This window comes from Falco biarmicus, chromosome 10 (assembly GCF_023638135.1).
Source record: "Falco biarmicus isolate bFalBia1 chromosome 10, bFalBia1.pri, whole genome shotgun sequence".
Taxonomy (NCBI): Eukaryota; Metazoa; Chordata; class Aves; order Falconiformes; family Falconidae; genus Falco; species Falco biarmicus.
In genome coordinates, this window is record NC_079297.1 from 13599139 (window position 1) to 13878512 (window position 279374).

The 279374-nt window shown below is 44.3% G+C and overlaps 8 protein-coding genes and 2 long non-coding RNA genes across 19 annotated transcripts; 5 read left to right on the forward strand and 5 right to left on the reverse strand.

Annotated features, from left to right (window-relative positions):
• Positions 1-46230: 46230 nt before the first annotated feature.
• Positions 46231-49370, reverse strand: LOC130156494 (uncharacterized). The gene is made up of 3 exons (XR_008824441.1): positions 49220-49370; positions 47126-47237; positions 46231-47029 (listed from the first exon to the last, which is right to left on the reverse strand). It is a non-coding gene; the product is annotated as an uncharacterized LOC130156494 (long non-coding RNA).
• A 5431-nt stretch (positions 49371-54801) lies between these two features.
• Positions 54802-60670, forward strand: MRGBP (MRG domain binding protein). Its single transcript, XM_056354734.1, has 5 exons — positions 54802-55095; positions 55678-55799; positions 56359-56440; positions 58121-58195; positions 59250-60670. The coding sequence occupies exons 1-5, from the start codon at positions 54867-54869 to the stop codon at positions 59438-59440; spliced, it is 699 nt and encodes a 232-aa protein (XP_056210709.1). The 5' UTR covers positions 54802-54866; the 3' UTR covers positions 59441-60670.
• A 1637-nt stretch (positions 60671-62307) lies between these two features.
• OGFR (opioid growth factor receptor) lies at positions 62308-74524 on the forward strand. 3 transcript variants are annotated; one of them, XM_056354177.1, is made up of 9 exons: positions 62308-62598; positions 64602-64655; positions 67110-67154; positions 67887-67949; positions 68266-68350; positions 68734-68812; positions 69322-69388; positions 69683-69831; positions 70997-74524. In XM_056354177.1, exons 1-9 carry the CDS (start codon positions 62380-62382, stop codon positions 72393-72395), a joined length of 2160 nt encoding a protein of 719 aa, XP_056210152.1. In that variant the 5' UTR covers positions 62308-62379; the 3' UTR covers positions 72396-74524. The 3 variants fall into 3 exon arrangements, with proteins under 3 accessions (XP_056210152.1, XP_056210153.1, XP_056210154.1); XM_056354178.1 differs by lacking the exon at positions 64602-64655 and having other exon boundaries at positions 62309-62598; XM_056354179.1 differs by lacking the exons at positions 64602-64655; positions 67110-67154 and having other exon boundaries at positions 62309-62598.
• Positions 74525-75261: 737 nt separating this feature from the next.
• On the forward strand, positions 75262-116357 carry COL9A3 (collagen type IX alpha 3 chain). 5 transcript variants are annotated; one of them, XM_056354579.1, is made up of 35 exons: positions 75262-75373; positions 75506-75834; positions 76006-76117; positions 76308-76727; positions 77994-78062; positions 82577-82612; positions 83215-83286; positions 84118-84171; positions 88650-88685; positions 89287-89310; positions 89819-89872; positions 90538-90591; positions 91336-91377; positions 92773-92829; positions 94442-94495; positions 94942-94995; positions 95515-95568; positions 96324-96377; positions 97500-97553; positions 98012-98065; positions 98355-98408; positions 99030-99083; positions 99821-99865; positions 100832-100885; positions 101317-101370; positions 104270-104323; positions 105028-105099; positions 108526-108561; positions 109954-109998; positions 110562-110594; positions 111285-111431; positions 112074-112128; positions 112903-113085; positions 113343-113420; positions 115322-116357. In XM_056354579.1, the coding sequence occupies exons 4-35, from the start codon at positions 76665-76667 to the stop codon at positions 115495-115497; spliced, it is 2025 nt and encodes a 674-aa protein (XP_056210554.1). In that variant the 5' UTR covers positions 75262-75373; positions 75506-75834; positions 76006-76117; positions 76308-76664; the 3' UTR covers positions 115498-116357. The 5 variants fall into 5 exon arrangements, with proteins under 5 accessions (XP_056210554.1, XP_056210555.1, XP_056210558.1 ...); XM_056354580.1 differs by having other exon boundaries at positions 75506-75570; positions 75735-76117; XM_056354583.1 differs by having other exon boundaries at positions 75506-75570.
• Positions 116358-116497: 140 nt separating this feature from the next.
• TCFL5 (transcription factor like 5) lies at positions 116498-122194 on the reverse strand. 2 transcript variants are annotated; one of them, XM_056354586.1, is made up of 6 exons: positions 121251-122194; positions 120384-120570; positions 119605-119764; positions 118726-118969; positions 118195-118336; positions 116498-117495 (listed from the first exon to the last, which is right to left on the reverse strand). In XM_056354586.1, exons 1-6 carry the CDS (start codon positions 121976-121978, stop codon positions 117376-117378), a joined length of 1581 nt encoding a protein of 526 aa, XP_056210561.1. In that variant the 5' UTR covers positions 121979-122194; the 3' UTR covers positions 116498-117375. The 2 variants fall into 2 exon arrangements, with proteins under 2 accessions (XP_056210561.1, XP_056210560.1); XM_056354585.1 differs by having other exon boundaries at positions 118726-118972.
• Positions 122195-124689: 2495 nt separating this feature from the next.
• DIDO1 (death inducer-obliterator 1) lies at positions 124690-180104 on the reverse strand. 2 transcript variants are annotated; one of them, XM_056355140.1, is made up of 17 exons: positions 179953-180104; positions 165418-165619; positions 163100-163210; positions 161845-162766; positions 161225-161543; positions 158906-159118; positions 157901-158126; positions 143751-144213; positions 142682-142841; positions 141856-141972; positions 141525-141632; positions 140929-141064; positions 140256-140799; positions 139230-139383; positions 138146-138235; positions 137262-137457; positions 124690-129866 (listed from the first exon to the last, which is right to left on the reverse strand). In XM_056355140.1, the coding sequence occupies exons 2-17, from the start codon at positions 165512-165514 to the stop codon at positions 126472-126474; spliced, it is 7251 nt and encodes a 2416-aa protein (XP_056211115.1). In that variant the 5' UTR covers positions 165515-165619; positions 179953-180104; the 3' UTR covers positions 124690-126471. The 2 variants fall into 2 exon arrangements, 1 of the variants encoding a protein (XP_056211115.1); XR_008824466.1 differs by lacking the exons at positions 124690-129866; positions 137262-137457; positions 138146-138235; ... (5 more) ...; positions 142682-142841; positions 143751-144213 and adding an exon at positions 146729-148059 and having other exon boundaries at positions 150967-158126; positions 179953-180079.
• A 2655-nt stretch (positions 180105-182759) lies between these two features.
• Positions 182760-184827, reverse strand: LOC130156228 (uncharacterized). The gene is made up of 2 exons (XR_008824350.1): positions 184656-184827; positions 182760-183035 (listed from the first exon to the last, which is right to left on the reverse strand). It is a non-coding gene; the product is annotated as an uncharacterized LOC130156228 (long non-coding RNA).
• A 1247-nt stretch (positions 184828-186074) lies between these two features.
• Positions 186075-193789, forward strand: GID8 (GID complex subunit 8 homolog). The gene is made up of 5 exons (XM_056354558.1): positions 186075-186202; positions 187422-187551; positions 188743-188939; positions 189451-189648; positions 189959-193789. The coding sequence occupies exons 2-5, from the start codon at positions 187434-187436 to the stop codon at positions 190130-190132; spliced, it is 687 nt and encodes a 228-aa protein (XP_056210533.1). The 5' UTR covers positions 186075-186202; positions 187422-187433; the 3' UTR covers positions 190133-193789.
• A 3338-nt stretch (positions 193790-197127) lies between these two features.
• Positions 197128-218971, forward strand: SLC17A9 (solute carrier family 17 member 9). 2 transcript variants are annotated; one of them, XM_056354730.1, is made up of 14 exons: positions 197195-197326; positions 199415-200852; positions 205782-205979; positions 207522-207661; positions 208317-208416; positions 209211-209341; positions 210149-210245; positions 211267-211363; positions 213480-213567; positions 213899-213933; positions 214496-214611; positions 215075-215130; positions 216161-216190; positions 216296-218971. In XM_056354730.1, exons 3-14 carry the CDS (start codon positions 205807-205809, stop codon positions 216457-216459), a joined length of 1227 nt encoding a protein of 408 aa, XP_056210705.1. In that variant the 5' UTR covers positions 197195-197326; positions 199415-200852; positions 205782-205806; the 3' UTR covers positions 216460-218971. The 2 variants fall into 2 exon arrangements, with proteins under 2 accessions (XP_056210703.1, XP_056210705.1); XM_056354728.1 differs by lacking the exon at positions 199415-200852 and having other exon boundaries at positions 197128-197326.
• A 42199-nt stretch (positions 218972-261170) lies between these two features.
• Positions 261171-262588, reverse strand: BHLHE23 (basic helix-loop-helix family member e23). Its single transcript, XM_056355097.1, has one exon. The coding sequence runs from the start codon at positions 262479-262481 to the stop codon at positions 261813-261815; it is 669 nt and encodes a 222-aa protein (XP_056211072.1). The 5' UTR covers positions 262482-262588; the 3' UTR covers positions 261171-261812.
• Positions 262589-279374: the final 16786 nt, after the last annotated feature.

A 279374-nucleotide genomic window follows, 5' to 3' on the forward strand; every position in this document is an offset into this window, starting at 1 on the left:
ACCACTCTCCAAAAGCATTTTGGTGCTGCTTCCAGATGAGAACAGCAGGAGCCTCTGTTGCCCCTACACCATAAATTATTAAAGAACCAAATCATTTATTTTGTGGATTCTTTTATTTTGTACTCAGCCCTGCTCTGCTAAAAGGTGTATTTTCAGCCCACTGCCTAAGGAGCTGCAGTTCATATCTTCAGCGGTGAAAATCCACAACACGCAGCAGCATCCTTGTTCTCTGGCTGCAGGAGATCTTTGCGCAGGGCACAGTGCTCCCAGCGGAGCCTTCATGGCTTACCCAGATAGCCAGACCACCTTCAAGCCAGAGTGAAAAATGTTGCCCTCTTGCTCCTCACTTTTCTGTAGCTCAGGTCTGGCTTCTTGGAAAAGCCAAACTCCTGGGAAGCAGAGCTCCAAGCTCCCCCCATGCCGCCCTCCCACCCAGTGTCACGCAATTCGGCATCACACCACAACTCACCGATGCCAAGGAAAGCAAAAGGCTGCGGAGAGTCAACAAATTTCTCTTTCCTTTTGGAAAGGGACAAGGACTGGGCCTGGAGCAATAAGGAATGCTTTTAATTTGGCCCCTATTTCTCATTTCAATTATAAAAGTAATTTCCATAGTTCACAAGAGAAAAATTTCAGGCATCTTTTGAAACAAATGTTACATTTTAGTAAATGACTTCATAAAACTTAATAAACATCCACCCAGAAGTTAATTTATTGAAAATGCCTTTAAAACCTCCTCTGCCTTATTGGATTTGTTTGAACTGCGGATCAGGTTGGGGTATGTTCATGAGGGTGTCTAAGCAATAAGGCAGTGCGTCCTGGTTGTTGTTACAGCTCTCGGGTGGGCTGAGGTACGAAGCAGAGAATTGTACTGGGTGTGCAGGGCAGGGGGATGCTCGCAGAGGGCTGCGGCCCCATGGGGAGAGTGGGCCCTGGGCTGGGGGCGGGTTACGGGCAGGACTGGGGACGCAACGGGGACCCCCCTGGGGCCAGGGGTGCCTGAGGGATGGCACCTGTGGGAGGGACCCATGCTGGGGCAGTCCATGAAAAACTGCAGCCCCTGGGAAGGGCTGACACGGCAGCAGCTCCTGGAGGGTGGTCTCCAATGGGAGAGACCCCAGGCTGGGGCAGGGGAAGGGTGTGAGGTGGAAGGAGCGGCAGAGACAATGTGCGATGGACTGACCATAACCCCATTCCCCTGCACCATTCGAGGGGAGGAGGGAGAGAAAATGGAGAGTGAAGCTGAGCCTGGGAAGAAGGGACGGTTTGGGGGAGGTGTTTTAAGATTTGGTTTTATTTCTCATTATCCTGCTCTGATTTGATTGGTAATAAATTAAACTAATTTGACCAAGTTGAGTCTGGTTTGCCCATGATGGCAATTGCTGGGCGATCTCTCCCTGCCCATACCTTGACCCAGGAGCATTTTGTCCCATGTCCTCCCCCCTGCCCAGCTGGGCGGGCAGTGACAGAGCGGCTGGGTGGGCACGCAGCAGCCAGCCAGGGCCAGTCCACCACAAGCATGAAGCGACTTTGGGCACTCAGGTACCAAACCCCTCCAGAAGTACATGAGCAGAGACATGGCCCCAAGCGTTGCAAGTGGCCAAACCACAGGGCTGGGGTTGTTTCCACAGGGCTGGGGTTGTTTCCCCAGAGCAAAGCCGTGCAGGGCGAGCACACAGCAGCCAGCCCAGCCTCCACCAGCCGCCAGCACAGCCCTGGGTTCCCTCAGCCAAACGCATGGGGAAAGGATGGCGGTAGGAAGGTTAGGACACACCAACTGAGCCCACCAGGGACTGTAGCTACCAAAGAGAAAGAAAACACAATTGTTTCATGCTTGAAGACAGGCTTACTGAAAGCAAAGTGGGAAGAGTCACAAAGACTTAAACGAAACTTCAACATCTCAGGGATGGCCCGAATATCGTCACAGGTGTGAATACAACAGCCACAGGCTCACGTGTACATATACTCACTATAAATTTTTGGTCTTCCCAGTAGGGACCTCTTCCTCTTTCTTGAAAGTACTGGCTGGCTCGGCTGGTTTGTATCACCAGTGACATGATATTTAATTACACTTGGCTGCTTCTCTGTGAAATCCTGAAGAAACGGGAAGCAAAATCCTTCACACTTTTAATGCAAAAATGTAAAACCACCTTGTGAACCAGGAGCAGTCCACTCTGCTTTCACACTGCTGCTGCTTGCTGTTCACGACTGAGGTGTCTCGACTTTCTTGTAAACTGAAGTTACATAAAGGAATGATTATGAACACATAGCTGGGACGATCTCCTTCAGGACCTGCAAAGGTACAGAGGGAACAAAGAACTCCTCTCATGTGAGTAACGTCAGTATCTTGGATGGACCGTTTCATCCTCCCTCGTCCTGATGATATGCAGCACGAAGATGAAAGGACAGACACACCGTATTTTGCCACTGCATTAGCTTCAGTTGCATTAAGGGCTGAACCAGACAGTCTGGGGATTTCTTTGTTCCTTCCTTCTGCTTCTCCTTTCTGTTACCTTTGGAAGCTGCTCAGTAGGTATGTCCAACACTTCTGCAATGCAGCTTTCAACCCCAGGCACTACTATTATGATTAATCAGGAAGTCTAACCAACCTGTAACTCATCAGTACTCCTTAGCTATGTAATCTCCAATGAAAACATTTCACATACCGTTTTTTCTTCGTAAGTGTCTCAGGGCTGAGCAGGTATCAACGCTAGGGCACACAGGTCTGTGGTTTGTCTCCCTGCCAAAGACAAACACGCAAGGGAAGAGTCCTAGGGCCAGAGAGGTTTGTAAAACTCATGTTTTTCCAGAAACGGATGAAGGGAAAGCTGCATCACAGCCAAGCTGGTGTGAATGGTACTCTGAATAACTGGGGTACAGGTTGCACAACAGGATACTCACTCCTCTGAAATCACGTTCGCTGTGAAGTAGTGCACACACACACACACACACACACACACACACACACACACACACACACACCAGGGCTAAGCTGGAGATCAAATGCTCGGCCACCTCTGCCATCCCATACCTGCACACTGTACACAGGGACTCAGCAGCCCCCCAACATTTCATGAGCCTAATCGAGATGTAACAGCCATCGTTACCAAGATTTAGTAGTGTTAGCACACTGCTAACAACCCAGCACACTCTGTACCTTCGCCACTGCAAGGGCACTCTTGTTTTATGGTACGGATTTCAGGCACAGAGAACTTAAGGGATCAACTCAAGGACTGTAACAAAATTTTCTTGTGGACCAGAGATTCAAACCCTGATGTTTCTAGCACGGTCAACTCTGATTCATCTTTCCCTTCATTCAGCATAAGCAGGTAATCCATGAGCTATTTCAAGCCTCCATTCCAAGACATATATTAGAAAAACATGCCAACATTCAGACACTTAAAAGCAGCTTCTTGCTGGTTGTCAGCAACAGCAACAACCTTGGCATAGCACTTGGCAGCTTTCAAAGTGTTCTTGACAGTGCTGTTATCCTTGGTGTCTGCTTCATACAGATGGCAGGAGAAGGTAAAGCATTGTGTACTGAATTTAAAAGATACTCAAACAGGAACAACCTCCATTAAATGGGAATGACCTTAGCGGTGCCATGGAGAACTGTAACGAAATCTGTGACACCTGACATTTTCAATGTTCTGCTTCTTCTGTCCACTTGAAAAGTAGCTACGACTATCAACAGCATTTTCAGTACGGCTCCCACACAGAGTATGCATCCTTACAAAGTCCCATATTGCTGCAATAAATCATTTTTTGTCTTCCTTCAGGCTGGCAATAGGGATAAGATTAGTTTCTCTTTACCATCATCACAAGCATGAAATTACATTTTTCATGACCATCCCAGAAAAATGCCTTATGTAGCCAATGGTGTTTCCTCACTCAGAACTCAAGACTTACCCCTCTCCTTCCTCTGGGCTTGATCTGGATTGGGGAAGCAAGAGGTGCGGGGATTTTAAAGCTGGTCACCAATGCCAGCACACCAAGGCAGCCTGAATGGTTAGTTTTCTTGCCCAGAGAAGAGAGCATCCTTCCTGAGGAGGCTGATCTAGCAAGACGTGTAAACACAAGCCTATAGGCTTTTGAAAGGAAAGGAAATACAAAATTGTGGAGCATTCGTGAGCCTAGATGGGGGTCTACACGCACAACTGATATAAATCGGTTTCCATCTGCAAAGAAACCCATTTAGCGTTTGTGAAGTGACCCAGTCTCATTTTGTTTGTTTCTCTTTTCTGAGGCTTTTTTTTAAAACATATCATTTAGCAGGGGAAAAATGAAGCAGTTCATTATGTTCACAGCTCCGCAGCCTATCTTAAATGCCAGAGGCGCTGATCAGATTAAAACAGAAATCACAGTTCGTTGGTTGTGTCTGGAAGGAACAAAGACTCTGGTCCTGATTTTGATTGAATACAGGATGATATCTCCTGCTTATTGTATATATTACAACAGCAAGGAGGGAGAGTGTTTATCACAGTATGCCTCGGTGCTTTTTAATATACTGTTTATCATATGGAGCTCACTGGCATTCGCAAAACACTCTTGCAGCTTGCACTTTGTATCTTAATAGGTTTTCATGGACTTTGGGAGACAGAAAAAAATACATGCCCGCATGCTGCCAGTCTCACTCCATTTATACACCATTAAAACCAGCTCCTCATCCAGAGCAACGTCCTTGGCTTAGTAACCCCTCTCCCCCTCACCCTAGGGTGAGATGATCTCTGTGAGATCAGCCACGTTGTTATAATCTGATTCCTGGGGAAGAAATGCTGTTTTCTGCCAGGCAAACATTCCATCAGGAAGCTTGAGGAATAACAGGTATAAGCGTGAGTGGCAGCTTTATACCTGTGGTGACCAGGAAAGCCAAAGCTACCTGTAGAAGAACATTAAAAGGGAAATTGTGGAGGGCCATCTCTGCTCCACTCCTCAGTCTGGAAGGCAAATGCAAAATTAATGAACCTCTCTACAGCCAGAGAGAGGCAGGAAAGGTTTCTGCACAGATCTCACCTTGTTTGGCCCCCCGTTGAAACGCATGCCAACCCCAAAGCTACTGACTTTTCAATACTCAGCTTTGAGGAATAGCGTGCTGTATCAGCTTAAGATGTAGGATAAAAGGTACAAAGAACTCCAAATGTCTTCAGAAAGCATGGGCAAAAAAAGTGCACAAAGCCAAAGTCTATCTGCTTTCTGTGTTTCTGTACACATCATGTCATCAAGAGGATTTGCAGGCTTCTTTCCAGAGAGAAGACAGTTGTTAGCAACATCAGCCTGTAACAAAAAACACTGGAAAATGGAAAAGGGAAAAAAAGAAAACTTTCTGCTCCTGTCTGATTTTCACGTCTTCACAAATCAGTCAAAAGACTTTCTCTTCCACCAAAAATCTGACTTCCACTTGTTTACGACAATTCATTCTCCTGTGCTATTTCATTTTCCTTGCAGATTGCCTCCAGGGTTCAGGATCTGCCTATTTTTTATATCCATCTCTCCAGGAGGCACCACAAGGTTTGAAGATTGGTTTTTTTAATCAACACAAAAGGGCTGTTTTATGTAAGAAGGGGCTGTGACTTGCAGGAAGACTTTGATGAGCCCAACAGACTTCCTTAGCAGTTGGCACCAGAGTACTAGGGAATTAGGAGCTATAGGACTGAAATGAAGTACTTAATTAGATGGCAGGGTGGGAAAGATGGGATGATAATTGATAAGGCTGAGAATATTGTGTATTTATTTGAAAGTGAGCCTGCTTCTTGCGAGACACAAAAAGGAGTTTCTTGGGAAGCTGTTTAATTGTGCACAGACAGAAATACAGAACATGGCCGTGATCAAGATGAACTTGAGGGGCAAGAGGGCTGGTCAGACAACGCACTCGATGCAGTGGGATGGAGGGGACACCTGGGTACAGCCCCACTAACCTGCTCAGTGAAACATCCCCTCACTGCGCATCAGAGCAAGGCAGTTAAAGCAAAGAGTTAAAGTTTGCTCACGCCTCCCAGCACATGCCTGCTCCCGCAATAGCTGTCTCTTTTTGGCCAGAGTTCTGTATTTTTCAACTGTTCTCAACTCTGTCTTACAGCAATTATTCCAAAGTGCAACTAAGGACATTTTCCCTTCTGCTCAGATGAAATTCACTTCTATTCAATTTAGCAGTGGCTCCTTGGACCACCTAAAAGCATCTCCTTTAGTTGCTCATCTGTACACACCCAGCCACAGGGAGAGCTGCTAAGACACTTGGAAAGTTGGTGGGAGTAGAGAGCAGAAGGGAAGAAAGAGGATCCCAGATGATGCTGCAGAGGCTGAGGAGTGAGACACTCACCTGGCTTACAGGAGACAGAAGTGGGCCAGCAAGGAAGGAGCTAAACATTCCCATTTGGGGATGTTTGCAGGATTATAGGCTGCCAAATACAGCTCCAGAGCATGTCAAGCTGCATCTTTACCAGCACTCCCCTTTCTGCATCCATCTTTTCAATCACAGATGCTTTCACAGTCATCCCTATTCTTCAAACGTGAAATCTGAAAAAAATGGTCAGCCCCAGACCCTTAATGTGAGTGTGTGTTTGGTCTGGTTCATTTCATCTCCACTTGCAAATATTCATGTCTTTCCAGCCAGCTCCTCTTATTTAGGACTAACAAGTAGAAATTTCACTTGAGCAGCTGTGGTTACACCCCATGAATGTTTAAACTGAGGATAATTTGTGTTTCTGCTCATATCGAAGTATCTGCTCTACAAAATGGCTTGAGTCAATTCTACATTTTTACTGTTTCTGAGCAGGAATACTTCTGGCTTATTGGTGCTGTGGACAGATTTATTCCTAGCTTTGTTTTCTTTAATAAGAATGTAACTTGAATAAGATTTAAATACTGAGACTTACAGCATACAGATTTCAGATAAATTTGTTCACTGGTCAAGGCACAGAAGAGTATACATTTCAATTAAATTGAATGTTAGCTTCTATCTACTATTCTACCAGCAATAATGAATCGCAATCTAAAATACAATTCAACTCTGACCATAAATATTCATAGCTAAAACTCCTTGTTTTCCCTTAAACTGTTCCACGCTACTAGAAAATCTAATGTTTCAAAAGTCAGATACCGAGACCTCATCATAACCAGATGTAGCCAGAAAAACTGTGATGCAGAAAAGTGGATTTCATCTCAAATAAATTATGAACTCTGGCAGAAGCAATGCTGTATACTGAGGGTTAATGCATTAAATTTGCATAGATACATGGAAAGAAAATCCAAGACAGGCAAAACTGGGCTTGCACAACCAGGATTAGGTGAAGATACTGAGATATGAGGCAGATTCTAGCCCCATTATGGGGGTCATGAGCAGTCACATATGGATCTCACTTTCGCAGCTCACCTGAAGAACAGTGCTCCTGTAAGCAGAGATCAGCTTCTTTTTGAGCATTATTTTGAAAGAGGAGCTCACTTTTCCCATGAAATTTTGCCTTCTCTAACATCTCCAACAGCCTCTAATCCTGGCTTTCCATCCAAGAGCTGACTCTGGCAGACCCCACCTTAGTTTCCGAAGTGTCACAACCTCCTCCTCAAAAGCAGCTGTAATAGAGAGTATAATGGCACAGAAAGCAGGGGAGGATGCATCAGGGACTTCTGATAAGCAAAAGAGAATCTGGAAGTTAATTGTCACACACCTGTATGTGGGCAGCCCAGATGTTCCAGCACTGTCAAACAAAAACATTACGTTGACCACCAGCTTCTTTGCAGAAAAGGGGACTGAGCTGCAAACAGCCAGCTTTTGGGCCAGCGCACCCAAGGCTGAACCAGACCCACGCCACTGGAAACCTGGAGCTGTTAATGCCCGTGCCAAGCGCCGCAGCCAAGGGCAGCATGAGCTCCCAACCTGCCTGCTGCCATCTGACGGTGCGGAGGTGTGGTACCAACCCTGTCCCTGTGGAGCCCGAGCAATGGAAAAAAAATTAGAAATGGCCAGGTCTAGCATTGTATCTCAGTCCTGTCAAACTTCAAGAGGTAAGCTAGGATCCTGGTGCATTAATTTTGTATTTTCTCCTTTTTGCTCCCATCCCCTTGGCGGGCAGGTCACCGTCCCTTTCAAACCACTCCACAAGTTTGCAGTTTGACACCCCCAGGAGGCAGGTAGCTGGGGACTGAGACATCCCGAACCAATGCTCCCATCCTTAGGTGCAGAGGCAGAGGCACAAATTAGGCTGTTTGCTAAGAGTATTTGTGCGTGCAACCACACATGGAGGGGGGGAAGGGAGAACGGGTGTCTTACAAACCCCATGACAAACAGGAAGACAAAGGTAATTCAATTACTCTGCACGATGATGTTACCCAAAAAGGATAAAGAACTTAAGTAGATAATTGTTTATCCTTTGTTTTCATTGCTGATTCAAAACTAATACAATTATTTGTGCAGGTGATGTTTCAGTTCTGATTCACATGGGGGAACAGTACTTCTTGTGCCTTAGGAACTGTTAATTCAACGTGACAGGTCTGACCTGAGAACACTAATAATGTTGTCATCTCAGTTGTCTGTTGGCACAAAGCTGGACCGATACATTCTGTCTCACCAGTGCGGGCAATTTTGTGAATGTTGTGGAAGCAGAGATCTCTCAGGTGACAACTGTGTACACGAGGAACTTCCTTCCTTTTTCCATTTTTGGTTGTTTTGGGTTTGGTTTTGTTTTGTTGGTTTTTGTTTGGTTTGTTGTTTTTTTTTTTCATGAAATCACTTTCCCCCTAACTTAAACTTGTGGTCTTTTGCTTTGGTTCCACCACCTGCCTTTCCTATATTATACCTCCACTAAGGGAAGACATATGAGCAGGGAAGTTGTCTGCAGGGTGGACTTTAGAGTACAGTTAGGCAACGTGGCTGTGCCTGGGCTGTTCACTCCTCTGCCTCTGTCCTCCAGTGCATCCATCTCCATTTCCATTTGTGCCTTCCCATGAAAAGAGCCAGGGCTTGTGCCAGGGATCCTCCTCTTCAAGCGGTCCCAGTTTAAGTTTCCACTTACTCCCGCACAGCCCCTTCCAGGTGATTCCCTTGTACATAAGCAGCAGTCTGACCACAGCCACCCATGCTCCATGCTTTTGTGCTCCAGAAAGTACAAGAACTTTGCAGGAGCCTGAGCAAGCCTCCAAGCTTGCACAACCTTGAAAATATGATCCCTCAGGGAGAGGGAGGCTCAGCTCTTCCTTTTCTGTGTCCTCCCGTGGTTAGACTTCATTTTACCCTGCCACGAAAAGTTTCCCACTTGCCTGCTGTACCCTTCCACCAGAGAGAGACCTGCAGTGAAAAGAGACAGTTGCTAACATAGCTGCTGCGGGATGCGCTGCTGGGCTCGCTGAGGTTCACGTGGTGGCATCTTCAACCTCCTCCAGAAATGCAGCGTGGCTGTAGGGGCATACATTCAAACACATGGAGCTGTCAAGATGGGCCTCAGAGAAGGCTGGAGGTAACAAATGCTGGGTGTTACCAGCTGCTGGGTGTCTTCAGAAGGCAACTCCCTTGCCTTATTCATCTCTGTGGATCCATCTCAGTATCGCCTTTTTCTTCTTGGCCTGAATAGCTCCATCTAGCACTAGAAGCCTTTATTTAAATGCATATTCCTTTAAATGAAGGAAAACAGACAAGAAAAAGAGAATCCTTTTCACTTTCAGACCTCTGTCTTGAAACCCTTGCTTGGTAATCCTACTCACCAGTAGAGACGAGCGTACACTTGCTTCTGGAGTACTGAGAGACAAAAGCTCCATCTGCTACAGCTGTTGCCTCCCGTTCTTTGCTGCTGGGAACAACCTCAGTTACTACAGCGCATTTCCCGTGTCCCCCTGTTGCCCCTAGCTGAAGTCACTATTGTGTCATTGGGTGGAATGGATAAAAAGTAAAAGATATGCATACATGCAGTGGGTATCCACTATCAGGGTAAGCACCTTGGCTGGTCCTCTTTTCGAGCTGATGACTGTCCCTCACAGACCAGTGTTGTGGTGCCTGTGGCTTTCTGAAAATGGACAGATCATCCCCATCAGCTCACCCTACCTGTGCAGACCTGCAAAGCTGTTGTTTAAGCACTAGCGCATCTCAGAAGCTGCTTTAGCCTAAAGGCTAGGGCATCGCAACAGATTCTCAACAGCATTCCCAAACAGATCAGACACAAAATATCCACTAGGAACCAGAGCCGTGGGATGCCTCTTCTCACAAACTCCTCCACTCCTGCTGACAGCGGATGCTGAAATAAACTTGCTCAGATGTCACACCAGTGCCTGGAGACAGGCCAGTGGGAAGGGAGGAGGTGTGGGGGTGGGTGAGGGGGAAGGATTTTTTTCCCTTTGCAAACATCCAGTTTCACCACTGACAAGTCTGACAGGTGGAAACCAATTAAAAAAAAAATAATCCTACTCACAGGTTCCCAGCTTCTTTGGAGAAGTTCCTCAGTTGTCCTCTCTGCTTTGTAGTAACTTGTGGGTGCTGACACAGGGCAAGTGAGCAGAAGCAGCCTTGCCTCTCTGGTGTCACAGCTCTCTTGCTTAAATAGGCATTGTGCTGAGGTCCTTGTCAGCTAATGGGATGATGTGGCCACAGTCCCTCTGTTTGCACACTTTGTGGGACCAGGCATCAACCACTCTACTGCCCACGCTGTTTGGAACAACGCTGCGGAACGGTTGATTGTAATCTTTTGCTCCCATTTTCCCATGAGATACTAATAAAGTGTCTGCTTAGCAAAGCAAGAACAAGCAAGAACAAGGACTAGCCTATTAAGATGGGTCATTTGGCTTCAAAATTTCATCTTCTATCACATATAAAAAGGATCTAAGTGAAAATATCTATGTCATAAAGGCAAGTCCTGCTGATTCATCATCAGACAGGCTTGACATAACAGCAGAAGATGGGTTCTTCCCTTCCTAGGGTCAAGTTTGAATTTAAACACATATATTCCTGGGAATCTGCGTCAAAGACCCTGAACAGCTCATAACAGAAAAAGCAAGGTGGGCAAACAGTGTTATTATTCAGCTACATTTACAAAATCCCTACGCAAAACAAATGTGCATTAAATTACTGCTGCAGCATCTATGAATCACAGACACCTTAATGTTTTAAATTCCCTGATGAGCTTTGCTCTGCAAGATACTAAACAAGTTCCCCCCTGTACCCTGAGGTCAGTAAGGGTGGAGAGCTGCCAACGCTTTGTAGGATAAAGCTTTTTCTGAGACAGGAAGGCTTTTCCAGAAAAGAAACTGGCTTTTTGTCATTTGTACTTTAAAAAACCCCATGAGATCTGCACACTGCAGACCCAGACAGAAGCAGCCTGGGTTTAATGTTCCACGTACAGATCAGACACCAAGATCATCAGCTCCTCTTCAGCTCTGCAGCTTTGGGAAGCACGTCACTACTGCCTGGCTGGTTCTGCTGCATTTCCAAGCTGCTCCCAAGACAGGCTGCACACTCAAATGTGACAACCGTTCACCCCATCCCCAGGCAGTCTTCTCACAAACAGCTTGGGAACGCCCAGCTGGGTACCACCAGCAAACATGGCCAACTGATCCCAGTGGTGCCAGAGGGTTTGGTTTCTCGGTACATAAAGTGATGGACTCAAATCCTTTGGTGTCAGCAGAAATCAAGTCACCATTTTGATTTCTCCTAACTTTAGGACACGAAGGACAATAGTACTTATGGGTGTGACAGCAACAACACTGTGAGCTGCTCCTCCTTAGGAAACCATCGATGCTACCTGTGGAGACCCTGCTAACAGCAACTGCAGAACAAAGCTTTCCGGGGCCCACAACAGACATGTCACATCAGCACAGCAGTATCAACCCAAGCAGTGGAGGCCTTTCTCTCCCTCCAATGGCCTTGTCTGCTCATTTTTTACTTAGCATTTGTTCAGGGGTGCTCACTGCTGAGGATGCTGCCCACTCATCCTTTTCACGTGTGGATCCGTAAGAGATCTTATGCTCTGAAGCCTTTCAAAAGGCTTCCCCCTTAATAAGAGCCACTTCTTCTTGGCAAGGAGCCACTGTGATCCGGTGATCAAAGTCAACATCTGACATCAGACAGAGCTGCACTGTTGTTAGAACCCAGCCTGCTGCAGTGCAAAGCTCATTAATACAACTTGCATTCATCGCTGGTCATTACATGCAGGGTTGACATTTTGAAATGCTTGGCAAATCACACAGCAAGGTCCCCTAACCCCAGCTTACTCATTCCTTCCCTAAAAAAAGGACCTGCGGAGTAATGAATGACATAAGGTCTTATTCACCAATGTCTCTTAGTCTGCAGTTATGAATTTTCATCTTGATGCCTTCCTCATAGGACTTTCAGAAAGCCAAATCGATTTTATTGAAGGTGACAGGACATAACAGTACCTTATGATAACTCTGCTCTTTTTGCCATCATGAAAACCATATAATGTAGCAACCTCGAGCTCGCTGGTGGGCAAAGGGATACCTTCCTAAGTCACAGGCTGTAACATAGCCAAGCTAGAGCTCTGCTTACGGTCATTACATCCCACGTAAAGAGGATGACCCAGGAGGTTAGCACTGACGTCCAAAACATTTTATGATTCAATTAGTCCCCAAACAAAACAAAGAAGAAATTAGGATAGGGACAGAAACACGCTAGAGTGTACCTCCCTTCTGAGGCACATCCTGCTAAGATGGGAATTAGCCAAACGGCTTGCTTTACCTTATTCTAATTTACTCCCGGAGACAGGCAGTTAACTACAGGATAATGCCAACAAGGGAATCTTCTCCCATGGCCAAGAAAAAGCCTGCCTTCATTTGCAAGGCTCGAAGGAATCCGTTGCTAAAAGTTATCCAAAGCCAAAGGGAATTATTCTAGCCAGACTCAGTTATTCTGCATCACCCTCTTTAAAGTCCTTTCCCCATTTAGCCCTGTCGCTAATTCTGTAGCTGGTTGGTTACTTAGGGCAGTGGAACTGAGGCAATTTGTACAGGGAAAAAAAAACATTCTGTGCTACAATATGCATTTTTAGTGGCAGTCACAGACTCTTTCTGCCTCCCCCTGTAGACCCCAAACAGTTAAAATTATACCTGACTGCACTGTGTGAAGCAGGGCTGCAGCATAGCTTAGATTTATGCAAATCCTACCTCATTGGCAGCATTTTAAAATCAGGATGAGCAAATGTCAATGGCCTTCTATCAAAGTGAAAGAGGTACATCAATCCACCTTTGGACAGAGAATATTTCTGATTAATTTTCAGCTAAACACCATAGACAGTGGAGCTGTGATAATGCGACTGTTTAGGCATTGTATCTTTGTTTGGATTAGCAGAAATTCCTATTCCTGTGCTGGAGTGATTACTATTCTCAATACTCATTTTTCAGCTGTAACACGGTGTCTTTCACCAAACAGAAAAACATCTTGGCACAAGCAGAAGCAGAAAGAGAAGAAGCAATAGCATTCATACAAATACACCACATCCACCAACTGATGCAGAAACTAGTGGCAGCAGAAGGACCAAGAGGAGGGATAATCCTCAGTGAACTGTCGAGGGGTTTGGATGAGCAAGCTCCAGGAACGTGGCTGCGATGATGTGTGCTATGCAGTCTGGCACAATAATAATTAACTTCCACCATCATGGGCAAATACTGGTCAGCAAGCATATCCCAGTGTCTATTATTATATGCCTAGAAGCAGCCCAACCTCCAGCCACCACCACTGGATGACAGTGACATTGAAGATGACAGTAACATACTGTCAAACGAACTGATGGCAAGAAAACGGCTGCAGCTTTTTTTCGCACCCACAGTGAAACAGAGGTCTGCTCCCCTCCCAGGTCTCACTCTTCTAAAAATCACCTTTGATGGGACCTTGCCTATTTCTCCCTTCCCTCAGTTTTGCTAGAATTTCTTTCAGATGTAGATACTGCCGTAACAACCAGCTGAAGTGACCCTCACTGAGCTCACGTGTAAAGCCAGGCTTCCAAAGTTAGAATTTATGCAGAAGGGGAACAGGTATTTTGAGTTACTTTTGCCAGAATCTTCACGTTGATGTGCACAAATACACAAGTGCATTTGTTGGTGAAGAAGTGAGCCAACGTAGCAGGACGTGAAATTGCATTAATGCTCTCTTTTCTTTGCCAATAAGAATTAAAGCTCAGGACAAAGGTCTATTCTTCACCTGATCTTATTATGTGGCCTGGATTTAATTGTCAGCATCCTTTATCAGCCCTGTTCATTCTCTTCATCAGACTCCAGATGCACATGTAAGAACCCACATTAGCCTTCCCCTGTTATTTCAGCTGCCTCTGAAATACCGAAGCACCAGTTTTCAGGGCAGCATCAGTGGCTCCTGGGATGCCAGAGGGCAGCTTAAATGAAGCTGAACAGAAACGTCTAGCCAGTTAAAAAACTGCCACGTTATAGCCACATTAAATAAAATTTGATGTGGCTGGAAGAAGAGCATGTCCTAACATCAGGATGTAATACAGTGAGGTTGTAGTACATGAGAAAAACACGGGGAAAGGATCTGTTACTGAAATGTCAGCCTGGGGAAAAAAGATCACCTATTTTGTTTACCTAGTTTCACCTACTGGTCTGCTTTTTCTTTGCTTTTTTTATCATTCAGCTCCATTGCATACTTCCTTAATCTTGCTGCCTATACACTATCCGATTGATTTGGGTTTTTCTCTCTCTGTGCCCATAACAGCGCACTCTCTGAAGTTCCCATCACAGGCTGGGACCAAATGATAGTGATAATGTGATTTTGTAATGCAGAATTTCATAATGAGCTCCTTTTCCTGCATTGTTCCAAGCATATTAATTCAGAAGTGGAAACCTCAAAATAGTACTACTGCCACGAGCTCGTACCAAAAACTGAGGCCAAATACACAAGGAGTCTTTATTTATGAGCTCCAGTAAGAGTCAGTAAGCACAGCCTAAACTTCAAATCCAGAGTGTAAGGAGAGCATTTGTAATAAATAAATATTCTTGGACAGTGACTGTGGTACGAATGTTACTGTAAGAGACCAGCTTGTAATTTTGGGTCGGAGCCAAATGAAGTCAAAGGATGATTTCCTATCATCTCTGAGAGGCTTTGGTATCGGGCCCAATTTGTTTTACATCAGGCATCTGGCGCTTTAAATAAACTAAAAGGTTTCTTAGTTTGTGGGTTTCCAGTCAGGCTATCAGCAATATGTTGTGCAAAGAGAAAGCTCTCATGTAATATTCCTTCCTGGCTATAGCTTTGTCCCAAGATGACAAATTGTTTCCAAATAGACTCACATGATATAATTCTGTTATAGATGTTCTGTGCATGTTTCGTGATGGGTCTTTCTACTTCTTTAAACTCCTTCAGGAAGCGTATTTTCTATTAAGTGTATTGATTTACATATATCAAAAGCTGTATGTTCAAAGGAAAAGGACAAAGTTCACTTTTGAAAAAAAAAAAAGAAAAAAGCAGCAGGAAATAACAGAAAATGGTCTAAGTTGTAGTATGTTAGAGTAATTATTTGCTGAAGGAAAAGATAAAGCCTGTTCCAAAGCAAGCTCAGGTAGATGGAAAAAGATCACCCCAGTGTGAAATTAGCCCCTGTTTTATTTCCTGTCAGAAATTCATTTGTTCGGTTGAAATCTGGTTTCTGCTCAACCCTTGGAAAACTGACCAAGCATTTGCACGACCTGATGGGCACAGATGATGTGTTCATCTTGGCCGTGCAAGAGAAGGTTGTCAGCAGTGCTGCAATATATGTGGTCTTGGCTGACTCGATCATCAGGCACTCCTACATGTTGAGAAGATCTTGACAAGACTCTCCTGACGCTGCTCTTCCACCACTCTCTGCCAACTTCAGGGCTTGGCTATTTCAGTTCTTCTACCCATTGGACGTTCAAAGAGTTCCTCGGCTGCTGTTGTTTTATTGGGAAGAAAATGGCACAGCTTTGGTATAGGAGGGATCAAGCCTTCTCGTGCCCAGAGGCTCTCATCTTGGTTTTTGTATCACTGATCTGCACTTACCCTTTTTCATGCTGGGATGATCATGCATAGAGATAAATGTGTGCACAAAACCCCTGGCACTCAATACTCAGAGGAGCTGGTTTTGGCCCAAAATATTGTGCAAGGAATTTCATGTGTTAAAGTCTCTGGCTCCTAATTAGAAGAGGCAGTCCCTAATATTTACTCCGTTTCACGTATATCTTTGCCTTTCACAGCCTCTTCATTCTCAATGACCCAAATAGCTTCTGTCACATCTTGTTGATAAAACCTCTCTTAGTGTTACGAAACTCTCATGCGGAACCATGTAAGAAGAGCCTCAGATTTACCAAAGCCTCTTTCAAGACCCTTTGAAAGCAGTTCTGCCATTGCACCTGTCCCATAGATCAGGCTTCAAATGTGAGAGCAAAATGTCAAGTTCATGTTCATACACACTGGGACTTACTGCAAATTACACACACTAATGTTAGGTATGTGATTAGCAGCTACTACTATATCAAAGGCGCCCCATAACTACCTCAGCTTTAATTATATTGATTAAACAACACAAGTGCAAAGCAAAAGGAGTTAATTGAGGACAGTGGAAAGCTTTTCCTTCTTCTCAGGAAAATCCCTGAAAAGAAGCAGGTTGGCCCATAGTGCTCAGATGGCGTTAGGGCAATGCTGCCCCTTGCAGCCTCTGTCACCTACCGGGCTTGTCTCCCTGTGTTCTTGCTGCTCCCAGATTTATAGTGACATCCACAGCAGGAGCTGCTGAACCCTTGAGCTTTCTGCCATTCACTTTCTGCTTCTGATGCGAATTGGACGCAGCGGGCAATCCTGGGGGAGGATGGAAGGCAGGGAAGCAATTAGCAATCGACCTGCTGCAAGGATGAAACCATTTAATCCCAAGCAGCTGTGTGGAGGCAGCTGGAAGGAAGGAGGGCTTTCCTGGGTGAGGATCCTTCTTACTGCTCCCTTTTGGAAGGAGGATTTTGGGGGTAAGGGTGAATTGGGGTATTTCTGGGGGGGGTGTCTGGTTGTCTTTTTGTCTCTTTAGCTTCTCTTTTTCAGCAATGACAGTATGTACGACAGCCACCAAGGGCAGAAATGTGTGATGTGATATAGTTGGGAAAAGAGCTCAAGCTGAGGTGTTCTTTGGAAGAAATGAAACCTCTCTGCATTGTTGTGTCTTTTCTCAGCATCTTTCTTTGCTTAAATTTTTTGGTTAAATGGCCAGGTCTCCCGGCACTTTCTCCTTCCTGACTCCTCAGTGGACGCTTTTTCTAGAACTGGGCTGTTTCCCAGGGCTTGTATTGGCTCTGTTTAGTGTCCAGCTGGTGTCTGCCTTGGAGGTGGGAGCACTCCTGGGGCCTTTCAAGAAACATGTGTGAGCCACGCATGTATGATGTCTCTACCTTGGCACACCCAGTTAATAGAAAAGCTGGAAATATGTTGATGCTGGCATCATAGATGTGGGCATCTACCTGCTGGTAGAAGCTATTCCTCACCAGTATTATTTAGCTTACTCCAGCACCTAGACATAACAGCAAAGCCAGAGCACCTCTGGGCTTGATGTTGCTCTAACTTGCACTGTCCCTTCCCTACACTTGGTTTTCATTGTCCTCAATATCTAAAGGTCCAGGAGCATCAGATCAGAGGTTTCCTTTTGGTCTCATCTCACAGATGGATGAGTTTTCTCCTTCCATGATTTGAGAAGTCGATTTTTTTTTTTCTCAAGTATCAGCATAACTTTTACTGAGTCTTCAAAATAAAGATTCTATTGTTTAGTCAGTGTTATTGTCTCTAGAAAAAGGAACGGTTGTCAGGGCTGATGTGGACTGGTATTTTCTCTGGATTTGAATTGAATGAAACAGCTAAATTAACAGTCTGCTATAAAAATGAAGAGATGGCAGCAGCTATCATAAATCTGTCTCTCTATGGAAAGAAAAAGTGAAGTTAGCTGCTGGTTTGCAGATGGCGGATCTGGGTCTCAGACCAGTACACAGCATGTTAAATGGATTTAGACTGAAGTTCAACCAATTAAACAGCTGTAACTGCATTGACAAGAGGATACAAATCCTCTATTACAATTGAAAAATAACCAGCCAAATTATTTCCACCTTGCTGTTTCTTCTGGCTCATTGTATGGCCTTATTCTTAGGAGAAATAACAGGATGAAAGATGACAATCTATATGACTCCAGGAGAATGCTTGGAACAATTTCCCAGACATAGTGCATCATTTTGCATTGGTTTCTCTCTCAGCAGATCCAAGGCAGATGGGGGCAATTCCCCTATGATAGAGGGATGTAATGGTGCCATAGCAGTAATGACTTGCAGGGACCTGCAAGACAGGGAGCAGAAAGTTGCCAAAACCTAGGGGTCTTCTACTGTGAGACCCTGGGGAGACGGGGCTAACACAGAGTCTGGCACAGAGATATGCTGCAGGGACTGAACGCTGATTAGCAATCCAGTTTCTGCAATTCTAAATTCAGTGGAGGATGTGGGGATGGAAGACAGAAGACAAAGACAGAGCACTCAGATTTCCAGAGTGTGTTGTCTCTCCACTTAAACTTTATAGAGAAAAATGGAATACAGGATTGAAAGAGTTACTGACAGAGCCTGGGATCCAGAAGAGCCATGTGATGTGTCAAGTGTTTTTTACCATGACTGCAACATTAAAAGTTCATCTTCTCCTTGCCTGCAACACCAGTTTGTAGTTTCCTCTCCTCTAGGAGAGAAAAAAAAAAAAAAAGAAAGACAGAAAGATAGAAATGCTGTTCTGCTGTTGTAGCCTGTCTGGTAAAACATCACATCTGATGTGATAGCTGGGAGTGAAAGTGGGTCACTCTGCTACAGCAAGTGCCTTTAATAAAACTTCTTGGCAGGATCTATGAAGGCACTGTGTTCACACCTCTATTTTAACCTTTTCTGGGTGGCTGCATACAGCCACAGGATCCCCCCTTCTCTCTATCCTCTGCAGGCATCCTCCATGCCTTCTAATCCCTTGAGCCAGCCAGCCCGTTCTCACGTAAAAGCTGTAAAGAATAAAGCTTATTGAGCTCTCTGGCCAGGGGCCGAGTTGGTGGCATTTTGAGGATTCCCCTTTGCCAGCCCTCCTTCCCTTGCTGCTCTTCTCACAGATGGACGAGAGAGGACAAGGGTGGCACAAGAAGCGAACAGACACCCACTTAATACCGGATTTGATTTTGGTGGAGAATGAGAGCTTTCAAGTGAGCTCTCTGCAAAATTTTGCAAGATAATGCATCCTGGTACAAAATACTGAGTTGTGTCACGGTGCCTCCTACATCACGTTGTATTAGATTAAACTCAGCAGCGGGACAGTGTATCACACAGCATCATGGTGTATTAACTTGAATTTGTACTCAGTGTATGTGCATCATATGATAATGGTTTGCTGTCAGCAAAGGTTGTTGGAAAAAGGAAGACTATTAATACAGACATAATGAAAACAGAGAGAGTGAGAATAATTACATTTCCTAGTTCTGGTTAGAGGTCTACTGGGGCTCAGGATGTAGCACGCACAGCCTGAACGTGGCAAGAAAGGAGCAATTAAGGGAATTCGGGGAGGGGGGTGGGGCAGGGGGAGTATTGCAAGTTGAAGCTTGGATGGACAATTTTTCTTCTTGTTAAATTAGGAAGGAGCCTACTTTTTCCTCAAACTATATGCCACCAAGAAAGTAACTATTCATGGAGATGCTCTTTGGAAATGGCCTCATTCAGAAGCTCTGTCCCTGATAACAGGCAAGTGTTTATTGGGTTTATAGGAAGAAAAAGGTGTTTCTTGGGAAAGACGTAAAGTTGCAGCCGCCTTATTTCTGCCTTCTCATCAAAGGAATAAAACTTGATTTAGCACTGGATTGCTGTTATGAGTCACTGTAATTTAGCCATCAGTGATTTCGAGAGATATCAAGCATAAATGTGCATGGAGTAAAAGCCAATGTACAACCGAATTTTTTCTGTCAGAGATTTCTAATACTGAAAACAGGACACTGCTGATTTTAAAGTGATCTCACTCTTGGAGAATCAGTGAAAAACTTGTTAAACTGTATCTTCTGCAGATACATTTTCAACATGTATATATTCAGAAGACCCTGGAGGAAGAGCTTAAATAGAACGGATTTTTAAGATGCCACTTGACAAGTTATGCAGTCAAGATATTAGACTGTGAGTTAGAAGAATAGGCTTTAGTTCCTGGCTTTGCTGTGCTCCCTGTGACCTTTAACATCTCATTTATTCTCCTCCTGGCTCCAAAATAAATAAAATAAGAAAAATATTAATATTGTTGCCCAGCCTCCAAAGGGTACTACAGACATAAATGTATTCATGCCTCTAGGGCACCCAAGTAATGCCATGACTACAGCCTTATTAGAACCAAGACAGATGCTTCATGCTTTAGCCCATCACTCACCCATGGGTCACCAAGTCGATCCATACCCTATAAATGGAAGTGACAGCCACACAGCAAATTGCAGGGCTGTGGGAGAAATAGATCTGTCGTGCGCCTCCGACTCTGCCACCTGCCCTCTGCCCACAAATGCATTTATTCCATCCTTCCCCATCTTTGCAAGCTCCAACCTGCCAGCATTTGACAGCTGAATCTCAGCCTTGATGAGCAATATTTAGGGAACTGCTTTGTGATAGCTGCAGGAGGAGCACCATTCTAATTCAACAGCACTCAGATATCGGTGTGGCAGGGTGGGCAGCATCTCGCAACTTCTCTTTAACTCTATCTAAATTATTGTTTTGCGTTTAAAGAATATTCAGATGAAAACCCTGCAGTCACCAACAACCAATTTCGTTTCCAGTGTCATGGAATAAGTTATCATACGTTATCAATAAATAGAGAGAGAACGTGAATTCTAGACAGAAATGTTGTTCAAAAGGAACTCAAGTGGACTCAGTTGGAATAATACAGCACAAAAAGATCACTGCGTCTACCTTCCTCACCAGCTATTTGTAGCAAACACAGCATCAGCCATGTTACCCTAAGGCAGTCCTGTCAGGATCAATGACATCCTTAATTAATCCAGCCAAGACACAAACGAAGGAAAGAAATCACTGCATTTGGTATTTTCTTTGCACTTTGTATATCCTGCAAAAACGAGCTTTGGGGATGGCAGTGTAACAAGGTATTTTGGTACCCAGGCACCCATCAACACTCACTGCTCTTCCCTTCCAACAGCAGCCCTTTTGCAGGTCCCAGACTTTTATATTCTAGTGTTTTTAAAAGCCTAATTAGTCACAAAGATTTCATCAGCCTTTTGGTAAGGCTGAACTCCATCACATTTGGGGTGTCATACCCTTCTTATGAGGATATTTGCTTATGTGCACTCAGTACCCGGTCTCTGCTTTGGTTTCTCTGAACCAATCTAATGAAATATATTAATCTCTCGGTCTCTAGTCCATAGGTTTGTTTTTTTAATTATCTCCTTTGCTTTGCACGTGGAAAGCTTGAGAATCAAAGCCACGGGGGGCCAAAATTTAATTTGGTTAGATCACGCACCTAAGCAGGCCTGATGAGCCAGAGTATTGGCAATGCTACCAGCCTGCAGACAACGCTGCAGATGGCTGCATGACCTCAGGTAGACCAGATTGTTATTAAACATGACCTCAGCGCGGCTAATGCTCTAGAAACTACAAGTTTATTAGTCTCTATATTGACATTCCAATCTCCAGCAGTTGACAGAACAAGCACAAATTCATCTTCTGGCTGACTGGGCAACCCTCTGCTCCTCTCCTGTTGACAGATCTCAGCTGAAGCACATTTTCAGTTTTCTTGGCAGATAAGTCAAGGATTTTTGCCATCTGAGCTGTCTCAGGCCAAATTAATTCACTGCCACATACATGCATGCCCAGCTCAGGACACTGGGCACATTAGCTTGGTGCCAGGAAGCACATGCTAACTGACGGGTAAAAGAGGACATCTCAGACCCTGGGGGACCCTACTACACACCTCCAAAGTGCAAGCGTGGTCCCGGTCCTGTCCAATCATGGGCATTGAAAAATCAAAGAATTTTATTTGATTTTGTTTATGCACATACATACGTGCGTAAATTTGCACACGAAGGCACATGTGCGCACATGCAGGTGTTTGTTTGTGTGTGTGTTGGAGTGCATCCATCCAAAGAGCCTGAGCAGAAAACAGAGCACTAGATTGAAGTCAATTGGATTATGGGGAAATACTGTACAGTACACATATTGGAAAGAAAAAAATGGAGTCATAGACAGCATTTTCCCAAATGATCCAACCTCCCCAAATGCCTTTCCCTTTACTCAAGGGAAGTTTTTATGCTATATTTGGAGTTGTTAATGATTTCTAATGATTTTCTGCCTGACCATGAAGGCTGTGGATGGATTCTGTACTCGTGTACCATGAGCCTTCATGAATGGTGCAATTAAGCCCTCTCAGACAGCTCACGGGGCTCCAGGTACCAAACCCATTACCTGGGGCCCATGGCAATTCAGAGAGTCTGGAGGCTTAAGAGATTTATCTGCTTTTAAACACGATAGTGTTTTGCCAGAAGCAGCACCCTCTGCTTATTACAAAGTGCAGTTTAACAAACTGTATCTCAAAAAAACTCTTGCTGCTGCTGCTTCATGCCTTGTTTTTCATATTGTACAGGGCTCTCTCAGGCTCCTCAGGTTTCTGTGATTTCTCAAGAGCAGGCAGAAAGGCAGATCTCGTCGAGAAAGCACACACAAAGATTTTCTCGTCAAGGGAACTATCTGTTGTGTTTCTGTGATGTTCACTGGAAATTTGTGTATATTCTTCATCAATTAATGTCTAAGAAGATGCAAGTCAGACACCAACCACTTCTCATCCTAAGGGAAAGAACTCCAAAAAGCTGTGAATAATGGTTAATCATAGACGTGAAAAGGGCAGCAATTCAATTAGCCAACCCATTAATTATCAACACAATATTTGTTCCTTTACTTTTCTGGGGCAACAGCAAAACACTAAGATAAACATCAAAATGCATGAGAAAGGCAACCCCTATGTGTGTGTTTAGTGACACTCACTTTTTAATTTGCATGGAGCTGCCACTTATAAGAAATGAAGTCCTTGCTTGAATCTTATGTCGAGAAACCCCAGGCAATGTGCAGAGGGATGCCCATCCTGCTGAAGGGGGGTGTCTGGCAGCCACTTATGCATTTCTAAAACACCTGTTGGTGGCTGCCACAGCTTCCTCGGCAGGATTCTTGGCTGGTTTTCATGACTTGTCATCCCTGTGAGATGAGGATGGTCCCATCCTGCCACCCCCATCTGTCTGAGACTCCAAGACTCAGCTGGCCATTCTTTTGCTTCTTACAGCACAAATCTGTGCAACTCATTCCGTTTGCACCGTTCCCGCCTTCCCCATATGAGTCCCACAGTAACAGTCACTGCACAAACCTGCCGAGAGGCAGGACCTGCTCAAAACGCATTGCAAGCTAAAGGGAGATGGTAGTTAGGAGAGTCATTACCTTAATATTGTGAGGGTCTCCAAGCTCGCCCAGGTTTAAGGATTGAGCTGAAGGCTCACCCCTTCCCTGAGTGCCAGCCCAAGGTCTTACCCAAAACCCAATTTCTGAGCTGTGGTTGTGAAGGGCTAATTGCAAAACTACCCTTCTGTTAACGTCATCCTTTTGGATCCCGTTTGGTTACCTTACCCCAGACAGGACATTTCGCTCTGTGATTCATCTCACTTAAACCTGGGAACTCTACGGAAAGAGCAAGTCACTAATCAGCTTCAGAGCAGACAGAATCTGGCCTTTAGAAGGGGATGGAATGAAAATGGGAAGGCAGAGGATCTCTAGAGAGTTTAAAGTGTCTGTCAAACACACACCAAAGCTCCAGTTAAGTGGGCTGTGGAAAGTTTAATCGGATGGCATTATCCCAAACTGAATTCATTTGCTACTGTATAATGTTAATGAACCTCAGCCGCCCTTGCTGAAAATAGAGTATGAATGTGCGTTATTTTGAGTGCATGCATTAGCCACCGCTAGTTCCTTAATTAGTTTTTCAAAGACTGTGTCTGAATGGAAAGGTTATGGAACAACAAGAGATAATGGACTCGTATTTTATTTGGTGCTCTTTTCTAATTTATGGGACATTAAAAGAATGGTAAAGAGAAATAATTACTTCTCATCAGCCTCGTCCACGTTGTGGGCAAAATGAAGCATGTATGTTTTCCACACGCAATCTGAAACTCTCAGATCCAGACAAGCTCAGCTTTGATGGATCTCCCTTTTCAAGCGACAATTTGCCTGCCAAAAAGGAGTATATTTTTCATGAAGCCTTTGGAACCTGCCAGCTCTGCCCTAATCCACTTGACCGATGTTCCAGTTCTCTTTAAGGAGCAGATCTGCATCTAAACTGCTTCAGACGCGAGGACAAAGGAAACAGTGAAATTCCGATAACTGAAAGCCATCAAGGCACTGGCAAAGGCATTGACATCCATGAAAAGAAATGGATCTGGAGCTACAGGGCAGGCTTTCATGGAGAAGGAGAGGTGATTGATGGAAACAAAGACACAGCCAGGGTCTTAAACAAAGGCAATGTCAGATTTCCTGTAGAAAACGGAACAGTTCCTGAAAGAGGGTCTTTTACTAGCAAAGACCTTTGCATTTTTTTAAACGAGATTATGTAGCAGCGCTCACACAGGCAGAGGCAATGATCTCCCTGGAACAGGAGACCCAAACTCTCGTACTGACGTGCGGAATTAAACTCTATAACTCGAAAGTTATAAAGTAGGTATGTTTATTGCGCGCAGATGCACGGGGGATCGCTCCTCCACAAGCGTGCATGCCCGAAGTGACGAACCATCTCACATTTATACAATAGAACAAATGAATATTCAATTAACGCCTATACATATTCGTTACCTAAACCCGCTTACTCTCCCTTCATATGTTAATTAGCTTATCAGTCCTGTGCCTGGAATGTGGTGGTCTTGCAGGTTTGTAGGTGATTCATGTTCTTGTGACCATCCGATCTTCTCCAGCAAGGAGACTTAGCACTCCCTCCCTCTAGATAGCATTGGAATATCTCTCATCCTTTTCTCATTCTTTTTTAAAATAGCCCCTTTGTTAGAGGAAGAAGGGCAGGCGTCTCCTCAAAACTGTAGGCGTCTCCTCAAGGCTGTGTGCCTATGTGACCAGACACCGCACCCATGACTAGTCACCATACCCACATTCCTTGAGCAGACATATACAATCACAATCGATGTCCATTGTCCCCATTTCACACTATTTCTCCATATCAGTACCACGGAGCAATCTCCTGACAGAGGGGCTGAGAGGTGCACCTCTTCTTTCCCATCTCCTACCAGGGAACCCCATCATGTCCTTTGCACCCACGGGCGAGGGAGAGGTCACCCTTCCCCTGGCATAAGTGAGCAGTGAATTCCCACCGCCATCTCTCTCTTGCCTCTTGCTCTGTGTTGCTTCAGGGTTTGCCAAGAAGGGAGCAAGGAGCACCAGGCAAGCGCTGCCTTCTCTGCCGAAGAGCCATCCATGCTCCGCAGCCAGGTTTGAGGGTGGAAGCCAAGAACATCTGACTGCAGGCTGTGGTGGTGGCCCAGAGCACAGGGACCATGCCTGCAGTGGGGCCCATCCATGCACAGAGGCAGAGCTAGACTGATCTCAGTTTCTTACCAAAATAGTTTCACTACAAGATGCTCCTATACTGTCTTCAATCTAGTTTGTAGTGGGTTTTGCTTTCCGCAGAAAATTAGAGGTACAAACTACACCCACAGATGGGTTGTGTGGATGCCCCTGCCCTCCCCACTCGCCCCAAGCCGTGTCTGAGTCACAGGGTTAGTGGTGTAAACCCTTTGTGCAGCAGGCAGGCATCCCTCAGATCCCAGGCTCAGACCCCAGGCATTCCTCAGATACCAGGCGCTCCTGAGATCCCAGGTGTTCCTCAGATCCCAGGTGTTCCTCAGATCCCAGGGCTCTGCGGAGACCTAGCAGGAGGGCTGTGCTTCAGCCTGTGCCTGTGGCATGGAAGGATGAAAACCCTGCCAAGAAATCATCCATTCCCTGGGCTCCCTCTCTCGAGGATCTCACGGAGGCAGGTTGTCTCCATTGGCTATGGACTGGCCTGATGGAAAAGTTCAGATTGAATTTTTTGAAAATATTTGTTGATATTTAAAAAAAACAAAACCAAACATTCCCAGGCTGTGTCTCAGACTCATGCAAAGTTGGATGGTACCTTATCAAATAATATGATTATCACCTTCCATTGACGTGGCTTATGGCTTGATAATAAATGACTTAATAAAACAGTAGTAGCCATTTCTGTTTGTATGAACCTCTCTTCTGCATGAGAGACCCTTGAGGACATTCTCACGCTAGAAATACATTACATTCGGGCCCATCCCTCTGGTGTGTTACAGCTGTTCTGTTGACATCCATTTCCTTCACCCTCATCCACAACCACCTTCACCTTCACTCCTTTCGCTATCACTTCCTCATTGTGAACTCTCGACGACGAACTCTGATCTGTGTTTTGAATGAACACATACCAAAAAATACAAAATTCTATGTTTATTCCACACAGTTGTGCCTCAACATAATTGTGCAAGGGTTGACTTTGCTTGTAAGGGATCCATTTGCACACAAAGGCTCTCTATGCCTTAGCTATTTTCCTTTCCTTTATTGCTTAGAATAACATGTAAATACCACAGTCCCCGTGTGGTTGCGCATTTATGTCATTTCCACACCCCGGTTTGCTAGCAAATTACACTCTGATTTATAGCAAAAGAAAAATATGCAACTAATCTGTCAGCCCTGCCTTTGAAAAACTGATACATTATAATGTCTAGAGAATTGCACCTAATCAAACAATTAGTTAAATTGCAGTGTATTTAACTATAGGTAAACTTACCAGATGCTGTAGCACAGAGCAGTCAAAACCCCTTCAGGAATCGTTTTTCTTTGGAAAGTTGTTTCCTTGTGTCAGGATAATATTGGCCATGTCCAAACTTCTCACCCTGGATTAGCAGAGTCTTTAATGCAGACAAAGATTACTGTACTATTTGCAAACGTACACACCAAATGCTGATGCCATGATGAATAGAAGCGGTATTTTCCTGGAAGTCTGGGATATAAATTAAACCCTGAGGGAGGCTAATGTCACCCCAGACTGTTCTGAAGATCATGACGGGACAGTGAGGCTTACTTAGATGCTCTTTCATTTCAAACAGAAGTTTAATTTTACAGAACACCAGAACCAATCTCTGACAAAAGCTTTATACAAACTGTTTTTTCCTGCTCCTGTGAAGGACTCCTTTCCAAAGAACCTGCTTTTTCCACCAAAAAATATTTCTGATGAGCTCCTGCTCACAATCATGACCCAAACACATTTAAAGAAGGGAGGGGATGCACAGCACTGGCCATGAGAAAAAAGCATCTGCAGCTGCATCCATCAGCCAGATGTGCCCTGAAATGCCCTGGCTATTTGAGAGGTTAAAGATGAATCATGGCCACATCACCTGGAATCGGCAAAGAGGGGGAGTGAAGCTACTGGATATAAGCACGAAGAGCCCTGCCGCAGGCTTACAGGCTCGCACTCGTGGTTAGAACAGAAGCCTTTTTATCAGCTGACAGGAGGCAGCCTTATCACTCCAGACAGAAGCTGATGAGCCTTTCCTTCCTAATCCAGGACTTGAATAGAAGAGGGGGAAAGAAAGGCTGGAAATAGGAGATAAAATGAAAATCCCTTCTTGAATTCAGGTGATTCATGGATAACATTGTATTGAGCTTTTTCCTGCTTCCACTTGTCAAATAAAATGCCATTGGGACGCATCAGATGCTTTTTCCCAGAGTGCAAGCACTGAAAACTGGGCGACACAGGTTTAGTACTTGGTACTAGGGAATTACTGGCAGGGGAAGAGTAGAATTGCACAAACACCTCTTTGAGAGTGACCATGGTGGGCCATCTCTGCCACCTGATGCATACTTGGTTCTGGTTCCGCTGTCCCAGAGGCACAACAAGGCTTAGCACCTCAAAGTTGAAGCCAGACACTGCAGCAGAGTAAATAAGACCTTGTTACCTTCAGATCAATACTGGGCACCTTCCCTGCTGTGCATCAGTCAAATAAAAATAGGTCAAAAGCAAGGTAAATGTGTGACGTTTCATGTCTGTGATGTACCTGGAAGTAAAACTATAGGATCTGATGTCCCTTTTGGCTTTAAGCTCAAGAAGGTTGTACTGTAGTACTACGACTATAAAGTAGTCCTTGGTCAGAGCTTTTATCTTATTGCATGTAATGGAATGGTGGTGCCCAAAGGACAGGGGGAATTTGTCTTGACAGAGGACTTCGGTCCCTCAGGACCCTCCCTCTTAATCCCGTCAGCAATATTGCTCTTCTGGAAAACAAATTTCATGTTCTATAAACGAGCTGCTGAGACGGAAGGAAAGGTCTGGAAATTTCATTTAACAAACTTAAGAAGTAAGACTGTTTTTTGGGGCTGCATGTTCTCTCTGGAACACCTCCAGCTCCTTACTCAAGTCTCTTTTTGTCTCCTCAAGGGAAACATTATAGCCGTACTGATGTCCTGATGGATTAGACAATTTCTTAATAATTAATGACCGTTTCCCTGTGCAGCTTGGTCAGCAACCCACTAAACAGCACAAAACAAATGAAGTAACAACAAAAGAGTTAACCAGTAGGTAATGCAGGGTGAGAGCTCCAAGTCATCTTAAATTTTGCCATGCACCTTCCAGTTCCTAGCGTGGGAAGCCTGTTTAGGGTTGCATGTTTTTTAAACAGTTCATTAAAGAAAATAACAGTTCATTAAGGAAAATAAGCTCAAAATGTTGTTCTCGCTAATACCCCCTGATGGGGCAGGGCTGACTGCCCGTGAGGGAAGCACCAAGCCTTTCCAGAAGACAAGTAACCTAAGTTACTCCATGGAAAACCCTCTCCATTTCTGTCCGCTGAGTATGTGGGGACTGAAGTTCAGCTTTCTAACCAAAGAGCTGTTCGCAGGTGCCTACAGTGAACGTATTCCCGCAGCCTGGAGGAGGCAAAGCGCAGCCATCCTGCCCATGGTGCTGTGCTCCAGCCACGTAGCCACAGCTTCTGGTCTCCTTCAGCAGCATCAGGGACTGACATGCAGATGAAGAGACATAATGTTGCATTAGAGAGGCACTGCCTTATTAAATTATTAATGTGCTGCTCTTTTCCCGAATGTCACTGAGAAATTATTATTTGAAGAAATAGAAAAGTATACTTCATACATATATATTTACACACACGTTGTACTTTATATCTATAAAAGGATGAAGTATTCAGAAAAATCTTCAGAAACATCATCATGTGTTGGTTCTCATGGACTCTGGTTATACATTTTTACTCTTGCATTTAATTATTTGAAAATATTATTCCATTCTTTGCCATGAAGAACACGAGCCATATGGGGTAACCAAGCACAGAGAAGTGTGGATCTGTTACTTACTGCAAAAGAAAAGCAAATGACAGATGAAATGGAAAAAGGTTGAAATATTTCATAGCTGCTTTGTTATACCTTCACCAAAAATAAACAAATGGAAGCCAGGTACATGATCTCCACTATTTTCACAGAGAGCAAGAAGTGCAGGCCACATACAGGGTAAATACTATGTGAGTAAAGTGGGTAATTGAGTTTGGCAGGACCTGCAGAAATCTCTCTTACAGTGTTTAAGGAAATGGCCAGATTTAAATATCTGACCATAGGTTATCTTACATTTTCCTATAATCTTTCCTGAGTATTTGCCAAATAATAGAAACAGAAGAAAATTAACAAGTATTGAAGTCATCACATCCATTTACCTACTGAGCCATGTAAGCACATTTAAAAAAAAGTAATAGTTGGATTTGGAAATATTATTATTCTGTTGGAGTTTACAGCCTCGTTCTCTACTTGTACATCAAGTCAGTACCAGGATCTCCTTCAGCAGAAATCAAAAGTCTTCTAAACCTGGGAACAAATTCTGTGCTAAGTGAAAATTTCTGTCACCCCAGAGAAGCATGTGGCTGGAAACCAGTGTGGATTTGAGGCAGAGCAGGGTGCATATAACTTCTTATGGTGTGAGCAAGTCCAGCCCCAGTTCAGGATTAAGGTTACAAAATGCTAGATTTAAGTAATCAGAAAAGACAGCCGTGGACAATTTGTTGAGTTGTTAGGGAAAGGAGGCTGTCCCAGCTAAATCAGATGTGCTTTTGGTTTAAATATTCTCCACAGAGAACTAAAGGATCTCTGAAGGGGAGAGATGAGCAGCAAACAAAAATTGAAGTTGCTAGTAAAAAATAATCGGCTGAATCCTCAAGTATGGCTCAACAAACTGCTGCTCTGCACGGACTAAAACAGCAGCAAAGGTAACTCATCTTCTGTGCGCGAGAACATCCACCAGGAGCCAGGGCAGGCTCCGCGACACCCAGTGCCAGCACAGCTGTACGGGCACGGGCAACGCAACCTCTGGAAACAGAGTCCAGCAGCATTAAGGCTTCCTACCCTTCTCCATCCTGGATCCCGTGCTGACAGTAGCTCAGCCAGACCAGCAGATCTCCCAACGAGTTTTTAGCATGTTTCACTGTCCATAAGGGTTGCAATTCTAGCTAGAAACTCTCTCACCTCACCACCTTTCTGTCCATCAGTAACCTACTAACGGGTCACACTGGGTGACACACAGTCCCAGGCTTGGGCTACGCCGTGGGGGCTGCCAGGCCACCCACGTCTGCAGGAGGGTCCCACCAGCAGCACAGCCACTTCCCCTAACAGCCAACCTCGTCACCTAAGGGAGCGGGGCCCTTCCGAGCTGCTGGCACCCCAGGACTGCAAGCCAGGACTGGTGCTCTCCATTCTCGGAGCCGTGCCATATCGGTCTCAAGGCTCTCAGCCCCTCGCACCTTTTGCTGTGTGACCACAGGAGCAGAAGGCTTGGTTGCCCCTTACTAGTATCTCCACGGGTGGGGGATTTCCAATGAAGAGAACTGCCTTTTGTGCCTCTAAAAAGATCACTCAAATTCTCTTGTGTCACAGGTGCCTGCATTGCCATCTCATGAACAAGTAAATATGATCCCTGATTAGACACTAATAAGAGCATCATGCTATTACTGTTCTGGCAAAAACTAGTGCCACCAGCTTTCTGAGAGTGTTGGGATGTTGTAAGTTTGGTAGGAGTTTGATTAAACTGTTAAGTGGAAGTGCTGAGCACCACCACCAAGAATCTCCCTGCAGCTGTAGTCCCAACTGGCACTCAGTCACTTGCAGGTATTCTAATTGATCAGAATTACAGATTTTCTCAATCAGAATCAAAATTCCTTGTTCCCCAGGCAATACGCTGACTGGCAGTCTTCAAACACAGGAGACAGAGAAGAGGCAGATTGTTCTGTGGGTGGATGGATGGATGGTTAGATGGGTGGGTGAGTGGATGGGTGGAGCTGAGCAGTTGCACTTACCACTGAGGGTAGGTCCCATCTGTGGCTGTAAAGAGGTTTGAGCTGGCTTTAAACTACTCAAGTACCATGAGCACAGAACTCAATGGAGGCTGGGAAATCCCCTGTGGAAATTAAGTACACATTGCAGCTGTCAAGTAAATTATATATTGGGGCAATGCCTCCAATTACTCCTGATTTAACTAGTTAAAAATTAGTCTGTGTGACCTGACAATTTTCATAGTCTAAATATAATTAGGCATAATTAGGAAAAACTGCCAGCTGGTAGGTATGTTTTAAACACAGGTACCAGTTAATCCCACTCTGTGTAAGAAAAGGGCAGTTCATTTCAGTCGGTTCTTTAATCTCTCCTTCTCACTTGCTGTTTGCTCCCTGTTACAAATTCATCTCTCCAATGCACTGAAATTTCATACTCCAGTTCACGCAGCATTTACCTTTCAAGTCTTACCAGTTCTACTGTAGCTAACTAAATCCACGAGTTCTGGAGGCTGTGCTTAATATATTCCTGTTCTGGAGATGAACCCTGGCTGCTAGGCACTGTCTCAGGATAGGAAAGGAGATGAAGCACTGAAATAAATAGCATTGCCCCAACCTTTGCAACTTGTTGTAGCACTCCTGTAGTTGTCATGCATTGCCTTTGGGATTTGCCAGCACCACTTTCCGAGTGGCTTTGCCTTCATTGATGGTCCCTGTGCTCTGCTTCCTGGGGTAGGAGGTTCAGGGACATGTGCCCAGCACTAACCAAAGGAGCTAAAGCGGTTAATGTATATCATTTACCAGCCTTCCCCTTGGCTGACTTGGGAGTGATGCCACAGGTCTGTAACATGGCTTTGTTCAGCCATCCCAAGCCTGAAAGATGCCAGTTCTGGGAAAAGGCTGGAAACCAGGGCTGTGGATTACAACCCCGGGGGATGATCCCAGGGTACAGAGCCCTGTGGCAGGTCCTGGAGGAGCAGGGAGAAAAGGAGTTTCTTCTGCTGTTCATCAGGCAGAATAATCACAGCCAGAAAGATGCAGGTGACAAAGCTGTGCGGTGTTCCCATGTTCAGTAAAATACCTGCTTCATAAGTACAGATTTTCACAGCAAGCAATATTGCACGGTGGATTTTATAGCAGTCTATAAGGAAGCAGAAGGGCACTGTTTGCCTTCCAAGGTCAGCTGGAAAGCCTGTACTTAGAAAACTTGTGTAACTCTGCCTGCTTTCTGCTTCCACCATCTAACGTCTCTGCCCTGAGGAGCTCACCTGCAAAATCAAAGCACTTCCAGGACAAGGCACGGGTTAACAGCTGGGGAGAAGAGACCTGGATGCTCCCAGGATATTCACAAGCCTTGTCTGTGAGCAGTGAAGCCTGGTAGCCTACAAATTGGTGTTTCACGGCTGGATTCTCTAGTATTATTAAGGTGGGTTTTTTTTTGGTCTGAAGTCTTCTCCAAAGATTACAATATTCATAACGACTCCTTCTTGTGTGTCTTCCCTGATGTCTACTTAGGGCTGTGGTCATACTGCAGCCATTCCCCTGTAAGAACACCATCAAAGTCCATGCCCCTCGCCAGGCTACCTTCTGCTAAGAGGTCTGTCAGATGTTATTTTCTTCAGGAACAATTTCTATTCTATGAAATCAAATAAAACCAAAACTGACCATTTGGGGGACAAACTCAGACCTTGCTTACAGAAAAGTCCCTAAAATGAGTTAGAAGCTGGAAGATGTGAAACATCTCTGATCCACTGATCCACTGAAAGTCAGCCTTTCTTTCTTTGGGATGCTTAAGGATTTCAAGTCTAATAGGGCAGCCGTGGCTTGCTATAATACCTGGCTTTATCTGCCCTTTTTCTTTCAGTAGTTATAGACCATAAGCACTTTTTTTTTTTTTAACAAAAACATAAGGATGTTTTTGTTAGGCCTATCTACAAATGCCTGATGCAAAGGGATTCTTACTAGATTTTCTGGCTAGTATCACAGCCATATGAAGAAGAAAAATACCTGGACCCCGAACAAAAATACATGTGTTTTCAGTCACAGGATAAGGCTAAAGATCATTTTAAGTGTAGCTGGGGCAAAACAGAATTAGTACTTTTGACATTTTCATTTTTCCAATTAATATACATTTTCTTTGCCACTTACCCTTTCCCCCCCAAAAAAAACCCCAAACCCCAAACAAACAAAAAAACCACAAACCCCCACCCCCCAAAAAACAACAACAACAACAAAAAAACCCAAAAAACATAAACCAAAAAAAAAAACACTGAAAGATTTTGGAAAGTTTCTCTTTGGTTGTTTGAGAATTGTTTGGTATTGTCTCAGGTTAACAGTGATCAGAATAGAGCAACTTTCCCCAGGACACCTCTCAATCCACCCTTTGTGGACCAGTGCTTTCAGCTTCCCTCTCTGTGCCTCCAATCAACAAGATTTATGTGGCTTTTACTTGTCTTGGACAGGGGAACCTCCTTTGATCCTCCATCACTGCTTTTCACCAAGTAACATGAGCAGCAGCAGTGTTTATCATTTTGCTGTAAGAAATAATGCACTTTCTAGTCTTCCATGGTGTTAATTCACCAGCTAAACCCAAAGAATTCCCAGAGGGACTCAAGGGGACTCAATGGCGGCCTAGAGAAAGGGCTATGGTATGGAAAAGGACATTTCTTGTGTTGAATCCATGGCTGCGCTGTGTAGATAACATAAGTATCGCTTATTTAGCTGTCAAGAGGAATGAAGATTTTCTTTTCTGCAGGCCAATACCAGTAAGTGTTAGCGCATCACTGCAGCAGCTCTAGTTTGGGGTTTTTTTTTTTCTAGTTTGGGCTTTTTATTTCTGGTTTGGCTTTTTTTTTTTTTTTTTTTTTTTTGAGGTTTGCTGTTTGCTTGGTTTGTTGGTTGGGTTTGAGGTTTTTTTCTTTCAGAAAAACCTAATGGGGTGGGCAGGTAGAATAAATACTGGCAAAAGCCAATACAGAATGGAGTTTAGGAGAAGCAAAGGGAAAGATAAAGGAAAATCCATCCTGAGGACACTCCTGCTATGGTTTTCATTGGTAACATAACAATTTTGGGCTCAAAAGCACATGAAATAGACTCACAAACTACCCGTGCTGGTATTCAGTTTGCAGAAATTGTATAGTACTATGAGTTAACCTGGCCCCAGAACAGGCAAGATAAACATATTCAAATTTATCTAAGAACTATCATGTAATGAGATCAGTGCATCACTAATGCAGGAAGAAACATAAGAACTGTTTTGATTTCAGAAGAGTTGCTCTTGACATACACCACTGAAAGCCAGGTGTGCTGTTAGAACAGCCGAAGATGTGTTTTTAAGGCTTCTGGAGGAATCCCTTGTGTTTTGTAACACAAAAATTACACCTTACGTGAACTCCAGAAGTCCCTGACAGAACCAAAAGACCTTCTTCTCCTTTCATTTTTACCAAATTCCTCCCAGTTTATACAGATAAAAGAGAGGAGAATAAACAAACGCAGGTTCTGCACTAACACTCTCCAAAGACTCATTAAGCTAATTGTTCACGGGGGCCTGATGCCAGTCTCACCTCCCTGCCTCTCCACCAGCACAGCCAGAGTCAGCAGAGTTTGCTCTATGTGCCCAGAGCCAGCATTAAGGTAAGCCCTAAGGAAAGCACAGCATCACTGAAATGCAGCACAGCAGTAGTTTCGATACCACCACAGTTCAGGGTGTTGTCATGGATATGCAAGAATTGTAATGTATGCTAAGCACTCAGCGGGCCCATATTTCCTCTGAAAATGTTGCTCACAGGAAGGGAAATCACATTTCTCTGTTCAACCTGGACTAGTTAAACTTGCATTTGCAAAATGAGTACCAATTTCTTGGTGATTTTTTGCTCTTCAAAGCAAGATTTCTTATGGTATGTCACATCTCCATCACATGCACAAATTCCCCACCCAGAACTGTGACCATTTAGTTACCACAACCTTGCGCACACCAGCCAGATACTCACCTGGAGCAATAGCATATACATTATAAACATTAAACACGCAAGCCTGGCATACAAATATCAATGTTAGTCTGAAATTCAGAATCTGTGTACCAGTAATTCTAATATAAATGAACAAAGGCGACCTACTTTAGTGCATCAGCTCTTCCCTGATACAGATGGTCCTTCCAAGAGTTTCTTTTTGTTCTAGGTTAGAGTTTAATCTTCATTACACAGGTATGACTATGGATCTGCTTAAGCGACTTCAGCAGCTATCGCATTGATCCCAATAAGATTTGGACTGTACTGACTTGCCCAATGTGTCATAGTGGATTTGTGACAGAGATGAAAAGAAAATCCATGAGTCCTGATGCACTCCCTGCTGTTCTCCTCCTTACACAACACTTCGTTACATAAAACTTTTTCTGGAAAAAAGGGAAGGGGGGGAGAGATGGAAAAAAATAACATCTTTTTGGTTGTAAGCCAGTTTTCTGTATCAACATGGCAGTAGCGTGTGAAGTGAAGCAAGATTTCCTTATAGCACCATGTGACAAGGCTAATCAAAATAAACATCCAAAAAATAAAGAAATTAAGGATGAGGTAGCAGACTGTGGGGAGAGCAGATGGTTATTTAAAATAACAGCAAATTTTCCATGCTGACTGCAACTATAGTTCTTGTCACAAAACATAGTTGTTAATGGCAAAAGAGAAAGCAGAAACATCAGAGTATTTTGTGGGGTTAGTGAAAGCAGAAGGATGAAAAATATATGGGGAAGAGGGTATTTTCAGCTGTCTACAAAATCTGCCCCAAATATCAATGGCACTAGAGCAGAGGCAGGGGAAACAGAAATGCAGTAGGTGGAAAGAACATCGTATTGATCACCTTTGTCACACAATATAAAAGTCTCTCACAAGCCCAGGGATCAGACACTGAGCTAAATGAGGCCCTCTTGTCTTCCCAGGAAAAGAAATCTACAAAATCTGTAGTTTATAGTAGTCTGAAACACAGAGAAGAGGCTCCAGCCCCTGAGAAAGGAGCTGGGAAAGGACTGCACTGACAGCTCAGCTCACGCCACAATTCAGCTCCAGCCACTAGCACAGTCCCCAGCCCCACGCACAAATCCATGGCCCCAGTTGGAAGTCATGGCTTTAGCCATTGAGTTTGCTGATCCTGGCATTTTACAGGCTCTTGCTATGAGAAAGGTTTGTTGCCAGGGGTCACCCCCCATACAGGCTGTTCAGCCTCTACTGTATCACATAGAGGTGTTCCAGGTTATTGTCTCTCAACCTGAGCTCTCATTTTACCTTAACCTGAGCTCTCAAAGGATGGGGCAGCAACCACACTTACCCTCCCAAGCACCTCAGTCCCCTCTCATGACCGCCACTCCAGCTGGGCAAGCATCAGCCACACATCAACACACACAGCTCAGCACTGCTCTGAGTTCTGCTGCACGTGGACTGTCCCCTGCCAGGGCACATAGCGCCGTGCTAGGACACATAGCAAAGTGAGGGGCAGATCATTCCTAGGCTGCAAATTGCATTAAATAATAGTTAAAAAAAAAAAAAAAAGGCAAAGACGGGTCTTTTCACAGATGGATAGGAGCATGAATCAGTTTGCAAAAAACTTTGTAGCCCTCAAATTTGTACCCAATAGTCAGATGGCTTGTAGGCTCTGATTAGAAACAAAACCCTCAAAACAGCTCCCAGTCATCTGAACATCCTCCATTCATTGTGCAGATGCCATTGCCTGGGCTGTCTCCCTGAAAATTACACTTGAAATATGCCTGGTTTAAAAAAAAAAAAAAAAAGTGCAAACAATCTCTTCCTGACTTGATAAATTGAACTGCAGGAACAAAATCTTCTCTCTGTACAAACTAGCCGCTTGACAACTGTGTGGGAAGGTGGGTGGGAGCAGATGGGGAAGGTGGCTCAAAGCACCCAAAAGAATCCATCTTTCTGTACTCCAGCCTGCAGCAGCTGCTGCGGGAAGTGCTCTGGAATAGCAGCCTCCCTCTGCACACCCCAAACGATGCTACAGCACCAATCCAGCCACTCTTGGAGACCTGCTCTTCAAATGTTCTGCAGTCAATAAGAGTTCCAGGTCTGAATAACAAGGCAACAAAGAGTTTATCTACATGGTCGTCTCTGACCAGACCACGGCTCACCCCAGACTGGGCAGGACGAGACACTTCACTGAAGACCATACCCAGAGTACCCACCCTCCCTGGACCCGTGCTCCCTGCGCTTAAGCCTTCCACACTCATCTCCAAACCTTTCCCAGTGAATTGTAAAATAATGCACCTTTGTGGTTCCCCAGGAGGGACTCTGGGAAGGAAGGGGGGCAGGTGTTTCAACCTGCATCACCACAGCAGAACGGGCAGGCACCCATCTGAAAAAAGCTCCTCTGATTTAAACTCATCCTTGTCTCACACTGACACTCCCCCATGCCGGCAGCACCGTGCATACCGGCCACTTTCTAGGGCACTATACCCACCAGCATGTTCTTCACAAATTCAAATGTAAATGTGTTGTTGGAATCTCAGGTAAAAGCAGGGAGATGCCGCTTCCGAGAAGGAGAGGATGCTGCCCACCAGCCACCAAGCAGCATCTTGGGTGTCTCAGATTCAACAGAGGGGACCTGGGAGCCTCTGCCTGCAATTTCTCTCTGCCCTGTCATGTGCTGTTTGCAATTTGCCCACTGTTACCTCCACCAACTGTGAATTCATTACTGACCCTCCGGCAAGGAGTGCCAGCAGATTGCCATCGTACTGCCACCCTGTCCCCTGGGACCAGCCATCGAAGTGGGGTCAGCTGAGCAAGGATAACAACCCAACAAAAGACAGAGATGCTTTTATAAGTTCACAGAAAATACCTGTTTCTTCCTGAGCTGCTAAATCTAAACCACTTGTTAATGTGAACCTCGCTTTAAGGCTGAATAATAAAAATAATAATCAGAAATTGCAGACAAATTGCTTCCTCTCTGCAGTTCAAACTTTCAGAAGTGAGCTGTCAGCACGTTGAAAGAATGGGAAGCAGCCGGCTCCGCTTTGTGCTATTAAGTGCTTTTAGCACGCCAGACGCTTTAGGATCTTGGCACAGTGAGCAATAAATGCAGAAGAAGCAGCTTTTCTGTCTCCTGCAGAGGAAGGGGAAGCAGAGGGACATAGTCTAAAGCCTCAAAAGCTGGAGATGACAGTGACACAGAGGATGCAGCTGTACGCTTTTTCCAAAGATGACGGGTTTCCATGGAGCTTACTCCACCCATCATCCACCGTTTTGTTGGTCATGTGTGGTACCCACCCCTGTCTGGCCTTCTGGATGCAGGAAACCCTGCCAAGTGTCCAGACATTTTAAAGACATAGATAGAGCAACACAACTGCTTTCCCTGACACTTGAGCACTGTAATTGCGTCTCTCAGAAAGGTGGAAATTGCCAGGTTGGATCACCCCCAAAGTCCATTTACTCCACTGGCCTTCTCCAACAGTGGCAGCGCTTGGATGCTTTGGAAGAAATTGGAAAAAGCCCTGAATACTGCAAGTAGGGCAATGCCTCGGGTCTGGGAGGCTTGAACCTCATCTGCCTTATTATCTGCATTTTCCTATCCTTCCAGCTGGGTTTCTGCCCTAATACAAATATTTGGTTTTACCATGGCTGTAAGACAGCTTTTCTAGGAGTTATTTCATTCCTTGGGCAAAAATATGGGGTTCCTGAGTTTTCTGTTGAATAGCAGCTTCAGTTCTGTGGCATGAGCTTCTCCTCACTCAGGTACATCTCAGTTCTGGTCTCACACAACTTCCTACTTACAAATACATTTAACAGCTATTTCAGCAGGACAAAAGACAAAGGCAAAGGCTTATTGCCTGCCGAGAAACACAGAATTTTTCATCTGTCTATCCTGATGAACTGCTGCAGCTGAACAGGAAACTAAAGCATTTTTCCAGTCCTCTTCCTCCTGGGTGATCATCCTTGCAAAAATTAACTGTGGATGCTCACAGTAGTAAAGATCATGATCTGCTCAAAGGTGTTTTCTGAAGAGAAAGGAAAGTTTTGCTGGGACTCTCAGTTCCTGGTGACTGGATTTTATACAAGATCCTTCTGCAGCATTATCTAGATAAACTGTGACTTGGTTTCCTCAGAAGTCATGCATCTTTGTACTGGCTTTGCACACCCTTTTTTTTAAACTCTCTGGTATTCTGCAACTGTTTTATATCACCCTATTTTATATTCACCATAGTATCCGAACACTTCCCACATAAAAACTGGGAGTGAATGTAAACTTCAGTTATTTCTTTGTATTTCTTGCACATTGGGGTAAAACCTCAGCTTTGATGGCTTTTTAAAAAAAAAAAATTCAGATGTTACTATTTCTTTTTCATGTACTATTTCTGGATTAAAAGGCATTTATTGAATAGACATGTGGTTTCCTAAAGATGATTGCATTTGCAGGGACTCAGGGCAAGATGAATCTCATCACTAGCAGAGGGTATTTCCAGGGTTGTGATACAGGGGTGGGAAAAAGCTGCTGGTAACCCAGAGCAGAACCCCAGTAGGACCCAGTAAGGTACTCGAGCACTGTTAGGACGAGGACAAACAGCAATAACTGACAGGCAGCATTAAACCCGCTCAGGCAGCCCTGTGCCTGAGTCACCACGCTGCTAGGGGGGAAGCAGAGCTATAGATACTGTATGTGTAGCCTAACACCCAATTTTCTAGTTCCTGCCAGAGCATTTGACTAGAGCTCTTTGGTCTGTTTCATTCAGTTCAGCAAATAATCCTACCTGAGTGGTCTAATGGCACAACAGACGACAGCTTTCTCCGGAGCTGAAGGCCTTGAAATGCAGCATGGCAACTTCATCACAGAATCAATTTATCAGATTACATTAGAGTCCTTCAGATTTCAAAAATGGACACCTGGTGAGCTTCTATATTACATTTCCAAATCTTCTTGCATGTAGCATTTTTCAGTAAGTTTCTTTGCAAATTAATTGGCAGTGTGATTAAATTCTTATTCAGGTACTCTATACAATGATTCAAGAGCCCATGTGAAGATGTAATGAAACATAAGATTAAACTCACTATAGAAACAGAACGGGGGCAGTGACTGGCAATTTTTGCCTGGATTTTTTCTTTTGAAATTAAAGTTCTTGCTGAGCTTTCATACCCCAAAAATTACACATCTATGCCTTTAATAACCTAATAAAGAGTTGCTGTGCAAAACTTCCCAACCTGAAGGATAAAAGACATAATGGAGGCTACTGCCATGTTTACAGACTTTGATTTTCTTTTGAAAAACAGAAAGTCTTCCCAACTATTATCTTCTGTCTCCAGGCACCTGGCCTGTTCAGTGAAGCACCAGCCAGGTAACTAACTCATAACCTTCAGTTTCTTTGCAAACCGTCTCGCCTCAAGGGAGCCGTGCATTTAAAATATCGACAAATCATGTCTGCAAAAGAAGGAAATGACCAAGAATTTAATTCCCCTGCCCACTGCCTAGCTTTGTTTGGGTTCCTCTTGCTCAGCGCCACATCTCCCACCCATCACAGGCACCATTAGGACCAGAACCAGCATGATTTTCTGAAGGGAAGCCCCCAAGTCATTCGGGGGACAGGAGAAGTCCATCCCTTTCGCTCAGGTGGGAGGCTCAAAGCTCAGATTCCCCCTCCCCCTTTGCTTTGCCACCTAACAAGCCATGTGTCTCTGGCTGATAGCTTAGCAGGGATGCTCCATGCCTGCTTACAGAAAGGTAGGCAAAAATAGCTCATGCCCTCTGGCTGGAAGGAATCACCTAATCTGCAGACACCTTCCTTGCAAACAGCCTGACCAACAGCCCACAAACGGTGATGGAAAGTCTTCACCAATTAATTTGTGAAAGACTGGGGGGTTCTCATCTGTGACGCCTTTGAAGCGCCTCTATTAGTCTGCTACTATGAATTTTTAATTATTACAAATGATTTTAAAATCCTGTAAGGAGGCTTTGCTCTCTACAGCTTGTTTGTAGTAAAAACTGGAGAAGGTGCTTCAGAACAGGCTTCTACCAGCAACAGTCCAGCAGGACCAGGGATACAATCCATCACCGTGGGATAATTTGTAATGACACAGAATCCAGACGCAGCTCTGCCCAGCAGACCTGCTCCTAAAAGAAGTCCTAAAACCAAGCAGGTTTGTCACCTCTGATGGCCGTTCACTTGGAAAACCCTTGCAGCTCTCAGAAAAACCTTTTCCAAGAGGCTCCAATGCCCCTTTTCATCAGGTATGGCATAGCAAGGGTGGGAACACAGCACCTCCTGTCAATCACACATCACGCAGGGCACCAGTCACCTCCAAATTCACAAGTGTCCCAGCTGTGTCCATCAGCCAGGGCAAGGTGTGAGGAGCAGGGAGCCCTAGGAATGGGACAGCCTGCTGCTACACAAGCCAAGGAACCTCTAAGGGCTGTTCCCAAATGATTGCCAATACAACAAAGGGGACTAAAAATAAGTGGTTTGCATGTAAAACAGCAATCACAGGCAGTTCCACTTAAATGCTGTGAAACCAAATGTTTTCTACTTACAATTACAGCCCATAACGGCATTTTCTAAAGGATCTTACTGTGCTGTTGACACAGACTAGAAGCTGAATAGGATAGTCCCAATGAAGCCTGATGTGCAATGGGTTGCTGGAAATTTTCTATGCTAAATGGTTCCCTGAACAGCCTGTTCTCCTGCAGAAACCAGGCAGGAGCCCACCTCCAGTGTGACTTGGCTACTGCTTTTCATCTTGCTGTGCCCTTCCACACTCAGCTCAGAGAAACATGAGTATTCAGACAAAAAGTTCTGAAAAACTTAGTCACAGCCTTAGATTTAAGGATGTGTGGGATTAATTACATTGGAAAAGTTACACATCAGGAGTTGGAGGCCTGGGGTATTATGGTGATATTTATTTATGGTGAGAAGAAAATCACAGAAAATCAGAAATCTTGTTTTCATGAGAGTGGGGAAGCGTAGCATGTAATCATAATTTTTACTGCACTTCACCAGCACCAGAAATGTTGACACTAGCACCTCTGCTGCAGCTTCTGCTCAAGATGTAACCCTGCACATATCACAGGGCTGATGGACAAGTTCACCCCTGTCACTTGAACCAACACAGCACCATTACTGCTGCTACTTCTAAACCTCCAACAAAATTGCTTCTTTTCTGCCAAAGGTGCTCTTTTGCTTTATGAGAAGTTTAAGAAAATCCTGTACAGAGAGTAATATCCCAGTCCAAGCTCCCTTTTGAAACTGTTTATTTCTATAGATCAGACATTTTAAACACATTGTTTGTTGCTTTAAACAGTTTTACTCCAAGCACTTCCCGCTATATAAGTGTTAACTCTCTGTCAGTATTTCTTCCAACAGGTAGATTTATGCATGAGGATTAGATGTTAGAGAAATTTGAGTCCAAACCCAGAATGCCTGACTAAAATCTATTCCAGCAGGAATACAACCCAGAGTACAATTCCAGATTATAAACCAGTAAACTAGGCATTTGGGTTTGTATCCCAGATTACCTACTGCATTTCAGTCTCATCCCTTAAAATCAGTGAACAATCCTGATTGCTGAATATAAGGTAGTCACGGTGGACAGAGACTGAAGATGTAACAGTGAATACTAAGAAAAATCTTCAGTCTGGATTAATTTAACAGTTCACGGTCCTTGGTGTGATGGAGTCGTAACCTGTGGAAAGGTTAGAGAACTAAAGCATTCAGGCTAGAAACCACCACTGCTCTGCTGTATTGTGCACAATAATATCACAGAATGGACAAATACAAGTAAATTCAAAGATACCTAATTGGTCTTAGTAGCATGAAGTCCTCAACCACAAGATAAATGGTGTCACGGGAGCAAAGGGAAGAAATGCTGTGAGAACTTTAACACGCACTGAATTTCAGGGGGTGTAATGCAGGTATCCACCCCCCCAGTATCATGAGCAGGGCTGCGCTTAACTGCTTGACCTTCTTAAAAGAAAACTGCTCTTGCAGTATGAACTCAGAGCTACATTTAAGTACTTGTAAAGCTACACTGAATTTTGAAAGGAAGAAACTGTCGGCGTGTACCAAGAAGACAAGTAATTAGGCTGCGTTAATCTTTGGTTGCCCCTGTTCCGTAGGATGACCTGAATTCACAAGTTATGTGATCTCTGAAGTCTACGTAACCACTGGGTCAAGCCACAAGGATTACACAGAGTTTCCATTCTGAGGCTGAATGCAAATGCACAAAAAACCTGATGATGGTTCTGATGAACATCCAGGTTTCCAGTTGTTGACACCAACAGAGCTTATAAAGCAGCAAAAAGACAGCTGCTTCCATCAAACATCATCAATTTGAGATCTGATGCTTGATCCCACTTATCTTAATTATAACCTTTCATTAACCATCTAAAGAGAAAAACAATTTTAATATAGTATCTCTTGGCAGAACACTCAATTGAACAGTAAATTGAGGGAAAAAAATCAGGTTCACAATGCAGTTAATGGTCATAATGAAAAGCTTTTTTCCTCAGCTGCCCTCTCATTATAATAGGTCAAAAAGTTTTAAAATTACATTATCTTCAATGATTGGCTATTTTTTTGCAATGTAAGTAGCAATTGTTGTTCCAAACTGGAAATTAAAACATAGGGTATGGTGACAGAAGAAATTTCTTATATTAGGACATATCACAGATATTCATATTAGCCCTTATCAGGGGTTTACAATTTTTTATTGTCTTGTCTTCTTAGATGTTTGAGAAATGCAGCACTTTAAACCTGCTGGGTGGCCCCTGCCCTTTGTGAATCCACTGAAATGAAACTGCTCCCAGTGCTGTTCACTCGGGAGGTTTCCATCTCACACACACACACAAGGATGTATTCCAGTCCTTTAGCTGGAGCTAGACTCAGACATGAAACTGCCCAAAAGAGCAAATATCTAAGTCTGAGGGTTTGAATTACATCTACGGGTTGTGAATAAATAGAGGATAAACCAAAAAAGCATTGTGTAAAACACATAGCTACATGGTAGGAATTGTGCTGCCACCCAGACACAGCATCTCCTGGCTGCACCACTGTCAGGCAGTAGTGCCAGCGACTGAACTGAGCAGGTTTAGTCCAGTGTCATAAAACAAGCAATCATCATCATCATCATGTTTAATTGCCTGTTGTTTAAAGTACTGCCTGTTCACTAGAGAGTAATGGCAGCAGCACACATTGTGTATTCACTGTCGAGTAAGTTTGTTATTTTCATTTTCTAGAAAAAAACCACTAGTCAACAAACTTCCTACTATGAACCTGAATATTACCTGTGTTAGAATCAGGAGCTTCAAACAGCCATTGTCAGAACTCATTTTAGAAATTGGTCTGGAAGACAAGCATAAAGACAGCTAATCAGCAATCCTATCTGATAAAACTGATTAGAAAAGCAAAGTTTTGCGTGAGCCCACCTTGATCATAGTGAGAGCAAATAGAAACTGCTCTGAATTTGAGCAAATTAGAAAAAAATCCCATCAGGGCACAGAGATAAGGTAATTACAGATATGAATTGCAGCAATAGAAGATGAAAGTGGAAAATGAGATGGGATTCTTTTTCTCCACAATTTGACTAAGCTGATTCAAGAAGAATAACTTAAAAAAATCAAAGTGGTGAATGCAGCTTATAATGTTCTTGGGTTCCTCTTCCAGAGCAGACTGTAGGCATAGAGGAAAATGTATCAGCTCTCCTGAACTTCCCCACCTGCACTGCAGATAAATTACACTTCTGCATGTGCGCACGTGAACAGCTACACACCTTATAGATGAAGCTATTTTCCAAGGGTGGAAAGATTCCTGTTTCATCCCACCACCGATCATCGAAAATATTCTGATGGAATCAATCAGACTCCCCTTCAATGGAGAGAAATTAAATGAATGTAGTAGCAAGACTCACTAAAACAGCTTTAGAAACTGCTATACACAACATGGGGAGAAACTGCCGCTTTCCTTGCTGTGCCTGTGCACAAAAGCCACCACAGATCATCACTCAGAAAGGCAATGGCTGATTAAATGTTGTCCTGTGCAAGACTAGAACTTCTGAAATGAGAATACCATCAAAATCGCCTCTGAGGATGGAAGTTTGGTGGCTGTATAAGGACAGCAGTCATGTTAGACCCAGGGCTAATTTTAAATCTGTGTTTCTATCACTTTCATTGATGAAAATCCTTCCCATTAAAAAAAAAAAAAGTAATTATGAGACTACTTTCAAAAGGATCATTTAACAAAGGCAGTGAATGACCCAGCATTTTAAATTTGCTGCAAACATTATTTTTTCCACCTCTCATTTTAGGTCTTTCTCCACTTGGGCTATTGAGCATTTGGTCTTCAGGCTAAGAAATAAAAGGGAGGGCAGCGGAACCAGATATAAGGGGGAAATGACAGCAGGAGAAAGGTCAGCATAAAAGGGAATTTCTGAGAAACTCAGCTGATAAGTAAATTTGGTAGAAGGTTCTTGCACTCAACAGAGCTGGATGATTTTGTCCTCTGACCAAGGTCAGGTGGTTCTTCTAAGGTCACACGACCCTTCCTTTAAAAGCATCAAACAAAACATTGGTAGATGCAAGTTCTTTTCTAAACTTACCACAATTGTAAATATTTTCTAGTGGAGACTTAGTCATTCAAATGAAAAACTGTGGTGATTACGTTTAACATCACCAAAAGTAGAGAGCACTTCAAGTAATAGCTTCCAGGGAGGGGAAATAAAACACTGGGAATAAAGCCATCCTCTAAATCTTGTAAATATTTATTATCATTGCATGAACAACTCAGAATTCTGGTCTGCATTGTTAATAGGACCCATTATAGTTCACCTGAGCCCCAAATTCCCTACTGTTAAGGCAAAACAGATTTTTTTCTTTAATTCTGATTATTTTCCTAAAGTACATTGTACTATATTGTATGGATGGATGTGTATGGATTCCAAATGAACTTTCATCCGCTCCTAACAGTCATTCAAAAAAGAAAAACTTTTGCAAGTCAGAAATATGTGACTGAACGATTATCTCAGGACTGCTTGTGAACATAGGGACTAAAAAATTAGTGTATCTGAAGTTGCTGCAAAAAGAATTTCCTAATTTTTTTAGGCTTTGATATCTCACAGCAGCAAAGAGAGCTGGGAGGAGAGCTGCGTTCTGAAGTACTTGGAGTTAGCTCTGAGGTATAGCCAGTGTGGCAAATGTAAATTACAGGCATCAAATTTTCCTTCACATATATACAGTCCCTAAAACTCAAAGTGCACAGATACCTGCTTTGAGGTCTGTGAGTTAACAAACCATCCCTTGGCCGGGATGACATTAGTCATTAACAAATGCACCAACACTGTGTGAACGGTCAGCTCTGCCTCTATCCCATCCAGCCAGACCGAGACATCTTGGCAGATCTGAAAACTAGTTAGTGAACAAGATTAGAAAAAAGGAGGAGGTTTATCCTCCCGAATTCTTTTGCCCATGCAGCAGATTCACAGATAGGTATGAAGTGGTTGGGGAATTACAGAGCTCTGACATTCCCTAGGATATTCTTCAATTACTTCTCCAACGCCAAAAGGACAATCTGTAGCCAGTGCTACTTCTCTACCCTCCTACTCTTAACAGCTTCCTAAGGGATGATCTAAAGTCTTCCAAAGCCAGGAGAAAGAGCTCCGCAGATATCGGTACATTCCATATCAGCATTTCCTTTGGACAGTGGAGGTTCTTTTCTAATGGGAATGTAAGAAAAATGTGAGTAATTCACATCAGCAGCAAAGATGGTTTTAAGAATGGGATAAGAGCAAGAGCTACTTGATTACTCTTACATGGACTGGAGGATGACTCAGTAACACCAGGATGTGTAGGTGAGATCCAAAGCCAGCCAAAGCATGACGTGCACCTGAGCATCAGTCTCATGCCTCACCTTCCTCTTTTAATCTATAAAGAAATAGTTAGGAAGCTTTTAAAAGTATGGCCCCAACACACATGATAAAATCAAACAGGTATTTTCTTTAAAACTTTCTCACGTAGTTAAAAGTTGACGTTACCTATTATGAAGGAAATTGAGAGCTTCCTACCATTCAGAAAATTGCTTAAATTTGATACTTTACCTGTGATAATTGTCTCAAGGAGCATAAAACCAGCATGAATGGCTGAGGCAATTGAGAAATTCTGAATAGGAGGAGAAACTCTGACTCTTTCCAAAAAGCTTACAGTCACAGCTTGCTGGGAAAAGCTGTGAAATGTGCTGAGGGGCTTTGTCACTAACATGATTATGCAAAGCAGATGACAGTAATAGCGCTGCCCTGCCATCACTTACAATGGCATCTGCTCTCTTTCAATTTTATGTAATTTTCATTGAATTTAGGTCCTTCAGGTTGCCCTGCCATAGGATTCATGTGAAAATGAAATCCTTACTCTAAGCAACTGATGCAGTTGAAGAAATGGGAAGTGTTAAGGCTGCTATCCATTATGCAAAGGGCGGAAGATTAGTCCAAAAATGCAGAGAGAAAATCTATTTAAATGTGCAAGTTTTCAGTTACTTCCATTCCAGAAAAAATTGAGGTTATCCTAAAGAGAGGTCTGTATATCACAGCTGGCTTCAGAATACTCTAACATATGTGTTCAGATGGGAATTCTGATATATATGTAAAATTGCTTACAGACCCAACCCAGCAAAAAATGCATTCCGGTAGGAATCTGAGGTGGAGTTTGGAGTGAATGCTCACTTCTGCTAGCTTGAAATAGCAGTTTTGGGATAGAGGCTACTGGGTGACATCAATAAGGGATAAAGCGGGACCAGTAATTTAAAGGTTGACAGTGGTGTTAGCGAAGTAGTAGAGCACACTGGCCAAGTCAACCTGTAGCAATCCACTATAAATTCCCCCAATGACAGAGTTTAATTATGTGGTGCTCCTAGGAGGAAACAGGGCAGAAGGTGGCAATGAGAATTTTGGAGTGCAGTAGAGAACTGCTGATCCAGCAGGCAGGTTTATGCAATTAAGTCTTTCATAAGGTAACATAATTTGCCAAAGTCCTTAAGCAATAGCTCATTGACATCACTGATTTTTATATCATCCCTGTACGGTTTATAAAATCACTGGGTTATGGTATACAAGCAGCAATGCACTGAAATGAACTTCTGCCTACTGAATCAGAAAACAAAAAAGTGGCTAAGTGTATCAGCCCATAACAAAAAAATGGCAGGTATTAACTTGGTCATATTGTTAGTTGTATCTGTTCATTTTTTACAGGAATAGATTTTTTAAAAATATATATATGTATTTATATTTTTATATAGCTATGTCAGTCGTGACAGTGTTGTCTGCAGCCTTTCTTTAAACCTGTTTATTTATTGGAGGGGTTTCTTTCCCTCCCGAGACACCCTAGGCATGCACATGGTGAAAACTGACATATCGTTGGCTATGAAGACAGAAACACTTCCATGCTTCAGATCTAATCCAAATACTGTAAATTACTGATATAATTACTTCGGTATTTTTGTGCTGTTTTAGAAGGAATAAGTGGCTTTGAAATATGTGCTGTAAATTACAACAAAAAAAGTAAGAGTTGTGGGCCTGAAATAGAGTAACCAGCTGTCTCCTGTCTCCTCTTACAGGTGTCTCCTGAAGTGCCACATAAACAGAAATAAGAATACACCCTTGTAGTTTAACCCCAGCCAGCAATTAAGTACCATGTAGCTGCTCGCTAACTCCCCCTCCCCACAGAGGGATGGAGAGGAGGATTGGGAAAAAAAGGTAGAACTCATGTGCTGAGAGAAGAACAATTTGATAATGGAAATAAAATTATGACAATAATAATTGATTATGATGATAATGAAAAGGAGAGGGAAGAGGACAGGAATAAAATCCAAAGAGAAGGGAAAAAAAACCCAAGCGATGCACAGTATAGCTGCTCACCATCCGCTGACTGATGCCCAGCCAAATCCTCCGCAGCGATCAGCCCGCCCCAGCCAACTCCCCCAGTTTATATACTGAGCATGACGTCCCATGGTATGGAATGTCCCTTTGGATAGTCCAAGTCAGCTGTTCTGGCTGTGCCCCCTCCCAATTTCTTGTGCCCTCCAGCTCTCTCGCTGGCAGGACCTGAAAAACTGAAAATTCCTTGACTTAGTACAAACATTACCCAGCAACAACTAAGAACATCCGTGTGTTATCGTTACTCTCACACCAAATACAAAGCACAGTGTTGTAGTAGCTACTGAAAAGAAAATTAACTCTATCCCAGTGAAACCAGGACAACTCTATATGCAATTCCAACTTCACTAAAATAAATTGATTTATTCTCCTTTAATTAACAATTAAGCATGACTACTATTCTTTTTTTTTCAGTCAGTTTGTTTTAGGATTATTAAAGATAGTGGTATATTGATTGAAAATGGTGAAGGACAAGACTCGGAGACTTTAGGCAACACCGGACGAAGTCACTCCTGGTCCAGGACAGCAGCATCTGTCTGGCTGAAGGCAAACTCTGACCCATCTTAAGAGCACCTCCTACCAATAGAGCCACTGCAAATACATTGATGATTTCGAGAATCCAGTTTCTTCTCCATGTGGTGGACTTCACACCCAGTGAAGGTGTGTGAAGTGTGTGAAAGTGATTAATTCAGCTCAACAGATAAAGCTCCATCAATAATGTTGCTTTATCAAGCATTCCTTACTGCAAGTAATTATGTTCTTTGCACGTGAGGATAAACCCAGAATTATGCGGCTCTGGTTTGGTTCCGTAAATCAAATGCAGGCTTGACATTTTAGAATCAAAACAGAAGTGTTTGTAAAACAAAACAGGAGACAGGACAGGCCTGTTTTCCATGACTAATGAGGAAAAAAGATATTGTTACTAGCACTCTATGGACTCTCTTGTTTCAGAAACATGGTGAATCTAGAGACATATTTCTATAAATCAGACAAGTTCAGATGTTCTTTGACAAGTTACTTGGCTTAGGCCTGGATGATGCTACTGACTTATCATCCCTGCAAGCCAAACTCCAAACTACCCTGATGTTTCCACAGCTTTCTGTAACACCAGCAGTGCCTGGCCGACTGCAGCTGCAATTTGTTCCCAACACCCCAGTGTCTGCCAGCGCAGAGGGTCTGCCCAAGGAAGCAACTTAAACATCACCCAGGTGCTGTAGCCTAAAGTATGATAATGCTGCTGAAGGGTACTTGTGAGTACCCTAACACACTCAAAGCTGAAATGCAAGAAAAGGGCCCTAACAGAACCTCCCAAACAAACAGTTCTGTCAAGGTTTGTATGTGCTTGAAGGAGCACACGTGCTTTATGAAAATCTGCTGCCACCCTCCGCCACAGCGCCAGGCTGAGCAGGGTTGTCATTTTAATGTCAGCTCATCAGGTTTAGTGTTTGTCTTGCTTTCCTTCTGAAGATCCTTTCTCTTTATGCTGGCTCTTACTTATTTTTAGAAGTAGTATTTTTGTTCTGAAAAATGCATTTTAAAAAATGCCCCAGAGAAGAAAATGAGGACCTGAACAATCCTGATCACAACACTGAAACTGTTGGGGAAAGGAATCCCTTCTAGATTTACGCCCACTAGCTGGGCTTGCGTGGCTTTAGTTTAGCAGGCACTTTAGGCACTATCAATAAAAATAACCTTCAGTAAAACATGGTATTGTCTTCCCATGTTGGTTTGGCATAGCCAGGGATTCATGAACTGGTTCTTGTGCTCACCTTGAACTGGTTCATTCTAAATCCACCTGTTCTTCTTTACACTCCTCTGTAAGCCTGGGATACGTTGGATTTATTAAACTGAAAAATCAGTAAGATGGCTTTTCCTTCTCCAGTCCCCGCACTGCACTGGGATATTCTAAAGCATAACAGCAGCAGTAATGAATACCTCTCTGCGTGCTTAGAGATGATTATTTGCACTGTTTTCAATCATTTTTCTAAGGCTTGCCATCTGATGCCCATCTAGTATGTAGCCTCTCTCTGCTGGGAGAATGAGCACAACCAATCACAAGGGAAAAGTTCAGTTCAAGAACATATGTCTCAGCAAACAGAATGTATCCTCTATCTGACAGCTGCTTCCCTCTTCCTTGTTGCTTCACTCCCCCCCTCTTATTTTGAATTACATTTCATATTTTTACCCCTGTAAGAAACCAAGCAGGCCTGAGAGTGAACTCCCCACTCAATGTCCTTGTTTAAAATAATCAAACACACCTTTTTGCTAAGAATTGAGGTAACTGGAACAAAGCCGGGACGTATCTCCTTGCCCACCATTGGAAGAGTCAATGATGCTCTAAAGGGCTGTGTGATAAGACTCCAACAAATAGGTTTATCTTTTTGATTCTTCCTTGTTGACAGGTTTAATGGGGAGCAAAGCACATCTATTTCAAATTATCTTCATTGGTGTATTAAAAGATATGCAAAATGATCAAGCTCCAACTTTTGGACAATTCCCCATGCAGCTCTTAAAACAAAATTTCCCGCAGATTACACACTGAAAAAAACCCCCAGATTTTGAAAGTACAGCTAAAGCTTACAAATCAGATCAGAACTCCTCTTTTCAGGAGGTCTTCACCAGTCAGAAACGATACTATATTTGGAAATACTGAAATACGCCAAGGCACTGAGATTACTTATCTTGTCGGAGGATTTATGGACCTGAGAGTAATTTGGTGCAGGACTAGGCCCCAAAGGTACCGTACTCCTGCATGTAAAAACTATGTATGCCATGAAAATGGCATAATACTGTAGCTAATTACCCAGGTTGTCAAAAATTAAACCCAGCTATGGCTAGCAACACACATTCAGCATCAGGTAGCAGTGACTGCTGAGCCCACCCACCAGCTTTAGCAGGGATCTGGGTCTGTGGTCTCGAGCAAACGGCAGCACTTCTCTTTCTTAATTTCTGCAGAACAAAGCTGGTAATGCTCTCCAGGGATCTCAGGAGGTTTCATTCACCTATGTAAGAAAAATTCTGTTAGATTTTATATCAAAGATGTACTAAGCCCCACCACCACCACCACCTGCAAAGGTTAAGTGTCTGGTTTTAATGCAAAAGTATGCAGATGATATTCTTTTACAAACGTTCACATGGCGTACCAAAAATTATCCAGGATTCAGAATGAAGTTTCTGCTTTGTTATGGGCACTAAAACATGGTGTTCTAAAATAATGACAGAAATAACTGTAGCCATATTGCTTATCCCAGAAATCCACCACTTCTAGAGAGAATGCCAAATGCTAGGCATATTTCTCAGTTGTTGCAATCTCTTACAAAATATCAGATTGTCTCTCCAGGGGGACACGACCTGATCCAGCAAAGGGCTGGGCATCCTTACTTGATATAACAGGCAGCCAGGTTTCTAAGGCTGAAAGCAAGAAGAAAAAGAGAGGAATTAAATTGTGCATGTCTTACATGACTAGTATCTGCTTAAAACCAAAAGTAAGATTTAAACTTGAACGAGAGGAGGATATTTTTTTCAGACTCGGAAAAAGCTGTTCAGTGAGGGGAAAAAATAACCTCTAAAATGTAAAGAGAGAAAAACCTAACTCTGGTCTGAATCCAGGTAGAGGCTGCCTGCAGCATTATTACAGGCTCCTGGATGTTTCCTAGAGGCACTGAAAAAGACAAGGACATTTAGACATAGGGAAATGTAATTATTTGTGATTGAAACAAAGTAGCAGCCAGTTTATGCATATATTCTTCCTGTTGAATTAACATTATTCTACCAAATTAAATTATTTTCATAAGCTTTTGTACTTTCAGAGGTAGCCATATGTTTTTTCACATTCTGTTTCACGTGCTACTTTTTTTAGTCATCAGAACTTCACGACATAAAAATTGCTATCTGAGTTGACACGGTTATTCCCTCTTGATGATAGTCTTTAAGTAGAAGCATAATATGACAGATGAGAGTGCTGAAACTCAGTGTTACACACAGACTTAAAAATAATAATAAAAAAATTATTCCTGCAAAACTTTGAAAACTGTTCTACGGGGGAACAATTTTTATACTCTGTAATTTATTTGCTTTTCTTTCTTCCTTCATTTTTCTGTGCCTAGAAACATGTGTATGAAAACAGGAATTTAGCTGTTGAGGAACTGATCTACCCCCGCTGTGCAGTCATCACAGGAAACCATAACCCTCTCTTTGGGTAGCAGCTTAAGACTTGGGTAGCAGCATAGATCAAATAAATATTGGAAGATTAAACAGGTCTGTGATCCATATTGGATTTAGGGCTGGACTTAACTGGAAAAGCACGCAGATTTGCACCTGAGATCAGCAAAATCTTGTTGATAGATAATTTTGCCTCAAAATGAAGAAAATGGCATAAAGCCTGAGGTGTGTAAAGGCAGGTGCAGCACAACCGTGACAAAGGTACAGAGGTGACAGTAGCCAGAAGAAATATTCCTGGAGATTCCTGTAGTCTTGATGCAGAAAAGTCATTCCAGCACGACCTCTGTCACTGCAAGAAACAATTATTGCTGGAAAAATTTCAACAGCCTCTAAACCAGACTGGAGCGAGAGACTCCTTCCCATTTTACAGAGGCTAGCCTGAACCCAGCTGGAAATGAGGATTTGTAGCCAGGATCCACACTACCAAACTTCCCAAGGCTTCACACGTGAGGTTTTGCCTTTAATTCCTCTCAGATGTTTACTTAATGCTACATTATTCTGTTTTGGGTGTAAGCATTACATCAGGCCTCAAAGAATGATACGGGTCAAGTTAATTCTTTGGACAGCAAAGGTGCCAAAAGTTTACCATTTTTGAAAATTGCATCTTTCCCTTCCTGCTTTTTGTTATTTGGAGAATTTTCATTAAGGTAATCCCTCTTTGCTTGCAAGTGTTTGCTCCTACTGCATTATTATTCATCCAGAACAGTCATTCTTTGCATATGATTTTTATTTGCTATTGGAATAAGTTTAATGCTGCAGAAAGGATTAAAATTTCGAGTGAGGAGTGAGCAATAGGCAAACTTGATCACCTGAGCAACACAAGGCCCACTTCATGCCTGTGTATCTAATTATACCTCACAAGGTAAAAAAACCAAACCACCCTATCGATGAAGGGACAATACATTCTCTTCCTTGCCCAACAAAATGGGGTTTTTCACACCTGACATAATGGGGAAAGCTGGTGGGTCCCGCATCTCCCCAACACGCTGGGTGCCGTTATTGACAGGCATCGATGTCAGGGCGACAAACACGATGCCGTGGCCCCAGGGACAAGCGGTTCGGGGACCCTGCCGCGCTCGGGTCCCCCCCAGCGCCACGGGAGCTGCCCCAGCCAGGCCCGGCCCGGCCCCGAGCCCCGGGGCGCCCCCCTGGCCCCCGCAGCCCCCAAACGCGGAGCCGCAGCCCCGCGGAAGCCGCTGGGGACCCCAGCCTGGCACCGTCCCCCAGCCGCCGGGCCCGCGCCCCGAGCGCGGCTCCTGAGGTAAATCCGCCCTGCCCCGGCCGCCCCGCCCCGGCCGCCCCTCCCGCCCCGGCCCGGCCCGGCCCGGCCCGCGGCCCGCCACCCCCTCCTCCCCGCCGGCAGGAGCCGCTGCGGGCGGCGAGCGGGGCGGGGGGCGGCGGCGCGGCGATGGGCGAGGCGGAGGGCGGCTCGGCGGCCGCTGTGGAGAAGCCGCCGCTGCCCGCGGCCGGCCCGGGAGCCGCCGCGGCGGTAGCTGCGGCCGCCGCCGCCGTTGCAGCGGCGGCGGCGGCGGCAGCGGCGCCGGATCCCGGCGTGCCGGCGGAGGAGGCGGTGGTGGTGTGGAGCCCGGAGGTGGAGGTGTGCCTCTTCCACGCCATGCTGGGCCACAAGCCCGTAGGTGAGAGCAGGCCGCGGCCTGGAGTAGCGGCGCTGGCCGGGAAGGAGAAGAGGGCGCCGGGCCGCCCTGGCAGGCTCCGGCCGGGGCCCCCTCGGCGTGGCTGGCGGCCCGGCCGCGCCGCCGTGCTCCCCCTAGAGGGCCCTGGGTTCCGCTCCCGCGGCGGCCGGCCGAGGGCCCCGGGCTCCTCCCGGCGCGGCGGGGCCTGCGGTGCAGCAGGCGCCGGGCCCTCCCGGCCCCCCAACCGCCCCTCCCGGGGCCCGGGGCCGGCCCTCCTCGGCCCCATCGCCAGCGCCTTTCCGGCCTTGCTGCTGCCTTACGCTTGGTTTCGGTGGTTCTTCAGGCAGAGCCCTAAACCCTCCGGCTGCGGCCGCATGTCGGCATTACCGGGCGCACCCTCAGCCCCTGCCCAGAGCGGCCCTGTAACGCAGGGTGCCACACCAGCCAGGCCGGGTTGCCCACGCTGCTCTCCACTTCTCATATAGCGCATGATTTCCTTGTAACCATGGGATTATTTATTTTTTTAATTGTGTGCTGTAAATAAAACATTTCAGAGTGTTTAATTGCATTGAATTCTTCCCCCAGGTGTGAACCGCCATTTCCACATGATTTGTATCCGAGATAAATTCAGCCAGAATATTGGACGGCAGATTTCATCCAAAGTGATTTGGGACCATCTGAGCACCATGTATGACATGCAGGCGCTTGTGAGTATAAAGGGTTGATGCAGCCACAAGTCTTATTTCTTACAGCTCAGGAGTTTTGATAGGCCAGACTCACTGGGCCTGTCATACCTTTCATGTTACTAAGAATGATGTGTCTTTCCAGGGAGTAGATGGGACTTTCCTGTATAAAAGTACAGTAGGTGGGAGACAACAAAACCCACAGAGGTTTATGTGTTGGGTTTTTTTTTTTCCATACTGTGTTCTGACTTTTTTTACTAACCTTGCCTAAATACTGACCTAGCAAACGTGTACATAGGTACTTAAGTGTCAGATAAGGAGGTTATAGTGTCTTTACATAAGAATTTGCCATGTTTGGGTTGCAAAAATGATCTGGAACGATCATGAGTCATGATCTGAATTATCTTGACCTTAGTAAACAGTTCGACATTGGAAGCCTCCTGATTCTCTAATGCCTGAAGTGTCTTGTTAAGAATGATTTAGCTACTAATTGCATGTAGAATAGAATTTGAGATAGCACTTCTAAATCCAAATTAAAGTTTCAACCAAAGTTATTCATAGATATGTTTCTTTTCTTTCTAAGCACGAATCTGAGATCCTTCCATTCCCTAACATAGAGAAGAATTTTGCTCTTCCTGACGAAATGATTCAAGAAGTGAGAGAAGGTGAGATGCAATAGCAGTCTCTTATTCTTGGTGGCTCTAATCTCATCTCAGAATGGATAGTTTAACAAAACTCCCCCCAAAAAAGAATATAACGTGTCAGTCCAAGGCTGTTAGTTCAGACTGGTGTGCTAAATGTATTGGGAAAAGGAAGTGTTAAACAGGTAAAAGTTTATCTCATTAATTCTTAATCAGCTGACTGAGGGAAACTATCAGGGAAAGGATTATGCTGCTTGTGCTGTTCGTATTCTCATTATCAGCCTCTGTGATGGACCGCTGTAGGAGACAGGCCTAGCGGGGGAGTTAGACCTTTGGTCATATTCCACACAGTATTTCTCATATTCTTAAACGTAATGTAGATGGGATGCTAATATAGCACAATCAGGTTCTATTTATACCATTTAGATTCAGCTTCTCCTTCTGGGTGTATGCAAAAGATCCGTGTGTTTCACTGATGGTAGTTTGCAGAGTGAAATGCAAAATGTGATTCTTTGCAAGGTGATTAGTAGTTTATTGTGGGGGTTTTGGACTTTGTTGAGACAGCTGTAATATTACATCAGACCATAATTTTTGCTAAAGTGGATGATCTGTACACTTTAATACAGTTAATTTTATAGCAAGATCAGTTTTTTAATGAGTAGGAGCTATAAAGCTGAAAAAAACCATTTTCTGCTTTTAATTTGTATGTGATAATCTTTCTGTGATAAAATCTTCTGTACCAGTGATGACATAAGGCAGTTATATAGCAGTTCAGCTAACATTAAAAAATGTATACCAGGAATAAACTTAGTGAATAGCTGCAGTTTCAGTAGCTGGAGAAACTTGCTTTTTGACTATGGACTTGTACCTTATGCTAGTATAACAGTCTCATTTTTAGGCTATTACCATCTTTAATATGGTTCATATATCTTATTTTTAAAAGCATTACTGGTTTTTAATCTCTGGTGATAGATTTTGCATGAGGGTTTTTTTTTTCTGTAGTTGCATTAAAATTAATTGAAAACAAAACCAATACAAAACATTTAGAGGCGTTTGTATAGATTCACAGTGTTTTCAGAGTACTGTGACATCACCTCTGTGTTTTTACCTTCTTGGGATTTAGCTACCTCTTTCTTCCAGATCTCTTTCACTCATGATAAACCTATCTGTATTGTCTAATCTAATAGAAATATGTGGCAGTTTGACAGCAATCTTAGGCTGTGCGGGGAAAGCTGGATTTTCAAAGTTTAGTTGGACGTGTGTTACTTGGTACTGTTACTCAAGGTAGGTGCTAGGAAGTTCAAGCATCTGCCGAAGGAGTTCTTGGCATATGTTAGACTACAGTGGAATGCTTCTCAGTTACTAGGTACACTAAACTTTACTAAAAATTCAGCATAAAATTATAATACAGCTAAGATGATGTGATATGTTTTTCCTATTTAGCATTGTGCTTTCTTTCTGTTAATAATTTCAGTGGAACTTCTTGACATGGGACATCTTCATGTTCAGTGTTTTACATTATGCTTGTAGTGTGCTTGGACTCGTAGTGGTTTCTCTATCACAGTGTTGAGGAACCTTTCTAATTTACTGCTGAATGCTGCACTGTTTGTTAATATTATGCACATATGATGAGGCTACTAATCCAGAAAAAATACGTACAGTTCTTTAAAACTATCTAACCATTGCTAACAATCCTTTCTGTAGGAAAAGTAATGATAGAAGAGGAAGTGAAAGAGGAAATAAAAGAAGAGATGGAAACACATGCAGGTCCAGAAGAAGGTAAATTTGTAACTCTCTACTGTGTAATACGAGATTGAAAAACAACTGTAACTCTGAGAAATTAATGTTAAAATGTAAATGCCAAATATGGTGTACTTCGTGATTTGTATTCAGACTTAGTATATGCTCATGCCAAGAACTAGAATAATTTAAGAATGCACAGAGTAAGCAGCTGCTGGTATCTTGATACTTGAAAAGTTTCTCCTTTGCTCCTATGTGCAGAGTTGTATAGTTTTGGAGTTTTTTGGTTTTAATATGTACTTGACAAAACCCTGGGAGCCTGAAGTAATCTAAGGATCTCTGAAAGAAAGTCAAGTCCGGTCTTGGTGAACCTAAATACTCTGTGTTAGGATATTTGTAGTCTTGGGGAAAAATAGGGCCTATAAATCAAAGAAGATTGTAAAATTGTATGCTTAAATGGGAAGGCGGGCAGAGTGGGTTTTTTATTTTATTTGCATTATCTTGCTTCTTTTAAATATAAGGCCTGTTTTCCTAACGCTGCTGAGAACAAAGTCAAATGTGAACATTAGAGATTCTGCTATTTACCTTAACAGACTAAGTCAACTGTTAATTATAGAATTTCATAATATTTATATCACAGAATAAGTGGTGTTTTAAGCTTGAGTGTAATAAAAGATCTAAACGTGTATTTTAAAAATATATTAAATTTCACATTTTGGGTGTTCAGTTTTAAAATCTCTCTATAATACCAAATGTAACGACTGTTGCTGATCCTAAGTTTCATAGATTGGTCCTATGTTCTGTAAGTGTTCCTATTAAGTATCTTAATTTTAAGTGCTGTTTAATTCCAATTAATGAGTTTAATTTTTAGCCTGTCAAAATACATGCCTGTCTTTAAAGCAAATAATAAAAGCAAGATGTGCCTTTCTTAGAGAAGATTTTTCCTTTGAAAGTGAAAGTTATACTTAAATGGTGGTTAACTATGCTGAGAATTGACTGGTTTGAGAAGTTTTATGTATTATAAAGAAATTTGATATCACTTTGCCTGTGTGTATGACTCTGATCTGGAATCATTACTTTGATCCTATTTCAGTTTTTGCACCCTCTGGAAGTTTAGGAAAAACAACTGAAAAGCCAAGCAGCAAAGAGAAAGAGAAAACTTCATCAGATTCTGGGTCCAAAGAAGGATCTGATAAGAGGAAGCGCAACAGAGTCACTGAAAAGGTCTTAAATGCAAACAGTAATCCTTCCAGTCCGAGTGCTGCAAAACGACGCAGAACATAAAGCGAGCTGGGAAAGAAGTAATAATATGGAACGTGAGGAGGGAGCAGTAAAAACAAGTAGCAGGATAGTTGCTACATAAACTTTTTGAGAAAGGAAAAGATATCTGAGCCGGGTATTTGAAAAATCTGCACATTGGCTTTATCCATGCAAGACTTTGTCTGTCTTTCCTGATGTGTTGTCTAGTCAGCACCGAGTAGCTGAGCGCTGGCTACCTTCTCAGGGCATTGGGGGAGAAAGCTGGCAGCGTTAAGAGTTCATGCCTGTGTAACAGTTCCGGTGGCTGCATTTCAAACAAGTAACACACTCTGTCTCAGCCTAGTTCAGTGAAACGTGGAGCCTCCATTCATGAAGAGCATAGTTTTTTTCTGTAAATGTTGGGTCGGTTTTTTGCCATCGTTGCTGTCTGTGAATGTTACAGACTCTCTGTGGGTAACATTGTTTGGCCATTTTACTTACCGCAAAGGTAGCATTTGTATCAGATGTCTGAATCTTGTTAGTTCAGTAAAACTAAAGTTCTTTTAAATACAGGTAACTACTGAGTTGAAGTATTCTTTTGCTCTGTTGGAGGAACCTTTACTTCTTTCACCCTCAGTGACATAACATTTTTCAGTCTTTAAAAGTTTATATACCATAAGTGAAGTGAAAATGATAATGCCCCTAGACAGAATAATTAATAAGTGTCCTAAATAAAATATCCAGTGATGTCACTGTAAGGTTTTGTAAGGGATCAGCTGAGCTGTGTGTGAACCTGGAGGTGTTGCTTCATCCATTTGTAATATAGTAATATATAACGGTGGGGTTTGTACTTCATTATTTATTTTTTTAAAGCAGTTTTCATAGATGTTAATGGAATTGCTATTCCAAAAATGTTAATTTTGTTCTACGACTTAAGAATCTTACTGACGTTGTAATGCTTATCTTTTATATGCTAGAATATTAAGATTTGATGAAGTTACTATTTTTGTGTTGTGAAGAGATGGACCGCAATCAACAAACACGTGTTAAATGGTGAAAAAAGTAGGCTGATATGTTACTGAGTTTGTTTGACCGTATAACTATCAGTTAATGAAAAGAAGAATTCCTTCTTAATCTGTCAGTTTTGCCTTCAAGGTGAGGAACTAGGATTCCACTAGTTTTTGCTTTTATTCTAGGTACGTAGCCAAGTTCTTGTCTGCCTTACGTGCTTCACTTGTTTTATACCAAGAATAAATTTGACTTGTTTTTATTTTACTAAGTGGTAATTGTTGTGTAACTGGATTAAAATTTGGCCCAGCTTATTTTGAAAGTTCTTTAGGTTCCTTGTGCGTTTAGTGAAATTGGTCAAAAGTGCCTACTGAGTTTTATCTTGGGGGGGGGGGGGGGGGGGTTGGGGTGTTTGTTGGGTTGGGTTTTTTTAAACTGACTTTTCCTGGATCTTATGAACTACTACCCTTTTATTTCTCTAAGACATTTGATAAGAAATCCTGGCCTTCTGAACTTGATAGACAGGTTGCTGTAAGCTTCTAAACTAGAGGCTTTTGTCTTTTCTAACTAGCATCGTGCAGATGTGAAGTACTGAGTTGAGAAGATGAAGTTTCTGTTCTAATTTCTTGGAAGCTCACCTCGTTACCCTCTGGTATGCACCGGTGAGCTCTAAAAGGGCAGAACTGCTGAGATGGCCACTGTAACCACTCTTGCAGCGTGGTGCTAGCTCACTGCTTTACAGTGTGAAATCGCATAAACAAATTCCACCCCGGAAGGTATGAAACGCCGTGAATGTAGTGCTGTGCTCCGATAAGCCTTGCAAAATATCTGGTGAGATACCTGCCAGCTGGAGAGCTCCGCGGAGCTCCGGCTTGTGGGAGAGGTGCTGCAGGTGTCTCGGAGGTTTTCTGGATGGGTAGAAATTGAACTTTTATAACCTTATGTGAGGAACCTCCTAGGTTTAATTTTGATGTTTAAGAAAAAAGCTCAGTTTACATGGTGGTATGATCAGGTTCCTAGGAGCTGTAATCCTGCATGACTTACAGATCTATTGTGGAAGTGAGTGCTGAAAGGTGAATTGCCTGTGTTAAGATTTGCTGTTTCCTTAAGAACTAAAGTGCTGGTTACTTCCTCATGATCTACATAGATCTTGGCCATAAAGTGCAGAGTTTGTAACTTTCAAGTCTCATGGCCTTGTAGGTAAATCCTTTTCATCTGGGCAATTCTGTTCAAAGTCTTTTTGCTATACTAATGAGATGGGGTTTAATAGCTTACAGTAGATGTGTCAACAGTGGTGTAATGAAATCGTTTTTAATAGCTTCAAGTAAAAATGTGTCAACTGTGGTGTAGCTTCCCAACACCATCCTTGAAGCAGGGGAAGTCCAACTTGGGATTTCACGGGCAATCCAGCAACACAGATTTTTTTTTTTTTTTTTTGGAATTTGTTGGCTGTGAGGTTAGGTGCTTGGGAAGCGCGAGTGCTTTAGGCGACCCAAGCGCTGCAGCTCTCTTTTCCTCCCTTCCCTTTTACCAAATCCTGGCTTCTTGGGAAGATTGTTCTTTTATTCATCTTCCTGTAAGAGAAATATTACCTCATCCTATGGAAGGAGTATGTTTTTTGACATGTGGTGAAGTCATACGCAAATCTTGCTGAATTCTTCACCCTGAAGGACAGAGGAAGGCTCCCCTTACTCCGATATCTTGCTTCCAGCGGCAGTGGCTGTGTGTGGGCTGGGGGGTAGGCGCTCAGCGCTGCCCAGCGCCGCGGAGGCTGGCCCAGGGCAGGATGAGGCGCCCTTTCCCTTCGCCGCGGGGCAGGGTAGCTGCCGGGGCGGGCGGGCGCAGGGACCGCGCGGCGCCGCAGGAAGGGGGCGGGGCGTGCCCGCGCTTCCTGCCCCGCCCCCTCGCCCCGCGCCCGGGCATTGTGCCGCGCGGGCGGCCCCGCCGCCCCCTGGCTGCCCGGCCCGCCGCGCTCCATGGCGGCCTGGGTCGGCCTCAGGGCGGAGGAGGAGGAGGAGGCGGAGGACGAGGCGTGCTTCTGGCGGTACGACTCCACCTGGGAGGAAGACGAGGACGAAGAGGAGGATGGCGGCGAGGGCGAGCCGGAGGGAGCGCAGGCAGCCGCCGGGGAGGAGCGGCCGGACGCGGGGCAGCGGCCGGTGCCGGGCTGGGCGCGGGGCTCCCGGCAGGCCCAGGTGGGTGCCGGCGGGGCGGGGGGGGGGGGGGGGCCGGCAGCCCGTTCACCCCAGGCCGCCCCGGGCCCAGCCGCCCTGGGTGCGCGGGGGTTCCCGTGCCCCTCGCGATTATCGCGGGCACTTCGGCGGGGGACGCTGCAGGCCGCCCCCGGGCGCGGTGGCGGTGCCCGTGCCCCCGCGCCAGGCTCCCGGTTCACCCCGGGGAGCGGGGGCAGCCTGAGGCGCTGAGGAGGGGTCGGGGGGCCTGCCCGGGCAGCGGCCGCTGGCGTGTGGGCCTGCCCTCCTCCATGGAGCAAATCCCTCGGGAGGGGAGGCGGCTGAGGCTGCCGCAGGAGCCCCGGGTGGTCGGGGCAGGGCTCTGCTGGCACTGAACAGCCCCTGAGTTCCATTAGACTGCCGGGAGCTGGTGTATGAGATATAGATAGATACATATATTTCCTCCACCATTCCCTGTGGTCTGGGTACTTTATCCCATACACACCATGGCTGTTCTCTGTGCCACCTGCCAGTTCCCCGCGTTCCGATGGCCGCTGGGTTTGGCGTGAGGACACTGATGTTCTTCAGCAGCTCCTTGCTTTTAAGTTTTTTTCATGGTATCCTCATCTCTGTATGGTGGCCTTCCGTGTCTGCTCTTTCATCAGTAAAAAGTCACCACTTAACATCTGCTCGCTTTTAAAAATGAGCCGTAACTTTTTATTTCTTTCAGACGTGTTTTTTTTCCCTAGGGAGCATCTTTAGAGCTCCCTAGGAAATGTAGCATTATTTCAGAGCGACTCTGAAAACAAAAAAATACCCATTGGTATTTTAAAAGCTGCAGGTATGTGTGCAGTTGTAGGGAGTGAGGTGGCATTGCAAAATGCGAACACTTGTGTCTGGTACCTTCAAATAATGTTGATTTGAAAGAGAAGGAACTTTGTTAGTCTTATCTGAGGCTCCTGTCTTTAGCATCAGTGTTTTTGAGTTTGACACTGGGTGTCAGTAATTTCTTCTACAGCATTACTTGGGCAAAAGCGAAACTGTGTCTCTGGATTTCTCAGTATTTGCTGGCTTAGTGAAAATGCGTTACTGAGCTCCTCCCATTTCGGGGAAAGGGAAACTAACCCTTCGCTTGAGTTTCGTTTCAGCGACTCATCTGTATTCTTAGCTCTATGTAGGCAGATGAAGCTTTCCAATTAGTGCGCTTTTAAAGGAGTTTAATAATAAACTCCAATTTTTTATAAGCATTAAGATATTAAAACAGCCTCCCTCTCAAAAAAATTAATACATTCTGTGCAACATAGTAGTCCAAACGCTCATGACTTCCTACAAAAATACCCGCTCTGTACTTTGCAAACAAAATGGAAGTTGAAATACAGCAGAGGGACGCATCCATGTGCATCTCTGCATCTTCACGGAGTTAGACTGTATCTAGGCCTTGGCTGTGCACGTAGGTCTGTGAAAGGCCACAGGTATTCTAGGCAGAATAGCTGTAATACTTGAACGAGGGATTTCCTTGGAAGCATTTTGCTCTGTTTGAGAGCACGCTGTCAATTCTCTCTTGTACATGGCTGGAGTTCTGGTTATGTTCGCAAGTTTTAATGCCTCCAGAACATTCAGACTGTTCTTTTTGAATGTGTGTGTTCTTCAGGTATTTATTTTTTTTTTCTTAGAGGAACTTCTGGATTGTGACAACCCTCAAAACAAGGACCATTTTTTCACTCCAGTGAGTGGGCTTTTCAAACTTTGCCTTATAAAGGAGGATGTTGTCCCCGAGACTTACGGCCCCTGGAATATTGTTCTGCATCTTTAAAGAGAAGTTCTTCCTTCGGTGATGAGTGTGTAGTCACCTCTGTCTGACAGTGCCTGAAAATTTTTTAAGGGCAGTGAGAATGAATACAAAAAGAGACAGTAAAGCTTCTGTTGTCTGTTCATGCCTTTACAACCTGCCAAAGGCACGAATCAGCTTGCAAAACTGATTCCAGCTTCCACTTGTATTACACTAATTCTCATTCTTCTCCCCTTAGTCTAGATGGTATACTTTATATCTGAAGCTGCTAATGTGTTTATTCAATACTGAGGTTAGAATTTGTTTTATTATTTTCACTATGCACTTTCAAAATTAAATTAAAAATCTCCTTTTACCTTTGCATTTCACTTGTGTCTCTGCACGTAACTCCACATTCACGGTCTGAGGTTCCTGGGGTGTGTCTTTTCAGGTCTTTTGCATTTCGGCACTTTTAGCTTCTAAGAGCGAGCACTGAAAAACTTGGGGTTTGTGCCTATTTTAAAAAGGTTACCTCTTAGTCTGCTGTAATGCATGAGGGTTTGTGTTTGGCTGCTCAGAGCCGTATTTTAATAAACCCTGTAGTTCTGCCTTCTAACTCTCCATCAACAGAAGATTTTGATCACTGTTCTAGGATGCTGCTGTCTTTCTCATTCCTGTGTCGTGTTCACAGTCTACACGTTCTTTCATCCATTTCAGTTGCAGCTGGTTTCCAGTTTTTAGCCAAATATTGTGTTACCTTCTCCTGGCTTTGTTCCCTGCTTTCCTCACGCTCTGCACAGCGATGCACATTCTGACTGATGCGTTCCAGGTTTGGAGGGAGAAACCCACTTAAATTGCCTGTCAGTGCTGTGAGAAGTAAGGGGGCTCAATTGGCGTGGGCAAGTTTCAGTCTTGCAATTTAGTTTGTCTTTCTAAGCTGGAAAAAGGAAGGTTGTGTTTCTGTGTGGCTTACATGGAAGTTTACAGAGATCTAGGAACACCACCTTCTTGGAGGGAGGGCTGAGTTTTGCTCTCTTTGCTTCCCTATCTTGTTCTTTTTAATGCTGTGCTCTCAGATGCCTTTTGCCGGGATCTAGCGTCTTTCTGGACAAGCCTTACAGCATCTTGCACCATGGCATTGCACTCATCTCGGTATCTACATTTACTCTTCAGCAAACCAGTTCTTTTTCAAAATTGGAGCCAGTCTACTATTAGCCTATCCCGACTGTGTTAAAGGATGTTATTTTAGAAAGTTAAGTGTAAAGAATATCTGGAAATTTATTCTCCTGTAATAGGGAACAAGATTTTCATTAATTTGACATGTGTCAGAATTTCATGCTTGGAGTTGCAAAGTTATAGTCAAATGATGAATGTCATAGTGCTAAATCCCAGTCTCTGCTTACATCTCAGACAAAAGAATAATATTGATCTGTTCTTGCTGAACATATTTCTTGGCCTTGTGCTTGCAGCCTCTTACTTTTTTTTCTGTCGGCTGTGTAGCAAAGCTTTTTATAATTGTGTGCATTTCTGCAGTCTGGGTAGATTCTGGGGATGGACAGTATTGGATTTCTAATCCCATATGGGCCATGTGGCTGTAGGAAGTTCTGCCACCTATTTTGGTCTGTGTTTGGTCATCTATAAAATGGAAATGCGTTGTAACGTAGACGGGTATTATTTTAGGTCATCACAAGTTACTACTCATAAAAAACAACTTGAGCTTAATTTAATCCCTGTCACAGAAGTACGGGAGTGTCATAGTGTGTAAATGTATTTTTAAAATATAGTTTTAAAAATTCTGCATTGATGACCTCCTGCTGTGGGTAAAGATTTGATCTCCAAATGCTGTGGGTGCTTCGTAAATAAAAGTATTAACAGTCAACAGGGCAGCCGAATGGATGACTTCATTACAACAAGGTGTTAGAAAATCCAGTTCCTGTCTTAATAATTAAGGAACTGATGATCCGTGTTCAGTAGAAATTGGTGGGGTTTTATTTTTCTCTGTGCAAATGAGGTTAAGAAGTATGAAATGAAGTTGAAAGAAACACCTTGGGAGAGCATTTGTTGCTTCTTTCTTCTGAGTTTCTTGAAATACTTACTTTGCAAGAGCCTGCACATCTTACCTGTTTCACAAAGACCCTGCTCTTGCTGTGAGCTGGTGTTGAATGCTCTAATCGCAGTGTGCTTCGATTTGGGGGAGTCCTTTTATTCATGAGCAGTCTAGTTCATTTTGGTGGTTCTGCCTTGACAGAACACTTTTAAGCACTTTCATAGCTTGGGGCAAGATGGGTCAGCACTCAGCAAGATTAAACCTGTGTTGCTTGTGAAGTGTTACAAAATCTCTTAAGATTGAAGTAATCCACTGTAAAAAAAAAACCCACAAAAAACAAACCAAATTTATTATTCAGCTAAAATGCATTTTATATTAAGTCTTACTTGCAACTTCCATTTCTCTGAACTTCATGGAAATAAAGGTGTTCTTTGTGATCTCTGTGTAAATGTGACAGTTGGAATGAACCTAGCACATCTGTGTAGCGAGGAGAACCTGTTACTTAATTGTCAGGTGGACGTGGCACCACAGGTTTTTCTCTATAGCAATTTGAATTACGAATAAAATCAAATTTATTCAGCTGTAACTAGTTAAACCTGTTATTTGGCAACTAATAGGGGTCACGTGAGTCACTGCTGTGGGTATTTCATATATATTTCTTGTATTTTATTAGTGAAGTTTGGTTTCAAAACACTTCAACTAAATGCCTTTTATTTGTAGGACCAAAGATCAAATTCATCACCGCTGTCTTGGAGAGGTTTTCAGGTAGGCTTGACGTAAAGTTTGGTTAGTTGGAAGTATGAGCGATAATTGTGATGATGGTTGGAATGGAAGTCCAATAAAAGAAATATCTAACGTAACAGTATGGCTCTTATTATTGTCCACTGTCCAGATCAGCATAATACTACATCAGCAAGGCTGCTTTTGAGCGTAAAGCTAAGATTAAAAAAAACTTTATTTCAATAATGTTTAGAGGCAATGAGAATCTTGAATTTAAGGGATATTTCTGCATCTTAAATTCTACAGTTTTGAACTCTGATCTCTGTCTTGACTGTGGTATAGAGTGACTCAGAGAATGAGAGGTAGGGCTTGGTTTGTCTTGTTTTAAAACCTTTCAGTTAAGGAAGAAAATTACATTTTGCCATTTGGGATTTCCAGCTAGTTCTGACTATTTGTGTAGGAAAACTCAACAGGGATAAAAGATATGCATAAAACATAAAGAACTTGATTAACAAGACTAGAAAGAAAAAAAAATATTTTAGTTAAAGGACGTGGTGTGAACTTCTCTTAGTCCAAAGTTGTCTTCAGGAGTGCAGAGAAACAATGCTGTAGCAAACTGGCTGGGTTTGGAGGTGCTGGGAGCGCAGCATGAGGAGCATAGGAGAGTGATAGGCAGGGATACGTGTGAGAGATGCTGAATTCAGTCAGTGGATTATTTTTTATTTTTTTTTAGAAGACAACTTTAATCTGGATCTCTGATCTGTCTCTCTTCTCTAGTTCTCAAGCGGGCGCAACTGGAATGCAGCAAGAGACTTGCAGAGATACAGACATCATTACCCGGTATGGACTAAATAATGACGCGTATACTCTTGGGCTGTTCTTCATTGCATGCTAAGTTTAGGAACAGTTTCTAGATTTGAAGGCACCCTTTTGTCTTTACATTGACAAGCTCAGAACCTTTAAAGCATTCATTTGCGAGGGGGAAGGGATGATGTGCGTGTGGGTGCATCAGAAACAAGCTGTTAATTCCCAAAACTCATGTCAAGGAATTAGCTCGAAATATTTAGGAAATGTGAGGGAAAGCAAGGAGAAGTGTTGAAGTGAATGCTGCCTTTTTAAAGATCACTGCTTGTTGATTTCTTGTTCTCATCTCCAGGGTTTGGTAGAATCAGAAAATGAGGAGGAAGAAGACATGTGGAACTTAAGCTTTTATAAAAATGAGATTTGTTTTTTGCCCCGGGGTGAGTACCTTGTGCAGTGACTGATGCAGTCTGCTGCAGCTGGTTGAATTGGTGAAAGAGTAGCTTGATCCATGTGGGACAATTACTAAAAAAACCCACAGCCAAACAAAGCACACCACCAAAACCAAAACAAACAAAAAAGCCACCAAGAATTTCCATTTTAAAATGTCTTGTTCCTGCTGTATGTGCCTTACTTTTCTGTTTAATGATAGGAAAGTAAGATTTTTTTCTTTGAGTTTACCAGGTTGGTTATCTAGTTAGATAAGCTAGTGCCTGTATGCGAACACCTGGCTCTGGATAGTAAGCTACCTTGGGTGGCTGGCTAACTTTAATATTCATTTGGTGTCATTTCTTCTTGCCTAACTTTTTCCTTTTCTTCTCAGGTTTGCATATTGAAAATCTGCTTGAATCTTGGTGGGACAACTATGAAGTTCTGGAAGAAAACCATTCTTACATACAGTGGTAAACTGTCTGCTTGAACATAGTGACTCTCTTCAGTTGTGCCTCTTCTAAGAGTCCGCTGTATCTGTGTTCCTGAATTCAGTTTCCCCAAAGGTTCAGAATTGCTCCTGAGCGAAACCCATGTCCACTTTATTTTTATTAAGTTATATCCTTTTGGAAACAATGCAGTGGAAATCTGGAAAACCAGACATGGGTTACCAGTGCAGCTGTGGCAATAGATCTCAGTCATGGTTGGTCTTACAGGGTATTGCAGATCAGAGTATTAGAGCAACAAAGAGAGATGCAGATAAGCAAAGTATATTGTTGTCATTGGTGTGGACAGTGCTTTTATGGGAGGGGTGTATTTGTCATATAGTAAACTACTTCTGTGTCCATAAAGATGTGAGGACTCCAAGAGATGCCTCTGATACCACAATTTTTGAAATCTTTTGTTTGTTTTTTTAAAAAAAGGGTACCCTGGGCTGGATGTCGTCTTTGCTTATCTGGTCTGAAAATTTCTTTCCCTTCAGGCTGTTCCCTTTACGTGAACCGGGGATGAACTGGCGTGCCAGACCACTCACATGTCAAGAAATTCAGGTATTTAAAGCTTTTTTCTTTTTTGAGATCTGAAGGATGTTAGGATTTCCCCTAAATGCCTTACATTTGAAGTCTAGGTTTTCTTACGTTGCTTCCTTGGGGCCCTAGTGTGAACAGAGCTCACTCAAGCACTGTTAAGAATTTGTCTGTCTTGTGTCTGCCAGTGGCTACACCAACAAATGAAATGCTCAGTGATAAAATCAAGCCTTGTTTGTCACTTAGGTGCCACTTAAACGAACTGGTGCAGGTCATCAGGGGTTGCAGCTCGTACTCATTAGTCTGTCTTGTTTTCAGGCCTTTAAGAAGTCCAAGGAAGTTATGCAAAGGTTTATACGTGCTTATCAGCTCATGCTGAGATTTTATGGGATCATTTTGACCAATGAGGAAACTGGAGAACTTAAGAGAGCAGAGAATTGGGCTGAACGATTTCAAAACTTGAACCGGTGAGTCTGAGCCTGTGTTGATGCTGGTGGTCGTTTACTACAGCCAGGTGCTTCTTTGAGAAGAAAAAAAAAAGTCAAAGTCAAGAAAATGCTCAGCCCTTGAGGAGCAGATGCTTTTTGTTGATAAAAATGTTAGCTAGCTGAAGTATATTTACCTTGGCTTAGCCTCTGACTGCAGGTCATCACACTCTGTGACTTTAGTAAATGACAGGCGTTATAAGTAAATGAGTTGAGATTGATTTTCTTTTGTATCCAGCACAGCTGTGAACAGTAGGCTTTGTTCAGGTTGCTCTCCTGAAGGATGAAATACAGACTTGGAGATGCTAATATTGGCTCTAGCAGAGCTTGTGTTTAAAACCATATTTTAAGCAGGAATTGCTGAAATGTTTTCACAGGTAGCCAAATTGCCTTTTAGTATTCTCGTAAACAAACTACAAAATAGGAGCATTTCCATATGCTTCCCTGATTGTTTATAAAACTGCCTTAATGTGTGTAAAATGCTTTAAATCCTTGGTTGAAAAGTGTTTTGCGAATTGATGGTTTTTCATACTACTTTTTATTTTTCTTACTTACACTTTTTATACCACTGCAGGTCATACCGTAGAGATAGTAGTGACCCTTCATATTCTGGTACCCCTAATGCTGTTAACAAGGGCTCTAAGAGGACTGGGCATACTCACACAAGAAAAAACCAACTTGAAGACTGTCAAGTATTTAAAAAAAAAAAAAAAAAAGTGTCGTGTCTGGCTTAAGTCCCTGAGTCACGGATTTCTGGCAACATCCTTACCTGCCTGTATCCTTACAGTTTTTTTACGGGCTTACCCTGCAGGGTCACTGTTAGGGATAGGACACTGGGCTGCATGGAATTGTGTGTCTGTCAAGTGGTGGCTGGTATCTACGGGTGAGTGATGCAGAAAGCCAGAACCGTTCCAAGCAGTTGAGGTGATTAATCCTAGCAGCCCAAGGAGGACTAGGAAGGTGCTGCTGAAGGCAGACAGCAGCAGTCGGTGCTTGAAAAGTAAGCCCGCCTGTATTCCCATCTGCATTATCAAGTAGTCTTTAACAGACCGTGGCCAACAATGCACAAAAACATTTTGCAGATAGCCTGGAGGTTCGTAGTGACAGGTAAGACTTTCACTTAACTTTGCTTATCTGTTTTGTTCAGGTTCAGCCACAACAATTTGCGGATTACTCGCATCCTGAAGTGCCTGGGAGAGATGGGTTATGAACACTATCAAGTGCACTTGGTAAAGTTTTTCCTAACAGAAACTCTTGTTAAGGAGACGTTACCAAATGTCAAGAGAAGTGCCTTGGATTACTTCCTGTTCACCATCAGAAGCAAACAGAAGAGAAGAGAACTAGTCCACTATGCTTGGCAACACTTCAAACCTCGGGGCAGCTTTGTGTGGGGGCCACATGATAAACTCTTGAAGTACAGACCCCGCTCTGCTAGGTCACAGCTGCACCAAAAGGCTGAAGATAAAGAGGAAACACCTGGTAAAAAATGTGATGATTCTGTGGAAAAGGATCAGAACCTGTCCATAGAGGGAGAACAGAAAGCTGGAGATGCTGCAAACTTGCAGCCTAAAGTGAATGATGAAGATGTAAAAGATAAGTTAAGTGAATATGTTTCGAAGGGAGATGGTGAAGAGGAGGAAGAGACTTCACTTACCCAGCAGGAGAAGAAGGATTTAAGCAGTGAGGCTGAAGAAGTGCAGGGTACAGCAGAGAATGATTGCACAAAGGAGAGCAAGAAGAGAAAACTGGATGCAAATACGGCAGATGCTAAAAAGAGTGGACTGTTGAAAAGCCCTACTGATATTGAAAACATTTCCCGTAATCTGGGAGAATGTGCAATTGATGGAGAAATCCCTTGCTCAGTTCCGCTTTTACAAGCAAAGGAGAACCAGGAAATACTGAAAGAAGATGATGCAAGCACCAAAGACTCAGCAGTGCCTGAGACTGCTGATGCAGTTGTGAAACGGAGGAAAGTTGATAAAAGAACATTGAGAGCCAGGGCATGCAACTTGGCCATAAACCTGAACATGAACCCGAACGTTGGGCCCTCTGCCTCCAGTGCCAAGTTAAAGCCACCTGTTGCAAACACTGAGGCTGAAGAAGAAAATGTCAGTGGGGAAAGCACAACTGTGGAAGTGACAAGTGAGAAGCGTGGTGGTGATGCACATGGTGGGGATGTGAGACCCTCAGTTGGCTCCAGGCTCCCCAAGACTGGCAGGACTTCTTCAGTAAGTGATGGCTTGGAGTTGAGTGGGGATCAAGTCAGAGCAAGGAGTGATCAGAACCACTGCAGCAGCACATTCCTGGGAAGCAAAAATGGGGTAGATGGGGTAGAACAGCATAAAAAGGCAGAAAATGCAAATGAAAAAGGGCAGGCAGAAGTCACAGGCAACAAACAAGTTCCAGAGAGTATTGAGCAGAGCAGCGTGGCATCCACGTGTCCTGAAGAAGACAGTACTGAGGTTGCAACAGAAAAACGTGAAAGCTCTGAGCATGCAGCAGAACCTGATGAAGAGCAGGTAGCGGCAGAGTTGAGACCGGCATGACAAGCACTCAAGCAGAGATGACACTGCCCTAACTGCTGGGAGCCAGCTTTGGTGATTTGGATAGCAGAAGTACCTGGAAAAATAAACTTCCTTTGGGCTGGTCCAGGGTAGCTCCTGTCTGGCTTTCACCCTTCCACACTTTTTTAAAAATCATCTGTAGTAACTTCACTGAGATCCAGCCCTTGGTTTACCCTAAAGAGGAAAACTCCGGTCATCTTCATGGACAGGCTGTGTCCTGTTGCTGGTTTTTTTATCTGATGTTCAGGACTGTCTTGGAGCAACAGGCGTTTTTGCACTTTGCTTTGATTCTGGTATGTCCCTTCTTAAAGAGAAGAGGAAAACTGATCTGTTTCCTTGTTTGAACTGGTCAAGTGTTTATTAAATACATCATTTTTAATGTAAGACAGCATGACCCAATTGGCCAGGCCTTTCTATTACCATGTAACTTCTATTTATTATTGAAAGGCTGTACCTTTCGTGGAGATTTATTCCTGGCAAAGGTGCTGTTTACCTAAAAGAGATGAGTATATACATTTCACATCATTTAAGAGTATAGTTGCCTCTCCTCCTATAAAGAAAATTAGACTTCAGACTGGGATACAATGCATAGTCAAAATGTATCTGTGACCAGTAGTGACTTGTTTGTACAGACACTGTTCGCTAGGGTGCTAAGTACTGAGCATTTATTCCCTTTATTCCCCCCAGAAGTTGCTTTGTAGGGCTTGTTAGTGTTTTTAAGAATATGGATCATCTACTGATTTTGAAGAGGAAAAACCTTCAGACTTTGCATAAAGCTGCCTAGAGCTCTTCCCCAGGCTTTTCCACCACTTGCAGACCCTTGATAGTCTTCCACAGGTATTTGTGTCCGCTACTGGTTCAAAGGTCTGCCTTCCTCAGTTGCCAAAACGGAACAAATAGTTGTCATTGCATTTTTGGGGGCTCTGCTGTTAATTCGCAGTGGCCTGTGGGGGCTCTCTTTTCTGCAGGCCCATCGCATGAAGTTAGATGTGTCAGATTTAACCCACTTCCTAGTTAGAGCAGGATTGTTTTACCACTAACGATTAGCATGTCAGGCGGTGAGGGCATGTTAAAGTGCAGCATAGCTGGAAACCACTGGGCTTTGTGGGGCAGTTAATTGAAACTTTAATTGGAGGGGTATGCTTGTCTGGTTGATTTATTTACGGCCCTCAAGAATTTACTTTTAGACCTTGCCAGCTATTTGCCGGCCTCAGTGTTCCTGACCTCCCTGTTAGCTGCTCTGCCTGACTTACGCAGTATTCAACCAAGTCTGAAGGAGCGTTAAACAATTTAGCACTTCTGCTCCTAGAGATTTACAACAGAGGACCTGTTTCATGAAGCAGAGGAAACAGTTTCCACCAGCCAGAAGGTCTGGACTCGCTGTTTGCTCAGATTGTTTGGTTTAGATTTGGGGATTTTAGGTGCTGTTTGTGTAGGAGATGGTTAGAGGCTTACCAGCTTTGCCAGAGAGCAGATGCAGTAGCCTGTGCGATGTTCATGTTTTTCCTCTCTCTGCTACAACTCTGAAGATCTTTCAAGGAATTTGATCCGTGACTCGCCAGCCCAGACTGTAGGTCCTGATCCAGCATGCCACATACACGTGTGGGAATAAAAATCTGCAAGCTTAACACCTAATGGTCATGGTCACACACGTGCTGGAAAAAGGCTTTAATGTTTTTAAAATAATTTTTTTCTTACGAACAAATGGAGTTAAATAGCCAATAAGAATACGCTTAACTACAGATATAAATACTTGAAGATGCTGAGTGAAAATTATTTCATAAAAGATTCATAAGAAATTGTTAATCATGGCTTTTGTACAGATTTATAGTAATTTTCTTATTTAATGAAATTTTCATTGTGAATATGTGCTCAGTTGGGGCATAGACCATGTATCTTGTTATGGTGATGTGTGGTTTGTTTTTGTGTTTAATGAGGTGTCCCTGTGAGCCCTAGTCTGGAGTGCTCAAACCAAACCATTCCCTATCATGATCCGGTTTAGAGTTCTGGCTGTAGGTGTACGCGTTGAGTTCACAGGATGTTTTCCAGTTCTCAGAGCTGTATCACAGAGTGTGTTACGTTGTCACCTATTAAAGCATGACTTTAATGCATACCAGTTTCCACTTAAGTTTTTTTTCATCTTTGAGAGCAGGGCATGACCCATCGTGTATCTGTCACCCCCCCCACACACACACCCCCCACACCCTGTAGCTGTTTGCTGGTGCTTGGGCACCTCCAGCGAGTGGGTGCGTGGGGCTGTCCGGCGTTCCCAAGCGGAGGACTGGTGGGCTCACCATGAGATAAACCTGCTGCTTGTTCCATGTGGAGATGATGCTCAGTCTTCCTCCAGCGCTGTAAAATGTGGCCAGTGAATGTTTGTGGGGAAAAAACACCCCCTCCCTTGCTTCTTGTTCAGTGATGTGCTTTGAAACGTTTCAGTATGCCCCGTCTTGGCTTTGTGCTGCCATTCTCTCAAGCATGTGTTGTGGTGCTCTGCAGAGCAAACAGGGACTTTCCTTTTGAGCAGCTTTTGGGGCTAGCAGGCAGGAGGGCAGCTGCCTGGCCTGCTTATAGGGCTTTATCTAGTGGGCCTTTTCCTTCAGGGCGTGAGCACCGGGGGTGTGGGGGTGTCTTTGTAGCAATGATTTCTGTAAGTCGCTGTGTTCCTTCAGCTGTGCTCCCTCTGCCTGGGGATGTGCAAGGAGAGGACAGCTGGTCCTCCTGTGCAGTGGGCTTGAAGGTGAATACTCCCAGGGCTCTTCCCTTGCGGGTCATGAGCTGGCTCTGCTCGCAGCAGCCCTGGAATCCCTGGCTTGTTAGAGCAGCGTGTGGCTGAGGAATTTGGCTCTGCTTGCAGGAGCCCTGGAATCCCTGGCTTGTTAGAGCAGCGTGTGGCTGAGGAATTTGGATCTGCTTTGCCTTCTCTGTTGCCATCGGCTGGCCTCGGTGTGAAGGAGGAGGTACAAGCTCTGTGCAAAGCAGTTCATGCGACTGCACTGCTCTCCCTCTGCGCGGTTTGTGGTGTCTAATAAAGCATTCCATTCAATGTGAGGCCATCTGAAGACACACACGCGCTCCCTTTCTGTCCCCAGCTGCCTGGTCCACCAAATCTTCTAGGAACTTAGTAAATCTTTGAGCTTTTCATCTTTCTGTCAAGGTTGGTGGAATATGGGCTGCTGGGGAGCTGGACAGGCACACAGTGTGTGCTCGTACAAACCTCCCAGCGTAAGGATGCCAAACTGAAACCCGGTATTTCATTTTTTAAGCTTTGCTTTTCCACATCTGCTCTCCTTACTAACCAAATGAGCTGTGTCATTTCAGTCCTGATGAATCTTGCCACTGTTTCTCTCCGCTTCCAAGTCCTGCTTTGGATGAAATTGTCTTTAATCGATAAAGGGAAGCATGAAGCTATTTGTAGGAGGTGCATCTTTGTAAATATATTGCCTTTTGGGATCACCATGCTGGGAACTGTCATTCTGTTCCTTCCAAATATTTCAAAGGCAATTCTTCCTTTTTTGGGAGGGCTCTGAGAGTGTTTCTTCTTTTTTCTTCCTCCTTGTGATCTGCCTGTGATCATCTGTTCTCTGGTCAGGGTTCATCACTTTCTCAAGAAATCAGTTGGAGCTCTTCAGATTTCCCTGGAAAAAAACAAGCCAACCAGATGTGATTATACCTCCAGAGCTCATAAACCATCTCACTAAGCAGTAAGTGCGTTTTTCTGGAGTGCATCTTGCAGTTCTTGCAGGTATGTTAACTTCTTTAGTGAAGTTAGGTAGCCTCAGGCACTGCGTAGCACGCTCGCTCGGTGGTGTTTTACCTGTCCAGCACTGAGGTGGTTGATGGGCTTTGAGGAATGGCCTGGGTGAGATCTAAGGAACATCTTTGTATCTCCAGCTGGAGCAGCCGAATTTTGCTTCTGTGGCATGTCTGCAAGTCTGGCCCTTCCGCAGGATCCCTGTTTGCTCGAGGCTGGGGCTGCCCAGCAAGGCATGAATGAGAGCTGCAATTCCTGACTGCTGCTCCCCCTCCTGCTCCCACCTCCCTCCCAAACCTCCTCTCTCCTGCAAGCTCGGCCCCTCTTGCTTGTTCCTGAGCTCTGCCCCTCCAGCTGGAGCCGCAGGTTTATCTGGAGGCGAGGAGTCTCTCCTTTGTAAGCTGAGACCCAGGGGGAGGAGGAGGGATCTGCTGGACCCTGGAGGAGAAGCCGTTTAGCTGCCCAGGGGGAACGGAGAGAGGCAGAGCCTGTGCGCCATGGCTGGGTTCTCCAGTCTGGGGCTTCTCTTCCTATGCCAGCTATTAGCCACATCGGCTCAGGTAAGAAGTCTCATTTATGTCTTATGCTTAAGAAAAAAGTCTGGAAGGGAAAAAGATGGTGACCTGTGTATGCTATACCCGCAGGATGAAATGTGGCAATAGGCAGGTTATTAGAGTCTAAAATTTATTACAAATGTGTGTGTTGCTTGTGCTGTTGTACAGGGAGTGCCTAGCAAGCACGTCTGGGTTTGTACCTGCATAGGTAACTATTTAAATCCTATCCTTACGTGTAGAAACTGCTGCCTTATACTTTCCACAAAAGTATTGCCTTCCCATTCAGGGCTGCAGTTATGAGAGAGAAAGCCTTGGGAAAGGGGAGACCGTTTGGTCTAAGAGAAACAGTTTTCTTCTACAATGAAGTAATAGGCTGCCAGTGAGACTGATCTCCTGATCTGACTCTTCATCTGAATCAGAGTTTCTTCCCTCAACGAATTTTCAAATGTTACACTTACTAAATAGCATATTTAAGCCTTGTTCGCTTCAGGTATGAAGTTATATTAAACTTCCCTGCGTGGTGTTAATGTTACTGCCTGGGGAAGTAACTCCTTGGTGAGGTTTTTCTATTGTGTTAGTGAGGAATTTTTGCAGCCTGGCTTGGGAATTCAAAGCTGCCCTCATCTGCTGCGAGCAGAGCTGCTCCTACAATGAAACCTTTGTTCACTGAAGCTACAGCAAGCTGCTCTCTGGAGCCCTCTCCATACAGAAGTCATTTATTGGACCTTTCTTTCCTTCCCCCCACCTCAGACCTCCTCCAAAACCCCAGATTTTCAAATGGCATCCTGCTCAAAGAGGAGACTTCCCCTTTCTCCTTCTGTCTTCACTGGTGTCTGCCTGGCTTTTCCGTCACCCCATCAGGCTGGGACTATAAATTAATTTTTAATGCCTAGCACTTGGCACCTATTTTCTGTGGGCTTTGCATTTCTTCCTCTGCCCAGAGTGAAACGTGCCTGTAGGCAGCGAGAACTGGTTCCTGTGCAGCAAACCCCGTTTGGTGCCCAGCCACCAGCTTTCCTTCCCAGTGTAAGCCACCAGCTAAATGAGCTGGGAGCCCTGAGGGTGTGCTCAGTCAAAAGGGTTTTCCAAAGAGCCTTGCACCAGTCCTGAGCTCCTCGGAGTCCACCCAGCTTGGCGGGAGGCCCTGGGGGATGGGGGGTTAGTGCAGCTTTAGGGGGTTGAGCTGTAGCACTTGGCCATTTGTGATTTAGCCTATGTGTTTCTTCGGATGCAAAGATGAACTCCTCTCTCTCTTTCCCCTGATCCTTTCAGAGAGTAGGACCACAAGGCCCTCCTGGACCACGAGGACCCCCTGGACCATCTGGCAAGGACGGCATAGATGTGAGTGATGTTTGGCAGAGGGCAGGCTCAGCCGAGGGAGGGCGAGGGGTGGAGCAGAGGCAGACCCAGCAGAGCAGGGAGGCTGCTCATTCCCCAGAGCCCCAGCCTTTGGGCCACCCTTCAGAGGTGGAAGGACATGGAGAACCAGTCTACTCACAAGAGACCTTGTTTTGCAAGAGTCAGAACAGCGAGTGGAGGTGCTGAGTGGCCTCAGGTTCTTTACAGGATCAATCCCCTGTTTTGAGAGAGTTCAGGACAAAGCTAGTGTATGCACAGGGACTCGTGACCCTCCTCGCAACGTAGAAAATTTCTCTTTTGGTGTCTAGGGAGGAAGGGGAACGTAATACATAAGGTCGAGTGCATGGGTACCATGTTTGCCAGAGTCATTGCATGTTCTGTAGTTCAGAGAGAGGTTTATGTGACACTTCAGGGCATCCACATTTCTAGAGAGGCTTCAAGAAACTCAAACATGCAGCGCTGGACACTGCTCTTATATTGGGTTTATTTTCACATTGTCAGTATGGCTATCCCTAACTTCCATTGGGATGTGAGAGGTCAGAAACTGGCTTGTGTGTTGCCAGACATGAGTTGCCTGTAGTGGCACAAAAGGCAAATGAAATGGGCAACCTTTATTTCAGCAGGCAGCTCCTTTTACGTACACCTCCTGCAGAGGCAGAAGGCTACGTACCACAGCACGTACTGGAGGAGAAAAACTTGTCCTGTTACTTTTAATTGAAGTTTCCATAGAAATGAAGAATTTTGCTTCTGTGCCTCTGTTGGATAAGGACTGAAGTTTGTCCAGTAGTTAGTTTATCCACTGATAAAAAGAGCATCAGATGGACCTTCAACAAGACCACATCAAATGCAAAAGGCTGGATCCCCACCTTGATGTTCAGTTTGAGTAGTGCTTGTCTTAGTCTCTAAGCTGCTTATGGAACAGGGCAGGGTTTTTTAAACCTCGTCTGAAGGAAGTTTATTGGTGTTGGGCCTTTAAGCAACCTTGAAAAAATCTATTCATTCCATGCAAGTCATTTTCTTTTGGATAAGAAGGTAAAAAAAGATATATGGGTTCCCTGGTGTATGGTGAACAAGGAGCTTTTTTGTCTGCAGTGGTGAGCTTTCATAGTGGCTCTGTGAGCAAGGCTGGTCTGAGGAGAGAACCGCCTTGATTTGCAGCTGGTCCCTCTAAAGTGTCCTTTCGACTAATGGAGACCATTTTACTGAAAAATCTCACTCTGAACTTTTCATGCTACGAAACCAGAGCTGGTACCTCAACAGTTTCTCTCTGCTATCTTTCATGATGTGGTAAAAGGTTTAAGGGGACACCCTGGAAGAGGACGAAGGACATGTGTTCCCGTTGGCAGCAGTGAGCTGTGGAGTCACTGCAGCAGGACGCGAGCGTGGCCAGCAGGTTTCAGGGACGGGTGGCTGTGTTTCTGTACAGAGCGAAAAAGAAGCGTTTGGGAGGCACGAAGCCCTTCAGGCTTCATGTTGTAACCAATTTCTGCGTGTAGGCAATCAGAAAGAAACAAATCCCTGTAATTGTGTTGTTCAGTTCCTGCTTTCTATGGGATATTTGACACCCTAATTCTGGAACGGCATCAGCATCACTTCTGATTGCTCTTGGAAACAGGAGCCCGGGGAGATGCTGGTCACGTGAACCTGCACCCCTTTATCCACTGCTTAAAGCTTTGGAAGGCTGCCTGCGGGACAGGACCAAACAACATCATCTAATTAATATGAAGAACTCAGTCCTGATAAACCAACCAGCTCAGTAAAGTATTTAAGGTGTTAAGTCTTACAGTCTCAGCTTGAGTCTGGAGTTTTGGCTACGCAGGAACAGGCTCTCATTTGAACAGACTTGATCTACATCCCTCCTATGGATATAGGTTGTCAGGTGCCTTGTTCATATGAGATGGTCCAGCTGTGCAGGGACAGGCTCCAGGATGGTTCCTGCTCTTCAACAGGATTGAGTCCTTCAAGGATGATGAAAAAGAAGATGATGAGAAAAGAAGAGATGCAGGGCTGGGGCTAGTGCTGGGCACAGTCATGCAGCCTCCCAGTTTCAGGGTTACGGTTCTTCTGGTAGTACCCTCTGAAAAACTATGGCACTGCTCTGCATTTTCATGGTACTGCATGGAGAGAAGTGGTGGTGTCAGATCTACCACTGTGAAGAATGAAACCATCTTTTCTTTAGTGGTGAGCCTTTTATTTTTTAAAGCACAATTAGAACTTTTGTGGACTATACCTATGCAAGTTTCCTGAAGTCTGTAAGCCACTCCAGCTGGGTCATCTTCGCAGACGGCTCTGGATGAACGCCATGTGGGAAGAGCTGCTGAACAGCCTTTTTGCTGGATGAGTGCTGCTGCGGTGTTCAGCAGTCCCTTACTGTCGGCCGTGAGCAGTGAGCAGCGCATAACATACATCTGAATTATTCAGGATATCTCTGAACAAACCTTGGATGAACCCCATAAGCACAATTTCTAGAAGCTCCTGCTTTCATTCCTACCTTCCAGTGGGAGCTGCAACATTAAGTCCCTCTGAAATATTTTATAGTTATAGCCTTCAACATGCTTCACATTTCATACTTGGTAACAAGCAAAATCTCTCCCTCCCGAGAATAGAAACGGCATGTTATGATCGAAAGAATTAGTGACAAGTTCCTGTGAATTATTTCTGGGGATGTAATTCCCCAAATTGCTAATAAGCAATTGTCACTTTTCAAAAATCAAGCTCCCCCACCACCACTTTCCGTCTCCTGGCTTGACATGCTAAGAAAGCATAAACTTCCTTCCCTCTCACATAGCACCAGGAGAGCATTTCCCTTTGCTGACAGCCTTTGCCTCTAATTCCCAGTGATTTGGCATTAGGGGTATAAACACTGATTAGGCTTTTGATTTAGCTGACTGCAGTTCTGGTGCCCCTGCAGGGTCCCGCAGGGGTCCACAATGGCAGGAGCAAGGTTTAAGATCGTCCCAAGCGGCCTTTGCCGATGCTGTGACCTTGCTGTATAAATTGCCATCGCACAGGCAAGAAAAAATGCAAGGGGCTGGCAACCTCAAGTGATGGAGGAAAGAGTAAACCACCTCTACTGCCATTTCTGTCCGCCTTTTCAAACCATTCATTGCAAAAGAACTGCTCCTTTCATTTCCTTGGCAGGGCTTTTCCCCACCTATGATAATGATAACTATTTATGGAAAACCTGTGAGCAAAGGACAGCAAAGGAGTTGCTTCAGCAAGGCAGAGCATAAAGATCCCTCTGTTCAGTGACCCTGTGGTCTGTGCATTGATCGGTCACCAGTGCAGCACGTAAATCCTCGCTGAAGTGAATTGAGGCAGCTGGTCTTGAGAGATTTGCCCACAGACTTCACAGCTGTCGACACAGTAAATAGAGAAACATGCTATAAATTCCACAACTTTGCTTACTGCCTTCCAACTCCTAATTATCAGGCCTACGATGGGGCTGGTGTTATTTCTAGCCTTGCTGTGTTAATAACCACCCCTTTTACATATAAATTTTCTTCTTACAGGGCATCAGCGTGCCCCTTCCCCTCTGCTTGCCCATGATAACTGAGCCTCTCCCGGTATTTAGTGTACTTACCCGAAAGCCGGGAGGGAAGGGTGCCATCCAGACATCTAGACCTGGGACACAAAGTGATTTTATGTGGGATGAGGTGGGAAACCAAGCCCCAGTCGAGCTCCTGCTATTCACAGATGGTTGCAGCTTTTGGGGCCTAACAATAAAACACAAATATCTTCTTGTCTGGGGTCCACACAAGCTCCTGAATGATGTTACAGCTGGTGAGCTAGAAGGGGTGATTCAAAGGCTGCTTAAATATTGTCTCCCAAACACCTTTAATGCTGTTCTTAAAAGTTGCTTTCCATTAGGCCAGGAAAAAATGAGCGCTTTTGGAATATTATATAAAATACGGGGTTAGTCCAGACTGTGGGGTTGGATTAGGTGGAAATCAGTTGGGGGCTTTGTTCATTTGCTTTTCCTGTCAAAGTTTAGTCATACATAGAAAATTACTGTAGACAGTTTGTTCATTCTTTACCTTCTGATAGTTCCCAACTCCTGGTAGTACCACAGTGTTATACTGGGTCCTGGATACCTGAATCTTATCCTCATATCCCTCTGTTTCATCAGGAAGATGTTTGAACGCCTTGATAGCCCTCTAGCTTCCTCGCTGCCCAACTTGCAGACAAGCCCAAGTGCAAATAATTTTTAAGTATATCTGGGAAAAGGAGGTGCTGGGCACTGTTTGGAAGCACTGGTTTGCTGTGGGAGGCTGAGGATGTGGGGTTCACCACATCTGCTGTTGTGGGCGTGGAAAAAGTTCATCCTGCTTTAGGGGATAGCAGGATCTAGAGCATCAGCTTCGTAAGACTGAGCGTGGTAAATCCTGGAGTGGGCATTAAGGGAATGAGCGCTGTGACGGGTGGGAACACCGTTGTTGCAAAACATCACCAGAAGGAGGTTCAGCGCTAACACCGATGTCGTTTCTCTTTATCAGGGAGAGCCAGGCCCTCCTGGTTTGCCAGGCCCACCGGTAAGTATGTTCTGGCTGACACTGACTTGCTCATCCTTTTGAGAGGGAGACAGTGCAAGAGCTAAGGCTTGCTGGCTCCCCTTCCTCCTGGTCTGCAGCAGAATTTCTGTAAGGGGTCCACAGTGGAGATCCTCAGCAGTGGTCCGGGGGACAAATGCATTTATTTTCCTGTTTCATTGCTAGCGGAAGTTATCCATGAGATGAAGCTCACCCATCCCCAGTATAACAAAACTGGTACCGAGCCACGTGTGTGGTTATTTTTGGCATTGGTCTGAGTCTGCTTCTGCTCCTCAGTCTGCCAAGGGGTGCTCAAAATTATACCAGGTGGCACAGCTCCTTGCTCTGGGCTGCTTACCCCATCCTTTTCTACCCCTTTCTACCCCTCTATTAGGAACAGCTTACAAGTATGTGGAATTGAGCCAAAGCGCTGAAATGAATTTAGAATTCATGGCAAGTTTCATCTCTCTGTAGGAATTCTTCTACATTGCATGGTATAAGATCAACACGTCAACAAATTAACTTCCGTCTTGTAGCCCGTATCAACACATGCCACGTTTCTCTTGTTATTATGTTAAAAATAATTGCCTGATTATCTGATTTAGGGGCCAAAAGGTGCACCAGGGAAACCTGGAGCAGCTGGTGAAGCTGGATTGCCTGGCCTTCCTGGAGTGGATGTGAGTATTTTGTCATCTTAGATCTTTTAAATATTTCATGTAGACATGGGTGCTTCTCTGAAGTGTCTCATCGGCTTCCTCTGTGCCTACTGTAGAAGCAAAGTGCGTCCTAGATCTACCTGTGTCTTGCACATCAGGAGAAAGTTTGAGAGTTGCAAGTATCTCTTGATTGAATTAAGGAACTTGAGAACAGTTTTGAGACGCGTAACTGACAGGACGGTGCTCTTACAGTGAAGCATCGCAGTTCTTCAGAGGTGCAGCGGGCAAGTCTGCAGAAGTACAGGCGTCTTTGAAAGTTGACATTTCTGGAGCAAACCCATTGAGCTCAGTCTAGAGATCCCATCCCACTTGCGAGCCGAGGTGTGCTGCTCACTGCCCTGGGATTTGCCCTGCAGCTCCAGACAGGTGACTGCACACAGTCAAGCTTTCCCAGTTTTCCCATCTTTCCCAGCTTCCCAACGTGCTGCCATGGTAGCTGAGTCTGGGTAAGGTTTTAGCCAACACATTTTTTGCTGCATCAGGCAAGGAGCAGCGTTCAGTCAGCTTCCACAGCTAAGCTGCAACTCCAGAAACACCATTGATAAGACTACTTGGTGGTGTTCATCCACGCTCCCAATGCACAGGGAATGGTGCTGATCATTTGCTTCTGCTCTTTTCCTTTGTGATTAATTACAGAGAGAAATCAGATGGTTCGCCTCTCCTGAGAGCTTGGCATCCAGATGATTTGTGTTGGTGACAGGGACTTCTCATAGCTCTTTTTATTCTGTTTCTCTGTTTTCACGCTTGTTGGTTTGTTGGGATATTTTATTATTTAATTATTTATTTTTACAGGGTTTAACAGGAACTGATGGCCCACCTGGCCCAGATGGGCCTCCAGGAGACCGTGTGAGTACCCCGTTAGATCCTAAGTCTCTTTAAATGAACATTGTCACTGATCGTATTGATTTCTCATTCCTTTGCAAATTGGTGACGTTCAAGTGTTAATTATGGTAACTTATTTATCCATAAACCCTTGAAGAATACTTGGACCCTTGAAATGAAACTCCAGATGGCTTTTCATTAGGCAGGGCACAAGATCCATCTTTTCTTTCACATGGTTTTGAATGGCCTTGGATAGCCTCAGTGGTGGGACTACCGTGCAGAACAGCTCTGGTGATATTTCAAGTATCCAAAAAGTTCCTTGAAGCAGTTGATAGACCTAATTATGAAGTTTATCACAAATGAAGCTATTTTGGCCTTTATTTGCCACCTGAGTATGCATCTCTGTTATGTTTATAATTACTGCTACTGTGTATTAACCGTTTAAACTTTCGCCTTTTGTTAATTCTGGGGCTGTCCATATGGTTGACATTATTAGTTGCCTTGGCATAGACTTCCCCAGCCAGCATAGCAAGAAATGTGTTTTTCTTGCTTCCTGCATATTGTAGCTCTGCTAAAGGGCACCACAGGGATAGAGAAATGACTGCCAGAGATGTTATAGCTGTCCTTCAGATCATCTACAACGGGGCTGGAAAGGCACTTGGGTCTCCTTGGGACATTACGAATTAAACTTTATTGAGCCATTCAGCACAGATTTTTATCCAGCTTGGCTGTTTTCCTGTCTCCCAGTGTGGGAGGATCAAGCTTGTATCTACAGCTGGTTTACTGGTCTCTTGAAGTCAGGGCTGCAGGGATGGGCTGAATATACGTTACAGAGTGCAAAGGTTAAAAAAGGTGGATTTTTCCAGTGTGTTCACTGTAGTTTAGTAATCCATTTGTTGCCCTGAGGAACTACCCAAAGCTCCAAACTGTGAGTTGTTTTCTCATTTAGTTAAAGGGATGAGTGATAGAGCCGTGTGTCTTTGATGCACTGCTCTTCCTTTCCCCGTGTGCAAGGCAAAGTTTGCTTGGCCACTGGGAAGGCTGAGTGGCAGGACCGAAGCATCCTGGTCACAGCTGCAAGCCTCCGTCCATCAGCACTGCGCGAAACACCATCTCCTTTGCTTTTCCTCATGCCCACCTTTCTCCCCAGAGATCCAGGGCTGCAAAATCCCAACTGCTCTGACAGTCTGTGGCAAGAGTCCAGCACCTTCTGGGAACTGACTCCTGATTTTTAAAAAAGTTCAGGACCACACGCAGAAGACACAGTTTCATGGCACTGTTGCATGTTTGGTGGTGTTTGCCCGTGCCCACTTCAGCACACAAGCTCCTAGTTGGTGGGGTAATTGAGCAGGGAATATCTGGGCACAAGAACTTCCTCCTCAGCTATTCAGTATCACACAAACAGTAACTACACATTTTAATTTGACGTGCTTTCCCATGTCTCGTAACTCGTTTGTCAGCATGGGGCAAACCTGGGGCCTGCTGTCATTTATGGGAGCTTTTCAAGGTCAGTGGTCCATCTGGAAAATTGTTTTAATTGGTTTCATAAAAGCCTGGAAAAAGGAAAAAAAGCTCTAAAAGCTTTAGCACTCTGAAAGGACAACATTGTTATCCCAACTTTTTTTCTTCTCCCCAACTTTTACAACATCGTTTGGTCTCCCAGGAATCCCTGAAATCAGCAGGTGTCTGCTTGCTGTTGTGGGACTGGAGTCATGCTTAGCGCTGTAACTTCTTCTAAATAAACGTATTTTTCTGAATTGGAGTGCCCGAGACTGAAGGTGGATAGCATATGGAAGTGGGCTCATGGAAGGCAGTTTTTAGTAATACCTTATTGCTAAACATTTCTTTTCCTCTATATGCCATGCTTCATCAGTCCAACTGTGATTCATGTGTGACCAGGGCCAGTGTACTGTGAAGTCAGCACACCAAAATGTTTTTTATCTTACATATCTCCTGTTGCTATCGGCATCCATTGGCTTTTCTCATGGTTCTCCTTGCAGACTGATTAGATCCAGCCTATTTGTTTTTTCCAATTAAGAAAATCCTTTATTTTTAGCCAGGAATGCTGGGTTCTGACCTTAGTGCTAGATACTGGTGTCCTTCACTGGCAAGTTTTCAAAGATAATTTTTAAGTTTGGTGCTTTACACTATAAGCAATGAGAAGAATGTAATTAGTCATATTTATTTATGACTGTCATGTTAATCAAGTATTTCCTGTGCTCCACAGTTGTATATTCATAAAGTGTATTACTTTAAAGTGAAAAAATTATGGTGAGATTGTTTTCTAATCAAAAGAGAAAGAACATTGTTACCAGGAGAATGAGTTGAGTCAGACAATGTTATTAAAATCGAGGTGTAAATTAGAGCCTCTCCTTTGAACTTAATGGAGTCACATCAGCTTGCTCAGGGACTCGATGATCGTGTCCCAGGAATGTTCACGGCTGCACGCTGCTCCGTACACCCTCAAGGATACCAAAATCCAGGACAGGGAAGTGCCAACGCTTGGCATGTGTGGGCTCTGCCACTCTTTTGGCACCTTGGCTGAAGCAGAAAGGGGCTGCGCAGCTGGTTTCAGTGGGGGCAGGATTAGTGTGTCAGTCAGTAGGTGCCAGGAATTCCGTCTTTTCTTTGCAGGAAATGATCCCAGCTTGTCCCTTACAACCTTCAGCAGGTGTAAGGACTTCAGCCTAAAGATAAAAGTGACTGGAAAAGCAGAGTAACATGCAGCAAGAGAAATGGAGGAGCTGACACTTGCAGCAGAGTTGATTTTTATTGGATTACAGTCTGCTCCTCACAAGACTGCTCCTAATGAGGCTTTGGATCCTCTGTATCTTTTTCCTTAAGCTTAACAAGGGAAAATATTTCTAATCTCATTTGGTATGCAAAACAGTGGGAAAGGACTGGCCTCATCCTGGGGATCACACTAAGCAGCGTCGTGTTGGGGTGTTTTCCACATCTGCCTATCTCCTGGTCCTAGGGGTAGGCACCATTTCATTGCAGCTCAGGACATCGTTCACAAGGTGTTTCTGTGCAGCATTTTGGGAATGTTTGGGAAACAGGTTTGGGCAATCCGGCTGGCAAGAGGCTGAGCAAGCCTCGTGCTGTCATTGCTCTTTGTCCCCTGTGCAAGGGCGTGAGGATTTTGCTGGCACTAGTTTAATGGAAATAACAACACAGTTTGTTCTGTGTTTAAGTCTGTCAACTTTGCCCTCACGATGTGACATTCTGCCTTTAGCAGAGAGCAGCAGCGGCTGAGAACTGTGCAAGTGCGAGGGACGAGCTGCCTGCGTGGGGCTGGGAGCAGCGTGGCTCTTCTGCCGCTCCCGAGCATCAACACAGTGCAGAGAAACTCCCCGTGACAGCTGCAGCCGTGCTGTCGAGCACACTATTATTTTATTTATCATTAACCTCAAATTACACAGGCGTTTCTGCACCTCCACCATGTCTTTTTTTTTTCTTTCCTTTTTTTTTTCTTTTTAAAAGAAAGTGATAAAATTGGTCTGCTCCGATGAGCTACCTGCCTCTGCTTTTCCCTTTCCCGTCGCAGCAACAGCTGTTTTCTGAGGAGGCTCTGAGACCTGAGAGCATCAGCCAGCAATGCACGCCCAGTATCTTAGCTGTTGACCAAGGGCAACCCACCACACTGAGGGGTTTTGTTCATTTTTATATTTCCATTCACTTTCTGTTTCGGAATTACTACCTATAATTAAGTTTATAGTCTGTTGGCCAGTGTCAGTATCGTTGCAGTGCAACAAAGGGATTAAGACTTTCTGTTTTGCAATCTTTAGTTAAGCAGGAAAATAACAACTTCAAGAATGATTTAATTCTAGTCTAAGACATGAGATCACCAAGCTCTAGTCAAGCTTAAGAGTTAAGAATACAAATTGGGAAGAGGAGACTGGGGATTTGCCAAGGAAGCTAGTGAAGAGGCAGAAGCTGCCAAATCTTTGTCTTTGCTTGAAGGGAAAATTTATGAATTAATAAAATTCACCACAGTGAGTCCAAATCTTGTAAATAGTTTCAGATAATTTAGTCATTGGATCTACAATTTGAATGTTTTATGAATGAGACTATTTCAAATGGATGAGATTCAATTTATGGAACGTTTAGATGTTCGTGGAGTCTAATCAGGGGCCAACTGTGACTTGCAGAGGTGTCTATTTAGTCCTTCAGAAGCAACTCATGTTTTAGTCTTTCCTCTTTCTTGACCTGCAAATGGTGAAGGAAGTCGCTGGGCCCGATTCTGAACATCCATCCCTACTATCTTAAAATGTTCTATAATCAAGTCGTTAATCAGGAATGACAGAGTCATTACCGTAAGTTTCTGTCCTTACATTTGTGAACTCGGCTGAGCATTGCCGGGTGTGTGCTGCTTCTGTAAGACACTGCTGGACTTCTCAGGCAGGGACTGGTGTCAAGGAGGGCAGGCGTTGGTGTCTACCCGTACCCATATGGAGGTTTCTGGTTTATCCCTGCTAATTTGCACTGGTTTATTCCTGTAGGGTGCATTAGGACCTGCTGGGCCGCCTGGAACAGCTGTAAGTAACGTCTGGAATAGAGTGTGTAAGGATGGGGTGTAGTATTATGCCAAAACCATCACCAAGAGAGGCTGGGAAGCTCTGTATCCCAAACAAAGGGATCAAAGCCTCAGTGGGTGAAAATGTTGTTTGATGTGTTTAAATATGTATGTATGACCTGTTCTGTTAGTACAGGGTCTGGTTTTAGTCTCTGAGAATATAAAGCAAGCCAACTTGGGATAAAGACTAGCATATCAAATGCTATCAAAATTATTTGACATTAGATAACGTCTAATAAAAATGAAAATAAATAAAAAAGGAAATGCAGATAAACTAGAATGTTTACTTATAACTGTGTCCTCCCACTACCCTGTCACTGTATGTGGCTTTACTTGGAGGTGTCTCAGAGGTAACAGCGATGTAAAGGAAATACAGATTGTTAAAGGCAACAAAAGGATTCATCAAGACTCCAGCTCTGCTCTGATTGCAAATTACAATAATTGGGGACAGGGGAGTGCTAAGAAAACTTAAAAAGAAAAATTAAGCAGCATTTTCTGAGATTTGCTTTGCTTCCTGTATGTTCTGTTTCTAAATGATCTTTTGCTGTTTTAAACGTTCCCAGGGCAAAGGACTACCAGGACCTCCAGTAAGTAAAGAGGCTCTTTCAAAAAAGTTTTAAATTATATCCTAGCTTTATTGGATACTCTGAGCATTACACACACCCCCAGCCCCCGGCCTTGGGTCCCTCTCCTGTGCCAGGCAGAGGGATGTGGAGTCCTGTGGATCTGCAGCCTCGTAGGGTGTTTATGCTCACCCTGACCCCAGGGAGGCTGGCACTTCTGTGAATTCAAGGCACAGCAGCCTTCTAATCGGTGGAAGTGACCGGTTCTGGGGCACCTTTTGTTTGGTGGCTTCCTGGCGCACCTCCGAGCTGCCCTGTGTCAGAGGGGATGCAGATGTTGGCAATGTGGTGGAAAGAGTGTGCTGCATGGGGAGGTGGGGCAAAAAGACAGATGTGGTAACCTGATGGTCTGGGTGCAGGATTGAGCTCCTGGGGGGGATTAGACAAATAAGTACAGCCAGACTGTTTGCCCCTGGGCTTTGGCAGCTGTGTGAAGTCACCGTGGGTAAGCACTCTTCTCTCTGTTCAACAGGGGCCTCCAGGACCCAGTGGGCTCCCAGGTGGAAATGGATTTCGGGGTCCTCCTGTGAGTTTCTCTTACCATTTGATCCGCATTTACTGAACATGCCACAACCGCAGAAGAATGAATGAGGTTCATTTCTGGTCTCTCAACCCATTCTGGAACCATGATGCACAAGATGCTACAAGCCCTACTAATGCGCAGGCAATGCTGTTCCTTCCATCAGCTTATGTGGGGTCACCCCAGTCAACCAGTGCCATGCCAACGATGTGCTCCTGCTCGCAGCCATATCTTGCTTTAGCAACTATGAGTAAGGACAAAAGAGCAGCCAGTGTCACGAGAACATAGAGTAGTTACCAGCTGGCATGTACTTTCAGCATCCTCAAAAGAAGCGCTGCACAGAATGGGTCCGATCTGACGGAGCCCGTTCTGCAGAAGCATACCATCAGGTTTGGGTGCCCACAGCTCCACTGGAGAAGTACAGGGCCAGTGGAAACAGGGATGTGGGTGCAGGGATACGTTCTTCTATCCTACTCCCTACAGCATTTGCTGTTCTCTTTGCAGTCATAGAAGCCTCTGCAGAAAGAAAGGTGCGGTTTAGTCCCATTAGAGCTATCTTGCCCCACATTCACAAAAATGCAATGGTATTTGGTAGCCAGCCTTCCTCTCCCTTTGCATTTTTATTGAAATAGTTAAGAAGAGGGATTCTTACTAATTTTCACTCTGTTTAGGGACCTTTTGGTCTGCCAGGATTCCCAGGGCCTCCTGGACCACCTGGACCTCCGGTAAGTTGAGACTTGCAAATAAATGTTAGAAATTTCCCATGGGCAGTCCAGAATTTTCTTCTTGCTGCCGGAACGTGTACTTTTTTATTTGTTGTGGTTACCATGAGCATTCCCTTTCCGGGCTAAGTTTCAGCAGACCATAAACACCGTGCCCCAAGGAGGGCAGTGACTTCTCACTGCGGTGTGTTGTTTATCTGCTGTTTGTTATTTGTGCGCTGTGGGTGGAGGAACCCAGTGATGCCCAGGCTTTATGGCACAGACAGATCGTGGGGGGGGCTTTCTGTTCTCTCAGGTAAGGTTTATATGGTTGCTTTGACCATGATGTGTGGTTGTAGGGCCAGAAAGTGGGGCTTGAAACTGGTAGGGCTCTGTTTTGGGTTTGCTGCGGTCTCTCTGGAGGGGCTGAACAGTGGGATCGGGAGGTCTTTCCCAAGGAGCTTTCCCCAGACCAGGAGGAGACCAGGCACAGCTGCTCTTCTCAGATTGCTGCCTTTATTACCTAAGGCTCAAGGCTCTAGCTCAAGCTCAGTTGTACATCTCCAGAGGATGATTACACCCCTGGGTATGTCCGTTTTAAGCACTGGTGCAGCTTGGAACACTCCATTTTATGCTATGGGGCTGTGTATCTGCCTGGTGCTGATCCAGCTGAGCTTGCTCTTGGTAAAGTGCATTTCCTAGAAATTGTATTTCCTCCTGGTGTTTGTCTTGATGTATTTAAAAAAGACCACATTTCATGAATTGCAGGGTCTTCCAGGCATCCTTCCTGATGGTGGTGGGGACCTTCAGGTAGGTTTTCCTTTATGTAGCGTGAAAATATTTTTCAGTTTACCCTTTGATGTGACTTTTCATTGGCGTAGTTGGGTGACATTTAATGTGTGCCGTTCAGACCTGCAGACATGGGTCTAAACTGCTTTATTGCAGAATGCATAAGTGGGGTGGGGGGTGTGTTTACAAGACTTAAATGTGCTTTCAAGGAGGTAGATATGCTAGTGATGATTTTTTTCTTGATCTTTGCTTTCCAGTTCGCTTTTCAAAATGCAGGTTTTGCATACATTCTTCATTTACAAAACAACTTAAGCATTTGGTAAATGACAACAGCTTTTCATGCATCTGTTTCCAATCCTGTTTTGCAAGATAAAAGATTGTGCGTGTTGTGCTGTTTATTTCCATGGATGGTGGCACCAGGTTCCTATGGGTATATGCTTTGTTTAGGCTGACTTCCTTATGAGAAAGTCTGGATTCCTTTCTTTGAGGAGAATGAAAGGAGTCTTAAGTCCATGAACGATGGAAGTGACATTTCCAGATTTCACAGCTGTTGTTGTGACAGCCTCTTTGGTTTTCTAATTGGCATGCCCCAAAAAAGCTCAGAGTTGGTTTAGACTGCCTTATGGCAAGTCACGTGGAAGTTAATGGAAAATGATACTATTTCTGCAAGCTTAATTTAAGTTACCCTGTGGAATATACTAGAAAATTAAGTTTCTGCTGCAGAGGTGTTGCCTGAGGTTTTATTAAATAAAGAAAAAAACCCACAAATAAATGAAAGAAAAGCTGCAGAAGAAAATCTCATTCCTTGTTTATGAAGTTTTTAAAGTATGGCCTTTTGAGCCCCTATTAAATTTCTGTGCATGTTCTGATTTGTTCCCCATCAAACTAGAGTTCCCACCAGGGCTCCCCCACCCCTAGACACCTGCAGATACCTGCTTGTAGGTATTTGGGTTACTTTGTTATAGGTCCCCTTCCAATAAACTCTAATGCTTGTCCTTATTTCAGTTAGGTGACTTGCCTAAAGGAAATCAATAGGGGTGACTTAACACATAGGATTAAATATGTTCCTAGTGATTTACAAGACACTGATCCAGCTTCACTGGGGAGCTGTGATTCTTCAACATTTTGGACTATGGACAACTGTCAACCGTCAGAATTTCTCACTGTCTGTGCTCAAAGCAAAGCAGGTCATTCATAAATCATTATTTTGTGGGTCACTGGGGGCCTGAGGACCTGTGTAGGACCCCTTGCCATAGGGAAATTCTGGACGATATGTGATGCTGTGAATGCATCAGAAGTAGTGGATTTAGAGCCCAAACCCACGTAACATTTTCACCTCTCCCTCGTAACGAAACCAGCCTCCCTGGATGCGCTGCGTGTACTTGATCAACCAGAGAGTGTTTCTGTTCCTTGCAGTGCCCAGCTCTGTGCCCACCGGGTCCGCCAGGTCCCCCAGGAATGCCAGGGTTCAAGGTAAGAAAAATACCCCCTGCACATACAAGGGTCTGTCTCCCAAAATAAACACCACGATGGACCCCCAGGACCGAGCTGTTTTATATACAGCACACGTCTCCTGCAGGCTCTGCACCTCTCCCAACCAGCCATGCAGTTGCCTGCGATTAAGCTGTCGAAAAGAAAATGCCTAAAGCAGCCAAATAGGAGACAAGAGGAGGATGAAGGACCTGATCCTGCCTTCTTACGTGTGCTGTTCCCGTACTCGTAGGAGTAGCTGCTCTGTCACTGAACTCGGTGCTGCAAAGTGTGAGCACTCTGCCTTCACCTTCAGCAAGAGGCTTTGCATCCTCCGAGCACCTGCTCGCACTTAGGGGCGCAGGGCTTGGCGGCTCCGTCCCCTGCAGGATTGCAGCCTTTGTTAGGTGGAACATTTACCTACGGCCATTTATTCCTGCAAATGAAATTTAACCCTTTGCATAGGGTGAGGGTTCCTCCCTCTGGAATGAGGTGCTGCCTTTGCAGGCTTCAGAGAGCTGTAAAAATCTTGCCAGTTCTTAAATTGCACTCGCAGACCCTGTGAACACAGAGAGACACATTTTACTGTAGCGAGACATAACTTACGTGATTAAATACCATTTAATTGTCATTTTGCAGCTGGCTTAGGACCAGGCAGCTTTATGTTGTTTGATTCTGGTGCATAAATTCTAGGTTGCAACCCTTAGGAAACCTCACTCAGCAGTTAAACATCTTGTCCCCTCTATGATTCACATGAATTCTGTGCAGTAGGCTCACTCCAGCAGCAAGCTGAAGTAATAAGTTACTCGAGTTTTTTAGGAGGATTTAGCAGGATTTAGCAGAAGTTGGCAATGGGTAGAACATCTCCTGGGAAATGCTCTCAATTCCTCATGAACTGACCTTTTGCAAGTCTGTTTGGTCTCTGGGATGAGTCATAAATACTAGAAATACACAGTGTTTAGGGCATAACTATTCAAAGTTCATAGCTTGTGAAATGGAAAAACCTGTGAAGGTCTCCAATTATGATGCAAATGATGCACAGGATGTTTTGCGTGGTGAGGATTAACATCTGCCATGGCTGAAATTAGTCTGGGTCTCTCCCACAATAATAGGAAGGGAGCCAAGAAGCAAAACTGAATCTATGTTTATGTAAAAGATTTCAGTGGGACGTGGGTTTTTTTGCAAGCTTGATGATGCAGAGTTAAAGATGACTTGAACAAAAAGGGAGGTTAAAGGTGCAGAATGGAGTTTTCAGAAGTGTCTTGGCCTCATTTTCAGAAGTGATGAGAACTGAGCTTTGGTCCCTGGCCAGGAATTGAGAATTGCATCCAGAGATCTGTAGCCTGGTCTCACCGCAGGTCACTCTTGAAAACTGAATCTGGACACTTCTTGAGACCAGATCAATTCTGACACGATAATGCCTAACACGGGAATGGTGCGTGACTAATGAACCCCAGAAGTTACTGCCCTTCACACAGCTGTAGCACCTGTACGGATTATTTTCCCAGCAAGTCATCTGTGTTGTGTGGGTTCAGGTCTTAGCGCTATCTCATAAGATTTAAATTCTGAAACAAGGCTGTACTGGAACGTGAATAATTGGAGCTCTTGTTTCTAGGGACACACTGGTCACAAAGGAGAACCTGGCGAAATAGGAAAAGACGGAGAGAAGGTAAACTTCCATTTAAAGGGGGTGGGGGGGATTTTTTACTTTAAAAGCATCATAACAAATGATTTCTTGAAGAAGACAGGGAGAAATGAGGCAATTGGCTGAACAGCAAGGAGAAGTTACTGTGACTGAAGTGCACTAATACGTCAAGAAAATTCATCTTCCCAATAATCATAACGTTAAGATCAGTTTGATAAATTAACAGGAATTGTTTCACATGCAGGGATGTCAGCTCAGGAAAAAGCCCTTCACTCGTCACTTGGGTAGATGCTTCACTGATGCTGTCCCTGCATGTAGAACAAATTGCCTGTAACACAGAAGCAAATTCTGAAGCAGGAACCTGGGTGGGAGGGAGCTCAGGGAGAAATAAAGTGGAGAGAAGGTCCCTGCCTTTGTGTTGGCAGGTTTATGCTGTATCACCTCTTGTTCGATTAATTTTTCTCCCCCAGGGTAACCCTGGCCCTCCTGGTCCTCCAGGCGTTCCTGGCAGCGTTGGCCTGCAGGTAACACCTACTCTTCAGAGCAGTTGCCATCACCTTTTCACTGTGAGACATAACGGTGCCATCAGTCCCCTTGCCTTACACACACAGCTCTTGGCTCCGTGGGGTAACAGATGTGAAAGTTGATGCTGGTGAAAAAAACCCAGATCATGGTAGTTTCACTGAGCTTTAATCCCAGGTCCTGCTTTTGGTACCTTGCCTTGGACGAGACATCCAAATGCTAGCGGCTCTGGTGGAGGCCTGGGCAGCTTTTGGGTGGGTCCGAGGCTGCGTGCTGGGCTGGTGAGCAGCTGGGGGGTGGGCTGGAGAGCCGGCACACGCAGGGGGTGTCAGCAGCATCACTCGCTCAGAGGTCATCACCAAAAGGGAAAGTGTCTTGTTGGTGCATCAGCAGGCTGAGCTTTCTGCTGCTCCTCGCTATTTCTTGACATTTTCTGTGTTGATGAGTTGCTCCCTGATGCTGCTCTGCCATTCTATGATTAACAGTGATAAGAGTTCAAACTGATTTGTTTTCTTAATTAGGGCCCAAGAGGACTAAGAGGCCTCCCTGGTCCAATGGGTCCAGCTGGCGACAGAGTAAGAAAAACTTTCTTCTGATTTATTTTCTCCCTCCACCACCAGTTTGTCTCGTGTGAGGTCCAGGTGGCATTTGTCCTTACTGAAGATGGCTGGGGACCTTGTGAAGATATGAAGTACAGGCTCTTTCCTGCACCTCCTGCCCCAGAGAGATGATCTTCCAAAGGCAGGAGGAGGCTACACACCTGAGGGATTAGCAGGATCAGGCCCAGCCTGATTTAAGCGTTCAGACCTGAAGGACAAAGTGCTATCCCTGAAAGACTGACAGTACTAAAGAACCTTGCAAAAACCTGAGAAACGTTTCATGAACGTTTCCCTTTGTGCTGTCGTTTTCCAAGAAAAAGGTGAAGAATCACTGATGGACAAAGATTATCAGGATGTGAAAAGTGTCCTCAGTGAGAACAGGGCCAGTCCCTAGCTCGTTGTGGCTTTGGACTTTTGCCAAGGTCCCTTGACCATCAGCCTAGAGGCTGAATGGTTTTGAATTTGATAGTGTCATGCATTTATTTAGGCATCAAGATAGCAAGGCCATGAATGATATCGGTGTATCATACAGATAATGGTGGGGAGATCCAGAGCAAAAACCTGCTTGTTCAGAGGGGGATCTTTTGCAAGACTGGATTGCAAGCTAGCAAGAAATAGGGGAGTGTCTTTCCAGGGCTTTTGTGTTTCCTTAGATTGCAGTGTAAGCTGGGGATACTGGTACTTCACCCTCTGCCAGCCACAGCATTACAATGATGTGTTATTCTTTGCAGGGTGACATTGGTTTCAGAGGGTCTCCTGGAATCCCAGGACCTCCAGGGAAAGCTGTATGTATCTGTGTCTCAGCACCTCGATGGTCTTGCCTTCCACAACCAAAGCCTAAAGTTTATTCCTCCTGCACTAACCTCTGCTGCCCCTGAACAGGAGCGTGCTGACCGTCTCCATCAGATTATTCCCTTTGCCTTTTTTCCTCCAGTTAGAGCGATGTTATTTCGCCTGACCAAGATCTCACGATGTCTTTCCCTTGGCCGTGCCCCATGCCAGAATAAGTTCACCGTATTTCTCCTGCTCTCTGTTCCTCACCGCTTTTCCCTGAGCATCAGCAGCTGTGGGCGAGCACTTGAGGGGTGTCTGTGTTGTTCTTGGGAAGGAGAGTTTTGAGGAAGAGCCAGTAAGCGCTATCCTGAGCTTATGCCCTTGGAGCCTGATCTATTCCCAAGTGCCCACAGCTCACAAGGACTTTTGCTACAAGCAGAAATAGTTGTCTGGTAAAGATGCACGCCTCGTCCTTTTGCAGAGCTTGGGGGCAAAGCACAGAACACTGAACCTGCACCTGTGGGCAGACTCCTGTACCCTCCTTACTGTGCCTAAATACGAGAGCTGAGCTGCACCTGCAGCATTACAGCCTCTCCAACAGCATTTTCCACCGACCTGCCGCCCGGTCTCTCCTTAGTGTGGATAACGTGGCACCAGCTGCACCTTCCCCTGCCCAGAGCAGCCAGTACGCCACAGTCTGCACTGACCCTGCAGCAGCACCACCCTCTGGGGACCTCCCTGCTCTTTGCAATTGTAGAAGAAATTCATCCAGACTAAAATAAGATTAGGTGCTTACCGTCCACCAAAACATTTAATTACACCAAGCAGAATCTAGACAGTAAATACTGAAGTTTTTCTCCCACTCTGTTTCTGGGTAAAGAAAATCCTTCATTAAATGAAGGGGAAGATGGTCTCTGCCCTGGGGGATTGTTGGGAAGGTTCCTGCTGAAATTCGTCTGTCAGGAGTTATGGAGCGTAACTGAGAGCGTACAGCTGCGCTGGGGCAGTGTGGATGCTCCTACCTCTGCTAACACCTGCAAACAGCGTAAAAAGACATCATTTACACCCTCAAAACATCAGTCTTTGTCACTGCGCGATGAAAATGCTTAATGGCTTTTCCTCCTCTGTCACAGGGAGACCAAGGAAGCAAAGGACCTCAAGGCTTCAGAGGGCCCAAAGGCGACACTGTAAGTGCAGTGGAACACCAGTCTGCTCCAGGTTTGGATGTGACATGCAAAGGGGTCTGTTTCACAGGCTTATTGTGGCTTGTGCTGGGCAGAATGGACAAATAAACCCCTTGGTTTATTTGAAAGGGATGAAAGTATCCTCAAAAGTGGGATGTTTAAATCTTATTAAAGATGCTGAAGTAATAAGGTGCCTAAGTGCTGCTTACAGCCTGGAGCGCGGGGGTCAGATCTGACATCTCCATCCTTTGAAATGATCAAGACCTTGCCCAGGTGCTGCAGCCAGCGTTGGGCCATTTTTTTGGTGTTGTCCTAAAAGAACCACCATACCTACAGGAACAGGACAGGAGCCAGCACAAACTGACTGAAATGTCCCTACAGAGTCTGAGTATTATCTTTGTTGACTGATTGTTCTTAAGGGCTGTGTCCTGGATAACGCAGGATTTATTGTTGATTTCTAGGGTAGACCTGGACCCAAAGGAAACCCAGGGGCTCGTGGACTCATAGGAGAACCTGTAAGTCAATTAAATAGGATGCAAGTCTCACTGTTGTCTTGCTTGCAGATGGTGGGGTAAAACACGATAGGAAAAAACTTGCATCTTACAGTCTTTGCTGTCACACTTCTGCTCTTTGGGCCTCTGTAATCCCAGTTGGATTAAACCCTCCTCGTACTGCTGTTAATGAAAAAATCTCCCCAGTACAACTGGAGCTGGACCTAATTGCCAAAAGGTTCTTGGATGTGAATGTATTTTGTAAGTCACAGAGTCTCCTGATAACCTTAACCTGTGTTGTGCACGGTTGCAGGGCATGCCTGGCAAGGATGGACGGGATGGAGCTCCTGGACTCGATGGTGAGAAGGTTTGTAAAGTCCTACTTAAACACCGCAGGGAAGATTTCTGTTACTGTCCCGTGTGTCTTGCAAAGCTACTGATAACTTGTCAAGAAAGAGCACGGCTGGAAAGCTTTTGCTTCTAAAAAGTTTTCCAACAGTGTAACTAGCGAAGAAAAGCGAAGTTGCTGCTATTAATTAATCCCAAGGAAATTCCCTAAAGAAAGAAGATGCACATATGATCTAAACTCAGCTGTGCCCCTACGTTTAGTGGTTCCTGTCGGCTAACTCCAGGCCTTCGGAGATGCCTTTTCAGAGCTGCTGACAGAGACATCTGTTTATTTTAATTGCCTGTAGACAAAGTGCTCTCAGGTGCTTGTTGCCAGGTTTTTGAACGATGATCCCACAGGAGCGTGGACCATGTGCCACCACGGAAGGCTGGGAGCTGCAAGGGGAGGAGGGAGACCCCTGGGAGCTCTGGGCACCCCACATCTAGCGGGCACCCACCTGCTCTAGGCGCAACAGGCTCTTGGCTCTGCACATAAGGGGAGGGAGAAGATTACAAATGCCCGTTTGGGAACATGTCCCCTGCCTGTGCCAGACCATTTTCCAGTACTGGAGGGTCCCTCCTAATCTCTTGATATCCACAGGGTGATGCAGCTCGCATGGGTGCTCCGGGAGAGAAGGGGCCAAACGGTCTTCCTGTGAGTATAGCAGCAGGATCTGCCACCTTCGGTGCGTTACAGCGGCTTGGCCGGCGGACGGGGATCCTTCCTGGGGAGAGGGGACCTTCCTTTGGTCATGGTTGCACAAGGGGCCCCATTTAAGCCAAGAGGAAATGCACCTGTCCCACCGTACAGGCAGGGGAGCAGCGTACAAGGCAGAACAGAAAACATCTGAAGTACTGCCATATACTAACATAGCAATACCCTGGCCTTTGGCCTCTCTGGCTCCGTTTAAAATCTAAATTTGAGGGGGATTTTCTTTTTCACACCCCAGTGACGTGCATCCCTTATGCAGGGAGGTAAGATCTGGGATACCATATCCTGAGCTCTGTCCCTGGCTTACTAGTGTTCATTGGCAAAATAGTTCATCTCTCCCATCTGCCAACTGTTTAAATAGAGGTGAAGTATTCCTTTCTTCCAGTCTTACAGACTATTTTGAACACTCCTGGAGAGAGGTTTCTGCTGTGCAAAATGTTGCTGCTGTTGCTCTATTCGCCTTTTCCTCCCCCTTGCTCTGTCAAGGGTTAGCATACGTAGAGCTCCTAGGGCAGCCAGCAAGAGAGACATTGAAGCTATAATTTTTATGGTGAAAGCTGCAGAAATGTAAATCCTCCATTGCTTCGAGCAAATGTTGCTCCTTGTATGTCAAATCAGACCAGAATAACAAATTTAATAACTCCTTCTGATATTGCTTTAATATTTTCTTTTCTTTTCAGGGACTGCCTGGAAGAGCAGGTATTAAAGGCTCAAAGGGTGAACCAGTAAGTGAATCTCCCTGATGATGAGTTCTGGTGGGGAAACTACTAAACTTGTCACAGCAAGGCTTGCCAGCTTTGGGGGGTTAGTGCCCACAAATAGACCCTGGGAAGACTTACCCCAAAGTGATGGTGGCGGCATTTCTGCTGGGGCTGAGCACCCCTGACAGGGGGGAGCAGCATTAGGTGAAACTGAGATGACCCTGATCTTGCTGAGGCAGCTTTTGCACCTGGTTCGGTGAAGACAGAGCAGATACGCAGAAGAGTCATCAGTGGTTTTGTAAAACTCAGAAGGAAGCGTTCACCCTTCTGTCAAAAGTCCCAAGACAGGCTTCATCTTTGGGAATCAAAAGGCTGAGCATCTGCCAGCAGGAGTAGGGTGATCTCATCTTGCCTTTTGGAGACTTCCCCCCCACCTCAGGAGAAAAGCTTCTGCAGAGCTTTAGACTGGCATCTATCTGTGAGACAGAAGGAATTCTCAGACCAAAGCCACCCAGGGCAAAGCTGTTCTGGAAAGCAGCTTGTGTTCTGTCCTTCCCTTTCATTTCTGAATTTCCCCCTCTGCACCTGCATTGATATTCTTGCTAACCCTCATGCATGAGAACATGCTGCAGGAAGGTGTTTCTCCTGGCATGGAGGTGATGCAGGAACGAATGACATGGGGTGTCCTGAGCATGCCTCCAAGGAGCATCCCTGTCCCACTGGTCCAGTCTGAGAAGGGACGTGGTGGCACTGCCCTGTGGCTGGCAGCCCTCCCTTGTCACTGGTCCCAGGGCAGGATTTACAGCTCCCCTGTTCTTTAAATGTCCATTGTTGAGAGTTTTGTCATCTTGGTCTTAAAACTGTGAAAGTTTAAAACTGCTTTTATTTCCTGATCCAGGTTTTAACTCCTTCCTCCATTTGTTGCTCTAGGTAGGACAGAGATGACTCTGGAGTTGTGCCCTAACAGAGTGTTTGCTTTCTGATCTGCAGGGCGCTCCTGGAGAGATGGGAGAGGCAGGTCCCTCTGGAGAGCCAGGCATCCCTGTACGTATCCTCGTTATTTGCACTTATCATGAGCTCTGCTGAGTGTGTTTTAAACCAAACTGCGAGGCTGGAGCTGGGGTGCTGCTGCCCAGCACAAACACAGCTTTCAGCAACGCGGTAGGTGGGTGCTGTGCTGCCTGCAACACGTGCGAGCCCAGCGTGAGGAGCGCTCCCGGGCAGCCCCCTGCCTGCGCGGAGCTTCCCAGCGAGCACGATGCAAGCCGGACGGGGTGGACACCTCCATGCACAGATATGACACTGCAGCAGAGGTCAAAGCCCACCAAGGCAGGCGGTGCGACCTAGCGGATGGGCCAATGGGGCAGGGATCGAAATAGCCCAGGATCCAGGAATGCGTTCTGGCTCTGCAGTGGGGCGGGAAGGATGGCTGTGTGGCTCCTAAATGGCATCGCTGACTTTCGTGTTATTCGCAGGGCGATGTTGGTGTTCCTGGTGAGAGAGGTCTGCCAGGACCCAGAGGAGCAACTGTAAGTACAGCGCTGCTTGTAGATCAAGTAGATACCAAACCAGAGTTCAGTGCGTGGGAATTACTCTCCGGCTAAAGTAAAAGGCCACATTCTGTCTTGGTGTTATCTTGGGGGAGTTTTGGCCTCTGCTCTAAGTGTGTCGGCTCCTGCTTTCACTGACAGCTCCATGCGAGTGCAATGGGACTCTTCCTCCCACTTTGGCCAAGCAAGCTGCTGCTGTCCAAGCGGCTCGTGGGGCTGCTGCCGTCGGACAGGAGAGACTGGGCAGTCAGCAGTTCCCTCATTAGACAGTAATAATAAGGTGCAGCTGGTGCTGAATGCGAGTCATTAATGAAGCAAAACTCCTTTTAAGCCATTGCTATGTGCACTTGCCCCCACCCACCCATGAAACCCTTCCCATTCCTGGATCGCTTTCCTTGGAGCAGTAGATGTTCATTGCCAAACCTGAAGCCGAACAAGCAACAAAATGGGAAGAGCCTGCGCGTTCTGCTGGTGAACGACAGGGGCTTGGAAAGCTGGTAGTCCTGTTGGGAATCTCTTGCCTTTCCGGCACGTAGCTGCGTGCTTTTTCCAGCTGCTCGAGAGTCCCGGCTGCCCTGAAGCTCACGACCGTGCGGTGCCACACCAGGCCAGTTGCCAGGTGGGGAATCGGTCAACACGTTTCCTTCTCCCACCCAGTGCTGCAGAGCATGATCTGGCTGGGAGCTTGTAGGTGTGAGCCCCCAGGACACCGAGCCCCAACAGGGTTTCGCTTTTTCTCTGTGAACTGATGACTTTTTGAAATTTCTGGGCTAGAAGCCGCTGAGGTCCTCAGTGGAGCATCTTGCTCCTGCTTTCCTTGAATTCCCTGCATCACCTTGGAGCCTGAGAAACAAACTGGAGTTGCAATGCAAACCTGAAGATAACTACATGGCTACCTGATGTGCCCTTGCTAAATAGCTAATAGATAATAATAGATAATAAATGATATCAGGATGATAAACCCCTGATTTTGTTCACACTACTAAAAATGCTAGGCTACCTTTTATTTTGTCACTCCCCAGCTAGTGCTGCCGTTGTGGCTGGGTATGACCTTCCAGTCGCTTTGTTGGGCTTTTTTTCTTTTCTTTTTTTTTCCCCTTTTAATCTCATTTGGAAATCCAGAAGCCTACAGCAAGTCTAACATGATTTCTGGTATGTGCCACTTGGAAGAAATTGAACTGTGTGATGATTTATTGTTTGTGAGCAGCTGCTCTTTAAACTTCCAAGGAGAGGGAAATCAGCCTTAGAAATAAACTAAATTAATAATATTTGCTTTTAAGTCTGCAATTTTTCATCCAAACAGCTGGCCTCACAAAAGGTATCGTATTATTACAGCCAAAAATCAAATGTGGTTGAGCTGATTGCATTGCTGCGGACTTCTGACAGGGGTGTAATAGCAGCTGAACCCACATTTCTTTCTAACCTGGGTTTCTAATTTCTGATTTGTGATATGTCTTAATTTATATGAAGTATAGTTAAGCCTAGGCTATTCTAAGAGAGCTGTGGGATTTGTCTAGTGTTGAGGCTGTTTGGCTCAGAACAATTCGGCTTTATTTAGCGTAGCCTAGCAAGGGCTTCTTCCCATCCAGAGGCTGTCTGGCTCTGTCAGGTCCCACCACTTTTAAAGGCAGCAGCACAGCAGCAGCACTTTTGATGAGTTTTAACTTCACTTTCCTAGAGTTCTTTACTTACGACTCTCAGAAGTTACTTACTGAATGACAAGCAGAGAACAGAAGTGGAAACAGTAGCCACAAAGACACCTGAGCAGTTAGTTCTCTAGCCCAAAGGATGCTGCTGGATCTCAGCAGATCAGCTCCTTCGTCTGGGCAGCCACTGGTTTCTGCACAGATACGGCCGTGCTGATCCTGAGAGCCAGGCAGGGATAAGGGCACATGGTTCAGATCGTACAGCGTCACCCATCATTCCTCTTCATGACAGCCCGAAAAAATCAGGAGAGACAGTGGATACTCAGATAACAGGGAGAATTTTGTAGGGCTAAACAATACTTAAGGAAAAAATACAGATGCCATTTTAACAGAGGGCACAGGGCAGTGTGATCCAGTGGGCAGCTGGTTCCTTGGGCAAGGTGGACAGTCCGTGCCGAGGGATCCGCTCAGGTTGCAGTTTGTTTGTGTCCCTTAACCTTGCGCCCAGCAGAGACAGCTGTGAAAGGAGGCAAAGCTGAAGTCCTGCCTTGTGACAGAAGTTTGCCTAAGGCATCTGTTTCAAGAAGACACTTCACAAAACGGGATTTAGATGCCTAAATTACTTAGGGTATTTTTTTTCACCTAAGATCTTTATCGCTTATGTGATTTTTCTCAGTAGGAAGCAATAGAGACTCCTAATGGTGATGTTCGTGTTCTGTCTAGCGAGCCAGGCTCTTAAACCCACCTGTGCTAGTAGTGTAGATACCTCTGCCTTCTACATTGCTGGTACCAAGCATGTCCAAGGAAGTGGATGCAGTTGCCATTTTTCATTTCCAAGTGTGTGCAGCACCCATTTTACAATATTTTCCTGCAGAACTGGATCAATTAAAAGCATAATAATGGGATAGCAGATCCCCTTTAATGTATAGTGTCTATGCTCTGTCATGCTACCACTTTTTGCTGTTGTTGATCTTTCCCACTCATGAGTATGGTATGTTCTCAGGCATTAATATATACAAATAAGCATTCCTGTTAATATTAACACAGCTCAGTAAACACCAAGCAGCGCTTTACAGTGGCTCATCGCGTTCATCAGCAATGCTGCTGGGCAAAGTGCGCTGCAGTACAGAACTGCATGAGCTCTTTCTGTTCAAGTGAACCGATTTAATGACACAAGTGACCTACCTGGCCCTGAATTTTCTCCTTTCCTAAACTCATCTTTCTTTTTTCAGGGGCCACTTGGTCTTCAAGGCCCGATGGGAGCCCCCGGTGTCAGAGGTTTCCAGGTTGGTGTGCTGACAAGGGTAATTCCACGTGCACTGTGTTTCGGCGGGCCACCGCCAAACTGCAAACCTCGGGCAAGGCAATAGCCTGATGGCAACAAGTGATGGGAAGAAACATCTTCCCGTTTGCCAGGACCGGTTTGATGCCTCTATTAAAACAGGGCAGTAGAAGGAGCACGAGGCCAGATAAGCTGCCTGCTGGAACCATTCATATTTAGTGTTTGTTTGCAAAAGAAAGATTGCAGTTTGACCTACATAAACACCTTAATTTCTCCTCCACCTGGGTGCTCCCAGCCTGTTTGTCTTCAGCGAGCTCCCTCCTCCCTTCTGCCGCACTGGGGACTCGCATTCCTCCCCCCCCCATGGAGCATTCACAGCTGCTCCCCACTCCCCAGTGAAACTGGCTGCAAAAACTGGTGCTACCTTCTGGGAGCATCGCTCCATCGGGAGTCACAGGTGGGATTCCCAGCGCTTCGGCAGGGGCTGAGCTGGGCTGTGATGGGGGCAGGGACCAGAGCGAGCTGTGCCAGCCAGCGCCGGGGGTGCCAGCGAGCGGCCCCGAGGTCCTGGGGGAACAGCAGAGAGGAGACCGAAGGCAAATGACCTTTTAGAACATGTCACGGAGGTTGGTGAGCCTTGGGCACGTCAGGACACGCAGGCTTTCCTGGTGCCGAAGCTGTAGCTTCTGGTTTTTGTTTTCCTAACAGGGTCCCAAAGGTGCCAGTGGCGAACCCGGCCTCCCTGGTCCGACTGGACTTCGTGGAGAGTTGGGTGACAGGGTAAGGAGACATCTGTAACTAATTCCTGCTTGGGAGATAGGAAATCAGGGCGTAGGGGGGCCCTGAGCACGGGGGAGCTGATGTCACCCCAGCAAACACGCACTGGGGTCCCAGTCCCTCCTCTGAGGCTGCTGGTGCCCAAGACGGACCCTAGGTGGGGAGCAGGATTTGTGCATCCCACCTCTTCTGTTCCTCTCCTTGTTTCTGCTTCCATGCAGGAACTTCCACTATTTCTAGACAGGGTGGATCGTTTAGAAGAGACTTTGGGAACCTGTCCTAGCCAGACCAGACAATCCTTGGGCTTTTTCCCTGCTCTCTATGCTGATTTCCCCCAAGCGTTCCCCCCATGAGCCCAGCAGAGCTGTGCCACACATTTTTGTTACTCAGACACTTGATTACGTTTTCTGGGGTTTTTTTAAATTGCAGTTTGCTCGGTGATTTTCTTTCTGAACAGCAGCAGACTCGGGCCCCACACCTCAGAATAAAGGTGACTTTTTATTTAAATGAATTCATTCTCATTTAAAGGAAGCCAGCAGGGCAAAGTGAAGGGCATTTGCAGGGGAACAGTAGCCGTGTGTTCGCTCCTGCCTCGGCTCCAGCTTTAAGGTGACGTTTCTGTGTAAGCAATCACAGTGGCACCGCGGGAGTCTCACAATGGCCCTTCTGTGTTGGCTCCAGGCAGGTCTAAAAAAGCCTCTTGGAGGGACTGTGAGCCTGGGAGTGTGGAACAGGAGGGTTATTGTGGAGCTGCAGGGTTCTGACTGTGTGTAGGGCTTCGCTGCGGTGAAAAATGTACGTGCAGAGGGGAGGAGGCCCCTGCACAGAGCAGCCTGGTCTCCAGAGAGCAGAGGGAGGGAAAATATGCTTAAAGAAAAAAAAAAAAAAAAAAGGCACCTAGGTTTTATTTCTGGCTCTGAAGTTAAGTGTAGTTACTCTAAAGATGTAATTGTTTATTGTTTCTTAACACCCCAGCTCATTAACAGCTTTCCCCAGGACAGCATGCTGGCAGGTGTGGGTGATGCTGGAGACTTTCCACCTCCACGAATGCAACTGGTGCTCGGTGTAACCTCCCCTGCCCGCCCAGTGCCACTGGTGTCGGTGACAGCCACGTGTGCCCCCAGGCCACCTCTGTGCTGGGAGCAGCGAGGGCTGCACCAGCAACCAGCAAGGCCCATTTCCACGCTTATTGCCGGGCACAAGATTTGGGCTGGGAAGACCCTAAAACATCAGACCGTGTCTTTATAGCTTAAACAAACCAGCCTTTGCTGCTGGGGGTGGGCAAAGCGCAGCAGGCACTGCCCTGGGTTTGCTTTACTGCCAACCCAGCCTGCTGGTCCTGGTGTGTATAGAGAGATCTGCAAATACAGGGTGGATGGAATTACACAGCCGCAGCTAGCCCATCACACTCTCCTGAAATCAATTGTGGGGTTTTTTTATTCTTTGAAAAAAAAAAATAGTAATTCCTGCAAGCCTGAGTTAGCAGGTACTGATAGGCTTTTTCACGGTCCTTGGACCGACTGTGGCCAGGAATATAAACCAGCATATCAGTGAGTGTTTTTGCTGGCATAAAAAATACAAAAGGTTTAGTGCATTTGATCATGAGATACAAAATAGCATTAAGATGCTATAAACCATCTTGTTGGAGTGGGATATTGGGGAGGGGAAGGATTTGACTGGTATTGCTGACTGAGGTAGCAACAGGCAAATATTTTTTCTAAGGATTTTTATTATGATCAAATTCCTGAGGATTCTGGATGCCAGCAGCCATCTGGGGCGACATCTCTCTCAGCTCCACACTGGCATCACTAGATGCTTGGCCAACAACGTTCGATGTGTTTAACTGATAGGGTGACACAAATGTGAGTCACTGGTTCCTGCTGCTCGGAAATTAGTTTTGAACCAAACTCCTTTGGGCTAAGCTTTTGTTTAAGGGAATGTTCCTCGCAGAACATGGTCTTTGGTGACTAACCTGTGTTTTATTGCCATAAACTTTCATGGAGCCTTGGGATTCGGCAAAGTCAGAGGTATAAATCTAGATGATGGTATTCAGAAAAGAATATATCACCTTTGCCATTGGCAAACATCATATGGGAGTTATAAATAGCTGTGGCCATTTTTGCATTTCCACATTGTTGTCTGTTTTGCTGAGAATTATTTTCTCTTTAGTAGAAATCCCCCCTCTTTTTTAACTTAGTGCTTGATCTGAGCAAAATGCTATGCCCTTGTTATGTGTTTGTCCTCCTTGAAGACTCTGTTCTGCTGAGCCATCTCTAGATCTAGTTATAAAAAATAAGATCAGTTTGCAGGCGCCAGATTGATGAATGTGCTGTAGAAATCCTGTTTGCAGGGTAGAATGGTTGAATTTTCCATGTAGATTTTGCAGTAGAGAAAAAGATCCTGGGTTCTCCTGAACTCCTCATTGGCTCTGTTATATGGACCCAGAGCCACAAAGAGGGCTGAAAATGTCTCATGTCCTCTCTGTGAATGCCCGGTAGATAAAATTGGAAGGATTTTTCAAGTTGCCTGAATTATTCCTAAGGTGATAATCAGCTCACCATCTAAATACATTCTGTTCCCTTGGCCATGATGTTCTATGAATCTCCAAGTCAGGAGCACCTAACCCTAAATCTCCAGGAAAAGTGACCATCTAATAAAGCCTTGAAAGAACATCCTGATTTTTGCCTTTACAGTACAAAAATATTCTCGTCCATTTTATACCATACGTAAATTCTGTCTCCTCCTCACATCTTCAGGTGTGAAGCGCAGAGATCAGTTGCCCACCGGCCTCACCCTGGACCTTGTGCTTTAATCTGTGAATTTGTAAAATTACTTTTTCGCTCACAGTAGTGAGATGACAGTAATGAAAAGCAGAGGGGCAGGAGCAAAACAAGAGTTTTTTGGATGGATGGGAAAGATTACTTTTGTGAAAAAGGTTGGAAAACCTAGGATTAAAAGCACAGAGTTCATTTTAGTTTCATTTAGGAAATTGAGGAGGACGGTAAGAGAAAGGCTGGTGTAGACAGCCTGTGCCAGGCGGGTGGAGAGTAGTGCATTGCCCAGCCAGGTCAACAAGTCCCTCTGGTCTGGTAGGATGAGGACATGGTGGGCAGAAGCCACCAGACCTGAGCTGGGGGGTCCTGCCTGGTCTGGCAGCTGCCCTGTGCTGTTGCTGGCTTGGTGAGGGGCCGGGGAACTGTCCTACAGCACAAACTGGGGACTGTAGGGAGTGCTGCAAAGCCAGCAAGGATGCTAAACATCTCTTCTTGTTTCCTAAGAAGCATAAATGAGATTTGGACCCTCCTACTTGGCAGCTGGGGGGCTAATTCCCAACCCCGTGCTGAGTGAGGGAACGTCTGACCGCACCAGGAATTCACAGGAAAATAACAGCTTGAGCTCATTTGCCTTCTTTCTTTTACTTATTTTCAGGGTCCTACTGGTGTTCCTGGTCCCAAAGGTAACCAGGTAAGTGGTAATTTCCACGCTGTAGCCAGCAGAGGCGTTTAAGCCTTACCTTAGGCACAGCCTTTGGCAGCACAAACTGCTTTTCCTCCCTCAAATGAAAATATTCCGGAGCAGGCACCAACAAAACCCTCTTCGGTCCGGTTTTTCCTGCATTGGCAGAAGAGATGTAGTCTGTTCTAATGGAGACATATGGAAATGCTGTGATAAAAGTGCTACGCTCTTGCTGTGCATTTTGGAAGCACAAAGGCATGCTGTGTATGAGCTCCTCGCAGCATGTGCATCCCGAGTGAAGTGGCACAGCTTTTCATTGAACTTCATATGCCTGATGAAGACGATTTGCCCCAGCCTCAAAGCTTGGCACACTAATAGACTAATTTAATCTTTTGCTTTTTGCTGCTTAACTTCTGTAATTGGCTTAACCTCAGCGATGAGCTTTGGAGCCAGTTTTTACCAAGTGTACGACTTGCATTAATGTGTGACTGTTTTTAGCGGCAGGCGAGTGCGCTTCCAGCAAGTGTTGCTTGTTACGTTTGCCAGTGCCTGTGTGGTTTCTGTTTTGCTGCTGAAGGAAAGACCAGCCTCATCTCCATTTGTCTTGAAATAACTTCCTCTGTAAAGCCACAAGTCACCACAAACAATGTTCATTACCTGCTGTAATTGCCATGTAATAAGCCAGCTCTGCTGCAGAGCATTTGGCGCGGGATGTGCTGCCCGTGCGGCCGGTGGTGGCGGGTTGCAGCGATTCGTGTCGCTCCCAGCGATGCTCAAATTGCAGGCACTGCGGTTGGCTTTGTGGAGGTGACCAGCAAATTGATGCTTCTTGTCATGGCTAGTAAAATTAATGTCACCAGAACTTCAGCCACTTATGTTACGGTCCCCAAAGTGGAGAGGAATGGTCCTTACCAAGTTGATGGATCACTTCTGTTTACGGGTGGGATGAAGCTGTTCTGGGGGTGACTCTTTCTGCTGAGGAAGCCTAGAGGACACAGTCACACTGGACATTTAGTTGTCATAGCAAACCATGTTTTCTGTGAGACCCAGAGCTGGGGAACCTGCAGTTTAGATTCCCTGTACGAGGAATGCCAGTGCCAGCCTGTGGATGTCTCTCATGGGCACCCCATCAGGGCTGTCATCTGTGTGAGTTCAGCTTTTCATCCAAGTACCAGCTTGTTGCAGAGGGCACCTAGTCCTTGGCAAGCTGCCCCACACCACGAGTGCCATTTATCAGCTACCGTAAATTCAGCTTCGGGAAGACAGAACTTCATTTTGCTGGACCAGCTGTATAAGCTGACAAGTGCCCCCATGTGCCTTAGGAGCTGAGGTTATCCAAGTCTCAGAGTGAGCCTTATTCTCAATAATTGTGCACTGTTAATTCTGGTATCTCACTTCCAGGGCATTGCTGGAGCAGATGGCCTCCCAGGTGACAAAGGAGAACTGGTAAGTGTCCTTGAATTCAGTAGAATTGACTCCTCAAGTAACAGATGGGTCTAGAGAACCGTGTATCAACAACTAATGTGGTCAGTCAGAATTAACCATCCAAGAGCTCCAACCTTGCTGGCTGCGAAAAGGAGAAAGCAGCCCAAACCTTTCTGCCACCGTATTCACGGTGTACATCGGCTCTTGACCCCAGGCAGCACCGGGTGGCCAGCATGGCCTTGGCAGAACTGAGGGTGTCAGCACTCGCTTGTCATTTTGCTCCTTGGAGCGGTTGATGCTGCTCTGCCCATGGCAGGTCAGTCCATCTCGAGAAGCAGCCAGGTTGGTGGGACCCATGTTCAGCGTTGGTACCTGGGGCAAGTCTTGACGCCAGAGTCCTCCCCGTGTGCCAGGGCTGAACCTGGTCCCCAGCATCCCATAGCCGTTCCTGGCCCCTTTGCTAGAAAAGCCCATTGGATGCCACGCACATGTCATTGTGGCTTCCTGGACCTTGGGAGGTTTGGCTTTACATGCACATTGCCTGCATGGATCATTATTTCTTTTTTTCCTTTTCTTCCTGACAGGGTCCCTTTGGTCCCCCTGGCCAAAAAGGAGAGGTATGTGTAAGACATTGCGGGCTCGTGCCCCAAAAGATTTGGGAGTAAACATGCCTGTTGCATCTTTTGATGATGTATCTCCATAAACTATGTTCTGGTGGTATTTCCTAGAAGCATATTTTCTTCATAGTCATGTTATAAAATCTATGACAATGACAATTTTTTGTGGCACTGAAAACACTCAGATGTGGTAATTTTGCTCCTATTATCGTAATCTATATACATAAACCCACCCATATGATGTCAGAAATGTACATGGTCAGCCAGAGCAGTTAGGGAAACCTGAAGAATCACAGAATGGTGGGGGTTGGAAGTGACCCCTGGAGCTCACCTAGCCCAACCCCCTGCTGAAGCAGGGTCACCTCCAGCAGGTTGCACAGGACTGTGTCCAGGCAGGTTTTGAATGTCTCCAGAGAAGATGCCACGGCCTCCCTGGGCAGCCTGTGCCAGGGCTCTGTCACCCTCACAGAAGTTTTTCTTCGTATTCAGATGGAGCTTCCCATGTTTGTTTGTGCCCGTTGCCCCTTGTCCTGTTGCTGGGCACCACTGAAAAGAGCCTGGCCCCGTCCTTTTGACACTCGCCCTTAAGATATTTGTATCTTAAGAAAGGCTTAACTAATTCCCATGAGAAAAGAATGGACCATGTCTTCTGTTTTAAGTGGTTTGGGGTTTTTTTCTTCTTCATTACAGCCAGGAAAAAGAGGAGAACTCGGTCCAAAAGGTGTCCAAGGCCCTAATGGGACAGCTGGAGTACCAGGGATCCCGGGACACCCAGGGCCCATGGGCCATCAGGGGGAGCAGGGCATTCCTGGCATCACGGGAAAACCTGGGCCTCCTGTAAGTATTATCTGCTGCTGGGGCACGGTCAGGGAGTCTTGGGGGAGAATCAATAGGTCATGGATTTTAGATGCCTATTCAAAAAATAAGGCCTTGCATTTGAGCAGGCAGAAGTAGGTAACTGTGCCTGCAAGCTCTCAGTCTTGTGTCCTGGATCCACCCGTGCACAGAGATGAAGAGTTTGCAGGTGTCAGGGCTGCAGTGCCCCCGAACGCGTGCCTCGGAGAACCCCTCTCTCACAGGGGTGGACAAATTATCTGTGCCCATGGGACCAGGCTGTAAGTCACCGTCCCCATTACAGAACAGGGTTAGAAACTGGTCATTTAAAACCACAGCTCCTGTTGAGCCCTTCAAATGCCAGCCCTCCGCCGTAGCGCAGGGCCCGCGGCTCATCATTCAGGAAAGGCCAAGGACGCCCCAGATTAAATACCCAACGTTAAGGTTGATCGCTGCCATGAGCACGACAGTTTCTGAATCGAAGCCGTCGTCTTTTGAAGGTGGGCAGGAACCCCACTGCTCTTCAGGCAGGATCCTGTGCTGCTTGCTGAGCTGCTGGAAATGTGTTTCGTGGCCTGAAGCCTCTGTGAGGGCTGGTTATCGTAACGTGGTGTGTGTAAGGACAGATTCTTCTCTTAATTGCAGGGCAAAGAGGCCAGTGAACAACATATAAGAGAACTCTGTGGGGAAATGATAAATGGTGAGTATTACGGAGAGAAAGCGGACTGTAGTTACCGTATTTAGCTGAAGATGAGTAGATCCTGAACATAAAATGACTCCTGAAATTTATTTTTCTGTCTTAATAAGAAAAAGCATGTTGACCTTTAACGTAAGGAGATTATTCAGGAGGTCATCTTGTTCTCTGGGATGTCTTTCATTTTTCTAAAATTAGTATTTTAAAATGATTCATCGTGGCAACATACAAAGTGTGCTGGAAAGCAGCTTTGACACACGTATCACGCCCCCTCACCCATGAGTACCTGCCCTGTGCGCCGGCGTGCTGAACCCCAGCTCCCAGCTCCCCTCCCCAGCACGGCCCATCCCTGAGGAGCAGTCCCCTGCCGTTGGAGTTACTGTTCGGCCATTGGGATGAAGTGCAACTCTGAAAGCTTGTTTCAGGAAACTGGTTTGGATTCATTATTTCAGTATTGTTTTCTAGCTTGAGCTCTTTTAAAGTGGTTTAGGAAACAGGAAAGATCAACGGGTTGCAGATTTCTGCCCAGTATCTCCCTCTGTGGAGATGTTAAAAGAAAAAAAAGAGGCCACAGGTGAGCCGAGAGGACAGATTCAGTGTTTCCCTCTGCCAGAAGCAGCGAGCACATCGCAGTGGCCGGGAGCAGGAGCTGGCCGGGCATCCCGCTCTGCTTCACCAGCCGACGGCATTTTCAGCTGCTCCTTCGCTCGGTGGCAGACGACAAGCAGCCGAGCAAAGGGCGAACATGTCACACATGCAGTTTGTAATTGTTCTTTTCAGATCAAATCGCACAGTTAGCTGCTAACCTGAGAAAGCCCCTGTCTCCTGGAATGACGGGTCGCCCTGGCCCCGCTGGTCCCCCGGGTCCTCCTGGCGCTGTGGGAAGCGTTGGGCACCCTGGGCCTCGTGGTCCCCCTGGATACAGAGGGCCAACAGGAGAACTCGGCGATCCTGGTCCCAGAGGTGAGTAGGACTAAACCAACCTGCTTCTGGTTTATGCCCACAGAAATAAACTGCAAATTTGTAGTAATTTCAGCAGTGGAGGGGGAAAGACCGCGCCCTGGGGAGCAACGGGAGTCCCAGAGGGCATCTTTAGGGACACGGTGCAAGCAAAGATCCTAGTGCTGTCCTGAGGATTCTGAGCTTCTCTCGCTGTTTCCTGCCCCTGGATCCAGCTGCAGTAGCAACTCATTGTTGAAATTGTCTGTTTCTGATTAAAGGTGACACTGGTGAGAAGGGAGACAAAGGACCTGTTGGTCAAGGTATTGATGGGCCTGACGGCGATCAAGGACTTCAAGGTAAGGCTGTGCAAATAATGTAACAAACCATGACTAAAGTAAGGGCTTAAGAGGGACAGCTCTGCATGTTGTTGGCTGGATATTACAATCGCTTTGTCCCTGTAATCATTACAGTAGGGTGGTTTTCCTGTGGGTAACAGCAGGTGCAGACAGTTTGAACAGTGGAAGTTAATTAGTACATCCTCTCTAGTCCTAAATGTTTCTGAGAAAAGGCTGCTGGTTTCCTCCACTGATGGCCTGTGAAAGGTCAGAGCTTCTATAGATGGGGAGGTAGGGACCCTTCTTAACTACTCCCACGTGGCTGCCAGTGTCAGGTGGTTTTCCTTTTCAGTGGTACTTCATACGCAGTAACTAACTAGTTAATTAACAGGTAGTGTATCAGTTTATTTAAAGGTGCCTAACTCCAGATTATGGCAAGAGAACGATGCCTGCTGCCCGTCTCCTGACGGACAGGTGTCTCTTTGTTGCTCTGCTTAATGAATGCCTGCAGTGAAAGCTACAGCCTGGACCACCAGCTGCAGTTCTCCAAACCTCAGCTCATGTTTCTGGATCAAATGAGAAATCAGGGACGGTATTTCATTTTACCAGAAACCAATATAAATTCCTAGCGTAATAATTTTGAGAGATAGTGGTGTGATTGCTCTGTACCTGCCTATAATCCCAGTTCCTGAAGTCATGAATCTCTTCGCAAGAGATTGATTTATGCAAAGGAATGAATACCTATTAAAAAAAATGGAAAAATATTCTTTATTTTGCCCACCAATTAAAGCAGCTGTTCTAATTGTGGTGATGTCTGTACAGTGAATAAGCTACAGGCACCAAAAGCAGGCTCTGCATCTATATAATTTCATAAAACTAGATTATTTATACTCAGTTGTCTTATTCTTCCGTAAAATCACTGCATTACTCCATAGATGTTTTCTTTTCCAAAGCATGTAAAAAGAGGCTATGTTTCACATATCAGATATTGAGAGCATTTCTCCTACTTACGAAACTTAAGGAGATCAACAGTAGATGCAATTCATCACTTACATGAATAAAAAGAATCAGGCAGCATCTCTCTACCTAATTAAGACAGAAATGCTGTCCCTCAAGAAGACAGAATCATATTTTATAGTTTTTCGGAAGGCTTCAGTAGCTTGCTGTTACAAAAATTAGTGTTTTGTGAATTATTTTTAGCATCTGAAGGAAAAAAATAAAAATAATAGCTTGAGTCCACTCAAAGCAGAAATTATTTTTCCCAATAAAAAAACTATGTCTTTCATTGTGAGCAAATTTTTTAAATTAGACACAGGTATAAAGGAAGCTCCTCATCTGTAATGTCAGGGAGATGTTCTGTATTGTCATTCTCTCCACTCCCTTTACTCAGAATCTTAATTACAATTAGACTTAAGGAGGTGCAATGAATTGAAGGAGCTGAAGGCCACAGCCTCCCACTAAGGAGCACGCTGGGGGCCAGGAAGGAGGGATAGCTGTGAGCTCACACATCCAGGGCATCCCTTGGGCAAACTATTAAGGGATGTCATCAAATAAACCTGGGTACAAATTACTTGTTATTATTCATGGAGTCAGACACTAACTAAGGTAGTGTTGAGACGGCATCCAGTTCTACAGTGGTCGTCAAAAGTCGGAACAGACACGTGCGTAACGGAAGCGCAATACTGAACATCCATCTTCAGCTATACCGAGGTAATTCCAGCAAAGCCAAAGGCACTCTAAAAAATCCAACGCACATACTCCGGATTCAGGGTAAATTTATTGAACACCTTGTACTCAACAGGCCATAACAAGTCTCATGTACAGACAAAGTATTTTAAGAACACTAAAAGTAACACTTACATATAAATATATTTTAAAAAATAAAAGGAAGGAAATAACCTTTTTTTCCCCTTCTTGTTTAGGACCACCTGGTGTACCTGGAATTACTAAAAATGGTCGTGATGGTGCTCAGGGTGAACCCGGTCTTCCAGGGGATCCTGGTACTCCTGGTGCTATTGGGGCTCAGGGAACTCCAGGAATATGCGACACGTCAGCCTGCATGGGAGCTGTTGGAGCATCAACTTCCAAAAAATCATAAAACGACAGTACAAGAAATGGAGAAGTGACTGAATATTTAAATAAACAGTGCATTGTAAGAAAACAAGCAGAATCCTCCTAGTGATAAATGGACAGATGTTCCTTCTATTACATTAAGTGGAGACTTTGACACAGTTCTATGAAAGAGAAAGCATCAGATGAAAACTTTTAATTAAAAAGATGCTTTATGAGTATTTTCTCCTCCCCTCCTCCAATTATTTTCCAGAATTTTTATTGCTAAACACCCTCACCTTCCCTTTCTCCTTTTGTTCAAGAGACCTGCAAGAGGAGGCATTGTTCCTTTTTACCATCACCTCCCCCCGCTGCAGCTGTGTACTAAAGATCACGACTTTTCTGTATAAATGTTTGAGCCTTGTCAACTGAATTCCTTGGTGCTGCTCCCACTGACTTCAGTTACGCAGGTTTGTGCAGTAAGACAGATGTTAAGGTATTCAGGCACCTAACTGCTACTTCCATCAGTGGAAATTAGGCATTTAAATACCCTGGACTTTAATATCTTAAGATTCTGGCCTAAGTAAAGGCTGTAGTTTACACGTATGCTGTCAGTTATCGATTTTCAGAATGCACCTCAAATATTTGCCGAGAGTAGTGAACAGTAATCCTCTTGCAATCAAATTCCGCAAAAAGTGTAATGTATATATTTTGATTTACAGGGGAGAATTTTTGTATATTTCCATATGATAATAAAGGAAATTAAGTAACAGCATTTTCACGACCTGTACCTAAGCTATTTGCACAGTAATTGTGAATGAAACCCTAAATAAGGAAGGATGCTCTTCTAAAGTCCAGCCAAAAACACCTGTATGAACTGTTGTAAAAATAAAAGGAGATTTTTTTTAACCTTTTTTTTGTGATGTTGTAAGTGTCATTATACACATCAAACTCAGCTGAGGTCCATTTTCCAGAAGTGGTTTTACTAGGATTGTTCAGAAATAAACTGCTGCAAAACTCTCCATATCCGTGATTTAAACCAGTACTTATATTGGGAGACCCTTTGGTACTTTAAAACCTGCTAGTATCATCTGTTTTAAAAAAATAAATAAACCCTCTCCCGGCTCACGCACTACTCCATTTCTGCCCTATATGCTAAAGCCTATGAACAAAGGAATCTTATTTATCTTTAAATATGAAAATATTTTGTGCATTGAAATATTCTACTGTCTACGATATGCCACTTGGACTAAAATAACAACACAAGAACCTGTGGACAGTTGTGTGATAAGACTTTAAAAACAGTACTGTATTTAAAAAAAGAAAAATGCTAACACCATTCTATTATTCTTTGGGGCCAAGTATGTTAGAATATGTATGGCAAATGTAAACTTCATAACATCAGCACAGTTTAGAAATTATGCACTTATTAACCAATAAAACCTTTAAATTTTTAATGGAAAAGATGAGCATTATAATATGGTGACTTGTAATTTCTTTTTACACTTGAAGAGTACATTTGCATCTAGACATTAAAATAACAGGACAGATTGATGTGCTACAACTATTCCTATCTGGACTGGATCATCTTTAAAAAAACCCAAACCAAAACAATAAAAAAGCCCCAAAGCAGAACAATAAACAGAAAAAGCACATTTTTTTTTATAACTAAAGGGGAAAAACACTTCGCTGTCATGACATTTGCTTGTACCTTCTGGTCCCAAAGCCCCTTTAACGGAGCACTGATTTTGACTGTCGGTAGTTAACTTTCATTTCCATTTTGAGTAAAGAATGTTTTCTTTAAAGCTCTATTTATCTATTTTTACAAGTTACATTTTATATTCATGTTCAGTATGTAAACAGAACAAATAAAATACAGCTTGTGCCACTTTTAGCCACACTTGTCATGCAAGTCAAGGCAGCCAGTTCAGACTACTTGGTCTCCATGGCCATGCATGTTTTCCTGCACTGGACACGTTATAAATGAATCTGATCTTGCTGGTTTTAGTCTCCTGCCTGTTTTACCACAGAACACACTCTCAAATTCCTAAAAATCAAAATACAAAAAATAAGTAATGATTATGTTTAATACAGCTATTTACTTGAGATGTATGGTTTTGTTTTGCTAGTGTGTTGGAAAAAAACCACCCCAAACCTTTAATAGGAAGTGCAGAGGGGCCATACCAGCGTCTAGCCAAGCAGCTTTTCCTGACCACACTCCATCTACTCTCTTTTAAGATACTCAGCAGAGCCACAATTACTCTGGAGCTGCAACTACTGGAGTGGTAGCATGGGAGCTGCTTGTAGGGCACATAACCTATTGCTCTCACCCACCCTGAGACAGCAGGGACACATAGCTGCAAACCCCAACTGCTAGTTCATGAAAATTAAACAACTCTGTGAAACAGGTGGGATGTAACAGAGCAAACTGTGGGAGGAATGACTGAAGAGGACCTCAATTCTACATTGTTGTGCAGATAGTATAATGCTCAGGAACTGAGCTAACTAAAACATAATAATAATAAAAAAAATAATCTGATTTGAAAACCCTGACTGAAGGACAGCCCATGATTTCACACTACTGAACTGAACCAGCTAAAAAAAAATTAAAGGAAGGTTCAATGATACAGCAGTCCTTCACAAAGAGCACCAAGCAGAAGCATTCTGTATACTTTTCTCTATGTTGTGATAGCTTTAAAACATTTCACATTTTTATCAAGGGAAAGAATGAAATTAGATTTAAAACCTGTTTCAGGGAATCACCATGCCTCTCTTGAATGTACTTCAGAAACGCGGTTGTCCATTGTAGAGTCGTTGCCTTATCAGTATCAGTAGTACAGAACGGAACCAGAAGATTCAGCTCATCACAACAAATCCGGATTCTGCGCCTGCAGGGAAATAGAGAAGGTTGTCAACCGATGGGCGAGAAGGAAATAAAATATAAAAAAAGGAAGACTACAAGCCCTACATGCCATGGACTTTGGGGACTTCTTTTTGTTTGCTACAAGTTTTGTATTTGTATATTAGTCATGTTATAGCAAAGTTACCTGATCCTTACAGAACTGGTGAAATATCTCTTTTTGTTTGTTTATAGAGTAAAAAAAAAAAACAAGGATGACCACAACAAACACCAAAACCTCAGCACCTGCACTGCTTTTTCTGGTTGGTAAAACAAAATATGTTTGAATTTACATTTTTCTGGATAATGACAGATTTATTACAGTATCAGTATTTTAGGCTTCAAAAACTTTGTATTGCCACTCCCCATAGAAACTACCTTCTGTCTCTCTCTATGCGGTTATGTCTTTCTCTTCGCTGCGTGATTCCGTTCTGTGGGCCACTTTGCAGCTGCATGCTTGAATTTGACTGTGCTGACTGCCAAGGGCCATGGGCAGGTGCAGTGCTCTGGCTACTATCACACATATTCTGGATTTCACCAAGAGGTTTGCGATCTATGTTTGGATCCAGTGTGCTTATTTGGCTGCAACTTCTTCTGTTTATCGTTTGCTTGCATAAGGTGTCTTCTTGGAAAAATAAAAAGGAAAAGAACACGTTTGTAACCCTCCCGCTAGTTACTGAAAATACTAATTTTCTTTCTCTGAAAATACATTTTGTTTCTTTCTTTAGGTGGAATAATCTTTGAAGCTTTACTGCCAACCTAGATCACCTCTTGTCCAGCAATGCACGTCCTTCAGAAGCCCTAAGGCACTGCTTGCTGTTTCAAAATCCACCTAGATTCTACTTTCTCAGAGAACCTAACAAGACCATGCCTGCCTTTGACAAGCATTTGAGGCAGTCCTTTAAATGTTCTCCAGTTTGATCCTGCCTGGATCTGCTATATCAACTTTGGGGACCATAAGTGTAGAAAGAAATCAGTTGCTTACTCTAGGCCCAGATTTTGAAAGGTACTTTGCAAGCTCAGGTTTTCTCACTTCAAGCTGGAAGTGCTAAAAAATTTTGAAAATATAGCTAAACTCATAGGTGTCGAACTTTTGGAGAAATCTAGTCCCATACTGCCTATAGCACATCTCAGACAAAAACCACACCTCGTATGATTCACTAAAACCATATTCATTCTAGAAAACATGCAAATTCAGAAAAAAATGTGGTTTTGAAGGCAAGAGAAAGCTAAGTGAAAAGGGGGTAGGTGGTTTACCTCGAACTTTAATCCAAACTTCCTCAGGCAAAGCTTTATTCACAACACCAACTGTTTGTTTCGCAGATTCAGCTTCCTGACAGCAGAAAGAGAATGTCTTGGGTGTCCCAAGGTCTTCATGTTTAGCAGCTTCCAAAACAACGCAAGACGTTCCAGAGGTCTGTGAAAACAAAAAGGAAGTACTTTGGGGACTATATACATAAAAAAGAGACTATTTTGATATCTTGATGTTAAGTTTTATCTCTGTGATTCAATGCGTTGTATAAGAAGAAATCCCAATTACTTCTGCACACAACCATGGGATTTTGACAGACTGATGATCTTTTGGGGATGCCTCTGACATTTCCAAGTCCTACACTATCACTCTTGTTTCATAAGTTACTGTGAGCTGGGGGAGAAAAAAAAATATCTTTTTCATCAAAATTATAGAAAAAAAAAGAATCACAGAAAATGGTACTGTCTCCTTGTCTTGTGTAGATGAAGCTGATGACACACTGATAAACTCAAGAAAAAATATACCTTTCTAGTAAGAAATCTAATGATCTACTGATCATTGCCTGGATGCACATTATTAAAAAGGCTACACAAGTAATTTGAGTAAGTATGGTGTTAAAAATTAACATAAGAATAAATAAATTGCATTACAGATCATTGATTATCCTTATCCAAATCAAGTCACAACTTTAACAGAAAGCTTTAGAATTCTATTACACCTCTTGGGTAACATTATTAGCATTTGAAATTAGCAGAGTTCAATCAGTGGTGAACACACTACCTACCTGTGCTTGCAAAGGATTAGCACTTCCAGCAGCAGAACATGCATTCATGGTAAATAATGGGTATGTCATCTGTACAGAAGGCTTGGCAGCTGCAGTCTTACTTGTCCCTAATGCAGCACACTTGTTTTCTTGCTGACGCACAGGAACAGCTATCAGTTTTGATGGCTGTCGAATCAATGTTACTAAACTTAAAAACCAAAACAAAACAAATCAAAAAACACAACACAGTAAACAGACTGACTACATGAAAATGAGTGCAGAAAAATCTACAGCTACACATACTTCTAGTAACTATCACCAAGAAACCACTTTCACTTACTGTAAACAGAAATCAGTTATTCCCATACTATCTACTTCAGGGACAAAACAAAACAAAAACCAGCTGAGAAAGTATTTCATTCTGTGCAGTAACAATTCAGCTTTATGCCTCAATAAAATGTTTTATTAGCACGCTAATACAGTTACAGAGCCAGGCTGTAACACAGTATTTTTCCTCAAAGTTTTCCCTGTAGTCAAGCCTCCACATTGTAATACTAATCAGTTGCTCTTAGTATTTTATTACAATCTTTACTTTGCTTTTAGCAAGTGGCAAGTTAAAACTAGTTCTCTCACCCTTCTTTACATTAAAGAAATTATTGTAATTAACTAACCTGGGGACTACACGCTGTAGTATTTATGAAACATACAGAGGGGCCTAATCTGACGTCAGTGGAGCTGCAGGCATGTTTGATTGGCAGTTTAAAAAGCCCAACCCATCATTCTTGTGTATTAAAAAAAGTATTGTTCTTAGGTTTCATTCAGAAAATGTTTTGAACTATACGATGATACATAGTTTAACAACATAAACTAAAATTAATTGCAACACACTTGTTAAGAGTTACTCCAGATTCTTGGGGTTCTTGGCATCTGGGGTTTTCTCTCTGGATGCTGTTGAATCTTTCTTCCAACCGAACTCTGACTGCAGTTTTAGACCTGGCCTCTGGTGCCAGTACCAAATTTTCAGCAAGTATGTTTTCTTTATGCAGCCCAACAGAATTTTCACCACATTTAACTTTTACTAAACTGTGCCCTGGGACTTCTACAGAGCTACCGTTAGGCATTTGATCCGTTTCATTCGAAGGGAGGTTAGACTCACTCAGTAGCATCATCCTGAGCTCCTGGAAGTCAGCATAGCCCAAATGCGGGCTGGTGCTGAGCAAAGCGCTGTCAGAGGGTAACCCAGCCTGGCCGGGCACCGGGAACACCGGCTGGCTCCCGCAGTGGGCCGACGGACACCCCTCCTGCCCGGGGTTCACCTGGCACGGAGGGGGTTCAGCACAGCTACCAGGCAAGGAGAAAGCCCCCAGCCTGGCTTCCACATCACCTTCACCAGCTTGTGCCTCCGTGTAGGAGTAAAGTATGTGCTGCAGCTGGGTATACTCCATCTCCGTCATCTCCACCAGGCTGACCTCCGTGGTGGCCAAGCCGAGGCTGTGCTCACCGAAGGGAGGGTCACTGGAGCCGCCCGGGGCGGCAGCGAGTGGCCCGGGATGGGGATCGCCAGCCGGGCCTTGCGGGGTGGAGCGCTGCGGCTCCTCCGGGACCGAGCCCGACATGGCCACGGGAGACCTAAGCGGCTACCAGTGCCTCTCACGGTAAACCGTGACACCTGCCACAGTTATCAGTGCTGCCCATAACACAAATAAAAAAGGGGGCGGGGGGGTGTAAGAGTTGCCGCTAACACCGGCTCTGTCCCCCCGCCAGGTGACACGGCACGGCCCCAGCTCCGCAGAGCCGGCTGCCAGGCGGCCTGGCCGCCCCTCCCGCCGGGTGTCCCCCTCCCAGCCCAGGCAGCCCCCCCTCCCGCTCCAACACCGCCGCTCACGGTACCGGGTGTCCCCCGCCAAGACCGGCCCGGGGGGGCGGCTCCAGGCCCTCCGCTGCCCCAGGCTCCCTCAGCGCCGCCCCCATGGGCCGCGGGGCCCCAACGGCGGCCTCGGGTAGGGCCGGGGCCGGCCTCGCCGCCGCGCTCGGCCCGCGTTGAGCGGGAGTCGCCGGGGGTCGCGGGCGGCCCGGGGAAGCCGCCGGCCCGGGGAGGCCGCTGCGCCTCAGCCCGCCCCGCCTCAGCCCGCCGCAACGCCCGGGCCCGTCCCGCCGCCAACCGCCAACGGCCGCCCGCGCGGGCCGCCCGCGCCTGGGGCTCGGCCCGCACCCCGCCCGGGGGCCCTGCCGGGGGGCACAGCTGCGGGGCCCTGCCCGTGAGGAGCCGGCCCTGCCCGTGAGGAGCCGGCCCTGCCCGTGAGGAGCCGGCCCTGCCGAGGGCGGGGGGAGGCGGAGGGGACAGCGGAGCCCCCCTGGGTCCCGCCATGGCCGTTGCCAGGAACCGGGGCCGGTTGCAGACCAAGCCCACGGCGCTGCCTCCCCGCATAGACAGGCGCGTCGGGGCCGGTGGCCCCGTGTCCCGTTCCCCCCCCCGCCGGCGGGGAGCGCAGGGCCGGGTCCGCCGCGGGGCGGCGCAAAGCGGGCGGGGGCTGCGGGCCCGCGCCCCCTGAGCGGGGCGGGGAGCGGCCGGCTGTGCGGGAAGGGGCCCTGCGCCGGCCCGCGGTGGGACGGGATGGCCCCGCAGGCCCCCTCCGAGCCCCGGTGGCCGTGCCCCGCGGCGCTGCCCCCCTGTCCCGAGGCGCCGGCCCCTCACCTGCCGCTGGGCCCGGCCGGGAAGTTGCGAGCGGGGGAAACGCGCCGCGCCTTGCGGCGAGCGCCCGTGCGGTGCTGGGCGGGTGCGGGACAACGGTCCCCGCCGCTCGGGGCTGGGCGCTCGGCACGTGGCGCTGCGCCCTGCGCCGGGGCAACCGCACCGCAGCACCGCGGCGCCCTGTGCTGCGCGACCCCCGCGCTGGGCAGGAGGGTCACCCAGAGCCCCTTAAAGCGCCGGCTGCCTGGGCTGGTGCCCTGGGACCGGGGCTCTGTGCAGCCGCCGGGGCCGACCCCCTGCTCAGACCCTGTTAGGTCTCTTTCAGCTTTAAATCCCCAGCCCGTCACAGAGGCATATTCTGCAAACAAGCCGGAGTGCAAAAGGCACAACACCGCTACTCCAGCTCATAAACAGACTAACATACCTCCCCCCCCGCCCGCCGCTTCCTATGCTTTATGAAGGCTTTAACTTCCCTTGAGGTTAAAAAAAAAATATCTGTTTACTGCTTTCTTTAATGACAGACACGTTCAGTCAGGGTGGCATGCACAGACGTTCCCCCCCAGGAGGAGGAATGATACCAGGGGCAACTTTAGATAAGTGGTACAGCATTCACTATTCAGCCTGAACATTGCACCAGTGACTTTTCCTCTAGAAACAAAAGCAGAATTTTTAAAAGTAGTTTTGTGCACACTGGACTTAATAAAACACTTTCCTCCTCTGATCCTTCTGCATGCTCTCCTCCAGAATGCATAAACTCAGACTATTACAGTCTTTTATAGATTCAATCATCTCTCTGCTTATATTGTTCTAGACATTCAGGGGCTTTTTCATAAAAATTTAGCAAAATACTCTTTGGGAAGTTAATTTAGCATAGTACAAACATAGTTAAAAGCTCAAAAAAGTAAGTTGTTTCACATTAATGGAAAGCTAGAGCAAAGCCAGTGAAATATTTTTCTTTCAACACATGGTAACAGCTCAGCACCATTTTTAGTTTCTGCAAATTGAGTGAAATTGTTGTTTTCCGTCCAGCTTTCAGCATCTGCTGCAGCGCAGAATACAGGACCCTTGCTGCAAAATCCAAGTCTGGTTCATTATAAACTATATAAAGCTGTGGTTAAAAAAAAATTCCATTTGCATTTGTCTGTATGCGGTTGATTTTTTTTTGCCACTACATCTGTGGGAGGAGGCATTTACTGTTCCTGAATCGTTAACAGATTCCCCAAACTGACCTGTGCCAAAAGCCACAGAGCTCTTATGTAACAATGTAAAGCCAAGGAATTAATAAATGGTGTGAACTGAGTTTTTCTTAAGCTCAAAGCTGACCTGAATTAATTAATATTCTTTCTTCAGATTTTTTGGTGTAAAAATCTACACATTACAAACCTCCTAATTCAAATTAAAAAAAAACCCTTCAGAATAAATCAGGGGATGTTTTAGAACTGAGAGAAAAATCAGAAGCACAGAATTACATATGCTTTTTGGAATGCCTACACTTAAACACCAGCTGGTAGTGATGTCCTGCAAAACATCTTTTGTTAAACAATGAGGAAATGAAACCTGCGTGCCAAGTCTCTTGCCATTTGTCGAGAAGTAGCAATCTTTAGAAAATAATAAACACAGATTTAAGAAATGGACAACAGTTCTCTGTAGATGTTTATTCTACTTACAGTAACAAAAACCTGTGAAGTCCCATATTTTAATGTACAGTGATATATTTTGCCATATAAAATACAATTTACAGAAATTTCTATCAAGTAAACCTAAACAAACACACTTAACTTTTTGCATACTTTTATGTATGTCTTTAAATTAGAAACATCTCATTAAAAAAAAAATCTTACACCATAGTAGATGTTTGCATTTAATACCACCCCTCTGCATGTTAACATCTTGCCTACAGGTTCAGAATACAGATGATCTTTTCAGCCAGCAGATCCTCGATGTAGAAGGACTTCAAAGATGCACCAATATGAACTGTGAAATCTGTAGTGAGATACGTGGCGTACACGCTACTTGCAATGTAGTCTTCAAGATGCAATGTTTATAGGAATCTAATTTTACATTTCCAAAACTATTTTATAAAAATATCAAAATATTTACCCAACTGTTAATTTACACGGTCAAATAAATTACTGGGGGATTGTTTCATACTTTAGAATTATGAGCTTGGAAGAATATGTGAATAGTAGCGATGTGATGTACTTCACAGTGAAAAACTTCCCTCTTGAGTCACAACATGAAATACCACCACTCTTCTCTTCAAGCTTAACGCAGTTACACCTTTTTCAGTGGAGAGTTTTATATACACTACCAGCCTAAGTAGGGTCTAACAAAAAAACAGTGACACTTTTTTTTTTTTTCAGGAGCAAAAATACTTATAGAATGAAAAGTATAATAAAATGAGAACTTTTCTTCAGTCTGTGGCAAAATTCTGCAAGAACAGAAGAAAACCAGAAACATGCTCCACTAAATCAGTTCAATTGAAGTAACAGATTTAGTGGCGTATTTAACCAACTTACTCTTCTTTCCTTTGGTATACCAATTCATTTGTAGTCTTAGCCTTTTTCAAATAAACGTCTGATGTTTTTGTAAGTCTTGCTGGTTATAAAGGTGCTACTCTTGTATGTTTTTTAATTACAGATTTGTAAAAATGCAATATTAAAAAACCCTCAGCCTCATGAAAAAAACCTAAGTATGACTTGTTTCTTTGCTGTACGCCTAACAGATGGATTCCAAAACACAAAATAACTGTATAAAAAGAGGAAGATAGTGCACTTTAAGCTTATAACATTCCATTTTCAAATCCTCCATCAGTCACAAATAATTAACACTGCTCTTCTGCAGCCTTTTCCTAAATACACATGACCCTTCCGTTGTAAAATAAACAAGACAGCAACATTGGATTCCTTTTTTTGAAAGCGTGTGCTGCAGGAACAACTTTGACACCAAATATCACGTAAATGAGATGTAAAGGTATGGCTCCTAAGGTCTGGATTAAATTCTCTTATAAAATTACAATTCAAGTTACTGGAAAACATAACTTTATAATCTTAAAAAGCAATATGCTCTTCTTAGACTTTTTCCATTTCTGTATTGTAAATGGAAATTTTAAGATAAAGATGCAAGTAGAAAAACAAAATTTCAGTACAGATAACGCTGTGAATTTTTATAAGAAAAACATTATGCACAAAATGCAGCAAGTGAAAGTCCAGTATGTTCTTGCCTTTTACCTATTTGCTTATTTTCATTCACAGTTGTTCAAAAATTGCTAATTTGTCAGTACGTTTCATAAGGCTAGTTTTACAACAGCATTTTTTTGTAAAGGTGAGAATATACAGTATATACAGAAGATGCTGCATCAGTCCTTGCTGTGTTGTAAGTACACTGTTTATGGGAAATGGGGTATCAGTCATATTTCTATGACTGAGTAGTGGAAGATGAAGCCTCTGTTTCTGTTGGTTTCGGAGTTTCCTTCGGAGTTTCTGGCTTCATCTCTTTACCAGTTTCCCTACTCTTACTCCGGTCTTTGCGATCTTTTCCTCTTTCTCTCTCACGATCACGATCTCTCTCTCGATCTCTTTCTTTTTCCCTGCTGCGATCCCGGTCCCTGTCTTTCTCTCTGTCACGATCTCGGTCTCTGCTCCTTGATCGATCTCTGTCACGCCTTCTGTAGGATTCTCTGTCTCTGGTTCTTGCTCGCTCTCGGTCTCTGTTTCTTTCCCATTCTTTAGACCGCTCTGAATCCTTCTCTCTGTCTTTGTTTTGGTTTCTGTCTCTGTTTTTATCCCATTCCTTGTCTCTGTGTCTCTCCCAGTCCCTGTCTCTATTCCAGTTTCTGCCACGGTCTCTTTCCCAAGGTCTGCCATGTTCTCGATCCCTTCGTCTCTCCTCGAAGGGTCTGCTTTGTCGATTGTCTGCTTGCTGAGGCTCTGGCTGATCTAAAACCTTGTCTTTATTTCCTCCCTCATATCTCTCCCTCTGTCTCCCTTCAAATGCTTGGCCTCTAAATTCAGGATTTTTGCCTTCTCGGAAGTCAGATGCTGACCACTGTCCTTCCGACTCAGATCCTTGTCCAGAAATATTGGGAAGAGATGCAGATGGTCCAGCTTCCTCCCACATCTCTTTTCTGTGGGCTGGTGGATGGCTTGGAAGGTCCAGGAGGGGTCTTGGGGTTGGCTTCATACCTTGTGGAGGCTGACCTTGGAAATGAAATCTCGAAGCGGAAGGTTCATTTTCTTCGGGAAACACTGCAGGTGTAGCTCCTCTTGGCCCTCCAAACTGAAGGGGTGCTGGGCCTCTTTGGTTGGCAAATCTGGGTGGTGGACTCCCTCTCCGTTCTTCAAATGGCTGTGGCAAAAGTCCTCTTGGACCAGGTACGTGATTTGGAGCTGGACCTCTCTGCCCTTCAAACTGATTTGGGTGAGGCCCTCTTGGTCCCCCAAAATGACTCGGGGCTGGACCTCTTGGCCCTCCAAACTGAGGGCCTCCTCTCTGTCCTTTAAATTGAGCAGGCGGGGGTCGTCTTTGACCTCCAAAAGGAAAAGGCGAAGGTCCTCTGTTTCCCATAAACTGAGGTGGTTCTGGTCCTTCAAACTGTCCTGGAGGCCTAATCATTTCATTATATTGGGCATCTGAGAATTCCCTTTGTTCCATGTGAGGTTCCCTACGATCTTCAAACTGAGATGGTGACATTCCTCTTGGAACACCATGATAAGAAGGGGCAGGGCCCCTATTATCACCAAAAAGGGACGGTGGTCCATGCTGGGTAGAAAATAAGGAAGGAATGGGACCCTTTTGACCTCCAAATCTTCCAGATGAAGGTCCTCTTTGCCCATCATTATTTGGAAAGCCATGCTCTTCAGAGAACTGTGGTGCTGGTCCTCTAAAATTAGGTCCGTGAGGTCCTCCAGGTGCATTGAGCATCAGTGGTGGTGGAGGCGCTCCCTTCTGCCCAGACAGAGAAATTGGAGGTCCAGCTCGGTTTTCTTCAAAGTGCTGTTGGGAAGGTCCGCCCTCACTCGGAACTGATGGAGATTCAGTTTGTTCTACAAATTGATGAGACTGAGGATTTATTTGTTCGTCATATTGCACTGATGAAAGACCCCTCTCTGATTCAAAGTGACCAGCTGCCTTCTCCTGAGAAGTAAACATGGTATTTGCAAAAGAATCCCTTCCCATTACTTCTTTTGACTCATTTGACCATGACACTTGATGCATATCTTGCAAAGACTGACTGTCGTTTGATGTAGAGAAATTAGGCTGAAAAGATGTACTTGGAGGTGTTGGAAGCAAGACTTTACGTAAAGGTTTGGATGTAGAAGGTTCTCCAGAAGCTGTTTGAGTCACATTTTCCAAATTAACTTGAACAGTGTTTTCAAATTTGCTATTAGATGCCTCTATCTGGGACACCGCAGAAGCCTTTTCACTTGAAACCCAGTTTTCACCACTAAAACCAGGCTGAGTAGCAGAAATTAAAGTCTTATCTTCCTTACCAAGAGAAGTCTGCAAAGCATTTGGAAAACTTGCTGGAGTCATTTCTCTTGTGGTTATCTCATTCTGTACCACCTGTGGTTTCATTCGAGCATCAACATTGTCATTAGTCTCTGTTGCCATTCTTCTAGCTTGCCGAGGATCTCTATTCTGCCTTGGGTCACAGCCCTGGTTTAAAACTTGTGCTTGCTGATTTAAAGATGAAGGTAAGTCTACTTTCTGTGTAGCTTGCTGGTCCTGATGGAATAGTTCAGTCTTTAGTAGGGAAGATTTTGGTGGTGGTGACATTAAAGCATCAGACACTGAAAAATGAGCCATTGAAACGCCAACAGCTGCTCTTTGTTGTCTGAGGGCTTCTTCTTGTTCCTCTAGTTGTCTTTTCTGTTCTTCTATTTGTTTGTTTAATTCTTCCAACATTTTCTGCTGTTCTACCAAGGATGAGGATGCAGATAAATCAGGCACATATGAAGCAGGTGTTTCTGAAGAATTGTTTTTAGTGTCTGTATACATTTTGTTAGGTAAATCATCAACAGTAACTTTTGCTTCTTCCAAGATAGTTTCATCTTCTGGATCATAGGCCTCATCCTCTAGTTCTGCTGTATTAGATGGTCTTTCCACATTATAATGTTTTTCACTTTCACTGGTCTGCATTTCAAAAGCTTTCTCTGGACCATATTCTTCTTCAGGATCATACGGCCTGTCATCCTCCTCCTCTTCTATAGCTCTGTCTTTTGACATCTGTCCAAACTGCTGCACAATGGGATCTAGCAAAGGAACCGCTGACACTCCTCCGTCAGCAGCAGCTTGACCTTCCTGATTTGAAGACTGGACAGTTTCAGAATCCTTAGCAAGAGGCTCAAAAGTTTTCTTTTTTCCAAAAAGCGTCTGCAGGATGTGTTCGAGAGGTGTGGCAGTTTTTGAGGATGAAGAATGCGTCACAGTAACACTTGCAGAAGCAGCAGTTGAAACTGGTGGTGGTACAGTAGTTGTAGTTCCACTTTTAATTGAGGACAGTATTTTTAATACTGAAGGTGTAACTGCTGAGGTGTCGGGAATGGGAAGCGGGGGTGGAGGTGGAGGAGATCCTGGTGGTGTTGTACTTACAGCTGAATCCCCTGAATAAAGAGTGTATTTTGGAGTTTTCTTCTCTTGCAAAGCAGCTAGTGGCCCTTTAGAGAACAGTGACGTTTCGGTTTCCTCATGTGCTTGAATTCTGCTTCGTTTTTCCTCAATCTTTTCTGTTTCAATTCCACTGGCAAGACGCTTCCCTTTCTGACAGATAACCAACCCAAGAATTAAATTTGGCCGAGATGACTCAAGACCTGAAAAAGAACACAAAGATCATACATGTAAAAACTAATTATTAATTATGCTTTCAGTAGAAACTTACTATTTTATATAGTGGCATCTACAAAAGTCATAAAGATGACAGTTTTTCTAAATTCCATTCAATCACCTGTTGGCAATTTTCATTAGTCCATAAGCACACAGATCCATATTTATTTACTTTTTATATAAATTTGTATATAAGGAAATCCATGTTTTAATTCCTTCCTTAATATTTTTAATAAAAGATTACAGCAACAGTGTCTCTAAATGTTCAAAACCAAAGAACGGTTTTATATTTTTTTGTACTGTTACATCATTTTTGTTGTTCAAACACACACCCCTACCTCTCCCCCTGAAAAAAAAACAACCATATGCTTACTTTTAAATAGTTTGCAAACATGCTGTATACAAAGAAATACTGAAAAGTGAGAAAAACTGGGCTAAACTTCATAACTGTATTTCTGTTATAATCAGCAATAAAAGACTACATTGGCATTTGCACCCATCTATAAATACTTCGTCTTAAGTTAAACAAATTCCAGTAATGCTAAAAAGATGACCTCAAACAAACTGTGTTTGGAAACAGTATTAAAGCTTGTAACCCACTCCCTGTTTGGTGTTTTTTTTCCTGCTAGATGTTATATTAAAATGGGATAGAGGCAGGGAAACTGCCAACATATATACAACCAAGCAAAGGAGAGCTTAAGCAGACACGAGTTTCGCGTGTGGGGTAAAGGGACGCCGGGTGTGTTTGCTTTCTCTGTAAGAAAAGTTGGTTGGGCAAGGTGCAAGGTGACTTTAAACCCTCTGTTGCAGGATTTATTTCAATGTTGTAGGGCCTTCCTAGAAGTCAAAACCATTGTGAGCAGGATTACTCCTCTGTAAAAGCTTCAGGCTTGAATCCTTGGCGAAGTATATCCGAAAAGGATGGCAAAGTTTCTGATAAAGAGGGAAGATGCAAAGGTCTGTAGGTCTGTTTCATGTTACTGTGTTTCTTCTTACATGCACTGTTAGCACTGGCACTTGTGGAAGATAAAAGTGTCCAGAATGACGGCCAGGGAATAAATCCTTTAACATATAGTTGGTGGCAACTGTAAAAGATCTGTACAATGAAAGGGGTTTTTAAACTTCTGGATTTAATGACTTTTAAAAGGTCCTCATTTGAGGCCCGCTGTCTTTCCCGCATGTGTGCCATTAGTTATTATTTGCAGCCAGCGGGGATGCAGCAATATGGAAACACAAGGCAGTCTGTAAAGTAACAGAAACTATTCACTGTGGTTAAACGGTAAGGCAAGGACTGCGACCTATGTTCTCCCTTCTATTAATGATCCTGTAAGTAAGGGGTTTATATACAGATATTTTCCTTGTTCTTATTAAACCAAACCAACTGCTCATTAAGGAACAATTTTAAAATATCTAATTATTACCACTGAAAACTTTGATACCAAACAACCCCAAACCCACAGCTGCAGGTATATTCCATTAGCAAACCACATTCCACATTCACAGCTACACTACTTTGCTGAAACAATGTGAAGTGTTAAGGGGATTTTTAAATTTACCATTTAATGAGAAAATTACATCGGCTGGTTTCCCAAATTTATGTTCACATTTAATAAATCTGACCTCTTCTCAAGTTCTTTGGTTGCTAACTTCACACCAAGAAATAAGTAAAAACAGTTTAGTGTATTTTTAGGTTAAATGTGAAGTTGTGTCAGTGAGAAGATACCTTCCCTCTCACCGCTTAAGCTCAACTCAATTAGAACCTACTTAAGTACAAGATAAAAATGGGAAGGAATCGATGTCAAGGGAAAGCCCAAGCATTAGAGTCATGTCAGTCAAGATTTCTTGTTCAATATAAGCCTATACTGCAGGAATTATTTTCAGTTTGCTAAATAACACACAAAACCATAGCTGCTTTATGTTTTCAAATCACTATTTCTCTTCAATACTCGCTATATATTTCATTAAGCATTAAGTTTTGTTCACAGAATGTCCCTTTAAATGACTGACGCTTCCACTTCTTGCACTCAAATCTTATCACATAGAAACCTTATTTTCCACAAAATGAACTACAGATAATAAGACAAAGACGGTAATTTTTTCAAATTAAAAAAGTTAACTTCAAGGTTTTATGAAATCTCTATAGACAACTGAGGGAAAAACCACTCCTCTAAAACTCTGTGGCTTTCTGATCCAAACTGGTAATAGTACAGCGAAACTGTTTTAATCACATAATGAACAAACCAGCAAAGTCTGGTTACTCCCTAGCAATAGTCTTTTCAAAAGACCAGACAACATTTTAATGAAAATTTGAGGCCAATCTAAAATATTTGCTTGAGAGCCATTCCTGATAGGAAATCTCATTGTAATTATGTTGAGAAACAAGAATAATTAAATTTGAGTGAAAGTTTTTGCAAAACAATATTCTGTAGAACGCATTCTAGAGCCAAAATTTAGTTCAGTGCTCAAGTTCTACACAGTTCTGTGGTTGAAAAGGTGTTAGACATGCTGTTTTAATCAATCTTTTGTTTTTCATTTTGTACTACATATTATTTCCTGTTTGTACATCTACACTTCAGCGCCAAAAAGCTTTTTTTTTTTTTTCTAGGTACAAGATTTTTGTGTTAGTAAGTGTTGTTCACCACTTTCTTTCGTATTTAGAAAAAACCCTAGAATATAAACACATCAAGAAAATTAACCATCTCTATTACCAGAATACCAGAACTAAGATTTACTAATAATTCAGCACACACACAAATATGCCCCTTAAGGGGGGCAGGGATGCCGAGCTGTACAACGAAAGCAGGCAGGACAGGAACTGAACAGCAGTGAATGGAAGGTTACTCAGAAAGGACCACATAAATACTTAACAAAATACTCATTTACACCCACAGCCTACAAGCAATCCTAACAGTTCGGCTCAGAATAATTTAGTACTTTAAATGAAATTATATTGATATATAAGAGCAGGAAGACAACTTAACTGGGAAAAAACCACATTCACAACTTACAGTCAGCATAGACTCATTAGTTAGAAATGGTTCACTGTGTGTGAATTTGCTTTATATTTTTTCTTTATTGGTATATAACAACTCTATGTCTGGTCTGTGTTGACCAGTGCAGAGTATCTCACAAACTGGTGTTCATCCAAAAACTCCTCGTAGGCATTTGCTGTTCTGCTGTTAATGTTCTGGTTACAGACTTTTATGCAGAGATTGTGATTTATGCAGTTAGTCACAATGAATCTCAAACACTAAATAACTGAAATAAACAGGTTTCAAAAATCCATCAGACAGACTATCTAATAAACAGCAATTACTGAAAAATGAGTTTTGAATCCCTGCAAGAAACAGAGATCAAGTCACCAATTAAAACAGGGTAAAATTTTAATACACCTTTAAGACAATAAATGCCAGCACTAAGTTAATAACATTAGTTATAATTTAATGTTTTTAGAATTTAGTCATCGTGAAGCCATTCAAATGTCACATTTTGATACTGCAATTTCACACAAATATTAGTTACGTTTAACCTGACTTCTACATTCACTCAGTTTAAGGTGATCAAATACTAAATGCTTCTTTTGCGTGGAAACATACAGCTAGAGAAGCATTTCAAAGGTCAGTCCCTTTCTATTTCAATAGCCATCAACAGGTTAAGTGCCTAATTTTAGGTAATAACAAAAACGTTGGCTGCGGTCTCCAACTGTTGTTCAATGAGTGTCTTTCACAAGCAAGCATTTAAAAAATGCTGCAAGCTGTGTCGACAGTGTTGTTAGCTTTCAGTGTTAAATTTTTTATAAAATTATTATCCTATTACATATTTGAAGTCCACATGTTGGTTTTATTGAGTTACATCCTGTAGCTAAAGCCATTCTAACAGGATATACTAAACATTCGTATTGGATGAATACTTGTTTTTCTTACCCTTTAATACAGTAAAAGTGATTTAATGAAAAAAAATGTATTTATAGATATAATGGCCATATCTTTCCCTATCATCATCAGCTGGCAAGAAGTTACCTGTACTGTTAAAAGTCTATGCCTAATTTCTGTATATCAATGATAAAACCACGGGAATGGATTAAGTGTACCCATGGTGAACATTTTTAAACCGCTGAAAACAATGCAAGATACTTTATCAGTATCATTTGTCCCAATTAATCATGAGAGCAACTGACGCCCGTCATCAAATTTGTGCACCCTTAATTTAGGGATATAGATCACCTCCAGCATCGTGACACTGCTTCACACTAAGGTACGCTTGCAGAATGGAATTGGCTGGCATAGAAAATAAGGTTTTAGTGCCACGTTCTTCTACTACTGCCACTTTTCATAATGATTATCTGCCGAGATGAAAACATGTAACTCCATTCAGAGTACAGTTACAATTTGGTTCCATTTTTTGCAATTTTTAAAAGCATTCTAAACAGCATGAGAAGGTTTAATGCCTTCATACTTTAAAACCACACTTCCTACTGTAAACTACCAAAAGGCTGTATCAACATTTGTGGAATCCTTTGTTGATATATGGCTGTTTTATTCATTTAACTGTGCAAGATACTTGTTATGTTGCCAACGTTGCCACTGAATCCCTCAATAAATCACTTTCTATTGGTAATTAAGTCTGATTACACTATTTTTTACAAAGTGCTTTGAGATCTACAGATAGAAGTGCTAAATAACATTTGTGTATGTGAAACAGACAAGTAAATTCACATACAGTAAACCATCGCAAAAAGACAGTGCAGAAGAGCCCACTGATACACAAAATCTGGTAATAAATGTCTGATGAATTAAGTATAAATGTGGATAACCTTCCATTTTCCCCTGGTTTTAAATCACCCATGTCAAAGTTTTTTGCAGATCTTCTAGGTACTAGTGCAGTTCAGAAGTCCTCAGTTGTGTTCCAAATCCAGTCCATCAGAGAACAGGAGAAATTCACAATCCGTACGAGCCTGATGGAACTGGCTGATACTCCTGGAATATCTTCTAACTACAGTTTCTGGAGTGGCAGGGTTTTATTGACTCTCCCTCCTCCCCCCTCCAGTCATACTTATCAAATCATCTTCAGCTACATAAAGCATAATGCTTTTTGAGTCCTTGCTAAACTCTACTTGAAGATACACGATTAAATTTAAGGAGACAATGACCACTTTCCATAAAATATTTTTATTGATTGTGAAAGAAAGAAAAAGCGGTAAATTCCATCAGATGTCATTAAAAAGTATGGATTACATTGTGCTGTGGTTTTAATACATACAAAAAAGCAGAAAAACCGCTTACCTGATTTTTTTGCTTGCCCCCCCCATACAGAATCGGGTTTTAGAATATGAACACAACTTTGCACAACCATGAGGTAAGGGCTGCTCCAGAAGTTTCCAAGAAGTGTGAATTGATGGCAAAAGTCTGTGTCTTCTATGAAACTGTTACACCATATTGCCTCTCTTCCTTTGAAACCTTGTTGCTATTGCTATCCTTTAATCCACTTTGCCTCCAATTACGTATTTCAATTTGAAAGCCTGACTCATAAAATTTGCCTCCATGACCACCACCTGCAGATGACACCTGTATTTATACTGAGCTGGTCCCTCCAGTTTTGAAAACCTTTTGCCCGTGATACTCGGCAAAACCAGACTGACATTTGACAATCTCCAATCTAAGGTAAGAGTTTAGTCTGAAAAAGGAAAGCTGGTATTTCCACAGGAATCCAAGTAGGCAACCATTAGGTAAGTGCCTCCCTTGTGCAGGTTATTTACTAGCCCAGCAAAAGACTGCAGACATTTACAGCTGACTCAATGGCTCATCCCATTCTTCTGTTAGTGTCCAGAAAGTAGGGAATTTCTTTTGTTCTGGCTGGAAAAACCAGTCCATGAGTTAAGACTCTCTGCCTACCATCCCTGTGCCAAAAGTGTTCTATGCTTAGCATTCTCACTTCTTGGCTACAACATGGGAATGACAGTTTTTGCCTACCTTTCAAGAATTCAGTAAAGCTAAAAGACTATGAGGTGCTGTGATTCAACAATTATAGCTATATTGCTGTAATTTAGATAGCAATTATCCCGCCTTTTTAGCTACAGCCTAAAACCAATGCCCTAGACTGTGCACTGTTCGAAGTGACAAGACAGCCTTGGTGTGTATGAGAAAAATCTTGCCTGAGGATGCAGAGCAAATGCCCTTTGCAATCTCATGGAGGAAGGGAGAAAGTGAGAGCATTGAACTAATGAGGTACTTTTTGACTTAACCAAATACCCATTTACAACAAATTTGTTGTTGTTGAAGCCATTAACACGTGAAAACCTGTTCCAGGCACTGTTGCTCCTGCATGTAAGCTCTGAGAATGCTTTATTGAGTTTAGTCCTAAACTTGTATTTGAATAGAGAACAGCCAGCTTCTCAGAAAGGTCAGCTCCTTGCGTGTCTGCTGTTTCATACCTACCGTGCAGTATTTCGCAAACCATTGCTATGATAATGAAGTATTACCTTCATTGCAACCTGCAGTTCTTCAGCTTCTCATTCTGTTATTTTATATAAAACCCTAGATAATTATTTGGCAACTAAGCATATGCACTTCCTCCATCCTCAGATGAGGATGACTTCAAATTTTGTAGCAGAAGGGTGTTCCATGGCTGAATTTATTCTCAGTTCTTCTGTCAGCACGTGCTATGCACAAACATGGAGCGAATTCAAGCCAAACATTACTACTGGTAATTTTATCTAAAAATAGAAGATTAAAATTTAACCTGCCTATACCAACTACTGTCTGCCACCTACTCACCCTAAGGAATGTGGATCCCTTTCCCCCACAACAAGCCAATGTTCAGAAGTCAGCAACTTGGCTAGAGTTTGCTCCAGCTAGAACAAAACATTTCAAACACCTTGTGCACCATGTTGCACGTACAGCATGAGACAATGACAATGTAGTGAAACAACTATAAATATTACCTTTGTCTTCATAGATTTCTTGACTCCTCTGTGGGCTAAGTTTCCTGCTTGATTTAAGCGACAGTGAATGGCTTGCAAGGGCCTAGGTTTTGTGGATTTATGGGTTGCTGAAGATAAGGGGAGAGGCGGGGGTGTTGGTTTTGTTTGGGTTTTTGTTTGTTTTTCCAATATAGTGGCTGTTTCACATACTTGATTTTACAGGTAAACTCATCCTCCTAATAGCATACAAGCATCTTGTTGGAAAGGCTATGTAAATTTCAGACAATTTTATCTTGAACAGAGTTGGATTTCCAGTTTTTCCCAATTTACATACTTTAAAATTGTTCTTAGATTAAAAAAAATTTAATAATGCTCCCATTAAACATTCAACAACAACTTGTGTCAGATTGATTTTTGTTTTCTGATTTTACCTAGCATTTAGCCTCCCCTGTTTTGTGCTTACCTGGTCCCTCAAAGGGCAAGAGTTTGGAAGGAATGGGGTCCTTAGTACTCAGGGGGATCAGGTAGAGATCCTTGACATGTCTGTTGTTATTAGCTACAACACCAAAACGACCACGACTGCTAAAATAGGAGTAGAGAGAGATATAGGCGACTTCTTCTTCTTCTGTTGCTGGATGGAAACGAATCAAACACAATTCCTGTAATACAAAAGCAAAGTGGAAAAATTCAACCTGCAACATACCAGCAAATAAAATGGTATAGGGCAAATTCCAGGGGTAAAAATAAATTGTATATTTATCACTCCAACTATGTTTTCAAGGCAATACTCTAGCTTTAAGGGAGTACTGTTGTTGTAATACTGAAGTTGTAATACTAAAGCAGAATTAGGTTTGTCATTTTCAGAAATACAAATTACTTTTGTATCTTACATCAAACTAAACATCTTGAAGCGCCAATTAATATGAAAGAAATAGAAAATTCTTAGTTTCATAATTATAACTGTATACTGTGCATAATTTTTTCCACTTCTGGAGTGGTTTTGATACTAAAACATTACATATATTAAATGGCCAAGTTTCTTTTCTTTAAAATTTGAACTTAAATCTTCAACGGTGAATAAACAAGATTATTTATGTTCAATCATTAAAAATGAATAAATAGTATGAATATTTAACTACTGTGCAAGAGAGATCAAGAGGATCTGCAGCTCAATAAACATGTTTATTCAATAAATCAAAATTTTCAAAGGAGCAAGTGGTGTTGGTAGTTTTCCAGGTGTGATCTATGTCAAGATTTGCTGTTTACTAATTTATACTATAGAGGAAGTCGTCATTTTATATCGGTGTATTTTTCTTCTGGGTTTTGCAAAGGATTTTAAGTGAATACCTTAGAAAGCGAAGATTTGAGTTTGCCAACATAATCCCAGACTGTCTTCGGTGAGATCCTCCCACCAATATGAATTGTGTCTGGTAAATCCTAAACAAGAAGCATTACATGGTAGTGTGAGAAAAATCAAAATAGACTAATGGTTTTAGTCTAGACTAAGTAAGACTAAACTTTCATATATACTTTTCTAATTTCAGACAGCCTACTTGTGAATTTCAAGGTGTTTAATTATGGCATGCTACCAAAAGGCTAACAGTATACCTGACACAGAAAAGGCACTCCTAGACCAGGAGAGCAAACAGATCCGTACGCCCATTACTGCCTTTGTTTTTATAGGGAAGCTGCTATTTGAAACACAGATTTTCCCCACGTTTTCAGTTTCTCAGGAAATACTGCATGCGTGACTATAAGTCACATGAGTTCTAGTGAGCTTCCTGTTGTGGAGGAGAGTGAAATTCATTTTAGCAAAAGCAGTATCAGAGAAAACCACCAACCCTACTAATAAAAGCCCTAAAACACTCATTTGTGTTTGAAACTTCCTAACAGTTACATAAAATGCATTTCAGAGAAAAAAGAAAATCCTACTTTTCTTAGTGCAAACTTTTATACTGTCTCATTATCTGAATGTACACCCTCCCATAATAATAACATCCAACTTTTTTTTTTTTTTTAATTAGTTAAAAGAATGCTATTTTTCAAAAATGACCAAAGAAAATTTTGGAATAGATCACATCAGTGACCCATCTAGTTTGAGAAAAGAACATCTATACTTTAAAATACTAGCTCTAAAACTTTTCAAACAATGAGGCTGAAATAAAGCTATTAGTCTATGTCAGATCCTAACGTATGTATAAACATGTTTAAAGACATGAAAATACTTCACAAATTTGTAAGGAATTTTTTAAAGTTTTTTTTTTCTTGAGATACTTTTCCTATTACTAAAAGGATGCTGTTTACCACTGCTACATTTACACATACACATATAAATAGATATATAGATAGATATATAGTGACCCCAGCCTTCCTAGCAACAGGAATTGCAGTATAGATGTATTCCAAACACATAAAACATGTCTGTGCTAACCTCACTAAGATAGTCAAAGCACCCAGAGACAGGATATGCTTTAGTGACAAATTTGGCCACACTTTGCATGTTAATAAATCCTTTCCAAATGGTGTTGAGGCGAGACAGAAAGAGGGAAGTATCGCTGTCTTGAGGCGAGCGTGGCTCTGCAACACTGCAAAACAAAGCCAAAACAGAAAGGTTACAGAATGCAAATGAGAATGGCCCCTTTTCTTTTCTTTCCTTCCCTCCTCAACCGATCAAACACTGTCTTTAAAAAGAATAAGAGAATTTTTACTAAATGCTTTGTTAATATTTTCCATTACCCTGGTGTTAGTGAAAAAAGCAAGGAAGGAGTAAGAGAAAATGAACTGATAGCTGCAGCCAGGCAAAAAGATGCCAGAAGATATGACTCCTATAAAATTAGCTTAGTACTGTGACTGTTGTGATCCTGACTCTTGTAACAAACTAACCTGATTCATGTATTTCTCATTGAGTCAACACTACGCATCTGAAAGAGACTGTGAAGTAAAAGAATTTGCTATGAACAAAAATCTTTTTAACTGCAGTTGTATAAGGGCATACTCTGCAATATTTATTTTTACTGTTGCATACATCCAGAATATGCAGAATATGAAGAAAATCCACTTCCTTTCAAGCTGATCATTGGTTAATTTTAATTCAAAAATTCAGATGTAATCATTTTTTAATACAGGATGAAAAACTGGAAATGCCTTTAAACCATCTCTCACATATGATTGCTTTCTATATATTAACATACACGGCAGACTTCTAAGTCTGCGTAATGCCTTCAAGCTTTATTTATCTGCTGAAACACATTGTAGAATCTTTGCTGTCAACATGCACTTGATGCTCTGAAAACTGTATCAACTAGAGAAGGTAAATTAAAAATCTGAACCAGGCAACCTGAACTTTAAAGTTGAACATGCCTTTTAAAGGGGAGGGGGGCAGGGGAACGGGATATGGGACTTTGAAGACAACCACATTGAAGACCTGGTAGCTTGGCTTACTATTAAGTATACGCACTTGATATTGGGTGAATGATGAACTGCTAAGTATCTTGGATCTGGTGAGGATGACGGTTTTGTTAGTATTGATTTGGGGACAGTCATAACTGGTTTTGAAGTCTGTTTTGTTTCCCCTGCGGAAACTTTGTCAGGCGCAGGGCCAGAACGCAGGGCTGGCATCGCAGTACCGGAGGAGCTGCTCATCGCTGTTCGAGGGTCTCTGCCAGAAACTGTTACGGTTGTGACAACTGCGCCAGCACAAGAGGCAGGAAAAGCAGAAGCCTCTTCAGATACAGAAGAATCTGTGTTGTTATGGCCCTGGGTTGTAGGAACATAAGTTCTTTCTACAGCTGATGGAGAAACCGTTTCTGCTACCGGTCCAGCTTCGATTTCCATTGCATTTTCAGAGACAGCCTCTTTGGCAGGCTCTGCTGTTGGGGTTGGTGCAGAACTTTCATACTTTGGCTGAACTTCTGGTTTGGATTTTGACTCCACCTTTTTAACAGGAGTCGCTGACTTTATCTTCTTAGGTTGTGTTTCATCTTCGGATGCTGAAATCTGACCTATAAATTTATTTCAAAAGCTTTTGATTACTATTTAACAATGAAATAATTTGGAGAAAAACAAATAAACAAACAACACTCTTCACATAACCATTCTTTTACATTGCACGCAATCATCACTGTAGATACCTGTACAGATTTTGCAGTTCAGGTCAAAAAGATGGGCTCGATGTTGACTTGTTGTATCCTTCAACATACTGCTAAAAACATCTAGAGAAGGAGCACTGTTTACATTTGGTGCAGCTCGGGCTGCCTCTTGCTGCTCCTAAAAGTGAACAAACACAACAAATATTCCAGTTGATCATTAATTTAAACCATAAAAAAAACACACTTTGGAAACTATTAATTAACTTCAGTTCTTAAAAAAAAAAAAGATTAAAGGTTTTGGTTAAAGCATATGACGTCAGACAGTAATATTTGTCCTCATTTCATTCCATGATGTTCTGAAGTAGATAGCTAGTGTTCAGAAATAAAAGATTTCTCTGTAAATTGACATCAGGGGCTGAAAAATACACAGCATTTTAGAAGCGCATGGAAACTATGCCTATCATTTGGCCGGGGCACTTCTTCAAACTAAAAGGAAAAAATGCTCATAGCATACCTGCTAGACAGTAATATCCTTACAGTTCATTGAAACAATCTGCACTGCTGATGAAAATTTGAGGCTTTAGTTACCCTTTTATCTTCCCCAATGTCTTTATGCTGAAGCAACAGCCAATACTTACATCAGAATCAGACACTGGCGGAGAATCTTCCATGTTTACAACTGGCACATGCTCCCGTTTTACAGTCGTTTTCTTGATTTCATGAGATTTGCTTCTTGACTCTATCATCTGAAAGAAACACAACCATTTTGGTCAAAAGTCCACATATTTATTTTATAATTTTAATCTGTAGTTTGTTATCATTTGGCTGGTGATAAAGTACATTGAAACTGAACATTACTAGTGTTTCATTAGGAAGAAAATGGTGTATTAACATAATATGGGTGGTAAGGGTTGGCAGACTTGCTCTTAATTTGTATCTAAAGACACAGGGGAAAATTATGTTACTTACTGTTTTAGCTGGTTTCTCCTTCCATACAGACAGTTCTTTAGATAAAAGCTCTTCTGGTTTCATTCTCACCAGTTTTGACAGTGAGATTTCCTCACGAAGAACACGATGAAAAAGTCCCTGAAAGCAGAACAGCTTTTGTTGCCATGTTGAAGAGAACCTACTCGGGTAACTAACAAGATTTTCAGTGCTTAACAGGTAAAACCTGTTCAACTTTCTTAATTCTGTATTAAAAAACCTGGCTCCTTATAAGCAAATTTGGAAAGGTGCAGAAACCAGAAAACAAAGATGAAACAGACACAAAGTATGAATTTTCCTCATTATCGTCAGTAACTGTCAATATTAACTGAACAGGAATGTCAGAAGCTGAAGTGCCTCTCTCCTGTTTCATATCTATTGTAGAAATTTTTTTTAAAAAAAGGACATTTCAAGCATTCTCTAGTGAATACTTTCACCTGTAACAGCAACTGTTTTTTTCTTTTAAAGCACAAATATGATCAAGTACATGGGCAGTATCCAACATGTACTACAGAATGTAGAGGAGGAAAAATTATTAAAGTCTGTATTTTAGTTTTAAGAAAGCCATTCTGTAAATAAGTATTTCACATCAAATGCCCAAACTCAGTAAATACATATGACCAACTAGACTTTGAACTCCTACTTGGATTAAAACAAAATTATTAAGACTTGAATAGCTTTATAGTAATCTTTTATAGTACAATTCATGTCTCTATCTCAAAACTCTTAATGTTGAGGGTAGACTTTGACGTATCATTACAAACCAAAAGTATATTTCAGTCTATATTTACTGTTTAAGGAAATGTCAAACCTGGTTTTTGGGGTCCTTGAGATTGAACATGATGCTACGGTATTTACTCTTGTATCTGTTGTCTGTAACTTGGAACAAGTTAAACATCTCCTTTTCAATATTGAGTGCTACTTTCCCTACTTCACTTTCTGTCATGACCAGATCATCGCTATCATTGACTCTGTTAAAAACAAAAAAGGGTAAGCATATTTGTTAGGCATGCATCTTCAGGTAGCATTCATCAAAACTTAACTTCTCAGAGCTAACCAGGCTCCTCCTTGCTCAGTGAGGGCTCAAGACTCCTTTAAATGACACCTCAAAGGCAAAATCTATCTCAGGACCTTGAACTCGGGCAACCTCTCATTACCGTTCACAGGCTCTGGGAAATCAAGTCAGCCTTTATGACGACTCCTGCTCATGGCAGTGAAGCCAGGCGTTTCCCTGCCGTGAACAACACAGGGAGCCCAAGCGCTGGAGTTTCAGTCCTAGATTCTCCACTGTGAACAGCACTTCCATTTCAGAGGCAACGCCAGAGCGCAGTGGTCTGTCAGTCTTGATGGCTGGCATTAACTTTAATAATCGTTGTGGGAAAATCTGCTTTTTATTTGTTTGGGGTTTTTTTCTCTCTTAAGTGATACAGCTGTCCGCTGAGCAGGGGGGTTTGCTGCTGCTGTTATGCTGGGAGGGGAGGGAATCTCTACTTCAAAAAACCTTTAACCTTTGCTGTGTCTTCCGTACTATGTTCCCTACAACCTCTACATCTCCAGCACTGCCATCACCTGATTTTAAAACTTCAGAGCACCCGCATTATAAAATCTTCTATGCTGTAATTTAATTCTTCAACCGTAATTGCCTCAGTATAATTTGAATAGTGAGGTTTCCTTTTTTTTTAAAGGCTTTTTCACATGCACATTTATTTTACATCAAGATCTTAATTTTTTTTTTTATATAAACCTGAAATGCCAATTATATTTGTAGTATAAAGTCAATCTCTTGACATCCCTTATCAAGACATAAGCAACACTCTGCAGGCTAAACATTCACTTCTAGTTGTAGCTTCCTATATAAAATAAGTGCTTTGAATTCCCACCTCTTCCATAAAATTTCTTTTAGGGATCGTCGAATATTTTGCCGAATCTGAGAGTTGGCTTGTGACTGGGCAGTGCTAGCTGACGCTTTTGCTTGACTGCTTCCAGGTGCAGTAGAAACTGAAGACAGTGAAGGCTTTTTGAGTCCTCCACCCAAACTGGAAGATGCAGCTGGTTTTTTGGAAACTGATGAGCCATGAGAAAGAGATGAATGTTTTGAAGGAACACTGCCTGATGAAGGAGCACTGCCTGATGAAGGCCAAGGTTTCTTGGGAATTACACCTTTGAAACTTCCAGGTTTAAGTGGTTGTTTAGTTAGTGATGTGTTAGAGAATGACGGGGACTTCTTCGAAGGAAGAGTTTTAGCAAGAGAAGATGTCTGTTTCTCCACTATAGATGCAACAGCTTTCTTTGATGCCAGTGCAGACTCTGCTCTATCTTCACTCCTTTTCTCTTCCCTTTGAGCTGTTAAAACAACAACAACAAATATTAAAGGCTTAACTTTATAACTTCCTATTTATGAAGACAAGGTACCAATCTGTAAAGAGAAGTCTGAAAATGACATCTGCAAACAATAACTATCAAGTAGGCAATTTAAGCTATTTACTTTTAATAGCCTTTTAAAAAAATAATTTTAAAAACCACACAGAGGTTGACATAGCTTTTTGAAGAAATATTTCTTTGATCCTTCAGAGAGTACTTTGTCTCAGAGGCAGACTAAAGAGTATAAAAGAGTTCCACTTTGGCTCGAAAGGTTGAAAATCTTATTTACAATCTACGCAAGAAAACTAAGGGGGGGCGGGAAATGTGCGTGTAGTAGAAGGCACCACCTTCAAAGATTCCCAAGTGAAATTTCATTGTTAAGCTTAAAAACACCCCACACTTTCCACACATTAAAAAAGCAAACAAACAAAACCCACAACCCACATTTACATTTAAACAGAAAAATCCTCATAGCACCTTACAGAACCAGTTTATTAGAGGCTGACCTGATGACAGTCGATGAATTTAAAACCACATTAATATGATCTTAAGTTTAGTATTATTGAAGTTGAATAAACACTTTCACCCAGATTTTTTATTTTAAAGAGCAAAGACAAATTATAGAGCACAGAAGTTGTATAAAAATTTAAATGTATAATCTACTCTGTTGCTAGCATGAATATCATACTGATGATGTCGCCATATACTATTAGCTATTCCTATTCAGTTCCTAGCTAAATTCTAGACTGATATAATAATTAAACATTAATGTTGCTGCTCAGGCTGTGGGTACCTAATTCCTGCCATTCTCAAACTATTCCATTCACAATATTGAGCTTTTTCCACTTAAGGTTTTTCTTCTAATGTTTATAGAATAATTCATACACATCATATACAAAAAGATTTGCAAAGCATCAGTAAAGGCTCCAGTTTTCACACATGCTGAAGTGACACTTGCACAGGATTTTACAAGCAAGCATCTGTTTAAATTGCATTTCATCTGTCCACCTTTGGTACTGATGGAAATTATTCAAGTTAACAAAACAAAAAAATATCAAAACCATGCCATCGCTCCCAGCAAACAAAACATCATTTACAAGATATTAAAGTTCCAGCAGGCTAACACCAGCACATTTACCCTGACAGCTCGAACAATGGAGGGTTCAGAGGGAAACTACCAACAAACAACTCCTGAAATCCAATGTTTCAATTAGAAAAGACAAGTTCCCCCAAAGAAGCCTTTTTTCCCCCCAAATCTAAGTTAATTTTCAATCTGATGTTTTTAGCTAATGAAGGTTTGTACATTAATTAGCCCAGAAGCCTTAGTGGTAAAATGCAGGAGTCTCCTTGGCAAAGATCCAGGAATTGCACTTTCAGTAACTTCACCAAGGACCAAACGGTCCCTTCTTCACCTTATCTGCTCTAACGAGAGCAGAAATTACTAGAAAGTGTCTGAACTGTCCAACCTGTTTCAAAATGGACTCGGAAGGGACAAATCACTCCCGTGAAGTCAGGTTCAAGCTTCCAGAGGAAACATCCCTCAGATGGGGATGATCTAGACAACTCGGGGAACATCATGTGCTACTCCCTCGATCCGGGAGGGAATGGCCTCGCAGCCTCTTTCCGTACCTGCGGCTCAGGTACCCCCCGAACACCAGCACACGCTTCCAGCAGAAAGGCATCCCCAACCCTGGTTCCTTTACACAGGTTCTTGCTGCTGGCAGCTCGACCACGCATACAGAACCGGTGGTTGGGATAACTACGGCACAATGCTGCACTTGAACTGTAAGGCTAAGGACGAGGGTGTGTACTGAACTTCTGCTGGAACACACAAAGAGGCAGCCAGAAGATCCAGAAACACTATTTATCCCAATTCTTTTTCCTAAAAGTATTTCACAAGTAGGTATCTTGAGGAATTTTTCTGAGTGAGATCTATTTGAAGTGTAAAATGAAAAAAGCTGCCATAATACATTATAACATTCCAAAGGATGTGAAGGCTTTGCTATAAAGTAGATTGAAGCTATTACTCTCACACTGTTGCCGTCGTTTCCCTTAGAGACCGGTTTCTGTTACTGTCAGAGGCCGAGCTAGGGAGACCTTCCGTGTGACCCACCACATCTCCCCTTATGTCCCCCCTCTCCCCTACCACCCCAACACCATTCCAGTTGTCATGAGGGCTTTGGCAATCCCAGGAGGGAGGAGGGGGACCAGGAACTGTTGCTGGTGGGGTTTTGTTGGGTCAAATTTGGCACCCAGAACTTAAGTAGTAAAAAGCCAACCTATTTTGGGTTGAACAGAGAGAAGTGAATATCCAAAGCGTGCGCACTGGTAACACCGCAGGAATTGCCCCATTCTCCTTTTCTGGGTTTATTGTATCTTCCGCACACAATTGTACCTTTTCAGGCAGGCAGGACAGAAGCACGTTTCTGTGACTCCTCACGGAAAGGCAGGACAGCACCGCTCAGGTTTCAAAATGATGACAGCAAAATTTCAGTCCTCAGTGCTAACACATTTAGTTTTTTTCAGTTTACAGCAGAAGTACAAAATGCGAAATTCTAAATCTGTATTTAATCCTCTGTATGCTGTCTTTTTAATGATTAGTTCAAATTAGTTAACGAGATCTACATTGATAGAACTAAAAATAGCACAACCAACATGTTTTGTGTCAATCAGGCGTCGTATGTATGAGAAGTATTTCCACACCACAAACCTTTCTATGTTACAAACAGGTGTATCATAGTAAGAATATGTACTTGTAAAATAAATAAAGGGCCTAGTACAAAGGCAGACTGAAGTACCCAGGGCTGAAAGGCAGCAGAATCAGTAATAATCCAAGAAGAAAGATGCAGAAGCATCCTTTATTCTGCAAGTTGACATTATGACTATTTAGAAAGGTTTCTAAAGGCAGGCATGAATTCTGTGCTTCTTTAGCCAAAAGAAAATGTGCTGGGATTTCATAAGCTTCATTAAAGTTTTAACAGTTTCAAACGACAGTACCACTTTATACCAATTCCAACTGTCTACACAGCACTACTTGTTGATTAAAGAAATTGATGGTACAGATTTTGTATGTACTAATTCTGTCACGTGTAGGTCATTTGGTGCTTCAGAACATCTACCAACTACTTTTTCAAATTTATAGCACACATCACTCTAGTTGAAGGACACTGTCAAATCATGAGCACATTTTGATAAAAAATCAAGACTACTTAAATCCTACACATGCAAATAACCTGTGATGGCTGTAGATGAACCTAGCCTAAAAAAACCCGAACCCTCATCCCATTCTGACTGAGAAACCAGAATTTTTGTCCTACCAAGTTTTGGGCTGTAGGGACAAGATTCATGTGCTGGCACATAGTTCAGCTGTACCAACTCACTGTGTCATTACATGGCTCTTGGATCCAACGCACAGCAGCGCCCAGCTGAGGGCAAGGAAGGAGCCAGACCGCCTCTTCGGGTGGCAGCTCGCTCTTCTGCTGACTCAGCCCCACATGTGCACACCCCAAGGCTTACACTGTCTTCTGATAGGTGTGAAACCACAGCAAGTGTATGTTTGGAGGAGTTAACAGAAATCGGTACTCTTTTCAGAGAGCAGGATGCCAGCCTATGTGGAATTTAGCTTCTGAACAGATGACACAGTTGCTCAGCAAATTTATGGGGCATCAAATGGAAGAGATATTCTCTCAGACCACGAGTTTCAAATTCCTTGGCCTTCCAGTCCACGAACAACTCGAAGAGAAGACGCAGTCAATGCCTACTATACATACTGGCCACTATTTTCTACTGTGATGTTTCCAGTCCTTTTCATCAGTAGCTCCAGTGTACCTACAATAAATGCTCTTAAATGAATTAAGAATAAAAAGGATAGAGATGACTACTGAACATTAGCCTATCCAGCCTAACAATAAATACCAGGGAGTTTCACCACAGAGGATTAGCGCCAGAGTAAGGCATTTAGCGGCTCTTCTGTTTGGCACTTTTGAACACACGGGTGTACCTCTTTGGCTTAGATGTTAGAAATGCTATGTAAACCAAAATTTCCTATTTTCCCCATTTTGTCCTGTGAGCCACTTATTAGAACAGCAACAGGATCCTTATCGACTGAAGAGAGGCATGGGCTAAAAAGACTGTGAGGTTCCAACGGAGCTAATGAGTCGGCTCCTTTCCAGAGTGAAACCAAATGAATCCTCTCGGACAGAAAAAAACCGCATTCCTTGCAAGGCTTAAGAAATAGCCATTACTATGGTATGTTCCCCACAGACAACTACAATCTCTCCCACTAGATGTCAACAGACACAGCAGCCCTCCCCCAAGGAAATTCCCGGTGAAGTTAAGCCAAACATTACAACACGCAGCTAAGAAGGAAACTTCTGTAAGCAGTGGAGGACACAACTGCCACGTTATCTACTGTGTCACAGATGAGCCTGCTGGAAGCCCCATGGTGACATACACTTCGTTTTTGTACCTCTCAACATTGGTATTTCAGCATTATAAAGTGGTTGTTGCAGCCCAATTTAAGAACGTTTCCCAGAGTATAGTGCCGCTTAATTTTGCGTGAAGGATCTGTGGGATGCACACATATCCCAGGAGCTCACTTACACCAGGAGGTTGTTTTTTACACCACCAGCACAGAAACGATCTGAAGGAAACACTGCTCCTCCTCTGATCTCTGAAAAATATTTCTGTATCGTGTTCCAAGCCTATTCTGGTTCTTCACCCTTTCCCTCTCCACCCAATCCTTCTTTGGAACAGTAGCTTTAGAAAGCCACTTCAAAAATACACCACCACCACCCCTAGTTTCTATTTATATTATCTCATTTGTGGTGGGTTAGTTTGCTGGAGACACCGTCTAGTTTTTCCAATTTTTAACTACCTCAAGAAACATACTGTTACTTTTCTTTGTATAGTTTTTAAATTATTCAAACTACAGTTCTTTAAAAGAACTTTACATTTCTTGCTCTGGTTGATGCTAAGAAGTTTTAAATGATGCGTAAACTGTAGGCAGTTATGCTTGAAGAATCTGTTTCACAAGAAGTCTGTAAGCCTCGGAATTTTCTTGTAAAAATCTTCTTTAAGCATCACAGCTACTACTGCACAACACTAAAAAGCCTTTTGTGAAAAATGCCTTGCAGCCATACAAGCTGATCGTTACAGTACTAATTATGGGAAGTTTCCTTACAGAATTAAAAATTTGGCATAAGGCTGTTCACACACCAGAACTATTGCCTCTGGTGTCTAATATTGTCTCGACATTTCCCTGTGTTCCCCTCCATCTACGCTAATCTACCTTTCCCCCCCCCCCAGGATAAAATTCCTCAAGACTGTGCGTGGGGAACACAGGCTGATGGCTGCGTCGTCTTGTCTGGTGTGCACAGAACTTTGCACAGACCTTTGCACAGCGGGAGCACTGGCCGAAGGGAGCAGGGCGTCAGCAACCCAACACTTCAGAAGACACTGCCTTGCACATCGCCAGCCTTCACAAGCCCACAGCACCCAGGCTGCTGAAGCATGTGTGGGATCTACTGCTATTTTCATGCTCCTCGGTCATTAAAATAAGGAGGGGGGGGGGGGGGGGGGGACACGACAAAACAAAAAAAAACCCAACCCCACCACAACTAACTTTCAGACTTGCACACAGCATGTACGTTTGTGTGGCAGCAACAGTAAGACAGCTGGTAGTTAACATTTTCTGTTAAAAAAAAATTATCTGTACAATTCCACAATATGAATGATAAAAGCTATAAAACAAGAGTACAGTTACTTCTGATCCACCTTTTAAAGTGGCTTGTTCACTACACTTAAAAAGGATTTTTAGGTGCTTAAAAAAACCAAACAATTTTTCAAATTAAAGGGGAGAAAATTTACACCAGTGCAGCTTTGCAGCAGTTAAAAAACAAAAATGCCTGTTAGAAGGTATTCTCCCATGGATTGTGTAAAGACTGGCCAGAGCTGAGTAATTTGTGTTTTGAGAAGAGCTTATCTCTAAAGATAGGCAACAGCACTGGCCTTTACAATAGCTTAAACATCTGACAGGAATGCAGGTGTGAAAACCCCAGCCAGAAGCAATAATCTGGTTAGGAATTCGCATAAAACCCCAGCCAGCATTTCGAGTGTCACTCAAACTGGCCTGTGAAATTGCAGTGATGTTTCTGTACGGTCCCGCAGCTCCTTCTTGCTCAGATGCAGGTAGCTGCACTACCCCTGTCCCTACGCGGTTGTTCCAGCGTGTGCAGCTGTCCAGCCCGACCACCACGAGGCCAGGGCAGCCCGTTTTGGCACGTATCACAGTAGGACAGGACAGGCTCTTGACCAGAGAAGATGAAGTATCTCCCCCCCTTTTGCTAATATCTCCATATTGAAGAACTGCATTTTTCCCTTTATAAAACTGTTGAAACAGAGGATGAGCAGGATTTCTCAAATTTAAAACTGGTGTTGTTCCAACAGCTTCTTCCCTTTGCCACTCAGCCTCACTGTCCTAAATGGACTTGTCTGGTGCAGCTGCGGGATGACCCCCTTCTGCATGACTTGTGATAGAAATAATCTTCACAGAGCAGCATTTAAACTAACCCTTCCACCCTAATGCAGTGGCAGATACTGAACTTTCGTCCACGGGTTCTTCCGAAGTGAAACCTTTCGATGCATTACCTAACTGGAACACCTGAACAGAACACACGGGTGAGCTGGTGCTTTAGATGTCAGTTATAAAGCACTCTACAACGGGACGTTACTTACCAGTCGGGAGGCCTTCCTCAAGAGCAGCCTTGGCAGCCCGCTGCTGGGATGCATGCCTGACCATCTGAGAGCATCAGGACCTCGCGGAGGAGCCAGTCCCGTTCGGTGCCCCTGAAGCCCCCTCTGGTGGCACTCAGCGCTCAGTGCCCAAGGCTGGCAAGGTGAGGCGAGGTGTGCTTTGTAACCGCTTCGCCTCCGGGGCCGTTCCTTTCCTGAAACCTGCTTTTGCTAGATTTTTCGGCATTTCCCTCAAAGATAGCTTAGCATTAGTTCTGAATAAGTCAAAAGTGTTGAACTATTCTTACATAGCTTTCAGTGTTAGTTTTCACTGATAACTGCCTACGGAACGACGTGTCTGCTCCCAAGACCAAAGCAACTTTATTTTCAGACACTAGTGTGGCAGAGGTGTGTCTCCTGCCGTTTTTCTTCAAAAGCCTCGATCAGTTCTAAACTGCACTGCAATGAGAAGCTCTTAATTAAGCCACCTGTGTGCCAAGCCTTTACACAGACACACAAAGAAAGTAAACCTGTCCTTAAATCAGTTTAGGAAACTCCGAGACAAGGGCCTTTTCTGTAGTGGTGGTTTGTTCCCATCCAAGCCAACCCCGTAGCTATGCTCACGCAAATCCGTATCTTACACACACAAAGCTTTGTTTTCATCTACATGAAATTATAGTGATTTATCTGGTCTACGTTAGACGACTGCATCTTCACAACTACACCACTCCTGAATGACAGAGAGGCACTATCTGCTGCACAAAAAAGGGCTCCTGATTTTCCAGAGCATTCACGGATTGGTACCATCGCTCCTTGCAGGGATAGGCCATCTTCAGGTTCCAAGTTCAGTACAGATCAGACACAGCGAGTCAGCAGCAGCAACACTTGACTCCAAAGTGCAAGCGATCACCTCGAAAAAACCCTTTTATTTGGGGACTAGCAGAGAAAGATCTTTTTCACTGGCTACACCGTCAAGTGAGCTAGTTCAAAGAACTACAGTAATATTAGTAAAAGAAAGCAAAACAGCAATAGAGGGTGGTGAGTTTTTTTAATCAAACTTTCATCACTTTCAGCGTTGATGACAAGAGATAAACCACCCTAATATTCATAGTGTGTCCATAAGTTGTACCAGTTTCCTGCCCCCCCAAATCTTCCCCTCAGCAATGGTTCCTTAAACTGAAGCCAAGCACCCATTACGGCAAGAGTGCTGGCTTTCTGTTGTCCAAGCGCCTTGAGGGTTCTAGGTGCTTGAAAGGCAAAATAGGAAACATGCCAGCAGCAGGGACCAGCCTTCCTAACTTAAGAGACATGGCAAAAATCTTCATGTGGCTGAGAGCCACAGGAGAGATGTAACATACCTTGTAGAGCAGAGAAGGGGAGCTCCAGTAGTTCACAGGCAGGAGGTGATAACTGCTCCCCAAGGATCCCACTGCTGCTTTTAATGGCTGGGTCCCAGAGGATGTTGGCTTCAGCAGCCACTACTGGTCTGCCTCGCTCCACAGCCAGGGTTCAGATCCTGTGCCAGCCCCTGTGCCAGCACAGCCCCTGCCATCCTCATGATGCAAGTTCAGCACCAGAACTGTGTTACACCAGCCGCTCCTGTACTACAACCTTTCCAAACCCAGAAGATTCCACCATGAATTTCTCAGTTCTGGCAGACTCATCCTAAGTATTCTGATCATTATTTGGTCTGTCAGCAGCCTTTCTTTCTGAAAATTCCTCTAGTTACAAAGGGTTACGGCTAGACCTACATACACAGCAGCCACGTGTCCCATATGGCCAGTAACATAAAATAATTCCTTTTATTCCCCTGGTGCTACTCAATATTTACTACCTCTTAGTATGACTCTATGTTGCAGAATTAGCATTAAGCAAAGACACCTTAACTTGCAAGGAGTTAATTCAGATGCCAGAAGTAGTTTAGCTACAATAGTACAGAACTTTGGCACAGGCTACTTTTTCCTGTGGGGAAGCACTCACACCAAATCAAAGCCATCAATTTTAACTACAGTCAGTCCTTGCAGACAACATACGACTTTAGAACAGCTCCTCAATTTAAGTAAAATATTTTTTGATAGTTAAGCTAAACCAACAGCAGTATATCCACATACACTGCACTACACTGGTACAATCTTGCCCAAAGAGAAGCATTAAACTGGTACCAATTTGTGTGCAGACAAGGCTTTACTTTTTTTTTCCTGCAACGGTACTTAGAGCTTCTTACATCACTTTTACCTCCTGAGTCATAAAACTCCTCTGTCTTTGAGTGTACTACGTTTTCCCCCTGCTCTCTTTATAGTGGTGTATTTTCTCTTTCCTGCCTTCATACTGTTACTATGGAAAGAAAAATGACACAAGAAAAAAAATATAAATTATGTATGCTATAATCCTAGCATTTTGGTATGCCTATCACGTTTTCTGATTATGAGCTCCCAGTATCACTGTATTCCCTTTACAAAGTCTCCATATTTATTTAGAGGTGTACAGGAACAACGCAGTCCAAGTGCCCTTTGTACCTGAGATCTTTAACTGTATAAGCAAACACCATTCACTCCGTGAATAAGTCTTGGGTGTAAAAAAGTTCAGCTGCAGAAGAAACGAAGAAAGCTGAAAAGGGCTAATACAAGGAAATTGCATCACCAGAGCCAGGGCTCCTCAAACCTGGTCTCCCGCTTCCAGGAGGTGGCAGCCTTGTCCTCCTGTGATTCATTAACGACTTTATGAGAGACTATTACCAAATACGGTATTACAATAGATGTGCTATTTATCTGTCTGCAGTTAATTAAACGAAAGTTTAGCAACTTAGTGTGACAGAGAAGTGCTTTTTACTCAGGAAGTTCCACCATAAGAACAATAATAAGAAACACATTTAATGTTTATTTTTTTAATCTAATAAACCCTTCACTCTCCTGTGCACTTAGTTACTTTTATCAATAAATGCAGTTAAAGCTACTTAAAACATCTTAGCACGTGAGTAACTTATCTTTTTAGGCTTAAAAGAAATACAAGAACAGATAAGTCAGCTGAATTTCAAAACAAAGATCTGAGGCACTGGTAAGTACTTAGCACACTTATGACTGAGCAGTTTGAAGTTTGGGGTTCTACAAATGCCTATTTTTCTTCCCCTCCTTTTGGATTAATTTTCTATTTTAAAAGTGCCAGTACATTTTCTGCTGATTTCTATTTGGCAATTAACAACAAATATATAGAAAAAAATCTCTTCCAAGTGCTGCTCTATCAAACAGAAAACCTGAGTTCAGGGTGCTTCAGACAAACACTGATACTGCTGATAAACATCTGCATCAGCAAACGTCATGTTTGAAGTGTTCCTTTACCCCCTTCTTACAGGGCAGTGCTGAATATAAGGAGACAAATGCAATACATGGTATTAATTAATGTAAAACTAAGTAGAAAAGCTCTCAGCAGAGTCAAATAAGCAGTGGACGCAAACTGCTTTTGTGGCTCCTTCTGGAAAAAAACATGTTTACATTATGTTGTTTAAAGTTTGTCCTTCTCCAGTATAACTAAAAATAATGCTTCCCATTACTAAATGTATGGTAGTCTGCTCACAGAACTGAAACATTTCAGAAATCGTTTTGGGTGGTGCTTCCCCCACAAACCTTAAGATCATCTTACTAAATAAACGAGAGTCTGTTTTGCTTTTGTTATTAGTTTTACACCTCCTTTGATATGACCTAAATATTGATAATTAACACTAGCTCACCTGATAAATTCAGGATTTCTATCACAACTTGAATCTCTAAACAACAATGTTGCTAAATCTCAACAGTCCATACACTTGCACCAATTTGGAAGCTAGGATGACTTTTCATATTCAATGTAAAAGCTGAACACTGCTTATGAAATTATTACCTATTTTCCTAACGAAATTAAAAGCAACACTTCTGAAAGGGAATATGACGCATATCTATTTCCTCGTACATGTGCAGTTCAAATACTGCCTGCAACTTTAAAAGTACTTGTACTTCACATTCACTTAAAGCAAGTTCAAGGTATTTCCCACTCTAGTTATTAAACTAATAAATAATATTATTTTCACTGGGAACATCAAGATGTTAGATAGTGTTATTAACCAGGCACCAGATTTTGGTGTACAGTCACTTCCAAGTACACCACTAACTCATCCAAAAAAAAAAAAACTACAGAAAAATTGGAACTGGAGAGACCAAAACTAATGGGAAAACAGGAAAAGAAATCACTGCTCTCTGTTTAACTACATACTACTAGCCCCAAATACCCTTTTAAAAAAAAACCTAGCAGAACATGTTGGGAGGAGAAAAGAGGGCTTGGTGGCAGGGTTTAGATGCAAATATACTATATGCCTCTATCACTCAGTACATCTGTAAAAGCGGCTTGATTTTCTTCTTGCTACTACTTGATAAAACTACTGTCATATGTAATGACAACAAAATTCTGTATCTGACAAGTAGAGAGTCAAAACGCATAAAGTAAATCCACATCTGAAATATGGTGGTAAACTGACTGATGGAAGAAGTATTACAGAGAGTAATTCTGCTAATCACATTAAGTTTCCTTAATTCCTAATGAGCGTCCTCGGGCACTGAAGTCAAAGTTTTGCAGAACACAGCTTGAAGCTCTGGGAGAATACAGGCCGTATTTTGAAATACTGTATAGGGAAGAATCCCACCTTTAGCCTCCTCTAGGTGACCTTAAGAGTCCCAATGTTAGACACCTGGATGTCTAAACTAATCAGCTTAAACTTCTTTCATAATCATTGTTCAGAAATACACATTTCTAAGCAGTGAGTCACTTTGTTCTAGAGACTAGCGTCTAAAACACGTTGTATGTTTTGTCCACTGAAGGTGTTTTCTTGACAAGACTAGCTCAGACTTCAAGAGTTCTAGCTTTTAGATTAGGCTGAAGTGAGATGACTCGTGAATTTCCATAATGCTGTCACTTCTGTTTTGAACAGCGTATAAAAAGATTTGTTAAATCAATAAAAACTTGTAGAATACTTTTAGAAGATGATGCAACAGCAGCTTCTCAGGAAGATTACAGATCAAACCATCCATCAAAAAAGCAGGACAAACTTTTTCACAAATACACAATTTACCTGGGCATTTAGTAACAGCAGAGTCCCCACATACTAGTACAACTTACCTGAATAACAGCAATCTGAAGTTCTTCCTTGCATTTGATATGAGACTTCTTCATCACATGAACTAGGCTGTTTTCTATACGTTACTGAAGTCTGGTATATACACATAATTTTAAACCAATGTAACAGTTTAGCTGCTACAGGAATTCAATTTTCTACTGAACTGGTTAAATCTGTATAACCTACAGTGTGGTAAAACTTAAAAAGCAACCACTCTCAAAAAACCCTAAACTTGCTGCCTCAAAACCTGCATTCCTGTCTCCTAGAAAAAAAACCTATAGCAATAAGGACATTTTAAGTGATATGGTTATATGGACACTCGCAATTGTATTGAGACACAAAGTGTCATGAAATTTGAGATGTAAAATAAGCCCTTACAGTTTCATTTACATCTTTCTCATTTAATTTTAGTCATGTTTAAAACATTACTGTTTCTGTACTATTTCTGACAAAAAAAGCTAGTTTCTTTAAAGCGAGCTTTAAAAAATGCAAGCAGATCAAAATATGTATCTTAGAAGAGTTCACTATAAAAAAGGCACAGTGCCCAAGTAACAAAATATGCAACGAAAATATCCATGAAAAATTTGTAACCATTTAAACATCTGATGTGGCTAAATACAATTAAAACACATCTAGTAAGTCTACTATGTGCTGTAATAATAAACAGCAATTTAGGGTAGTTGGTGGTCCCTCTGTTTAAAAATTACATCAAAAAAATATCTCATCTTAAAGATAATTTATAAACTTACAGTTACTTTACGTATAATGTGTTTAATAACTAGGTTTATTTCTGAAAATAAGATGTAAATTGGCTAAAGTGTCATTAAGAAAGCTGTGAGAACTGAATTTCTGAATTCATTAATCTTCAAGTGAGCAAACATTAGACACCAGGTCATGTGTTTTGTAAGCGTGAGTTGAAAGATTTCATCTGAAGTTCCACCGCTGCATTATAAAAATACTTAGTTGGAGTCAATCAAAAAAACATCATTAACAGAAAGACTTGTTCAGGCTACAAAGCAGTATTTACTTACCTTTATATGAGTTACAGGGATGCTATTCAAAACCTGCAAAAATATGCAAGGCAATATCTCTGCCTAATATCCACTTAAGACGTGTTCTTGTGCGTGTGGAAAATGTGTGAAGTATGAACATAGAAATAGAAAGGAGGGAAAAAAAATGCTGCCTCCCCCCAAACTTAAGAAGAATGGTCCTTAAATTATTTCATGTAAGGAAGAAAAGCAGCAGGAATAACTTGGATATACTTGACAGTTAAAAGCTGTTTGCAGAGGTGTAAAGTATCGTTGGATACCACGTTGAAGGTTTCATTCTCGGCACTAGCACTGAAAATGCAAGACCTGAGAGACAGGTGCCAAATCTAAATTACAAAAATACAATTCAAATTAGTACAGTCAATTTCTGCTTCACAGTGCACCCTTTGCAACCTTTTTGTAAAATTTAACAAGTCTATCAATACTTACCTTTTCTAGATTAGAAATAGTTATTGTCTTTATGGGAAAAACTTAAAGCTTAATCATGTAGTTTTCATCCTGAAATCAGCTGGGTAGATTGATAGGCTCTTATACAACTGCCATATGATACAAATGAAACTTCTAATAGCATCTCCCACGTGTGTATCTCTGTGTGTGAATCTTTGAAGGTGGAGAAAAGTAGTTTGGTGCCGTATTAAGAAAAAACACCCCCAAATCCTAAGCCCCCTAGTCTTGCAGAGCCAAGAATGGATGGGTATTCAAAGAAAATGTAAATGATTATTCAGGAATATCCCTATGCGATACATACATTTGAACAACAGTGAAGATGAAATGGCAGCAGTCCTTTCAGGCTTTACAGCATTGTAATTATGATCGCTTGCCCAGGATGGTGTGCTGTTTTCTGCTGCTGGCTCTTTAGCAATAGGTTGAGTGTTTGCCTCAGTCTTGGCAGTTGTCAGAACAGTCTTCTTCATATTCACCTCTCTTTTCTCAGGAAATTGTCTCTTTTGGTTTGAAAGAGGTTTAATACCTGCCTGTATGATTAAAAGATGCTTAATTACTAATAATCATCAAGTATATTTTACAATCAGAGATATAGTTACATACATGTACATAAATTTTATAGATAACTCCTGTAAATACACTTGAAGTGACATAATTTCACATTCAGGTTTATAAAGCAAAGGCAATATACACTGTAACTTCAGGAAAAGAGAATGGTAAAGAAACCACATCAGAATTATCGGTATTTATCATCAAGTTCTGGGTTTTGGCTTTTTCCTGTTTGAAAAACTACTGCCTGTTTTATAGTGGTTTCAAAAGGGAAAGGAGAGGCTCTGATTTAATCTTTTTGCTTCTAAAGCGCACATACAATGCGGTCACATTAGTTCACAATCCACAGTAATTCCAAATTACTGCCCAAACCCCAGTAATTTGGAGTTTTAAAAGCTAAAATTAATATGGAATTAAATCAAAATGAAAGAGATGTACTGGTTATGCTTTTTTAAAAAGTAAATTGATTTGGAATTAATTAAAATTTTTTTTTTAATAAAGCGCACTGCCATCTAGAAGCCACTTGCAAGAAACTATGTAGAGACAATTAGGATTTTTTAGAAGTGACAGAAAAACATTTTGTTGTCAGAAGAATTAAACAATATGTCTACTACAGAAAAAGGCAAGAGAACACAAAAAATATGTAATAGAAATCTCCTCTTTGATGCAGGACTTGGCAACTTCATGTGACTCAAAGGACAGCACAGAAATAAGAGACGCTGCACTTCCTAACTGTTTTGAATCAGGAACATAAGCTTACCTGCAGCTGAGATTTTGGCATGCCAGGTTTTTCCGATTTTGGTTTGATCTTCTCTTTAGGTTTTGGTTTTGCATCTTTGCCAGCACTTAAAAACTTCATAGTGGCTGCAGCATGTTTGAGAATACAGTCATTGCTGCAATACACAGAATCAGGCTGAGCCAAACTAAAACAGCCAGGACCAATGCACTTTGACGCACCAGGCGCTTCAATTACCTATAGATTGAAATACAGTGAGTTCAAAGAGGAAACCACAGAAAAATATTTTTATAACATGAAGAAATGCTTACATATTGTATGTGCAGACTGCAGCTATGACTGACTTTCATGCATAACAGAAACAATCCATACAAACATAAGAATTTCACTCTTTAACACTATTTTCAGAATGCGTTGTATTTTCAAGTGGCTGGTCTGCTAGCAGTGAACCAAGGGAGGCTGGTTTCCTGAATTTTCATATCCCATAAGCACACAAATGCTTTTTTCTGATCCTCTACATCATGTGAGAAATCTCCTTAATAATGCGGAAGTAGTTTCTCAAGAGAAAGGTTTAAAACACATTTTACTTTTATATCAGCATCAGTTCTGTCCTCAACCATGCACACTTGCAAAAGGAAGCACTCGGCTATTCAGGTGTACAGATAATTCTTGCTCTACTGGTTTACCAGGTTTAATTTGAGAAGTCTCCAACTTACATAAACACAACCATTCTCCCAGATAATTCTGCCATAGCCTAATACTTCTTACACAATGAGAAGTTTGCATGTGCAATCTGTATTTTCCTCTACTTCACAATTACTCTAAGTGTTATATACTAAGCCCTTCCTCTTCAAATGTTAAGGTTTAAAAAACAGCATGTTTCTTGAAAACAGAGCATGGTACCACCTGGCAAACACAAGTAGAGCAGTTCCATTCCATTTCCAACTGCCGAAAGAACACCTACAATATAAGCAGTTCTCCCATAAGAGGCAATGAGTTAATGCTAGTTATGTTTTTTCTTTCACTGAAGGAGAGATGCCCAACACATAATTTTTAGCAAGCTAATATCAAAGAATAATTGGTGATACTCAGAAGCAACCTAAAATTAATACTAACACTGTCAGCAGACCAACGTCCATAGAATTGGACTCTCAAGAACATTTTTGTGTACAAAGTACAAATGCATTTGAAATTGTATCTGAAAACAGTTTTGAGAAAAATACTCTTTTCTGCACATTTATCTTAATATAGTAAATATTAAGTTCATACTGTTCTGATCTACACATTTAGCTCACTATGCTGATATGGATACACTCTGTTATTTAAATTGACTAGTAGTGGGAGGGTGTTCCATAAACATTTTGTAGAAAATTTACTACAACAGAAAGATTCCTCCAGAGAGACTCTTGAAACTTGTAATACTTATTTTAGGGATGATTTCAAAGTTTAAAGATTAGGTGTGAAAGAAAAAATTCATACAGAAAAAATATAAATAGCTGTAGCATTCTAACAGCAAATACACTACACATGCTCTTCAAGGCATAGTAAGAAGAAAAGGAAAACGTTCCAAGATGTTGGCATTACTACAGTAGCTTGGGCAGAACAACCAACCACTGCAGCATGAAGTTAGCAAGATTTTAAACTGGTGGAAAATTAAACATTGAGCTGAAGAAGCTTCTTTGCCTATATTGCAAACTGGGCATTGAACTTGCTATTACAAAATTTAGATTTATTTTATATTTTATGCCAGGATTTGCAGTAATTCCAAATACACATTTTTATGTTAAAAAAGGCTATATAAAACAATTCTCTATGTATTAATAACTTGAAGAAGCATCAAGACAAAAATAAGGATTTCAAAAACGGAGTACAGAGGAAGCGTACAGCTGGAATTAACTCCAACAAATTAACTCCTTCTAACTCCCAATTAACTCCTTGCCAATGTTAAGAAAATGATTTCACTATCACTGAAAATGTCCAAAATTGTTTGAGATTATTACAAAGCTATATAAAGCAGTGCAGAATTTTAATACTTTTAATAAAAAAACACCTTACTATGACTTCCAAAACAGTATCTAGAAAGGACAGAATAGCACAAAGCATTCCCTTATGCCTACATAAAACTTTTAAAGCCCCTCACTTCAGAATAACACTTCCTTAGTTTTAGTTCCTGTACCGGTAAAACTATAGATAAACTTCTGCTGAACAGTTATATTTAGTGTGTTGTTCAGCTTCCTATTTAGCTCAAAAAAACCAAGTCAGATTTACAGCCATACAAGTAAGTCATTGTTTCAATGTACTCACCACAACACAAAAAACCTAAGAAACAATTAAAATACTTACAGGTTGAAATATCTTTAGTTTTTTCTTCCCACTTGGATTCGCAGCTTTTTCAATCCTACCCTTGATTCCTTGGTCCTCAACAGATTTTTGTTCAATTGTTCCTATGCTTGTGAATTCTGTGCCATCCACATTCACTTGCCCCGCTTTAGCTTCCTGCTGGTCTATTTCTGAAACAGGCTCATCCTGTCCCTGTAGAATGGTGCAGTTTGGACAGATATAGTCCTCACCATTCCTTTCTAACAATCGTCCTCGAGCCTCAGAAATACCCACGCAGTCACCGTGAAACCATTCCTCACATCTATCGCAACAAATCATAAACCTGAAAAAAAACCAAACCCGAGGAACAGTAAAACACTGTGAAATGAAACAACAATTAATGCTCAACAGATATTTCAAGCAGCAGATCTTAAGTAGCCCACTAAAGTACCACTATACTGTTCTGCTTCACTGTTTGTTTCCATGTTCTTTTAAGTATTTGTTATAAATCTTCCCCCCAAACTTCAAACAAACCAAACAGCACATTTACGTAGACTTAAAAAGTGTTAGCATTTGGTTTCAGTTTTCATCACAGAAAAGTTCCAGCTACTTGCACTGCACTTTTCATTTAAACCTTTGCCTACCTGTTGTTATGAGGCTGACGACAAATACAATACAGTGCGTTTGGGTCATAGATCTCAGACTCAGGTTTGCTTTTGGGCAGTTCTTTGAGTTCTTCATCTGTGACCGCTTTTGCACCAAGGGTAGGCTTTACTTCCTTCTGAACCTGAAGATCTTCAGTGTCTTCCTCAGACACAACCACCTGACTCGCAATCTCAGTGCTGTCTGCTGTCTCAGGTTCTTGTTTGACAGGCAACTCAGACTCAACCTGTTTTTCAGACTGGGCATCACCTGTTTCTATAGGATCTTGTTCTGAATTTCTTTTCCTCAGGCGGTTCTGTATATCCTTCAATGTCAACTCCACAGATTTCTGTTCAATGCGCTTCTTTCTTAGTCGATTCTGCAGTTCCTTTAGGGTTAACCCATCACTATCACTGTCGGAAGTATCATCATCATCCTCCTCCTCTTCCTCCTCTTCCTCCTCCTCTTCTTCTTCTTCCTCTTTTGTGCGTCTCCTTTTAGAGCTTTTCTGATCCTTACTACTCCTTGTGCTAATCCTCCGAGTTGCACGTTTTATATCTGGAGTGCTCTCAACACTGTCTTCTGAAGCGGTTTCAGCATCTGTAGCTGGACAGGATGCTGGTTCACTCGAATCCTCCAGAGCAGTAGGGGCACTCCTCCTTCCTCTGCGTCTTACTGTTGTAAGAAATTCTTCCACTCTTTCAGTTCGCTTTGGTTGCCGTCCACTACGCCTGAGGTTTAAGCTTTGCTGCTGCTGTTGTGGCTGTTGTTCACTAGAGTCCACATCAATATCTCCTGCACCTTCTCGTTTAGCAATTGTAGTCCTTCGAAACCCCCAGGTTTTCCTGAACTCTTTACTTGTAGGCTTGATAGTTTTTTGTTCCTCCTCATTGCTTTGCTCACCCTTCTCATCCAAAACTGATGCTAAAACCAAGGGAACAGTTATTAAATGGGTGGTGAAGGAGGATGTTTTTTCTTAAAAGTTTTTTCAACATAGTATTATTTATTTGTGATAATATATTTTTATCTCCACCTCATTTTATGACCCCTAAACCAGATAAAATGTGTTATTGTGCACGTAATACAACAGCAGTAGCAATTATGTACATCACTGAACACTGTGTCAACATAATCCAGCTGTTACAAAGTTATTATTTAAAAACACATATATATACACATAGATACACACACACACACACCCCAGACAAATAAGCGTATTTTCTGCTCAATTTAAAAGGGGAAAAAAAAAAATCTTACCAGGAGAGCTGTTTTCCATGTTGTCGGTATTAGATTCAGATTCTAATGGCACTGGCTGTGAAGTTACAGCTTGTTCCATAGTACGGACACCACTGTCCCCACCCCGCAACACTGAAGAGAAATGGAAGGTTCAAAATTCAGATCCAGCAGTATTTACAGCCTAAGTAATTATTAAACATTCTCATGTAATCTCATGTTATTGTAACAAAATGCTTAATTTAAGTTTTGAGCCACTAATAGTCACTGAGTATCAACAAGAAGTTGTCTGAATTCCTTCAAAGTACTAAGTTAAATACACGGGTTTGGATGCTATGCTGACACATCGTATTAAACAGCCTCAGGATTTCCCATATCCTCTGTATTTCTCAAAAAAACCTTTCATGGTATGAACCTATTCTCTAGGGTTTGTCTGGGGCAAAACCTGTAACAGTTCCACTCCCTATGTGGACACAGGAACCATACATGCACCAGTGTGAAAGACCATGGACCAGAACAAGGAGCCATCCAAACAGACAGTACAGACAGTTACTGTTTGAAGGTGAGGATGGCATCTATTATCAGTAACATTTTCTGGTAGAAACGACTCCTGATTACCTGCAGCAGGTAAGAAACAAGGTAGAAACAGCCAGTTTAAAGAAAGTCAAAGATAGTGCTGTTTAGATAATACAGGGCTAGTCAAATAATAATGAGGTTTTGGATTTTAAACAAAATCTAAAACCAAAAAAATACCCTAGTCTTCCTTGTTAAAATAAACTAGGTCTATCTCTTGTCTATTAAATAGTATAGCTGCCATTTTAAAAGTTGTTTCAGAATCACTGGTGGTTATTCAGGATACAGCAATGCATTTTCCCTTCATTATTTCTCCAACAATGTTTATTTGATAGAAGAAATTATACAGAAAGGAACAAAAAAATTCTTCTCAAACACCTCTGGAAAAAAATATCTGCGTTGAATGAGACTTGAGAAAGACTGCTCCTTGACATGGTTATTTACGGAGAGATTTTCAGCCTATATGATCTACCAGAACAACCAAATTAAAAAAAGATTCAGCAAAGAACTGGCAACTATCACAGATGGAGCCATAAGGGGGAAAAAAAAAAAAAAAAAAAAAAAAAAGTATTTTGTGCTGACAACCAGGATCGCCCCTTTTTTTCTCAGAAGTCTTTTCCAGCATACTAAGAGACTTTCTTATTTGAGAAGACAGAAGCAAAGAAGAAATAAATGTAAGACCTGAGATTGCATTTTGGGTACTTCAGGAATAACCTGGTTTGAACAAGCATTAAAGTTGGGGTTACATCCTTTTAAATGAGTTGCATGCCATGCATATGGTCTCCTAAACAAATGCAGAAACCATGTTTTGCATTCATTGCAATTACATTGCTCATGTGAAACTATAACATGCTGCAGTAAGTATACCTCAATGAATCGGGTAAACAGAAACAGTACTTTAAAAACAAAAACAAGTGACGTTCCCCAGCTGTCCCCCAAGAATGTTTTTGGGGTATTTATATGCATATTCCTGGCTCAAGAATTGCACAAGCCAAAAGGGAACATTAACAGAATTCTCAAGTAACAGTACGTGCTGAAAGAATCAAGGATACTTCTAACAGGTGTACATAGTACAACTGCAAGTTTTCAGAGGCATCCTTTACTGAGATTTTTCCTAATCTTGCAGTGTACACTGGTGATAAATGCCTCATTTCATTGCTTTAGTCACATTCCTGTTCTCTCTACTGACATGATCTCTGTATAGTTCAGCTCCTCCACTTTCTAGTATTATATTTAACAAGGCTACAACAGCAATATTAACTGTCAGTGCTGTGGAAACAAACATCCATGCAGGTACGTTAAATTAATACTGAAGTTGTAACCTAAAAGTACTTTCATTGAGACACTACAAATGTTGCTATCAAAGCAGTGGACTCCAGAACATCAATTTAAATAGTAGCTGATTACTTTTAACATTATCACTGGAATAAAAAGTTAATTTTAAGCCTGTAATACACAGGTAAAAAGCTGAAGCCGCTTCAATTCACTATGAAATTCCATTCCACTGTTCCCCTGTAACAGATCACTAACTATAATTTTCTTAATTTTTTTTTAAAAAACACCACTAAAATTATATTCCCACCAGAACAAGGCTGCAACAGAAGTAAAGAAAGAAGTAAAAATAGTTAAAAGTTCACATCTTTGTTTACCTTGGAAGATGAAGAAATGTTAAATAAAAGCTACAAGCAGAGGTAATCCAAATTCTGAGAGTTAAATTCCAGATAAAATGTAAAGAAATAAGTCTCTTCAACGTCCTCTATATGCTTTACCTGACACAGCATTAGAGGTTCGAATGGTTTCTCCCTGCAGAGCCGAACGAAAACGAGTGCCAGAGGAGGGCAGCAAAGGATCAGAGTCATTCAGCATAATCCTTCCAGCACATGCTGAATTTCCGAATTCGGAAGTGCCAGACTGAGTCTCTGAGCTGTCAACAGGACCAAATACTATTAATCCTCCTTTTCCTGCTGGCTCCTAGGAGGGGGAAAGGAAAAAAAAAATAATAAAAAACAAAATAAGGCACCGATATATTTATGAACTTATCTTACTATTGTCTGCATAAACTTGTAATTGTTTTCTATTGTTTCTATTATACTATAAAGCAAATTGTGTTATTTTGCCTTCTTGACAGTTTTCTGCTTTCAGAAAGACCCTGAAACTAGAAGGAAAAGTCAAAGCAAAGCAATATCACCTCCACTGGTTACCAGCAGTTGAGACCTTTGAAAAAAAAAAAAAAATACAAAATATGACTGTACTCTCATCAATTCGTTTAGAATCCATTAAGTTTTCCAGAACAGTAACAAACGTTAATCAACAAGTCTATTCCATTTACAGCATCTGACGGCATTCTGAAAGTTAAATTTAGCAAGCGTAATGAAAATACAGAAATGCTTTTAAACTCCAACATGCCCAAGGTTACAGTAGAGAAGATTCAGCAATTTGTACTGAACCTCATCACAGAAGACATCTGCAGGTTTGAGGATTTAAATCCAAGTAGCTACTCAGTGGTTTTGCAAGGTGGGATAATAAAAACGTACAGTTGAGCTTCAGAATAATGGAATATTCCTCATCACTGTCCCTTTCACTAGTAAGGTTTGCAATACAGAAAAAATCAGAAGCTTTATTTCAAGGACAGCAGATTGTATCAATAGCAACATGTTTTCCCAAAAATTAACCCTTGGAAAGTATTTCAAAATCACAACACATTCATTTAAAGCATCCGGATAGGATAACTGTTTAGTCCAGGGGTCCCTAGTCACATGTAGAACGACAATGGCAATAGAACATCAACACTGCCTGCTTGCTTCTAAACATGTGGGCTTGAAAGCCAGTAGGAAATGCCTGCATTTAACCCAACATAGCCTACATAACTACAAAAAAAGATTTGTTAGGGAAAGGAGGACCAGATGGACAGTATAGAAAGTCACTTCTGAACTGACCTGTAACATAAATTAGCAAAGACAAAAGAACAATACTGGACACAGACTCTGCTGTCAGCATTCTCAAGTTAAAGATGCAGCAGAACTGCCACAGTAGGTATACGAAATCACTAAATTATTAATAATTCTTTCAAAGGAGTAAAACCAGATTGTTAACACTCCAGGTGGGGAGACATACAAATTTAAGAAGAGATTAGATAATCCTTCACAGATGTGCCAATACACAGTCTGACTTTTCTTTTTTAAAATGTATCTTTTTTTTTTTTCTTCAAATCTCTGAAGACCCTAACTCTTACCTCTCTTAAACACTTTTTTACTTCCTAAGCAACAATCATCTCTAGGTATTCTCCAATGCCATGTCACTGTCCCAAAAATAAGGAGAGGGAAAAGACAAACCCCTCTTCAAATCTAATTCCATCAGTGGATCACTTTAGTATGTCATGAACAACAGATCTCAAGATCTGCATGACTGCAGCAAAGCAGAATTAGGAAAAAATTACAGTACAGCTAGATCCACATCAGTATTTCCTTCCCCTGTACCTCCTCCATAGGGATTACGTATTTACATTATTTCCCTCAGTCAACTATTCCCACTCCAAAAAGATGAGGGAAAAATTAAAGAACAAAAAAGAGAATAGAATAAACTAATTGTAAAGACCCTAGTGCTCTATCTCACTGCATTGAATACCTGCTCTAGTATGTATTTTGCTCCATTGTTTGAACCAGTTATTATATCCAGGGAGTCAGTCACTGATGGCTGAAGACAATCTGAGTTTAAAGTGCCTTCTTCCACGGTGGTGTTCTGTAATAACCTTTCAATCTCCCTGTTCAGAATCTCCAACTGATCACACATCATGCAACTTAAGTGATATGCCTAAAGGAAGAGGGAAAGTTAAGCTAATCACTTCTTGTTCAACTCCAGTATTAAACTATGAAATAAACTATGCCTCTACAACATACAAAAAGTGCATCTTATTTAAATAATTTATCCAATAACATACTAAAGAAAGCCTTGTCTAAAGACATACAGTGCACAACTGTGTATCTGTGCATTCAAGGCCCTGCGTGCAACATGCTGTTCACAATCACGTTTGAGCCACAGAGCCAGTATCACTAAAAGATTCCACAAACAGGACTGGCATCCTCTCTTCTAAGGAGACATTCTGGCTTGTTGAACGTGAAAGATTTTACAGTGTTAGTCATACCCCACCCGGTGGCAAGGCTGCACAGTGCACAGTCTACAGCTCTTGATTTAACACCAAAGAGCATTTTAACATTAAGACATTCTGTACAAGAATCATGCTTCTTTTTGAATTAATAGATGTTAACTCATTATTACCTGCATTATTACCTCTATTATCGACAGAAAAAACTTGTACAGAACTGCAATTTTAAGATAAATTCAGATTTGAGTGCTGTAAGACGTCAGTACATGTAAACCACTACAACTGCAGACCATCCCCTACCCCCCACATTCGCTGTAAAATGCTTGGTTGTTTCTTCTTATAATTTATTATTTCCATTTTTTTCCCTCTCCCAATTTGGTCCAAATTATTTTTAATGAAAATACGGGGGGGGGGGGGGGGGGGAAGAGTGAGTTTCAAATTTATTTTACATTTTGCAGAACTGCATCTCAATACAGGTTAAACTTAAATGCCTACAAGAAGTTGAAAAAACGAGTATTATCAAAACATAAAAGCACAAAGCCTTAACTCACAATTACACATTTAAACCTAGCAAGCCTGCTGGCACGTCTAAGCAAACACTCTTAACTGCCTGCAAAAATATTTACTACAACAGAAGGCAACTTTGGAAATCTTCAAATACCTCTTTCTCCTCCAAATTCAGTATGATTTTTTGTTCATTTTGTCCTGCTTGTTCTCCAGTTAACTATTCAATTGCAAAGATACTGACAGAAATGTAAGCTGAAGCAGCAAACTGGTTATCTTGCTTTAAAGGAACTGAACATCCAGGATCAACTTAATCATATTCCTCTTAATATACTACATCAATCACCTTTCTGAAACTGGAAGTTCTAGCTGGAAACCAAAAATTATTGCAGTTCCCCTAACAGACAATTCCCATCAGCATCATCCTGCCTTCCTGCCACATCTCCTTTAGAAAGGATATTCCTTTAAAAAGGGTATTATGTACCTCTGAAAAATATGATGCAAGTATCTCTACAAATGATGGGACAAAGGTAAAATAACGTTCATAATAAACATATATACTGTTGCTTATTCAAAAAGTCCTCTGGTTTTGCTTAGGTTAAGAACTTCTGTGATAAGCCATTCCCACTGTGAAAATGCATAAGGTTTTAAGACCAACTATAGATAAAGTTCAAAACACAAATGAAGAGTTTCTTGAAGGAAAAATCTCCCTTCTCAGATGAGGTAAGCTTTGCCAATACAAACTCTAGGTTAGTTTAAATGGTTACATAACATACATATCAGATCCTCATTAAACAAAGGATTCACAGTGCATATTAAATCCGTGTTTATGGACTACAAAGAACAAAGTACAACTCTAACACAACTACTTGGGCTGGTACTGTCCTGCTCCCTTCTCCCGTGCTCAGTTACATGGTCTATGCCACATTCACCCACATACTTCTGCCCCAGTAGTAGTCACTCAACTCGGTAAACACACAGTTTATGAATTCAGCAAAAAAAGAACCTGCCAAAGAGTGATCTAAAAGGCCCCAAAACCACAAATATCAGAACCAGTGTAAAGATGTGCAAGAACAGGGATGGAAAACAAGATCCCCTTGAGCAGGCTGAGCTGCTGTAGCACTTTGCTGCTATCTCATTCAACACGTGCACCATCATGCATGCTGCAAGTACTCCAATCTTAGCCAGCAGGATTTTCATTCACTGCCACCACAGTCAAGACTCTCTTTAAGCTTGCAAACTGTAATAATACGAGCATTCCAGTGGAACAGAACAGTCACTTATCTAGAAGTGGAGCATGAAGCTGATGCACAGTATTTGAGAAAGATTATTCAGCCAAAACCCACGTATTTAGGGGTTTTATTCCCAATTATGTTGTAGGTAAAATGTTCCAGTTTTCCCAAAACAAGTTAGGCACCTGAATTCATTCTGGACCTAAATTCCAGAAGCAATCAAAGCACAAAAGTATCCTGCTCTAGAAAAATCACAAAACTGCCATGAGCTTTTAGTTTCAATTTGGTCAACTATTCTCACACAGTGATGAACCTGAAAACACAGGGCTGCCCAATCTGTAAGACTACGGAGGCCATCCCTCATGTTCAGCATCCCTGTGGATTTTCTAACTAATGTTAAGCCTGAGAAGTTTTCATATACATGGCTTCAAGAAATTCCACAGCAGTATGAGCAGCCAATTGAACAAGAGATAGAAAATAATTCCACAATTCCAAATCCTGCTACTACAATACTTGTTCACAAACACGCAATACATATTAAAAATCCATCCTCCAACAGGCCTTCATTAAGCAAAAAAAGAGAAAGCTTGTAATCTCACTCCATTTTTCTGTAAATTACCCCTCTCACATTCCAACAAAACCTCAAGAAAAGCATACCGCTATCTACTGCCATCTTTGTAACCCAACAGTTTACATATTTCGGGCAAAAAAGAAGAGATTATCTATGCCGGTAACTGAGCTGGAAGACATTAACTGCAGAACTGGAAGCTTGAGGACACCTGCATCTGCTGATGCTGACTTCACTAAACCCTTTTTAAGATGCCTCAATATAACATCTTAATCTGACAATGACAGAGCAAAGCTACTGCAAGAACAGTTTCCCCATCTTTTTGTGTCTGCATTTTTAGACAAAGGCCAATCCAACAAATTACCAACAAATACACATTCATATCAGTACATCCACTTTTATTTTTTCCTCCCATTTCCCTAAGAGGTAATGAAACATTCAACGGGTCCACTGACTGCATAAAGATTTTGTCCTTTCTAAAACTTACCGTTTTAACTGCATTAAGAACTCCCTGCCTCAGTTACCTAGGAAGACTTCACTCTAAAAAAAGTCTTGAAAGACAGCTTAATAAAAACTTCAACATGAACTGAAGCCAACCAAAAGGAGTCATTTTTCCTTTACCCGAGGACTTGGGTAACAAAGAAAAAAAAGAGTATGTCAGAATTCAGGGTAAACTCTTCAGTTTCAGCTTACTAACTATTTTGTGTAGTTTTTTGACGAATCTGTATGAAAAACTAGTGATCTTTATCCTCTTGTTAATGGTAATTCTCCTTGTCAACAGTATCACTTTATTCCATGTTCTCGGATGTCAGCACTCTCCAATACTCAACCAATCTGCTGTAATCTGCACAAATTCCACTATCTCATTATTTAGATGTTATACAACCACCTTGCATTAATAATCCAGTCCAACTGATTAATATTTGGCACCTATTAGTCCTCTTATTCCCTACTCACCCCAAGAACTCTACAGAAGGATGTCTTTGATTCTGAAGGATCACAGGCATACTCACCCCCCTACACAAGCATCCAAGAGGCAAGGTTCACCTCATATTTAAGAGCTGTGATAGACACTAGTACCTGCAGGAGCTGTTTCAGTGTGGCCTGTTACCTAAGAAACATTTACTTCTACTGTGACAGAGAAACAAAGGCTTTTTTTTTTTTTTTTTTCCCAGAAGTCTTCATATTGAAGCTCCAGTTAATGTTCCAGATATGTTAAGGAAATTCAATGGCCAGGGCCCAAGGACAGGACAGAAGTCACAACCACCCACAACGGCCAACGTAAGGTTCTGAACACTAGGGTTAGTGAGGAGACAGAAGACTGTTTACATCTGCAAAAACATTCAAAGCATAAGAGTCCTGCCTTTCCTAGCTTTTAAAAACAGGTATCATTCAGCAGTGACCAGTTTCATCTCCACATCCTGACAAATATCCAGCCTATCCCAGTATTTAAGATACCAGCTTTAATCAGAATGATGCGTAAGTGGCCTTTAGTTTTATTTTTATGCAAGTTTCTTCAGAATTAGAAGACCTGACACATAAGATACTTGGCTAGAACCACCATATCCAGGATAGATTTCTTAAATATCAAAGAAACCGCAGGATGTCATGAACAGGACAGAAAACATCCTTTCCAGAATGATGAAACAGTGACTCCAACCACAGTTGACACTGTTTGCTGATTTCACTCCCTGTAAAAGAGGCAGTGGACTTGACCTATGCCCCCTTTTAAATGTTAAAAAATTCCTAATAAGCAAATATATTAATATCATGTGAGGAAAAAAAAAAATACTGTCTGAGAACTCACATACGGACATAACTTCTGATGCAAATAAAAGAAATGTTGGTATGGTCTAGTTGATGCCACTTCCACTCAGAAGACTGGTCCCATTGAAAATTACTTTGCATCCCTATTTGTTAAAGACGACATCTGGGAAGCCTTGCACTTTCTACTAAGCAGCAGCAAAATTAATCCCTTCCATCAACAAGCATTATAAAAGCAGCCCAAAGAAGTCAGTAGGGCAAAACCTACTGTGTACTTAAGTTCTGTCCAGACCACGGACTAAAGGTACAATCCTTTGACCCCCAGAACTGCAGGAAATGGCTCCTGCACTAGCACTGGGGAAAGCCATGCACGCACAGGGCTTCCTTCCATCTGCTCATCCATGAAAGATGCAAAAGCAGACTACTTACATGAGAAACAGTAACAACAAAAAATCAGATGACCAAGAACAACTAGTATATGGTCTTTTATTTTCAGGAAAAACGTATTCACTGCTTACTGAAGTATTTTCCTTCTGAAAGAAGGAGCATACCTTTCAAAAAGTTGTAAAACGAGAATGTGACAGAAGAGAAGCAATGAGAGCTGAAGGGCAAGAAAGGAAGTAGTTGTAAGGCTCAACTCTGGATATGAAGATTACTGCTGTGATCCAGAACTCTCCTCTCCCACACTCCAAGTAATTTACCACCTCACTACTTGACTGTTATAAAAAAATTACAGTTCAAAGTCAAAATCTAGACATCTCTGGTAAATATGAAGATTTTTATGCCAGAAGTTTACATTTGAAAGATCACATTAATAAAATTTGCATAAAATCAAAGTATTTCAGTGCTTACAGTTAGACCTAGAAGAATAATATCAAAGAGAAATCACGCTACAAAACCTGTAACGCTTATCTGTAAATGCTTTGCTGGCTATCATTATATACATTCATTCCAAGATTATAAACAAACCTACTACCTCATATACCTGCAATACTAAAAATCTAAGTGGCAGGTAATTCCTTCCTATTCTATTCAATACATTATTCCCACTTAAAAAATTAACACATTAACACGGTTTTAAATTTGCACTATGCAGGTTCAGTAATACAGCCATGTTCCTCAGAAATAACCCATCCTAACTGAAGAAATGCATACTCTTAAATACTGCATGAAGCAGTAAGAATTCCAGGCTAATATGAACAGTGCTATACAACCAAATTCAGACAAAATACCACCAAGACCCAGTTTTAAGGTAGTTTTTAATATCAGAACAGTATTTCAACCCCAGATGCACATAACACAACATGATATTAATTAATTTGTCAGGGATGGCACCACTGACACCTACAGTACAGTCACACATCACACCCTTCCACTCCAACCTGCTGGGTCTCCCTCATTTCCCCATCTCCCCTTACAAAGACAGATTCCAGTACTTTTGAAGCCTCATTTTCCAGTGTTGGGAAGCATCCCATCTTAGCTCCTACCAAAAGTAATGGAAAATAACTTGGCTTAATTAGCACGGGAGATCAGGCTGCCCCAGGACAGAAACAGTTGCACCAGAGAATAGAGAATTTCACCCTTCAAAACTGGTGGAAAGGAAGTGTGTGACCGTACCCATACCACAGTAGGCTCTGATGAGAGTGTAAAGCTCCAAGGGACCCTCTAAGCACACCTATGTGATCAGATCTCCCCAGGAAGATTAATTCAAAGGCTTATGCACCTCTGTTGAAACCCCTTCCTCAATCTCACTGACATTTTATCAAGAAATCTTTGAAGGTACTCTAAGACCTTGTGGTGTCATATATGATATCATGAGTAATTCATTAGTGTCCATCACTACCATCTTTTTACTGTCAGACACCCCTGGAAACACCCCTGGAAACTCAGATAGACGATTTCATTGAAGATTTGTGGTTTGCTGACTTTCTGGCATCAAATGCAGCTTTTATTTGGTTGGTGTTGAAAAGTTATTTCAAATGTTCAGGGTATGGTGCAAAACACTTGTCCTGCCTTGGCACTTTAGCACAGATTTACATGATACCAAGTACTATCAATATGCAGTGCTGAGGCCAATCAACTAACAAGATTTAAAATGTAAACATTAACTACCTTTTTTCATTTCCAAAGATGCAGAAGCAAGTATTCAACCTTCTTCCAGATTTTTCTCTCATGAAAAATGACTCTATACATTTACGAATATTTCACAAGATCATTTTTCCACTTGAGAAAGGTATCAAAGAAATATTCTAAATTAACAATAAACTTTACAGCAAGCCAACTTAAAAGCTGGAATTTTAAAAACAATTAAGTGGATTAATTCCAAGAAGTTAAAAGAAATAGCTTCACTTAAAAACAATACATACATTCACTTGGTCTCTGTACTTGTGGTAATAAAGAAATTAACCTTTCCAAATTAAAATGGTTTTAGTCACCCATTATTATAGTAATTCCCCTCTACTAATGTCTGAAACTAATACATACACCATCATCCTTTCCATGATTTCTGTCAGGCTACTCACTTACCTTATGTAAGCCTCATAAGAGGGCCACTGCCTCACATGATGGGAATCTGCACGCATACAGGACAGCAATCCTGCGCATTTGCAGTGAATGTGGGACCTCCTGGAGTGCTGAATTTAATGTGCATGCACTGAATCAGATTACCACACACACACACACAGCAGACTAGTGTACAGCAGCAGTTAGACAGAAAAGACAGTGAGTGACTCCACAGTGTATACTCCATATAATATATACTCCACATAATTACTCCAAGCAAAAAAGCATAAAGTAGCTCCCTGGTTTATGCAAAACAAAATACACACACATTGAAGTTTATTTTTGTCTTTTAGGCTAGAAAATCATCTTCCCAAGCAAAACATTTAAAAAAGATTCTTGTTTCAGATTGCATAATACAGGATCAGAACAGTCAAAAAAAAATAAAGAAGGGATGGACCACTCAGTAGGTAGTGCAGCACCAAGTATTACAAGCATATTTTATTCTGGGTAAGTAGCAAAAGTACTTCTTTGAACCAGAGTGAAGTTCCCACAGCAAAATTCAGCTAAACAGTGATTTATCTTAGAAATATTCCAGGTACTTCAGCAGCAGGCTCACCAGAAAACTGGCAAAACATGAAAATGTTATTAAATAACAGACAAAACTGTGATGACCATACATACTGCAGATGTTCACTGCCACCACTGCACAAGCCAGTAATGTTAAAGGGTACAATCCCTCATCAACATAGCCATGCTGGCATAAGCGCCTCATATTGGTATAATTACACCTGCAAAACTGTACTTTTACCTTTATGAGTCGTTCTGTTTGCAGGGTGGGGTATCAGGTGTGCAATCGGGTGCAGCGAAGTTTTATCAGTGTGGCTGCACACATCATAAAACAAAGCTCTATTAACACACTAGTACAGGCCTTTCCAAGTAGGGAAGCAGTTTGTATAAGGAGGAAGCAAGATTTTCAAGGTTCACTCAAATTCCTTGAATGAAGAAAGTTAAATCAGCAAACAGATTCGTATATATTTGTTATAAACTGGAGCTTTCGCCAGCACAGCTCTGTCTGTTAGTAGCTGGGGAAAGAACCGTAACTGACAACTGCACTGACTGAACTTTAGTAAAGGTCAAACCTTAACAGATGACACTTACACTATGCACATCCTCCAACCTGTAGACCCATAATTGTGTTTGATAAACAAAATTCATATTCAGTTTAGTGTTTTCTGCATTTGAGGAAACACTAATTTTAAGAGGAAAGAAGAATATTATATACATGCCGTTGGTATTTTCTAGTCCAGAGGTTCCTGGGTGCTTAGAAGATTAGGCAGATACACTCTACTGGCTTAATAACAGGCTGACATTTGGATTTTTACTACTGCTGTAATACCTTCTGAAGCCTTTATTCACATTCTTCCAAATAAGCTAATCCAGTATCTGCCCTAATAATGAAAGTTTACCCAAAGACAACAAAATAAAACAGAATTTTTTGGTCAAGTTTACTTCTGCTCTCAGGGTCTGAACAGAATGAGTAAAAATGAGATATCAAATAGATTTAAGAAAAGTTTAAATAGATTTAAGAAAAGTTTCAGAGCAGAATCACACCAGTGTATGTAAATAACTCTGCTTTCTTCTTTTTCCTTTTCATACAGATTAAGAAAAAAAGGCTGCAGCTTTCAGTGGTCAAAAACTTACGATTAGCCATCTCTGTACAAGAAACCTTCTAAAGGCCCCAGTACAAGCCAATTTTACAAGGCATACTACTAAGTGTATACAACAGAAATATCAATTGTTATTGGGTATTACTCAATATACAGTATCTTTAGGATTCCTTTTCCATCACCTTGAATAAAAGTATTTTACAAATATATACTACCTATTTGCCTAACGTTCAATTTCTGCTACTGAACTTGACCTCTTCAGCAGCACTGAAAACGCATTTTCAGCAACTGCACTGGAAACACTAGGCTTTGGAAAGGTGATTCACACAATCTGGCATTCTTCTGCTGAAGTACCAAAGAAATTAGCTCTTTCTCATGGCTGTTAACTGAACAGCGGGCTATTCTAGGGCTAAGCCTGAGAACCTTACAGTTTAACTCCTCAACATCCCACAGCTTGTTTATTTTTAAACATACAATATTACAATTCTACAACTGTCAAATTTCAGCTTGGATACTTACACTGTACTTAAAAACCCCTCTTCTCAAACAGTTTTACCCAAACTAGCGTACAGGCTTTTTGTCAAGTTGGCATTACAACAGTACATAAACTAGTTACACATCCTATATAATTATATGTAAAAAATGTTAGGTTTACATTATAATAAAACTGTATGTATCCTGTGGCATGTCTAGCTATTGTTGTTGGTCAAACTGTGTATTCAGAAATAGACTCAGCACAACTGCAGGATTGTAACTTCTAACCCTACCTGCAAAGCTGTTGTAAAAAACAAAAAAAAAAAAACACAACCAAAAAAAACACCAAAAAAGCAACCACTGTGTTTTTACACTTCCCCCCCTCATTTCATTTTAAAAACTGAGGTAAAATATAACACCTGAAACCAGCTATCATTCTCATTCCATCAAAAAAACTTCATTAAATGAAGTAAAACAAATTAATTTCTCCTTCAGAATCTAGTGAAACACAGTAATTACAGCATACTGATCATGTTATTAAAAATGCAGGAAACACAGTTCAGTTCTCAATTTTGATTAGGGTTTACTGTGAGAACACACATAATACACATTTAATCTTTGTGTCTCAGCTCCCTAACTGGAAATTTAACATTCTTCTTAGCCTCAAAGTCTATAAATGTTCTTGAGACTACCACCATTACTAACTGTGGAGTATTCACTTATTTCAGAAGCTGTATTAGGTAAAAACTTAACAGTATAACCCTCTAAGTGTTAACTGACATCTGACTTTCAGTTAACCATCACTAAAGATTCTTCTGCTGAGAAGATGCTTGACAACACACACAAAAAAGCAACCAGTTCTTGCGCAAACTAGATAAATCTCCTACCATTGTTCCACTACTTGCGGCACTATAAGAGACACTAGGCAGAAAAAGTGCACCACAGAATAAAATTAGTGCAGGCAGACACTACCACTTCTGTCAGCTAAAAACCCATCTAATCTTCCTCTTGCTGAGCACAGTCCCTTCTTCCATTTTTATCAGATAAATTTTATAAACTCTCAACCTAACCCCTATAATGCTTGAACTTCCTCTCCCCACTTAGTATCTATCTGAAGTTTCAGGCTGTACAGAATTAAAATCCCACAGCTGTCAATTACAACTATAAAGACAATCACTGTCTTAAACCAGAAACAAATAACATAACCTACTGCCTTATAGTGAAGCAGGATTAAATAGAACAAACACTGCCTTTTGGTGAGTCCACTAGACACGGAAAAATATTTATTCAATTTTATTTACTATTCTGGACTCATACAATTCTATTAGCATTGCCTCGGGGGTTTCGGGTGGTGTTTTTTTTAAGAAAAACTCAAAAAGGCATCTCTTAGTTATATGAAAAGCACCCACTAAAGCACTGTGTGAATTATATGTATTCATATATTAATATTTTAAAATCTATAGGTATTTCAGTGTACATACACTTGCAGCAGAGCAAAAACTTCATTTGCATACCAACAGAAATCAACTAAAATATCCCTTAAAAAACCCCACAAACTTTGTAAAAAAAATTATTTAAATGCTCGTCTTGAAATCAACAATTATTCAATTTGCAAATCACTGGAGTCATGTGGTCTCAAAGTAGGCTGAAGGCTAACACTAGCCTTTATTCTTCCCCCAAAGTGCACTGAAAACCTGTATGTGCAATGTTTCTGGAACCACCATGGGAAAAAAAAAATTAAGGCCTAACCGAGCAGCTATTTTGAGCTTACTTCTATATTTGTTCCTATAGAAAGTTCCAAATGTCAAGGAACGGTAACAAGCAGCTGGCATACATAAAAGTGGAGCACAACCTGAAATATCTATTACAATTAACACAGTACATGCTACACTTGTACAGTAACTACACATCATCATTTTTCATTGACCAGCAATATAATTTCTTAAATAGCTAGCAAATTTTGTTTGTAGAAGTAGCAACAAGACAGTTGAAGCTAACCTAATTCAAATTACCACTTACAAGAAAGGTGTAAAATAGACAAAAAGAAAAGCAAAGAGCGAGCAACTTCTCATAAAATAAACCAAAATATAGTTGAATATCAGCTGTCATTTACCTAAACGAGGCTGTGACGATTAAGTACTCAAAAGAGCTATTTCTGCAAAAAACTCAGATTATCCAGAGGAGGAAAAAAAAAATAAAACCAGCGGAATTAAGAATGCTATATAGATCCTTCTGAGTTAAATAAAAGGAATCGGTTTGGGGTTTTTTTTTGTCTCCCTGAAGTTCCTAGGAGGGAAACATGAAAGCCCATGTAAAGAAAAACAGCATGTTACACTGTCTTGGATTACTGAATATACAAACAGCAGGGAGAGTGTAACACAGGTACATTCTGTAACAGGTTAAAGAGATTGTAACGTCCTTTCCAAGTTAAAAATAACAAGCTAAACCCATAAGATTTTCTTAACCCACCACTAAAATGCAGCTATCACTTGGAGGTATAAACTGAAAACTGCTTAACTGTATGAAACAAAATTTGGTCACCATCAAAGAATGGCTTCTGCAAGCCAAATGAACAGCTCCAAACTACCATCACCTCCAAGAGACAGTATTTAAGTACATTAGTGCAAGAGATAGGGAATGAATTATTGACAGGGAATTCACTGAATATTTAAAGCCAGCCAACAATTACTACAGCCTAAAAATTCAACCCCTCCTCCGTTTCCCTCAAAGAAAGTCACCAGAAGAGTATAAAGTTCAACTTTCCTTGTTTCATTCACGCATAAGGAGACCACCTTTACCGCCCAGGGAACATAAGGTCCCCCCAAGGCAGGGAAGGGTCGGCCCCCGCTCGGCAGAGGCCCCAGCCCCGCCGTGAGCTGGCGGGGGGTGCTGCAGCGCCCGGCGCTATCCCCGCCCCGGGGAGGGCCGCGGCCAGACCCCTCGGCCCGTACGAGGGCAACGGTGAAACTGAACGAGAAAGGCGGTTAAAGTCGGTCGTGACGTCACGGAGAAGCTTGCCGGCGTCAGCTGGGTAATGACGTCGATCGCCTCAGAGCACAACCGTCCTCTCCTTTTCCCCCCAACATGGAGGAGCCCGCCTTCTAGCCCGCTCCGCCCGGGGGGGGCGTCCTCTCCGCTCCGGCCCAACCACGTTATGTGCTTATGGGGCGGCGGCTTTTAGCTTCCTCCGGGGCCCCCGCACGGAGTCGCCGACCTCCTCTGGAACCGGGCCAGGCCTCCGGCGTGCCCGCGCCCTGCAGCCGCACCGACGGTCCCCTGAAACCAGGCCGCGCCGCGCCCTCCCCCTCCCCGCGCTCCCTCCGCCCGCCCTGACCCGCACCGCCCGCCCGCCTCCATTTTCTAGTCGAGCCCAAAGGCGGCCAGGCCGGAGGAGGCGGCCGCCCCTTTTTCGCGAGCCCTCCGCCGCAGCGGCGGCCCGACTCCCTTTCTCCTCCCGTCCCGGTGTTTCTCCGGCTGCCTCCCTCACTCACCGCGGGGAGGGGGTGTGGGGATCTCGCCGCCGCCGCCGAGGGTCTCAGCCGAGCCGAGCCGCCATTTCCTCCTCGCAACCGCGCCAGAGCGCTGGGCGGGGACGCTCCGCCCCCGCTACCATAGAGACCGACATGGCGGCCAACGGCAGCCTAGAACGCTGCGCTCTGCGCACGGCTCGCGGAGGACTTGGGCGGCCGTTGGCTCCGCCTCCCGGCCGGGCGCGCGGCCACTCACGGCGGCGCGGGAGAGCCCCGGCCCGGCCGCCCCCCCCCCCCCCCCCCCCCCGCCCGCGGGGAGGCCGAGCAGCCCCCGGCCCGCCGCCGCGCCCGGCTCGGACGGAGGCAGGGCCGCCCCCCACCCAGCCGCAGCGGCGCGGCTGCCCGCCGAGGCCCCGTCCTTTCGGCTCTAGGCCGCCGCACGCTGCCATCTTGCGGCCGCTGAGGAAGGGGAAAGGCGGGCCGCCCCAGTCACCTCGGGGCTTCCTCTGCAGACGGGCTCGGTGGGATCGGCCGCGTCTGCTCCCAGTTTTCTTACCGAAATGCGGGGTGATCTTACCTCACAGGAGCTGCAGTTTTATCATTATTCGAGAGGTTGCAAGTGCCAAGGCAAAACCGCACAGCAGCAGTGTTAAATGGGCTTACAGTGACTTCTCTCACAGAAGTGCGGCTTTGTCACAGGATTAACATGGCCGAGGAGCTGCCTGCTGCTTGCAGACCCGACTTCTGACATCAGCTGTGCTCCCCACCTGTCCTTATTCCCTGGGGGTTTGGTTTTGGTTTTCTTACTCTACTCCATCTGTTTTAGAAAATCAAATAGCAATTGCTGCAGTAATGCTTTCCTCTGGGCCCAAGCCATGGAGTGCCATGGAAAGGAAGCATTCGCTGAATCAGCTTGTCCACTGCATAGAGGCTTCCCAGTAAGCACCCTTTAAAAACAGTTAGGCTACTAAAAAAACCCAACCAAATCCAGCATCCAAGCTGCTATAAATATGTACAGAGTTAACTGCCATTTAAATGTTTTCTTCCTACTGTCGGTACTTCTGATACTAGCAACCTGAAACACAGGCCTCGCAGCCTCTGAGGGGTCCCAAGGTTTACAGGAGGACCCACTCCTGACCCATCCATCTGAAGAGCCTTTTTGGCAGTTGGAGGTGTGAGATTTGGCTCTTTTTTTTTTTTTCCTCGTGGGTTGATAACACTGATTTCAGTTGGATTCCAGACAGGTGCAGTGTTTACTATGATGAATTAAGGAATACAAACATGAGGAAACGTAACATACTTAGCACTAATTCTATAGAATTACAGGATCCTATTAAGCAATTTGATTATAACTTTTAGAAGTCTACATTCTATACACAAGATTTCTGGTGGTAAAAGCTCAGGATAATGTTGGAAAAGCTGCTGTTACTTTTTTACCTAATAGCATAGTCAGCCTTTCTCCACCTGTAAAACCAGGCAGTACTAATACTTACTTAGCACAGGAACACCAAGAGGTAAAAAAACCCCAACAGATCCCTGTGCAAAAGTACAAGACACCATGATTAAAGGCAAGCAGAATTTCAATTTTTGTTCTGCAGCTACAGAGCTACAATAAATTAAAAGTACGTGGAGAAGAAATACCTTATGATTTGGTAGATCAAGCTGCACTGATTTATGCCCTGGGAAAAAGCTAATAACATGTTGTTAACAGACAAATTTAGCATCTAGGAAGTGCTCAAACCCAGGAATTACACACCGAGGGAAAGGGAACATGCAAACCAAGGAACTTGTTGGTGTGCAAGCACCAGTGAAGAGGGGATGACTGCAATAGGGGATACAGCAGTGAAACAGGTTTTAAATTCCTCTTACACATATTTGGCAAGAGGCTTACACCATCTTAAATATAACACTGATTCACTTTGCACACCCAGTGAATACTAGCACATGCCACGTTCAACCCACAACTTTGTGTTAAAGCCCAAGTCAAGACTACCTACCTTTGCTGACTGAACACTTGTGTCACCTTCACTGAAATGGTACCATCAGCACCTCAGTTCTTTCCCTGCCTCATTCCCTTCTTAATTCTTTCCCTGTTAAAGCCTAATTTATTTTCATTTGGGAAATTTGCTGCTGGGTTACTGGTCTGAATCCACATTGTCCTGGTTTTTAGTGATCTGTATAATGCAAGTTTTGTTTCAGTTTAGGCCTCATATAAGATGATGATAGTTTCTAACTGGTTTGAACAGAAAACACTGCTTCTAAAACAGTCTAATAAGCACCTCGTCTATCTCTCCTTAAACACCAGAAAAGCTTACGCTGAGCCAGATATAAATCCTTCAGCGCTAAGGCTCCTTAGAACTTTTTTCCACTGCTTTACAAAACCTTTTCTGCTATTAGGCAGTCAGTGCACTGAGATTTTCCTCTGCAGCTGACACATCTTTGTTTATCCCTTGGGCTTCGCTAATTAGTGTTTTTTTAAAATTCAGGCATGTACAAATTGGCCGTACTTACATTTGCAGTGTCTCACACAAGGGCCTTTACATGTGACCCATACAACTACTGTTTGCCATGGGCACCAAGGCATCATCCTCGTATTGCACAGAGATGGTCTCCCCAGACTTGGGATGTCACTTCTGCTCTCTCACCCACCTTTCCCTTCACCGAGATAGTAACCTTTTCCAGTGTTTGAAGATGCAAAGCCCTGAAATGTAATACTCACTTTATGTGCACCCCTTCTCGCAGTTGTTCTTCACTAAACGTTCTGGTGAGCCAACTTCAGCAGCCAGGGAAAAACTAGAGACAGAGTTAGCCCATGAAAAGAGTAGGGATAAAAGCAAATGAGCAAGTTTATTCCCTCCATGTCTAGTGTTTTTGCTTTTATTTAACAGATAATTGATCATTTGAAGTCTGAAGAGACTGATTTCTGTTGGTGGTGCTCCAGCTCTACCTTTTTTTTGGTGGAGAAAGGCCTCTGTCTTCAGAGTTAAGCACATCACTCAAAGTAGATGCATCAGATGTCAAGGTACTGTATCCTCTGTGTCCTTGATTCTCCAAGGCTCTGGATACTTCAATTTTCATAAAGACTAGATGAACTCAGAAAAATACTTTACTGAGGGTTAATCATATTCACATGCAGCCCCCCCCGCCCTGCCGCGCCGCCCCCCCCCCCCCCCCCCCCCCGCCTTTTTTTGCAGGGATTTTTCTGACTTCTCCAGGGATAGTGATTTTGGTATGGGACGCACTCCACTCAACTCTAAACACCAGTCATCAAAATACTTCTTGACATTAGGAGGTATCAAATCCTAATATCTGTAAAAATTCCACAAACTGCACTGAATTACAGTTATTAGATGTTTGTTTTCAGCTCAGTTTTGTAGTCTTGCCCAAAAATCCAACTTCCTATGCTATTACTTCCCTCATTACTGTAAGACTCTTGTAGGACTGCAACATACTGAACCCACAGGATAGTTTCCTGAGAGCAAAGTATTTTGTTTCCATGCATTTTAATCCAACTTTGGAGTCACAGTAGTATCCTGCAAGGTTTTCCCTGAGTAATAAACTAAAGATTTGGTTCCAACTTTGGGGAGAACGTGGGAGTTTTTAAACAGAAGTTAGGCTTTAGTGCTAGGAAAAGAACAAATGATGTAAGAAGCTTTTGCCCTGAATTGCTGCACAGCTTTGTGTCTTCCTACTCCCTTCTTAATTTTGTGACATTTAACCAAGAAAGTCCATCCAAGCTTGGTATTTCCAAATCCTTGAGTATTCCAGGCTATGAAGCACAGGGAACACAAGCATTCCTCTTCACTAAAGGCAGCTGCAGGTATTATACATGGGACGATTAAACATTTATTCAGTGAGCCAGAAGTTAGAGGGGAATACAGAAAGTGATGAGGCAGCTTTCTATCAGAAAAGCTAGTATAAAATGTCTCATTTATCACTCAAGATACTGCTCAATCCTCCAAACACGCAGTTTTCATTGCATGTGGAACAGTAATAGGGGAAAAAAAGGGCCTGTATCAAGATAAAGGAATAATAGTTTTATAAGGTTGTTGGTTTTTTTTTAATGTACTTAGGGTTTTATCACACTGGGCTAATACTGCCATGAAAGGTGTCATAACAAGTAGTACTATTTAACTAAATAAAAACAATTCATGCATTAGCAAGTCACTTTCTTTCCAGACTCATTAAGAAAATACTTAAATAGTAATATTCAAAGCCTGTTTGTTGCAACTCTAGTGGTTATAACACCTCTCCTCTCAAATGAAAGCAGAGTTTCTAAGATACGACGTTACCAGAAACATCAAAAAGCTAGGGAAAGCACATGAAAGGAAAAAAACCACCAAGAACAAAAAGAGAAGAATGCAGCTGGCCACGATATTCTGGACAACACCACTATAAGCTTTTTGTTAACATTATAGTCAGAAGAAATGCCAACTCCTAAAAATATTAAAAAAAAAAATCCAAAACCAACCAAGCTTTTTTCATGACAAGCAAAACCGCAACTTGGGAGCTGCTTTTAGCCCATTTTTACTTCTCTTTAGCTTAGGGACAATAAAAGGATAAAGGGAAACTTGTGCTGCAGTTGAGCAAACATACCCAACCTCTGAAAAAACAGGTGTCAGCACCACACAATCAAGCATGCTGCCAAACAGCAGCTCGCACGTTAGCTTACTTATTCAATATATTAGTTTACTTACTAGAAAACAGCTACACCTATTCTTTACCTGTAAGCAGCAACTGTGATGTGAGTTACACTCGGTTGCCTCCTCTCTGCTTGGGATATGTTTCCCTCTCTCGAAAAGACAGGAAAACCCCTCCCAGAGAGGAGTATCTTCCTCCTCTCCCTGTCTTTATAGAATTCTCCTGAGAAACTCCACCTTTTGGGGAGGAGCTGACAAGAACCAGACAGGACATCTAAGCCAGCGAGAGATTTACAAGCCTACCGGTTCAAAACTAAAGAGTGTGAACGTTTATGTTTCCCAATGAGTAAAATTCATTGAGATTAGTTTTTATATTAAAACCTGAAGACCCCTCTCCAATCAATAGGAATACTTGCTACACTGCAGCTTTTTGTCATATGGCTAACAACTAATGGCACTTATTACTAAATATTTGAAATTCTTTGTCCCAAATTCTGCATTGTTTATAAGCTTGGAGCTTGCTTTGGGGAAATATGTTAATAAATTATTGATTACATTGTAGATTTGTGCAGTTTTGATGTAAGGACAGTTGTAATGGAAGTGAGCTTTGGAGGTGGCACTTTACTGCATGGTTACAAACACAAGAGTGAAAAATGAGCAATTGTATCCATATTCCCAGTCTAAGTGAAATGACGTTTTCCTGAGGACTATCATTCGTAGCATTTCACACTTAGTGGTATGTCTTGAGCCTGCTCTTCATTTAAATATAGAAATTGAGGTGTGTTCTTGGCTTTTCAGCAGAGTGCTTTAATTCACAAACCCTGCTGGCTCTAGCGCAGTGAGTTTATTAACTTTCCTCAGCAGCCAATACAAATATTGGCAGAGATGACAGAGCAAAGCCCTCGGCCGGGTAGGCGCACGGCCTGGTGCACCGTGGGCAGTGGGAGCTGGCGGAGCGGCACACTCCTGTCCCGGGCTGTGACCCACCTCCCTCGCCACTGCTCTGGCACATCGGCAGGGCCAGGCAGCCCCAGCCGGAATGGCCAACCCTTGCCAAGCTCGAGGTCTGCGCTGACCCCGCCATGTCCGTGGACCAATCGCTCAGACTCTGCCTCGGCCGTCAATGCCAGGCCGGTGCCCCGCTCGCAGGCAGGCCCGCACTGCCACCGGACACGTTATGGAAGCGTGGGGGGGACGTGGAGCACACAGCAACTGCGGTACCTCCCGGGCCCGCCGGCGAGGCAGCATGGCGGAGCCGCGCCGAGCCCTGCGCTGCCGCCCGCCCCGCGGCCGTGAGCCGAAGAGGGGCTGGGGGCTCCGGGGCTCCTCAGCCCCGGTCGCCACAGCGGCCACGCCGCCTCCAGTGACCCCCACCCCGCCGGCTGGCCCCGCGCCCCGGCCGCCCCCGCCGCACGGCCGCCGTGGGCCCGGCTGCCCGCTGGCGGGGTGCGCCCCCACGGCAGGCCGACACTCTGTCCCGCGCGCCGACTCTATGGTTGTGTTTTCTCGCCCCTCTCCGGGCGCTGATTGGCCGAGAGGGCGGTTCTCGCGAGATCCGCGCGCCAGCGGCCTGGCGGAGGTGGCGGAGGGGCTCGCGTTCGTGCGTTGGAGCCGGCACCGCGGCGCGCTCGGTAAGATGGCGGCGGTGGGTCCGCTCCTTCCCTTAGCGGCCGGGGGCCGGCGGGGGCCTGCCCTTGGCCCGGTGGGTCGGCCTGGCGCTGTCCGCTGCGGGTGGTGGGGACGCGCTGGGCCTGTGGCGAGCTGGGCCGAGCGCTTCGGTGGCCCGGGCCCCGGGGAGGGCCAGGTCGGGGGCAGCGGCTCGGCGGGCCGGTGACGGGCGGCGGTTGCGGGGCGGGGGGAGTCCCCCCGCGGGCGGGCGCCGTGCGGAGCTCGGGGCGGCGCGGCCCGTTGCGGCGGGAGCCCAGTTCCCCCGCCGCGTGGTTGGGAGCGGCGTGAAAGCGGGGCTGGGGCCCGATCGGTCCCGGAGGCGGCCCCGGGCGGCTCCTGGCTCTGGCTGTCCGACTTCCCGGGGCGCGGTGTGGCCTTGGTGGTAGTTCAGGGAAGGGAAAACCTGTTGGAAGTGGACTGGCGGTGGGAAGGCGCTGCCGCTCCTGCCTGGCTGAGAGGGGTGGTGGTGCCTGTTGCTGTTGTTGTTGCCGCCTCTCCTCCCCCTTTCGCTGCCGCTGTGGTCGTGACTTGAAGGTAGAAATGAATGAATGCCGGCTTTAGCAAATCGATTTGCTTGCCAATCTGAAAAAAAAATCTGCCGTCAAGAAAAATGCTAGGAGCTAATATTTTAGTAACGTTGACAGGAGTACTTTTGGGGATAGTGAAGCTAATGGTGTCAGTCTTTTAGTTGTGCACTGGATAACACATGTATCATTACAGTTTTGTAGCTGTACAATATATGGAGCCGTCCTGTCTAAGTTGTGGTGAAAACTTTAAAGCCAATATTGTTTACGTAGGCTTTGCTTTAAACATTTGTTACAAGTTTTCTGGCTGTCAATCTCTGATTCACTTGTCTCACACTGTGATGCTGTGTGTTCTGTGGAAATCCTAAACAAATTTTTTTTGGAGTGAGTTTAATAGTAAGTACAAGAAGACAGTATTTGAATTTTTTATTCTGATAACTGATGAAAGCAGCTTTAGAGACTGGCTAGTAAATGTGAAACGGTGCAGTAACAGGGAGGAGAAAAATGCAGAATTGTGGTTTGAGATAAAAGGGTCTCTTTCAGATTATTAATTTAAAAGATCTCATTAAAAAAAGATGTAAAGATGGTAGTAACACAGTGCTTACATACATTACACTTCTTGAATCATGTTAAATGAGTTGCTTTTCTTTTCTTGTAGTAAGAATTCAGGATGAGTTATGCAGAAAAACCTGATGAAATCACGAAAGATGAATGGATGGAAAAACTTAATAACTTGCATATCCAGAGAGCAGACATGAACCGCCTTATCATGAACTACCTTGTTACAGGTAAAAATGAGTGGTAGCGCTAGGAGGCTTTTAAGTGCACGCCACTTATGTTATCAAGACAGACATTTTTGGCTAGAACCTGCTACTTGATGGAATGAAATCAAGGGCTTTGAGGACTTAGTGATTGCTGTTGGCTTTTCTTAGCAACATACAGCTGCTCTTGTGTTCCTTCTCCTAAGTGGAAACTGACTAAGAATCAGACACAGAGCAGTTACCATGCAATAGAAGTGACATTTATTAACCTTAACTCTTCTGTTAAAGGATGTAGAAAGTGTTTTCTGGAGCGCTGTGAACAAACATGACCCATTTCTGTATGATGATGTGCCTTTTTATGCTGTTAAAACAGAGTTCAAGATATGTTGCAGTTGTTAAATAGCACTCTGAAAGCTGCACAAAACAACTATCAGAAGCAAGTTTTAACTGGCTAGAAGAATAAACTCTAAAAGGGCACTGTTGTCAAAATAGTTTGAGACCAAAAATACTACACCCTTCAGCATATAGCCTGACTATATACTTAGAACAATCAAAAACCTTTAGAAATTGTCCCTAGCAATTATGATGCATACCATCACAGTAAGCTATACTAGGGTGGAGGCGTTTGTATCCAATCTACACCCCTGTTTACATTGCTGTGTAGGTGAGGCCTCTGGGATGAAGGAAGAGCATCTTAGTGGATGGCATAAATGATTTTTGTGTATATGAAAGCATGACTTAGGATTTAAAATAGCTGTTATGACTTTAAAAAAATATGTTGGTATGAGAAAGCAAATTTCATTCTGTTTCTTCTCAGTAAAAGTGGTAGGTCTGTGTAAAAAGACTTGGGGGCTGTGGGGCAAAGCAAAACCACCCAACTTTTGAAAACAGGATTTTGAAAATTACATTTCAGAGTAAGTACAGCACTCTGTTTAATAAAGTATAAAACAAGCTTTCAGGTTAAGAGGTATCAGACTACAAGTTGCGTGCATCCTTAGCAAATGAGGGCATGTAAGTTAAGACTGAATTCAGCATGCACTGTTCGACGCCTGTTGGATAATTGACTATTTAAATAGAGAAGAATTTTTCAGAGGTTCAGATTTAAGTCTTTAAACTTGCAAAATGCACAAGCAATACTAAAATATTTTCATTGAAGCTGATTTTTTTAAAAAAGTGTTTCATGAAATGTATTTTATAGGTAAAATGTTTCTGTTTCAGAGGGCTTTAAAGAAGCAGCGGAGAAATTTCGAATGGAGTCTGGGATTGAACCCAGTGTTGATTTAGAAACTCTCGATGAAAGAATAAAAATTCGAGAAATGATACTGAAAGGACAGATTCAAGAAGCCATTGCATTAATAAACAGCCTCCATCCAGAATTGCTAGATACTAACAGATACCTTTACTTTCATTTGCAGGTAAGGACAGGTGGCAAACCTTATCTTTGTTTCAGAGGCTGCTGAGAGACTGGAAAAAGTATTGCAGATGTTATGAGTATGTTGGGAAGTTTGTGGCGAAGCATGATGCAATTTCATGTGTTTGTTCTTTGTATCGTTTTGTAGCAGCAGGAAACTTTGTGGTATAGTGCAGGAACTGTCATACGTATACACTTACTAATGTGAAAACTTATAACAGCATCAGTGGTCTGTGACTTACCGACTTCCAATTACTGTTGGTCTGTATTTCTAGTAGTTCCTTTAGTAACACATCTTTTCAAAACTCAAAAGCGTCAGGTTACCTTTTCCAGTAGATTTTGTAGCCAGGTCTGCCACTTCTTGTCTTACAGACTGAGGAGAATTGACCTCAAACTGTCAAATTATGGATTAGTATTTGTCTCAAATTACACACTAATGTCTGAAGATTGCAGTCTTGAAATACTGAAGATTTGTTAATTTGTTTAGCTAATATTCCCATGTTTTTTGTATGTAGCAGCAGCATTTGATTGAACTGATTCGGCAGCGTGAGACAGAAGCAGCTCTGGAATTTGCTCAGACCCAATTAGCAGAACAAGGCGAGGAGAGCAGGGAATGCCTGACAGAAATGGAGCGTACACTGGCTTTGCTTGCCTTTGATAATCCCGAAGAATCACCATTTGGAGACTTGCTTAACATGATGCAGCGACAGAAGGTAGTCCTTTCTCAAGAGGAAATTGATGTCTTTTATTCATATGTGGTGAAAATAACATCCAAATATTTTTGAAATGTTCAGAAAAAATGTTTAAAGAGGTGTGCAAAAGAACAGAAGTATTTCTTAAGCAAGATTTAAAAAACTGGAGTTAATGTATTCAAGTATTTGGCTGTCTTCCTTGTCTCCAGGCTCATAGTCTGTGGAGCTTTGTCCTGACCGTGTTCTGAGGAATTAGCACACTAGGTGTGATCTTTCCAGTGTCGGTGTGACATTAGTAGTGTTAATCATATAACAACTATTTCTTTTCCAGGTTTGGAGTGAGGTTAATCAAGCGGTTCTAGACTATGAAAATCGTGAATCAACACCCAAGTTGGCAAAATTACTGAAACTACTACTGTGGGCTCAGAATGAGCTGGACCAGAAGAAAGTGAAATATCCCAAAATGACAGACCTCAGCAAGGGGACGATCGAAGAACCCAAGTAAATCGTGTGCAGATGGACATCAAACAATCTTAGTACTGCACAGTATACATTTATATCAGTCTGTGACTGAAATATTTTTACTACAATACAGCACTCAATTCAGATTTTTCAATGAACATCTAATTTGAAGGGAGAAAAGTCCCTTTTAAATGCTGCAAAAACTGCATTGAAAGGCGCTGTATCTCTTTGAAAGTCTGACTTAGGCTATGCACTATGATACATTTTTAAAAAACAATTAAACAAGACAGGAAAAATAGCATTTTTAAAAGTACAGAACTCAAGCTTTCTAATTGGCTACTGATGCCTAGTTTAGTGGCCAGTGCGTTAATACGGAGTTATATTGGCAACTATTCAGTTAAGTTTAACTGTCTCCTGTTTGAAATGTGTATATAGAACAGTGAATATTTTCTACCTTTAAGTTATAGCCAGACATACATTCCCCTTAAAAGTAACTGGTCAAGTTTTCATCTATAAACTTTGCAGTAAGGTCAACCTTTTGCTTAGGAAATAGTGTACAAACTTGTAAATCATAATTTAAGGACTTTTTTTTTTTTTTTTTCCTTGTTTCTGACTTTTTGGTGCTTTATATGGTGAGAGCTATGTTCATAATGGATCAGTGACCCAATTTTCAGGAGGAGTGTTGTTGGAAGTAAGTTTTTTCTTAATTTTCATGAATGACCAAAATGGCCCCAAGGCATTTGAGGGTTTTTAACAGGGGCCTTTTCCCCCTATATTAAATTTGCAGCTGTAGACACTGCAGTGATTCTAGCAGGCTACTAAAGCTTTGAAGGCCACTTGATATTTGTAAGCTGAAAGACATGCTTGTGTTAGGAAATTAAGTGGAGGGGAGAGATACTCGTTGAAGCCTCTGGTGTATCATCTTGTGCAGGATATGCCTTTATGCTTGCTGAATAAGAATCGTTTTAGAGCTGCTTGGGCTGTTTTAATGCCTTTTGCTGAGCAGAGCAGGGCTGTCTAAAAACAGATTATTTCCATTTTCTCAATTCTTCCATACCTTTCTGAAGAGATGCAGTTCATCTTCACCTGTATTTGTTTACTGACTGTCCTCACTCCAGTTAGGATTATAGTTTTAATGTTTTACACGTGAAGTCCAGACTTTAAGTCAACAAATTGTAATCTTCTGGGTATGGGATGTTTTGGTCGACTCAGTTTTGCAGCACTGGACGTTGGTGTATATCCAGTGGTAGTAAGCACTAATCTTGCCAAACCGATCTCTAGATTTTTAGGTCTGTATATCAAGTTATTGCAGATTTGCTGAACAAAGACCAAGCTGATGGGTGAAATAGCTTAACATCATGAAACACTGGCAGTTGTCACACCAGTCCCATACTGTACATAATCTAGTCTTGTATGGTAGATATTACCCTGTAGAATGAAACTTAGTTTTCACTTAATTTTACTGGAATACTTACGCATTAAACTGTATAAAGCTTTGCAGATACACCTGACTTATGGAAACTAACAAAACCTGTTACTGATTGCATTACTGTGAACACTGTTTACTTGTGTAGCTATTTTTTGTGGGGGGAAGCCATTGTTTGTTAAGCAGCTATTAGAGATGCAGAGCACCAAGATTAAGCTAGATGGTGGATGTGACAAAATTATTTGTTCCCATTTATTACTGATTGTTCTGTTCTCCACTTTGAGGCATTTGTGGTATGGAGGTCTTAAAGTTTGTACATAACAAACGAGCTGTCAGTAGCCCCCCAACTACTACAGCAGTCTGGCTTTCCTTCACCCAGGCTGGTTATTCTAACACCACATTTTTAACAGTTGCGGGTGTTTGGTTTGGTTATTTTTTTTTTAATTCTTTTTTTTTTTCCTCTTCTTTTTCCAGTCGGTTGATGTCTGAAAACCATGTATAACTTTCAGTTTGTGAGAAACTGTATGGTTAATGTAACTTTGTTTAATAACAAACTGCAGAAACAAAACTGGAATAGCTCTAGTTTCTTCATATATGAACTGATCAGCTTTTCCTCTGTTCTGACACTTCCGTTGTTAAATCTCATCTAAAGCTTCTCCCAGATGAAATGGAAAGTGGTGTGGTTTTGTGGCATAACTAGCATTTTTCTCCATGAGAAATGCAGTATTAAGTCCTGGTTGAGAAGTTCACTGTACTTCTAGAACGCTACGTTAATTTCATATAGTATCTGGGCAGAGATTGAGCATAGATTACTTGAATTGTCACTAGCTTGTTTTTGGGGTTTTTTTTTTCCCATTAAAAAATAAACATGTTTTTTAAGGGGTTTAATATAAAATTAGTATAGAACTATCTCACTTTGTTTTTATGAACATGCCACATTGATAAGCAGCTTTAATCTGTAAAGTTTTTGGTAACTGCAAGAAAATATTCGAAAGCTATGCATTTTAGAGAAAGCATAAAGGTAGTGATATTGGTACTTCTAAGGATCTTTATATTAGTGTATATAAAATAGTTTGCATATACAAATATAATATATAATCTGTTTGAAATATTCTTGAATGGTAGGGGCTGTGAAACATAATTTATGGAAATATTGTACACAGTAAACAGATGTCTCAGTACACGAATGAACTTTTGTCATATGCATGAGAAGTGTCTTATTTGGTGACTACTAATTAATGGGATTTTGTTAACCCATTTTTGTTAGATAACCACTTTAACAAATATTATTAAATGCCACTTTGATCAGTTTGCTTTAGTGTAAAAATACATATTTTGTTCCACTTAATCTAGAACAATATGAAAATAACTTTTGTTAGAAGATTTGTTCCAAACTCAGCGGTGGCAAACAAATCTGGTAATTAAACGTGGTACACTACACTCATTCCTCCCCCAGCCTTCCCTTTGTTGAAAGCAAATAAGGTCTTTTTCATCAGTGCTATGGACATGGAAGAACTTGGGTTGTAAAATACCCTGTCTTACATGCCTTTGCAGAAAGGCTGTATATCAAGTGTGTTTTGATTAGGCTACAGCTCTCTTCCTCTTTTCCAAAACCTGTCACCTCCCTAGTAATGTGTCATCTTCGCTATTACCACGTCTCTGTTCTGCCTGTCAAATCCAAGCTAAATTGCGGTGGCTCCTGTTGTGCCATGGAGTCATTTGTTGAAGGGTGGGGGATAACAGGTTTCCATGAAGACGAAGTGCCAGTGGTACTTTCTGAGAAATCCTTACTGAACTCTTAATTCGATACAGCTGGAAAAACAGGCTGCTGCACAGAAACGAACAGCAGAATTTTAAGTAAAGCATTTACTCTCAAGACTTGTGAAGAGGCAAACATATGTGCTTGAAACCAGGTGAAGTACCTCTCTCTCTTTAGGATGATTTCATTGAAACACTTTCAGCTCCTTCCACCCACATTAAAAGAAAAATTGCAATGAATGTGGAGAGCACTTATGTAGCATTTAAGATGTATGAAATTACCTGGAAAGAATGTTGTCTCCTTTCCACTCCTTGTATATATAGGGGAAGCCATTACATTATTCTAGGATGATTTTTATTGTTTTTAATTTGTAAAATTTATGCTTTGTATGCTTGAGTATAAGCTTAAAAGCATTGCTAAAAACCATCCTTGAGTCGTAGATGACTGTTGCTTGACTTCAAAACACTTTCTGTCCGAGTTTGTTACAAAGCTTATTAAATTGAGTTGGAGCGTGATCCCTGTGTGTCTTATCTTCACGGGTGATGGGACCTTCTGCGGGCAAGAGCACCAGGAAGCATCCTTGAGATACTTCCCTCAATAGAAAAGGGTATAGAGTAATATTTTGTCCTAAATCTGCCTTTAGGCTACAACAGGTTGAAACAGGTTCTGATCTGCACTGCAGATCTCTCTTCCATCCTGAAGCAATGTCACCGCTCAGTGTTTTTTGGTGCTATGATGTTCTTAACGAAAGGGGATGAGTAGGGTTTGTGAGCAAGTGTCCCCAGCCCTGCTTGTCAGCCGGTTTGGTTTACGGGCTCACCTGTGCAGACCCAAATCTTAGCAACCTCGAAGCAACCAACCAAAGCACCCTCAAAAGGATTTGTACTTACCAATGGGCACATTGAGGTGCTAGAAACTCTCAGTTGCTTTCCTCCCTCCTCCTGCCTTCGTATGATTACATGAAGGATGATGTTGGCCAAACTGTCAGTGGGCTGCACGTTGATGCATTCAGGCACCTCAGAACCAGAAAGCCCCATGCGCTCTCTGATGTTAAATGGAGATTCCAACAATGTTCTGCTGTCTTGAACCCACCTGCGTGGATATCTGCGTGGGGGTTGCTGTTCATTCAAAAGCAATCTCAACTTGCCAGCTTCCTTGATGGCGTGCTTATTTTTGAGCACGTTGTTTGCAGCAGTTTTGCAAAGCCGTGTTACTCAGCACTGGAAACCACGTGCGTGTTCTTCCGACTGAGGGCTGGACACGCTGTGTGGAACCTGCGTGTTGGTCGGCAGGGAGCTCTCAAGCTGCAGCTGGGCCGTCCTTCCAGGAGACAATGAGCGTCCTTTATGGAACATGCGAGCCTATTTCCCCTTTCACACCCCTTCAGGATTTGGCCTTGATCTGTGCTTAACTTCATAAAGTCTTGAAATAATACAACCGTCGTGTGGATAAACTTCAGTGATAGTAAATGCTGGCTCAAATCCTAACCCAATAATCTTTTGTTTGGTTTAATCTTTTGACAGGTTAAACTGAACAAAGGAAAAACTAGAGGAGATTGTGTTCTTGCATAAGATCACTTTCTTTAGTCAGCACCTGTCTTCTGAGCTGATTCCATTTGCCATTTAATCAGCTCGGTGGGAGGTTTGCTTCCAGAAAATTATGCAGCAGTAAAGGAATGATGTGGTTTTACTTTTTAAACTTAGTTATGTACATGTGATGGCTGTTACACTCAAACACCTTTTTTTATTTTTTTTTTGACTGCAGCTATTTTTGACAGTGAAACTAGCTTCTTAAGTGAGAAGCAAATTAGTCATAGAAGCTATTAATTGAAGAGGTGATATTGAGCAGTGCAAGGAGAGGAACCGAAGAGTGCAACAAATAAAGAAAACTTTGTGCGATGTGCTCGATTTCCAAATTGAATCAGAATTTTAGTAAGTTGGTAGCCACTGTTGGAGGTGCTTGTATGCCACAGCAGCGAAGCTCATACCCAGGTTTGAGTTAGTAAGTTTTGTGTATCTGTGATTCGTGTACCATGCCCAAGACCTCCTCAGTTCTTTTCTGAGCTTACTACATCCATTTCACCTCTGTAGTTACATCAGCACTCATCTCCCCTCCTGCCTCGAATTAACATAACTCCAAACATATGCTCTTTAAAAACCCCAAACGTATTGGACGATGGTTTTGATTTTTGGCTGCACTTCATCATGACTTGGCTCCCTCTTCTGGAAACGGGCACAGTAGCAGAGTGAGTAAAAATACTTCATAGTTTCCCGTTTCCTGCCCAAATAAAGGGAGGAAAGCCTACAACTGGGTGAAGACAAACTCTGTGGTTACTACACGTGGTTCCCCTCAGGTTCTGCTTGCAGCAAAATTTGTTGCGTTTGTTTCCCTCTGTCGGCAGCGGGTCTATGGGACTGTGTGACTGCGCCACAGCCCTTCTGGGTAGATCTCTCCTCTGAGGAAAGAATGCTGCAGTAAAGGACAAAGTACAGTTTTATGGTTTTAGCTTTTGTCAGCGCTGGTGACCTTCTGGAGTTTTCTCCATGGTGTGTGAGGAACCTTTTTGCTATCTCACTCTCTCAGGTTCAGTTTGGTAATGCTGCTACCCCTCTTAAGTAGCTAACTGCTCTTCAGGGACCTGCAAAATATTTGTTAGAAGAATGAGGGAGTGAACTTGTTAGTCTGCTAAAGGCTTCATTTTTAACCAGCGTTTGCAGGCTGCTGGCTGCAGGAGCAGCAGCTGGAGACGCCGGTCCCACACGTGCACCTGGTGCCTTTTGGTGCCGCCCAGAAGCTCTGGTACCTTCTCCCAGGGCCATGGACGACCTTGGTCAGGCTCTGCCGGAGCTCCTCCAGCTCGTGCTGACCTGAAGCTTTGCCATGGCTGCATCGGAGTTGCCATTGGCCACAGAATTACCCGAACAGTGTCTTCACAAGGCTCCTCCGCCTGCTCATCCTATCCCTGAAGTGAGTCACAAGTCCTCTTGTTCTGGACTGAGATAACCATCACTAATTACCTGTTTCCATAAAGGAGCCTGATTATCTCTTTCAGATGCTTACAGCAAGGCAACAGCTCTAGCCAACAGTTAAACCAAGCTGTAACAATACTTATTCCGATTTATTTTTTCCTTTAATTCTTTGGATGGGAATATCATATTCTGTTCTAATCCTTAAAGGGGGCTATAAGAAAGATGTGGACAGATGTCTTAGCAGGGCCTGTAGCGACAGGACAAGGGGGAACAGCTTTAGACTAAAAGGGTAGGTTTGGATTAGATATAAGGAAGAAATTCTTCCCTGTGAGGGCGGCGAGGTGCTGGCACAGGCTGCCCAGAGCAGCTGGGGGTGCCCTGTCCCTGGCAGGGTTCAGGGCCGGGCTGGACGGGGCTGGGGGCAACCTGGGCTGGTGGGAGGGGTCCCTGCCCGGGGCAGAGGCATTGGAACTAGGTGGTCTTTAAGGTCCCTTCCAACCCAAACCTCACTATGATTAAAAAGCAGAGACACTTTGCCACCTGCACACCTACAGAAGCTGGAAATTCACCTAGAGCACAAGAAGTGTTGCACTTCCCGGGTGCCAGAGGGAGAGGAGGGACCCTGGTGGGGGTCAGTCCCACTGGATTTTGCCGGGGAGCTGGAAGTACTCACGGGGGAAAAGAAAAAAAAAAGGGAAAAGGGAAAAACCCCCACAAGCGTGTGGGAGATGGATGGAAGGAAGGCTCCCGCGGCGGCCGGGCACCTTCCCCCCCGCGCCCTCCGGGGTCGCTGGTTCGAGGCTGCCCCAGGTCGGCTCCCGGCCCCGGTGCGCCGCGGGCGGCGGGACTTCCCGGAACGGCGCGGCCGGCGGCGGCGGGCGGCGCTGACACGTGGCCGCGGCGCGGCGGGGGGAGGGAGCCGGCGGCCGCCGCGATGTGAGCCGGCGGAGGCGGAAGGGCTGCCCGCATGGCCGCGGGGGGCGGCGGCAGGAATGTGCCGCTGTGCAGCGCCCAGCACGGCCCCCGCGCCGCGCCGCTCGACGGCATGAGGAGGGATGGCGGCGGGGACCCGTACTGGTCCAGGTAAGGCTGGACCCGCTCCCGGGAAAGCTGCTCCCGTGAAAGCTGCTCCCCTACTCGCAGCGCTCGCTCGGGACCCCCCCAGCCGGGCATCCCCCGGCCGGTCCCCTCCGGCCCCGGTCCCCGCCGCAGCTCGGGCAGGGTCAGCCGGCGGCCCCCTCTGATGCTGCTCCTGGAAAAGATGCGGCGTGGGGCTGGAGGGGGCCGGGCTGTCCCAACCGCTACCCGGAGCCGCCGGGCAGCGGCCGCCGCTCCCGGCGCTCCGCTCCGCCGGTGCGGGGGGCCGGGGGACGCGGTGGCAGCGCCCGGGGCCGTCCCCGCCGCCTCACTGCGACGGGGCGGGGGGAGGTTGCGGGGTTACCGTGGAACACGGCGGGGAAAAGTCCCCCGAGCTTCTTGCTGGCCTGAGGTCAGTTATTTAAACGTGGTACCGCCGCTACGGGGTTCTTATCGAAATGTGCCAGCAGGGATGTTTGTACTGCTCACTGTAATTCATTAGGATAAAGTCTGGAATAGTAGCTGGGCAGCGGCTGAACAGCACAAACTGTTCCTGAAGTAATTAAAATACTGTTAATCACAAACTGACGGCTTTTAGCAGCCGGGGTGTAAGCAGAGGCGGGGTGCGCAGTGCGTGGAGCAGAGGGTCCGAGCCAGGGTCCGCGCTGGGACACCAGGGACAGTGCTGCCCCTCGGCCACCGAGAGTCACCCGGCACCTCCAGCTCGGGGTCTGCCACTTCTCCCACCTGAGCTGGGGTGACTCGCTGGTTGCAAACTGGAAGTGATGGTCAGAGGCTTTTCCAACCTGGGAGGCCCTGGACTCCACTGTGTTGCCCCCACGCTGTTGGAATCTGGTTCGGTGTAACCAGCCTGCCCCGGGGGTCCCGCTCCCCTTTGCCTTCAGGCCGGTGTGACCTGCGGTGAGCTCGCCCGGGCTCAGGAGGGTGGAGGTGACATCGGTGCCAACGCACAGGAGTGTGCGGCCGAAGGGAGGAATTGCCCCTTCCTGCAGCAGTTAGCCACTGGATGAGCTGGGATTTATCACCAGTCGCTTGCTGCAGTGGCGGCCGGCCGAGAGCCGGCCTCAGTCTGCCATCCCGAGAGGACTTTTCCCGCAGTCAGAGACACGGAGCTCTAATCGAACCCACCCTCAGCTCAGGAGTAAGGGGGTAGGTCTCAAAAGCAGACCGCTGGCACTAGGGTCGCTTAAAACTTGAAGATTCTTTCCCTCAAAAGCACTTGGGAAAATCCCTTCTCTCTGTCTCCCCTTTTCTAGCTTTTCCCTGAGTCTTTGTGAAATGGGAGCGCTGGGAGAGAAAGAACCCCATGCCAGATTTTCACAAAGCAAAGTTTCCATTTAGGTCTTTTTCCCCTAGAAAAAAAGATTTAATACATTTGGCCAGAGTGAACACTCCAGTTTCCAAAATCTCTTCGAAAAATGCAAACCATCGATAACACTTTCCAAAACAAAAGCGACTGCTGATGAGGACAGTCTGTTGATGAAGACAGACGTATTCTGAAGCAATTCTGACCGTCTTCAGTGCTGCTAGTAATTGAAAGAATCCAGTAAATGCGAAAGAGCAGCAGGATAACCATAACTGCCATCAGATCATTGTCTATATTGCTGTAATTCACAGAGCTGAGATCGTGTCCCGGTTGTTTGGTGCAGATGCACATGCGTGGTCCCAGCCCTTGTCTGGGGAGGCTTCATGGTCCAAAGCAAACTGGACTGGCGGTGGCTGGGAGCCACCAGGGGGGAGCAACTGGCCAGATCATGCAATCAAGTTGGTCGGGTTAGATACAATACCTGGTTGGGTGGTTGAAAGCCAATTTGGCAGACAGTTTTCGAACAGTATATGCAACTAAATAGCTCTCACCATTTCCAAGTAATGAGCTATTGCCACGGAGGCAACGGTTTGGAAGTGGGGGAAGTGGCATGGGCTCTCCAATGGTGCTGCAACAACTGACAGGCCAGGCAGCCTTCCAAGACCTGTCTGCGCCATCGGTGCAAGGAGAGATAAACAGTTATCTTGGCAGGTTTATTTTTCCGTCTTTGTTCATATTGCTTCTTCTTTTGTCCTCCCTTTTCTCAGCTGGCTTTTCCTTCCTCTTCCACTGTTCTTGCCCTACGTTTTATCCTGCCTCTCCGGCTGCCTTTCCTGAATTTTTCTGCAGGTCTCCAATGGCTCCATTATTACACATCTCCTCTTCCTCTTCCAAGAGCAACACTTGGGTATTTCTGTTTGGGGCTTCCGTTTATGTGGTGTGCCTGGACATTTAGATAGCACTTTTTAATGGAGATCTTAACTTGCCAGAGCAGGACCACTTGGGCAATAGATGTCTTTAAGCATCTCTGGTTTAACCGGGGGAAGACCCAGCGAGAAGAGAAACCAGTTGCTGAAGGCTGCTCACAAAGCCACCGGCAGATCCAGCAGAAGGCATGGGGCTCACGTTTTGGACGATGCCTCCAGGAGAGAAATACAACATGGAAAATTCAGTGTGTCCTGGGAAGCGAATGACTCCTGAAACCACTGCATCTCCCTGCCTCTGGCTACACCTGAAGTCAAGGGATCATTACAGCAGTTTCTTTAAGCCCTAGAGATAAAAGGAGCTGTACCACCAGCCACCAGCTGGTCTCGGTCACCTGGCCGTGCTCTTTGCCTGGAGCCAGTGGTCACGTTGTTTTTCTGCGTTCCATGCCCTGATCTTCTGTCAACACCACGTTACAGCTTTTGTTCCCTTTTTAAAATTTTTTTTTGGCAGTTGGGTTTTTTATTGTACAAGTTCCACACCCTGGTTTTAATTGTGACCTTGCTGAGAACTTTTCTCATGTAGAAAATACAAACAAGATAGACGTTTCACTCCTGGCTGATCCACGTATGCCCTTAGATCAGCGTGCAAAGCACGTGTGCACTTCATTATTGTGTTTTCCCACCGCCTCCACCTGGACTTAATAACTATTTCCAGCTCATATGAGCTGCTGAAATCTAATTTCATCTTTGCTTTTGCTGAAAGCAAGAAATGAAGAGAGGGAATAAACCCAGAGCCGTGTTTGCTGAACACCACTCTGTTGCCATCTGCGGCTCTGCGGAGGGAGCTTGTGCACCGGAGGCGGGCAGGAAACCAGCAGCTTTCCCAGCAAAAAAAGCCCTGTGTCCTCTGTGCAGCCCTTGTTGGCTGTTAGCTGGTGGGTTGAAAAAAACAAACCACCACCCTTCTCTAAACCCCAAAGCTACTTTCGACAGCGACAAATCATTAGCTTGGAGCCGGTCTGCAGCACGACAAAATCAACTGGAATAAGGGGGAAAAAAACAAACCTCTGTCTTGACAAGCGTGTTAGATTTTCAGGGAAAGGAGAAACTGTTGAGAAAAACATGGAGAAAGAAGTGAGAGGACTGTCAAACCAGGCTAAAAATAACTTCCTGGGTATTATCTCCTTGCACAGGAGTGTCTGCACGACTGCTGTGGTTACGCCATGTTAGTTGTGCTGTGGTTGTGTTGGAGAGTACTGTGAATTAAAGCCATAGGCAGGTAAGCTGGGCAAGAGGTTTGCAAAGGGGGATGCTGCCGTGAGGCTGGGAATGGTGGGGAGGAGGGAAGGGTCCCCAGGCTGTGGTGCGGCCGGCAGCCAGGCACAGGGGTGACCACAGGCACCAGCTGTCCATGCTGGGGACGTTCCCCTGGGAGATGGCCCCATGCTTGGGCTCTTGGGTGCCCTTGGGTTGGAGCTGGTGGCCCTCCAGCATGGCTGGGAGCTTGGTACCACCACGGGGGCTTGTCCCCATCCTGCTCTGGGGTTCTGCAGGAGCGGGCGAGTGTATGCTGCTGGTGGCTGGGATGAGCGAGAGGGCTGGAGGTGCTGGAGGTGGCTCCAGCTGATGCACCCGCTGTGCATCTCACACAGAGCTGGTTTTAGTCTCCTTTTAGAGGAGGGAACTGAGGTGGAGATGCCCTGGGAGTGGGTGGTATGCCCCACTGCCACTACCTGTGCCCACCTTGGCCAGGGCGCAGCTCCAGAGCCCATCAGGAGCTGCAGCTCCCAGTTCTCCCACTTCCAGTTCCAGTTGTGGGAAGCACCCACAACCCCTGCAGATGGCTTCTGGCCAAGAGCTGTTGCTGGAACAGACCGTTTGTAGCCTTGCAGCTCAGCACAGCTCTGTTACTGCCTGATGGTCCAGCCTGGTGCCTTGAAGGGGGTGCTGAGCTGTGACCTGACAGCCTGAACTCCAGCAAGTCCATTTTAACAGTGACCTGCAGTGTCTGCAAACAGACAGACCTGCAGGCTGGGAAGAAGGAGGGAGGCAAGTCAAGAGAAATAAAGTTGGATAAATATTTGCTCTGTGGCATCTACCGGAGAAATTCCTCCAGCAGGAAAACACACTGCAAATAAAGATACCCTGTGCTGATGGCTTACCTGCCACCGCGGGGCAGCCGGGCTTGGTTTTGCCCCTTTGGGGCTCTCAGACATCCTTGAAAATGAATCTTAACCACTGTGCCCTGGGCAGGGGACCCGTTTGGCTGGTGGGAGCCTCGTCCCAGGGGAATGACTGGATGCTTGGAAGCAAAACTGTGACCACCCAGTGCCCGGGGCCCCATTTGGAAGAGGAAAACCAAGGGACATCAGGCAGGGCTGCTCAAATCTAGGGCTGCTGCCATACAAAAAGCCGCCCAGGAAGAGTCATTAGGGCTTGAGCTAATTATAGTCTGTCTGGGTGGTGGTTGGAGGGTTGCAAAATAGGAAGTGTTTTGTAGCTGCATGGCTGCTTTGCTCAGTAAAGGGGGTCTTGGTGATGTGCAGAAGGGGATGCACCTGCGGTGCCCGTTTCTTGTAAGCAGGGAGGCATGGCGGGTCGGAGAGCGGGTGGGTGGCGAGGAGCTGCCACCAGCATGCGCCACCCAATTAAGTCAATTAGGTGGCTCGAGACAAGCCTCCGGTGATACACCTGCTGATGGTTTGGAGGTGGCTGCCCCCTCTCTGCCCCACGGAGCCAGGGCTCAGCTGGGATCAACATGGCGCTGTGGGGAGATGCTCAGCCTGTCCCCGTGGTGGGTGAGACGGGCACGGTGGCACTGATGACACCAGCGGCTGTGACTTCCTCAGGTTTAGATGTGCTTTACTCTGACTCACTTTGGTTATCTCCAGCAGAGATTATCTGTACCTCCCTCATCAGGGAAGCTATTAGATTTAATTTGTTTATGATGGTAAAGCTCTGCTTCTCGGATGGCTGGTGTTACCTACAAAAAATACTGTTTGATTTCTCATTAGTCCTTCGTTTTTGAAGGAGAGCTGTAGTTCTTCCCCTTTGTGCTGGTCGAGGTTTCTCCTGTAACCTTGGCTGTTGTTGTTTTGCACTGAGCAGAACATTGACTCATCCGCAGCCGCCGTGATAACTGTAATTAGGAGCAAATGCATTTACAAAGCTTTTTCCTCTGATGCAAGCACATCATTGTCCTTGCAGAGAAATAATTCTTGCCATGCTTTTAGGTGGGTGTGGGCAGCTAGTGATTACATTTGACGCTTATATTATTTGAGTGGATTTTCCTTGCTGGATATACTACCTACAGAGCAAGTGGTAGTCTGAAGCCACCTTCACACTCCCACTTGTTTAGAGCATAAGTCCCTACCGATGCATTTAGATATATAGGAAAAGAATATAAATGTATAGAATGGAGTAGTAATCAAAAAGAGCATTGAGACTGTGTCATATACCCAGAGACTTATTTAGTGCTTTTGAAAAAGAATAAGAGTCAAGAAAAAAATATTCAGAGGAGTTTTGTCAAAACATCAGCTGGGGAGGGGGCTTGTTGGGAGCACGTCTGTGCTTGGCAAACCCTTCCCTGCTGTGTCTGAGCTGGGCTTTGGACAGTGCCTTGCTTTTGCAGAGCCACGTGGCGCTGTGCACCCCGCTCCCCGCAGGTCAGGCTTGGTTTCTGGATAGCCCCGCACTGCTGGCATGGCAGCCTCCCCCTGCCACCCCCAAATCTCCTTGTGTACCCCCAGCACAGAGGCTGGGGGCACTCTGCTTGCCTCATCGGGGTGAGAAAAAGGGCTGGGAGCCCACAGCATCCCCTGCTGCCCCTCCGTCCTGCAGCCAGAGCGGCTCTGCAGCCTGCTCATTGCTTTTTGGGGTTCAGTCCGTACCACCAAACTGCGCTCCCCCCCGCACCTTCCTTGGGCACCGGCATTGCTGCATGTGGGTTTTGCTTTTCCTAGTTGCAAACACCCACAGGAGGGAACAAACTTTGGCAACATTATAAAGATAAACAGAATAAAGCCCAGTTCATTGAGCTGCACTGGTCTTTTTCTCTCTGTCTTCCACCTTGCACAGCCATGCAGGATTTAGGGCCAAGGAAGAACTGTCAATCTAATAATATCCCGTGAAAATGCTGCTAAACTCATCAGAATAACTGCTGGGAGAGAAGGCAGAGCTCAGCCCCGCTCCAGAGAGTGAGAAAGTTCGTAAAGGTCTCCCTTTGCTTCAGGGTGAAAAGCACAATTCAGAAAACTGTCTTCGTGGCTAAATAATAGGAAAACCCTATGCATGACACAGGCTGCTGCATTTTACTTGGTCACCTCTATTGTTGCAGGTCCAGTAGCTCAAATTAATCAGTGCCATGCTGCTGTAGGTAATAGGAGAGATTATGGCCCTGGGCTGGCAACAGCCCATTGCTGTGGGTGCAGAAGCACTGGTTAGGCAGGCGTGGGTCGGTCGCTTATAGCTGCAAGCGTCTGATCTTGGGTTGTCTTGAGGCATCCCTCTGATGCGGGTTCTCCGTGACGTTTTCCATCGACAGTTATCCGCCACCTGCTCTCTGCCTCTGATGAGGGATTTATACCCAAAACCTCCTGCCTGTGTCATCCTGCTGGGTTGGTCTGACCCCAACATGCAGCATTCAGAAGCCTTTGGTTTCGCTGCGCTTTGCCGTGGCAAACTGAAGGCAGTGGAGCTGCTGCTCCCGGAGCTGGATGGGGCAAGAGATTAGAAAACAGATCACAAATTTGCAGCAAATGAAAATCTGATTGCTGCACATCTTCCTCTCGGTGTAAGAGCAGGAGGGTGTCTGAAAGTGTTTATCAGCCAGTTCAAAAGGCTGAGGCAGGTCAACCCTTGGTTACTTACTCCTCCAGCAAAAATACATGAGGTTTGCTAGTTCCTGTGTTATTTCGTACGTTTGTACATGTGCTCAGTGATGGTGGTTCCAAGCTTCAAAGCACCAGCTGAAACGCTGCCAGCTCCTCCTGCCAGAGGTTGGCACTGAGCTGCTTATCTGCCTCATCAGGAAACAACAATAAATTCCCCTCCGATGTGTACAACTGCTCGGCGTGTTCCGTTTCCCATTGTGCCTTTGCCTCCCTCCATGACAGGCCATTTGACACGTTTACAGACGGGTTTGTGCTGTGTGGGATTAACCTACATTTATCACATTCCAGCACGGAGAAATAAATGCTGGGTTTGGTATCAAAAGTGACCCCGGTTGTTTCCCGTGTGGAAGGTGGGTGTGTGATGGTGGGATGCACAGAGGTGGGAACACAGAGGTGCTCTGGCCTCTGGGTGTAAAAATAACCAAATAGAAATCACACAAATACTGGGTGTTCTTACTAAGCTTTTAACTCCATAATTCACAGATAAAGGGGGACCCAGACTGACGTTAGTGGGGGTTCACCTACACCTGGGGCTGCAGCCTGCAGCAGCGGGGGGGTCTGTGCTCCAGAAGCCCTGCTGGCTGGGAGCAGGGGCAGATTGCCTTCCCACTGATTGCCAGCCTGTGTCTTCTGCAGGAGTGCTTTGCCTGGGGGCTGAGTACTCATGCATGGAAAAAATACATTCTGTTAACATGTTATTACTGATATTATCTTAAAGTTCTTATCAGACCAGGCTGGGTTACTTTTCCCATCTCTCTGGGCTATTCAGCCCTATCATGTCTTGTCTCTCACTAAAGAATTCCTCCTCTCCCTCCCATTTAGGAAGGGTAACCCACCCACCACTGTGCGGAATGGATAGGAATGCCAAATAACAAATGTTTGCTACCAAGACGGTGTGTCTCATGCAAATGCTTCCAGCTTCATGCATTGACCTTTCCTTTGTTATCCTTAACTTTTAAAGAACAGTTTCTAAAGCTTTTGTTTGGGGAAAAAAGCAAACATACTACGCTTCCCCCCACCTTTCCCTCCATCCGCAGTCAGTGATGCCCAAGCAGCCCATCCCACCCTGCAGCCCATGGACAGATGTTATTTTGTTGCTGGGCTCAGTTAGTGCTCGGGATGAAAGTTAGCATCCTCCATAGAAGTCACCAGATGTGATACGCTCTGTGTCAGAACCATGGGCCACAGGGGGATTGCGCTGACCTTTATTTTATCGAGATACACCCAGCTTGCAAGCAAACTAGTCTCACCGTGCATGGATCTCCCATGCAGACCATTCCATCTGCCCTTCCCCATCTTCCTGTCCATCCTTGCAGGCCCGAGTCCCGTGTCTGGACAGTGATGTTGCTGCTGGGGACATGCCTGCTGTACTGCACCCGCGTCACCGTGCCCATCTGCGCCGTCGCCCTGAGCACCTACTTCGACTGGGACAAGAAGCAATCCGGCGTAGTGCTCAGCAGCTTCTTCTGGGGCTACTGCTTGACACAGATTATCGGAGGACATATCAGTGACCAGTACTGGAAATTATTTTCATGTTTTCCTCTGCTCAGGCTTTTTAAATGACACTTCGCTTGGTTTTGACCTCTCAGGTCCAGCCTTGACCGTGGCTGTGCCAGGTTTCACCCTGGGACAGAATGGGTGGAAGGGTGGAGCGTGGTGGTGGGGAGAAGCTCCATGGGGCACTGCAGGCTGCTCTGAAAGCAGCTGAGGTCTCTCCATCAGCCTCACTAAGGTCTGTAGCTGATTCAGATAGGATGTGCCTAGTTGTGACTGTCCGATTAGATTCCTGGCTCTTGAAATTGCTGCTGTGCTTATAGGGCAGCACGCTCTGAAGGATTTTGCAGAGGCAGAATCCCCAGCATCATCATTACAGCCTCGGCAGTTCCTGCAGACTGGCTGCCAGGAGAGATCTGCAGTCATGTGAACCGACACTTAGACCGACACAGGGTTTTTTCACCTGGAAACAGCAAAGAGCACTTTTATACCTGCATAATCTTTCCGATGGAGGTTGTTTTTAGGGTGGGTTCAGTAACTGGAATAATAAAAGCAAACCCACAAGCTTACATATTAAGCTGGTGAAAGAAATAGTGGGTGTAAAACAGACCTTATTTTAGAGAAGTGATAATTGCTGATGCTCTTTGCATAGTTCATAGCTGCTGCTCACCAGGAGCGTCATTTGTCCATTAACAGTTTAATCCCAGCAGTGCTGGACAGCCATTTGGGAGGGTTTATAACTGCCACAAGAAGAAATTATTTCCTTTTTGCAAAGAATACAGCTTTTTTCAATCCGATCTGCACAGTCTATCTCTGTTTTCCATTCAGCACCTCCCGTTTTTCCACCCTATATTCTCATGCAATCTTTTCACAAGCAAGCCCCCATCAGGGTTTCCTTCATGTCTGGGAAAACTAAGTGTCTCCATTTTATCATATCAATTAAAAAGCAACTTCCCCAGCTAGCAGTAAGAAAAGATCTGAGTAATTACCTGCTCGAATTCCTTTCCCCAGCCACCCTATTCTTAGTGAGGAGGGCTTTCCTATGAAATCCTTGGTGAGGAACACATGCCTGGAAGGAGTACATTATCCGTGCAGTGCACTGTGCTGTTTCATTATGTTCCTTAATAGTTTCCAAGCAAATGTCTGCAAAAACCCAAATGTTAACAGGCAGAGCTGGTGCAAAAAAGCAGATGGAAGGGTAAACACCAGCACTGGTTAAGAAAAGCAGAACAGTGACGGCAGCTTGGGCTTCCCCGCTGTCGGAGACCTGAGCGCATCGGTGTGGTGGTGTCCTGGGGGATGGGGTGGGATAGGTGCTGGTGGCCAGTGTCCCGGTGAGAGTGATGCCTGTGGGATGCTGCTCCAGGGCAGCAGCAGGTGGGAAGGGAGGAGGTCAGAGTACAGCCCAGGGAGCTAGAGGCGTTTGTGAGAGAGGAACAAGTGTGACTGAAGGGTTGCTCTTAAAAACGGGCTAAACTGGGAAGACCACTTGAGTCTTGACTGGCGGGCTTTGCCCTTTCACCCTCCCCTTGTTTTTTGATAACATGTTTTCTGTCTTCCAGAATAGGTGGTGAGAAGGTCCTCCTCCTCTCGGCATCAGCCTGGGGGTTCCTCACGGTCCTCACTCCGCTGCTCACCCATGTCACTTCTGCACACCTCGTTTTTATGACCTGCTCCAGGTTCCTCATGGGGCTGCTGCAAGGTGAGACCCCTGTCCTGAGCACGTCTCTGTGCCTGCCCACCCAGGGCCTTCCCAGCACAGGGGCTCCTGTGCACTAAACTCGGCTGCAGCTCACGGGCTGCGCAGTGCGTGAACCCATCTCCTGCATGTTCGAGCACCCCGCTGCCTCAAAACTGCCCCTGCAGCCAGAGCTTCTGCGGGGAAAAAGAGTGACACATCTAGAGAAAGTCGCTGACAAATCGTTCCCCTGTAGGAATCTCTACCAGACAAGGGCTGCTGGCTTCTGAAATCATCACTGTTGCTGTTTGATTTTCCACATTTTAAAACTCCCTCAAAGCACTTGGGGAAAATTGGTCCTTGCCAAAACTTTTGGATAATCTGGGGTGATTTTCCTTCCCTCTTGCTGAGCTGGGGAACCACTGGGATAAGTGCATTGGCACTGATGGACTTAGAGTAGCAGCAGTGGCGATGGAACAGGATTACGGAGAAGGCACAAACACACCTTTCATGGTGATGGATTCACTCATTTTATTTTATAACCCTGTTTTGAATTCACCAAAGGTATTGTTGCTTTGTCTCGGTGTTTAGCTCCTGTTGGATCTTTTAAATTAGCTTTTGCTTCACTCCTGAGGGTGCAGGAGCCTGACTGCTCCCTGTCTGCTCCCGTTGCTTACAGGGGTGTATTTCCCATCCCTGGCCAGCCTGCTGTCCCAGAAGGTCCGGGAGAGCGAGCGAGCCTTCACCTACAGCACGGTGGGGACCGGCTCACAGTTTGGGTAAGTTTAAAAAGAGCAGCAAGCGGCAGTCTCTGGACATCACACGTGATGAAATGCCATTAAACAGTTGGAGGCAAAACTCGCAGCCCAAAGTACACATGGATCCCTGGGTCCTTGAGGATCCTGGCTGCAGCTGAAGAAGCCTCAGGCAGTTGCTGTCATGCATGTCAAGGTTTTGCGTAGTTTTGTTTTCTTTCTTTTCAAGCCAGACTTTGAAGAGTGTTTGCAACATTTAATTGCTGTGGGAAACAGCCTGATTCAGTAGGAAGAGCAAGGGTCAGCCTGAGCCCGGTCATCTCTCCTCTCTGATAGATGGGGATAATATAACTTCCCCATCTCCGCTATTCTGGATGAGAATTTCCTTTCTCAATGCAAGGGTGGCTTAAAAGCCAAAGAGAAGTATTACTGTCTTTAATCACTTAGTTTTCCAGTGTACTCATTTCTTTTGCTGATTTATACATTCTCTGAGTTACTTTCTGCACACCAGCAACCCCATTTTCTTTCCCGGCTGAACATGTTTCGGTGCAGGGCAGGTGAGCGTGGGGTCCCTTCGCTGGTCCCTCTGTCCAGCTGAAGATCTGGCACGAGATGCCCTGCAGGGAACAGGGCAGGTTGCAGAGTTGGGGGGTGAGTGGGCAGGTGGGCAGTGCCTGCACACACAGCGACTGGTGGCTCTTTGAGGTGCATTTAGTGACAGGCAGCATCCACCGCAGGAGCATCTCATCTCCCACTGATGCCTGCAGCCCGACCGCTCTTAGCCAGACCTATAAATCCGAGCGTGGTTTCCCCCCCAGGACGCTGGTGATCGGCGGTGTAGGATCTCTCCTCCTGGACTGGTACGGCTGGGAGAGTGTTTTCTACTTCTCTGGTTTTCTCACTCTGCTCTGGGTTTACTGCACCTGCAAGTACCTCCTGAGCGAGAAAGGTAAGTCCAGCTGCCTTCATCCCTCGGGCTGCCAGCGCTCCAGGGCTGCAGGGCACGAGTGGTGCCTCTCCGTTACCATCTGCAGATCCCCCGGATTTTCAGGAGCATGCCCCATTTTACAGGAACACCTTTTGTTCGGATGTCTTCTATAATACACGCTGTCTCCCTGCCAAGATGCTGTACAGGGTTTTGAGCTCTTGCATTGCTGATTTCCGATTTCAAGTCCCAAGCTGCATTGCATTGCTGACAAGAGCCTGATCTGGCTCCTCAGTATTCTTAAGCACCAGTGAAAACACCAAACAGAGCATGATCTTCAAAGTGGATTAAGCTAAAGCAGGACAAGATACTTATTCCAAACTAAGAGCATCTACACAGAGAGCTTTTAAAAACCAGTTAATCCAGAATATCTCTTCCCAAATAACTGTCTGGGAGTAATTCCCCACATGGGCAAACCATTACACCTGACTGCAGCATTATGAGTGTGAGCGTGGTATGTTGGAGCTCGGCTCGTCATGAGCCTGGTACCTGGTACTGCACAACGTGCAAACCCGGTCCCTGCCCAAGGGATTTTTGTGTAATTATAACGGGAGATGCAACATACGGGCAAAGGTGGATGGATGGAGAAGTCAGTGGGTACAGTGGAAATATTTTGGCCAATGTAATAAGGTGTTTTCCTGAGCATTCAGTGGTGGTATAGCCAAAACACAAGGGTTAGAAGGAGATTAGAGGTAGCTGTATAGCGGTCCCCCAGGACTGTACAGCAAGTTACGGATCCAAGCTTTCCTTTGTCTGTTTTCTTCCCTGCAGACCTCATCATCCCTGTAGACTATTTAATGAAAGGCCTCTCGATATCCAAGCAGACCAAGGTTCCCTGGAAGCAGCTGTTTAAGAAGGCACCTATATGGTAGGCAGCGGCAGTGGCCCCGAGCACCGGCAGGGCTGGGGAGCACCCTCCATCCAGGGGCTTTTTCTCCTCTCTGTGCTTATTTCTTCTGCTTGTGTGTATCTTGTCCATTTATTTATGTGTTTGGGAAATGTGATCAGGTTTTCTAATCCCTTCTGTGTACAATATGTATATATAAAAAAATACAATAATATACATATATACACATAATATATGTATTATATATATACACACACAATAATAATATATATTTTATATATATATATATATGTAAGAACTAAAAAGATAAGCTTGACAAAAGGTGGTTTATGTTTTGTCTGGAGGAATGTCAGGCTTAAATGTTACTGGCGAGTCTCTTGCCCTCACAGGCTATTCCCTGGGCGAGTCGTGCGCTCCTCCGGCATGATATTCTCCACTGGTCTTGTTAGAAATGCTGCTTCTAATGAGCTCCTAAGAAGTGCTGCTCAGGGGCACTGGCTGGCACAGGCTGTGTTCTCATTGCTGGCAAAACAGCTTTTTAATAGCTGGGTTTTCTTTGGGATGCTGCATGAGGTACTGAAGCTCATCCAAGCATGTTCCCAAGTGCCGCTTTAAGACGGGGAGGAGGGCAGTGGGGCTGCAGGGCAGCAAGCCCGTTCCTGCCTTGAATAACCACGGAGCATCTGCTGATAACAAATCCCTAGAAAACCCTAATCAAGACCTCCTGGAGCAGGACAGCCCTTGCAGCGCTGGATGGGACTGGTGGGAATTGCACTTGCACAACTGTGGCTGCAGTTAACCTCGCCTGAACCATCGGGCACCTGCTCAGGCGCTGTGCGATGAGGGCAGCCAACGAGTGATGCTGCAAGTGGCGAGCCAAAAGGAGTAGTTACCCGTGAAAAAAATCTCAGGAAGTAGTTCTAGCGCTGTGAGAGATTTCTTTAGAGACCAGGAACTGAAATATTGGGTTGCTGGAGTGCCCGTGTCCCACCCAGTGTGACATGTCGTTCCTGATTGTTTCCTCTCTGCTGTGTATTTTCAGGGCTGTCATCGTCGCTCAGCTTTCTACGGCCAGCACGTTTTTCACCCTCCTCTCCTGGCTGCCAACTTTTTTTAAGGAAACTTTCCCCGAGTCAAAGGTAAGTTGGCTCTGAGACACAGGCATTGCCGGTCACCATGCTGGGTACCTGCCAAGGGGTCGGTTAGGGAGGAAGGTGATGGCAGGGGGATTTGGGGAGAGCAGGTTGGGGGGCAGGGGGAGCTGGGAGGTTTCCTTGTGGCGTTAGGAGCTGTTACCCCCCTGCGCATACATCTGGAGATGTGAGCATCCTCTCTCCAGGTGTCTAGTTGCTTGTTTAGGGATGCTGAAGTGAGGCAGAGCTAAGGCACCTCCCAGGCAGGGAAGAGAGGGTCGCCTTTGGTTTTTACCTCTTGTTTTCTGAAGAAAGGGTGGGTTTTGAGTGGCACAGAGCTCATGACATTACGCTGTTGTAAACAACCGCCATTCACTCCTGGGTTTTCATGGAGTTTTTAGCTGTACTGACATTATATAGCTCAGACCTGCCTGTGAAAATTATAATTGCCATTAATAACGTGCAATTCAAGAATACTATAAAAGCTTCCCTCTCCTCAGCACAAATATGTTCCCATTTTTCAGAAACCTAGGCAATAATACTCTTCTGGGCTGAGATTTGGTATTTTGATCTTGTTCTCAGAAACTCAGACAATCTTTTCCACAATGGCTGTTAGGTTTTTGTAATTTCCAGAGCTGCTAACAAATGTTTTTTCACATTACATGTATAAGATGCTTTATGGCATACTTGATATTTATATTAAAATCATGTATTAAACCGGCAAACATATTGTTGTGACAAGATCTGTGCACCTCGAGTAATGTGCTTGTGCAGCAGTAATTTACCATCTGTTAAGCATTTTATCACGGTGCCCTTATGTAAGATGCTCTATGTAGCGTTCCTGCATCTGATAATCGCTTCATACGTTTTAATAAAATGAGGCTTGAGGATGCTTGATTTTAAAGGATGGATGATAGTTCTTAGTGTGGGAAACCTATGTCACCTACTGGTCAGAGTTCCTTTTTGAAGTTGAGCTGCCTTCACCACTGCCCGAGCAGCTGCCTGCAGCCCGCCTGGACGGGGTGGTGGAGGTCTTTGGGGATGGGGGTGATGGAGGGCTTTAGAGATGGGGGTGATGGAGGGGTTTGGCTCATGCTGCTCAGGGTGGTGGGCTGTGGGGATGAGACGGGGGCAGTTCGTGTGTTGGGATTGACAGGCTGAGCAACCCCAGCTGGTGTTAACAGACACCAGAGACACTACCCCACAAACCCTATGGGGTACCATTTCCAAAGGTGGCCAAGACCCAGCATTTCAAGGCACTGAAAGATGCAGATGGACCCTAGTATGATTTCCAGGAGCAGCTGAAACAGGATTATTGAAACCCAAGATTATCCAGCCCTCCCACGCATCCTGAAGCCAGGCGAGGGAGGGATGCCTCCGTGGAGTGATGGGCTCTGGGCGAAGGGGGGAGGTGCGGGGGACGATGGATGGATGAGTAGGTTCAACCAGCTGAGATGAAGCCCAGCTCAACCCACACTGATTTCAGCTCCTTGTGGGATCTGGGCAACAAAATGCCTCTGAGCAGCTGTAATCCAGATGACCGGTAATCATCTGTGATTACAACTGTAGCGTAGCTCGCTTATTGGAAATAGGCCAAAGTATGCTGCTACCCGTAATGTTACCTAATCCTGGCATTAGAAAATCCTGCTATGTTCCCTCCGCTTCACAGTAACGCTGCTAATGAGGCTGAAGCTGATGTTGGAAATTTTGCCGGCAGCTTTATTGATGACCCACAGGGCAGAGTAAAATCTACAGCTCACTTTCCAGGGCTCTGTGGCTCTCTGCCACATCACCTTGCTGGACAGTAAACTTTGCCATGTTTAATCCCTCTTTCCAGAGCAGAGAGAGCTTTCTGCCTCTCCCCTGGATGCAGGGTCACCAGGGCATAAGCAAAGACAGCAATCCTACGAATGCTACAGCCCTGTGATGCACCTGCCACCCTACTGACTGGAGTGGTGCAGGGTGTAGCTGAGAGCTTGCATTGCAAAGTGGGTGGAGATCCTGCAAAATAGTCCTGATAATTTTTTTTTCTTTCTACAGATATGACAGACTATCAGATAAAATACTTGCAAACAAACTGAGTTCTGACAGCAAACCTCTCTTGATTTTTGCTCCCTTTCAGGGCTGGGTGTTTAATGTAGTCCCCTGGCTGGTTGCAATTCCAACAAGCTTGTTCAGTGGATTTCTGTCCGATCATTTAATCAACCAGGGTAAGAGCTCTCTTGGCTTTTCCTCAGCTCTTATTTTATGTGATGTGGAAAGAGGACCTGGGTGGGAGGAGGTGGGCTTGTTGGTAGGGAGAAGACCCAGCAAATAGACAATGTGAGGTTCTGATAGGAAAGCAGAACAAATACTCCAGGGTCCAAATCCATCCGTGTGTTTGGGGCTGCCTTTGATCTCAGTCACAATATCCACCTGCAGATGAAACCTGGCCATCTGAAATCCAGCCATCTGAAATCCACTTACCCTGTGGTCTCCTGGCTGGAGAACAAGGAGACCTTGTGAGCAATGCTTAACTCCAGCTCTCCCTTTCTCTTCCAGGGTACAAAACCATCACCATTCGTAAGTTCATGCAGGTGAGAGAGCTGAAGCCACAGGAGAGGCACCCAGTTACTTGCTGAGCTCTGCTTACACGGCAGATGAGACCTCTCGGGGAGCTGGGCTGGTGGTTACGGGTGGAGAGGACAGGTTTTCTAGCTTTGCAGATCGATCGGTGGTCAGTGTGTATGGGAAATGAAATCCCGGGGAAAACCCCATCTGAGGAACAGAGCGTGGACCAATGGTAACATGGAGCACAGAGGTCTGTGAGTGCTATGAAGAGGTTTTCTGGTTGGCAAGGGCCAGCCATGCGCTGTCACTCCAAGTGACCCCTTAGATACTGAGGAATTAGCCGTGCAAGGTTGACCAGAAATAGAAATGCTGGGTGAGAGCACAGCGTATCCTCTCCGCTCCGCAGCATCACACCCCTCCAGACAGACCTCTGACACAGAAGGGCAGGACACCAGGGAAAAAGGCTCGAGAAGCACCTGGTGCACCTGAGCTCTTGCCATTGTCAGAGGGAACAGTCTGTCCGTGAAAGGAGTTGCTTTCTCCCTTACAGAAAATGTGCTATGCTATTTAATTTTCCCTTTCTTCCAGGTCATTGGCTCCGGCGTCTCGAGCATTTTTGCTTTGTGCCTGGGCCAGACCTCCAGCTTCTGCAAAGCGATAGTGTTCGCCTCCGCCTCTGTGGGGCTTCAGACCTTTAACCACAGGTAACGGGAATGGCAGCGGCACCAGCTGTGCCCTCAGCCCTCAGCCCACGCTTGGCGCTCGGGGGTCTCGGGGGCGGCTGCCTCCGTCTTGACTGTGCGAGAAAGAACTGGCACTCGTCTGAGCATCGTGTGGTGGTCCCTGTGGGGCCGGTGGAGTTTGGTGCCCACTGGGTTGGAAATGATCCAGCAAACCTCTAGCAGGGGGAGGGGCTTGCTCCAGCAGGTAGTAGGGAGCTGGAAGTTGGATTTTGGTCCCTCTGAACGCTTTGAGTTGAATCTGTTTTCCTCCTGGTACTCTCCTGTGCTGCTTCACTCTCAGTCTCTTCCCTCCTTCCTCCTGCCAGTGCCATTTCTGGTCTAGGACCCCTTCCTTCTGTTGGGCAAACTAAACGCTGTGTAAATGATGTGAAAGCAGTCACGCTCCATTGAAACAGCCCTTTTGCCCTCTCTTGTTTCCCACTAGCGGCATTTCAGTAAACGTGCAGGACCTGGCCCCCTCGTGTGCTGGCTTACTGTTCGGTAAGGGTCCTGGGGGGGTTGAGTTGTGCTGGTGTGTTGGGGGGGATGCAGTTGTCGGTGAGGTCTGAGCAGGAGCAGCTCCGTGGCATGCCTGCTCTGTCTGTGTGGCGATCCCTGTGGGCAGCGCCTGTGCCAGCGTGCCTGCCGGGCGGTGGGATGCTTCCCTGTGCCGGGCGGTGGGATGCTTCCCTGTGCCGGGCGGTGAGATGCTTCCCTGTGCCGGGCGGTGGGATGCTTCCCTGTGCCGGGCGGTGGGATGCTTCCCTGTGCCGGGCGGTGAGATGCTTCCCTGTGCTGGGCGGTGGGATGCTTCCCTGTGCCGGGCGGTGAGATGCTTCCCTGTGCCGGGCGGTGGGATGCTTCCCTGTGCCGGGCGGTGGGATGCTTCCCTGTGCCGGGCGGTGGGATGCTTCCCTGTGCTGGGCGGTGGGATGCTTCCCTGTGCCGGGCGGTGAGATGCTTCCTTGTCCGGGCGGTGGGATGCTTCCCTGTGCCGGGCGGTGGGATGCTTCCCTGTGCCGGGCGGTGAGATGCTTCCCTGTGCCGGGCGGTGGGATGCTTCCCTGTGCCGGGCGGTGGGATGCTTCCCTGTGCCGGGCGGTGGGATGCTTCCCTGTGCCGGGTGGTGGGATGCTTCCTTGTCCGGGCGGTGGGATGCTTCCCTGTGCCGGGCGGTGGGATGCTTCCCTGTGCCGGGCGGTGGGATGCTTCCCTGTGCTGGGCGGTGGGATGCTTCCCTGTGCTGGGCGGTGAGATGCTTCCCTGTGCCGGGCGGTGGGATGCTTCCCTGTGCCGGGCGGTGGGATGCTTCCCTGTGCCGGGCGGTGAGATGCTTCCCTGTGCCGGGCGGTGGGATGCTTCCCTGTGCCGGGCGGTGAGATGCTTCCCTGTGCTGGGTGGTGGGATGCTTCCCTGTGCCGGGTGGTGGAATGGGGCTGTGTCACTTCTCCCTGCCATCAGCAAGGCGTTTGGCTCGGATGAAGCTGCTTGCACCTTTTTTTTTGGAATATGCAATTTCTTTTCTTTACAGGTGTTGGGAATACAGGTGGAGCCCTCCTAGGTAAGGTGCCTTCCTGCAGCTCATCCTTCCCTGGGGAGCCCTCTCCTCGCAGGCGGGCAGGATCCGACCCCAGAGCCTTTGCATTTCTCTTCTCTCCTGTCCCAGGTGTCATTTGCGTGTACTTGGCTGGCTACCTGATTGAAACAACTGGCTCCTGGATTGCTGTTTTCAACCTGGTGGCTGCTGTTAACAGCATTGGCCTCTGTGCGTTCCTTGTGTTCGGAGAGGCCCAGAGGGTGGACACAGACTCTGCATACATGGATCTCTAGAGATGACTCCAGCAAGCAGCTGAAGGACAGGCGAGCGTCACATCTATGTGTCATTGTTGCACAAGTGCCAAAGAACATTTCTTTTTTTTTTTTTTTAGGTGTTTAACAGGAAAAAAATATACTGAGACCAAGTCTATAATGGGTCTGGATGAAACCCATGGGAGAAAAGAAATAGAGAGTTCATTTTTTGCTCAGGGCATAGCTGATGGCCTGCCAGAGCCATCCAGCTCGACATCTCCACTGAGGATACGGCCCGTGTGCCCCAGTCCATGTCTAGTGGACAGACCCATGTGGCCAAAGCAGCGTACCCGGCTTGTCTCTGCAGGCTGCCGCGGTTTGTGTGCTCTGCCCTGGAGCGGTTCCTTGCTGTGCCAGCGGCAGGTCCCTCCATGCTCTGCTGTCCTGGACCACAGGGAGGGTCCTGGCTCTCGAGCTGCCCCGCCACACGTGTCCTCTGAACTACACAAAAGGAATAATCCAAACGAACGTACCTCTGACCTTAACCCTCCCGTGCGTGCCTTCATTTTGCAGTCTGCTTGGCCGGTACATGCCAGGCGTACAAGTTGTGAGATGGATTCGGGGCAGGTCCTCTGGCTGGGCGCCCGCTGTGAACCCAGGGCCGCGAGGTTGTGTCAGTCCTGCCTGCACCGTGCTTGAGCTGAGCCCCGAACCCTGCGGCCATCCCGGCGGGAGGGCAGCGCTCCAGGGCTCCCTCCTCTCCTGGGGCGTCTGCTCCAGCCCTGAGTGGGATGGGGGTCACCTCCAGTGAGGGCAGAGGGACGCCGCAGGCACCCGTGGCCAGGCTTTGCTGGGCTGACCTTGCGGTGTAGGTGCAGCTGAGGAATCCCCCGGGAGCTGTTTTGCCATATGCTGTGAATGTATAGAAAGAAGCGGTCATATTCTGTGCTGTGGACATGACTCCCAGATGCTTTCTGCTCGGTGAGACGTGTCCTCCACGTGCTGTCAGAGCGGCGCAGGAGATGTTCCAAAGAGGCTGCAAGGGGCAGGTCTTGTTCCTACGTTAAGTATAAAGCAAATTTGTACATTGAGGATCCATAGTCCTGGGTGTGGATCCCTGCAGTTCCCTGTGTCAGAGGGAAATACTCAGCTGTACACGCCTCTGAGCCTGATTGTCTTAAGTTATTTATAAATATTTTTAAATTTAAGTACCAAATTCTATATTTTATGGACCTGAGACCTGATTCTGCATGCTTATTTTGGGTGGTACTCCCACCAAAACCCACAATATTTCTAGAAGGGAAGGATTTACCAGCCTCCAGTTTCTGGTTTTGTAGGATCTATTTTAAATGTGACATTTCATATTGAAGCAAGTCATTGCTTTTCCTCCCACCCCTTGCTTGCAGCCTGGCAGGATCTCTTTGATTCCTCTAGCCCTTACCAGAAAACTTCAGATGAGCCTTGGGAGCAGATTTCCCAAGGGACCTCGCTGTGCAGCGAAGCTATAGGTTCGGATTCATCGTCCTTGAAAAAAATAATTGTCCCCTGCTCCTCCTTTTGTTTTGGCTAAATTTCTTCTTGGAAGATATGCTGGAGCCGCGTTAAGTTTCTGAATAGCTGGGTTTGTAGTGAAAATACTGACAGGCTTTTAATTGCAGAGACACTAATGTGTGCCACTAAGCTTAAGCTGAGTTACTCCTCAGTATTAAAGAGATAAGGATGCAACTGCCTGATGTCTTTGGGAAAGAATATAGCATCAGTGTGGCCCGACTGGGGGCCAGAGAGATAAAGTATTTTTTTCTCTTGTGCTTTTTTCTCTAAAAGGCTGGTTGCTGCCATAGGTGCCTGTGTCTGGGGTGCTGCAGAACCAGGACACACAGATGCTGCTGGGAAGCCTCCTAAAATGAGTGGGTGAAATGGGGAGGGCAGGCTGAGCAAATGCAGCCCAGGCTTGCCAAAGGGGCCCGAGGCTGTGCAGGCATCTCTGCCAGCCCTGTCCCTTGCCCAGTCTGAGCAGGTTATTTGAACGGCCTTTTCTATAGTGACATAGGTTAAAAAAGGTGGTGGGGGGGTTGTTTTTGAGTTTGGGATTTTTTTACATCTTCCCTGGCCGTTCAGTGTTGCAGGTCAGGAGCACCAGGGGTGGATGCTGGTCTTCTTTGCTGGTTGCACGGTTTCTTGTGGAAGAGTTGATGAGTGTAGATCACTCATGTTCTAACCAGGCAGCTTGGCCACCCCTTGGCTCTGCAGGCTGGGAACTTGGGAACTAAGAGCTTCAAAGGAAAGTTGGCATTGCTGGCTGTGCCTTCGTTGTAAGCCCAGCTAACACTTTGCTGGGCTGTCCAGATTCTCTCTCTCTGTAAACTAGCTAATAAATTAAATATTTGAAGTACATTTGAGGCTTAGGTTACATTAGGTTTGCACCTCTTTGGGAAAGTACTGAAACCATTTTACGCAGCTGCACTATGACTTCTTTAAGCGACCTTGCCAAAGCTTCTGGCTGAGTTTTTGTTATGGAAGGACCTAAAAAAATAAAGGCAGCAAATCATTTGCACACTGTCTGATTTTCCTTTGCATGCAGAGATGCTGTTTTGTGTGATCAGTAAGGGACAGACAGAGCTCAAGTATATTTAATGTGATTAACCCCCTGGGGCTGGTGCGAGAGGACGGGGAGGCTGTGCTGGGAGAGTATCGGGGCTGCCAGGTTTTCATGGCATCCCTGTGTGTACTTGTGCATCGGACCTTGGAGGACATCTAGCAACATCTTCTCACTTACTTTGCAAAAATGACTGAAAAGTTGTCTTGAGCAGAGCTGCGGTCAGTACAGCACCAGGAGGCATGGTGCAATACCAAAGTACTAACAGAGATGAAGCAAGTCTTCGGTGGGGTGGGATACAGCCCTGCAGACAGGTCACCTTCCATCTGGAGACGGTGCTGAAAAAAATTAAATACGTGGCCAACTTTTCTGCATCCTCCCTGATCGGTTCGAACTGATGCCAACAGAGGGAGCTGTTAGATTTGGGATGTGGCAGCTCCTGGCTGGCTGAGAGCTGCTGAGCCTGGCACAGCTGGCACGGCGGGCACAGCTGGCACTGAAGGTTTGGCTGGCACAGCTGGGCACAGCTGGCACGGATAGCATGGTTGGTATGGGTGGCATGGATGCTTTGGCTGGCACGGCAGGCACAGCTGGCACAGATAGTGTGGCTGGTATGGCTGGCACGGATGGTTTGGCTGGAACAGCTGGGCACAGCTGGGATAGATAGCATGGCTGGTATGAGTGGCGTGGATGCCTTGGTTGGTATGGCAGGCACAGCTGTCATGGATAGCGCGGCTGGTATGGGTGGTGTGGATGGTTTGGCTGGCACAGCTGGCACGGCAGGCATAGCTGGCATGGATAGTGTGGCTGGTATGGCTGGCACGGATGGTTTGGCTGGAACAGCTGGGCACAGCTGGCATGGTTAGCATGGCTGGTATGGGTGGCATGGATGTCTTGGCTGGCAGAGCTGACACAGCAGGCACAGCTGGCGCGCATAGCGTGGCTGGTGTGAGTAGTGTGGATGGTTTGGCTGGCACAGCTGGCATGGTGGGCACAGCTGGCACAGCTGGGCAGCAAGCAGAGCCTGGCTGCGCCAAGGAGCAGCCCTGGCTGGTGGCTCTCGCTGCTGGAGCCTGCCCTGGGGGCTCCCAGGACTTGCTGTCCCAGCATTTGCTTTCCCTCTTCATTTGGCAATTGTACAATTTAGTGTGGGGCTGGGAGGAGCAAAAGTTTGGGATTACATTTGAAAAGGAGAAATAGCCACTAAAGGAATTTTAAAACCTCATCTGTCATGCAATCAAGAAAATATCTTCAAGGACGGCAGAGCCCACTAATCTTCTCAATGTGCTCTGAAAAAAACAACATGAAACTCAGTGGTATGAAAACGATGCTGAAGATAATTTAGCAGAATGCAAGTTACCCTCAACTTTTCCTGTCCTTTTGTGCCTCATAAAGGTATAGACAGCCCCTGACATACACACACGAGTTGTTTTGACCTGAAAAGCTCTTAAGAAGCCACAGATCCACTTAAACCCTGCCCTGTTCTCCTTCATGGTATCCTGCCACTGTGTAAAGCCTGAGAGAACGGAAGAGCCCTGCCACGTTCCTTAGGCTGTCTGAGTCCCTGGGCTACCCTGTTTGCCCCACTGGATCCCAGCTTGCCAGCCTGCCCGCAGCAAGCAGGGTCAGGAATGGTGCGAAAGGGACTGAGAATCTGGGACTGGGCTTAAAGGCTGATTAATGACAGGTACATCGTGTTGTTGCTGTGGTTTGGAATTGATGGGTCGGTTTGTATTTTTGGGGGGCATATTCGATAGCTGGCTCTAGAGCGTCGGAAGGATACTGCTTTGTTACAGTTTGTATAACACTAAATCAATAAATGCATTCAAGCAGATGGGAAGCAAAACACGGGAGAAAAATAGCATTATTTGGAGGAGAAAAGTGATAGCAGAGAGCACTTCTCAGTGATGCTCTCGCCCCGAAAACACAAGCAGATGCTCTCACAGCAGAGACCTGATCTAACATCCACCTGCCAGCTCCCCAGGGCTGGGACATGCCCCAAAGACACCGCCGTTCTGCAAAGGGCACCCAGCGCCGTAACAAGCAAAATATCAGCCTTTATTGCAGCCGTGACCTACTGCATGGCACGTAATGAGGAATTTTCCATTTCAAACTTTAATGCAATAATTAAGATGTCCATTAAGGTCTTTACAGTTTGACTGCTTGTAATTAAAAACGGGAGTGGCGGGGGGGCAATGGCAGGGAGTTGCAATCCAGGGCATCAAGGTCCTGCCGGCAGCTGTAAGTACTCTCCCCTTTTTTTTTTTTCCGTTTTGTTTCTTTGTTCAAAATAATTTTCCTGGGTTTGTTCGTAACTGTCCCCGGGGCAGGTGGCCTGAAAACGACGTGAAGAACAGCCTTAGTTCTGACAAGTACAACTTGGTTTTAAAAAAGGGTTTTTCCTCTCTACAAAAAGGCCTCCAAGCCCCCACTGCCCCTGCGCTGCGCTTTTTGGGGTGTCTCTGAGCGGGGAGATCTTCAGGGCTCTGCCAGCGTCACCTTGGGCCAGGCTGCCCCATCTAACAGCCCCACAGCAGCGCTGGGATCCTGGTGTGAGCTGGGGCAGCCCAGCTCCATCCACAGAAATCCCAGGAATAACCCAAAAGCATAGTGTGACCATCAGCCGCAGGAACGGTAACTGGGATTTTATGCTCCAGTTGGTTTCCAGAGCGGTATAGCTCACTGCTTACACAGTTCCCGGTGAAGGATTAAGGGTGGGGAAGGTTTTAATCCAATAATGAAAAGAGAAGAAACCCCCACATAAACCCACATCTTCCAAAGTGTCTCTGCTCCTGGGAGGCCAAAGTCCCATTATCCAGTAATAGGATTTGGCCTCCTAAAGCTGTACTGAAATAGTTGTAAAATTTTGTTCCCAAATCACCAGATTTTTGTGAAGGATTAACAAAAATGAATGATTTGACTGAGGAAGTAGCTGCCAGAAAAGCTCTGGCTGATCCCTTGAATCCCTTCCCAAATTGCTTTCCCCTGCTCTGTACAACTACCAATTTACCGGTGACCCGCTCTTGCTCTTCTGAACACAGCGCTGGGCACGCTCTCCTGGCACTCTGGCATTAATTATTCTCTAATAAATTGTTTTTAATTTCAGTTCCAAAGGAAAAAAAAAAAATAATCCCACTTCCATGGGAGACAATGGGAAGGTACACGTGTAGCAATTATCGGTAGGATTTTACACAAAGAATTAGCAGCCTACTCGCGCATGTCCTGTGTTCTCATTAAAGGCAAACCATTTGTGAGTGACAGGGGATTTTCCTGTGCAACCATTTAGGCTCATTGCAGCTGTTAAATTCCTTTAATGTTGGTTTTTGCCCCCCCCCCCCTTCTTACCAAGTCTCAGACAACCCCACTCATTTCCAATCCCTCCTGTGTACCTGCGTGAGCTGCAGGTGAGGTGGATGCTTTCATGAAGTTCATCCTCGGCCCTTCAGATGCCCGGAGCCAGTGTGAACCTCGGCTGATCACGGGTGCCTTTCTATGTTTTCACTCTTATTTTGCCCCAAACGAGACAAGCAATGGCTCGTGCCTGTAAATCTGGTGCCACAAATTTCCCGGCTGCAGTCACCTTTGTGTGGTTTTGCTGCTGCAACCAACGTGCTCCTCCGTGCACACAGCTCCTCTCTGCCTCCCCCAGCATCCTCCCTCCAGCTCCTCCATCCCGTGGTCCATCCCTCTCCCAGCCCCTCTCCACAAGCCCATTTGGCAGGTTTAGGGGAGCTGACAAAGCCCCAAATGTCGCCAGGTTCATGGGAGGGAGGACGTGCCCTCCTCTTCTGCACCCCAGACCCTGGTTATTTACCGGTTATCTTACAAAATAAAGCCTCTAAACAAGTAGTACTATCAGCTAGAGCATAATCATATATCAGAGATGAGGTCTTCAGACGAGTAATTTATCGTGATCTGTTCTATTTTATTTTATTTCAGCCCATCTGGGGCACAATTGTGCTTTGAAAAGGGCTGGAGGCTGCAGCTCCCACTGCAGCAGCCACCTGGACCAGCAAGGGCTCAGCATAAACCCTCTGTCCTTGAAAGTCAGTTTTACAGACACCTCTAAGTAGGGCACACACTGCAACAAAGTGGGTGACCCGAGAAGTGTTTGCGCAGCCCTGGGCTGTCCTTCCATGAGAGCCAGTGTTGGTGGGAGATAGGCTGTTCTGCACCTGGACAAAAGGCTTCAGGTCCAGGGACCATGACAAACCTTTCCAGGGGGTACCTGTTTCCCAAGGATTTTGTGCCTGGAGTCAGCTGGGGGTATAAAATTCAAATTGAACTCCTTTCTTACTTAAATTTGGGGGATTAAAAACTATGGGGGAATTTTGGATTCACCTTCAAATTCAGATTTCTTTCCTGATTCAAGGCTCTGTGATGAGCTTAGTGAAAAGCTTTAGCCTTTATATCGCGAAACTCTGGATGCAGCTCTTTGTCCTTTGAGCTCTGTCAAATACCAAGTGGTCTCTCTCAGCACCCTCAGATCGTTTCGACAGTTTCAGAAATGCGTTGCATAATTTTGGTTTGAGTTAGGATAAAATTACTGAAATCCAGAAACAGAGACAGAGCCTTGAGATGGACAAACTCTCCCTGGCAGGTTTGGGAAATCTTTTATAATAGCTTGGGGTTGAAAAATGGGAACTGTGTGGGCAAGCTGAAAGATAAACATGCCTAGAACCAGCTGTGTTTTAAAGGGTTTCGGATAGAAACCATGCCTGAAAGAGCATCATTAAGATGTATTACCCACAGGTTTAAAGGATATGGATAAAGCTGTTCAGGATGGAAACTGAACCAGATTCACTGCTGTTTCAAAACCAGATATGCTAATACACACATAATTATATGCCAGATTTGCCGTGGTTGTTAGCCTGGCTGAGACCCGCCTGTGTGGGCTGTATCTGTGTGCAGTGTTGTGGTCAAAACACACTCGGAGCAGACACATGAAAATCTGGTTAGTAAATGTAACAGCCAGTTAGTGCCATTTGAGGTGTTACTGGTTGGGTTTGCTCTCGGATTGAGGGGGAGCTAAGGCTGACAGCTCAGATGAGGCACCTGCCTCCAGGAGTACCCTGGATCACTGGAAACCAAGAGGGGTTTTGCTTTAGCACCTACCCCCACCCTTTTCTGGGAGGTTTAATGCAGAGCCAGAAACTATAGCATGAGAAAGAAACGGCGTATTTTGGCATTGCTCAGGGCTTCGGTGTTTACAGGTGAATCTTTACCACTGGGCTGGCAAGAACATGTCACCCCTCACAGTTAAGACACTGTTTTCTCTCTCTTTTCCTCAAGTGCAGTGCTGGGTTTTATCCTCTTCTGATGGTGTCTGCTCCCTCCTCCTCCTCCTCCTTGGAGATTTCTGGATTAAAGAATAAAGCACTGAATTGATTTCCTGAACGTGCATTAGAGAGGATTATTCCAGGAATTCATCTGTGTCTGGTGGATTAATATTTCTAGGGAAGGGCATCTCCGATCTCAGCGAATACTTCTCTTGACATTTCCCGAAACATCTTTTTTCTTTTGCAGGCAAGGGGGAGCATCTGTAGCAGCAAGAGATGGCAGAAGTTCACAGCTCTGGCGTTTGAGCTTCTGTAACACCAGCATTTCCCATATAATGTATGAAGGGTGATTTGTGCAAATTCTGCCTTTTCTTTACTCTGCTAATAAGAAAGAATAAAACCAGACATGGACAGACACAGAAGTCACTACCAGCACCAGGGAGGTGGGGTACAAATCTCTGTGTAGCATCACTTGCCACCAATAGCGCCTCTGAGAGAGGGGCACAGCATTCAAATGAAATAGGGGCCTGTCCAATTAATTAATTTGGCCTCCGTATCCTGCACAAACATAGCAGATCAAGGGCCTATTACGTTATAAGAGCAATCTGCGAAACCTTTATAGCAATGTGTGGCTCTGAATTATGCTCCGGAGGTTAACAGCTAGAGCTAACGCTGCCTCCCTCCCAGGCTGCCTTGCACGTGGAGGAGACACTGTGTATAATTGAGCAGAAAAGGCAAAACCTCTTCCCAGGAGAGGTGGAGGCGAGTCAGCATCAAACCCTAATTGAGACCTCGGAGACCAGCCTTTAGATGTCAACCAGCCGGACAAAAAATGATTGCTCCTCAGTCCTGCTTGGAGAGGTCAGCTGGGCTCCCCTTGCTCTCGGCTTTAGCCAGGCTCAGGCTGGTGATGGCCATAAGGAAGAAGAAGAAAGGAATAAACCCCCTAGATTTTTTAGCAGGGGGGCAAAAGAAAGCATTCAGCCTGTCCACCCCTGGACATTTTCTTCTACGTATTGACCGCTTAGACTCTGGCATGGTGCAAGGGTTGCAAGCGATGCTGCCATAAGGCAGAGTGAGTGTTAGAAAGGAGCTGGGGGCTAGCGCCCGCGGGATGGAAGATAAACTGCCCTACCCCATCACCAGCATGTCTGGCAGCTGTTCCAGGGGGAAAGGGTCTTCACCTTCATGCTGCCCTCCAAGCCGGGGAAGGCACTGGGTGTTGTGGCCACGCTCCCCGGAGAGTCTGAAGTGCTTGGTGTCGGCAGCTGGTGTGATTCCTGCTTCTAGTTTCAGCAGAGTAGGGAATCCTGGTGTCAGAGAAAATCCTGAGTGTCCGTAAGGATGGGGAAGGAAGCAAGGCCCCTGCCTGGCTCAGAAAGGGGGGATGAGGGGGGCAGGGAAACCTGGCAGCAGCTGAAGGGTCATGCTAGAGGGAAGGATGGAGCTCCACTTGCCAGAGATGGATACCGGCATTCCGAGCAGGAGATGGGAATCAGGGGCTTTAACTCCTGACCTGCTCTGAAGAAGCAAAGAGCTGGCCTGGAGGCTGGGATTGCGGTGCCGGTGGGAAGGTGGTTGGTGTGGGAAAGTCACAGCGGAGAGCACATCTTACCTCTCCTCACAACGTGTTTATCTCCCTGCTCTCATCTGGCTCTCAGGGCTGATGTTTATCAAGCCGAGGACTCTACCCAGGGCCTTCAGGTACGACGGGTGACGCCATCCCTGTTAGATCACTCAGAGAGAGCAAAGCAAGAATTGCAAGTGCAAGGGCAAACAATTGGTTGACGTTTTGCCCATCTCCTGAGCGGCAGCATCCCAGCGGCTGCATCTGCATCCCTGCAGCTCCGCCAAGGGAGGCCCTTTGTGCCGCACGCATGAAGTTTCCTTGGCACAAGTGTGGAGACATCCAACCAGAGCTGATAAACCACATGGTCTCACATCTTTTCCGTTTCACTACCATTGCCAAACTGCAAACATAACAAATGAATTTGCATTTTCTTAGAGCCACCAGGAATTTGGAGGAATCATTTTTCCAGCTGATGCTCAGCACTGGGCAGTAAGGACATTGCCCCATGTGCCACAGCTCTATTTGGGACATTGAAATGCAGAAATACGACCTGACACAAAGAATAAACACAAACCGCATTATTTATTTATTAGTCCCATTACACGATGTGCTGTTAGCTAATGCCTCAGCAATGTGTTACCAACAGGCAGCATAATGAGTATTGTCTTGCTTGGCTTCAGATAGAAATTTGAGACATGGATTGAAACATCTCCTTGCGGTCCCTCTTGCTTTCCTCCTTTTTTCCACAGGAATCACAGGAATCTCCATCTCCCTTCCCTATCTCCACCGCAGAAGTATCCCACACCAGGTCACCGTCTTTTTTGCATTCTGCAACAAAATCATACGACACTTCTCTGTACCTCTGTGTACCTGAACAACAGGGATAGTTGGGCGATATTTTCCTTTTCTCCCTGTTTCCAGTTTTGTGTAAATAATATTTTCTCTCTAAAGGATTCTTCCCCTCTCTCCAAGGTCTGCCTGAAAAAAACAGCTCTTAAAATAAAGCATTTGGGGTTCGATATGGATATACTGCACAGGAGTTTCTCTTGGTTTTGTCTTCCAAGTGTTTCAAATGGAAAACTTCAAGCAGATGGCGCCCGAGAGAGCGCATTGCAGCTTTGCATTTTTTAGGACTGATATAACTTATCGTCAACCACAAAATAGCTTCTTTCACGCTGTTCCTTATACCAAGCCTTAACAGCAACCTCTTTGGCAACAACCACTCGGTAATTAAAACCTGCACTTGGGAAGCGAATCCTTGAACCGTGGAAATTAACCAGGTGCCCCTGAGCTCCCAAACATCTGAGCAGGGTGGGGAAGGCACCTGGGGACCTGTCCCCACCATGGTGTTACTGCAAGAAAGGGAGAGTGAGCAGGAGAGCGCAGCAAGTCTTGGCTCTCGGAGAGAAAATTGCGTGTGCTCGAGCTGCAGCCTGGGCTCATCGTGAATCTTCCTCCCAAGCAGCAGCACCTCTTGCTCGATAAATGATACTCCAGCCTGAAGTGTCAAAAAGAAAGAAAAAAACCCCACTTTTTCCGCCTCCCCCCCCCCCCCCTTCTTTCTAGTTATTTTTGACAAGCTGGAAGAGAACAGGGGGAGAGGGAAAGGCTGACGCATGTTTGATATACACTTTTGACGGAGCTTTTACTTTATTATGTTTAATTGAAAAGTGTTAACGTCGTCCGACATGAATATTCAGCTGATGCCTTTTGGTGCTGTTCCAGGAGTTACGATTGCCTGTGATTCCACTACGGCTTCTCAGCACGGAGCCCTGTCAAAGCCAGAGTGACAGTGGGGAAGCTATTAATTGAAATAGCTTCATTAATTAGTAATTAACAGCAGGGTAATGACTATGTCACACATCGTATTTCAATGAATGCCCTTCATGTGTTATGGGGCTTTTAATTAAAGAATATGCATTTTAATTAAAGGCAAGTTTGGCCCTTTGGCCTCTGGAATACAAAAGATGTTTCTAACTTTCAAGACTGGGAGGAGGAAAGGTTAGTGTGGGGAAAACAGACTGAGTGCAAGTCATTTCAAAGTTAAATCCCCACCGCTGTCGTGCCCGGAGTGTGGTTCCCGGCTCCTGGCTGGGCGAGGAGCAGCCGCTCCCTGTGCAGGATCCGTGCGTGAAGCTGGGTCCAAGCAAACCACACCTGGCAGCCAGGGTGCTGCTGGAAGCCATCCTGCTCCGTGCTGGACACAGCGGGAGCATCCGTGTCTGACCGAGGGAAAATGTAGGTTTGAGAGGTTTGGAGCATCTTGAGCACAGCTCCCGTCCTTCACAGCGGTCCCTCGGGAAGAAAGTGCCCGTCACTCCTGAGACAGGCACAGGAGTTGGAGAGGATCATTTCAATGAGCCAAATGGAATAAATTACAGCAGATTTTGTCTTTGCATATTCTGCTGGTTGGGATGTACTCCCTGGGACTGGAGTGGGCACAGTGTTGGTTTCTGTTGGCTGTAAGCACAGCTTTTTCTGGAGTGATCTCAGGCATATGCTTGGAAAGACAATTTGGAGGTTTGAAATATATGGACTATACAATGAGCATCAAGGGAAAGTTTAGGAAAACAGATCCAAGGTGCCTAAGAGCTATTTACAGTCTCGAGCAGAAAACTCTCAACCCCCACGAAACAATAAAACCTCAGCCCAACCAGAAACAACCACCAAAAGGGTTACTTTACATTTTGATCAAAAAAGCATTTACGTTTTAAAAACAAAAAAACTTCAAACTGGCCCCTTTCAAAAACAAACTCTACTCCCCTGACAGCCCGATCTGAAAGACTGAAGAGAAGCTTCCCAAATGTGATGAGGATTAGATGAGTGAGACATTGCATTTCAAAGAGGAAAGGGCACATCAAAGGCAGCTCCAGCCCGATATTGAAGTACCCACCCAGGAGGGCTCCTGCCTGGAGGATTGGACAAGGCAGAGGCGGTCACTGCTGCTGGGAAGGCTCCGAGGGAAGGTGGGAAGGGCAAGAGGAAGGGCAAGAGGCAGCCTCACGTCTTTCTGAAGGCAGCTGGGGTCTGGATCAGGCCAACCCAGTTTTGGGGAAGCACATCTGCCTCTCCCAGCTAATGATGCTGGTTGGAAAGTCACCGCTTTGTCCTGTGCTGCTGAAATGCCAACAGTGTAATCGTGTATTTAATCAATCCCAGAAATTAGTTTAATAACAAACTTAGAGCATCTTCTGCCTCCCCACCTGGCTGTTTCCAGGAGCTCTTGGGCGAGGCATCCTTTACCTTGCCGTTACATTGCCAGCCTGTCTCGGGGATGGGCACCCCTGCAGAAACATGGGCTGTGCCCTCAGTCCATCACCCAGTGAGGACACTCTTTCCTTTGAACAGACCAGACCTTGTCTCAATTTATGGGCTACAGGAGAAATTGTGCTAAAACTTAGCCATAAAAGCCAACAGTTTCACCAGGTGAAGATAATTTATATTACTATTCATACTAAAATATGACCCCCTTATTGCACGAGAGCGCTGGACTCCCCCAGCATCCCTTTAGCCTCCTTGGAGAGAGTGCAGAGAGATCTGTGAGTCCCTGGTACCCACCAGCACTAATTGAGCCCACCCTGGGCAAGACCCTTCCAGACCCCCCCTTCCAGCACCCTCATGGATGTGAGAGCTGGAAAGCAGGACACACACATACGCACCAAATCATGACTTGGTGGCTGTCGTGTGAAAGAAGGAGATGCAGAGGAAATAAGGTTTGGAGCTAAGTGGACTGGGATGGTGACATGCCATCTGCCAAATCCCTTCTGCTGCTCGGAGGGAAGAAGTGGAGAAAACAAGCGGATGTCGAAATTCAGAGTTAAGCTTTGGAGGAGAAGTTGGGGGAGGGAAAACGTGTGAATCACTCAGGGTATCCAAGTATGGTAATTAATGTTAATAACATTAAATAATCTAAATGGACAAGCAATATTTTATATTATATTTCTTTGGCATTTTTACTGGTGTCACACGGGGTTTGTCCTTGCGTCCTGGATCAGTGAGATCCCATTCACCGCCAGTAAAACCAAGAATGACTTTGGGGTGAGGGTTTTTTTAAAGGATCATCTATTATTTTTCTATTTCCCAAAGTAAAATCCCAGGTATGAAATTCCTACTCAGGTGGGAACATAAATTGCATAGACACAAATGATTTATTTACTTTGCAAGAGCAGGAATTTTGTGCAGTTGTGGGAAGATGGACCATGTTTCTGTTCACCGCTAAGGCTTATGTGTGTAACTTCTGCTGTTAGGCTTGCTCAGACACTGAGAACAGCACATTTTAAACATATTTTCACCTTCAGGCCCTACATCCATTGAAGACCCTCTGGGTCTGGTTTCACAACCTGTGCTGAAGTTGTGACCAAGCTGGAGGGGAAAGTGCCATCACAACGTGTGTCAAAAAAAGCCTTCAGTTTCACCACGATGGCTTCTGTCACAGTTAAAATGCTGTTGGTGTGCTCAGTTGTATATAGAGCATGGTTTTGCCTCCTGAATAAGGCTGCTTGAAAAATCATATATGAAATTTTAAAAGGAAAATGGCTCCCTAGGTACATAAATGTTGGTGGCACACAGAACAGCAAAAGATGCTATATGGCTTTTGTAAAAATATGAATTAAACTCTCTTGTTTTCCGGTTGCCTGGTCTGTAATGCTGGCTGGATTCACCTTAGCAGAAAAAAAAAACCCTAAATGAGTCTTCTTTTTCTTCAGTAGTTCAACAAAAATAAATCCTGCTCTAGGCTCAGGATAAACTAAACCTGAATACCCTGAGCATGCAGTGCCTGGGCTGTCCCAGCCTGATCCCCTTTCTTGCTGTAGGGCAGAGAGATGCTCGGGGTGGGTTTAGATGCAGCTCTTTGCAACTCTGCAGCTGGCAAATTCATCAAAATTCGGTCAAATCCCTATTCAGATGTATCGCACACAGGGGGAAAGGAGTCTGGCTGGTCTCTGTGGGACATCTTGGCCACGATTTTCCTTTTTATTCGCAGACACAGCCAGAAAGCCCAGCCAGGACGTGACCCACCCTGCACAGAGCGGCGTTTGGCCCTGCCTGGTGACGACTGCAGTTCAGGTCTCATGATGTTCTTGAGGTTTCTCCCACCTGGGAGCAGAGTCTACCATTAGTCTGCCCACAAGGTGCAACTCGTTAAGCTAATTGGTATTGCTGCAGGAAAGCCACCCAATGGCTCCTGCCCCTGGCCAGGGGATGCCAGCAGCACGGTCCATGGCTGATGCCGAAGCCGGCTCTGCAGTCAGGCCAGTGATGCTCTATGCTTTAGCTCCACCTGGGAAGAGCATCATGGCAGAAGAAAGCCAGACCTACCCTGCTCACAGGTTTAAGTGAAATCCAAACATCCCAGCGATAGGCGCTGAAAACCCATGTACATGCCTGACCTTGCTCTGTGCTCTCCCTGTTGTACAACTCCAGGAGGGGAGCCAACTTGTCCCTTTGTTCCTCTGCCTTTTTCTTTAATACCTTGTTTGTTGTGTACCAGAAGTCGCCTCATCACTTTCAAATCAAACGTCTTCTTCCTTTCTGCTCCCAGAAATTAAAATGTGGCAAGGTCTTTTCCTTTTTTTTTTTTGTTTTGTTTGGTTTGGTTTTGAACAGTAAGATTAAAAGTTGTTTGAAGAATAATGTTTTCCTAAGTTTTAGCTGACATTCAATTTTAATGACTTTTTAAACAAAGTAACTATTAACTGTGCATCGTTTTATAGTTTCCTGATGTCTGACAGGTGTTTTTGCCCATGTGGGAAACAGATGCTAATAACATTTTCCCTAATAGCTCATAAATAATAAGCATTTAGCATTTTCCTTTGTATACTGCTCTGTCAATAGCCAATTTACTTTTCAGAAGCCACAACGTTTTCCTGTCAATCAGTTTTAGCCTCGGGCACTTTTTGGTGATTAGAAACCCCTTAGAGAGCAAGAACTCCAAATTAGTTTTAAATAAAAAATAAGAATATTCATGCTGTTGAACATCTAAAGGTAAAAAAAAAAAAAAAAAAAAAGATCTGGGTACATAAATATCACTGGTGGGGTATTAATACTTCATAGAAATAGAGTGACCAACTGCTCTCAGGAGAAATACAGCAAAGACAAGCACATGACACAAAGAAAGTGATGTATGCTGGAGAAAAATAACTTTATGTTTTAAAAAGCAAGTAATTTAGGGGTTTGCTAAAAAGCTTTCACTCCGGGAGAGCTGTACCCCCGTCTCATTTGGAAAATAAGCAGCAAACCTAGCACAGCACTTGATGCCAACCATGGTGTCTCGTTCTTCCGACCTGCCTTGGACCTAGTCCCGGCACTTGGTCTCTTTCCTGAAGAGCCAAGGGGTAAAGCCGAAGCCTTTCTCTCCACCAGGAGAGCAGCTGCAGTGGGAGCACTGAGCCCAGAGGGGACCTGGAGCACCACATGGACCACATGGAGCAGGGACCTGCTCTCCAGGCAGTTGTCTTCTGCTGGCTCACCCCTGCAGAAGCCTCCCTTTCCTACAGTCACAAGAATTGTCAGAGAAGGGGCCAGGTGTCTCCTGTCAGACCTTTTAGGCTACACTGTAATACCTATGCACCTCCCAAGTGAAAACAGTTTTAATAAACTCTACTTAAATCACCTTTTTTTTTCCTCTCAATGATCACAATGAACAGCACTTTGGAAGAGAGAGGAACCTTGTGCTCCAGGATTCGGTCCGATTGCTGGCGGTGGTGTGTTCAGGTTTCACACCAGCTTTGCGTGGCCTGACCTTAAGCACATCAGCATTTTGGGGGGGCTGGATCTTTGGTAGAGCTCTGGCCGCCGCTGGAGACAGCATTCCAGTACGGATGGAGCTTGGCTCTGACACAGTTTGGCCTTTTCTGCATAAATGAGCTGAAATTCATCGATTTCACTGTTCATTAGCCTAACATCATCACATTACATTGTAACACACAGCTTTTCCACCAAATTTACTTACTCATTCATTTTTGCAAGAGAAATGGGGAGAGATGCAACACCCATCAGCCTGTACAAAAGCCAGCATTTTTTTTTAAGAGAAGGTGGCCTCATTTATTCCAACATATTGACCTGAAACCGTGCAGCACACTGACATATCTGCAGCCGCACTGAATAGCATTAAACCCCAAGGGGTCTTAGTTAATCAAATGTAAACATGAATAATGCAGTGACATAAAATGCAGGTATCACATATAGACGAGACAAAGGGTCAGACAGTGAGTTGCTTCTTCTGGTTGATTTTTCTCCTTGAATGAAGGAAAAGGAAACTTTTGCCCTCAAATGAAGTGATTCTTCGATCCCTATCATCAAACATGACAACAGTGACGTGACCCACATTATTTTCTTCCTTCACGGGCTCGTTTTGTAGCGGCAGCAGTGTCACATCAACTCCTTTTGAAGTGACAGCAACGAAATGGTTAATGGCACTGTTAAATGACTATCCTTGGATTTAGCATTAGCGCCGAGGTGGGGAAGCCTGGATTTCTCTAAGCAATTCAGGCTGCCTGGTTGCCCATGCAGAAGGCAAACATGCCTAATGTTTCAATTCACATGTGGTACCTTTCTAATAATAGGGGTGTTAATTGCAAGTGGAATAGCTCTAGCAGGTAACAATTAGCTGACGCTCCTGCCTTCGCAAAGCGTGCCATGGCACATCCGTGCATAGTAGGCTGGAAATCACTTTTGCATATCTAATTTGTAAAGCTAGAAGATGGCTGTTCGGGGAGCAGAAGGGCTTCTGGCACCAGACTGGGGCAACGCGTTAGCAGCCTCATGCCGGGAGAGTTCCAGCGAGCAGCCCTGGCATCCCTGACTGCAGGGTGCTGGTTTCTGTTCAGCACCTTCTGTTCAGTTCCCAACTTGACAATGTCCTGCAAGGAGTACTTGCCAGGATTAGTTGGGTGAAAGGAAGGTTGATGCTTGGTATTGCCGGGATCATAACTCCTTTTCATGGTCTGGGTGCTGATGGTGCACCGAAACCTGCAAGGTTGTGAGACTCGCTCTCCAGATGGTTTTGGGTAGGAATTGCCACTCCCAAGGAGCTCAGTGTTAAGGAAGAGGTTTGAAAGAAACCTGAAAGACTTATGACTTTTCTGTCTGTTATTTTTCATGCATTTCCTCCTTGGTAACCTTCTCCCACCCATCCCCACCAGTACCAACCCTCTCATCACTGCTGCTCAGGGCTCCCACCTGGGAACAGTTCAAGGCAGCCTCCTTGGCCAACCTCAACAGCCTGAGAACAAGGGAGAAGCTCTGAAAACCCACAGACATCCTTACAGGACTTTCTCTTGAAGGTCAGAGTGATGGAGAGGGATCAGAATAATCCCAATGAGCTGTTTCAGTATATTGAACCCCAATTCTTTACGCCGCTGCACTGGTCAGGAATCATACCTGATTTTGGTCTTCTCCCTTCCCTTTTTTTGGCTTACTACACACCAAATGGTAAACTGCCCCAAACAGCTACCTTGTTAGTTTTTCCTCTCTGAGCAGTTGGGTTGAAACATATGCCATTAGACCTGATGTCCCCAGTTAAAACCCCTGTCACATCACTAAATATTTTAGCAAATAAAAAATTTTTTAAACACGCGGCCAGATGTCCACATTGACATAGTGCTTAAGGCGTTTGACTGATAAAAAGCCAGGGCCCTTGGTAAGTGGGGATTTAAAAACATGTCCTGAGGCAAGTGTGTGATATTAAAAACATCCTGGGCTCTTTTGTATGGAGATTTGCATACGTTGAGGTTTTAAAGAGAGTGTCCATCTGTCACTGAGCATTCTCCCAATACAACAAAGCATCGATAAATATTTTGAACCACAGTCACTTTTCAGCAGGCACCAGCAAGGAAGCAGAATGGTTTCAGCTGGGATCTCCATCGCTTTGTGCAATAAAAGGAGCTGCAGTTTCACTTGGAAGCAGTGTTTAATATTTATGAGGATGACAGCCCTGTACAATTACAGAACTACAACCTGGCCCTTGAGTGATTCCATAAAAAGTATCAGCCAGCTAGAGTGAAAAAATACCCTAAAGCTTTTGTTCTGGGAAGTCTGGTTGCTGGATGTAGTTGTGTACCACGATTGTGCTTCAGCAGCAGCGGCACCCGTTTGCGACACACATAGCAGCCAGCCTGCTCCAGTGCCTGTCGAAGCGATGGAAAGACTCCTGCCAGCTTTAATGAGCTCTGGACCAGCCTGGATGCAGCTGAATTGTCACAGAAGTGAATGAAATTCATCATTCTTAGTGTATGTGTTGGGAAGAAAGGGTCAAAATTGCAGCTGGCTGTAGTCCCGTTCAGATCCGTTGCATCAGCAATGGGTTTGGCTCCATGGATTTAAGACAATATTCTCTTTTAAGGCTCAGTCTGGGATGCAAAAGAATGTGCAGTGGCAGCAAGGACAGGAATCAGGATGTTCTCACTATACGAGAAGGGCCAACACATGCCAGGCATTTTACAGAAAGAAAAAGCAAGCAGGCAGGCATGGCTTGGTGCCTTGGAGAGCTGGCAGTTTCATTTCAGTCAGGACAAACTGAATGACCAGCTCTCCAAATTTCACATTTTTAGTGAGTTTTGTTTTCCTGGGTCGACATTTTCCAAGGAGGTGCTGTATTCCTCTTCTTCGCCAACCATCTAGAAGATCTGAAGTGTCTAATTGAGATGAGACAAAGTCACAGCGCAAAACATGCTTGCAGCAACTATTTCAGCTAATTAGACAATTACAGTTTAAGCATGTGTGCATCTGAACAGATAGGCTAGCTCAGTAGATTTCTAACCTGTCCTTCTCATATTCTTTCCTCCCTTTAACCTGAATCCAGTTCTAAATTCTTTCTGCCCGACCAGTGACCTTTCTAAAGAGCCACCCATCAACCAGATGGTTATTAATCACTGGTTTCCCTGTTTCTCTTGCAAAGCTGGTTCTAATGGTGCAGTAAATACCATGGTGGTGGTGGTGGTGGGAGATACCAGGTGGCAGATGGGTTTTTTCCTAGGTGCAGTGTGATGCTCTTACCCAGTACATGGGGAGGTGGCTGCATATCCATCTTGGCTAAGAAAGAGAAATCCCGACTAGCACATGTATGGGGGTATTTCTGTAAGCCTCATTTTTAAGTTGTTAATCATCAAAGGAAAGGAGTGTTTCAAGAAGACAAGAGGCAGACAATAATAAAAAACATTTGTTTCATTTGCAGAATACATATATTTATTAGAGAGATGTTGATTCCCCCCCCCCAACAGGCAATACACATTTACTGCTGCTTGAAGGCAGCGACACTTCATTTGCAAGCATGTGCTGCTGAAGGGAGCTTTGACTTTCCTGTCTGGAGTTGTAGTACAGCTTCTATCCCAGCAAGGGACACTTGCTAGGCTTTGGGACAAACCCCGTGTGCCTGGATATTCAAATGGCTGCATCAGTTGTGGCAGCGGTTGTGGTGTTAAATGCATGATTGCTGGGGAGAACACGAGGATGTGACAGAGGAAAAATGGCTCAAGACTATTAATTTCAGGGAAGAAAAGGAATGAAGTGGATAAGAGTATCAGCCAAAGGCATTCCAGTCCTAAGGCCGAAGTTTGGAGCAAGTGAATGCTCACCTGCTTGATTAACCTCTGCTTGAAGTTTAAACCACCTAACACGCAAAAAGGGAACTCAGCGTGCAATGGCAGCTCACAAGCTTTCTGCTTGCTCCGTTCCTGGTAGTAACACACGTGATCAGACAGCTCAGTTCTGAAAAAGAAATCTAGGATTCTAGTCTTTGCTTATATTTTGGGCACTAATTTATATTTTATATATATATATATATATATATGACCTTAGCTGTCATTTAATATAAGGGCTTAGATATTTTCCTTGAGAATAAGGACTGTGGTGACCCACCGCTTGCCTCCACCCCAGGGGTGCGGTACCTCTCAGGGGATGGCAACATACAAATCAGGTGTTGTAGACCTTCCCTGGTGAAATCTGGTTCCCCAGAATTTGAGACTTGGGCTGCAGGGAGGGATATTCCCACATCCCTCTCAAAGCCCCATGCTGAGCAAACTTCTGCTTCCAAGCAGAAAGCGGTCCCTCCTTGGATTAAATGAATTTCAGAAGGTCTACCTTGAAGACCGCTGGAAATTGGTGCAAAAATTTTTGAATTTAAAGTTTGTCACATTAAGAACGTGTATGAGGGGGTGTTAACGCTTCCAGCACCAGCAGGAGCCGGGAAAACAAAGGGTGATTTTAAAGCCTTTGTGGAAATTCCCAGTCTATTTTGCAGAGGGGATGCAGCTTTTATATTTTTATATTGAACCAGTTTGGCTTTTATATTTTTATATTGAACCGGTTTTCTGGGCTTCATTTGATTGCCAGAGCTGGCTTGGGCACAGCAGTCCTGTAGCCTGCGCAGCTGAAGAAGGGCTGGAGGACTTTTATCGATCATTTACCAACCTGTTGGTTGGTGCATCCTTGCTCCAGCGCTGGCTGCCCGGAGAACGCACCATGCTATTGTCAGCCAGAGCCTCACCTCAGCCAGCAGAGCCATGCCAAGTTACACTGGCTCTGACTCTTGCCAAATGGGTATGCCACAGAAATTAACGCCAAATCCTTTCCTACTTATATAGCCAATTAAGTCAATTAGACTACTGGTGTGAGCTGGGCACACCAGCACTGGGGTAAAGACAGCCTTCAACAAGCAGAGCTGAATTACTCCCTTTTTCCCGCGCAGGGAAGAGGCAGTAGCTTGGGAGAAGAAGCATTTCAGAGAGAAAGTATCAGCCCTCACTAAATCCATATCGCATCTCCTCCAAGCTTGCTTACTGCCAGCTCCCTAATTTATGTAAACTGGTCGTCAGAGCTGAATTAAAACCTACAATTAGCAATCCAGGAGGGCATGGCTGTAATTCAGACAGATGTGCCACTTAAAAATATTTACATAAAGCTTGCAGGATAACCAGCACTCCCAGAGGGAGCCATCAAGCAAGCCCCCCGGCACACCAGCGCAGCCCAGCCGCAGGACAACGGGGCTCGAAGCTGCCTTTGGAGTGACGGCCACCAACTCGGCTTAGCTGCCCCAGCCTGCAAAGACAACCACGGCTTAGATCTGCAAACGGCTGCAACCACAGCTGCAGCTCGTGGGATCAGAAAGTATCAAGACCTAAAGAAGCTATCAAGAGCCTGAATGTTTCCCGACCTTTTTCTCAGAGGAGATGGGAGAAGATGCTCTGGAGCCAACGGGAGTTTGTTTGAAGCTGCTCAGAAAAGCTCCAAACCATCTTAAGAGACCAGGAAAGCCTTGTGGCTTGCTGGGCCATAAGCTTCTTGGCAAGCACCCTCCCTGCACACGGTGATTAGGACCTTCTGAGCTTAAAATGCAGGAGCAAAGACATGCCACGGCGAGCAGCTTGGCTCGGTGGTGAGAGCAGGGGGAATGGGATCTGATTTTTGGTGGCCATGCAATGGGCTGGCAGCTGCCTCTCAGTTCACTCTGTTGCTTCTAAGAACTGATTCAATCTACTGATTTCTTCTTGGAAAAGACTATGGGGATTAATTTATACTGTTACAAACTTAGGGATTATTGGCCAGACCAGAAAGCTTTCACTGCGTACACGGCTTCCGCTTGTGTTCTAACCAGCTTGTGTCAGCAATGTGCTTTTGTTAGAAAGCATGAAGAAGCTTGGAGGAAAACTTTTAATTTGCAAAGATCTGTTGCTGTGACGGTGCAACATTTAAACCTGCCTATAGTCACAGCCTTAGTCACTCTCCAGTGCAATTCAGACGTGAAGGCAATCCTTGTGAATGGATGCTGGGTTCCATTTGTGACCTCTCCCTCTGGTGCACTCCCTTTTCCATCTCCCAAATAAAATGCAAGAAACTATCTCTGGAAAGTTTCTCTGTGTCAAGAAACACTAATTTAGAGGCTTTATCTCCAATTTCAGAAGCACATAAGGGTTGCTTGAAAGGAATTCTGTAGGTGGCATTGGGATGCCAGGAGGGGTCTCAGGCTTTTCCAGGAGGGTTTAGGAGCCCTGAACAAACACATCTGCCTGAGTGTTTTAAAGCTGGGAAAAACATTTGTAACAGTTGGTTCTAAAATGGGGCCGGTTCACACAGATGGTGAAGACAGTCATGCTGTTTTAAATCCACAGCAAAACCAATGACTAAAATTGGCTCAGACATAGCTCTGGTAGAACCAGTAAGGACTATTCACAGATGTCAGTTTATGGAGATAAGCTTTTTTCCCCTCCACCGGTGCCCTGGCTACTGATAATTACTGTTTTCCACTTTTCCAGATACAGTAGTTCACATTTAATGTAAAGAAATTTCAGCCTAGAGAATGCAAATGAAATTTTTGAAGGTATTTCTTTGATACTCACTTGCTACTCTCATCACACACAGTATCTCCTGTTCCTTTACTGGTAGCCAACACATCCTCTGGCACTGACACATATTCCAAACGGATTGCAAAACCCCATGATTTTTTCTCAAATATTTACGGAATACCCAGAATATTCACAGCAACAGATTAAAGAAGACTCAGTACCAGATTCACTCATTTATTAGCAAAATATAGAGGGGAAAAAAAAAAAAAAGTGGTTGCCCCTGTGTTTCTGTTCTATCTGTGGCTTGCTAAAAACTTTCCAAACTGGAATACACTTGCATTTCAAAATGGAAGTGATTTATACCAAGTTTGATTCATCCGCTAGCCTTAGAAGCTGGAATATTCCAGCAATGGGTTTGCTTTGTTTCAGCACAATAGAAGTTGAAAAAAAATACTGTAGATGAATTTTATTATTGCAGCTTTTATATGGGACATGAAAGCGCACTAGTTTAATACAAAGTCATTACTGCAGTTAAAACCATTAAGTTAATTAATATGGACATTTATTACTACCGATAAAAGATAATATCAGGGGATTTATAGAAACAATATATCTGTATATTCTTCCCCCTAAAGCCTCCACAAAGACAAGGCTTTCAGTGGGGCGGAATATATTGTAATGGCACCTGTTACTGGGGTTGCACTAAAGGTAGGTCAAGGGGAACACTTGCAGGAGAGTCATTAAGATAACCCTGGCCCCGAGAGCGCCAGGGCTTGCAAAATAAATCCTTCAACCTTTATAATTATAATACACTGAAGGAAGCAGAAAGTCCCTTGGTCCTGCCAAGCCTTGGGCAGCAGAGAGGGAACTGTTCGTGCAACCTCTTGCCTTTATCTGGAGCAACCCCTCTACTGCTGACCATGGGGACAGTGTCACCTCCTGTCCTTAAACATCAAGATAATGTTGCATGCAGTTTTTTGGCTAGAGAAAAGTTAGCAAACCCTCAGCTTTCATCCCTTCCACCTTTGGAAGGGTCTTTCAGTCTTTGGAGCTGAAAAACCTCAAGTTGTCCCTGACCGCTCTTGGTCATTTCCTTGTACTGATGCTGGATAACAGTTGGGAGACGTGGTAATTTAATAAAGCTTTGCAAATGTAGACAACTGCAGAATGTGATAGAGGGGCTGTATCAATCACGGTAATGACAGACATTAGCAGAATGCCAAGTGTTTTGGTCTCAACAGATCTGTCACCGGTTTGCAGGCAGCAGTTGTAAGTACAGGTCTGTGCAACGGCCGCTCTGATTTAGTGCTGTCTGCAAAGCTGTCATTTCGAGAGGAGATTTATTGGGCTGATACGTGTGATTTATGTCAGACGGTTTCAGCTTTGCTAACTTGTGTGCGACAATAGTAGTTAACAAGCAATTAAAATCTTTGGGCCACTGTGCTGGAAGCTACAGGATAGTTCCCCAGAGCCATCGTTCAGCATTATCCCCTCTTAAAAATTCCCATTTTGGAGGCTGGAGGGAATTTCAGGGACTGCCCTCCCTGGTATCGATAGTTTCTTCCTCTACTTCAGATGGAGTGAATCTGTTCCTGGGGAGGGTATTTTTAATTCTGATTTTCTCTAGGTCCCCTTGTTCATGGTTGTGCTGTGGCCGTCTCTAGGTGAGGAGCGATATCTGCCACTTTGGTGGTTGCTCCTGCAGGCACGCGGTGCTGTGGCCGTGGTCCGCAGCTGGCGGGAAGCACCATTAGTTATAACGACCCAAACGAGCATCGCCTTGTCTCGCGGCTAAGCCCAGGCAGCCTGTGCACACACGTTTGCTGTGATGCCCTCTGCCAAAGAAGCTCCTCCAGGACCCCACTCCCTGGCTGCTCTCCACTCCCCTGAGCTGGCAAGCTGGTGACTCTCTTGGTGATGTCCCCACACCCAACCTGCTGCCACCGTATCCACCCCGGGAGCCACCAGGCAAAACCCCGGCATAACAACACCGGGTTATGAAAAATAAACATTCTGGAGCAAAAATGAATTTAGGTTGATCGTTTCAGGTGGCATCTCTTCAAGCTGCACCGGTGCACCCGCTGCCGTCATCCCAATGCCGTGCTCCATCCTTCCCGTGGCTGCAGCTGTCAGGAGCTCCAGATGCTGATGAGCGGTAACGACCCTCCCCGCCACCTCCGAGCCGAAGTCAAACTGCTGCGACTGAAGCGCGGCCAGCCTAGCTGTGTGAGCCCCTCCGCGTGGTCCCGTGAACCAAACTCTTTTAAATCAGACAGTTCTTTGGAGATAATTAGCCTCATTTCATATACACAATGGCTCTCCCGTGAATGATGCAGGCTTAATTACTAATGACAGGGCTGGGGTTTTTTTTTGTGTGTGTCCTTCTGTTACAATCGCAAGTGATGGTAAGTGCACACCTTAGTGGGCATTTTCACCCACTGAACGCTGCCGTCCTTCTTCCCCCTCTCTTTCTATGGGCTTTGGGATGGTATTTGAGAGATCAGATTTTTTTCCCCCATTACAAAATGGGTACGGGAGGCTGCCCCAGAGTTCTCTGCAGATGATGCACCCTCTAATACCTAGTACATATCTCAATCTTTTCCTTTGTTTGATGTACAAATTTCAGTTCATATTAGAAATAATATATTTGTGTTTCTGCACTTTTCAACCTGTTAAAATCACAGGGAAATGTTACAGGAGAGCGACTGCCCAGCACAGGGAGCAGCTATTGGGGAACACTGCACCTCACTTCTTACCCAAGAACCAGAGCTTTTGTACGTTTTCCAACACATTGTCCTGCAAGTATAGTATTTATACGTCACAGATGAATATTTGGTGCCTAAAAACCCACAAAGTCTTCCCCTAACCTTTATTCCTGCTATTAGTTACTTATGGGCTGCATGCAGAGAGCCCTGGCAGGGTAACGGTGCTGTGCGAGGGCAAACTCCAGTGATGAGCTTAGTGCAGATTTTTGGCTCCAGGCCAGCTTTACTAGTATTCAGCCAGACTTTTCTGGTATTTACAATTTTCCTGGCTATTTTTCCCTCTCCCACCACCCCAGAGTCTGGATTTTTCCTGCTCCCCTGCCACCAACAAGCTGGGGAGACTCTGGGGCATCAGCTAATGATGCATGGGGAGGGGGTTGTGCCTTTTGGTACCAGGTGGGTAGAACAGATCTGCTCCTTTAAAATGGTGAATGGTTTCCTCCTTTACAAGGCAAAAACTGTATGCACCCTTTTGGCTCACCTTTTTTTACCACGGGGATGACTTGTCTGATCCTTTATACACAGGACTGAGGTATGAAGACCCCAGCAAGTCCAGGATTACAGCCAGCATCCCAACAGTCTGTGGCACAAAGTCACACAGCCTGTCTCACACATCAGGTGGGGAAGAGGGCATGCTTGCTTAAAGTGAAAAAAAAACCTAAGGAACTAAACAAACCCTCTGGAAAAACTTGTGCTGAGCAAAGGTGATCCGAACTGACATTGAGAATTGTTTGATTTACAATAACAGGGAGATAATATTTTGCTAAGCCTCCCTGTAATACAATGTGTGTCATTTTAAATTTCCCATTACACTGAGCAATCTAATAAATAAATGCCCCAGCTGCAATAAACATGAATCATTCAGTGCAGAGAAGCTCTCAGCAGCCCTTGTAACACATATCTTCTTCCTAATGGTCTTTGGAAGTCACCGATTAATTTGACTTTCAGCTGACTGGCTCTGAAGCAGAGGAGCCTGGTTACTGCCAGACAAGTGCCTGCAAGATGCTGGGTCAAACTCTGCAGAGATTTAGTGACAAATCAGATTTACAAATTAGGGATGTGCCACTCTGTAAAGGATACAGTTCAAGCCTGGTGATTAGCAAGTACATGGTCAAATGGAATTGGCTACCAGGATTTTTCAGGTTGGGGTTGGTTTTTTCCATGGTAGAAAACAAAAGCAGTTGTTTCGCATGCTGCAGCACTGAAAGCCACCTCCTGAGAACAAGAAGTTCATGTCATTTGTCCCCTAATTTCTGTGGTTAATCTTGCACCAGATTACGGGCACGTGGAAGTATTTTAGCTATCTTCTGCCATCATGCCAATATTTGTTAGAATTTGGGATGGAATTTAATATGAGTAATGCTAGGAGAAACGGGTCAGGGTTTCAGATTAACACCAATAACCATAATGAGAACAGATGCTTATATCCATCTGGAATGTAGATTTAATATGTTAAATTCATAGCTCAGCCCATGAAATGCAATCATCAGATGTTTACTGGTCCCAATTTAATGAGTGATTTTGGATTAAACAGGGGCCAAACAACAGGCCACCAATCTATATTAAATCTCTGCAAAATGAAAATTGCAAAGATTTACTTAGGGTCATTACACAAGAAAATTTAATCACAACCTCATCCATAATGTCACATCGTCATCAGACTGATAATTGAAATGCCATGTGAGGGATTATGAATAACCCTCTGTTTATGAAGATAGCTTTCTGATTGTCTCTGTGTCCTGTGACTAACATAAAATATGATTTGTATTAATGTACACGGTCCTTGCCTAAAAGAAATCCGTTGGGGATCTGCAGAAAAAGTCTGATGTTTTTACCTTCACTATTACTGACGGGGGATGTTGTTAAGTAACATTATTGCCACAATTTTCAAGCTGCATGGTAAGGTGAAGCCTTGCATACAGACTCACGCTGTGTTCCATGGCATCGCAGAGAGACATCGCTTGCAATATCCCTGCAGCTGTGTGGGTGCTATAAAGTATTCAGCACATGATTTAATAAGCAAACATTGATTTGCCTAGAATCAATATTAATTTTTCAGACTTTGTTCTGTGGGGCAAGAAATGTATCTTCCAGTATTTACTAAACACTTAGTACATTTGGGATGTTAATAAGAACACATTTTTGATTTTGGCATGTTGCAAAATATTAAACTCTTGGATATCTGACAATTATGTAATTGTGCATTGTACTGGATTATACAACAGCCTACCAATAGCCAAATTTCTAATGGCATTTGGTTTCAAAAGTCCATCTAAATATTTATAGAGCGTGTGCTGAGGGACTCTGTTCCAGCCCTGAAGGTGGATGCTCAGCTGAGAATCTCCAGAAACCACACAAACGAGCAACAGGCTCTTCTCATGAACTTCAGTGTGTGTGCTGCTGACATCCCTGGCTTGCTACCGCCCTTTGCTTCCAAATTTACACCTGCTTCATTGCTTAGTCCATACCCACGGGATCCAGCCAGCCAGGAGATGATGCCCTGCTCTGCCACCGCCCTCCCCGCTGGCCCTGGGCACATCACCTCCTCCCTGTGAGGTGCCACCATGAAGGCAATGTACGTAGGCGCAGGAGATGACCCAAGACACTGTTGGCAGAACCAGTAGGTGCCCTGCAGAGAGGATGGGGCTTCTCAATTTCTGGCCACGCAGATGAGATCTCAATTTGAGTAACTAAACTAAGCTTCCCCATGCCCAGCCCAGGGCAGGGGTGAGGATAAACTGAGCGGTTCATCTCCAAAAATGTGGCTGCCTTCTCCCAGTCACCTGAGCTCAGTGTGAACATGTCACCCCCCAGCCCCAGGATTCAGCTCCATTCGGGGCGAGATCAGAAGGCAAGTGGGAATGTCTCTTTTCCCCTGTTCAGGGCTGGTTTCTCCACCACCTCATTGTCAGTGCCACAAAACGGATCACATCCGATGTATTTTAATTGCCCTGCATATGAATTAAAAAATTAGCTCCTTTGTCAGAGAACAATTAAGCAGCAAGCTCAGGAGCAAGAAAAGCAAAAGCAGAACAAAACCCTGAGTCACCTGCCTGGCAGCCAGCAGCCAGCAGTCCCTGCTGCCGGCATCTTGCATCCCGGCTGGAGAGCGGTGGCCATGCTGGAGCATCCGGGCAGTTGGGTCTTTCTGTTGCTGCAGCCCCAAGCAAAAGCTTGGATCAGCTTCCCACATCGCACTTATTTATCCATATTTGAAACAGTTTTAGCCGCATACATGCCCACATGGAGAGAGCTGGAGTTTGAAATGGATCTCAAGCCGTCTTGAGCTTAACTGGCTCTGAAAAACTGCATCTACTTCTTAGCTGTGCTAGCCTGGGAGTAACATTCGCCTCTGTAAATCATTTATTTCCAAGTAAATCTGTGCTCCTCTTTGACTGCAGCAGGCATCAGGCAACCAGACATGGAAGGAGCCAGATTTTTCACCAGCAGTTAAGTGGGAGGCAGAAGAAAGCCGCACACTTTGCAGGTGATGGTTACACCTGGAAATAGGCTGGCGCTCAGCACTGGGCACCTCACCCTGAGGTCAAATACATGGACCAGTGTTTATGGCTGAGGATTCACAGCAAAACAGGTCGCTGTGTATTTGAGACATGGATCTGCTGTAGGTAAGTACGACATATAACAGGAGGGAGCAGCGGAGCAGCTTGAAGGACGCACAGAGGCACTCCCGTGCCACTGCCTGCAGGCACGGCTCATACATCAGCTCGGGGGGGGGGGCCGGGCAATGTGATAGAGCACAGCCAAAAGGGATGGTGCAGTTGTAACGACCAGGCTTGTCGGAAGATGCAGGCTGAACTTCTTGCCCTGAGATTAATGCCAGGGTGCCAGGTCCTGGAACAGGGACGAGGTGGTTACTCTGCCCCGACAGCTGGCTCAGGAGAGTGGGAGCACAGACAGAGCCCTTCCCGGCTGGCTAGCCCGGGTCAGTGACTGGACCCCGGCTTTCCGTGTTTAAACAAGTAGCACAGGTGAAACTATTGAAAACAAGACATCTGCAGAGAATGGGGAGCCATACGCTGTGAGTGATTTACATCAGAGCATTCACCAGCACTAATACACAACCAATTAAACACAGATAAATAGGTAAGGCACATCCCTCCACGGACCAAGGTGGGGGAGGATGTTATTTTAGAAGTCCTCATGGTATTTCTGGCTGTCCAACCACTGGAAAACCAAGGACCAAATCCCATGTAGGTGGAATTTTACCCAGGATGCCACATAACCAACCAAATCACAGGAGACAAAGTGCACTAAGTGGCTAATAATGGGGTGGATGCCTTTTGCTCGTTAGACGTAAATGATAATGCCCCAGTGCTTGAGCACACAGTGATCTCCATCTGCGGGTGTTGGCAGTGCACATGGATGTGGAATGCTATAGGCAATGATACTGCTGTGGCAACCTCATTTCAGCATCCCCTTCTCAAAGGGGATGGCCCAAAGCTACTGTCAGGAGACGAGGTGGTCTCCAAAATGGCCAGAGCACCATGGAAATGTTCCTTGGGAAGATTACACCAGCCCTTAAAAAGAAACACGTTTTCCACTAAATCCACAAAATATTCCCCGAGCTTCATTTACAAGCTGCTTAATCACTTATTAGCCAACAGCATTTTTGTGGGGATTAGTATGAAGGGACTGGGTTATCACCTCTGTGCCTAAGGGTTTGTGCTTGTCATGCCACCCAAAATGCTGAAAGATGAGCAATTCAGACAATTTCTGCTTCCAAAGGTGCACAACCCTGACTCTGTCCTCACTCAGGAGAGAGAAGGAGCGGTGGTGTTGAGATAGGTATCCGTAGGATGCAAGTTGGGTACGACTCGAGCTTTCACCTAGGAGCTGTTTGGCCCATGCTGTCCTCCACAGCAGCCCTGATTCCATCAGACATCACTGACAGATGATGGCATATCTGGTGGTACATTTAATGGCACCCTGAAATGCCACTTCCCAGCCATTCCCTGCTGCCACTGTGGAACAAGGTCCCTGCTTTCCCAAGGCATGCATGGCAAGGGTGATGTGTCCCAACACACGTGGGCTCTGCACAGCACCTTCCCATGCTCGTGTGCAAGAATCAGGCAGCTGTGCCTGCAAGGGGACAGGTACAGTCACTTTCTCAGGATCTGCACGTTTAACAGGCTTAGCCAGCATTACATCTCCCAGGCCCCTTCTCTCCTGTGGGCTGATCCATCTAAGTGTCTACAAGCATCGTATCACTGCCCGGCGATGGTTTGCTCCACTGACAGATGTCCCTGTGCGATATTTAAACTCCAAGGTTCTAATCTGGCAATTACCCATTAGGGAGGTCATTACACATGTACCGACACGGCAAACCTGGGTGGAGATTGACGGCTTTCATTAGTCCCTTCATCTTTTCCAAACCCAGCATCTCTTCCTTTCTCTAGACATAAGGCGCTGGAGTGGATTCAGCTTTGCGGTGATGACAGGATGCTATCTGTTACTCTTTCGTCGAACAGTTGGGCCGAGTGTTGCCTTCCTTGTTACCGAGGGTAAAAAAAAAATAATAATGAGCCATTATTAATGGTTGCTGGCATGTGGGCAAAGTTCAAAGGTGTTGGGTGAGGGCCAAGTTACGCACGTGCCCGTGGCCACCCGGGCGCAGACAGGCTCCCCTGGGCAGCGCTCCTGCGGCCATGGGAAAGCAGAACGTAAATGCAAACGCGGCTGTGGGGACAAAGCTCTGCGGTGTGTAACAGGGCTGCTACAGCCGAATGCTTTCGTGGATCCCATTCTGTAAAAGTCCTCATCTGAAGGTGACAGCAGCCGCAGAATGGAGGTGTTAAAGAGAACTGACGCATCAGATAAACTCCAGCTGTCACCTCCAGTCAGCGCTTCCCCTCGGTCCCCTCTCTGGCCCTCTTCTCTTGGCTAATATCCCTAATGATTAAAACTGAAAAAAATGTATTTCTTCTTTTGCTTTCAGCCTCAAAGGTTGATCTTCGCTTTCCTCCCTTTCCTTCTTTAAACAGCCTTATTTTGCAAGGAGGAGGCAACTGAAACCCAGGAAAAGTCAGTGGTTTGCTGCTTGACCTGTTTTTTCTCTAGAAAACTTATAAAGACACATTTTGGATGCTTTTCTGTAGCCTCCAGGTAAACACTGATCCAGATCCTGCACTTAGTACTTTTTCTCTCCCAAACCCCATCTAAAAGATCAGACTCTGGTGAGGTGGTGCAGGGTGGTCTGCAAACAACTGCAACCTACTACAGTGGTCTCTGATCCAAAAATTTATTCAACTTAGTAAACTCTTTTTTTTTAATTGTTTCGTAGGGTGATTTTCTCACAGTTTAACCTTAGCCAGGGGTAAGATGAGTCTGTTTGCAAGAAAATCACCGAAGGGTTAAAGGATGCTGCAGAAGCAGAGGCTGCCAGTTCAGGATGCAAATGCCCTACCCACTAGGTCAGGGCTAACACTAGTGTTGCTCGGTGGGTAATAAAGATTGCCGTGTAGCTGTTCTGAGCTGAGATGAAAAGATTTGTTTGAGATCTCTCCCAGGCACCCAAGTTTGCCATGGCACATACTAAAAGCATTCCCGGCTCAAGCAGCAGTGCCAGTAAGGACCTGTCCTGCTCCGCTTTCACAGCAGTGTGTAAGGCAGTCTTCCCTGCCTACACACCACCCTCATGAGACACTCAAACTGCTAAAACTGATCCTCCTCTGTGTAAAGGCAAAGTATTTAGGACCTTTTGGGGCACTTAATTTTGCTCCAGTAAGCCCAGATGCACAAAGTTAATTGTATGTGTGTATATAAGGTCACGGGCTTTAAATGGACAAGCATCCGGTGTCGTGCTGGCCACTTGTCGTGGCCGAACAAGTGTAAATGTATCTCCATCAACAGCTACATCGAGCCACTGATCAATCCATCCCTAACCTCAGGATGTTATTTTATGCAGAGAAATAAAAATCTTTAAAATGAATTTCTACTTTTGTTTCATGAGTGCTATGGAAAATTACCCCACGGTGAAGAATGTCACCTACTAAAGTCTTATTCTGTCCAAGTAAAATGGTTGATGAATTAATGTAAATAATCTACAGTATTTTGCTTTAAATAGTCCACCATCATTTAGAAATCTTGTAAAGAGAATGAAGCAATAAGAAAATGTTGTAGAACAGATCCCTGGATGCGATTTTTTCCCAATAGTGATGATTTTGAAAATATACTCTGCTTGCTTACATGAAAAACACACAGAGAAGAGTTAAAAGTGGCACATTATCTTTCCAATGACATATTTAGCCAGTTATTCAGGCTATAATGAAGCTGTGTAATGAAGTCAATGTCCTTGAAAGTTCTTCATCAATTTTTTTCTCATCTGTCAGCATATCCACTTGCCGACACAATATTAATTAAACACAACATTTCCTGGAGTGTTGAAGTGAAGTCCCATCACTGATAATGAACAGGTTTAGGAGAGTCACATCCCAACAAAATTACTTTTTAAACCAGCCTTATTAAGCAGAAAATTAGACCTAAATCACCCTACAACATCCTCATTAAAAGCCACTGATCCTTGGCTGCTTCTATGTTCTAACATCTTTAATTAGCAAACTGCTAGTCTATCTGCCATGATAAATGCTATTAATCTTACCTTTCATTTACTTTCTCTTAACCTATTGTTTGCCTACTTCAGGGAGACACACGCTTCCACCCGAGCTCATTTCATTGCGTCTAACATCCTTGTAAGGATGAAAAATGTGGAAAAATGCGCTAGTGGCGGGTTAAACATGACGACTCTCCCCGCTCTCACTCCATCACTGAATTTCAGGATTTGTTGATGCCTTGGACTGGCTGTATTGGAGGAGAAATTAAGAGTATTTTCCAGTAGATAGATATGGAATAGTGTTGTCAGGCCTTGATAGTAAACCACAGTGCAACTATGGATTGGTGCCCTCTCTGCTGCCCTACTTAAACCAGGGACAAGTTATGGACGTCAATTAAAACATCTTCTGGGTATCTGTGAAGGCTCCACCCAGGGAAAAGAAATGGTTTAAAAACACGATTGCATTTTAGATTTGTAGCTACTAAATCTACAGCCTTTGAGTAGCCTTTACAAAGCATGACAGCTTCACAGCTTCCTTCATATTTGTTCACAAAAGCCCCAGAATACATCAGGACAAATAACATACTGCATTAGGCCGCTTTCACATTCCATTAATCAGATGTAAGGATATAATGCAGTGCCATACCATGCATTTCAGTAATGCATTACTATTTGCTGTGTTTTCAGGTGCAAAATACCACCTTGTATGTGCAGGGGTTTTTTTTTCCAGTTTTTAATTATGGAATTGGGCCTTTCCACTAGGCTCACGTTGGCTGATTTTTGCAGTGTGCCTATGCATCATCTTCCTACAGCAAATAACATCACCATGCTTACATCACAGCTCCTGGGCAACAGAGAAGGACAAACTTGACCCAACCCACTCAAATATCTTGTGTGATAAATTCAGTTTGTGTGTGGGTCGGTCTCTCCCCACAGGTAACAAGTGACAGGACAAGAGCAAACGGCCTCCAGTTGCGCCAGGGGAGGTTTAGGTTGGATATTAGGGAAAATTCCTTCCCCAGAGGGTGGCCCAGCACTGGGACAGGCTGCCCAGGGACGTGGTGGAGTCACCAGCCCTGGGGGGGTTAAAGGACACATAGATGTGGCGCTCAGGGACGTGGGTTAGTGGTGGGCTTGGCAGCGCTGGGTTGACAGTTGGGCTCAGTGATCTTAAGGGTCTTTTCCCACCTAAACCATTCTATGATTCAGTAGGTCTTTTCAAACACGCTTCTGAAAGAGGCTCTGACCTGGGTTAACATCACATGTCCTGATCACAGGCACTGCCCACAACCTTCAACTTTAAGAGGTTTCACAGCATAACGTACTCCATTTATCCCTATTCATTTATCTCTGTCATTGTTATTATCCCATATTATTTAGTGACCACACTTGCTTCCTGCAGATATAAACACTTTCCCTTGGCAGCTTTAATGAAAACTGCTTTTAATTTCACATTGCCTTGGGTTATTCTGACTGCTGATGGGCTGCTTCTCATCGGGGCCAGGTTATTCTAACTGCTAGGAAACTGAACCTTTTAAGCTCTCATTTCAAGTCCTAATTTTAGCACTAGGTTGTAAGGCAAGGGTTTCTCTCACTGTGTTTATGTGTCTGAAAACCAGGCGTCTACTCCAAGCTACTTGTGTAGCTTCTGCAGTCAATGTCAAGAGATAAGCACCCCCAGAAGGCGACCTGTCCACCTATTCTGCAGTGACATGAATTACCCTTGGGAAACCATTATCTATTATTCCTCAGTACAGAGACAGCCCAGGTTTAATTAGTTGTCTGACTCTTCGATGTTGAGTTAGGTGCAATAATCTGACTCCCAGTGATTTTTATTTTTTTTTCGGTCTGAAGCAGATGAGTCATGATTCATACGCAAGAATCATATTCGTAAAGCTGTGCTTTTCTAATGAAACCCTTTTCTCACTCCCAATATGTTTCCATTATCTTGCCATCAGGAAATAATTTTTTCTCCTGCACACAAAGACACATGACATGCTCATTTACCCACACACGTGCAAAACCAGATTAAGTACTCCATAAATTAGTTAAAAGATTTTCCCAGAGAAAATGAGGAGGAAAGACATGTAATTTCCACTTCTCAACTCCTGAATGAGTGCAGATACTCGATCTGCTCTGCCCATGACTGTCTAGACAGACAACAGGAATCAAGATCACTGAATTGTGATGACCAAGTTTATGTGAACAGAACGTCTCCAAGCTATGGTCTACCCCAAGCTATTCATGTTTTTATCTCAAAATTAATGACCACAGTGCGTTTTTTTCATATTTGGATTAAACTCCGCCATCCTCTGCCTCCAAATTTGGGGTATACCGGTCCTGAATTTTAACAGCTGGACCAAACGAAACCCCGAACATGGGGTAAACCCACGTTGGAATGGAAACTGAGATCAGAATACACGTCTAACTGACACGGGGCACTTCAGGCCAGCAGCCAGGGTAATGTGGTGAATGAATCATAGGCCAGTGTAACACGCAGACTGAAAGTCACTGGAGTCGTCAGAAGGTTTGTGGCACAAAAATATCAGCCTTTGCCATGACTGGGTGGCTTCCGGGGTGTGCTTGTCTCAGCAGATACCCCTCACATCACTACTGGGCTGAGCTACTTTCTGCTAGCCAAATCCCAATGAAACCCCAACCCGCAGCCCCTTGAAGGAGCTTTTAGATTATATTAAAGTGCAAAAGATGAGCGTTCCTCCTCCTGCGGAACCTGACGGGAGTTACGCTCCTGTGGAGCACACCTGCGGCGTTCAGCAGAAGCACAGCTCGTTCTCTGGGTTGAATCAAGTATCTTCTACAGCTTACCTGGTCACCTGGGCTGTCTCCTTTTGACCAGAGCGGTCCTCATGTCTCATCCTAGCGGAGCCTTTAATGCCATTGGGTAGGTGAAATTAGTTCTTTCATTTCAGACAACTAAACCCAGCCATTAAAAGAGTTTCAGCCAGCAGAAAAGCACACGCGTGTGATCAGCAACGTTGGCTTTCACCAGGCAGTCATGGGAAGGGCCAGGGAATAGGGATGAAGTGCTGGAAGTCGACTGCCCAAATGATGCTGATGACAAAAAGTGGATTTCACGAGGCTGGCACTCTTCTCATTTGAAAATGAGAAGGCTCCTTGAATGCAGGAGAGTGATGCTGGTACAAAGCTCGTGTGAGAAAGGGACTGGAACTGGGTGTCCAGCTGGGAGGGAGTTACAGGCATGAAGTGGAGGCACCTCAGGATGAGCAAGAGCAAACCGGGGCTGGTTCAAAACCAAACGCTAGGCTAAGGCAGGGATGTGACTAGAAGGATAAAAAAAATCCCTGTTAGAAGTGCCTGTTTGCCTTGTAAAAAGAAAAATAGAGAGTTCAGCCAGCAATAGCACCCCCTCCTCCTCCCACTGCGTGCCAGGCTTGCTGGTTCCCTGGGGTTACCAGCTCTGCGCAGGGCTCTGAGGCAGGAGCCTCTGGCTCCAGCAGCGACAGGCGCAGAGCGAGCGGCAAAGGACAGCCCGGAGATGACACTTTGTGTTACAGACTGGTGCCTTCACAGGCAGGGCCAGGGTCTCGGCTGGAGCCTTTGCCGTCTACCCCGTTGCAGGGCAAGAAGCAAAGGGCATCAGGACAGGAGCTCAGGGAACCAGGGAGCTGCGTTTTGCAGCGAGGGCATGTTTCTATAGCAAAGCGTTTCATAAACTCTGGCCCAGATTCTCTCCTACCACTCGACTGTGCTCAGTGCAGGATGAGGATTGGAGAACAAAGGTGGCTTGAAGCCACCTTTATGCTTCTCTGCTCTGGAAGCAGCTGGGGACTGGCTGGTCCCCAGGGTGGGTTCAGGTTGCCTCAGGCTATGGTAGCGGCAGGAGATTGCTAGAAAATAGCCAAGATGTAACTATACCTCCTTTTCCATTGGCTGTCGCTGCTCCAGAAGGAACCAGGAGGTGACGTGGGTGACACCACCACAATAGAGGTTCGGTCTTCCCAAGGACCCCAAACATGCAGAGAAGAGAGAGAAAATGCCAGTGCGGATGCTGCAGAGGAGGCAGCGTAATGGGCGGCTTATTTAGGAAAGCAGCAAGCCAAGACCGTCTGAATTCAAATCTGGTGAGCCACTCAAGTCAGTGTGCGTCCATGGGCAAACGCCTTGATCTTCTCTGTGCCTCAGGGCAAGGCAACTGCAGCAGGAAGCCAAAAGCAACAGCATTTCACTGAAACGATCAGATGCTGCTTCTGAATTTGGTTTAATTCTAAAACAAAACCCCAGTAAATGTCTACAGACACGCGCACTCAATGTGGTCGAGAATTAATGTTGCACATATTTATATAGAAACCATTCTGTTTGCAGGCTGGATCAGGATCCCATTCACAGAGGAGCTAATTTGCAAGACTGAGGACTTCCACAAGCAGCCTGGTCCTAACAAGTGCACACAACAGTTCAAAAAGGAAAATCTCTCGCCTGACATGAGATTTCGGGCTTGCTTTTCATGAAATAAAATACAAGACAGACCCCAAACATCTGCAAAGGAGAGAAACGCTTGAAAAAAGGTGCTCTTTGCTGCACTGCTTATCCCCCTTCAAAAGGGTATTTGCAAATTCCTACAAGCAACCACCTGAAAGAGGACTCAAGCCGTGCAGGAGCAAGCTCACCTACGCTGTGCAACCTCCCAGTACCGAGATTATTCTATAGAGTGCCACATTCAATTGCAAAAAGGACTGTTAGGAGTAATAGAGCTCCTGTAACTAAAGTGTTTTCTGTCCTCAAATCTTCCAGGAAACTGATGGAGGCAAGAGAGGAAAAAGCCAAGGGGAGAAAACTTGTTAAAAGTAAAATTGTATTTTTTTGGACATTGGAAAGGATGTAAAACTAAGCCAGAGGCCTCCAAGTCAGCAGCCATGTTAACATTTTGCGAGAGATTTTCATCTTTTTCCCCTACAGCCTCAGTTCTGCTGTAAACACTGAGAGCACCCACTACGGCTGTCAGCTGCGTGGTTTGCTTTACACTGAAGCTGCCAGAAGATAAAAAAAAATACTTAAGGTAACGTAATTCTCAAATTGGAGGCACAAGGATTTCTTCATGACATCTCTGTAAAGAGCGCAAGGTGTGACATTTACTTTTAGCAAATCAATAAAAATAGGACACGTGCATTTGGAAACCAGTAACAGCAAAGATATGCTGGTTCTGTCATTCTCGCTGCAAAGCTGCCGATGGCAAAATGGGAAACTAACACCCTGTCCTGCCCCACAACATCGCTTTTTTTTTTTTTTAATAAAAATAAAAAAATTAAAAAAAAAATTAAAAATAAAACTAGAACTAAAAATGGGGGGGGAGGGGAGGAAATAATGATGAAAAATATTATTCATGGATTTGTCAGGTTGAACAGGTCAAAGCTATTATTCAGGAGCCCAGTGGTTTTTATGACACTTCCTGTGCTACAGTCAAATGATGTACAAAGTTTCATGAAAACATAACAAAACCATTCCATTAAAGCCACCGACAATTGATGGAAAAAGAGACACACTGGGTAAGTAAATTATAGAAACATTCATTCCTGCACACACAGGTGAGATATACATGAAGATATTAGAAATACGCATCAAGATATCATGCATGCAGATGTGCCTTTGACACAGACATGACCACACACGCAACCACATTTAGCAGCCTAACCTAATTTTGGAAGTATTTTTCTTCAGTAATCAATGGAGTGCCGTTTGCTTAAAGGCAAATACAAGCACAGTAAATTCCATACTGGTATTAACGGAGGACGAAACGTTACTACAGACCATAGAAAAGTTCAGCACTAGTAAATTCTGATGAACACCATTACTGTGATTACTGTTTGTGCAAAGATATGCCTGCCTCATTGTCATTTCTTATACTACATCAAGCAAAGGCTGGTGGGGAACCTAGTACTGCTGTCGCCCAACTGAATGTGACCTTTTTTGGGTGACTGCGTTGCGGTGGGGGTTTTCCTACTCCTCTGGGAAAGTGTGAATAAAAAAACCCCCAGCCAACAGTGCAGACCCTAGGATGCAACATAAGGTTTTAACAAGTGCAGAAATTAAATAGATGAGCTTTTTGCTTTTAGATGTCAGTGCTGTAACTTTCCTGTCATTTGCAGGAGAAAGGGAAAGGTCTAAATATCTTGGGATGTGGTGAGTTTTAAACCGCATAATGATGGCGATAAAAATCTATAATGTCAGTTGCCTTGTGGCAATCAACAAACATTTCGCATTATGCTTGCATCTTGAGGTTTGCGGCCAAAAAACAGATTTGCCTGTGTCTCATTAAAATAACGAATGCAGTCCGAATGGATCTGCAATGGTTCACTGTACGTCACACTAAATCACAACGCTCTTCGGAGCCAACTGACTATGGCCTCATTACTTTAGACAAAAGTGGGCTTGGAGGAAAAACTGGGGTGATGTTTTTTTTGCTCAGCCATGTTTTTCCCTTTGAAATACTTAAGGCAAAAGAGCAGATAGTTTCTCCCCATTGGTAGCCGAGGAAGGGTGGGTTATATTCATAGTACAATTCCGTATCAATCTACATACACACACAAAACATCAGTGTTAGCACAGGGAAACAGAAATTAAGCAAACAGAAATGGCATTAACAAAACAGATTTTAATGAACATGAATGACTTAAAAATGAAAATAATAATAAAAATATATTTTAACTGTTTCACTAGGGCAGGGAGTTTGAAAACCAGCATGCTCTGCTTCTCTGTTGTGTAAGACGTTACTTACTAGTGGTTTGCTTTCTGTAAGTCTTTGTTCTGCAAATTTTACTACCTTAAGTATAGCAAAAAAGTAAACCCCCATTTTTCGTGTGAAACAGATTGGCTAAGTATCTCTACAAACCGATTTATTTTAACACAACAACCTTAAGATTAATCTATTTGGCCTTAAAGAAATTTTGAGAGTTATGCTCGAAACTTTTCAGCATTTCAGGAATAAACATTCAGTAACTTAAACTCAAATTTTCCTGTAGTTAAATGAAGCTAAGAACATTTTAAAAAATTAACTAGGCTGTTTTAAACCTCTATGTCTTTATAAATACAAATAAAAATAAGAATTTGAGGTAACAGGTAAAAGAATTCATGCAAATTTTGACAATGACAAGATTAAGGTTAATGGTAAAAATCATACTTGGAAAGATTTGAATGAATGGCAAAGATCTCAAATACATTCTTTGTTTTGGTAATTGTTTCAGTTTTCTCTTACACACATATGCTTTATTGTAAAGAGAAAATGCTTGGTAACAAGTTATTTTTCTACAAAAACCAGGCAAACATATTTCTAATTTGATAGAAAAATATTCTGTTACATACCCATTAGGTATTTTTTTATTTCAGATATGAGAAAAACTGCCTGAGATGCATTCATGGAATGACTGATTTAAATGTTATAAATCCCTGAATTTTTCATCTCCCTTTGAACGGAATGCCAAAGGGGATTAAAGACTAAAGACGTATCACAAACAAATTTACATTATTAAAATTACTGTAATCAAGAGTCTTTTCTAGCCTTAATCAGGATTAGTGAAAACAAAATACCCAACTTTTCTCCTGTGCAACACTAATCAAAATTCTATCAAATGACAGAGAACAGTAAAAGCAGTTTTGGAAATTAAAAATACCAGTTGGTGTATTCTAGTATTCTTTAAAAGTATTTTCACCTGTTTGAGGCCAGAGCAATGACTTCTCTGCTGATAATTCACATGGCAGGCAACAAGCATAGCTAAAAATAAATTTCAGTAATGCTGCCAAGTCTGACCTCTTATTTTCAGGAGCACACTTATTTGAACACACACTATAGAAGCAGGCAGTAGAAGTGCAATGTGGAATGCTTGGTTTTGTTCTCCTAAACTGTAAGCTAAATTATCCGAGTTGTGGAAAATGCGACTAGAAACCTGCCGTATATGAGAGCTCAACCTTGCAGGACACGCACTGCGACTCTCGCTGCTGAGCTGGCAATAAGCGGGTTTGGTTTGAAGAATCGTGAAAGCTTTTAAGTGAGGTCTTTATCCACTGTGTCCTGAGCTTTACAGTTACGCTACAAGGCTAATACAATAAAGGGATAAAGCTTGTACAGATTTTTCTGGTCCTCTGGAGCCTCTTAAAGGCAGCATGACGTTGGTTTCAGAAACCACCACCGCGCTCTGGAGCATCAGGCCCCATCTTGCTGTCACCGGTATCACCAGGAACGCTGGCAATTAGTAGAACAGCAGCAGGATTGGACCTGCTGTTCATTTCACCCTTGTAAAATGTCAGCCACTATTCTACAATGGAAATTGAAGAACAATCCTGAAAAATGACCTGAGAACAATGACCACTCACTTTCTAAAGTCTCAGAAACAAGCTCGGCAATGCAGCAATATTCAGATATTGCGACAGTATGTCAGGGAATCAGCTATACAGATTAAAGAACAAGGAAAACTGCATGATTCTCATGGCTTCTTTCTAGAAACTCATAACTGGTTTAAATTTTTGCTGGTATCTGACGCAGCCAGCTACCTTCCGGGCCCTCCATCTTCAAACCTGTTGCTTCCCTGTATTTGGTTAAGCAAGGTTTTACCTTGTAAGCTCAAGACTGCTAATGTTAAATCTTGGCAGATGCAGTGCAAACTTACAGCAAACTTACTCCCTGTTAGTGAGGTTATACATGTTGCTTAGTAAATCTTTAGTTTTGGTTAGTGACTAGAATTACACAGCTTAAAAAAAAAAGAAAAAGAAAAGCAACATAGCAGAGCAGCATCTCCTCTTTGCATTTCTTCCTAATGACACCACATGCTTATCATTCTTAAGTTCAAAGAAAAACTAAGTGAGGTTAGAAAACAATATATTATCTTTAATTAAAAGTTGGCATTATGCTTTCTTCAAAGTATGAACATACCAGGATAATGAGTACATTAGAACATATGATCTGTATTTCAGTTCCATCTGAGCATACACCATAAATCCTTCTTGGAAAAAAAGCAGGCATTCTAACAAGAACATCTGAGCAGAAAAAAAAATAATCTTCAGCATTTTGAAGTCCTCCCCTTATATTCTCTGAAACACCGACTGGAAGCAGACACCTAAAACCTTACATGGTACACAAAATGAAGTGGGTTTTTTTCATATGCCAGGGAAGGTGAAAAACAAATGACAGGTTACAGGATCTCATCCCCAGGATAACCATGCACATTTGCAAGGCTAGCACTGACGCTTCACACACACAAATGCAATAATCAGATGCTAGTTTATCCCCTCCCAACAAAACCATATTTCCAGCAGTATTAGGCATTCACTTGGCAGTGGTTTTAGCAGCAGCTCAGCACAAAGCACAAATCACATCGAAATAGATGCCTTCCTGTCAATGGGAAACACGAAGGGCTCAGTATGGGTTTCAGCTCTGCATGAGAAGAGTTAAAACCTGATGAGTCCGTAGTGGCTAGAAGCAACTCACAGGACAACTTCCAGATTAACAAAGAAGTTGGTCAACTTTTGTTTTAGATTAGTATTAATTTGTTTGTTGCAGGAAAAGTTATGATTGGACTTCTTTTTACTTTTGAATTAAAAACTCTGTACTGTAAGGTCAATTTTAATAACAATTTACAAATTCCTCTAGTACTGCTTTGGTAAGTTCTACATTTCTGTTTTAATACCTAGCCTTTTCACAGTACTCAAGTTACTCAAGCTTGCTATTTCTTCTGTCAAAATTTTCTTTAATGCAGGTTTTATCTTCTATATTTGAAATTCCACGTTCAGCCTCCTGAGATCATTTAATTCAACGGGAGTTCTCAAAGAGCCTTCTGAGTATTTCAAGGACTCTCAGAAGGTGGATTTTTAGGATTCTAGGTAGATACGGTAATGTGAGCAAGCTTTTTACTCATGTGAATTATAGGAAAAGTATTAAACAATCACTGTACTAAACCCATCTCGTTCCAAAAATAGTTTGTCTCTGAGATTATGATGACTTTTTTAGGCTCTTAAATTGGTGGGCCACTTTTTTTTGGCCATCATTATTTAAGAAAGAAGCAATTATAAATTCCATTATTATTAGTGTAAGTCTTTAACCAAACCAAACTCATATTTAGTATTAAGCTGTTAAATGCTTTATTCTCCAACTATTTTAGTTTTGGTGAAAAATGAACAGTTAAACTAATGTCCATTTAAATATTCCAAACTACTCAATCTGCTAAAAATTTTAACCAGAAGTAATAAATATTTACCTAAAAATCACAATTCTCTGTTAAACTGACCTTTTTCTCAGGATATTACCTAGAGCAACAACACAGTCTGCAAAATTTTAAGTGACCTTTGCTGATCTGCAGTTTCCAGTCATTTTTGCTTCAGTAGTGGTTTTGGTCGGCTTTCACTTCAGCAGATGCCTTTTAAGGGTATTTTGAAGGTTTTCTTTTATGGAAAAAGGGACAACAGATAAACTGTTCTGTAAAACTATTCTGTAAAAAAAAAGAAGAAATGAAGATATAAAAATGGAAATGAGCAGGAACCAGTTTTAAACATATGTCTTTACGAATGAGGCTGAATCACACACTTCGTTTTCCAAACACAAAACGTCTTTTGCAAATGTATTAATTAAAATTAAGTGCCATAGACAAGCAGCTTTAGAGGGATGGCAGTCCTTTTCAAATTAGCATAACACTAGCGACAGGCATGGAAATTGGTTTAATAACCCTAAATAGTTACACCCCACTCCTAACACAAATGGCCACGGACAGCTCTAGCCCCTCAGGCTGCGACTGTACCAGTTTACGCTGTTGCTCTGACATTGGGTGGGTATTCCAATCTGAACAGAAATCACTGAATGCGCCTCAATTATTATTATTATATAATGACTAGTGAAGCATACAAGGCACCAAAGCGTTAAACATCATAAACCAGAAAAACAGAAGTAAACCAACACAAGCAACATCAAAAACTTTGCCAGCAAGGGAACTCACTTGGTAACTTTGACTAACACGGTCAATACTTGGCAAGAGATTATTAGTTTACTTATGATATTAAGTGGCCCAAACCCCACACACAGGTCTAAGGTCAAGCTGTAGATATAACAAGAAAACCAAACCAAAGGGATAAGCAGAGTCTTTAAGCAATTTCCTTCCCTGCCATGTTAAAACATGGGTGCCCTTGGAGCCAAGCTCGACGCTACAATAACCCCTTTTAAACACCACTTTCAGGGCACAGCATCCTCCAGCATGTGTCAATACACACAAGCTCAGTCTCTACCTACTTAACTCCAGATGTCAGGCATAAATTTTTTTTTGTGCGCTCACGATTCATGAGAAACTGGAGAAAAAGCAAATCCCTGCTGATAAGGAGCTGAACATCCACAAGCTTTTTCCAAGTATTCCGATCATTCACCTAACTTCAAAGCTGCTCTTCCGCAAAGGACTGCCACATCCGTCTCTGCTTTACCTTACTTCAGCAGGGGCTTTGCTTTGACTGCCAGCTGGTTTTAGAGACATGTAGGACAGAGAAAGTGGTTATTCATGTCTTTTATTTATTATAAATACATATAAATATGTTAAGTGATGTCTTGCTTTGTTTATCATGATATGCAACGACTTTGGAAATCATCTGGAAAACTTAACCAAGCTGAGAAACAGGCAAAAAGCAAACATTAGCATACAATCACAGGTTCCTCTCAGTTCAAGAACAGGTTAACTTTTTTTTTAAGAGAGAGAGAAAAAAAAAAAGCATCTTATTTTGAAGCATCTGTAGTTTTATCAAGAGCACTGAACTTACCCCCCACCCCCATCATGAGCTGACCAAATGACATTTTGATTTGGATTTGCTGGTGCAGCCCAAGCCCAGCTGGCTACATAGGACACCCCCCACCACCACTTCTGAAACATTGCATAGTTTGCAGCTGGATTTTGCTCCCCCCGCCCCCCCCCCCCCCCCTTTTAAGCATTTTTGACACAGATTGATCATGCCAAAGAAAACTCACTGAGCTTTCTATCTCAATTCCTCTCCCTCCCCGTTTTTCTACAGTCAGCACACGTGGAAAAACAATGTTATGCTGACAGTCCCCTAACAGGCTGGGAAGGAAATAACTCTACAGATGAAGTTGCATGGGGAGGTGGGGGGTGTAACAAAAGTTCAAAGTGGGTGTTTTGGGGGTCCATGTAAACTGCCAAATATTTCCAAATGGGGTGTGGGGAGGAGGGGAGTATTTAAAAGAAGGAAACCAAAGGAAAACCCAGACTTAACTGATGGTAGGAAGCCAGGGCTGATGGTAGTGGAAAAAAAAGTGCACTGAAAGAAAAAAAAAAAGAAAAAAAAAAGAAAAGGAAACCCAAAGAGCCCGAAGCAGCCAGAAGTCAAGGCTTGTCGGTGCAGTGTTTGCAGAGAGCAGCTCCTGTGAAGGCAGTGCATTTCTCGGGGCAGCCGGGCAAGGCCGCGCCGCCGAAGGGGTACACGGCCGACTGTCCGAAGGGGTTGAGGGTGGCGGGCAGCGGGGCGCTCAGCGTCTGGCCCTGGTTCAGGTAGGCCACCAGCCGCCGCATCTCCTCCAGGGCCTGCGCCTGCATGAGGATGTAGTTCTTGGCCAGGAGCAGGGTGGCTATTTTGGAGAGTTTCCGCACCGAGGGGCTGTGGGCGTAGGGGATGACGGAGCGCAGCCCGTCCAGCGCGTCGTTCAGGTCGTGCATCCGCCGCCGCTCCCGCGCGTTGATGCTGAGGCGCAGCGAGCGCTGCTCCTTGGGCTTCTTGCCCAGCGCCCCCCCCTTCAGCTTGCCCTCCCGCTCGAAGGCCGCGCCGCCCTTCACCCCGGCCTCGAAGCCGTCCTCCTCGTCGCCGCTCTGCTCGCCGCTGCTCTCCGCCGACTTGCCCAGCGCCCCGGGATGGAAGTCCGCCCCGCCGCCCCCCGGGTAGGCCCCCCGCGGGCCCTCGGCGCCGCCGCGCACAGCCCCGTAGGCGAAAGCCGACGGGCCGTAGCCCGGGGCCAGCGCCAGGTACGCCTCGCCGCCCAGCGACTTGAGCTCGGCCATCGCCTCGGCGGGCAGGCGGGGAAGCCGCGCTCCGCCGCCGCTGCCTCGGCACTGAGGAGGAGCTGGAGGAGGCGGCCCCGCCGCTCGGCGCTGCGCCCGGGCTGGGGGCGGGCAGTGAGCCCGGGCCGGCCCCGCCGCCCTTATATCGCGGAGAGGGGCCCGCTGGGATTCCCCGGCGCCCAATCAGAGGGGCCGGGCCGGCGGGGCGGCGGGCGGCGGGCAGCGCCTGAGGCGACGGGCGGGGAGGGCGGCGGGGCGGCCTGGCCTCTCGCACCCCTCGCCCCGGCCCCCTTCGTCTCGGCTCCCCCCGCCCCTTCGTGCAGCCCAGGCGCGCCCGGCGGAGGGGTCCCGGGGCGGCAGGCAGCTGCGGGTGGGCACCTGGGGGTGAGGGAGGCGCTGCGGTGGCCCAGGGAGGCTGTGAGGGGCGAGCGGGAACGGAGAGGAGCCGCCGTTGCCCGCCAGGGCTGCGCTGCGGGACGGGGCGGCGGAGGAGAAGGCGCCGCGGCGAAGCGCAGCACCGGGGGTCGCCTCGCGTACCTGAGGCTGCCCCGAGTGCAGGAGGGGCAGGGTGGCAGCTGCGGGCACGGCCTGCGGATCAGGCCGCTCTGGCTGAGGTGGGGCTGGCAGAGGCGGCACCTGTTGTGCAGAGATCTCCTGGGCAAAGGGCCCGTCTCTTTGCATTTTCTTCAGAGCCTGGCTTTGTGCCTCCCTTCCGTGTGCCACGAAAAGAAACTTTATCGTTGGTGACTCGGCCCAGCTCTGAAGGGACTCTCTGACCTTCCCAGTTGTGGGTACCGGTAACTGGAAGGAAACAAACCACATCATGGCCCACGGCATGTGAGGGATCATCGCTGTGGGGAGCCCTTGCCGTGACCAGTGGGGTGGCTGCCCAGGGAGGAATCCCAAGGAGAATCCCAGGCAGCCGCTGGCAAAGCTGAGAGCTGCATAAGGTAGGATCATCATGATGCTTCGTCCGATATTCCTGCACTGAGATGGCAGAGGGTCTCATCTTTAACTGCAACAAAAAGAGGTCCCAGTCTCTTCTTTTTCTGAGACTGCTTCACAGTACTGACTTTTGGTATAAAGATAGTATAAGGGCGTACCAGGCTTTCTCCAAGCATGATGTGTGTCTGGCCCAGGCCCCTCAAGTGTCTGCTTAGAAAGGATGGGATGAACCCTGTGTAGTGACATATAGATGTGAGCAGGTGGATATTGCCTACAGGCAGATGCAACCAGTTGATGCAGGTGTACCTGGTTAGTTATTTTCTGTAATAAATACCTTGGGCTTTAAGGTGACACGAGGCTTTCTCCAGAACATGTTTTGTTTTTATCAGGCCCCCTACAAAGCGTACTTATCTTGTCCTCTTCCCATCACCTCCCTTTATACAGTGCGCTAATGTGAAATGACGACCTTGTCTCTCTTACTTCTCCACATCAGAACCAAGAGTGCTGAGATCTGCAGTGACACATGCACCCTCACCCGTGGTTGCAGAACTGCTGCATGGAATGAGGCTGTTCCCCTGCTCTGTGAATCTAAGTCTGGAAAGCTGCATTTCCGCATTTCAGAGTAGTGGATAGCATAAAACTAGCTGCTGTCCAAGCCTGACGGTCGAAGTGTGCATAAGATTTGACCATCACACTCTTACTGATCTTCTCATCTCACCTTCTGTGACTGAACATGTTACAATATTGTCACGTTTCTTTTTTGCTACCCTTATTGGGCTTATCAGACCATGAAGACTGATTGATTACTGGTTTTAGTCACCTAACTGTTTTATGAGAATTTGACCACTTCACTCCTGGGACAGATCACTGTCTGTATTCATGGTGACTTTCAAATATAGGGGAGCACAGCATAACTTCTGCTCATCTCTGGAATCAGTCCCACACTAGACAAATGGAGGGAGGTGCTAGAATATTATCACTGGCATAAATCATTCCTGTGAGAAAGATGTGCAGGGATTGTTAAAAGCATGATTGTCCTCTGCTAGAAATGATTTACCTTTTTTGTAATGTGTTGACATCTTGCAATGAGAAGGACTAGCAGTATTACAATGTTGCAGGAATTCTGATTGTAAAGACACATTACAAGTATTGCTGACTTTCTAAATACGTCGTATGCATCTAACAAGGCTAATGCCAGGAGCAGCAGTGGGCTGAAAATTAGAAGTAAACATTTCTCGCACAGGCTCTCTAGTGGTTTAATGAATAGAACAGTTCTTCAGGGGTTATTTCAACACTGAAGGGCAGCTTGGGAGATGTATCAACTACAGGAGAACAGAGCAGAAGGATTTGCTGCTTCGTATGTAATTCCAAAATGCACTGCAGAGAGAAATCATTTGGAGCCTGTATGAATCTCAAATCTAGTCAGGTGTAATGTGCTACCAAAAAATGCACACAGAAGAATTTCTCCCTCAAATTTCAGCTGCGAATATGCATCTTTGAAAATACTCAACCTGGTTTCTCACCGAAAAATGAGAAACAGAAACATCTGATTTGTATTTTGACATGTTGGACTAGAACAAAAAAAGGAAGACAAAAAAATAGCAGAATGGAGTGACTCATGTGGAAGAACACGGCAGAAAATATAATCTCTTCCAAGTGCTTTGGGGAAAGATGGACATATGCAATAGGAAGTAAATTTATCAGATGCTGTAAAGTATTTGCCAGCTTTAAAGTGGGATTCTTTTCTTCTACTGTTTTACATATTCAAAACTTGGTGTTAATATTTAATGAGAATAGACTATTATCACTAGAATTATAATAGTTCTTGTACCTGTAAGTTCCTCAAGGAAGGACCCGTACCTTTATTAAGGGGTCTTTCAAGCCAAAAACATTTTATAAATAATAGGCAGCATCAGTGATTTGATTACTGCATTCTCCCCATCTGGCTCCATAAACGCAAGGGGTTTCTGTTAGCATGACAAGGCAAAACTGCCTACAATGAGAAACACTTGCTGCTTGGCTGTGTACAGGGACCAAACCGCAAGTAGCACAGACCACCAAGGCTGCACTGACCATCATTTGCTGCTGGGGCTATTTCAGGACTACAGCTCCCAGATTCAGCTGCAGCTTGGAGACTGCTTTCATCATCCAGGGAAAAGAAAGTGAATTTGGAGGTTGTAGCACCTGTTGCTACAGGGAGAGCTTGTATACAATTTATTTCAGGTTTGATGCAAAGAGGGAGAAAATGCTCAAAATAATTACATATTTTCCTCAATTTCAGTTTTAGTTTTAAACCTGAATCAAACAATGCATCTTACAGTGTCAGTGCCTACTGCCTGAATGTCTAGAGGACTGGAATGAGATAGGACTAAGCTATGAAGCACAAACCTTTACTCAGAGCTATCTATGTCTTACCTATCACATGTAACTAAAAGACCTCAGGGTCTGGGGTGTACCTGTTATTGAAATGTGTAAGAAAATCAAATCAGTTGCGGAGATAGCCACATTCATTGAAAAGCTTGAGTTGTTTTGCTGGATTTTTGACTGAGGGACCGGTTCACAAATGGATTTTTTTCCATCAGAAGAGAGGAGGGGGCAACGATGAGCAAAGCGTCTCCATCTCCACCGGCCAGATTTGGATACTAAAAGTAGAACAAAACAAGTCCCTAAAAAAGATGAGAAGGAGGGAGGTTTAAAAGAGACCGGTATGCTCCGGTCTTACGGTTTTTGTGAGGCTGGGGATGTCGGGCAGCCCCCCGGGGTCCCTCTGCTGTGCAGCCCGGTGCGGCGGTGCCGGTGCCCGGTGCGGCGGTGCCGGTGCCCGGTGCGGCGGTCCCGTGCTGACACCTAGCGACTGCCGCCCTCAGCGCCCCGGCGTCAGGCGGGCACCCAGCTCCCCTCCTCGGCGCCGAGGCAAAGGCAGGCAAAGCACTACAAATCCAGCAGTAACCCAAAGGCTAACAGGGACAATGAGACCCCGGAGCGCTTAGGGGTCTCGGGCTGTCATCCCGCACCCTGTGTTTTGGATACCCGCCCTGTGAATACAGCCGTGTTCCTGTTGGCAGCTGTCCCTGCAGCGAGCCTGGCAGTCTTGGGGCCTTTTACGCACACAAATGCCAGGAAAGTGGGAAATGAAGACGTGTTTGAGCATCAAAGTGCGTGAATGGATCATCTCCTGCTGAATAAAAATAATGGTAGAGTGAGTGGAGTTACTGTACTGAAAGCCCCACTGGAACTGCTGGAAATAGTGGGGGAATACTTCTTCTCTCGGGTGTAATAGTAGAAAGTCAGCAAGAACAACCAGGTAGAAAAAGCACAGGCTGTGGCAGCGATGTGCTGGCTGTGGCTGTTGGGAAATGGTGGGTAGGCAGAGGACAGAAACTCAAGGCAGGCAGAGCTCAGTCTGGCAGGTGTCTGGCCAAACATACAGGTCTGGACCAGCAAGAGGCCACGGCTGGCGCCTGGAAGCATGACAGGAGTGTAGGAAGAAGTGGAGCTGTCAAAGTTAGTGTTTCTGCTGACTTCTTGTCTGTCACTTGTCTGTCACACAGCTGAGGCTTTCTTCTGAAAAAAACCCTGAGCTGTGCAGGAACATACCATTTTTCTTTTAAGGAAGGTAGATCTTATGGCTCAGGCACAAGACTTTGGATATAAGGCTTCTGTTCTCAGTCCTACCTGAAGCTCACTCACGTACTAACAAGGAGTTTGATTCTGATTACAAAACCTGTCTGGGAATTTAGATGGATGTGTAGAGTCTATGCTTATGATGCCCCCTGCCATAGTGGCTATGCTAATTATGTGTTCATGATAACATAAAAGACAATGAAAGCTGCCTTTACTGTCTGATCCTGTAAAGACCACCACAACTCCTACAGCTTGTAAGACCAGCCCGAAGAGTTTCAGTGCAACAAAATGGTCGATATTGTATTGCTCTTGAGACACAAGTGATGAAGTACAGCCTTTGTCAGTAGCTGTCCCCTCATGGACCTAGCAGAGTGCTTTCTGAAGGAGACTTCCAACAGGGAAGGAAAAGACCTTCGTGGAACTTTGAAGGTTATTTTGAAGCAGTTAATTCAGAGTTTGTTTGACAAGTACAAGCCTCTGGGATAAGTTTTGCTCTGCTTATGTCATCAGTCATACTTTTCCCCCTTCGCTAGGTGGCAGCAAGAAGATAGGTATAAGGGTTTGCAGGATTATTTTTTTTTTTTTTTAATACAGTAAGCAGAGAGTTTTCAACTGCTTTCCCGTTTGAATGGATTTCCTTAGCAGTCCCTGTACACACACAGCCCTCAACAACCAAACCAAGCGTCAGCAAGCTGGATCAGAAGCACTGGTGGAGGTGCCTGAAGCATCTCTTTTCCAGGCGGGAGAGAAGGGACCCAGCGTAGCTACGAGCTTCGGTGCATGTGTCCGCGTGGAAGGAGAGATTGTCCGGTCTGCGGTTCCATCTGCTGGCGGAGCCTCTTTTTGCATCAGCCAGGCTGAGGCAGCCGGGTGGCTGTGCAGAGCTGCGGGCGCAGGCCCTGGAGGTGGGGGGGGGCCACAGCAGGGGGCACGGGCAGGAGGGACGGGGCCGTAGTGAGGTACCCTCGGATGTGCTGCCTGGGCACAGGGCCACAGTGGCCCCTGCCCCTTACAAGGAGAGATCAGCCTCTTTTTCCCATCTAGCTGCAGTTTAAGCTTGCAGATGGGATGCTGGATATTGAAACCGGGTATACAGTTCTTGCTTCTCCCAAGTCCCAGTCTCCTCCTATTCTTCCTTCCCAGTCCCCTGAGACTATCAGCCCTTTAGTATTAGGACAAAGTTCCTTATGGCAGCAACGCACAGAGGGCCCTTAGCTCTGGTTCCACCTCTACAAACTTGCTGAACAGCTCTCACCATTGCTTCTGCTAAGGGCAGGGTGTGGCGTGGGGGGTGTGGGGGTGTGTGTGGATATTGAGCTCTGCACAGACTTGAGAAAGCATGTACTTTCAGGGAGAGTTTGAATAGTCTTACACAGAGCTATATCCTAGAACGTGAAACCTACCAAAGAGAAGACAGTGACAAGGACCCCTGCTGCCCCTTTAGAGTCCAAGCAAAAATGTTGTCTTCCTTCAGTGAAACAAAACCAAATGCTAAACAGGGTCCCTTTCTAAGCTAGAAGAAAGGTTCAGTGCATGCCTTCCTCTGTTCTTCACAACTCTCTGATAAAGTCACTCTGGTTCTTGGTAACTTTCCATGTCTGGGTGCAGAGAGCAGCTGGAATCCCTCTCCTAGCCAAAGCAAAGGAGATAGCTCTTCTGTGGGCCTTTCCTGGCACAGAGGGCTGCATGACACAACACAGAGGTGCTTAGTTTGCCAAGAAGAAAGCGCTGATGGAAGCAGTGCAATGCAGAAGGAAGGGGAGGGCCGAGTGTTCAGAGCTGAATGACTGTATAGTCATGGCGTAGCTAGTGGGTTGTGCAGTGTGCATGTAAGTGCGGGTTGGCAATCACAGGCTTTAATTTCTGTGCTCCAGTGTAATAATGAGTCCCTGTTGTCATATCATCAAGTCTTAGAGGCATTAAGAAAGGTGCAGGGGATTCTTCTGCTAACTGACTTTTAAGACGCTGGCTTCTCCCATCGAGTATGTCTGTTTGGCTCTTCCCTCGCTGCAGCGCTGACCTGTGCATTAGAGAAGGTGATGCTTGAGAGATCTGGATGTGACAGATGGCCTTGAAGAAAAATTGAAATGAAAAGGTGTTCCAGCGTGGGTCAGGGCTGACAGTGGATGCAGGATGTGTCACCGCTGACAGAAATGGGGCCAAACCTTCTATCAGAAGGTTTTTAGAGTAGGGATTTGGGTTCAGAATAAGGTCTAGACTTTTCTCCCAAAGACAAATGCTCTGTTCTCTTACCTGCCTTTCAGAAGGTTTTTGCTTCTCTGGGTGCTTGCAGTTCCCGCCTGCAACATGAATATCCCAACCTAATGGGTATGGGAAAACTTGGCTGTTCTAATAAGACAGGGGAGCAGTCAAAAATGGATTAAGAAGGGATTGAATGTGTCTTGTGAGAGCTTGGCTATTGATTTCTAACCCTCCCATTCTGATGTTATTGCAGAAATGATTTTCTTCTGCACCGTGCAGAGATTAAATATTAATAAATAGAAAATTAAAAAAAAGGGGAAGAAAAAGACCAGATCCCAAGACATGCCACTGCACAATTAAAAAGCAAATGAAGGATTTCTAGAATGATAAACTTTGTTTCCTCAAGTTTTCTTGAGCTCAGAGGAGAAACATAAGGGGGTTTGATGAGATAATTTGTAATATTACTATTTAGTGTTTTGTAGCAGAGGTGTGTGAGTTTGAGCTACATATCATTGCAGTGGGTTGAATATAAAGATAGAATAAAAAGGGTGGAGATTTACTTAGATCCCATTCACCAGTGACCCATTTACTCACTGATGATGAAGTAAGGGGGGAGATGCAGGTCTACTCTGGCTTCACTTACACTGCGTCCTGCAGTCATACTCAGTTCCATTAAGTTTCTATTTATTATTTAACACAGGAGATGGAAGACAAGGCACACCAAGATGATTTTTATGTCCTAGATGTTTCACTTGCACAAACATCGTGCAAGATGCTACTTCCCATGAACTCTGTGGTTCCCAAGTGAAACCCACATCCTTGGGTTGCTGAAGCAGGAGAGGAGTGGACAGGCAATGCTTGCATGCAGATCAGGACTCCTAGTGCACACAGGGTTTGCAAGGAAATCTGCTCCCTACTTTGAGCTCTCCTATGAGAACTGCAGTTATCATTCTGCCCCATCTTCCCCTCATTCCAGAGAGCTGGACAGTAACTGAATGAAAAAAGGGCACAATGAGAAATTCCTGTCCAGTTTCTGCGAGATCAGTATTCTCTCTGTAGCAGGATACACATGGAAAATGCCAATGAAAGTTTGGAGACATTTAATATGGAAGACCACTCTGTTTTAAGGGAGCTGTTGCCATGAGAAGGGGACTTGCTAGGGTCTTATCCAAGGGCTGCAGAAGTGTATGTGTGTCTGCCACCCATCATTCACATTCTCTCCCAGCACTCTAAAAGTTTACTTATGTTGGCACATTGTCCAGCAAATTCAGAGCAAAGTTAGTGAGTGGAGACCACAGGGGAAGGAAGAGGAAATAGCTGTAGCCCATGAGCATAACCAAAGGCAGGATTTGGCCCACTGCTTTTTGCCACTCTAATCTGCAACAGTCAGCAGTGTTGCTGGCTGATTTCCATTCTAATCCAATAGCTTTCAAGCCACAGAAGATGTATGATCAGTGCTTTACATTCCAGAGAGGTCCATCTTTGACAGACTCATAGCTGGACATATGTCTGTTCCTGTCTCTATTCATCTTCTTTTTTATGATCTCCCTTGAATTTAGTGGCTGTGGCTGGTTGTGGCTTTGCTGCTGTCAGTTCTTCATGGCTTAATGTTCAGCTGTTTGAAGTCAGCTCATTGGCTTTGGATATTGTCCCTGTGTTACTCTGTTCATTATGGTCCTGTGGACTGTTCTTTGTTTCCTCAGCAAAGCAAACCTAGGTGGGACTTTCAAGATAGATGGGCAAGCTTGTGGAGAGAGACCTCTTACTTGGATGGCAGAAGTGCTGACTGCCAGTAGAGAAGGGGGAAAAGAATAATTTCTCTGGATTTAAGGGAATTTGATAGATAAATTTGTGCCAAACACATAGACAGATGGAAGCCTCACCCTGGGCTTCAGACTCTGCTGTAGGGCTGAGCAGTTGGGGCTCCAGTCTTCAGTCTTTTACTGACTCACTGTGTGCCTGAGGTGGCCCAGGTCCTTGCAATCAGTGGGAGTCAGGAAGCTAAAGGCTTGTGAAACCCTGGTTATAAAGTGCTACAGCTTCTGTGGCTTAACAAGTGACTGCCTGTCAGCAGAGCTGGAGTACCTCATCATGTGTGCTCTCGGTCTGTTTGGAAAATAAAGCACCGTAAATTGGAGAGTAGTCCAAGAATGCTTATATGGACAAATATTAGGGATCAGCTGATGGGGGGTAGCCCTGTAAGCCACAGTGAATCAATTGCTTTCTGTTGCTCCTCACGCTCTCAGCTGCTTTCTGTGCTTCAGTTCCTCATCTTCAAAATAGCCATGTTTGCAGTCCTGGGGCCTGAGAGGATCATACGCAAATGATTGTAAAGCTTTGATATTGTAGATAGTGCTAGAGTCCCATACACGTTCTCCAGTGTTGCCTGGTAAGATGGTACAGTAATAGAAAAATGTGAGTAAATTTCATTCCCAGGTGTATAAGAAGAGCATGTGCAGAGTATCCAGCACGTCACACCTAGGTTTAGAAGTAACATATGGCATTAGTTGGCAGACACTAGGCAATATTTAGTGACTACGCAAGCTATATATAATGGAATTATGGAGGGTGTGAGAAAGCAGCACCTCCTCCCAGCTGCCCCCTTAAGGGACGCAAATGCTTTGCTATAACACTGTTCCCCGAGAGCTAGAACTTTAGCAAATAAGGGACTTTATTAAGTTGTTAATAAGATTTCATTTTCTCACTAATGCTGCGGTGCTACATTATTAATTTAAAACTGTATTTAGCCTGACATGCTAAAGTGCCAGGCCTCATTATTAATGCATAAACCCATGCCTCTGTTGTTTAATTAAACACCATGATTATGAAGTTCTGATGTGGTTTAATGATAGCAGGCTGGAGTGGCAGTACATTCCTGTGCTCAGATCTCCCCCATTCCCCCCTCCTGCTACTCTCTTCTCTCATTTTCCCTTTAAAAGCACAAATGCAGTTGTTGTTCTGCTGAATAAACACCACATGACAAATGATGTTGATCTTTCCAAGGTGACATAGAATTGCATTTTTATTTTCCTAGGCATAGTTTCTTATTGACCAGAGATTTCTATCCTCCGTTTTTTAATGGTATCCTCCATTTTTTAATGGCTCTGAAGGTAAATGTTTGTATTTGCCCAGAAGACAATGTAATCCTCGCTCCCAATAAAGTCAACAGGAGTTTCCAACTGATGTGAATGGGGCAGAGTTCCACCCAAAGTCAAGAAGAGACTGAGAGAAGCCTAGTCCATTGCTCTATATGTCTGTTTAAACACGGTTGTTTCTAAACAGTTATCTGGGAGATGGAGCTTGGTCAACGAATGATGATGTTGTACTGAATCACATAAGAATTAAATGGATCTAGATTAATAAACCCTGTGGACATTTCTTCATTTCACTTTCCCCACTAGCATCTTTCTGCTTTGGGCTGAAGTGGTTTGGAGTCATTGTTTTATGCAGCCTGTAGTTTATTGCATTCTCCTTGGTGTCCTTTGAAGGACCAAGACTTCTTGGGTATTTCTGAGAGACTTTCTGCTATGTATTCTCTCCTTGCTCCCCTCAACATTTGGCTTCCTCATCTTATTCCTCCCTGTTCCTTGTGATGATTCTTTGGTTTGCAGAGCCTCTTATTTTATTGACTAGGAGCAAAATTAAACATATTCTTATGTACTTTCCTGCTTAATAAGGATTTACGCAGATCAGCCCTCTGTGCCTTTGTTTCTCTCCATACCCCTTACCTGCTTGTCTGTTCAAACGGGAAGTTCTTGGCTTTGGAGCCTGCCATCTCCCAAACTTTGGGGTACTCTCTCTCTTTTGAAGGCAAAGGGGGTTTTGCTGTGGTCTTTACTAAAACCAGAATTTTACCCCAAGCTTTTTCTTAGCCAAGGCAGGCACTGATCTGGCTAGAGGAGAAGGACAAGGAACAACTTGCATGACTGCATTAGGGGTGCAGGAGCACTCACCATTCTTGTAATTTCTACCAGGGTGGGTATAGACCCTCTCTATTGCCATCCAGGTGAATTCACAGCTGACAGCTAGCTCTGCTCACCTAAGCCCAAATTCTGTTTTTAAATAGCCATTTGTTTGAAACACATCTCTTCCTTGTATCTCTCAAAGAAGAAAACTGTTAATTATAACCAACCTTCCTTTGCATTCTTGCACTGAAAGTGAGTGCACAGATCTGTTCTCTACATGTGCAAATACAACAGAAATGTTACCAAGCTTGATTTCCTTTAGTAGATTATTTTTTTTAAAGTGTGTGTTCAGCAAAGTAACCTTTCTCTAACAAAGAGATGACCTTTTTGCATTTATGTAGTGCTTGTTGCTAGGATTTAGGTCTTTGCTGAAAGCTGTTATTTCTTTTAAGTACAGGAGAAAGTGCATTTTCACCTCCATATGGGTAAACTGTCATTTTCTACTGTTCACTGCTTTTCTCACCATGGAATAATAATTTGAGGTTCAGTGGGTTTTTTGAGAGAATGCATTCCAGGAGTGTGGTGGGGCCTGGGAAGTCCTCTGCGTTTGCTAGCGGGGGAGAAAAGGAAGAGGAGGGAGAAGGCTTCTGAAATATTTAAGGCTTCTGAGTACTGCAGTTGCTCAGCTTCTGCCATCAAAATCATTCTCAGTTTAAGAGGGTCATGCAGGTATTTTATAATTGTACACAAAAAGCAGCTGGTGGGTAGCTGAGAAGCTGTATGTGTATGTGTAATATATTATTTTTTGGTGGTAGCACTAGCATCCATGGGAAGCCACTTTAGGTAGATTTAAGAGGATTTTGTCCAACCGTGATACTGATGAATAACAGAAATAATCTAATATTACTCTTTGTAGAGCTGTGTCATCGCTGTTATTACAAGTCATACTATTAATACATGATGCGGTAGGAACTAAGCTGCTTCACATGCGGTATTCTGCAACAGGGCGAAAGGGAGTGTTGGATGTGTATGCAGATCACTTCATGAGACATAGAAATTAGTATCTCTCTCTTTCTTGAACCGTTTCCTCTGTTCATTTCTGCAGGTAGTGAGAGACTAAAAGAAACTGCAAAGAGCAACTTGACTACTTAGCTCTGTTTTCCCTGCAAACTGAACATGGGAAAATGCCTCGGTTCCTTTGGTGCTGGAAATAGCTGAAGAACCAAAGACTTCAAGCATGTGAAGCTGCAGTTGTCTCCAAACAGGAACATACAAAGTAAAAATGTTCCCTCAGAATAATCACACTTTTCTTGGTCAAAATTGCTCTTCAAACACGTGACTTCCTAAGTGGGATATACTGTTTGCCAGTTTCACAGTATTTCAGGAAGTGGGAGGCAGCATTGTAAGTATTTATCAGCTGTGTAAAATAATTGAATGGAATGTATTGCTGGGGACTGGCACAACATTGCACTGCTCAGGGCAGGGTGCATGGCATGCTGTGGTTTCCAAACAGTCAGTCAGCCCAAACAAGTTACCAGGAACAGTCCCTCTTCACATCTTCTTTCTCTCTCTCACATGCACTTAGAAGAGCGAGAGCAATCGACGGTTTCTTTGCAAATGAAACAACTAAAATTAATCAAGTCCAAATCCGTCCTGTCCAAGAGACCATGAATTCAGCTGGATCAGAAGCCCTTGGTTAAGCAGCCCCTGAAAGTCTATCAGAAGTTTATTAGTATGGTAATTTATCTGGGTAAGCGCATAAAGATGCTAATTGAAATTGGGTTTTATGCATTATTTTTTAAAGGCAGAAAGGTTGGGGATTTTCTAGGAAGAAAAGTAGAATTGTCACTTATGTTTCATCATGTCATAATGTTATAATTTCATTATTTTCCTATGCTTCATTTTAATATTTTTATTTTAAATGCAAAGAACAAAGAACTTGATACTCCAAAGATTTGGGGCTCGTGCCATGTCTGGTTTTGGTCTTGATGCATGAAGATAGATTGAATTAATCAAACTTCTTCACACTGCTATTTAATCGGGTTTACAATTAGCTGAGGGCTGCAGGTCTCCTGGGCCTATCAGCTTTGCAAGCAGAAGCTGTAATACAGCAGCTCTGCAGCCACACACTGGGACTGCCTTACAGACCAGATTGTCATAATGTGGCATGAAATTAAAGCGTGATGTTACTTGACAACAGAATTTCAATTTCTCCCTCCCCCCCTTTTTTCTCTTTAACAAAGTCTCTACCTAGAGACAGGCCTCCCTGTTGAGTTGCACCCACCTGCTCTAAGCTACACAGCTGCCTTCAAAAGAGTTTCTGATACTATTAAACCAATATGTGTTCCATTACAGTCATTCTGATATTCTTCTCTGTCTGCTTTCAATAGCAGTTTATTTTGCTGTGAGGAGCTAATAAGCATACAGCTCTTAACTTGTTTCAATTCTTACTCAAATGTATTGATTTCGCCTCTCCCTCTCTTCTCACAACACAGAGGGGTTTTGCTGGCATCTGTTCTCCCCAAACCTGCCTGCACAGTTATGCCAAGCCTCCTCAAGCCCACTTCCATTCAGATGAAAAATCCATTCAGATAAAAACCCACAGAGCAGAGGAGAGCCTGGGCCAGTTTTTCCTTCCATCACCCCTCATTTCTCGAGAAGCAGTGTGGGTGCACGGTTAGGAAACAGGATTTATAACTCCCCCACCCTCAAGCAAGTCAATATCCCGTGAACACCACCACCACCACCAATTAATGACCTGGATGTTGATGGTTTTGTGTTTAGGAAATCTGTCATAGGAAGAGTTCAAAAGAAGGACATAATGAACCCAGAAGGGCTGGCTGGAAAGAGGTAAGGATCAGGTCAAGTTGGTAATGGAGGATGTTATTCCCTCCTGGAACTGACCTGGAATCTAATCTAATTCCAGGTACACCTTGGAAATCAATGGGTAGACGATGAAGCATCCTTTGCAGTTATAAAGGTTGGGCATATGTTCCTGATGGTGAGATTTGACTGTGGAATACGCTCCCCAACTGCAACACTTGAAGGTGCTAGAGTTACACTGGACAAGGAGAATCACACTCTAGGCTGAGAAGCCTGGCCAGGTGGTGTACGTGGGGATCCACCCCTGGTCCTGCTGAAGGGAATGAGTCAGGCTCCTGCTGGAGTGAGGTCTGGCCTTTGATGACACTGTTTGGTTTCTGTGGACCACACTCACTGATTTCTTATGACTTCTCTAGGTCTGGGAAGTAATCAGACCCACCGGTGGCTGGCCCTTCAATTTGCAATGATGGATTCTGCTCATTAGTTCTGTGCTTTTTCCCACCTCTGAATTAAAAACAAAAAAAGTGTTTAAGTTCCATCTCTTCTAATATCAGATACTGAATCGAAAACCAAATCGTACCCACAGAACAATACCCGTAGATGGCTGACAGAGGTGAGATTCATGCAAAAGAGACACAATTAAGTCTTCTGCATTCACTTTAACCATTATCTGTTGCCTGAAATAGCACAGAGCTACAATTCTGAGAGTTATTTGGACATATTTAATCAGAATAGCCTCCATTTAGTTATCAAACGTGGGAACAAAATGAGCTTTGCTTATAAAAAAACCCAAACTTTGTAAACCTCTGTCCCTCATTGCTCTCCATTCTTTTTCCTTCATGGTGCTGAGCATCTCCCAGGGATTAAGTGATTTTTCAGAAAACTGATTCTGTTCCCATTGAAGGTGATTAGTTCCCCCATGCTGAAATCCACAAAAGCACAATCAGGTATGCAACCAAGGTAGTTTTAAGCATTTGCATCTTATACAGGTTGGCCTGCAAACACCTGTAGTTTTTCTGGCTGATAGCAACCATTTATGGGTAGAGGGGGTAAGGAAAAAATCATTGAACTTTAAAAAGCAAAATAAAAAGAGAACATTTTTCTGATTGAGAAAAATCAAGCTTAATGAACTGAAATGAAATCATTTCTTCAATTTGCTTGGACATTTTAAGTTAAAAGCAGAGTGTAACCTCTGCTTGCTAATTACTGTAAACATTTCAATCACTCTCTAATTCATGGTAAAAAGGAGGAAAGGCTGGACTATGGAATACTAATCAAAGATCACTCCTGGGAAGTCAAGACTCTGTTTTCCCCTATTTTTTTGGGCCAGTGTGTCTAAGACTTTACAGAATTTGATGTATTTTTCTACATATATACACACACACACACATACATACACATATATATATATAAATATTTATGAGGAGCTTGCTAGTGACAGACCAGGCTGGCCCTGCAGGCCCAAAGGAATTAATGTAAATTCCAGTCAACCATGAAAACCCACTAGAATTGAACTGTATTTCAGCATGGTGGATAAAGCACATCAAAGAGCAGAATTTCTATAAGATAATTACACACAATGCAACTCTAATCACAGAAAGACTGTGGATATTGCTGATAAAGCGTAATAAATCTTTTATGACTATGCCTTGTTCTGCTGAATCAGCTTTCTGTTTCTATTGCACTAAACTCCAGATTCTTGCCCTTATTTATATATTTACAATTAAAAAAACACCACACAAACTAACCATTTACTGTAGCTTCTGTGTAAGGTTTGAGCTTATTTAGTTTTTTCTTGTTGCACTTGTTGAAGTGCAGTTGGATCACCAATAGCAAAATATTTGTCTTTCCTGTCTGGCAAGTCTGCAGAAACAAATTGCTTATAAGCTGAGAACCCGCCTTTCTGTTGTATTTTAAGAAATTGGAATAATTTCACTTTTGACAGTTCGAAGTGTGCAAAATTCAGGCTCCTTCCCTCGTACTCCATAGCACCACAAATTCAGCTCACAGACTTACAGAATGGTTGAGGTGGCAGAGACCTCTGGAGATCGCCTAGTCCAGCCCCCTTGCTCAAGCAGGAGCACCTAGTCCTCAGGATCGTGTCCACTCATGTTTTGAATGTCTCTGAGGATGGAGACTCCATAACCCCTCTGAGCAACTGGTTCCTGTACTTCACCCTCACAGTAAAATCGTTTCACATACATTTAAACAATTTCCTGTGCTTCAGTTTGTGCCCGTTGCCTCTCGTCCTTTCAGTGGGCACTGCTGTGAAAAGTCTGGCTGTTTCCCAGCTTCCCACAGCTGCTGTCTCCTTACACACAGGTGTAAGCCCAGGGAGTGAGCAAGCCCTAGCACAGTAGAGGCCCTGAGCAGCAGTAATCTGTGCTGGGGATATGGCCTGATGCTGATAGCATCCCATTCCCACAGCAGTAGGGGAACTGGCAACACGGAATCTGTGGTCACTGGCTGTTCCTTGACTGTTCTTGGGGGCTCCTTGTGTCTCACTGTGGATCTCGCTTGTATATCAAAACATCATCTGAGCACCAGCAGGCACATTTATGGAATGTGTCTTCAATGTTCCTTAATCAAGAAGCAAAAGTTTGGCTTCTTCATGTGAGCTTTGCCCTTCATTTGTCTTTCTAGCATATGGGCAGCAGAAGGTCTCTGCTTCTGACAGAGTGAAAGAATTTTACATATGGTTTAATTACAGTAAATTATCAGCAAAGGGAAGAGTTTGCAGGGGGACAGCTGAATCCCACTCATGGGTTCAGTGAACGTCTGCCCAGGATCTCATTGTTGTGCCATGTTTCACAGTGACACTTTGCTCCACCCCAGAGGACAACTGTTCTGAGAAAGTCCATCCCTTGGTGCCCCTCTGTGCTGGAAACCTTTCTCAAAGTGACAGCACGGGGAATGTCTGGCTTCTCAGTCTGTTGTCGTAACTTTGTGCTCCTGGAAGAGCACAGAGAGGAATTTGCCAACAGGATCAATATTTCCTAACTCCAGATTCATACCCTCTTCTCATTTCAGAGCTTAGATGCTGACGTCCTCTCTGACTGTTGTCTTCATTAAGCCTACAGCAAGTTCGAACATGAACCGACACATCCTCTGGCAAGTAGCTAGATTGTCTTCCACATCTGTTGTGCTCTCCTGATCAACAAGTGCGTGTTACTCAAGGTATACTTGAGGCTTTCCACAGCCGTGGTGAGTCCACCATACCTTCAGAGCCTTATTTATATTAGTAGCATCACCCTAGTTGTCACCCAATGGGAAGTGCTTTTGTATGCAATCCCCCAAGCAGACATGAAAGACCATGTCAGGACGATGGAGGGCTGCAGAAGATGTTCTTCCTTTGCCTGATTTACATCATATCTTTGAAAGCGTGTCCCTCCTG

What these genes read in the sequence shown, in the direction of transcription:
- MRGBP (XM_056354734.1), top strand. Translation starts at nt 54,867, where the DNA reads ATGGGCGAGGCGGAGGGCGGCTCGGCGGCCGCTGTGGAGAAGCCGCCG. An exon ending in GCTGGGCCACAAGCCCGTAG is followed by an intron (nt 55,096 to 55,677) that starts GTGAGAGCAGGC and finishes TTCTTCCCCCAG; the next exon opens with GTGTGAACCGCCATTTCCAC. An exon ending in TGTATGACATGCAGGCGCTT is followed by an intron (nt 55,800 to 56,358) that starts GTGAGTATAAAG and finishes TTTCTTTCTAAG; the next exon opens with CACGAATCTGAGATCCTTCC.
- OGFR (XM_056354177.1), top strand. Translation starts at nt 62,380, where the DNA reads ATGGCGGCCTGGGTCGGCCTCAGGGCGGAGGAGGAGGAGGAGGCGGAG. An exon ending in TCACATGTCAAGAAATTCAG is followed by an intron (nt 69,389 to 69,682) that starts GTATTTAAAGCT and finishes TCTTGTTTTCAG; the next exon opens with GCCTTTAAGAAGTCCAAGGA. An exon ending in CGATTTCAAAACTTGAACCG is followed by an intron (nt 69,832 to 70,996) that starts GTGAGTCTGAGC and finishes TGTTTTGTTCAG; the next exon opens with GTTCAGCCACAACAATTTGC.
- COL9A3 (XM_056354582.1), top strand. Translation starts at nt 76,665, where the DNA reads ATGGCTGGGTTCTCCAGTCTGGGGCTTCTCTTCCTATGCCAGCTATTA. An exon ending in CAGGAATGCCAGGGTTCAAG is followed by an intron (nt 92,830 to 94,441) that starts GTAAGAAAAATA and finishes TCTTGTTTCTAG; the next exon opens with GGACACACTGGTCACAAAGG. An exon ending in GAGGGCCCAAAGGCGACACT is followed by an intron (nt 97,554 to 98,011) that starts GTAAGTGCAGTG and finishes GTTGATTTCTAG; the next exon opens with GGTAGACCTGGACCCAAAGG.
- TCFL5 (XM_056354585.1), bottom strand. Translation starts at nt 121,978, where the DNA reads ATGTCGGGCTCGGTCCCGGAGGAGCCGCAGCGCTCCACCCCGCAAGGC. An exon ending in TCTGGAGTAACTCTTAACAA is followed by an intron (nt 120,571 to 121,250) that starts GTGTGTTGCAAT and finishes TTGGTTTTTAAG; the next exon opens with TTTAGTAACATTGATTCGAC. An exon ending in CTAATCCTTTGCAAGCACAG is followed by an intron (nt 119,765 to 120,383) that starts GTAGGTAGTGTG and finishes TTGTTTTCACAG; the next exon opens with ACCTCTGGAACGTCTTGCGT.
- DIDO1 (XM_056355140.1), bottom strand. Translation starts at nt 165,514, where the DNA reads ATGCTGAATGACTCTGATCCTTTGCTGCCCTCCTCTGGCACTCGTTTT. An exon ending in AAAGAAATTTTATGGAAGAG is followed by an intron (nt 142,842 to 143,750) that starts GTGGGAATTCAA and finishes TGTTTTTAACAG; the next exon opens with AGTCAATGATAGCGATGATC. An exon ending in GAACTGCAAAATCTGTACAG is followed by an intron (nt 140,800 to 140,928) that starts GTATCTACAGTG and finishes ATAAATTTATAG; the next exon opens with GTCAGATTTCAGCATCCGAA.
- GID8 (XM_056354558.1), top strand. Translation starts at nt 187,434, where the DNA reads ATGAGTTATGCAGAAAAACCTGATGAAATCACGAAAGATGAATGGATG. An exon ending in CATGAACTACCTTGTTACAG is followed by an intron (nt 187,552 to 188,742) that starts GTAAAAATGAGT and finishes TTTCTGTTTCAG; the next exon opens with AGGGCTTTAAAGAAGCAGCG. An exon ending in ACATGATGCAGCGACAGAAG is followed by an intron (nt 189,649 to 189,958) that starts GTAGTCCTTTCT and finishes TTTCTTTTCCAG; the next exon opens with GTTTGGAGTGAGGTTAATCA.
- SLC17A9 (XM_056354728.1), top strand. Translation starts at nt 197,211, where the DNA reads ATGGCCGCGGGGGGCGGCGGCAGGAATGTGCCGCTGTGCAGCGCCCAG. An exon ending in GGGACCGGCTCACAGTTTGG is followed by an intron (nt 208,417 to 209,210) that starts GTAAGTTTAAAA and finishes TTTCCCCCCCAG; the next exon opens with GACGCTGGTGATCGGCGGTG. An exon ending in AAACTTTCCCCGAGTCAAAG is followed by an intron (nt 211,364 to 213,479) that starts GTAAGTTGGCTC and finishes GCTCCCTTTCAG; the next exon opens with GGCTGGGTGTTTAATGTAGT.
- BHLHE23 (XM_056355097.1), bottom strand. Translation starts at nt 262,481, where the DNA reads ATGGCCGAGCTCAAGTCGCTGGGCGGCGAGGCGTACCTGGCGCTGGCC.